A 239,349-nucleotide genomic window follows, 5' to 3' on the forward strand; every position below is an offset into this window, starting at 1 on the left:
TGCTGAATGGATGTGGGAGGATATTCTCGTTAAAAACGATTTCACGTGCCCCAACCAGAGTAGCTGCAGCTGTGGATTGCTGGCCCTTCTCTCTGTGACCACCCAGCCCAGGGTCCATTTCCCTGAGGGCTGGGGCAGTGCGACTCTGGGTGCCCCAAGCCCTGCGTCACCTGCACGGGAAGGGTTCTGCTTGGCAGGCAGGGCAAACCAGGGAGCTGCTGGTTGTTTATAACATTAACGTATAAACAAGCATTCAAACAGGCAATCCAAAAAAGAGATAACATAAACGGGTACTTCCAAACAGGCAGTGGTGTATCACTGCTTTCTCACAGGCAAGTTCTTGCTGACTCGTTCCCAGTTCTGCCCGAGCTGTAATCCCCAGGAGCCAGCACTGAACACAGGCTTTGCAGGGAGCAGTATCTGTGATTGGATCTGCTGACTAGAAAATATGTAAGGGCCGTGGTCCTTTCATCAGTTCTGACAACAAAGCTGCTAAAACAGGTTTAACCTAATTATGATAATCAACCAGACAATTTAAAAGAAAAAAGTAAGTCAGTGTGGAACAGAGTAAATGCCAGCAAAGAAAGAGGTGAAAGTTCCTGAAAGAAATTTAAAATATTTGTCTAAAAATATCAAACCATACCAAGTTTCTGGGCTCCTAAGAATGCCTGCCAACATTTCCACTAAGTAATTAATTTTGCCATACCACATCTTCATTAAAGAATAAAAAAAAACCAAAAAAACCCCCAAAAACAACAAAAATCACCAATAAGCCTCTGTTTTCTATTTGTCTCTCTGCCTTTGTCTTTAGAGTCATTGATAAGGGCAGCTGAAGAGAAATAAAGTGCTATGATTTGTGGAACTCCTTCTTCCTGCTGATTTGCTGCTACTTCTGTGGTGGAACCAACAAAAAATTACTCCCCTACTATCTTTTTAACAAGGCCAGTGGAAAATAACCTTTGATCTAAAATAATCATCACTGGAGGAACATTTGGCATATAGGCTGAATGACAACAAAATGAGCTCCATCAAAGGAAGGGCAGCAGGAAAAGGAACGTGGGAGAAGGGCAGGGAGAATCATTATAAATACAATGACAATAAACTCCATAGTTTAGGGCAGAAGGGCTGATACAGCCATGAGAACCAGCTGAATGTGATAAAAACTTCTCTTTTTAAAAGGATCGTGCTATTTGTTTCTAAAAGAATAATCTGTGAACTGGCCTATCAGCACAAAATATGGATTAGGGCAGGTTTGGCTGGATTATTAAGTATCTAATTTACATCAGCTTTATCTGAAATCGTGTCCCTGACACCCCACAGGAGAGAAGAGAATTTGCAAATTCGCTGATGGGAGATGGAGATTTCACTTTTTAATTTACACTGTACATTTTCACTTCCTGGAGTCGGCCTGGCATTTCTATCCCTAAGTGCAGTGGCTTTGGAGTGTTCGAGTGCTCTCAGATGGAATTCTCCAAGGTGTGTTCAGGTCCTACAGATAGCAAGGAATGTAAGGGAAGGAACAATTTTATATACATCTTTTTACAGTTGTTTTTAAATCAACCTTGTAGAAAGCATCCGTGTGGCAGGATCCAGCACGGGAGAAATGCTCCAGCGCTGGGGAATGTGGGGATGCTCACACTGCCCCTCTGAGGCCACGCTGCAGCACGAAACAGGGATGGATTCAACAGCCCCGGCTGCCTGCATTGCGTGCAAGGTAACAGCGAGGGAAAACTCAGCTCAGGGGCTTACAGGTGGTCAGGGGAGCTGAAAGTAGTGTAAACACTTCTTAAATACAGTCCTGTTCTTTCCAAAAACATCTTAGGCCTTTTTAGAAATCCTGCTTCTCTGTTGAACACTGAATAGACCAAGGAAATACAGTCTCCATACATATTTCTGTAAGTAAATCCTTAGTTTTGTAGCTTTCATATGTACTGACATAGGGGATATAGAGACGATTGAGACAGAACTCCTGGGTGCAAAGATGAAGAACAGGTACCTGTGCTCACTCATGTCAATCCCATCACTTTTGCAGATAAACTGCAAGTTTGCTGATAATTCAGTGTTTTTACAGACAGTGTATAAGCTTGTCAAACATCTCAAATTCCCAAATGGCCACTGAAATGAGCAGAGACATATCTGTATGTTGCAGAATTGACCTGCAAATGTGTAGCAAGTTTGATAATGTGAGGACTGTTTAAAGACCTGAAAAGAAAATGCACTTTTCCAGAGGGTCTTCTGCTACGAGAATCCAAAGGGGGTTTGGGCAGTTTTGGAAATGCAAAGCTTTGAACGTGTAACCCCCTTTTCAGCCGATCGCACAGTTGGCAGAGTGATTTTGTTTACTCCCATTTCCCCAGCCGTTTTGAGGATTAATGTTTTCCAGAGAAAGATAGCCACTAGCAGATAGAAGGCTTTATTCTTCCACAGAGTTCAGTGAGCTGGGCATTTAACTTGTCTCAAAATTTACCCTTCTTAGTTACAACTTCAAAAAAAAATCTTAATCTGCAGAAGAGGAATAATGGAAGTGTTTACTTGAAAGAGGCACTGGGAAGATGTCTCCTCTGGGGAATGCTCGTGCTGCCTGACGAGACCAAAGGAATAGGAATGAACAGAGCAAAGGAGTGGAAACCCCCAGTGCCGGAGACATCCCTGACACGAGGCAGGGCAGCAGCACGTTCCCCGTGGCAGGGTGCTGTGTTTGTGGGGGCACACACCACATGGGCACACAAGCTGGACTGAGCTGGCCGCAGTTCCAGAGGCTGCTGCCCACGGGCAGAGCTGTTCTGGGGGAGCGTTCCCTTTGCAGGGCAGTGAACACGGGAGCACCCAAACCTGCAGCCATTTCACCCTGCGCCGAGGGGATGGAACAGACACGGGGTGAGCTAACACATGTATCTGAACCCCATCGAATAAATGAATGCACAATGGGCTTCATGTGCTACAGCTCATTTCCATTTCAATATCCCACAGATATCCCCTCTGCTGATTGTGCCCAAAGGATGTGCTTTCAACTTAGTTACAATCTCTTCTATTCTGTTACACATTCAATTTCTATTAGTTTTTATATCTGCAGACTCCTATGTAACTTTCAGAATCAGGGAGGATTACCACACTGCCAGGGGGTGCTTAGCTGAAATGGAGCATATGGCTATTAATATAATTATGAATCTGTTGCTTTAGGCTACATTAGATTGCCTTTAGGGTTCTGATTCTTAAGAAGAAAGGATTGAACTATAGTCACCCTCCTTTGGTGCAGAAGATGTGGAATAAATAATCACTTTTTTTTGTTGTTTTGTTTTTTTTTTTTTAATTATTATTTACATGCTTCATTGAGGTAACTTTCACATAGCAAAAATTTAGACAGGGTGCTGACTCATCACATTATCTGTGGCACATTTAGCTTTAAGCATTTGTTTTTGTTTGCCTTCCTTTGTTAGAAAAAAGTTCATAATACCTTTCTAAGGCTTTGCAATTTTAATTCATTGTAATAAAATTCATATTTGTCTTTAGAATTGCTTTTCTTCAGTCCAGTGTCTGGATGCATTCATGCCTCATGTTCCCTGTTACAGCAAAGGTGAGTTACTTTCTCGAAATAACATATTTCAAACTATTGTATCTTGGGTAAGAATAAACCGAAAAGCACTGGCCTGCAAAGAGAAGCTAAATTAACATTTTATAAGCTGGGTAACTTGAATTGCTGAGAGCCAATTACATCAAGCATCAGTTGAAATCAAAGCTTCAAGTTCTCTCTCCAACACACTAACTAGCTTGAATTTAAAGCATCAGATAAACGCGGCTGGAGATTTGCATGTGTGAATAAGAGCTGAGTTAGAAACAAATCTGAAGGGTTCCAATGTACCGAAGATAAGCCCCAGATTTTCACCTGACACCTCCATGGAGCTGGGGAACAGGACACAGAGTAACCAAATTGTGGCGGGGTCTGGAAAGTGTCAAAGGGTTTTTAGGGCGAATGGAAAAGTGGTATTTGGAGGGATAGATTTACACAGAATTACAGAACTGGGTTTTCTAACTTTTGTCTCCACTGACAATCCCCCTTTCTCTTCTCAGTAAAATGAGAATAAAGGAATTTTCAGGGAAAGGGAGAGAACTGAGATTGCTTAGTACTTTAAGTCCCACAGCACGAAAAAACAAACCCTCCTTTACAAGCGAGAAAGAAAAAGAGTATGAATGAAACGATAGATTTACTAGAATAAGAGAATGTAAGCAGATACTGAAGTTCTGGAGTGGCTCTGATTTATGAGGAATTAAAACAATCCCAAAAGAAGACGCTGTGGAGCCATTTTTTATTTAAGACCTCACGTTATGATGATTACTCGATATCTTTCCTCAAACAAGAATAACAAGCTAATGTGACTGAGCTTAACTGGGAGCCAGGAAGGGAAGGTGAGTGATGGAGCTGGAGTACGTAGCCACCTGAAAATGAACTGTCAGCAGATCCAGATGACAAGAGGGAGATTAAAATCAAGCCTTATCTCGTACCTGGCCCTGTCCTCAGGGGGTTGCTCCCGAATGTGGGGTTGATCTTGTTTTACAGTTTGGCAGTGCTCAGCGGGGACTGAAACCACTGTGATATTATATAAACAACCCATTGAGCTCACACAGGGCTGAACATCCCAGGCAATAATACCCACTGAAAATACAGAAGTCATCAGCTAATTGCAAACTGCAGAGCTGCGTGTCTGAGCAGGCCCTGGAGAGTGCTAATATTAATCTGCAAGTGCAGGAAATAATTCTGCACAATGAACTCTGCTGTCTCCTAAGGCAAGCTGTTCATTTCACAGGTACCAGTTTGCAAACTGAGAATCCAGGAGCTACTATTTATAAATATCTCAGGTGTAACCTCACTGCAGGAGACTCGCAGAGCACCTTAGGTAGTTTATGGCTCATCTTGCACAATATTTCACAAAGCTCACGCACATTTCTAAGGTCTCCTTCAAACTGCCACAGCCTGAGTGCCTTGTCCCACATACAGCATATTTTCAAAGAACATTGATTCAAACCCATGATTTCCCCCTCCTCTCCCTCCCAAAACCAGAGGCACATTTTCCCTGGAAGCAACACTTTCTCATAGGATTTTATTTTGATATGTCTTTTTGTCCTGCAATGTTTCACCACCCAGCAGCACTCTGCTCATCTGCACTTCAATGGCAGAATTCACCAGAGGTACAGGTTTAAATAGCACATCTTGAGATGGGAACAATGAGGGAGAGGGGGAATGGCCCTGCAATAAATAAATAAATAAATAAACGAAGTCCTATCACACACTTAAAGCCAAATGCCTGCTGGGACTTAAGTTCAAAAGCACATTTGGAAACTGATCCCTTGAGGAGATATGTTTGTTACGGTGTTTGGCCTCAGGATTTAAAAGGATTTGCTTTTAAGCTGTTACTTTACTGCAAGTATGTGACTGGAGGCCTCAGGTGTGAAAGTCCTTTGATAAAAGGGACCCGTGTGTGCCAGATAGAGCGAGTGAAAAGCATTAACACTCGCAGGAGCGGGAAGGGGAAAGCAGGGGAAGGTTGGGACAAAGTACATCAAGTTTAAGGCAGGCAAATGCTTGGAATGCAAGAGGGATGAGAAACCACAAAAGCCCTTGAACTTCTCGCTTTGCATACGAAAGTGATTATGGAACAAACTCTCAAGGAACTGAACACCAAAGTTGCAAGAAGGGTCATTTCCAGTCAATCGGGTGAAGCCCATCTGGAACCTGAGTACAAAGCCCTCCATAAAATATTATGGCTGGAAGGAAGCCCAGGGGTCACCCAGGCCCTTTGCTAAGCTCTGCTTAGGCCACTCCAGACAGACAAATGTTTATCTACCTGCACTTAAAGACCTTTAGCTGTGGAGACACTGCAGTTTCACCGCAGGAAACGTGTTCCAGTGCTTATTCTATTTCCATCAGAAAGTGTTTCTAAATGTGTGACTTGGGTGCTTTGTGCTGCAGCCCAGCCTGTTGCTGTCTGTAGGGGAAAAAGAGAGGAGCCCTAACCCCCTTCTCTTTGCCAATCTTTCATGTGTTTGATGATCCTTTGGTGCCTGAGCTCTGTCGCTCTTATCACGCTGTGCTCCTCTCACACTGCTCGGGTTCCACAGCAAAACTGCATCTGCTCTCTTATCAGAGAATCTCTGCAGCATTTGCATTTTAGAAGTCAGGTGCACCATTTTTCCCAACCTCAAGATAATTCTACATTGTTTCCTCAACCACTCCCATGTAACAGAGAAACTTTTCTTGCGTCTCAAAATCTGCTCTGAGAAAAACTACAGTAAGCACAGAAATATGTAAAACTCACACTTCCCCACGATCTGCTTGGCAGTGGAATTGAGCACTGTTGATTCAGTGCATTTTTAGTGCTCCAAAATGGTTACAACTGCCAAATCTGTGGGCTGCACTTCCAGTCTGCCAGACACTGGACACATTCATGGTGATTCAGCATCAAAAGCTTATGCTGGATAGTATAGTAAATATATTTATTGGTTTGTTTCCATTTGAAAATCCTGAAGAACATCTGAAACTAGAAGTAGGCACATGAAGAAAAAAAAAGGCAGTTCACGTTGCATCTGAATTTGACCTTATCTGGAGTAACTACTCGCAGTCCTAGAACAGAACCCTTCATTTCTCTACTGAAATAGCAAGAAATAATAGCACCACAACTTCTGAACTACCTCAGGTCATTCAACCACATATTTTTTTGTCAGGACCCATCAATTTCAGAATAACAAAGAATTCTCAGTTATCACAGCTACACTTATCTGTTGGTGCAACCACAAATAAGTTACAGGTGCACGGCTTCAATGGAAAATCAGGCTATTGACCTTCTGCGTGAGAATGTTCTCAGGGGCACTACTATAACAGGCTGTCAAACCATGTCGATGTCTTCCTCTGGAATGCTACATATGCATTACACTGACGGCAGGAAAAAGAACATTACAATTGTGTGACATTGTGTATTCTCTAGCAACTAATTCAGAGCTGCCTTGCCAAATAAACACTGCCTATCCCGTTACACGTTGCCCTGCACTCAAGTCCAAAGCCAGAATTCTTTTTGCGAAGTGCAGACTGGTTCAGCTTTGGTGAGCCGATGCGCTGTCAGTGTTTGAGGTGCGAGTGAAGAGGGCATCCCTCCGCCAGCCCGAGCACTGCCGTGTGTGCCCGACGGGAGCCGGTCCCGCTGCCTCTCCACCCAGGCTGGCAGTGCTTCAGGTTCAGGTGAATTCGGCATCTCTCACGGCGGTGCCCGGCAGGAGCCGGGCCCGATGCTGTCCCAGGCTGTTCCAGGCTGTCCCAATTTAGAGGTCCGGGATGAATTTGGGGTCTCTCCCGGCCGGTGCCCCTCTCAGCTGTCCCGATGCTGTCCCGATGCTGTCCCGATGCTGTCCCGATGCTGTCCCAGTTTGAGGTCCGGGATGAATTTGGGGTCCCTCCCGGCCGGTGCCGCTCGCAGCCGCTCCAAGCGTTGTGCGCAGCGCCGCCCCGTGGCCGCGGCCGCGCTCTGCAGCCGCTGGGAAGCCAAGCCCCAGTTTTTTATGCCCAGCATCAAGTTATTCCATTTATGACAGGGAACAGGAGCACATACACATAATCTCACTGCTCACAAACTGTTTCCCTCTGTTGAATTCCCATTAGGGCCTCAGACATTTACTGAGGCCTCAGACATTTACTGGTGTCTGGATATGGCCTGTACTGGACTTCACACGGGAAAAAAATGCAACCGGAACTTTCTTTTCAGTTTGAGAGGAAGCTCTCACATCGGATCATGGTTTGGGTCTGACTGTAATTGTGTAAAGCAGCTGCAGATCTTACTTTTCAGACAATTTAAATTCAATATTAGAAAACTGAAATGGCATTCAGCAACAGAGAAGGTAGAGCTCATTTAGAAAACTTTTATGTGTGCTGAAAATCCTGAACCACAATTTTTTCAGACCATCCTATTCCAACAACATGTCACAGAGAATTTTGAAATTTCCAGACCTAGGTCACTCACTATAACCAGTTTCAAATAAAAATGCAATTCACTTGCATCTGGGATCCAAGTTGGAAAAATTGAAGTGATCCATGTAATCATACCAACAGAAATAATGACTCATTTTGCTTGAAGACAACACAGCAAACACTGATAAAAGCTGGCAAACACAGGACTGCTGTAAGATGATGTTCCTGCTCTGAAACAGGGCATAGCAGAGCAGATTAAGTGCTTTAAACATCAAGGAATACAGGTGGCTGACATCCCTTCTGATAGAGCAGCAACAGATCTAAAGTCCTGGCAAAATTATATGATGAAGACAGAGGTAGAGGTGAGGTGCCTGATTTTTGGCACCTCTTGACCCTAAAACATTGCAGTATTTAATATTGGTGTTTTCAGTTTTGGCTAGCTGAGATCCTGCGCACAACAACATTAAATGCTAAAGGGAGCATCTCAACATTCTCTGTATTTCCTTTTTCCATTGATCTCTTTCCAAAGAAGGAAATTAAGCAGACATAATACAAGCGATAGAATACAGATGAAGAAAATGCTTAATCACATCAGACACAATTTTGAAATCAGCAGCCCATGCCTGCCGGGAAATATGGATTTATGTGGCATTTCAAATGCAACACAATCTTTTGCCTTTCTCTATGTTGGGACACTTTTTAGATTTTTATTCATTAGATAGACTTGCAAAGTACATCTCTAAAACATGATTCAAATCAAATCAGCTCCCTGAAAGCAACAAAATGGGACAAGATGGTTGTGATATTTAGTTAAGGATGTTACAACATAGAAAACATAAAATGTTATTCCCCTAACCCTAAAGAATGATTCCCTAGGTCTCACCAAAGGTGCAGTAGCCCTGTCTGGTCACAGCCCCAGCAAAACCACGAGGACAAGGCACAGAGATTGTGATGCTCCTCAGTCATCACCAGCTTCCAAAAATTTCTGACTCAGGATCTTTGAAACCAGTAAATATGCTTGAATTGAACAGTTTTTGGCAGTTTTTTCCTGCATGATTTTGTCCAATCACTTTTTAACTATTAGCACTACTGGCTGACAAAATCCCAAATTCATATAGTGCCAGGATTGCTTTTGGCAACACAATGGACATTCTCAACATCCTGTTCTGAAATGGATTTCAAAGTTTTGCCTTGGTACCTTGAAACACAATGATCCAACAATTGTTCAGGGCTGAAAGCTTTTTATGTGGTCTCTATAGCACCATTCTGGTTCTGCATAAAACAATTTCATGACCATTTAAAGGCTGTTTTACTGCACTCAGTTTAGACAGACACCACATTAACGTGCCGAACTGACGCCAAGGTGAAAGTATTTTCTTTTGCTGAGAGTTTAGACCACAGGCTGTTGAGGTGAGTTACAAAGAAAAATGTGAGAATTATTGCACAACCGGGCGCTACAGAGGTGCTGCAAGTGAGGAGTGGGGACTGAAGGAGCTGCAGTTTGAAAAGCAAGGCTTGTTCTGCGCTGAAATCCCGGCTCCACGGGGCCAGCCCTGCTGGAGGAGAGCGCAGGTGCCCAGCGCCGGTAGGTGTCAGCAGCCGCCTCTCCCGGCTCTCACATCCCCTCCAACCTCTCATTGCTTCCACAGGCAGCAGCTCAGGCCCAAGACTTCAGGATTCTGCGGCAGAGACACCCTCAGCTCAGCCAATGCCAAGGGAGGAATTACCTCTGCAACTTGCATGAACAGTGCTCCAGCCAGATATGTCCTAATCTGTTGTGTTATGTGGTGCTTCAGAAATCATATTCATAGATCAATGAATTCAGTTACTTTAGTTCTGTGGATTTTACACTGAGGCTGAACCCAACAAAAATAGATTGGCAGATCGAGGCAAAATGAACTCCTGTATTCTACAAGCTGTGAACATTATATCACATCACCTCAGCATCCAAGGGCTGATTAATGATCCTGGCATTTCTGAACTTAGCAATTCTTCCTTGTTCAGATATGAGGCATTGCAGAAGCTGTGACAAGTGTCCAAAGTTCTGTCCACTTAATCTCATTAAATTATGGCCCACTCATTTATCTTTCAGCTGTGTTATTTAAGAAAGGCTGCATTTTCAGGCAGTAAGCTGAGCAATGACATCTCGGTAGGCTGGTGGGACATGCCTGAGTTATGGAACACTTCCTCCCAAAATGAATGCAGGATAACCTTGCAGAAGGTGCCATCGCTTTTCTTGGTGCCGCAGCTCTGCCAGTGCTGATTCTCGTTATCCCCAAGGTCACAGAAGGGGCCTGGCAGGAATTGCAGGCCTTGTTTACACTGGGTTTCCCATTCCCATCCTGCTCTCCATGACCAGAGCACTCCTGCAGCCCAGCCAGAGGCACTCCTGCATTACACAGGCCACTGGCACTTTACAGAAAGTTTTTGAATTTGGGCCATCTGCCATGTCCCATTAACTTCCTCAAAGCCTAACTCCACCACAAGGCTTTGAAATCTCAAATCCTAACACTTGTTTCTTCTTGACCTCTTTTGATCTTTCTTTCTCCTGCCATTAGCTGTGAGTTCAGAACCACAGCCAGAACAATCATAGTTAAAATGACTGCAGTACTTCCTGAAAATGTAACAAAAAGGGGTAAATAGGGAAATTTCATTTGGCTGGCTCGAGTACTGTACAAACTCCTGATACCTGGGCATTTGAGCATTAGGATGTACACCTACATCCAGAACAAAGAACTCTTATCAGAAATCTTGGAACAAAAAATTAAACTGGAAATTAAACAATTCTTCTGCTGAACAAGTACAATTTGCTCAGACAGAAAAGAAAAGCAGGATATAAGCATCAACTTCTGTCTGGTCTTTCACACTCTGCAAAATAATTTTGTGCATGTTGCTTTACAGGCAGATATTTAGAAAAAAAATATTCTATTGTAACATGTTTATGTACTCAAAAGGGTCATGTTCAAAACCACAAAGTAAACGTACTTTGAGATAGCCTGTCAAAAGGAGATACTCTTTTGCTTTTAATTAAAATCCATTAATTAGATATTATTTTAGAGCATGTGTGCTTTAAATGACAACTCATGTTGATTTTCAGGCATGAAAATCTGAGCGAAGATGTGCTTTACATGTGCTTAGTGGACAGAATATTTGCTATTGAAAGTAGTAAAATAAGGGAAGTACTCAGGAAGTTCTGTTTGGTGAATTAAACAATTTTTTTTCAAACTTAGGTGTAATATCACATTATTTACCTAAAAAAGTTAATGCTGCGAATGAGAGCACATGTGTGGAAAACTCTGCTTGCTACTGTTAAAATTCTCCATCTCCTTTGCATTGCCCCATTGTAGCTTTTTTCTTCCATTTTGCCCATCCTTGTGACTTTTTTTCATAGGAAAACTCTCACTGATTTTTACAAGTGCAGTACAGGTTTCCTCATGGCCAAGGCTGCAGTCATTCAAAAGGAATTATCCAAACATCAGCATGTTCTTTAACACTGCCACCAGCCTGTAACATGTGAATATATTCTGGCCACAGAAACAATGAACTACAGCTCCTTTTTTTTTCTTTTTTCCCCCAACTCACTGGTTTCTTTGTTTCTACATCCCATAATCTTTTCACTCTTCTTTGGCATGTCCAATTTAGAGGAACCAGCACTCTTCCTCTTCTCATTAAATATGCTCAGAACACTTTGTATAAAATAAATAAAAATACTGACTAGTTTGAAAAGTGTGTATTTTTGATGGGAGGAGGTTTAAAGCCAAGGCACTAATTAGCCAGCACAGATGCAGGAAGTTAGATTTTGATGATGTGATCAGATGTAAAAGAAGATAATACACAGTCAAAGAGGGGAAAATGATGCATTATACCCTCAAGAAAAGGATTTGATTTGTTTGGCTTTTAAAGTCAAGTGCTGAAGCCGAATGAGCTGAAGCCCAATTTTAATGCGTGGAAAGAAACATCTGTGATGGGGATGGTCCAGAATACGCAACATATGGAATGATGAGGCAAAACCCCAGCTCAGCTTCAGAGGGAACAGCACAGCCCTCCCCTGCAAGTGCAGATCCTGCAGAGGATGCCGTGCAGAGGGAGGGTCAGCGGCAGGCAGCGCGCAGAGAGGTTTCAGATGTCAGCAGCACACCTGGGCAACATCTGGAATCTCGCCGGGCCCTGTGCTGAAGCTGCTCTTCTCCCTCCTGCAGCAGAAGCAGCCTCACTTGCTCTGGGAGCAGGGAAGGAGAAAGGCATGGCTCACAGCAGAGCTGTGAAGGGGCTCCTGCCCTCTGCAATTCACCCTGTGCTGCCCGAGAGGGTGTGGCTGGTGGTGCTCTGCCCACCGACCCACAAGGCTCATTGAAGGCTGCTAAAGGCAGGAGGATCAGCACTCAGAGCGGGTCAGACTCTGCTGGCACTGATCTGCACACCCACCAACAGCAGCACTCTCAATCTTCCCACTTACCCTGATTTACCCAGGGATTTATGTATTGAGCACTGCTCAAAGCCCTTCCATAACTACTTTGTTTTTTGCAAATATTCACCATAATCATTCTATTCTTCTAGATTCTGTTAGGACTGAGAGACAGGCAAAGAGCCTGCAGACACAGGCAAAAAGCAAATATCTACTTCAGCCTTGTTTTCCTTTGCCTCCTAAGCTGCTGGACTTTGAAATTGTGAATTTCAGTCACAGCAGAAGTTTACTAGAATCCATCACTACATAAACTGACAAAGTGCAAGGCAACTTCGTTTTTAGCAATGATTTAGGCTGCTGCCAAAGCTTTATGCTTCCCAACAAAATGAGTGACAAATGTTGCATGCATAGCTCTTTCCTAATAATACAGTGTTCAAGCTTTTATCATGAATAGAAAAGGAAGCAGATATTTATTAGAAATCTAAAAGACTTTAAAGATAATTAAATTTGTTTACTCAACCACCCAGCTGGTTTGGCAGAAAAAGTAAATATTTCTTCAAATTTCCAAAATATTGTTCACCAATGAGAAGTTACTTCTGAAAACACCATTAAGAGGATTTTTACAAGGAGAAAAAGTGATAGGCAACATGACCAAATGACCTTCTTAGGCTGAAGATCAGAAATGTCAGATGTTCTGCATTGGTTTTAGGCAAAGACATGTCAATCCAAATTCTGGGTTTTTGCATGTGGTATTTAAGCATGTGAAAAATATAAGACCATCTCCAAAAACTGTTTAATAAATATGTAAAGAGCCTTTTGGTAAATGCAAGTCTTACCTTTTCACAGAAGTTTGAAAATGTTTTTCCTTGACTTCCCTTGTACTTCTAAAAGCAGTTCTATGAGAGAAAGAAGTTAAATATGAATATTTTCTTATGTTTCTAAGGTGATTTTCAAATAAATTTAATTGTCAGATCAGAGGAAGTAAATCTCCCATCATTCTTTTTTCCCCATGATTTTTGAGGGACAGTTCTTTGGTTTCAGAAGAAAAGCCAGTATTCCTCATGGATATTTAGTTGATATTAAAAAGTCTTTCAAAGCCTTGGATAAAACTTTGCAAGGCAGGCCAGTATCATTACACCAGTTTTCCAGGTGCAGACTGACAATACTCAAACTCCTGGGGTTTTTTTAAAGTATGTATGTATATTCAGAACTTTTAAACATTACCCCTTATGTGTCCTGCTCAGGGCTGCCCAGTATCAGACACAAACTGAGTCTGGTTATTCTGATTTCCCAGTTTGTGATTAGGATTTTCCCCTTGGCAATCACACATGAATATTGCTATTTACTCAATTATGCTTTTTGGATACCAAAGTGACAAACACTTCATTTAGTAAATAGCTACCATTAGTTAATACTCCTTGCAAAGCAGTGCAAACCACTTGGAATTAGATGTCAGAGGATCTTGAAGCAGGGCTAGAGGCCTGCCAGGAGCAGGGAGGAGGCTGGCACTCAGCAGTATTTACAGCTGCCATTTCCCACCACTAAGAGAGGAATGTGCTTTGGAGCTCCCCTGCCCTCCTGCCTTTCCCCAGCCTCCTTTCAATGCCTTCTGATGGATGAGTACACAGCTGTGAATACAGCACGCTAAATCTGCGTGAATCACAGGGGCTGTGTGAGCTACGGCACTAACGTGCAAATGACACGGCAGCACTTAAGGCAGCTCTCACATGAAATATCCTTTTAAAGCTCTGAATATGGAACCAGGCAATGCTGTAATGGCTGGAGTGGAAAATCAGATCCATGCCTGTCAAAAACTAAAATAATTGCACCAGAAATAAAGGCAGACTCACAAGGGCTATTAAGGAAAACAGAAAAGAAGCTTTCTTTTAATTACTGAAGTGAGATATCCAAATTAATACAAGACTACATCTCTGTAATTGAAAACTCTACCACATAATATAATGTGTGCTAAAATAAAAGGCAATAAAGCATTAAAGTTCATGTGACATTTTAATCAGAAAGCCAAATAAATGCATTAGTAAACAGAATTGACTCAGGCAATTATTTTAGGTTTTTAAAAATTAATTTGTTTACCATTACTTCATCCTTGAACTTGTAGCATTAATATCAAACGCTGTTTTCCAGCATGTCCATGAGAATATTCTCAGGGTATTTGAAAGCAGCTGAGAGGTAAGTGCTTACGAGATACATGCTTGTGAAAAATAACTGGCACCACTGCAATGTAACCTTGCTCACGCAGTAAACAGGAGGAGGCACACCAGCAGATTTACAGCCTCTGTGTAGCACCCCAAGGGCTGTACCCACGCCGTTACCCCGAATTCCAGCTGCTGGAACCCCAGAGAGCCCTCCCAGCTCTCACCTCACACACGGGGAGGCTCCAGCTCCCCTTTGTGAGCTGATGTTTGCACACGGGAAGCAGCAGGGTTTGACTGACCCCCTTTGCTGAGCTGTCAGCTGCTGGGCACAGCTGTGTTACCCCCACAGACCCTCACTTTTGGGACACCTCCAGATATTAGCTTAAAAGAACAGGTGGTATTTGGCTCTGACATCTAAACATTGGATCTTTGCGCAAATTGGACAGAGCTTCTCCAAAGGGAAATCCAAGAGTAACTTTCTCCAAGTCCACTAAGCCCTCAGCTTTCCATGCTAAGAAAATCAAGTTAAGCTTTTGATTTACCAGAGCTTCGCACTTTGGTGTAACTGCTCATACCCACTTAAATCCAATATAATGGCCATGTTTGCCCCAAATCGTACACTTCTGATTTCTAGAGAGCCTTCAGTGCTACTGTGAGAAGGCTTGAGTCTTTACTTGAGTGCAATTAATTAATAAAGAAAACATACATGTACACAAAAAGCAGAATGATGGATCACAAGTTTTATAGATCCTGCTCTGCAGGATGCAGTCAATAGTGAAAAATGTCATTATTTCCTGGTTATGAAAACTTGCCTGTGGATATTTATCATTAATATGCCAACTATTTGTTTTCATCTGGAACTGCCAATTTGCAAGCTGGGGCATACAAAAAACTGACTCCTGACAACTGAGACCTAAGTTTATTGAAAAAAGTTGCTTAAATTTTCCTAACTATAAAAAATGATGGTCCATCTTGTGTGCCATGCAGGAGGCTATCACTGCTCATATTTTCTAGCTCAGCTGAAAACCTTGTCTGAACTCAGCTTCTTTCTGTGCCTTGCACTGGTCAGTGATCACAGGACAGCCCCAGCACTGTTTCCATTCATGTCCTAGCAAAGCACATTAAGATTGTATTCATTATTTTCAGTGTTCTACTGGTCACACTACTGTTAGTTAATCAAGCAGTGTGCATTAACTTGCCTTATGAAAAAACAGAACAAACCTGCTGGAAACATCCCATTCCCATACCAAATCCACACACTGCTTATACACTGATTAATTATTTATTCATTTTGAAATACACCATTGAGATAGTCAAGACTTCCTAACTTGTAGTAAGTATTTAAAAGAAAGTGCAAAGCTATTTTAGGACATGAAGAACAAAACATTTACTGTTCCTGTACTTTTTTCCCTAGAGTCCCTTGTATGTCAAAAAATATTTCTTCAGACAAAGGAAAGTATTATTCTTAGAAGACATCCCTAGGAAAAGAAAAACTCGTGTTCTCAGTCTTGGAGCTAAACTCCAAAAAGCCAGAATAAGCTGGAAATATTCTGGTTTCATTATTTATTTAGGGGAAATTAGATCTCAAAATTCACCTACAGCCTCTTAGCACTGTCTTAGAGCTGCAGAGTAGACAAGGTAAGAATAGTTCATTTTCCTTTCAAAGATGATGTTAATCCTACTCTGTGCACATCTACCCTGACTAAGCACAGGGAAGAACAAGAGGAGACAAATGCTTCATTTGTTCTACCCTAGAACAGCAAAATATTTCAGAACAGAGAGGTCAGATAAAGAACAGATCCATTCTTTCTCTAAACAACTTTAAACCCAAGATTTACCATGACAATCAGCTTTCAAGGCTTCATGTACAAAAAATGCAGTCTCAGAAGGCAGGCCTATTTCTTATAACCTTTGGTCAATAAGAAAAAAATCACCTTTTGTTTTGATCCAACAGAACTTGTTCTACAGCTGTTGTTTATCAGCTCAAGCACACTTTTATGAACCAAAATGCAATATCAAAGTGTCTGATGTGTTTTAGAGAACGAGGCATTATTGACATTTCCATATATTAGAAGCTGAGGGAAAATTGCATATTGATGATAGCAGAGTTTTTCCAGAAAAGAAGGAATAAGAAACCGTTTAAGATTTTATTAGATATTTCTGGGTGTTGAACTACCCAACTTTAACACTGGCATAAGGAAAGCATTTCCTGGCTTTGGTATTTTTTGCCTGCCATTTACTGCAGATGCACATTTTACCAGGCAAGATGGTTTGGCTGCTTTCACAAATGGTCAACCCCTTCCAAAAACTCTCCTGATGAAATCTTAAGCCCAAACAGATGAACAGCAGGTTGTATCTTAGTTTCAATACAGATAGATTTAATTTTTGTTAACATACCAGTCTTTCACGACCAGGCAGATACATAAAAGTCCATAAAGTGAACAAACCATCATAGAATTATAGAATTGCATGGGTTGGAAGGGTTGAAGCTCATCCAGTGCCACCCTTGCCATGGCAGGGACACCTTCCACTGTCCCTGGTGCTCCAAGCTCAGTCAAACCTGGCCTGAGATCCAGGGGCAGCCACAGCTTCTCTGGGCACCCTGTGCCAGGGCCTGCCCACCCTCACAGTAAAAAAATTCTTTATAATATCTAATCTAAACCTACTCTCTTTCATGTTCTGTGTGATTTATTTCCCCAAAAGATAACTTTGCATTAACAAAATTAAAGCTGCTTTCCAATCACTACTGCTTCTTTTAAAATCAGGATTAAATGGCAATTACTTAGGAAGAAGCACTATGCTTAATTTGCTCATTTGCAGTGCTGCCAAGCAGCACACTAACTAGATAGTTATCAGCTGTAAAAACCTTATTGAGTAGAAACAGGAATTAATTAAGGTTGCATGTCTAGAATCAGAGGGTCAGTATCCCAAGGCTGCCTGAGGACTTTTTGTCCTGGAGGTGATTGCACTCAAGGTGCTCTCAGGAAGTTTTCTCAGTGGGGAATCTTTTATTTACCACTTACAGCCACCATATGACTAAATAGCATGATTGCAAATCAGGTTAAAACTGCTTATTTATTAGAAAACCTTAAGTTTTGAGTCCAGACATTCCTGTTGTGTAACGCATAAAAACTGTCTGTGATGCCAGCAGTCTAAAAACAAACACTAGGGCAGCTGGAGCTTTTTATTTCTATTGTACATGCACTACCAAGCCATATCTGTAAGGGCTGTCTGCTAAGAGATCTCACAGAGTAGTAGCTACACACTTGAAGAAGGAGAACAGTTTTGAAGTTTCACACCATTTTGACACCATCCACTCAAGTACAGCCTTCTCTTCTGGGATGCTTACATTGTATCTTACTAAAAATATATCTCAGAATTAGCTAATTACCCAGCTACTCAGGAAGAAAGCCTTGGCACACCAGTAAGAAATGGTCATACCAGTAAGAACTGCTCTTAGAATGTCAAAGTAGAAGGAAAACAGAAATGATAATTTAATTCCCATTTTAATTGAAATCTACTTTGGCAAAGAAGAAGTAGAACCAGTACCTTAAAATGTGACCCTACCAACAGGCCAAAGGATGTTTTAAAGACAAATGAAGGCCACCCATGATGGAACCATGAGCTGACTGCAGTGCTTGCCCTTGCAGGGTAAGGTCAAACTGGTACCAAAGAAGAAGTAGAACCAGTACCATAAAACATGACCCTACCAACAGGCCAAAAGTGCGTTTTAAAGACAAACAAAGCCCATCCATGACAGAACCACAAGCTGATTGCAGTGCTTGCCCTTGCAGGGTAAGGCCACACCAGTACCGACCAACGGGCGCCATGTCGGCCTCGCCGGGCTGGCTCCCCCACACGCAGGCTCTGCCCCACCACTCATGCCCACCTGGCAGGTCAAATGAAGGAAAAGATTCCCTCCTGCTGCCCACCCAGCAGAGCAGGCTCATGGTTACCTGGAGAAGGCAAACTGGAGGGACCATCCTGCTGTGGGGGGGTACTGTGGCCGTGCCCCCTCACGCCCGTCAGGCCCTGTCCGGGCGCGGCCCTCACGGCCCCTCACGGCCCCTCATGGCCCCTCACGCCCTCACGTTCCTCGGCCGGCCAGGGGTCTGGGCACCCATGGGCAGTGCCAGGGCTCAGGCAGGCTGAGGAACACAGTGCCAGGGCTCAGGACAGACTGAAGGACATTGTGCCAGGTGTGAGATGAGCTCCTGGTGCAGACCCTGCTCACCTGGAGCAGCCGGACTGAGCCGCGGATCCATGAGGGAGGCAGCGACATGGCGGCCACTTGGGCAGAGGCATGAGGTGAGCTGGGATCTCCACAGGGACCTTGGGCTGGGAGCTGGAAGCATCCCATTCCCTTGGGAGGAGGGCTGCAGGTGGGGCTGCCCCTCACACCTGTGTGGGAGGACGGAGGAGGTCTGGAGCAGGGATGGGGGTACCCCTGGGGATACCCATGAGTACCTGCCCAGCTTGGCATTGGCATTTCCATAGACTAGAAGCTGAGGGAAAACTGCATATTGATGATAGCAGAGCTGTGCCAGAAAAGAAGGAGTAAGAAACCATTTAAGATTTTATTAGATATGTTCTGGATGTTGAATGACCCAACTTTAACACTGTCATAAGGAAAGCATTTCCTAGCTTTGGTATCTTCTGCCTGGCAGAAGGTGCTGGCACTGCCAAGGTGAGTGACCTGTGGGGCAAGGAGCAGAGCTCAGAACAGTGAGCAGGCTTTGTAGAGAAGGAAAACTACACCAGGCTGCCAGAAACAGCTGCTCTCAACAATGCTGAGAAAATGCCTGGACTCCTTCTGCATATGTATGGGTGTACTTGCATTGGGGTTTGAACTGACCGTGGGTTCTGTTTGAGGCATGTCCCTCAAAACCAGCATTGTACTGAGTATCAGTATTTATCAGCTTTATCCCCATTCTGATTTTGTAGAGTTGTTTCTATTTGCTGTTGGACCTGTGTGCTAAAGAATAGCCATAGCACAACCTAAATGTATATTTCACTTACCTGTTTAACAGACCGTGAAATAACACAGGCCACACAAGAATTTCGCTTATATTAGGCTAGACCTTTTGTTTTCTTGTTATATTGTGGTAGATTTATCTATGGTAGATTTTGTAATACAAACTGTAATTTATTGTAAATTTATGAGGAAGTCTGTAGAGGATCCAACTTTATCACAACAAACCTGATGAAACAAGGGGAGCTGATGCCTTGTGCTGAGGTGACTGAGGCTGAAAGTGCACACCAGCACTGATGCTTGGTACACAGAGATCAGGAATGTCACATCTGTGTCACATCTGTGGCACTGCTGGCCTCTCAAACAAACCCTGCAAAGGCTGAAGGAAGGTGAGAGAGCTGGCTGTAAGCATTTGTTTCCTCTTGGCCTTTTCTTCTGTTAGTTTGCTTACTAACAGAACACTCTGTCCCATCCCTGAATTTTTTGTCTGCCATCCTCCTTTTCATTTCAGTGGTTTTGTTGAAGTCAGCATTAATTTCAAATATCACACACACAGCTGACGTTGATTTCTAACCAGCAGTGCAGTTACATGTGAAGGAAGGTGGAAGAGCCTTGGCTGGGAAGAGGTACCATGACATTTATCACAGATGCAAAGAATGGTTTGGGTTGGAAGGGATCTTAAATCCCATCCAGGGCCACCCCTGCCATGGCAGGGACACCTCCCACTGTCCCAGGTGCTCCCAGCCCTGTCCAGCCTGGCCTTGGGCACTGCAGGGATCCAGGGGCAGCCACAGCTGCTCTGGGCACCTGTGCCAGGGCTGCCCACCCTCCCAGGGAAGGGTTTCTTCCTAATATCTGATCTAAATCTTCCCTCTTTCAGTTTAAAACCATTGCACCTCACTCTGTCACTACCTCATTTCTGAAAGAATTATTACCTCCTCTTCTCAGCCACAGTGGTGCTGATCCCTAGAAATCCATGATGTATTCTTCTGACAGAAGGAATTAGATTTATCTGATTTCTGCTCCAAAAACCTATGGGAAATCGGTTTTCTTTCAGCAAGCTACTATTTAGCAGTGTAACTGTTGACTGAGGCAGATCTTGCATCACAAAGAAAAAGATAAGAATTTAACTCCTGGCAGAGTCACAGACTTTTCCCACACCCTTAAACTGAACTATTTTACTATTAAAATGAACTGTTTTGCTAATAATTTTTCTTCCAAAAATACCAAGCACACACTTTCAAAAAGGAGCAAATCCTCCCCAGCACAACTGTTGATCAAACTGCTTTTGTATTGGGAGATAGATTTGGAATATTTTTTCCCCAGAAATTCATTGTACTGGAATAGACTTCTGAGGCATAATTAAAGGTAATAACTTCAAATGCACTGAAACTCCTGAGTGTTTGCTGCACACTCTCAGTTATCCATAATTGAATAAGCAGTTAAGATTTTAGTCAATTTGTCTGGAAGTCTTTCAGTTCATTGGCTTTAGAAAATCTCCTGGGCTCATCAGGAAGTGTGGCACACCTCCCCTCATCCCTTTCATTTTCTGGTTAATGCTCCAGCCTATTTCCATGCAAAGGGCTGCTGCTTGAGACAGGAACAAAGTGCATCTTTGTTTACTTGCATACATTTACATCCCAATGAAAACCATCATGTTGAAAACATCTGAGTTAATTTTAGGCATTAAATTCAGCAGGAATATTCATATGAGTAAATATTTTCACAATTACTTCTGTCCCAGAGGATAGACATGAAATGAAATTTGAAGCCTAATCTACTACTTTTTTCTGTGAATAAAAATTTCATAGGAGAACATTGGTTTTTTCACTCTTTGCTTTTACAAGATAAGTTCAAATGATCAGGTTTATTAAAGGGACTCTATCAAGGCTTAATTTAGGAATTGATGAGGTAACAATATAAAAAATCAAATCCATGCTTCATTTGTGTTGCTAATCTATGATTTTCTGTAAGACTGAAGTTGAGCGTGTGTAAAATACAGTTTTGTATTTGGAATTTTTTCTTCTAATGAGCTAGAAAATGTAGCAATGTGGTTTTTATTACTATTCTTTCTTTCATGCCTCTGTTTTTTTCTTCTACCCCATAAAGGCTTTTTGCATGTCTTAGCCTGAATGAATGTGTAGGTTCTTCAAGTGAAAAATATTGCATATTGGAGTATGAATATGGAGTAATAAACGTATTTGTGGTGATGTCCACGGTCTGTATTTGAAAAAAAAAAGAAAATAACATTAAAAGAGGGAAGACTAATTGTTCATATACTGCTTACACAAACCCAGTCCTTCAGTTCACTTTTATATCCACATGGAATTGAGCAGAGATTGTTATTCTCAGTGTCCATGCATAGATGTATGTTTGAAAGTAATGCAGTTAAAGGCTGTGGAACTCCAGCTTTATCCCTTTTTTTAAGTTCACATGATTGATGTAGATTATACTGTAATTTGTCCAGGAGGTACTGATGCAAAATTATCTGGAATTTATTAGATGACAGTTAAATCAGCCCTAGCGTGCACTTTTGCCTTGCAGCCCAGCCTCCTTCCCAGGCTTTTGTTACTTTGCCATCACGAAGGGGGAGTCATCTGCTTTCTGCAGCTTTTTGGTTGAAGTGATCTTTTCATGTTAAATCAAATGAAAAGTATTCAACACTTATCTGTTGTTGTTGTTTTGCTACCTGAAGCACTTACCTGACAAAAAAATAATCACTGCAATATCCCGTAAGGCTTCCTCCATTATCAGATTGACAGCAGCATGCTGTTTTGATTCAGATTAGTGGCTCATGATGGCTGCTGTTAAAACTCTTGCTTTTCCTAAAAAGCCTATTTCAATTTTCCTTTTTTTTTGTGCGAAGGTGAAGGAACTGGTCCTTCAGAGAAGTTACCTAATAATTTTGCAGAGAAGAACTGTTTCAAAGACAGGATAATTGAAGTGAGCTGAACAAACCTTGCAAAATTAGGATGTATTTATTGGCCAAAGATGTTTCCTTCACTTCTGTGGTTCTGCTGGCTGCAGGAGCTGCCCAAGGCCTGCAGCAGTGTCCCCCAGCACCCAGCTCTGCTCCTGGATTAGCTGTGCTCTGTCTGAGCTCCCTTCAGCCTTCCCTGCACACCTTCCACTTCGTGCTCCTGCTCTTCCTCCACACCTTCCTGGGCTTTGGGATGGAAGGAACAACAGGCTGAGCAACCAGAGCAGAGCTGGGCACAAATGTGAGTTACAATCTGCTTTTAGAGCTGAATGGAACAGAAATATTCCCCATTCCTGCTGTACCAGTTGGAATTGTGTCCTACAATTAACGAAGCTGTGCTGATTTACCAGTGTGATAGTCCTGCTTAGAGTGGAGCTATAAACTCAGAGCTTGATCGATTTCTCCAAACATTAAAAAAAACAAAGGTGAAAACATTGCTTCATCTCTTACCTCAATTAATCAAACTTCCAGCAAACATCAATTAAAAAAATAAATTTACACAGTATGTACTGAAATCATTGGCACAGAGAAAGATAAAATGGAAGCAAACTGCTGCAAAGAACCTCAGTGTCTTCTTCTGGTGACCGACATGGCAGTAGGGACAATGCCCTGGAATTGTTGTCCTGGGAGGCCACATGGCACTCTCCAAAGGGTCCAGCCCTAGAGCACCACAAGCATATCTGCCAGCAATGACCTGTATGTCTTACCTTGCAGAAGGCAGATATATTAACCAGCTTCTTTATCTTTATAATTTTAATATACAGTAAATCCTTGAGATGAATTCATAACAGATGTCAACAAAGGGTTTATCCATGTGTTGAATTAATTGGGAAAACAACAGGAGAAAAAAAGTTATTTTTTGTTTTATCTTTTATATCCTAACCAGCCACCATCTCCCCAGACTAACCTAGAACTTTTCAAAGCAAATTATTATCATATTACTTTTCCAAAAAAAGAGTTTCCCTATAGGCTTTTTAAAAAATTCAGCTCAGTCAAAGTGCTGGAGCCTTCCCTTTATTTGGCGCAGTCTGAAGCCACGTGCTTTCAGTACCCCAGGGCAATAACTGCAGCCATGTGTGTGCTCTAGTGCAGGTTTTGCTATCAGCAGAGGAGAGCAGGGCTGGCTGCTGGAGCTCAGCAGAATTTCGCTCTGTGTGCTGACATCTGGGCTGGATTTTTGGTAAATGAGTGCCAAAAGGGTGACTGACAGCAAAGGCAGCAGCTCTCTGAGTGCAGGAAATGCTTGGGAAAGGATGCTCAGATATTTATTATGTGGCACCAGGAGGACAAGTAATTCCACCCAGTTACCTTAACGGATTCTGGGATACCAGAACCTCAACCAGGCCCTAAAAATTACTTAATATGAATAAAATATTTATGTTTTCCTTGTATAATGGATGAGCTACCTTAAAATAGTGCCATGTGAATAAACCCCACTAGCTCAACAGCAAAATGCTCAAGTTGTCATCACATTTCTGCCTATGAGACATGACTGAATCAGTTCTGCTTAATTCAACCGTAAAAACAAAATCATGAGACCTGGGGATTTCAGTTACCCCAGGAAGGGCATCCAGCGTGTGCAGAACTATTGTCTCTGCAGGACACTGCAGCTTAGGCCTGAATTATCACAGATGTGTGATTTGGGTGTTGCCCTCAGAGACAGACCCGAAATATTTTTCTGCAGGATGTTTGCAGATGCATTGTGTGAATAAGTGAAAGGGACATTGAGCTGTGTATTAATACTGGCAGTGGAACTGAGCAGCACCAAGTCTAGACCCTGTATTAATGCAAATAATAATCAAAGACATGGCCTGAGCAATATTTCTAGTTATTCTTTTCAGTGAATATTTTGATACCAAGATTAGGGAGGAAATTACTTTTTTAACTGTTCAGCAAGCACACACTGAACAACTGAACAAAGAAGCAGTAAATTGTTATCAGCAACTCCAGCTTAAAAAGAATTAGGCCTGAGATCTGATTTGCTAATTCTGAGGCTGAGGCCATCTCCTAATATTTTTTCTAATAAGCATTTCTAGTCAGGTTTTAGTCATCAAGAACTCCGTTCAGTTTAAGTTCACACTGGTCTTGCTTCCACAGTTTCCTTGACTTCTACTCAACTTGTGGGAATTTTGATTTAGAGACCAGTTCAAGAACTAAATATCAAGAGTTGATGAGAAAATGCTTCTGTGTGCACTGCATAAAGGCATCATAACTTACATCTCCTCATTCTTCATTAATATGCAGTTACACAATTTATATACCACTTTAGTCATTAGCATATAAATTGCCACCAATATTCTGCATTCCCAGTGCAAAAATAACCAGTGTGAGGAAAGGAAAAGCTACCACAAAATGCCTGGTATTTTTATATCTATAGCTGCTTCAGTGAATAATAACCCTAGAGAGTCAAACTGATACACTTGGCTTCGTTATATAGGAATGTTGCTGTGATCACTTCCTCACTACTGTCAATGCCTTAAAATTTCAAATATCAAAATATTTTTCTGTCTGGGAAGCAAGCAAGTATTTTTGTGGGACATTCTAAAGAAAAATCTAAAAACATGTTGATATTGGTTTACAATGTCACTCAAGCTCCAGACTGGAAAGCATTTTCTTCCCCACTTAGAAGAGTGGTAAATTTGTAATTGTCTCTATTAATGACCTGCTTGCTGGTCTTGATGCCTTGGGTTAACACAAAAGTAGCTTTGAGGGCAGGAGCCAGAAGTTGTGGCAACAGGACTGAAGTGAGAACCCTTTTGAGACGGTTTGCTGCAGAGACATCTAGGTGTGCCAGGAGGCAGCCTCCATCAGGACATGCTGACATAGGTGGCAACTCTCCATTAAAATTTTGGGGGGTTTAAGCAGAGCTGGAGATGTTTCTGTTACGTAGCAGATTCACAGTGGAAGATGGTAGTGGAAGTCTGTGAAGCTCAGATGGAGATGAGCAAGCCATCACAAAAAACCCCAAAACAAACTGTAAAAAAATCCGTGATTCACTAAGTGAATTAGCCTAATTTTATAAAAGATACTTTATTTGAATTGCAATAAAAACACCAGCTTGCGTCCTTTTCTGGTTTAGAGATGCATTACTAGCTTCTCGAGATCACAGTTTCAGGTAGTTCAATTGTTCCTCAAGAACACTCTTTGTTTTACAAGAGCAGAGCTTTTTTGACAGTCTTGTTCAAGACGTAATTAGAACAATTAAGTCATTTTAGGTTAACTTCAGCAGCAAAGAATCCCATAGACTTTAACAGGAGGAGGACTGGCTTTGAACTAAGCTTAGGCATGATTTTTTCTTATGCCTTTGAAGACACAAATAAAATAATCTCTCTCACATGGCTGAATTTGCTGGTTAATTATCCACAGCATCTGCAGCACAGAATCCAGTCGTGGGCTATTTCAGGTTTGGCAAGACAAATCTATGGCTCTGCAGTCAGAAAACTGCATCCTTGCTAAAATCACTGACATCTGGAATTGCCAAGCGCCAGGGGCTGGCCAGCATTGGTGACTTTCCATAGGTAAAAATGTATTGCAGGGTGACTGCACATTCATCACCATTCATGGCTGGGCTTCCCATTGCATTTGTTCTTGAAAACATCAGAAGTCTTTTATTTCTTCTAGAGATGGCATCTGATATCCTGTGAAAATGTGGAGGTTTTCCTACAATAAAATAGCAAAAAAATTTTGTGCTTTTTATGGAGTGTGAATGGCGAAGTTCTCATTTGGAACCGTAACTCACCACAGTTTTCAGAGTGCTCAGAAATAAAATCAGAGTCCTGTAATAGAGGCTGTCACAATGTCTGTGTCAGATGAAGTGCAAAATGTAGATACAAATTGTAACTGTGGTGTCATTTCCCTCTCTATGGACAGATCTTTTTTCACAATCACCTATGAATACACATAAAAGTGACAGGAACTTCTCCCTTCTGGTCATCTCTGAGAGCTGAAGGAACACTTTGAACATACCAAACGATGTCCCAGCCACGGTTTCCTTATGAAGCGGTTAAAATGAGCAATGGTTCTCTCTGATAAAATGTCTGTGTAGTTTCTAGTATAAATATTGTCAATGATTATTTGCCAGTCTTTAAATACTCTGAGTATTATTTCCCCTGAAACTTGGCTTTCTGATTCCTTGGTACCATTCCACCCTGGTGCAGTGCTGTTCATGGGAATGCTGGAGGTGCAACAGGCCCCACTTTGTCAGTGTTATCTCTGCAGGTCTCTCATTGAGATGGAGGCTACTTGGAGAAGGAGGATATTTCTCACCATTTTGGGAAGTGTTACTGATCCCTGAGGAAATGTGAACAACCCACATTCAGTTACTTTATTCAAGTGTAATTTAAAACCGGCTCTCAAGCATAATGGGATGTTACAGCCAATATTTATTTTTCTTTCATTAGATAAATAGTATTAAATTGCAATCCTTGAGAAAATTGTACAGACTCTATCACATTTGAATGTGTTTGAGCTTGAGTCTCGCTCAGGCAAATTCTCATCATATTCAAATAACCATCATTATGCAAATAAGAAGATCCTCATTGCCAAGCAAGTTTAAAATGGATGGTTGTTTTTTATCGTGATGGATTATCTTCCCCCTGGTAGCAGCTACATGCAGCTCAGAAGAGCTGTACAGGTCCTGGTTATTCTTCAGATTTCTTTTGCCAGTTGCAAGCTATGGTTTTTACCAGGAAGGATGGACTTTGACTGTTCCTCTTCCCATGTATGCTGCTTGAAAAACAGCAACCAAGCTTTGCTTATCACCAGGGATTTTGGTTTCTTGATTGTACTGAATTTTCATGTAACAAATAAGGTTATTCTGTGAGAGCCATTTTATTATATCAGTACTGCCTCAAGGTAAAAATTAATTATAATTACAGTTCTGAAAACTGTAAATATAAGGCTGCAAAAGTCATCTTTGTGTTTTCTCTCTGATATACATGTTGTGCAAAAGGAATGGTAGCTGCAGTAAGTTACAGCATTTAGCCCAAACAAAGGATCTCTACTATCAAAATACTTTTAAATACTTAAAAAGAAATGGATTGTATGGAGATGACAGTGTCACAAAAAATCTCTTACTCAGTTTGTCAGACTGTTAGCAAATTCTTCTACAAGCTGTGCAGAAAATGGCTAAATTTCAGTCCAATTACAGCTACTGCAGATGAAAGTCAATGCTTCAGTTATTTATGACAAACAGAGGAGCACAGTGAAACATGACTCTACAGCCAATAGCTGTTGCAGGACAATTTTTGCAGATGATGTTCCATTTAACTTAAGAAACATGAGTTCTATGAAATCAAAGAAATAAATTCATTAGAGCCCCAACTTTTTCACATGGTACAGGATTCACTGCAAATTTACCAGTGCCATCTATATCGAAACATACAAACTTCAAATTCTTCACTCAAAGAAAATGTCTACAATCTACCACATTAAATAATTTTTCATTTTTGTTTCTATAATATTTAGAAGACAAAAGGTCTGCAGCAGAAATAATTATTTCTGTCCTAACTTTACAAAGTTCAATTAATGCAATAACAATGCAATAAATAACAAAACTAATCCCCCTCATATTTGGATTAACTGCAACCCTCCAGGACCTTTCTCTGTTCTGTTCTCTTGGTTTTTCTGCCAAGTATAGTGAGGATAAAGAATTCAAAATAGATACCTGGAAAAGAAATGCTTCATTCTCTGCAGAGCCATGAGAGAATGTGCAAGTGAGTTACAGGCCAGGCAGGCTTGCTCTGATAACAACATTGCTCTTATTTCTATTTACAGTCAATGTTATAGCTTCTGTAAATTAAAAATGCCACCAAACTACTTGAAAAGGAATTAGAATCTATAAATAGCTATTTATGCACACTGTATCGTTTCCAGTTCTGTTAAGCAAATTCATTTTCATCCTTTAGTGGAGCAGCTCATCCTAAGCAGTAATGTCTGCATGCAAGAATGTGCTACAGGCCAAAATCTGCTTCCATTTACTGCTCTCTTTTTAAGATCACTATCTCAAAGAAGTGCAACAGGATATTTTCTATGACCAGATTCTATCCCTGGCCATTTGTGTGTAATCCTGAAATAACAATCAGTTCCTGAGCATGACTGATCATAAGCAGTTGTCAGGGTGGGTTATTTATTAAGAGACTGATTTTTGTGCATTCTCTCATGTACATTTCAATTTCTTTGAAACTCATTCTTTCACTAAAGTTAAATATCCCTCAGATTTCTAAATGAATGGAAGGTTTGTTTTAGAGCAGGTCTTCACAGACACATGAAATCATGAGATTTAAACTACTCTTCTAAGTGCTAAGGGATAGGGGTGCTGTTGACATATTAGGCTTTTTATCTTAAAAAAAAGAACAAAATATCTGTGATAGGAGGATTCTTGTAGATACCTAATGCCAGAGGGAAAGGCCTTGGCAAGGAATAATACATTTGTTGTAGCCTTTCCCAACAGCACTGGCTTGGAACTCTTGCTCCCATCAACCATGGAGCAGACAATCAAAGTTGTACTTTTAGTCTTACACAGAGCTAATCCTGGAGTGCTGGAAGTGCCTTTGTTTGGGAAGGATCAAAGATGTGTCCAAGTCTGTGTGCAGCACGCTGCACTTTGATTCAATTAGGAAAGAGGTGATCAGCTTTTGCAGCACTCCAGGGGTCACTGGATGGAGTTAATGAAGAAACAAAGGGTGCAATAAGGCAGAGGGGGCAGCTCTGGGAGGAGCAGCTGAAGGGGAAGGAAAACACCCCCAGTCTGCCCCAAGCCTTTTTTGTCATCCTAGGCATATGGAAAAGACTTGGCAAATGCTCACTGGAATGAAAGTATCCAGATTTAAAATTCAAAATTCCTTGTCCTGGGCTTGGAAAGAGAACTTAATGACAATAAACTGTTGCAGTCTACATTTTTTTAAAAAGCACAGCTGCATTTCAAAAATATAGACAGAGTAGGATGCTGAGCAGTTGTGTTGTAACTCCTGTTTATACCCAATGAAACTTTCCATGAAAAAGACACATCTAGCCCATCTTGCAGGAGAAGGGATGTACATCCACCTGCCATGATATTTCGCATAAGGTGGGAATGTATTGTTACATTTTAAAAGGCAAAACCCTCCATACTGGATAAATAATGGTTTTGGGGTTTTTCCTTTATTTTTAAGGAAGGAACATGGTATTGTATTGTAAGAACCCTCTAACAGTTTGGATTTTTTATTGGGTTGGTTTTTTAAGGCACTGGCAATTATAGAAGCTTGGAGTATTTTCTAAACACAGAAGAAAACCCCATTGAAAAGCCGTCTAGTTTTGTTTCCACAACTGATTCTATTGAGGAATTTGTGGTGTTAAGGGAAAAGAAACAACTATTTTAGAAAATGAGGCTGCACCCCTTAGATGAAATAAATGAGCTAGAGCCTCTTTGTCATTATAGAGTTCAATTCAGCTTGGAAAATTCGGTGTATTTCCCTTCTTTTGCCAGTGTGTTGTACTTCACCACATAACTCTACAAAACAGGAATTGAGACACCTCTCATGCCATCATCTTTCCTCTAAAAGAACTTTCTTGCAGAGACTGGGATTAAAATTATTTTTCCTTTGGCTAATATGAAGGTTGTTAATTCCCATAATGCAACTGTTGTTTATCTAACACAGGCAAATAATTTACTTATTAATGGCGCATTTAATTGAATAGCTTCGCTCCTTAGTGTGTGTAGAGTGCGTTGTTTGTGTCCTTCTTAAATAGCAAATAATTTCTTCACTGTCATCGTTACCACTGGCTGGAATGGATGTGTTTATTAACTGTTTGCTTTGCTGCATTTTTGCATAGCCAATAACCCCTTTGCTGAGAAGTGCATGGCTTTCTTTTCTGTCATTAACTACCAGGACGTTAGAGAGAAATCACTTTTCCCTGACCAGACCATTTGCAAAGTTTAGCTCAATCCAAACTACCCTGTAGTGCTCTAAAATGGAATGCAGGGATGTTTCCCCCAGTCCTGGTCTCCCAGCTGTAATTCTGGCTGAGCACAGTGACTCCTCCTGTCCTGCAGCAGCAGAGTTACAACAGCACCTCAGCACATCCTTCAGTTCAAATGTTGTGCCAAGCTCACAGAGAGAGAACAACAAATACGCGAAAATGAAATCAGCTGCTCTTAAACAAAATAAGAATTGCAGAAGCATGTAGCTTACCTTGTGAGCTCCATTTCATCATGACAGCTGGTTTATTGCACCTTTTACAGGCCATGTGTTTAATCAATATAAAACTCTAATAATGTAACAAGATCCCCCAATGTTTTCTGACAAGTACTTGTAAATTTTTCTGGAATACTTCTAGTTAAACAAAGATTAAATGTGGCTATTAAAAGCGGGCGATAATGTTCCAGGAAGAGAGCTTTATTTCCACACATGAAATGGGTACTGGGAAAGGATTGGTAGGCTCTGTAAACTTAAAAAAATGAGGTAGTGACAGAATAGCTATTACTTTATATAAACAGTCAAATAAGCAAGGCTGCACTTGCCTTGGACTCCATGACTGAGATTCTCAGCAGTACAGAAAGCAAACAAAAATTGTGTTCATTCCTATAGATCAGCACTTCAGGTAAAATAATCTGAATTGCATCAATTCCATGATATTAATTGATACTGTTTAATTAAATCACCTCAACATGCACTGCTGAATTACTCATTCTATAATGGTGTCACTAACCTGGCAATTGTCACTTTAATTTTCTGGGTACAAAACAACTTGTAAGGGTGCTGGAGAAAAAAACCTTGAAATGATGCTGAACAAAATTGAGGGTTTAATTTGCTGTCTGATCAATAAGTGCCAGATCACAGACTCCCACTGACGATCAGCTGTGCATGGAAAGTCCTCCTGACCTGTTGTAACCAGCTCTATCTCCTGACGTTCATCACAGAAGAGAGCTCCAGTTTTTAACCTTCCAACCAGAGTTAGGAGGTCTCAGTGCTGCAGAGTAACTCCCTAATCCTTAAATAAATGCAAAAAGCACACCCAAAGCTTAGGTTTCTTCTAGGAAAGAAAGTGAAGCTTTCATGATGCCCATGAGCAAGAAGATCATCTGCATTATAGAAAGTGAGCAGTGTGCCAGCAATGTGCAGTCACTGTTAACTTTGTGGGTGAAACAGAATTCTGGGGGATAGAAAAGCATTTCCTGGGTTTTCCCAGACAGATTTTGTGGCTCAGACTCCATAAAAAGTCTGAGTTTGCTGAGCTTTGAGGGGTCTGATACCCACGTGCTGCTTTTCCTCTTGAAGATGAGTCCTAGCACAACAAAGACTGAAAAGTACTTGGGTCTGGAAGGAGATAAAATAGAGCTGAAGTGTCCTGGAGTGTTTGGACAAGTTGAGAATCCTGCTTGTGTAATTCTGGTGAGTGTTGAATATAAAACTGAACTGGGAATCACTCCCTGTTAGCTCTCAGGTGAATGTCTTCACCACTAGGTTCAAGTGTCACTACAGTGTCATACCCCTGACAGGGACCCCTTATGGAAAAATGTGATTTTGCATTGCCATTGAAGATCATCCCAGACCTGCTCGGGCGAGATCTCAATGTTTACTGCACATTGCCAGTTATGTAATTCAATGTTAAATCTAGATTTATGTGATTTCGAGATAAAGATTGCATTTGCTCTAATCCTGGGATAATCCTTGCTTATTTTTGGAGATCCTTGAAAACAAACTCTGTGACAAGATCTACCCATAGGTATTCTTAAAAACTTAAGATGATCAATTAACAGCAGCTCTCTTTTTTGGCAATTCTCTGGGCCAAATAAAGTCTTTTGATGCTCATCCAAAGATGTAAGAGGTTGCATTTTTCTCCTTGTGCAAAGCACAAGCCAGACTTTTGAAGTTAATCATGTCATAATGATATGTACCAATATGAGTTAGATGAGAATTGGGTGAAGTGCTTAAAACCAAGTATTGAAAGAATTCCCTCATAGAAACCATCAGCTAACTTCTTTGTTCCTGTTCTCCTGTGCATTCTCTCTAACGCACTGCAGCTGAAGGTTGCTGTGGGAAGGCCTCTCCTTACAAACAACAAACTGCTTCCAATGAGATATCTATGGATTGATGTGTAATTGATTATTTGGGGACTTTGTGCTTATATAGGAAAAGGTGTCTCTGGGACAGACCTTCATCCTAGGTGATGTTTTTGTCCTGGGGAAGGATGCAACCAGGCTGTTTGAGAGGACAGAGGCTGAGCTCCTTCCCTGGTGTTGTGGGGTGGCATTAATGTGTGTTCTGGTGGCTGCAGAATTGTGAGCTGTGACTGCTCCTGGCAGCCCCCGTGCAGGACTCACTCCTGTGTCACACTGCATGCACCCTGAACTCAGGGCCGTGCATTTACATTTACATTCCGCTTTCCTGGGAGAAACTGAAAGAGAAATCCAAAATTTCATCTCCTCCACGTGGCTTTCAGTGGGCTCTTGGTTTTGCTGGCTAGCTTTTATTCACAAAACAAACGTAACAGCCAACAAACTAGTGCCTCTTCTGTGGCTTGGGGACAGGTAATTACAACAGCAGTGCTGTGGGACCAAAGGCCAGCAGCTCCCTTCAGTGGAGTGTTAAGCATCATAGGTAGTTCCTGGTAACCCTGGTTTAAAGTTAATCCATAAAAAGAAAAAAAAAAAAAATCAATCTTCTTCTTAAATTCCCGAACCATCTTATTCTCTCAATTTATTTTTCTTCCAGCTTTGCTACTGTACATTCATTGCTGGTTCTAATCCCTCAGCTTCCCAATTTTGCATGCAAATTTGTTTCTTTTGCACAGGATCTTGTTCTCAGAGTTGTTGGTTTGGGGGTTTTTTTGTCACACATTCACAAAGCTCGTGTAATTTTCCCCTCCCCAATTTCTTCTCCAGTAGCTCCAACTGCAAGGACAGCCAATGTTTATAGTGAGAAGGTTAAAATATTCTGGATATCTTCCGTTGCTTCCTCCCGTTTACTGACACTGCAGTTTCAATATGAAATCTACTATAGTGTGGAAGCTGTTTGCAATATAGTGTAAGGGCTTCCTACCATATGCTCTCCCATCTGTGATAAGAATGAGGCCTTTGGAAAAAAAGGCAACAATTTCAGTGTGACTGGAGTTGAACTGCATGCAATTTCTGCCTGCTTTGAGGAAATCTTGAAAAGTAAATATGTGCATTATACATGTCATGAATTCTTCTTCCTCCTGTTCATTCCCCATTGCTGATCAAGCATTTTCTGTGTCAAAACCAGTGGCTAAGATCCCTGGAGAATGAGGGGAACTGAACAGACCTCAGGAGCTTAGTTCAGTAATCAGTTTGCAGACACTTTAATTGCTTTCAGTGGCTTTCAGCCCTTCAGCGCTGACTGACACTTTGGAGAGGGCAGGTACAGATATTAAACTTACACACAAGTGTCCCTGTGAGTCCTTTAAGACCTTCTGTGGAACCTGCTTGCCCTGGTTGCCTCTGGTATTTGCAATGTAAGGGAGGAAGAGGACTATGGCTATACTAGACAGCTTAAACACCCCCCAAACCACCAAAAAACCACAGAAGAAGGCAAAAAGAGGAACTGTTTAATTTAAAATGTCTTTATGGAAATTACGTTTAAATCTTACATGTTTCTGTATTGCAAATCTTTCCTCCTGATGTGTTTGATGTTCCTATCTCTTATCATTCTGCAATGGAGTTAGAAAATCTGGATTTGGAGGTTAAAGGTTCATTGTCTTCTACAGTAGGTTTGAATTTGGCTCTATGTAACTACTATGTATTATTGGTTCTATGTAACTACTCATTTTGCTACACTGGATCTTCCACTAATAAATATTTTATAAAGAACCAATAAATTATTAACCTCTAATAGCATTACAACATGGATATAATAGTAAAAAATGTAATAATCACGTTACTGTTGGGTATTTCCTATAAGCAAATAACAGATTTAATTAGACCTTACAAACATTTATCCTCTATTAAAAATCGATTAGACTTACACTTTATAGACCAGCCCTGAATACACAGTGTGACCTAAAACACACAGAATTTCGTATGCAGACAAATTATTGCAGAAAAACATACCCAATATTTTCGGCAACAAAAATTCTTTAGTAGCCAACAGAGATCTGAGATGGGAACCAGACAAATATTTCCTGTATAATTCAGCAAGTTAAGTAATCCCATTCTTTCTGAAACCATATTAAGGAAGACGAACAGTCAGTGTGTTTTAAGGGACCCAGCTAACTCTTCTTTGATATCAAGAAATGGAAAAGTTTAAAAACTTGAAGTTTTGCTTTTTTCTCTAATACCTTTGGTTTACTGTTTCCTCGTGCCCTTTGTTTCACTATTATTTATACATTTATGATGCACATTCAGTTCAGATGCCAGCTCTTGTCTCGTTTTGCGGAGAAAACACGTGCTGCTTTGGTGTCGGGACGGTGCCCGGAGGCTCGGCGAGTCACTGCGGCGCTAGGGGTCACTGGCACTCCATCAGCGGCAGACCAGGCTGGCTTGTGGCGCAGCCGCCAGCCCATTTCCCTGGCAATTTCGGCAATACTGGTGCTGCCAGGCGGGCGGCTGCTCCAAGGTCTAACGTGTGCACACCCGTCGGCACCATACGTGTTTATTCCCCGGCTTTTTGGGTTTCTCGTTCCCCCCAAATTCCTGGGCTGTGCTCTTTATGTATTTCAGCCTAACCCACGGTCAGCTGTAAACTCGTGTTCCATGGGGGCCGGGAAACTCCAGACCTGTGGATCCAGGTCACAGGAATCAGCCCGGGGCACTAAAATGCTCTCCCTGCGAGCTTTGTGCAGCACTGGGCTCCTTCTTTCCAAGAGATGTTGAGCACAGAGCATCAACTGGCTCTCAGAAAAAGCAATTCTAATCACTGGAGATTGGACTTCTACTCACAATATTGTGTTACAGATTATATTTAGTGTGCTTAATGACCCTTCTACTAAAACATGTCAGTTGGTTTGGCATAAAAGTTGCATTTTTAATCCTGTTTATAGAATTGTTGTAATTTCAGTATTTTTTCATATTGAAAATGAAGATCTAAATGATGAATTAAGGAATCTCTTGGTTTTCCAGAGAAGGAAGCTGGCAGTACATGCAGGCGAGGTTTTCATATCTCCAGAGTAATTTTAAATGGGCTTTGCCTTCCTTGATTGCATCACATCCACTTGTCTTTAGTTACATCTCAGGTCAGGCAGGGTAACATCTGTTCTGCTGTTTCACGTTATCTGCTCCTACAAACCAATGCGTTTCAGCTGCTCCCCTGGGAATGCTATCAGATTTCCAGTTGGACACTGCCTGTGAGCACTGACATTCCAGCCACTTGGATCACTCTGCCTGTGGTAACTTGGCAGGTACGGGTGCTTTTGTACCTGTTCATTTTCTCACAACATACAGATATTTCTTCTCATACTGACTTTTCCCTGAGGTGCACACATACTGGTTTGTTTATTTATTGAGTTTTCTCTGAGCTGGCCTCTGCATCTTGTGTGATTTGGTCCTTAGAATTTATTGTGATATGAGTGCAGTAACTTGCAGCCACAGCAGCTTTTAAAATCCTACTGTCAGATGAAGCAGGTTAATATATTAGTTCATTAATTCAAATCAAAAAGCCCTCTTAGATACACCTTTGCCTATTAGAGTGCTGTTGATTTGGCTGATAAGAGCCTAGCTGTGTTGATAAGGCCCTATGTCACTTTTAGAATGACAAAGGAAATCATTTGGAACTGAGATATTTCTGAGTTTTCATTGGAAACAAGTGAAGGAGAGTGGAGATTCTGACATCATCTCCTTTCCAGCCGTTGTGCACTGACAGCAAGGCCAGCACCACAGAGCCGAGCTGTAGGAACGCTGCTCCCCACTGAGGCTGGTGTTTGATCATTTAGGAGATGGCACTCAAGGGGCACTGCCACAGCCAGCAGAAATACAGGCTGTCAAACAGATCTTGCTTTCAGCCTGGCCAAGATTTTTCAGCGACTCTGCTTTTCTCATAAACAGAGGCATTATAAGGAAATCAAGTGATTTCATGTTTTATTTCCCTATGTGGTTTGAGTGAATGAATGAGAATTAGTTTTAGTCAAATTAACAAAGATTTAATGCTTCATCCTGCTGTCACTGAAACAAAAATCTAAGTGCTGGTTAATGTCAAAAAAGCGTAAGATGCAGAAATTAAGAGGCAACTGAAGCGTGTGACTCAGTGTGGTCTTTGTGGCATCTCCCATTAAGCTGTTCTGATTTTCAGAGCATTTCTGTGGGAGCATCACAGCTGTGGCTGTGGCGCAGCTGGCCCAGATGTGGGGTACACGAGTACCCAAAGGAAGTGACTTCCCCCAAAACTCTGCATTGCACAAACAGACAACAGACCACAGATAGATGCGCTGAGGAAATAAGGGATAGAAACATGAAATAGCAATGGAACAACTTGCACTGTGCAGGCTAGCTGACAGGCACAGTACACCTGCTGCCTCATCGCTGCTCAGTGTTTTGGAGACAACACATGAAATTGTATAAAACTGCTGGGAGGTCAAGCTGATCATGATGATGCCTTTTCATCTTCTGAATCTCTGACTCTAATTGTTCCTCTCTTTGAATGTTGTGCAGTTGCAAACCCAGATAATCCATTTCAATGCCCTTTGTGCAATCCCAGGCAAAGGAGAAAAAAATAGGAGTAAAAATCTGTCTCTGTAAAAATCAATGGCAAGGCACGCACTGACTTCAGCAGAACCAGGATTTTTCCCTCAGAGTTTAATTGAAAGTGAAAAATATTTTTGGAGAAAAATGTCTAACTGCTCAGGTTAAAAGACTCAATAACATGCTCAGTTTTTCCAGTCTGTGGGCACTGAGAGACGAGTTTTAAATGCAACTGGCTTTTGGAATGAATTGTTTGCTTTCAGATCACTAGGCATATTCTGTATTTCCATGTCTGTTTATCTGTCTCTATGGACTTATTTATTGAGATATCTATTTCTATCTGTCTGTCTCTCTAGATGTGAAATACTGGGCAGAGGAACATTTTTGCTCAGGTACCTGGCTCCACTTTTCCCTTGTGCAGCTCTTTGCCATGTCACTGTGGCAGCCCTGTGCTTTTAGCCTGTCAAAGAGGGGACATTGCTGCTTAAGATAAACCAACCTCAAACAAAAATGGGAATTGATAAACTGATCAGAACAATTAGCAATTTTAATGACATAAAGTTGACGTAATACACTGCAGATGAACCAAGAAGTCTCAGGTTGAGGATGGATCTTTTCATTACCTTGTTGGGTGCGGATTAATCAGTTTTCTCCCTTTTCCATTAGGTTTGGGTTTTCAGGTCTCCCCACTCTCTCATGTTTTCCTAATGCCAGTTCTTCCTTCACAATTAGTTGTGTTAATCACCCAGAAGAGATGAGGCATTCTTGCCAAAATAACATATTGCTAATGAAACAGGAAGATGTTCTCTCATTATGAGTTATATGAATTGCTGTGATTTCCACGAGCAGAGCACAGGAAAGGTTTTCATCCCAGAAGCGTTGGCCAGGACAGAGTTTGCACAGCTGATGTGCTGCCACCTGCACTCGTGGGCACAAACTGGAACTGGGACACCCACTCTGCAGGGGCAAATTTCAGTGGCCTGACCTTCAGCTGGCACTTCAGTAAAATGCTCACTAAACCAAACGTGAGATTATTTCTGGGCAGGGCAAGAAATGGGTGCACTTGTTCATCTCTGAAAGGACTGAAGACAAGAGTTTATTCACTTGGTTTTGAGAGAGACTCAAGACCCAAATCTGGTTTGTGGGGATAACAGGATAGTGGAAGATGAAGAGAAGATTGTTGATGAAATATTAAGTGTCCATTACTACCTACTAAAAGTAAAAGGTCTGTGGAGTGCTCTGGAGGGGAAGAGTATTGATGCATACAATTTAATAATTAGTTAGTGACCTTTCAGAATTACTTTAAAAAACCTTAAGGAAAAGTAACAGCTTAGATTAATTTTTTTCCCTCTCACAAGATGAAATTAAAAAATCAGTCTGTTCAGTGAGTAGCAGCATCCTAGATGAAGGATCCTAGGTTCCATAGTTTTCATATTTGGGCTGAAAAATGAAGTAAGTTCTTCCAAGCCTATTGTTTCAACAACGATGTTGCAAAATATGAAGAGAAGGGAAACAAGCTAATTTTTCAAACATAACATGGCTGGCATTAAAACTCTCTCTCACTCTGCATTTCTGTAGTGACTTCTGCCCTTCCTTCATTGAATGACTGCAAGGCCTTAAAAAAGCCAATGGACAAAACATCTCCAAATGGTGCACAAAAGAACAATGTAAAGGCATAGGGGCAGAAACTGTAGAAGTAAAAGAAAAGAATCTTGGTTTGGTTTTCTTATTATTCCAGTATCTTTTTTTTCTTAAATTACTTTGGTGACTAAACTGCCCACACCTGTATCTGGAGAGAAAGCTCTTCCTTTGCACTTTTCATACTTTGCAAAGACTTCTTTTGAAGCTTCTTTACAAGAACACAGATTAACTGGGTTGTTATCCTGGCACATTCCACCCTGAATGAAGCTGGACACTGACTTCCTCCTCCAGAGCATGGCTGCTGTATCTGGGATAGAGTGTTGTTTAATAACGATTCTCCTATGTTGTACAACACCGCAAGGTTTGGCCACAACATCTGTCAATAACAGTTCTTTATCCTCTGTCAGGTGGGGGATATTCTGAGCTGGTACATTTCAGTGCAATGCCAGTTCTAGAGATGTGCTTCATTTCTGCTCTGGGGAGCCTCTCAGGAGCTGGGAATCCTTCCAAAGCTGACATGAACCTCTAAAATGACTTCACACCACCACACAAAATGCAGCCTTTTCTCACTGCATGGGTAATCGTGTACTTCTCAGTGTTGGCAAACAGAAAGTGTGCAAAGTTTATTTTGATAGACTATTTACAGCTTCAGTGTTGTGGATGTTGATATATAGACAAATGTTTTTATTGCTCCCAGACATGTACTCCACGAAGGAAGAAAATGACTATAAATTCTTGTAGCTACTTCTTGTTTTGTTTTGCTTTGCTCTGTTTTGTTTTGGCTCTGGTAAATTGCATTTTGCTGCAATTCTCTCTGCCAAGAGTAATATAGATCTCATTTTTAAATTTGACCAAATGTTTGGGTTAGTATTGATACCCTCTGTAATGGAAAACCTGAGGTCAGTTATTTTCCTCCAGTGCTTTTGGAGATTATTTTAGACCAAATGTTTTGCTGCTGTTTTTGCAGCATGTACGAAGTATTCCATTACACGCTCCTCACATTATTTCCCTATTCCGCCTGCACCGCACTTGATTTGGCTCACGACAGTTGCAGTGGCTTGGGGAGAGCTGAAAGCACGGCAGAGTGGGCCGAGGGAAGGAGCCCAAGGCTCGCCACGTGCAGCAGCACGCTCATGCCAGCGCGTCGCTGCTGGCAGCCGCAGGGATGCCAAGGGTGTTTGGGCGCGCGTCCGTCCGTCCGTCCGTCCGTCCGGGCCGCTCGGGGATGCTGCCGGAGCGCCTCGGGATGCTGGGGATGCTCTGCCTGCCCGTGCTCCCCGAGCCGCCGCTGCCCTGCCCTGTGCCCGGCCCTGCCCGCCGAGGATGAGCCGGGTTCCAGCCCGGGGATCGGCGCCGCTGCCATCTCCCGCCGCGCCCGGGAGGAGCGGGCAGGAACCGGGCAGGGGCCGGTCCGCGCATCCCCGGCCCGCCCCGCTCCGCCCCGCTCCGCGCCCCGCTGCCCGGGGATTGGGGCTGCCGGGCCGCCGGGGGTGAGGCGGGGCTTGGCTCGGCCCGGTTATTTATTTATTTGTTTGGCCGCGCCGCGTTGTTGTTGTCGGCGGCGGCGGCTCAGCCGGTACCCGAGCAGCCCCCGGGATGCGGCGGGGCCGGCGCGGGCGGGCGGGCCGGGCCGCGGGGGCGGGAGGTGCGCGCCGGCCGCCGCCGCCGGCCCCGGCAGCCCCGAGCGCCGTCACCTCCTCCCGGTGATGTCCCTGTCGCGCGGAGAGTCAGACAGGTCAATGAGGAAACTGAGAACTTGAAAAAGAGCGAAAGGAAAAAAGAGCGCGCACCGCCGAGCCCCGCGCGTGTGGATGATTGCAGGCGGATCGGCATCGCCTAAAGGAAAACTTTGGTGCCGCCCGGCAGCCGCCGCGCCGCTCCCCGCGATGCGGGCGCTGCCCGTGTGAAGCGCGTCCCGCGGCGGGCGCTGCCCCGAGCCCGGCCCTGCCCGCGCCCGGCACGGACACGGACACGGACACGGACACGGACACGGACACGGACACGGACACGGACACGGACACGGCGCTGCTCGCCCGCCTCGGGCGGCTGCGGCTCCGCGCCGGCATCCGAACCCAAACTGACTCCTTATTTATTGCGGGAGAGGGGGGCTTTTCCACAGCATCATCTGTTTGGAAGAAAGGAGGGAGGAAGGGGGAGGGTTAACGCTAAAGAAGTAAGTCTTCTCTGCGAAGGAAATCCCTTTTGCGCTTTCCAGATGACCTTTTCTGAAAATGTAGCTTCTCCAGCTGAACGGTTTTGATTTTGACTACCAAGTGTGTGAAACTGATCCCTAAGTGCTCCACAAACCGTAGGATGTGTGCTTCCGGGATTAGCAATATGGGGCATCTGTTGTCGCCTCTCCTCTTGAGCCTGGCAGCAGTTTTTTCCAAAGGTAAGTCTTAATCTCTTCTGTTTCACTGCATCTCGTTCCTTATTTTGCACAGCCAGCCCTTCTCCCCTCTCTCTGTAGTGCCTTGAGTGCTGATACGATTCAAGACGGAAAGACTTGGGGGAAGCCATGTGCTAGTCAAAACCACAGAGGATGCGATGGGAAAGCCTGAATGGAAGGATCTTTCCTTGGCTGACCGTGACAAACAGTCTGGCAGTTTCCTGAGGCATCTGTTACCTCCTTACTGTACTTTTGGTGGGGTAGAAGATGCTGCTGCTGAGCATAGCTCTGCTTTGGATTATGAAGCGTTTGTGGTATGGAAGTCTGAAATCCCCAGAGGTACAGGCTATTGGACTTGGTTGCCCCACCGTTACCTTCTGTGCCATTTTTCAGATTAAAATTCCTGTATCTCAGACTGGCTGGCAGTGTTTTACTGGACCAAAGAAACAGGTACACAGTGAAACATTTCAAAGCTTTGATGAGATGCTGTAGCAGGTGTCTGATATCCTGCATGCTGAACAGAGTTGGAATGTCCTGATGGCATGACTTCACACAACTCAGTGATTCTTTCTTGGAGCTCTCGAGCTTGTTTACAGTTCAAATCAGAAAACCAACACACAGGCAGTGCACATATTTTTGTGTGCATTTAAAGCTTCCTCGGAACTTAAAAGTTTCCATCGAGGGCATCAGCCAAAAGGTGAATGCACTTTTTGCAATACTTAATTTAGATGATTCTGAGCATTCCCGTGAAATATAAATTAGGAGAAGTATACATATCTACTGAGCAGATACTGTGCATCAGCAGTTATATTTTGGCAGGAAAACAAAGTTTTCATGTGGTTTAGTCTTCAGAGGGGAATCAAAGCATATGCATTTAATCTGTGATTCTGCAAACATACTGGTAAAGAGTCCTGCTTATAAATATCCCTATAAAAAATATGTTACTTATTCTTAATGCCCTTTTACACTTCCAGAGATCAGCACTTTTTCATTAAGTGAGTTATTTTTACTAATCAGTTTAGTAAAAACTAATGAACTTACTGAACTTACTGACGGAAGGCAGAATACCTAGCTCTCTATTTCTGTGATGCTTCCCTGTATCAAATTCCATTCTCCTCCTTTTTTCCTTAGAACAGGTAAAGAAAGAAAGGAACAAAATTATAAGTCTTCTCAAATGTTCCTAAATGCAGTGCCTACGTAAGTCCTGTTCTAAGGTTGCAATTGGAAATGCATTAGCAGCAGGGATTAGAATTCAGAGTCTTTTCAAGAGATTGCTTCATTCACATTGCACACCAGTAGCTTGTGATTGCCCAGCCAGGCTGTAAATGATGTATTTTGTTATAAGCAATATCATCAGTACTTTGGATAGGCTCACAGTGCAGTAAGAGTATGAACTTCATTTCATTCCCTGGCTTTTGCTGTGTTTGAGTTTGCTGCCCTAACACTGTATTCACATAATGTTGGACTGAGATTGCAGTTTATTCCAGGGTGGGAATAAATGGCATTTCAGTTTTACAAATACAGCATTTCTTTTATTGCCAACTCAGCAATTATAGCATTCATATGTGATTTCATTCTGAAATGTTACTTGCATCCCTTTTGAAAGACGTATTAGGAGAAATTGCTTCTCCAAAGGGGCTGTCAAGCCCTGGCACAGCTGCCCAGGGAAGTGGTGGAGTCCCCATGCCTGGAGGGATTTAAGGGGCTGTAGATGGGGTGCCTGGGGATGTGGTCCGGGCTGAACGGGGCGGTGCTGGCTTAGCAAGGGCATTCGATGGTTCTGGGGGCTTTCCAGCCTAAAGAATTGTGTGATTCCATGAAACCTGAGATGAGGAGATCCCAGCAGAAGCACTGGCGTTAGCTGTGCTGTGGATCTTGCACCTCGGGTTTCCAAGACACCACTGCTGTGGTAGTGCCAGGGCTCTGCTGTTCAGTGACACAGATATCTGTCCTTAATGCAATTGTTTATTTTCTCTTTGGTGACAGGCTCCATCTGCACTGCTATGCCTTAACACACTGGAAAGACCAGAGTGTTCCAGAGATTTATAGTATGAACTTCACAGTGTAAAAGGTTGATTCCCACCCCCTCCACGCAGTAAGATGAACAGACAAAAAACACATCAGGCATGATTACTACTACAGGGCATGTTTCTTTGATGCTTTTCTGCTGCTAATAGAAAAACTCTCTCATTTATGACACGATGACAAAGTTTTCCTAAGGAGATACAAAAGCTTTTAACATGCAACAGCAATCAGCTGTCTATTGTGTATAGCGCTGCTGCTTATTACTCAGAACCATGGCAACACACCTTGTACTGCACCGTTTCCAAATCTTTCAGGTAATAATGTTGAAGACTTGAGAATACTATTGTGATTTTGCTTTGCTTTTATCTTGTAAAATGCAGAGCTCCAGCCTGAGAAATGAAATGTTGTTTTCAATAATGAGCTAAAGATCCTCTCAGGCCATCTTGTCAGTGATGACAGAATCCACGTGTGTTAATGCACTGTCAGTCTCACAGAAGGTGGATGTGTCAGGGCAGAGGTGATCATGCTCTGGAACTGCAGTTCACAGCTTTGTCCTCAGCACAGTTTTCCTGAGTCAGTCCTAGGGGGCCAGTGCTGGCCCTCGGTCAGTTCAGTGTTTGCTGTCAAAGGTGGGAAGAAGTTCTTGTGAAGTCTTCAGTCAAAAAATAACCAGGTCCAGCTGATGTTAATGAAAACAGACTATATGCAACAGGCACAATAATGTGGGTGTTTTGTTCTCTTGCTTAAATGGAAATTCATCAGCTCCACTGGAGTACAATAGGAACTTCAATACTTTATTTGAGCTCCAGGTTCCATGCCTGGCTTAAGTCTAGAATAAAACCAGCATCTCCCATAAGATGCCAAACACTTTTGGGGTGTATATTGTGAAACTAAAGATCGAGGAGCCTTTTTCATGATGAATGCCTCCATATAAAACCCGATTTCATTGATTTCAAATTTCAAGTTTAAGTTGACAGTAAAAACCAAGTGAACATTTTAGTGGCTTGTTCTGCTTGTCTTCTGCTGAGCATTTTGCCAGCATTTCTTCTGTGTCATCCTGGGCAGAAATCTTCCTGCAAGATGCTCTCTAATGATATTTCAGGCCATGGAGCTGCTGGTTTGATTTTCTTTTTCTCTCAATTTAATTGAAATGGAGGCTTGGCATGTGTATTAGGCAGGATTTCCTTGTATCCCCTCAGGGTGTTCCCCATAGCTAGAGATGTGCAGAGCACATGTGCAGTGATGCAGATCTCCTGTTACAGCAAAGTGAGTGTGGGAAAACAAGGAAACCAAACCCCCAAATGTCTAGTTTTGGTTCATTCCTCTAGAAAAGTGGTAGTATATTAGTAATGGGTTATAATTCTGTATATGGGATTAAAATCAAAGATTGTTTGATTTATGAGATGTATTTTTTTCCAGTCCTTCTTGGTGGTGGCTAGACAAGAGTTCAGGGTTGAATTACAGTTCATGTTGACTGATTGTGATTGTGATGATGAGGGACACATTCTTCTTCTCAAAGTAACAGTGCTGGTATTTCTTGTGGACAGACCCATTCCTGGCATCAGCACCAGCTGTGCAGTTGGTCTGGATGGGAAATGAGGTGCTTGCTGCTTTCACGTGAGCGGAAGTACACGTGTGGTCAGTAGGAGCTTTTCCTGTGAGCTCTGCTTATGGCCAAAAACCCCAAAAGTTTTCTGTAAAACCCCCAAACTAAATTAAATCTTTCCAGCTTAAAGTTCAAGAAGTTTCCTTAAACCCAGAGTTTTTGTGCTTTGTCCCAGCTGCATTGAACTTGAAGTTGTTTGATACACTAAAAGGGAAAGGGAACACCATTTCCACTTTTTCACTCTTGCTGTTTCTTGCCACAGAGTATTTGTGGGAAAAACTCTATTCTGATTCCTTTTCTTTCAGTAAAAATAATAAATTCAGACTGAACAAAAAATTCCACAGCTAGACCCGTGTTTTATTTGTCAGCTGCAATACTGGCTTAATGTGATTTGGTTTCTAATATTTCCCTGTAATGTTCTCATTTTTTACTTCTGTCTTTTCTTTTATTAGTTCCTTAGGACAGGCAGGCTCTGTGACACCAACCAATGTTTTAGATATTAATAAAAGCAGCTTTATTCAATAAAGATCAGTTTTATTTAATAAAGGAGAGAATCAAAAGATAATCTGATTTTTCATGCTGCATTCACATTAAATCAAGCTCCTGAGGTGGTTGTGGATGCCAAGTCTAGTGGCAGTCTATCACGGGTCCTAGGATACATAAACATGACTGCAGACAGATTGATTGCAGGGAAGCTGAAGAGGCAGCTGAGATTCATCACAAGTTTGGTTTATAAAGTGGTACATTAAATTACTTGATTTTCACCAGTCTTTGTAGTATTGCCTGCTGCATTATTAATGGCAGCTCCAAATGAAGTGGATTTTAAGTAGGTCCGAGACATGTAGATAACACTAATTATCATGAGCAGTTTAAAGTACATATTTGAGGATCTTAGGCTACTTTGCCCCGGGGTTGAAATGTGGGTACAGTTCACTGCAGAATGAGGATTGGCCCTTTCATTTCCCTTATTTCTTCTTTTATTGAATAGACTTAATTCTGGTGTAAGGTGTTGGTCTGATGGTCCCACAGAGCCAAGGGATTGAAACTGTTCATCTTCCAAAGCACAGCCTGAGTGGTACCAATGCAAACTTCCTTTTCTTGCTTTAGTCCTGTGCCTAAACTGGACCCAGGGGAGGCTGTAACTCAGGGCTCTGCGATGGAAGGAGTTACACCCTGCTGTTGAGCCCACTGCAGTCAGTCGGCGTTTCAGTGCCTTCAGCAGGCTTCAATTCAGACTAGACAGAGTTTTCTGCAGTGGTATTTTTCAGCCTGTAGCCCACACACCGGTGGTGATTCATAGAACATCTGAGCAGTGTTGTGAAACCAGTGCCAGAAACCTTCTGCGTGCAAGGGAGAAAAAACCGAGGGGAGGAAATGGAAGTAACAAGGCTGCTTTCAGACTGCATCCCAGTTTGTGCCTGCTTGTAAACAAAGACCTTTGTGACAATACCAAAACCAGGGCACTGTGTAAGATGCTCTGCATTTCTTTTGGGAGGTCAGATGGCTTTTTTCCTTGAAAGAGAAAAACCAGTGTAGTGAGACTAGCTGTGGTTACTCGGAAGTGTTGCTGTGGGCAGTGTGGTGTTGCCTGTGTGCTCCAGCCACAGGCACTGCTGAGTGTTTGTGATCCAGTGCAGCAGAGGCTGTTTAAATCACCACTGAGCAGGAGAACCCTGCCAGTCACTTATGGCATCTGCACTCTGGGGTCAATTAACTGCCTCAGAGCTTCCGCTCTGCACACAGAGAACGCTTGTTTGTTCTCACACCCTCGCCGCTGGGCTTTTCTCATCAGGAGAGAATCCTTGAGGGAGTTTTCTGTGCTGCAGACCATTGTCTCCCTGGAAGTGGCTCAGCAAAATGCACTTTGGTTTCTTGTACAAGCAGTGTATAAAAGGTTGGTAGGAGAGTCATCAATGTTGCCATATTTTCCTGGATTTACAAAACAGAAGGCTTCTTTCCTCCTCCTGTAGTCACTTCACCTTCTCTCAGGCCCATCTGGCTCTGGTTTTAAAGTTACTTTGAATTGGTTTGTTTAGTTATTTGGGGTTTTATTTGCAAATAAAGACTTTGCTACAAGGATGTTTTGGTAGAAGTGTCTGAGAAATTGACTATGGTAATGGTTCGTAAGCAAAACAGACCCACATCTGAAAATGACCACGTAGATTCTAAACTGTGGGAAGGGGAAGGATATTGAATAAGGTAGCTCTTATAAAAACAACAGAGGCAATCAGTTAGCTGGGTATGCATAAAAAGGCAGCAGGGGTAATAATAACAAGCACCACAAGCAGAGGTGTGGAAAGATGTCAACACACTCTTTACCCTTGGGGGACACAGCTTTGAGATGGACTAAGGAGCAACAGGAGCTCCTCTCCAGCTGCACCAGGATGCTCCACATCTTGTCCTTTGAAGTGTTTGCTTTCAAGAGAGGCAGACTGTTGAGCAGACAGTCTGCAGATCTCTTGCTGAGGAGCAAGGCAGATGTCCAGATAATCACACAGATGACTCTGCATGTCCTGCATGCTAAAAAAATCCTCCAAGTCACAGAGTGCAGTGTCATCTAATGCTGAATGGTCTCAAAACCTTGAATTTTGTGGGCCTTCAACATCACTTGCTTTTTATTTATATTTTTAAAAGTGTAGTTTTATGTTTTCAGTAAACATTATGTAAATTGATTGTGCAAGAGGAGGAACCCAAAGCTGGCACAGGTAACTAGTAGTGTCTCTGAATATTGACCTAATCCACAATGTAGGGAAGAAGCAATCCCATTTAGTGTTCAGAGCACTCCCGTACTAAAGATTCTGGATTAGCACATAATTGTATCCTCCATTTTCTGCTGAGCCATGGTGACTCATTCTGCTTGTCTTCATGAAAATAATGGTGATTTGCATCTGCTTATAGTTGCAATATCTGTATTTATCCTTTAGCGTTGCAACTCTGTCCTAATGTAATCAGCCTTGCTTGGTTAATTTTGATTTGCTGGTACACATGGGGTAGTTATCTTTCTTGTCTGTGTGTGTCAGATTCCTACATTTAACTTCCTACTTTGCTGTCACCACTGGGTATATTGTCAGGTTTTCCTGCTTGATGTTGTTTCTGTAGATTGTGTTTTGAGCTACTGTTGAAAGAACTATTCAGCTCTGCAAAACTTTGCAGTGTGATAAATCTGTAAATACACCATGTACCTGCAGTTACACTCCTGTCATCCTTACCTTGTTCTCAGACATAAGAATAGGATCTAGTTTGCTCAGGGTCACAGGTCTGTAGCTCTGAAGATGAAGAAGGATCTCTTTATGTGGTTCTCAATGCAGGACTTGGGGCAGCACCAAGCAGCTGATTGTGCCCAGCAGAGGAAAGTGCCCACGCACTGCAGCTTCAGTGCCAAACGTGGTGCAGAGTACAGGGAATAGTTTTACACCCATTTTCCCTGTGTGTGTTCTGTTCAGGATCTGTTTAACCCAGGGTTTGTTAGGTGCTGTGCTCACCTGCAGAATTAGCCACTGAAAACACTGAGCACACCTGTCCTTCCTTCTCTGGAAGGAACATATGAGAAGGGGCCAGAAAGGTTCTGCAGTTGATGCTCCCTTGTTCCATGTCCTTTTCCACATTTCTGGGTTGTGAGCCTCCCCTGCCTTTGCTGTGCTCGGCTCTCCTCTGTGGCTGCCTGTGTCCCCTGCAGCACTGTCTGATAGGAGATGATTTCTTGCATACTGAACACTTGTGCACAGTGGGATTCTGTTCTGTGCTCCTGACTCTCTGACACCATCTGCCCAGCAAAGTGGTTTTAATGGGTTTCCACTGAGCCAGCCTGTACTACAGCCCTGGCAGCATGCTCAGTGTTTTTAAAAATAAACAAAATCTCTTCAGACAAGCCACACACGAACATTGGCATCTCCCACAAAATTGAGGATTTCATGCTGTTTGATATTTTGTGGAGCAGAAATATCTCTGTTTGATAGGCTCTGAAGTGGGAAAATGACTGATAGCTTGGAGTGGCCTTCTAATAGTACTGGTTTATTATTGTAAATGACCTTATAAAGCATTATTTTCCAGCCCATTTTTTTAAAGTCAGGCATTATTATCCTTTTACAAAAATGCAATCATTTTACCTTGTTAGAGTTCTCTTCTTTATGAGAGCAGGGGAATGTAGTGGTTCATGATGGTGATTTAGGAGTGAGGGTATCCATTGGCTTTCTGTAACCTTTGAAAAACCACTCCAGTTCCCTGCTTTCCCTTTTTTTGGAATGTCTTGTCTGCTCAGAATACAAGGTGTTCAGAGCAGAATCTGGTTTACTTGCAGCTCTACAGCATCTGCTGTACATTTTACCACATGATAATAATTAATTTCTAGCATCTGTGTTAAATATTGGAATGTGACATTCTGATTGCTGGACAACATGAGCTGCTCAGAGGCCTGTAAGAATAGAAAAGAAGAGTGGGGTAAGGAAAAAATAAAGATCTGATGAAAGCATGTGTGTGATTAAAATATTCTAAGGGATTGAGTAGATGCCATCCCCTGATGTTACAATGAATGTGCTATCTAAGCCTTTTCAAACAGCAGCATGGTATAGGGAACATAAAAAGCCTCTTATAAGAAGATGTCATAAAGATGGTTTTGTATTTATTTCTGTTGCATTTGGTGTCAATAAAGTATTAAAGAAAATATTTTCAATGTCAGTATTACCAGTGCAACAAACCACTTATGAAAAAGTAGGTTTCTTGGCAGATGGTACAGATCTGAGAAATATTTCATTCCTCCTTTGCCCCTTCAAGTCTTTGCGGTTTATTTTAGGCTCCTTCAGTCTGGGTAAGTTGTGAATGTGGTGGGCAGTGGGGGTAATGAGATGGTGAAAGAGACTCTTGGCTGGTCCTTGTGTTATTGATGGGACGTGGAAGTTGAAAGAATCAAAAAAAATGGATTCTTCTGACTTGTGAGCTAACTTGTATGAACACACAGTGAACTAGACACGATCCTGTTTGTTAGCCTTTAGGTTCTTTCATTCTAAATTAAGTGGAGTCTGACTTGGAACCAATTTCATGTTATAAAAAGCACAAAGAAAATATCACTGTGAATTCCCTTGACAAAGAAGGTGGCATTTCCTTCTTAGTCATTGCTGTCCACCAGGCTGATGTTTTGAGTGGTATCTCAGTGCCTTTATTCTTATTTATTCATTTGTGTAAAGCTTACTAAGGTAAATACTTTAGATCTGTGATCTTCCACAGGTGTGTGCTGCTGCTGTTACCTTTTTTCCCTATTTGTCCTGTCATAACTTTGGATATTGCTGAAGATGCTCCCTGCTGTTTCAGCTGCAGCAGTTTACAATACAAGGCTCAGCATCAACTGGGGCTTTGCCTGCCTTTTTATTTAGCCTCTTTAAGTGAGCAGCAGTAGATCAGAGTAATGGTACAATAATCACTGGTGAAGCATGTATTTGTTTGGTTTTGTTCTATTTCTATGCAGTCATGTGCTGCTTTCATCCTTTCATCTATTCCTGTCAGAATTATGAGTTTGGTTTGGATCAGACCTTGAAGAAAGAGAAATGCTTGTAAGTGGAGAATACTAAATATAGCAGACCTTTGTTCCTGTATTTATAGTTTGGTGCTCAGAATGTCTGCGCGTGCATTATAGGGTCTCATCAGATAATCAAATGGCATCAATAATAATAAAACGATGGTTCATGAGGAGATTCTCTTCAACTGTTCTCCTTTCAGCAGCTCCAGAGGAGAAGGATGACTTTGGCAGCCTATCTTCAGTGCTGCCAGCCCTGGGCTGTGGCAGCCCGAGTGAGGAGCAGTGAATGCAGATGGAGGTGCAGAGGGGGACATTCCTTGTAGGATTTCAGCAGTTGCAGTGGGTCAGATGATCATTTCCCAGGTAGTTAACTCTCCCAGCCCTTAGGTACTTATGGCCTACAGCTTGTCTGTAAAGTTGTTGGGAGACAGTGAAGATCAAGGGATGAAGAAAAGCCCCCCCCAAATGCTGACAGAGTCCTGCAGGATGCTGCTTGGTGTAAGAGGGCTTTTCCAGTGTTTCAGTTCATCCTGTGAAGTGCTAAAGCCATCCTTTATTTCATAACAAGTAGATTCTCGTTTGTTTTCCGCCTGAGAAGAGCAGCCCTGTAATCCTCACATCTGTGCTGACTCTGCAGCGTTCCCTTTTGGGCCTCTTTCTGACTTGTTGCAGATGTTTGCTGCCACTTTGATCAATTTGTCACAAGAACTACACATTCTCTCCCTTGTTCTATCTTCTTCCTACAAACAGGCACGATCAAAACCTCCTCTGTGGAATTGTTGTGGCAGTCTCAGTTATCTTTTGTCCTTCTCTGACATCTGTCTTAGGAAGAGCTGATCATTGTGTTCCTTCCAATCTAAATCTGACCGGGCCTTAGCAAATGTCACTTCCAGCGCCTCGTCATTTTCTTCTCCAATTTCTGAATCAATGTTTCTCTCAGACACTCAGCAAGTGAGTCCCTCATAATTCCTGCACTTTCTCCTGCCCCCTTATTTATAGGTCAGTGCTGCTGCTCTTCTCCTTCCAATACCAAGCCTTGTTTTCATCAGTGGGATGAACAGAAGGAATCACGGAGGAAAACAGACCATATATAATAGATTTAGAGATGACATTGAACTTTAGTACTGACCTATATGAGTTATCAGAAAATAATTGAAACTCTAGGCTGGGAGCCCAGAAAATTAAGATTGAGGGCAAGCAAGAAGAAATTTATGGAAGTTGGAAGACAAGAAGAAGAAATAATGATCCAACTCTGTGTTGTGGTGGTACTCTGCAGAGTAAGAACTGATAGTGAAGATGGGATTGTGAAAGTTGCATGCTGGAGAAAATCAGAATAGCTGTGCTCTGTGAGCTGCTGCAGGCACACAGGGTGTGCACAGCCCCTCACCACAGCCATCCCAGGAGGCCTGATGGGTTCAGTTACACAAATACTTAATCTTATCCAATGAAACTTGTATTCTACCAAACTGCAGAGTTGCCCTCAGAGTTGCCCTTAATTTAAATGAAGAAGACACAATCCCTTCTTTACACTTAAGTTTCAGACTAATACAAATATAAACTACCATAAATTTTCATGGAATAAATAAATTCTTATTTTGCTTATGCTGAATGCCAGTTGCCACAGCTAAGATAGTTTTGCTAATTTTATCAACAATCTCATGTGAAATGGTTTGTACTTTATTTCACCCCCCTGAAAGAAAAATCAGAACAACTGATGCTCAGGTACTCCTTTGCATTCAGTGGTTGAAAATAACTCATTTGTCTTTGCAGTAAAATATTCTCACATGCATGCAAGCTTCGACATTCTCACCTCTTCTTTGCAGTAGTAAAAAGTCTCTCTGCACATTCTGGCCTTTGCATAATGGAAGCTCTCACACTTTGCAGATCCTCTGAGTGTGTTCCCTTGACCTGCTGGCCGAGGGTGATAGTGGGAAGGGTTTTGTTTCATTCTCAGCTCTCACAATAGAACTTGTCTTCTGCTCTGCACAAGTAGGCATCAGCTGGGCCAGGGAAACGCTGCATTGAGTGCTCCTGGAGATGCCATGCAGCTCCAGAGGGGATCATGAAACCACACTGCATTGCTGGGAAAACTGTGCTAAGCGCTGTGAAAACACAGCTGGGAACAATAAGCCTTCAGGAGTCAAGGCCTACCTTCACAGAAACAATGTTCAGAATTTTTGTAATTTGGCTGTAGAAAATGGTTCTGACAGACCTTTTTCTGGAAATTAAAAAAACCCACTTTACAGGGATAGTGCAGGTGCACTAGTTGACCAGTGGTACTTTCCTGTATTTTGTGTGTTGGATTTTGTTCACTTAAACCTAGACTGTAAGCTGGAGACAGAAAAAAAATTATAATATTCTTTAGTGGGCTGAATCTGCTCTGAAAAGGAGCATGGATGGTAGAGCTGCTCACAGCAGAGTCAGCCTCAGCTGGGGCTGCTGCAATCTCTTTCCTGTGTGGCATTGGCATTTCTGCAGTTGAGTAATGAGCCATGCAGGGAGCTCACAGAGACAGCTGAAAACTAATATTTTTTCCTCATTTATAGAGGTTGGGGGTTTTATTTGCAGGCACCAGCTCCAGTAATACTGCAGTTGCCTATTGAGGTGGTTGAGCTCCTTGATCTGCTGGAAAACTAACGGAGCAAAAAGAAAAGCTTTCCAACAGAGATGGGACTGTGAACAATCTCACCCTGAGGCCACACGCTCACCAGATCTCAGATGAAAAAGGGCTGAGTGCCTTCATAGGCTGCAGTGAATGCTTTCTGTTTGTACATCTAACTGTACCTCCAGTAATCTGTTGCCAGGCCTTTTCATTCTCACTCCCTTGCAGAGAGCATGATTATAGAGCCAGGTGATGTTCAACCTTAGCTGTTGTTCAAGCACAGAAACCAGGCCAGATGGAAGGAAGCTCGACAGTGATCACTTGGTGTATTTCTAATTGCCTTTGCAGCTGATAACATCCCATTGCAGCCACAGAGCAGAGACCTTGGCGCTCAGTGCTGTGTTCAGCACTACAGACTGCTGTGGGACGGGACCCTCACACCTGCCTGTCGCCCAGACACTGCCCAGCTCTTCAGCACTTGCTTGGTTCCTCCTGAACTGAACTGGTTAAGCTCTAATGCTCCTCAGATCTCATCAGTGTGGGCTTCCTGCCTCTGTCCCACCCCCAGCATCACTCCCAGCTGACACATTCCACGTGGGAGCTGTAGCTCTGCCACAGGTCCCACTGCTGCTCAGAGCGTGCAGTAAGGTGCCAGGACCCTTACAATGCTCACTGATCTGCATCACAGTTACCTTTTCTGTCCATCTGGACTCTTAAGGCACTCAGCCTTTGGGTCCAGCTGCGAGCTCACAGGAGGGTTTTATTCCATTACAGCGGAATGGTGAGACCAGCATGAGGGCAAGTGGCTGTTTGAGTCATGGCCCAATTCCTAATTACACCTGTGTGCTTCCTTAATGGAATTCAAAGCAATGACGATGTTGTGTGAAAGCAGTGATATTGTATTTATTTCTAAATTCATTTGAAGGTGTCAGCATGTAGCCCTGAGGATGTGAAAGAAAGGCAGAGCTTGTCAGCCTCCCTGGCTGCTCTGAATTACCCTGAACCTATTGGAAATGAAAGGTTCAGAGAGCACAGATGGAATAGATTGAAGCTTTGAGTGAATTGAAAGGGCAAGTTTGCTGGCTAATCATGATCTCTGTGGAGAGAGGGGTAGCTAATAGATTGGAATTGTCAGACATTGTGAAGTCCTCCAAAGAACTGCTTAAGGCATTTCACTTTCCAGCTCTAGCTTGTGTAGCTGCCTTCTCTTTAATTAAAATAGCTTTTGTTTCCACATAGTTAAAATAAAACATGGAAGCATGTAGTAATTAGTGAATATGTGATGTAGGAACGTCCTTATCTTGGCTGATTGTTTTCCTGCTTTTAAGATAACATTGCATTAACACATCGTTAATGCACATGTGTTTAGCAACACATTTCTTCCCTCTTTAGATGAAGGCCGGATTTTTGGAAGCATCTGGTTTTAAATTTAAGAACCAAAATGCTCCCAGCTCAGTGGATAGGATCTTGTCTGGAGTTTAGGGATGCTGATGTTACTATTACAACAGAAATGGATGAAATTGATGAATTCAGAATTTCTGTTCCCCTGTATATATTCCATTTCTCTGTGTTATCTTCTGATGACAGAACTTCTTTGTCTTGAAATGCAAAGTCACTTTCAGGTCAGTTGTGAATATCTGCAAGTTCTTAATTCCAAACCCATGTCCACGATGCAGAACTTAAGACTGCTTTAAAACTATCCTGAAACAGTTTTACAGATATCAGGTTCTTTCACAATTTTTTATGTTAGAGCCCAGCCTGAATTTTGTTGAAAGAGCAGAGAAGCCCCATAAAACCCTAGGAAATAGGGTGGCAATCCTGAGTGCAGCAGGAGTTTCATGTTAGAAGGCGAAGATTGGATTAGGGCATCAGGAATTTCAGGGGTTTGTGGAGAAGCAGCCAAATCAGGCCAGCCTTTCCCTGAGACAAATGAACAACAAGCATGTCCTGATGTCCTTTCCAAAGAGATTCCCATTGACTGGATTATTAAGATTTTCACTGATCACAGCACTGAGCTGCATTCTCCCTTCCCCAGGACTATACAAAGAGTGCTGTCTTGAAAGACAGTTTTTTATGATTCCCAAATAATGCTTTCATGCTTCCTGTATACACAGAACAGTCTATATCTGCCTTCTAAAATTAAATTCCTCTTGCATTGTTTCAGAGCTGGATAATATCACAATATTCACTCTCCACAGCTGGTGGCCCCAGAAGATGATATGCAGGGCGTTCTGTTAAATCAGACATATTGCAAGCAGGCCAAACTTCCATTTTTTGGAAAACAATCCCTTTTCACATTAAGAAGTCTACATGCAGCTGTTTATTTCACGTGCTCTTACAGGCTTTGGGCAGGTGAGCTGATTGGATATCATTTTCGACACGCTGGCTACTGAGGCTTGAGTTAAACATCCAAGTAATTCAACATTTATTTCCCTTGGGACTTTCCTGGGAGTATCTGGTGGGCATCTTGTTCAGAGGCAGTTCTCGCTGGGAGGCTGCCTGCGTGAGGAGCTCCACAGTTACCATGACACAGACCTCTTTTATTTATTTCTCTGGGAGGGGAAGGCAGGAGCGGCAGAGCAGTGGGAGAAGAAAGCAATCCCCAGAGAGGTGAGCCTGGCCATTGCTTTGGAACCCACCAGGACACCCTGGCAGGTGTGCATGGAGCTGGGTGTGGCTTGGCTGGCTCCTGCCTTTGTTTCCCTGCCCACGACACACAGGGAGGTGACAATTCTGTCCAGAGTTCAGGTCTTAAAGCCACTAACCAAATTTACTGTTGTTACAGCCTGGAAGGCCCTCTAGTCTCTCCATTTATAATATAAACATGCAATTAGACCTTTATCCATGGTTTCACCTTTGTACTGAGTCGGGTGTTGCACATTCTCCTTCTTTTGATCACCTTTCAAAGGGCAAAGCTTGTTTTTGTTGACTGTCACCTTGGTAATTAAATCTGCTGCTTTCCAGTTTGAATTTTCTGGTTTTCTGTTAAGCAGGTGCTGTTTTACCTTGATAAGGGTCCCTGTCTGTTTAGGTTAAGGACATCTTTAATGCCCAGTATTGGGGCCTTTTTAATGCACCAAAATCCTGTCTGAGCCCTTCTGTGACACCGAAAAAGGACTGTATAACTTCATACAGCCCAGTGCCTCTTCTGGCCAGAGGCAACTCTGATGGAAACAGCTGTAACACTGGTAGCATTCCAGTCAAATTCAAAAGGCCAGATTCAACCCCTATCTTTGGGGTTGTGCAGCCTCAATCAAAATCAAAACTTGCCCCTCAGTTTCAGGGACAGCAAGTCAGCTTTTGTGGTTCCTTGGGAATGGTATCACAGCCCCAGCATCCCTCTGCTGTTCACCTGCTCTAAATGTCTGTGTCAGTAACAAATGAGAGAGGCCTGGGCATAAAGGAGAATATTTAAAGGATCAGAAATTAAGTGCTTTAATAAAGTGTAGGGAGGCGCTGGGATACAATTCGATTTTTGTTGTTATTATTAATTCAAGGGGGGAAAAATACTGTAAAATGAACACAACCTCAGTTGAAGTTTATGGCTTTGAAGGAAATGGTGCCTCAGAGGAGTGGTAGGACTCAGGCTTGATTAAACTGGGATTTCAGAAATTCTCTGCACTGAACAAAATAAAAAGGCATTCAATCTAATTAGATAGAATTGTGGAGGGAGAGGAGGAAGAGGTATTTCTGACCTGTTGGCTTTTTATATAACCTTTAATCCATGGAATGTGTTTGCAGCTATTTTGGTACATTTATTTTTCTTCTCAAGGGAATTTGGCCTCAAATTGTAACCTTTTGATAACTTTGCTTAGGAAAATCTGAGGAGAAAACCTTCTCATGGTCCTGTTAATATATGCAGACTTTCAGGAGGCCTATTCTGTATTTTTTCCTGATGAAGGTTCATATTTTGGCCAGATCCTGTGCCTCAGTACAATTTCTTTTGGGTTAAATGGCTTTCCTGCAGTTTTGATTTCTGGAATATGCATCTCATCCTTATATACTTTTGAGGAGCTAATTGGTACTCACTTGGCAGTTGCCTATTAAGGCATGAGTATAAAAAGATGCAGAGATATGTTTAGAGATAGCTAACATAATGCTTTTTAAAATACTTTATAGGCACAGCTTTAGAAATGCCAGCTAATATTTTTGGAAAATCTCTACTACATTGTGAATGTCCTCAAGAAACAGAAGAGGTTGCAATTATGTGCTTTGAAATGGAATTAATTCTTGACCCTTCCGAGAAGCAAAATGCTATTTGTGCTTAGAGACTGACACAGATTAATTTTGATCATTTACCAGTCATTCCACTCTTTCCATCTTCTCATTTACTTGAAGTTATCAGGCTTCAGAATTCCCCCTGGACTCTGTGATAAACAGACCTAGGCCAGGGAAATACTGTTCCCAGGGGGAGGATTTGGAGTGACCCAGGGACATTGCAGAACAATTTCTTTTTGGAGTGACCCAGGGACATTGCAGAACAGTTTCCAGGGCTGGTGTTCTTTGTCCTTTTGGTGTAAATCTATGTTCATGTAATCCCTGAAGGGCTGAGAAGCCAAAGATGTGCGTTTAGTACCAAATTTCAGTGTGTATGGACAGCTTGGCAATCAGTGAAAATACCAGCTAAGGAGCTGTCCACATTTCAGGTAAAGCCTGCGGGGAAGGCATTCTGTGAAACATTGCTTAGGCAAGGAATTCCTGGTGCCATGCTGTGTCACAAGGTTAAACAAGGGTGAGTTATCTTTCCTTTTCACAGCATTTTATTCCTAATATTAAACTGTGATGATTTCAGAACTGCAGCCTACAACAAAGGTTCAAAGCAGAGTTTGATTTATGATGGTTGCAGCTTGTGTTAAAGCTCCTTTGCTGGTCTCACGTTTGCTGCTGTTCCATTAATGCTCCCTTTGCTTGCTGCTCATGCTGAGCTGAGCGGTTGCAGAGCACATACACTCTTTGTAGCTCATTAGTTTGGTGTCTGGGAGAATTTGGAAGGAGGAGAAGCCAGTGCTCAGCTCATGCAGAGTGGCTCGTGCTCCAGATGACGTGCAGTCACTTTGGATTCACATCTCTGCACTGGGGGCAGAATGGGCCTCTCTCTGAGGAATTTCACCATTCCTTTAGCTCCTGAGGAGCCTGATTAAACTCCATTCAGTATGGATTGTTTTATTTCCAAAATTGTGAGGGTTTCCTTGAAAGCAAAATTCGTGGTTGGGACTGCTTCCTATTTCATTTGTGATTGGCTTGTATGAACAATTAACACAATGAACAATGACAATTTAAACAATGAGATAATTGTTACACTTTGTGACTGATATGGAGACATGATTTGATGTTTTCCAGTATGTAAAGCTGCCATGTGTTTGTTTCTTTTACAATACTTGATTCTGTTATGTCTAAATATTTAGTTACGTCTGTGTAACAGCGACAGAAACCACAGCAGAACATCCTGAAATAAATATGTTTTAGTAAAAGAAGCATCTGTATCCCTGCATTAATAACAGCCCACGTAGTAGCTCCCAAATTCAATCACTGCAGCGGCTTCAGTTGAGGATTTGGCTGCAGCAATTTGTGTAATGGAGAAAACACCTGTTACTGAGCAGTGGTGAATGACTGGATTTTATTGGTTCATAACCAAACTCGGAGGTTAATATCTTTGTTTTGTGAAACAGATGTTTAATTCTGAGCCTGGGCAATTGGCTCTTTTCTGTCTGAAGAGGGAAAAACAATGGATGTGTTGGATTACTGCAGACTCTGTAATTGAGTGTGACAGATGTAATGAATTAGCCTTTCCCAAAGCTTTTGGTGTTTGCCTCTCTGAACTGTGAATTTTACTGGACTTTCTCCCTGCAGGTGGCATGGCAACATTCTGTGCCTGTTTCCTGTTTCTCTGATAGGACAGAATATCCAGGGTTGGCTGTAAAGTCACAGCCCCTTCCAGGGGGGTAAAAGATTCCCTGGGGTTCATGCCTCAGGCTGTAACGTGAGAGGATGACAGCGAGGAGCCCTTAAAAAGAATGCTGCATATGCTTTTGGTTTTCCCAAATGCAGAAACAGAGCAGGGTCCAGGTGAATGTCCCAGCGTGTGCCCTGGGAGCACCAGGGCACTCTGGGGCTGTTTAATGACCCAGACACTGGTAAAGGTTCATTAACTGTGCGCAGCCTTCGTCTCAGCCCCTCATCGTCCTCTGCTGATTTAAGCAGATGAACCTGTTACACAAAGGGAATGCTCTCTGGGTGTAGGTAGCACTTGCAGGGCTTCATTTTAATCTGATTTTCAAGAACCCTGGCTAAATTCAGCTACTTGTTACCTTGATATAACGGTGGAGCAGTTTCTGGGGGATTACTCTGGATTTACTTTGCTTTAACAGGAGACACAATTTATCTCTTTAGATTCCAGCAGGAGAAGAAACTTTCTAATTAGAGTAATTTCTGCTTTCCCAGCAAATGTATTTGATACATGTGCTTTCCCTGATCTTATTCACTAATATGGCAAGCCTTTATGGGATCTTGAAAAATTGATATCTGTTTCGTTTTAAAAATCACCTTAAGAAAACTTTGCATTTGGGTTCCTTGTTTTATGATTTAGCCTTTTGTTGTATCAAAAAAGAGATTTATCACTCCCATGGCATTTGGGGCTTTTGAGAAGTTTGGAGGATTTAGCTGTAAACCTCTCATTTATTACAAAAACTTCACATTTCTGTGGTTTTGGAGGAACCCTTGAACATATTTGGGTCTTTAAGGTTTATGTCTAAAGACAAATAAAAAGAATTCCATAAAATTTCTGTGGAAGTTATTGCAATGACTTCTTTCTGAGACAGCAGAAGAACAGACTGAGACTACAGTTATGAGAAGTATTAACTCTTAATCCCATAAGTGCAGGCTGAAAGATTAGAACTGTAATTGTTTTCTGTGTTGTTTTTTTCTTTGGTGATTTGAGTGGAAGGAGAAATTCAAGCAGGGCAAGGAAAATAGTTTGTTTAAATCCTTGTTATATATATTTTTGCAAAGTTTATTGGAATGATAATATTTATTATAATGCCTTCAGCATCTTTAAATAAGGCATGTTACAAGAATGAGAAATCAGGTTATGTTGGTTAATTACTGACTTTATTTCTGGTCTGTGTAGGCAAGAAAACAGGTGAAATATAGCTGCAAACTTGAAATTACAGCCATGTTTGCATTTCCATCTCAGGCTCAACTAATAAAGCTCACCAGTATTTTTAGAATGCTCTGCTGCTGGTAAAGTCAACAAAATCTCTGGAGTCCTGCTGGGGACTTGACCCTAATATCTTCCCTTCTGCTGCTTCCCTGAACTGGGGCTTTAGCTGCATTTGGCTCGTTCCTGCATCTCTGCTGCAGATCAGAACAGAGCTGTGTGACCCCAAGGGAGCTGGGGGAGAAGGGAGGCCCACAGATCACGCATTCCTTGTAGGCCTGGCATAAATATGGATCTCTCCTTCCTCCACAAACCTCCAGTGGGAGGCCAGCGTGTCACTGAAGAGCAGGCACTGGAATCCCCAAATCTCACTGGACAAATGGATTTTACACACAGCTCCAAGTGCAGTGGCTTGCAGTGGCTCAGTTACACTCGCTGACGTTTTCATTCAGGCTCATTTCTTAATTCCAGTAGTATTTTTTGGCCTTTCTAACAATGCTGAAGCATTTTATGACAGAATGGGGAAAATTTATTCTCTTGATGCCTATTTCTTCCAAGGTGATGAAAAAATTATAAAACTGGAGTTTTGCTCTAAGTCCAGCTCCAGTTTTTCCCTGCTGAGAAAGGAGCTCCTGCACCAGGGCTGATGGATGGCTGGCTGGAGATGAGCTGTACACCTTTTTAGCAATGAACAGATTTTGCTTTTGAGTAACTTTGTCTGGAAGACATCCTTCTCCATAGCAAGGCAGGTTTGGATGAGTGATCTCTGAGACAGAAAAGCTGTTCCAGTCCTGCTGTGTTTTCCTTACTTCATCTGAAGTACTGAGGCCATTTACCCAGCCTCCTTCAATGCATGTTGCTATAATCCATGTTTCTGTGGAGTAAAGCTCACCACAAATCTCTGCTCTCCTTTATAAAGCTGAGCTGGAAAATGCTGTATTGAAGAGGTATGAAGTGCTGTATTGAGAAGCCCAGCACAAAAGTAATTTTTCCATTTGTTTTCTTTGCTAGATACCTCTCACTGCTGAAATGCCTGCAGAAGTTGCAGCAGTATTAGCAAAAGGAAAGGGAGATGATGAGGAGGAATTAGAAGAGGAGTGGGAGTTCTGGCTAGCAGCTTGTCAGCTCAGATTCATGTGTAGAGCTGGGAACAGCAGGATTGGCCCTCCGCACTCCCAGCAGCTACAGAACATTAGGGGAGACGCTTTTGGGGAAAAAAGGAGAAATTACAGGGGTGCAGAAGAGTGATGGTGCTTCTGGGCGTCAAAGAAAACAGGGAAGTGCTCTGTGCAAATCCTCCACTGGGGGTTTGGGAAGAACACTGCAGGTATTTGGGTTTTGCTGTTGCTGTCTGTGTGGATACACATGAAACTTCAGTGGCATTTTGCAGCCTGTTTTCCCTCATGCTTCCTGAGGCCATACCTTGGCTTTCCAGAATTATTTCATTCTATTTATTACTAACCCAGTTGTGACTTCAGCTCTTTAACTGCTATAAATAAATGCAAAAATACCATCCCTTCTGGAGGAGGAGAATAGAAGGTGCTTTTCATTTACATGCTTATTTTTCATTCATTATTGATATGTCTCAGTTCTCTGGGTTTCTGGAGCACAGTGATTATGTACATGTCTGTACTGAGGCTGAAATTACTGATTTCTTTTAGAACTTCTCTGCAGTAGGTCCTGCAGACAGTTGAAGCTAATTTGATTGTCTTGCTGAGAACTCTCTCCAATGGCAGACTGAAACGTAAAGAATACAAATGTCATCTGTATTAGGGGTGTAAAACATCCAGCTGTGAGTGGGGAATGGCAAAGCTGTTATGGAACAGACACATTCAAGATTTTTAAACTGTACTCTGTGCCCAGGAAGTGACAGCTAACACAGAATCACTCCTCCAGACACCTCCATGGAAAACTTCTCCCTCGTCTTGGCTTATCTCCAGGGCAGGGGATTGATGGGCACAGGAAACTCTCCCTGGAAATGCCTCAGGTCCTGGAAGCCAAGGAAGATTTGACCCTTGCATTAGGCAGAACTCTGCTCTAAGCCCCAGGAATTACCACACTCCATACCTGGTTTATAACACAGGTGCCTGCTCTGCCTCCTGCTCTTAGAACTGGCTTGAAAACCCAGTGGTTTCAGAGGAAACTGCTCCTGCAACAGCCTTTCAAATGCTTGATGTTAAGTGTTGTAATTCTGCAGAGTTACACTGTTGTACCAGATCATTTCTATGTTCTTTGCTCCATTGCTTCCTTAAGGCACTGAGTTTTCTTGTTAATAATCCTGGTCAGGTGAAATATGGAAGAAATGCTGGATGTGACCCTTAATATTCAGTTCTCTAATGTTTTTATTGGCAAACTGAATTTCTAAAGGCTCAGAGCTACAATATTTTCTATACTTGAAGCAGCAATTTCCCTTCTACTGTATATTAACAGCCATATAGTAACATTTTTATTCTGTGCTAGGGGATAAAATGACTTGGACATTTTAATAACATCTGGCAAATCATTTTCATTTTCCCTCTTATATGATTAATAATGGTCTAGATAGATATGTAGATCTCCTCTTTACTTACTATGTGGATTCATGCATATAGAATGTATAATATGGAGATGGGATGGATATAGAAAATAAGCAACAGTATAATGGGTTATAGTAAAAAACTCTAATTTGGGCAGTTAAAAAACTTTGAGTGAAATATTCTGGGATTGGAATGTGAGATCAGTTGTGAATGTTGCAGTTCCAGTTAATCACACCTGCACATCCAGCTCCCAGTGCCATGTCCTGGGCCTTCCTGAGCTCCCCAGGGATGGGGGGACTCCACTCCAGTCCTTGCCAGCCCTTTCACTGCAGAAATTCCTCCAGATGTCCCCCCTGAGCGAGTGTGAGTCTTCTGAGACACTGGGCTGGGGCTTACAAGGGGTCAGGAGCACTGGCTTGGCCAAGGGGAGCTGATGTTTGTGCTCAGTCAGGACTCGTGGAAATTTACACCCATCACAGCAGCGAATACCCATGGGCAGAGCTGTACAGCTGTGGTTACTCAGGCTGGTGTAGTGCTCAGTACTGCTGCACAGAATGCAGCCTGTTGTACGATGGTGCTGATTTCTCTTGAAAATCTCCTTCAATAGATTTGCCTTGCAGCTGTGTTTCAGCATGGAATGATTTTCAGTGGTAATAATGGAATTATTACAGATTTGTACGTCTGGATTTGGACCTTTTGATTCATTCCTGCTCCCACCTTTGCTCCTGTTTTTCCTAATGGAAACAGAACCTGTTTCACTTAATAGGATTTTCCTTAGTGCATGATTGCATGACTTGACCCAACTTGTGTAGCAGTGGCTGATGGTTTGTCCCTAGACAGATGCTCTCTCTCCCACTGTCCTCTGATGTTTGCATCTCAATTTGCTCTTTCTTCATGGTAGCTTTTTTCATAGTTTTTGTCAAACTGCACCCTTGTGATAAAGCGGGGATCTCTGCTTCCATGTGGGCAACACGAGCAGCTCACAAAATGCTCCCCCCTTGCCCGTGAAGGATTATTTTATAGTGCCAGTCTGCAAGCACGACATTACAAATGTACCCTAAGTCTCTGTTCATCACAGGTCTGCCAAATCCAAGATTTGAAATCAACTTGGTAAATATCAGTGCTTTGTTTTTGTTCCTGTGCTCCTTCCAAAGGCCAGCTGAGGAGTTCAAGCTGCCTGCCTTCACAGGCAGCCCTTCTCCAGTATTTATTTAGTGAGAGCTGCAGCCTGTACAGAGTAATCCCACTGCAATATCAACTCGCAAACAATTTTCTAAAGCATCTTTAATGTACAGTGTTACTGTACCCAGAGGTGCAGGGGAGCAGTATTAATGCAGGCATGATAGTTCTGAGTGTTCATATGAGTCCTCCAGGAATAATAAACAGCTTGAAATAACAACCAACAAATTCTCCAGATGCTTTTTATCCATGTGTTGGCAACTGTGTTGATTCCAGATCAATGCAGGGTATTAAGACATTTATATGATTGAGCTAAAAAGCTGCCAGGTTGTGCAAGCATTGGGCTCATAAAAAATAGGAGAGCTGAGTAAAGGCAGTGGTGTTCTGTTCATAAACTGCAGAATGGAACTCCCTGATAACAGAGCAGATAGTGGCACTGGGAGCACGTGGGGTTTCATTGGGCAGGTGTGCTGGGAAACTCAGGGTGTGTGAAAGTCACTTGAGTACCTGATCCCAATATTGCAGTATTCTGCATTTATAAAATGAGGCTCCTGGTAGGAAGGTCCAAGTCATTCCTTAGACAAAGCACACAAAGCCTTTGTTTGAGCTGGAATCCCAGCAGAGCTCAGAGCTGGGCTTGCCTCTCTGGTTCCTGGGCCAGCAGAGCTTTGGGACTCATGGATTCCCCAGCTGGGCACCATGGAACGCCTGGGGGAAGCAGAGAACATCCAGAGTACTCCTGGGGCAGCCAGCTGGTGCCTGGGCTGCTGCCATGGCCCAGAATCGGGACAAATAAGCTGATCTGAAGATGATGGAGGCCTTTGGAGCCCTGCGGAATTGGCTGTGTGGAGATTTGGATCAGACTGTATTTTTTTATTGCATGTATCAAAACCACATATGGTTGGATAAAATGAAGTTACACCCAGTTTTTCTTTGAAATAATTTAATAATATGAAATTCCCATGGCAGTGTAAACCCAGATAAGATATTGATGCAAATGCCTGTGAGGTGAAATGGGTTCTGTTTGGGTCTTGTACCAACCTTTTAATGCAAGAAAATTACACAGAAGGCTCCAAGCTTTCAAACGGTTTTGAAATATTTCAGATGCAAACTGTTTTCCTGCAGATGTGTCTGTAGCTGTGGGGGTTTAGAAGCTGAAAATCTTGGCTTCAGACCATTTGTTTTGGAAAGTGGCTTTATGTACTTCTTGGGCAAAACATTGTGAAAAACAGGAGGGGTTTTGTTTCTTTCCATTTGTATTTAATCTTGCATGTATTTCAGAATATTCTGGAAACACACAAGTGCTGTCAGGTGTTTGAATTTCCTTGTTTTGCTTCAAGGACTGTTTTGTGTGAAAGCATGTTATTTGTTAGCTGTCATCTATTCCACAAAAAGTTTGTCAGCAAGTTAGGAGATCTAAAAGTATTTCTTTCACTTTATTGACCTAATTTCATTTTTAATTGCTTTTTCAGTTGACATCAAAATGAGGTAATATTCATCAAATAGAGAGACAAAACAAGCAAAAGAATAGAGACTTTACTTTTTGGCTTTTATGCTCGAATCGTGATTAGTATAAAATATTTTTAAAGTGGATATTAACTTCTTCAGAACTCCCAGGCTTTCATGTCAGTCAAGCCGTCTCTTCACAGGGATGCATTGCAGAGTTTTGGCTTGATACTGCACAAAGAAAAGCTTTCCAAACATCATCACCTCAGGAATGTCCTGGGGTGACTTTATGATGCTCGTACGCTGGGTGTTTGTATGCTTATGGTGCTGTGTGCTGCTGGGACAACGTCCCGGGCTCATTTCTGCAGCCTTGCTCCTCTGACAGATTTACCCACATGAGTAATCTCATGGCTTCAATTGAATCCTGGCAGGAGTAACAACTGGGTGAGTAAACTAGTGATTATTTTTATCCCTTCTTCAGAAAACTGTATTAGAATTCTTCCCTCTTAAATATCTTCCCAGTGTCTCTTGCATCATTCAAGTTACACAGCACTACATAAAATTCATTACAACTCAATTATGAGGCTCATTAGGTAGGTAGTGGCATTTTGGCTATCGTACCAAGTTGTGAAACATACTCATTTATTATCCATGGTATTGTTAGAATCAGAATGGAACAATGAAACCAAACATAACATAGAAGATGGTTCAGAACATAAAACTGTGGATCTTTGCCAAGAGCAGGTTTTATGTAACCTGCTTTGAAATCTCCCTGCGCTGCGTTCATGGCTGGAGCACAGGGAGAACTGTCCTTTGGAGGTGATAATGAACTCAGAGCACCTTTGACAGAGTGCCACTGCATGCTGGCTGCTGCTGGGCTTTATCCTTTTCATCTCCTGAATCTATCCAGCAGGTAGAAAGTATATTTATCTGCCTGTACATCTTTAAATATGATCCAGCTCTTGCTTTCTGTGTTAATTAGCCCTGGTTTCCTCGGCAGAGTGCTAGCAACAGCAGAATCTGTGACAGGGACTCAAACTTCCCAAGCACTGCACAGAGCCAGCAGAGTAATTTGTCCTGTTTCAAGCAGGCAGGGACAGTGTCCCCAGCCAGGCTGGCATTTCCAGCATCCAGGAATTTCTTTACTTAGGGGCTCGTTAAGGCCAGTGGCTGCTGATCGTTCTCAGCGCTGACTCTCTGCAAGGATGCTCCCAGGTGTGAGCTGTAACAGCTGGGTTAGGGTCTGGATTGAAGTGTTCTGCCTAGAACTGGGTGTTTCTCTTGGGTCTGGGGCTGCCTGTGCCTGTAAATGTTCTGTGTGGCACCCCTGTGTGCCGATCCCTGCAGCTGACCATGGCTACCCTGAGGTGTCCATTTCATTGTGGTGGCACAGTGAATGCTTTGGGATGGAAGGGAGCTTGAAGATCATCCAGTTCCAACCTTCCTGCCATGGCTGGGAGCCTTCCACTATCCCAGGTTGCTCAGAGCCCCATCCTACCTGGCCTTGGTATCCTTATGTTAACAGAAGAAACTGTTAAAGCTTTTTCCTTATCCTGTTGTTTCTTGAGTCAGTTTGTCCTGAATCCCGCCTTTTAATCCAATGAAATTCAGCAATCTCATACCTTGCTGTTATTTATTGAGTCCCAACATCAGGAAGTTGGAACTCCTTTATGCTGCACCTCCTTTACACCGAGCCTGTGTCCCAGTTTGTATTGTTTGTATTTTGATGAGTTGTCCTATCATAAAACAGCAGATGGGAAGTGACAGCTTTGAGCTGTTCAGGAACAGGCACATCCCCATTGATGACTGAAGGCCTCCTGAGGAATGCATCACAGGGAGCCCTGACTCATGCTCCTGTTGCAAAGGTGAAACCCAAAGCTGAGCTTGTCACAGAGAGCTGGATGTTGATTGCCTGTGACTGTGTGCTGTGGGATGAAGTGAGGGCTGTGTCAGCCTGCACACTTCATCCCCACACTGAGTGCAAAGGCTCCCAGTGCCCACAGGAGAGAACGGTGCCACTGAGCTGTGAGGAAATCAGAAGAGACTGCTCCCTTCCTTCTCAAGCAGCATCTCCTCCCAGAGCAGGGGCTCTGGGACTTCCCTCTCCCAGTACAGTGGTCACAATCTGATCCCAGTTCAAGCCTGCCCTTCGAGGGTCAGGGAAATGTGTGCTCACCTGCCAGCAGAGCACAGCACGGCACGGCACAGCACAGCTGGGCACAGCACGGCACAGCTGGCACAGCACAGCTGGGCACTGCCAGGGTTTCTCACTGCCAGGGTTTGCTCCCTCCCCTGCACGCTGCCAGCCCCAGATAAGGAGTGTGGTGTTTGTTCTTTCCTCTCTCCGTGCTCTGGCAGTGTCTGTGTCCTGTCCCCCACTCAGAGACACTAAGCAAGAGAAATGGTGCTGTGTAACGAGTGTGTAGGCATTCCACTCAGGGTTTGTCCATGTGGGCAGCTCCTGGAGTTACCCACCATTGTCTGCAGATCTTCCTGCAGCAGGGGTTCAGACTTAGCTTTTGGTGTTTAAACTGGAGCCCTAGTCCCACAAATCTCAGATTAAGTGAAGGCTTTTATAACGTGCTTTCTTGCATGATCACTTCTTGTGCTTCCTAGTTGAGAAGATAATGGACTCTGTAAATTCTGCTCTACGAGCACCTGTGTCAGTGAGAAACCGTGCCCCAGAAAATGAAATTCTTCTGCTGTATTAAATGCTTGGATTCCAAGCTAAAGAAACCTTCTGAGTAAAAGCTACTCAGTGCACAGTTTCTCTATTAGCAAAGTGCTGTATGCACTAAATTATATTGTGTGGCTGCCTCCAGTTTAGATAAGCACATAAATGAGATGTGCTGAATCTACTCTTTTCACAGGCAGCAGTTCAAACTGGGTGTTGCACTGCAGCTGAAAACGTAAAATGGACATTATTCATGTGAATGGCAGTAGTTACCAGTTAATGCTCCCACCTTGATCAGGAAAGGAGCTCTGCCAGAAAAGTCAAAATTCCAGCAGCCTCCTGAAATTTCTGCCTGAATTGAGTGATGCAAAGTTTTGAAAAAAGTATTAAAATAATATGAGGAGGACATTGATTATTCTTTTGCCAAACTGTAGTACATTCACCTCCTTTAGCTCTCCTCCTTTCAGTGTTACTGGCAGACAGAAGGGTGTGCTCTGCACCAGTAAGCGCTGCTCTGCCTCTGACAGGATCATTTCACACCTGTGTCCGGAGTCTGTGTGCGGTGTGTGTGACCTCTGGGCAGGCTTAGCCCTCACACAGCCCGATGAACACAGGATAACAGCTTTACTTAAACCTGACCCCAGCATGGAACCGTGATGAGCTGCTTGAGCTGCACGATAAAGACTGAAAATCTCTGGTACTCGAGGCAGTGATGTGAACTCAGCCGGATTTTTGTCAACAGACAGCAGACACTATCCATGAGACAAACAAAGTCCTTATGGTTTGTAGTTTGATTTGGTCTTCAGACATTGTTTTCTTTTAGTTCACTGGCTTCATATGAATGCAAAATACTAATGGCAGGAGACCATCCCTGTTAGGGCTGAAGCAGAGAGGGGGATTGTTTGTTTCTGGATCTTGACTATGCTTGCCCATAGTTCAAGGTTTGAGATGAAAAAAAAGCAGATTTGGTTTGAAATTAAATTTCCTAGGTTCTCCTGAGATGCTAAAATCAAACATGGGCAATCCTAGAAGAATTCTTTTGTTTGGAGCTGCACTTAAATCAGAACAAATTAAAAAGTAGCTTAAGATGCGGAGAAATGGACTCTGAGTACAACCATGGAGCCTGTCAGCTCTAACGTTCTGCTTGTCTGATTTTGAGCTTCCCTTATGCCAACTAAACCTAGTTTAGTGGATTACTCTGGGCTTTCTTGGAATAATTTAAGCACAGCCAAGCTGCACTACACTGAAATCTCTTGTTACTGAAGTCCCAGGCAGGACACAGAGCCTCAAAAGCTGCATAATCAAAGGAACTGTGCTTTGCTTTACTTTCAACACTATTCTAACAAAAAGCAGATTTGCTGCTCATGTAGGTAAGACAATTATGGCCACAGGCTTGGATTTCTTTTTCTGTGCAGATTTCTGGGGTGGAGAGGGTAGAGATTGAGTTCTGTGGTTAGCAGGGGTGGGACAGGAGTGTCTGTGTGGGTTTGTGTTTGTGCACAGCCCAGGAACAGGCACTCAGCACATCCCCACTGCAGAGATGAATGGTCTGATGTTTGCCTTGGTGGTGAACCTATGGAATTAATTTTAAAGGAAACATAAATGCTCTCCACTACATCCCCAGAGCCTTTTAGTTGCCTGTCACTGCAGCATTCACAGGCATGGGGCAGTATTAGAACTCCTGTGCTCCAAAATCTGGAGTCTGGACTGCTGGTGCTGGAAGGCAAACAGTGCCTGGTACTGCAGCTCCTACACCTGTCCTGATGGAGCTGGACACCTTTACAGCTCATAGCAGAGCTGCAGCTAACACCAAATGTACCACATTCTATTTTCAGACTGGTCTAATGGAATCACAGAGACAGCTGAAAATTGTGATTAGTCTAGCACTTAGTCTGGGACTCAGCGAGCTACAGCTGAAACCAATCTTCAAAGAGTTTATTCTTTTCAAATGCTTGGAGAGTTGTTACTTCATCGTGAGCTAATGTTCATGAAGTCAAATACTTCCTCTGGTCCTTGTCCTCTTAGCAAGTTTATGAGAATTTTTGGTCTTTGCTTCTTTCTTTCCTCCCCTTAAGTAATAAGAAACCTCTCCTGCTCAGGTCTCAATCAGCCTGCACACCAATTAAGCTAATTGGCAACACATTTGAAACACTCCCTAATTACAGCTGCAGAAATTTTCAGAGAACAACCTTTCTGCAATTTTTCCTTCAATCAAAATGTAAAAAGCAATAAACCCCCTGCAAGTCTTAACTCTTCCCTGATAAGACTCTTGAAATGCTTCCAGAAAAGTTTGGTCAAGTGAGCCCTGGGCTGTGTGGCTGCTGTGGCTGCTGGAGGTGCCGTGAGGAGGTTCCCAGTGACTTTCCTCCCAGGGGATCTCCTGTGAGTCCCTGTGTGCAGGCAGGGGTGTCGGGGAAAGCACAGCTGGACACAGCTGGTGCCAATCCGCGCGCTGAGCAGCATCCAAGCTGGAGAAGGCTCTCACAAACCAGTTTAACTAGGAGCAGCTGTGGGGTTTTGCTAAGTCATGCAATCAGCCAAACCATCCCCCGGTGTGCCTTCTAGTTAAATGCAGAGTTCTCCCTCAGTCCCACTCCTTTACAGAGCAGCTCCTGCTCACCCTTCTGTGTGCTGCGGCTTTGAAAGGACAGCGTGTTACACCAGGCCTGCAGATCCTGCTTTTAAACAAAGTGAGTGGTTTGGAGTTCCTTGGGTGGTTTTTTACCTTTGGTTGTGTTTTAGTGGCAGAGAATTCCATCTATCAAAATTAAGACATTATTAATAACTGTTGCTACTTCATTTGCTATTATAAAAAAGGCTGAGCTACTTTGGTTTATAAATGAGGCTGATGTCATCTTTTGTTTCATTTTTTGACCCAAGCAAGGGAAAAAGGTTCATCTTCTCTTTTATTTTTGTATTTCCTGTGGGTTGCTGGTTTTATGTGTTACCTCTTTCTATCCTGCATTATTTCTACTGAACCTGCCTTGCCTTGTTTTCTGTCTCAGGAGCCTTTCCCAGCTCCAGCCTGCTCACAAAGGAGCAGTTTGTTGTGTGAAGGGAGCACCGCTTAAGCAGGAATGGCACATAGGGGGGAAGCCAGTGACTCCTGACGCTGGGGAAATGCCAGTGACCTTCAGAGGGGCTGGAGGGCACCAGCCCTAAGGGCGCTGTGCTGAATGAGGGGTGCTGGCTGCCTTGGCTCTGCGAGCAGTGATGGATGGTGCCTCTGGGGCCAGCCTGGGCAGTGCCCTGCTCTAGGAACAGAGCCCATGGTGTTCCACAGAGCAAGCACTGCTCTACTCATAAAGCCCTGAGAGCAGTGATGGATGGTGCCTCTGGGGCCAGCCTGGGCAATTCCCTGCTCTGTACCTTATGGTGACACTCTTCACCTCTTACAGTATTTCCTCCCAAGGTATTGCCAGTGCATCTGCTTTGGCCTCCTTCTGCAGGTGGAGTGGTTGAGTACTGAAATTCCTTCCCATGTGTGGAGTTCCTCACTTTCAGTGGCTGTGGGATCACTAATGCTCCTTGCTATTTGTACAATTTAAAGCGCTCAAGTCTTAAATTTTATATGTGGCACCTCTGTGAACCATATGTAATTTGGCAGAACACTTTTAATATGTCATCTTAATGCTTCTGATTTCCTTCACTTCCAGTGGTTTGTCTTGGTTGATTTATTCCTAGATATTTCCTAAAGTGCCAGGCAGTAAATGTCTGTACATTGTGTGATTTGTTCCATCAAGTCAAACCATTTCTTAGGGAAAGGGGTCTGAGGTACTTGCAGACTGTGTACATGGATATGTAAAGAAGCTTATCTTAATTTGTAAAACAAGAGATAATAATGTAAGTTAGATTAAGTAATCAGTACTTTCCATTTGGTCTTAATTATATATTTGTTGTCTTCCAAATACAGGTTTAATCCTTCTTTTTGTTATGTAATAAAACAACAGTTGGTAGTGATTTGTGGATTATGATAAATAAGCATAGAAATATTTGCTCAACTGTTTATTCCATTTATCCAATGATTTGATTTTATCCAGCTAGGAGAATGAGAGGTAGCTGCTATGCTCAGGAGCAGCCACTCACAGGGAAGCAATGTCAAGCTTTAAAGGAGCTGCCTTTGTTACGAATGCACCGAATTAAGAAAATTAAAAATTCCAGTAGCTCTTGCACATGCCAGTGTAATAGAAAGGTTGTGGATTAAAATGGAGATGTAGAATTACTTTTCTGAGAAAGGAATATTCGAGAAGTAGGATGGAACTTAAGAAGACAGGTTGGAAGCTTTAAATTTTTTCTTTTCAATTTTAAAATGGTAACATTATCCTTTCCTATGCCTTTATTATGGGTTTTCTTTCCCTTTTGTAGTGCTGGGGTGCTGAAGGTATTTCACTTTGGATTGACCTGAGAGAATTGTTTTTAGGTTTTGATTAGTTTGGCTTGGCAGCTGAAAAATCAGTTATTCACACAGACTTAGAGCAGAATCTATGAAAGTGCAGTAGCAGTTCTGTAAATGAACCCAGCTGCACCACATGCAGTGGCCAGGGCAGGTTCCAAGTGGAGCTGAAATGGGGTAATGCCTTTCTGCTGGGCTGTTCTTGCACACACATCCCACCATCTGTCCTGCTCCACCTGGCACACACTGCTCTTTATTCTGGAGACTTCAATTAGAGAACTTCAGCTTTTCATCTCTTATTTGCAAGCAGTGATGTGAAGCATCAGTCAATTACACAATTGTACAATCAATTTGGTGCAGACTTGATATACACAACTTAATATGTTTGCTTGCAGCAGGGTTTGCACTCAGCTACACACAAACAGTGACATGAAATGTGAATTGAACTGTTTCAGCTGTGCACATGCATTCACACATGCAGATACTCCCAGACTTGGTGAGGATAATTGGCTGGAATGTGTGGAGAACCAGCCTTTAAGAGCTGCCTGTGACAGGGGCTTCTGTAAGTGTGGAGACCTGCTTGGCAGAAAGTGCATCTGTAATTTGTTTTAAATGTGCTGTAATTGTTTCTGGGCTTTCCACTGTGTGTTCTCCACCACTGCTTCTGAAATCTCCTGGTGAAAGCTGCTCAGTGGGACTAGAATGCAGAGCTATTCATGTCCAAGGAGCAGGGATTTTAAGTATCCAAGGTAATTGCAGGGTAGGGGAAAATAACCTGAGCTGCTGAATATCAGAAATCCTCCACGCTCTCCAGGAGGATTTCTGCCCTTAAAGCACCAGAGCAGGCAGCTCCATGCAGTGGCATCCTCCTGGGGGGTTCTGACTGGGACACCCAGCTAAACATTCCAGTTTCTGGTCAGCCTTCAGGAAAACAAGGTGTGTGTATCTTCTCTGGTGCCCTCCAATTTCCACACTCCTCAGGTATGAAAGGTGCCTGAACAGGGACCCATTTCTATCTTCAGCTCTTTCTGAGAGCACACTCAAGTATTTTTAAGCTGCACTTTCTTTATTGAATGTAAAATGTGTGACAGTAAAGTATTTAATGAAATATTGCTGGGTTTATTGAAATTCCTGGAAATTTACTGCATATACCAGCGCTGTGGTGTTATTTAAATAAGACTTTAAAAGATTTTCTTAATTTTTTTGGTCTTGTTAGTGAATGTAGCCATTGAAGATCAATATTGTAATTGTTGGTTGTACAAATTCAGTATTAGGCACAGAGCCTGCAGCAAGATGTAGAGTCACGATATGGATTAATAAAATTGAAATGAATTTAAAACCCCCCATCCTCTGCAGAGGAAGAAGGCTCAGGCAGCAGCCACAAACACTCTGTGCTGCAGTTCCCAGAGCAGGGCTTGGCTTAGGGTGCACAGACATGGGTGCCTTAGGAAAGGGCAGCTCAGCACCTGCTCTGCTCCTTCTGCTGACTCAGGTCTTTGTGGAATGCTTAGGATTCTTGTTTCCTCCCATCAGTAATGGCCTGGTAGAGAACTGCAGCCTCTGCACAGCCCTGGGGTCCCTGCAGAAAATGAGGAGGGGATTCTGCAGGCACACGAGGCAGAAGGAGACAGAATTCTGATTGTCTGGTGAGCAGTGTAAGGCTGTTCTGCCAGTCCTGTACTTCTGTCTGTGGTGAGGAATTGTTCAGTTGATGTTGGATTCTTGGCACTCTGCACTCCTGTTACTCAGCCTTGCTTTTCTTTCTATTGGTTCCCAAACATAAATGCATGAAGAAACTGTGTTTAAGTCAGGATATTCTTGGCAAGTATTTCAGCTTTCTAATTTTGTGGGTGTTCTTTTGCTCATATGTTTGACTATGTTTTGTTCTTTACATCTTTGCAATCTTCATGTATTGCTTTCTCTGGAAGCAGAGCCATAAGTGAGGAGGGGGCAGGGCAGAAATGGAAACACTCGGAGTGGTGCTGCTGAAAGCCTCAGACATGTCAGTCTGTTGGGCACAGCAGCTCTGGTCTGTCCTTTTGCTGTTAGAGTTCTTCAGCTTGAAGTGGCTCTCTGCTGTCCCTGTGTTCTTCATTGCGTTCTCCTCTCCTGGCTCATTAAACGCATGCCCCAGGGGTGCAGGAGCAGGGCTGCTGTGTGTCAGGAGGGTGAGGCAGGAGCAGAGCTCTGTGCCTGCTGGAGCAGTGACACAGGGGAACCACGGTGCCTCTCACCTGTGTGGTACCTGCAGCCGTGGTGCCTCTCGCCTGTGTGGTGCCTCCCCTAGTCACCTGCAGCCCTGGTGCCTCTCACCTGTGTGGTACCAAATCCCCTGCAGCTGATGGCCTGGGCCAGCCCTCCGTGCGTTCTGCTGCCCTGTGCCTGGACTGTCAGTAATCCTCCTCTGCCCCTCTTTCCCTATCCCCAGTGGTTAGTGTGGCTGTGAGTTTGGTTTATTTATTGTTTGCTTTTTTTTTCCCTGATTTTTCTCACTGTAAACTTTGTGGTGCCCATCACTGCTTTGCCCTGACATCATTTTGTGAAAAAGTGTCATATCCTTTTATCTAAATACTTTTCTCTGTAATTATTACTTTGCTGCCTTTTCAGGTGGGAGCTTGCCTTTGTTATAAGATCTTTTTCTGATCGTTTTTGTATCACTTGGTAATATAAAGATGTATGTGTTCCTTGGAGGCCTTTTAATTTAAATTATTTCTTTATCTGTCTGTCAGTGTGAATAATAAAACATCTTCAGGATTGCTCATCTCTCTCCTAATGAATGAGGAGGTGTCATGTGTTCTAATATCAATGATTAATTTACAAAAGTTCGAATAAACTTCAGTAAAATGCGATATTCAAAGAAAATATTGTGTCATGAGAGCTGAGTGCTGTTGTCAGAAGGCTTTGTGTGCCTGTTGGCGAGGCCCATGAAGGCAGCTGGGGTTGCAGAGTGTGCGTGTGTGAGGGATCCCTGCCCAGCCCTGAGCTGGGTGCCAGGGCAGGCACGAGAGGGGCAGCAGCAGTGAGTGACCCCAGGGCTCTGGGGCTGTGCCAGCCCTGCCTGCTCTCACTCACCTGTGCGGGCTGGAGACCCTTGGTGCTGACACTGAGGTGCCACAATTGCCCTTCAGGGCAGCCCCCAGAGCTGCTGATGCTCAGGCCTGTGAGAATGATGCATTCCTGTTGGCTTTCGTTTATTGCCCAGCTTTGAGCAATCAGAGAGTGGCTCATGCCAGGGCCTGGGATTGTTTCTGTGCTGCTGGCTCTTCTCTGGTGGAGCAAGAGCTCCCTTTGCAGAAAACCTTCAGAATGTAACAGAACAAAGCTCAGATGTGCTTTGCTGGACAGGCTGTGATGTTTCCCCTTGCAAAGGCCTCTGTTCAAACACATCAATAATGACTTGTCTTTCTGGTCAGGCAGATCCTCATGAAGTTTAAGCATCTTGGCTCAGAGTACATCCTTTTTTGTCTGACTCAACACTGACAAATTCTTGGTTTCTCACTGCAGAGGTGATGCTTGGTAGTGTTCACAAAATGATTTGAAAATGTGCAGTCCTTTTAGAAGTGATGGTGCAGGTGATTTGTCTGCATCTTTGAGAAGTTCAGTTTGCTTTATTCAGCATCTGCTGTTGCTAAGTGTGTATTTTACTCTTTAAAATACTTGAACTTGTTTGACATTATCTTACAAGAAATGAAGAGTCACCTTTTCACCAAGAAGCTTTTCAGTGTGGTCTGCAGCCTTGATGTCTAAATCATCTTTCCCTGACTTTCTAAAAAGGTCTGCAGAGAGATGCAGAACTGGAATGAGAGTTGGAGTGGCTGGGGGAAGAGGGAGAAGTTGGCAGGTTGGGAACAGCATTGCTCTTGGAGAAGAATGATAATTTCCCAAGGATGAAACAGTCACAGGGAACGTTATAAAGTGAAGCAGGCAGAGCAGTCTGAAATGCTAATAAGGAGAGGACTTAAAAAGAAATTGGTGATTTTGGGCCTTGAAGCCATTTTTCTTTTTAATTTGTTACAGATAAATGCATGACTCTTGGGTTGCAAGGTTCTATTTTTGCCTCCCTCTTTGTGACACATCGATTTGGCCTTATCACTGCTCTCTGGGTACTTGCCCTTTAGAATGCTGCTGGCTCCCAAAAGCAGGAGGCTTTTTTGGGAACTGTTCTTCAGTGGTGCCACAGCACAGGGAGGAGAGATAGGCTGCATTCTTTGATTGCTGATTATGCTGATTTTCCTCTTCCAAGCAAGTGGGTGAAGAATAATGGGAAATCAGTGTGAATAGTGACAGTTACTGGCTAGTGATCAATTGCTGTTTCAGCCTTGTGTTGCACAGCTGGGTAGGGAATGTTGGGATCACTGGAGAAGTCTAAATGCAATCACGCATCCATAAGGAGAGGCTCCTTTGGAAGAACGAGCTCACCTGCAGGGCAGAAACACCCTTGGACTGCTGCTGGGGCAGGGGGTGACCCTCACACTGTGTCTGTGCTGGGGGTGATGGCTCAGCCTCCTCACCTGCCTGTGCAGGTGTTCAGCAGGAGGGTGGGCTGGTGTGGTGGAGGTTGGGTTTTGTGTATTTATTGTGGGTTTGGGGTTTTTTAATTTTATATGGCAAAGCAGGGGAAGTCTACAGGAAAATCAGACTGGTTTAGTCCTCAGCCTCCCCTTACTTCTTGCCACTGTCACAAAGCTGCTGGCAGTAAAGCAAAGCAAGCCTTAATCCAGAAGTGAAAAGTGCACTGCTGAGGAAGCTGAAGCTGCCACAAGGCTGGCAAAAGAAGGAAGATGGGGAATCATCCTTGGGAAGCTCCAGTTTGGCTGTGGAGGATGCTGGAACCTGAGGATGGAACGGGACAAGCAGCCTACAAACCCTTCAGGATGGAAATGATCCCACTCAGATCTTCAGTCTGAACCCTCTCTGTTGTGACTCAAAGGGGCAGAGCAGATCATCCCCCTGGTAAAAACTGGCTGAGCTGCACCTGGGGAGGGACTCACTCTGTTCATAGCATGGCTTTAAAATGCCTCCCTTTTGAGCATCAGCAGCTTCAGCCCCTTAACTGGGTTAAAGCTGAACTATCTTAATTTTTCAGAAGTGAGCATGAAGCTTCATTGGAGCAGACGTCTCCCACAACATTACTTTCCAGAGCTGAAAATATATCAGGCTAGCAAATTTTTTTTTCTCTATACTTTTGCTGAAATGATTTCAATTCGTAGCAAACCTAGAAGAGCAGAAGTGTTCAGAAGATTCAAGGAGAGCAGCTGAAATGAACTAAAAAGGTAAAATTTCTGGCCTTGCTGAAAAGAACCACTTATCTCAATCCCCAAGATACAGCAACAAATTCCATTTACTGCATTACCAGCCTGAGCCTGCAGCTGGGAAGGCAATTTCCCTAAGAAGTTGTTCCCTTCAATCTACAAGAAAAAGACAATTTACTTTTTTTTAATAGTAGCATTATGTAATTGATTGGAAGATTTTTATATCTCATGAATGCTGGATGATTGTGGATTGAACTGTTTTAAAAATAAAGTAACTGTGAGGGCTGAAACCCCAAGGATCTGGGAATGGAGAATAGAGTTAGTGGGCTGGCAGATTCCTTCAATTTTCTGAAGCCATGGTCAGTAACTGCAGTAGAGCTGAGCCCTGAGGAGTGGTTTGAGAGCTGCTGTTCCATGACGCTGGAGAAATAAAGGTGGGAGCAGTACAGAATGAGTGCCCTCGTGAGCAAGGCAGTGTGACTGAAAGGTGGCTGCAGCAGGGGCACCCAGGTGGTGCTGAGGGATTTGTGCAAACTGAGCGTGCTGCCTTTGCCTCAGATGCCTTCAGACTCACTGACCTACAAATGGTTTGCTTCTGCCATCAATGGCAAGTGTTTGTTGAACTGCATCAGCCAGAGGAAGGTTTACTAAGGACAGAGGACAGAAAACCATCCTGTGGTAACATCTCAGGTGGCCACAGACTGAAATCCTGAGCAGCCTCCACAGCAGGAGGAGTCAGACAGTCCCTGTGACACTGTGGCACTGAGAAATGGTCACTCCTGGCACCAGCAGGGCACCAACACCAGGGCTGGCTGGTTTCCTTACCCTGCCGGATCCTCTCCTGGAAGCAGTGCTGCTTCTTCTGCTGCCAGGGTCTCTGTGTGGAGACGTTTCCAGACACAGTGGGACAGCAAAGGTCATTTGCAGTTCTTGAATTTATCTTTTGTCTTGATGCTGTTTCCTTAAGAGCTCTTCAGTTCCCCATCCTCTGTTTTGTTTGATGTACTTACAGTGAGAGTCACTGTGTCACTCTTGACTTAACATCCAGATGGGTTATTCCTGTGGAACTTGGGTTATGAGGGGGTACATGGAATGTAATATTTAGGATAGATTATATAATTTAAACCTTTAAAACATTGCTTTTCTGCTGAGTCTCACTCAATAACAAACAAAATGGTAATCTTCTGCAATTCTGCCTTTGTAAAAACATGCATAATTTTTTACAAAAATAGTCATGCTTGTAATTAAGGACGCTGATAGTTGTTTTTGTTTTTAATTTCCTATCCTTCTGAATCCTTAATAAACTTTCACGGTCAAAATCCAGATGGTACAGCAGAGCTCAGTGTTGTTTTTGAGACTTTTTTTTTTTTTGTTTGTGCTGATTATAACTCTCCCCAGATAAAAGTTTAAAATGGTTTGGGTTTTTGGCCTTTGGCTGTTTGGAAAGCTGCTGTCAGCTTCCAGCACAAACCAGTTCAAATTCAGTGTGCATTCCCAGCTGGTGCTGGGGGAAGGGCACTTTGAGGGGACCAGTTTGCCCCTGCCCAGAAATGGAGAGCCAGTGCACTTACTCCAGCTGTGAGGGTGGTTCCTATTTTCATAGGCTTTCCATTCACCTTCTCTTCCTTTACTTTCCCTGTTTGTGTTGCTCTCCTGTTCTGAAGAGTCACTGATTTACAGAATCTGAGGAACATTGTCCTGTGGGGGTGAGGAATGCAGAGGAAAAGTTTTTAATTCCTCAGATAATTAAGCACTAAAATAAATGATAAAAAATTATGAGGCGAAACACTCTGTTAATTTTAATATAAAAATAATGTACTTTTCCCTGTGGACCACAAGGGAGGGAGCTGCAATCAAAATAAGGGGAATAAAAAATTGAATACTCAGAGTTTTTTCCTCTTCAAGTTGCTTCTTTGATGCCTTGCTGTGCTTTGCCAAGATGTTGGGAGGAGAATGAAATGAGTGTGGAATTTATAAATGGGGAAGGATGCTGTGGGCTGGGTGAGCTGAGGAGCACACAGGGCAGAGCTCCAGCCCTGCAGCTCGCTGCCCCAGAGCCAGCAGGGCAGGCAGGAATCTTTGCTGGAGGATTGTCCACAAAAGGGGCTTGAGAAGCTGCACTTGCTGTCAGTCAGTATCTAGAGAAAGAGTGGGAGCTCAATGCTCAAAAGGCTAAAATGAAGGTGGTTTTGTGTGTAAGAAAGCTCTGCAGTTACTCTCTATTAAAAATGATCTTTACAGCAGATCTCAGATGAATTTGCCCCCTCTGGGGGGTCACAGGATTTCAGTGCTCCTGCAGTTCAGTCTCAGATGCTGCTGTGTGCTGGGGCCATTTTCCTGGTCCTTCAGATAGACTTGATTTCCAGTGCTTTGGGGTTTGAGGGGACCTTAATTAAATTTGTAATGTAAGGTTTTATTGCAGTTGTTTATTGGAAGAGGAGTTCCTCATTTTCAAGATGTATAGAGAGGGATTTTGTGATGCTCTGAAACTCTTGTGTAATCTTTCTTCCTGGCCTCTTCCATTCTGAAATGGGTTCCTTCTGAGTGGAACCCTTATCTAGGGTTAGTTGGTTTCAGTTTGTTGCTGATTTTTAGGGGATTTTGTGGATTATCTTCTTTTAAGAAGCCAAATAGTTTTTCTTTTTCATCTAGAAAGTCTTTTGCTCTTTTTTTTTAAACTTCACTTTGTTTTGCATTATGTTAGACCTGGAGACCCTAACCAAAATCACAGCTTTGGCATTGTAGGTGCTGCTCCTACATAAATAGTAAGATATGTTGGTTATGTTTGCAGTCTATAGACAAAGGGTAAGGGGAAAGAAACAGTAATACTCTTTATTTTTTGGACATAGAACAGCAGCACAGGAAACGGGGCTTGTCTGAGGTTGGCCAGAGTGGGCTGCAGCACCTAAATGGAAGATTCATGGTTAGGAGTAAGTGGCATCAGTTTAGGCCACCACAGCACTCGTGAGCAGATAAATATTTAGGTCAGATGCTGAACAGAAAAATAAAGACTACTAAAGCATTTGTGAATTAGAGCTTGAGAAACTGGGTTGTCTTTGGATACCTTTGTCCCCTTTCTGAATAAGGGTAAGGATTTGAGTTTGCTGTGGGGAAAATAAAAAGGCAATTTATTTCATAGTTAGGGTAGAGAATGTGAGCACAAAGGTCAGCTGTTCAAACGGGAAAGGTGACATTGTATTTGCATCTGTATTTTTAAAGTTTCTGTATTCTTTGGGACTGCCAGTTCCTAGAAAGGATGCAGAGCTTGCCTGCCTCAGGTAATTGCTGGCTGGCAGAGTTAAAATAGGTGCCCTGCAGTGGGAGAGGCTTGGGGCCATTGGAAATGTTCTTTGTGTGCAGTGATGTACAGCCTCCAGATAATGCAGCTGGATGAGGGGGACAGTGGAGGGTTAGGCAGCAATGAATCCTGAGGGTGATTTACAGAAAAACTCTTTATTCATGTGTAAAGTGAAATAGAGGGGACTCTAAATTGGATGCAAATACAACTCCTTTTGAAGTCCTCCCAGAGTGATGTAAAGGAGCTGTTGTGTAAATGCCTGTTGTGCCAAAAATTTTTAAAGTGGAATTCAGCCTTGTGTTGGCAACCATTTAGTGTCCATGTATTGCTTGAGAGTGCTGAAAAGGTTGAAGTGAACTCTGGGCGGTCCATCTGCAGCATCTGATGTAAAATCATTGCACTGGATTCCTGCACAGGTGGAGGTTGCTGTAATGATCAGATTTTTCAGATGTGCCTGTGCAGTGATCTGGGGTTGCAGATGCTGACTGGGTCATTTTGTCTCTGATGATAAATGTTCGTTGCAGTGGAGATGTGACCTTTGGCACGTGTAAACCTCCACAAGCTACTTCTTTTGATCTGGCTGTCATGCAGAATGTACCATAAAGCATTGTTCTCCAAGCTGATTGGATAAATCATGTCAGCCTAGGCCACCTCTGCATGGACTGATGGAGTTTATTGCCACTAATCCCAGCTGCAGCACCGTCCAGCCCCTCAGTAAAGTCAGCCAGGTTATGTCACAGTATGACCTGAAGATCTGATCTCTTAAACTCTGCTTTCCTTCCAACAGTGACCGAGAGTCGAGGGATCCTGGAGAGCATCCAGAGGTTTTCTTTGCTGCCCACGTACTTGCCGGTGACCTATCGCATCCACAATGCCGATGTTTCCTTCTTCCTTAAGGAAGCCAACCAGGATATTATGAGGAACTCCAGCTTGCAGTCCCGGGTGGAATCCTTTCTGATTTACAAATCCAAGAGCCCCCCCATGTTAAATGCCAGCTATGGGCCTTTTTCCATTGAACAGCCAGTGCCCCAGGACTTGATGCTGTCCTCAAATCCTTTTGGATCCACCAACAAGTTCACGTACAACTGGAAGCTGCAGGCCTACATCCTGAGCAGCAAGATCTACCTGAGCAAGCCGCGGGTGCAGGTGCTGTTCTACATCGTGGGCAGGGACTGGGACGAGTACAGCCCCGCGGAGCGGCTGCCCTGCCTGCGCGTGTTCGCCTTCCGCGAGACGCGCGAGGTGCGCGGCAGCTGCCGCCTGCGCGGGGACCTGGGGCTCTGCGTGGCGCAGCTGGAGCTGCTGCCCAGCTGGTTCAGCCCCCCCAGCGTGGTGGCTGGCCGCAAGAAACAGCTGGAGAGGTCTGAGGGGAGCCCCGTGGAGCTCTACTACTCCATCCAAGCGGGGGATGAGAGAGGGGAGTGCGCCAAGGAGGACGTCAGGAAAAGCAGCGGGATCCGCTCGGGGCGCAACGACATCGACGAGTCGGGACCTCCCCTGCAGAGGATCGGAAGTGTTTTCCTTTACCAGACACATGCTGCCCCTTCTTTAACTGAAATGAGATTGGATAATAATATTGTCATCCAGTACGCACCAAAGACCGTCAAGCAAGGGGACATTCTGACTTTCCTTGTGTCTGTTGCTAAGAACTCCACAGAGGATCAGTTCACGCTGAGGTAAGGCTGCTTTGTGTTTATTGGTACCTTACTTTTAGTTTCTCTTGGAAGTCACTTTCTCTGTGTGAATGGCCTAACAGTCCATGAGTTGCTGCTCTCCAGTTCTCACGTTGCTCAGTCTGATACACCTCAGACAATTCATACAGTATCAGAACTTTTGCTGAAGTTCTCCTTTGAGGAATGCTTACAAAAATTGAAATGATAGAGCTGGGACATATCTATGTACTAAGAGGCGATAACATCTAAATTCTTGAGAGCTGGAGTTTGCAGTTCTCCTAATCTCCCACTGGACTCATGTTGAGATTAATGAAGCTTAAATCCACAGAGTTATTTACAGGAAATGAGCAAGAACTGGGCATTTAGGTAGGATTCACATGTTTCAGCTTGTTGTGAGCTCTGTTCTGTATTGCAGGGTGTCTGAGGTTCCTAAAGGTTATTGATCTACCAAAACAATTTCTGGAAGTGAGAAACTGCCCCGGGGGTGGTGGTTGGTGTTTGGATGTGACATCAGGTGCCACATTGGTTCACCTCATTCTGTCCAAGCACTGAGCTGTTCAGGGGCAGCTCCCTGTAAGCACCCGTACAATCCAAGCCAGACCAGCAAGGACTGGGCTGGGGCACGGAGCAGGTGTGTGAACTGTCCAGTGTCTTTTCTTTCCAAGCTTGCTCCTGTGTTCAGCACTGTAAACTGTGGGGCTGATGAGTGGGAAATCCATGTCTGCAGAGAATATTCCATTTTTGATCCCTTACCAATGACTCGTGCCACCTCCTCCTGAGCTGAAGGTCAGTGTCACACTCTGGCTTCTGGGGTGAGACTGATTTGTCTCAGGTGTTTGTTCTAGAAGTAGTGAGTGTGCCAAAGCTCCCAGAAGGTTCCTAACACAGCAGGTGCATCCTCCCCAGTTGTGCAATGCCACAGGCTGGGAACTGTGTTCATACCCAGCTGTGCTCAGCACCAGGGACACTTCGGAGTAGCCACCTAAGAAATCTTGAGAGGAAACTCCTTCCTCTGGTGGTTACACATCTCCCATGCCAGGTTGGAAATGGAACATTGATGGGCTCACATGTCTGCCTTGGCTGGAGTAAGGATAACTCAGATCGGGCACCACTGGCCTCAGTACTAAGAGCTCAACTCAGTAATTTTTTCCCCTTCCCCCAGGGAGATTTGTGGGGAAATGGTTTGCCCTAAAATCAGGGCATTTTCCCTTTGCAGGTGTGTGATGTATAAACTGAATAACCACAGCACTTGGTTGCTGACTCAAGGGCAATTATTTCTTTTTCATCTGAGGGAGAACAAGCACATCTCCTCACCATACCAGTTGCTCATCTTGTGAGTCAATCCAAGATTTAAATTGTGTCCTGAGTACTGATTTCAAGCAGACAATCCAAGTTCTTCATAGCAAGTGTTAAGGGATGGCTTTGTCTTTATTCTCTGCACTAATGACTTAATCACAGCAGCAGACATGGCAACTTCTACATTTGAAAATAGCTTTAAATATAAACATGAAAAGCAATTAAGGTAAAAAATTTTTATTGTTTTTACTCGGTAAGTGGAGAGTCTGAGAGATCTCACTTCAAAGCTTCTCTGTTTCCATGAGCTGTAATCCATTAAAAGTGGAGCTGGTTACAGCCATGATAATTGTTACATATGGGTTTATAAAATTTTCAAAAACCTTGCTTTGTTTAAATTAGAATGAAAATGCAGCACCTGAACTTTTTAAGGAATACTTCTAAAATGAATTTTCTGGAACAAAAAGGAAAAGATGTGTTTGAATTGTAGCTTTTTATTCAGAGATCTAAGGTAGCATAAAACAAAAAATAAGCTAAAAATAGGGAGTGAATATCAGTTCAAAATGAAAAGTGTGGCATTCTTGTCTTAAAAACAGCACTTTGGTGTTACCTTTTAAAAGCAGACTTTTGTAACAACTTGCTGTTGCTTTCTTGAGTTTTGATTTCTCGTGACCTCCTTTTCTGAGAGCACCTGGCTTTCAGACTGTAAGCTGCTGCAGTGTCAGAGTGGGTACAATATTGTTTAATTGTGCTTCTAGGGAGCCACTCCTCCCTTGGATCTGGGTACAGCATCTCTGAGGGGTTTTGGGTTGGGTTTTTTTGGTCAGAATTGTGATTTCTGTGTTCATCCCTCCATGGCATGTTCTCCATCTGTCTGGTCTAATTCTGATCTTTTCTGATAGAGGAAAAGATCTCTTCCCCCTCCCCCAATGTAATTGCTTTATGAGAAAAAATTGTATTAATTTTTATTTCAAACCAGTCCATTATTTTTCGAAGTTCTGCCTTGAGTGGCAGCAAGATTTGGAACTGTATTCATGAAGTGAGGCCAAGGGCTGCTGGCAAAATGCTTTTACCATTGCTTTTGCTCCAGTGGACTGGAAACTATGGCTTGAACAGATGGAAAATATAGGATATACAGGTCAAAAATGAAGGAACAGACATGCAAAACAGCCAAAAGTAAAAAATTACTCATCACTACTGAGTATTTTCTGGTTCAGAACTATTGTGCCTAGAGTAAACCCCATCCCCTTTCTAACAGGAAATTGTCTTCAAGGGGAGCCTTCTAGAAACTTCTGAATACTAAAAGATTTAGGGAAAAGTACCCTTGGTTTTTATCTTGTGCTGTTCTGCACAAGGGAAGATTTAGAGGTGTGAATGTGGAACTGATGGACTGTTTTTAATTTTGGGAAAGAGTTGGCCCATAAGAGCCAAGGCCTAGGTTTTGTTTTTTAATGAGATGAGAAAATTAAAAATATTTGTCTTGACTCGATATGAGTGTAAGAGATGGAGCAAAGGAAGGAGATAAAATATAGATGATGGGTAAATATGGAATATTGCTGTAGCTTGAAAGCTTCAGCTGGGCCTTAGGAAACTGAGGGATTTCTCAGCCTCATTCAGTGCTTGCTTCCCCTTTTCCCCCTTCTTTTCCTGTGCTGCTGGCCAGGGATGGCTGAAGGCTCTTCCTTCCCATCATGGGTGCTGAAAGTTTCCTGGTGTTCATAGAAAATATTCCAGTCTGCCTTGTTTTGCTGTTTTTCTGCAGTCTCATGGTGCAAGTATTGGAAACTGAAGTGAGATCTTTATTGGAAGTGTTTTTGCTGAGAAAGGAAATCATGAAGTGTAATTTCACGTCAGTCCTTCCAAGCGCTCTCAGCGATTACAGCCTCCAAGCTCTGGGGCAGCACAATTGCAGCTCCTGTTTGCAGCCAGCCCCAGTGCTGCTGGGATGAGCCCTGGGCTGTTCCAGAGCTGGCAATCCGCGCGTGCAGGGACCCACAGTTCCCAGGGTTGGGAGCAGGGCTTTGCTGAATGCGCCCTGCACATGCAGTTCTGTGCTTGTTAGCTTTTGTTTGTATTGCTGGGCCTAACAAACATAACCTTCTGATTTGTTTTCAAGTCATCAGGATTGATACTTTCTGCTCGCAGCCTTTTAAATTTGTTTTCCTATTTCTGGAGATGAATCAGCAAAGAAATTAGAGAGCTAGAATTGCCTTAAGCTACTGAGTGTGAGGCCTGGATGCATTCATGAGTGGAAAAAACAGCAGCTTTTTTACATTTATTCAATTTCTAATTATACTTCATGAGTCCTGTGTGAGGGAATGACTGAAGGTTGAAATAGAAACTTGTAAACCTCCAATACTGGAGAAACGTAAAGGGCTTTTTATAAACTATCAATGCTGTTTCTGCATTTGTAAACCCAAATTGGGGTTGGACATCTGTGGGTACCAGTTTTATAAACTCTTGGGAAGCTTTGTGCCTTCCCTCTGGTATTTTTAATGATGATAATTGTGGGAATACAGGGACTGGTGTGGAACTGTGGTGGTGAATAAGCAGTGCTTATTGATAATTGGGAAGATTTTCCCCAAAAGGCCCCAAGAGTTTATGTTACATGAGCTTCTTATTCTCTGTTTTATCTAACAATCAATGGACAATAATCCAGCAAACATGAAAAGGGCTGCATAAATACATGAGGGGAGCAGAGTCCAGATCATTAGCACTCAATTTACACAGCAAGAACATTTGAACAAGACTGGCATTTTATCAAATTGCTTGTGTGCTCTTCTAGGGCTAGGCTAAATCAAATCTTATTCTTCGTGCTGAGCTGAATCACATTTAAATAGCAGAAACAAGTGGTGATCAGGAGGGTTACCAGCACATAAAACTGAGATGGGCTTTTCTCTAGGCCTTAGATTATGTGGCTATTTCATGGTACCCCGGCCCTGAACTTGTACCTCCTCTGCCAGATTGAAAAGAATCCTATTGTACACTTTTTACTCCTCCTTCCATAGCTCTGGTTCTGTCAGTTAAAACATCCTTGTCCACATTCTGGTTTAAACAGCTTCTGAAATCTCATAGCTGATTTTTCCCCTCTCTTCTAACTATGAGAGAAAAGGGATTAAAAAAATCCAAACAAAACCTAAATTATCTCTTCTTTTGAAATCCAACCTCTGCGTTTCAGCTTTTTCACTGCTCAGTCCTGATGTAAAAATAAGATTGAGGTAGGCAGGAGTCGGACACTGTGACCTAAGAAGACAAGAGTCCTGTGTCTTAAGCGTTTTGTGGTAATAACTGGTAATTTCTGTATTGTTTTGTGGTAATAACTGGTAATTTCTGTATTGTTTGTGACAATAACTGTTCTTTCCCAGCAGGAGCTGGTCAGAGGTGTTTGTGCAGCGGGGCTGGGTGGAATCCCCCTGTGCTGCTGCCTGGGGAGGGGCTGCTCCAGCTGGCCCTGGGGGTTTCTGCTGTCTTCAGCACACTGTGCCAGTAGGAATTAACTTTCATAGCCTGTTTATGAGCTAGTCAAGCAAATATAATTTTTTCCATCTTCTGGATGGCAAAATAGCTTTCCTGCACTGCTAAGTGACTTGCTAATGGCCCAAAATTGTCAGTGGCACTGTGGAGACAAGTGCTTCAAAACTATTGACTTGCAGGGCACTCTATTACCTCCTGTTGCACTTGCAGATTATATTAAGAAGAAAATAGTTCCTTCTGTTGAAATTATTCCAGTTAACATCCTCTGCCTTGAGAATCAGCTCACATTGCCTGAGCAGGTGTCAGAAAACTGAGAGACAGATCCAGCAAAGCATTACCCACATGAGTGGCCTTTGCAGCCATCTGTTACTTCAGGTTTATTGCACTCAGGGCCCGTTCTCCTCCTGTCAGAGCCATCCCAGAGCGTGGCCCAGGTGTGCCTGGAGCTGTGTGAGCAGCGTGTGGGGGGCACTGGGGCAGCCTGGGCTCCCTGTCCCACGCAGGCTGCAAGGACTCTGCCTGCCTCCCCTCCTCATCCTCACTTGGAGACTGCAAACATCAGGGAGCTCTTGGCCCTGAGCTGCGCTCTTTGGGATTGCACTGCTGCCTTGCTGATCGTGCTCTTCACAGTTCTGGTTCTGCTGCGCTCTGTGCGATTTGGCTGGGGAAAACTAGCTTCCAGTGTAACTCATTAATTTAGGGAGCCGAAGAACATTAGCAGAAATCAACTGCAGGTGGTCATAGCTGGGAAATACAGGTCTGGGTTGTTTTGTAGGTGGTTTGTTTAGAAAAGGGGAGGCTTGGGGCACTACAAATCCCCTAGTTCGTGGAACAGGTGTCAGAAGTGTTGTTTTCTCCCCCCAGACCTGCTCAGTTCTCTGTGCAGAGCACGTTAGCAGCTCCTTTGTGTTAGAAATGAACCAATCTGGGAGGGGCTGTCAGGGCTGTGCTGGCAAAGGCAAGACAGATGGAGAGGGTGATTGGCACTGACAGGGTGTGAGCTGCCAGGGTGCAGCTGCTGCTCCTGCCATCCATCACACTTGGGGACATGTCACACCTGGGATGTGCCCAGTGCCACTGCTCAAGGGCAGGGACTGCAGGTGTGTGAGGGACACCCAGGGACTGCAGGTGTGTGAGCCCAGGTGAGGGACACTCAGGGACTGCAGGTGTGTGAGTGACACAGGTGAGGGACACCCAGGGGCTGCAGGTGTGTGAGTGACACAGGTGAGGGCACTGCAGGTGTGTGAGTGACACAGGTGAGGGACACCCAGGGCTCTGCTAGGCACACACATGTGACCTGTGCAGGGATTCCTTTGTTCATCAGCACCGGGCATTGCACACCCAGGATGTGCTGAACGTGTCCTTCCCAGCCCCTTGCACTTCCCTAGTTACTGCTGAAAAGTTTAGAAGCTCTCTTTTTAGCTGCATTTTGTCTGAATGTGTAAAAATACATATATACATATTTTGTCTGAATACGTAAAACATTCTCATAAAACTTTGGGTCAAAGAACTCTTCCTCTAATATTCTAGTAAAACACGAGATCTCATCCAGGTAAGGATTTTTTCCTATTTCCAAAGTACCTCTAAAAATAAAGGCTAAGTACACTGAGGAATAAGAATTTTCATGGGAGGCAAAGTAATACTTGATTTGAAATTATTGGAAATGTTTGACTTTTCAAATGTTGCTTTCACATTTTTTAAGGGTAACATTAATCGAGGATGAGCACACTCATGTGAAATGCATCAGACAATCTCAAAGTGCATTTTTGATCACAAAAAAAAAAGGAACATTAGTTTTCTACTTCTAATGGCAAATCTGAGCCCTTTCAGATTTTAAGGTTATTACTTAAACAGGTCTGTCAGATCCTTGTAACATCTTGTAAACATTGGTAATGAATTGTCCTGTCACTGTATCAGATGTCGGGCTGCACAGCATCAATCACAGCTGCTGGTCCCTCCTGGAGCCTGGGCAGGTTCCACACACGGCACAGTGTCCCAGAGCCTGCTGTGAGCCCTGGCTCCTGCTCAGCCCTGTCTGTCTGTCTGTCTGTCCTGGCTCCTGCTCAGCCCTGTCTGTCTGTCTGTCTCTGGCTCCTGCTCAGCCCTGTCTGTCTGTCTGTCTGTCCTGGCTCCTGCTCAGCCCTGTCTGTCTGTCTGTCTGTCCTGGCTCCTGCTCAGCCCTGTCTGTCTGTCTGTCCTGGCTCCTGCTCAGCCCTGTCTGTCTGTCTGTCCTGGCTCCTGCTCAGCCCTGTCTGTCTGTCTGTCTGTCCCTGGCTCCTGCTCAGCCCTGTCTGTCTGTCTGTCCCTGGCTCCTGCTCAGCCCTGTCTGTCTGTCTGTCCCTGGCTCCTGCTCAGCCCTGTCTGTCTGTCTGTCTGTCCCTGGCTCCTGCTCAGCCCTGTCTGTCTGTCCCTGGCTCCTGCTCAGCCCTGTCTGTCTGTCTGTCCCTGGCTCCTGCTCAGCCCTGTCTGTCTGTCTGTCCCTGGCTCCTGCTCAGCCCTGTCTGTCTGTCTGTCCTGGCTCCTGCTCAGCCGTGTCTGTCTGTCCCTGGCTCCTGCTCAGCTGTCTGTCTGTCCCTGGCTCCTGCTCAGCCCTGTCTGTCTGTCCTGGCTCCTGCTCAGCCCTGTCTGTCTGTCTGTCCTGGCTCCTGCTCAGCTGTCTGTCTGTCCTGGCTCCTGCTCAGCCCTGTCTGTCTGTCTGTCCTGGCTCCTGCTCAGCTGTCTGTCTGTCCCTGGCTGTGCCCCCCTCTGTGCTGGTGGGGCTGCATGCCATTCCCCCCTGCTCTGCTGTGTGTTTGTGCCTCCTTTTCCAGGCTGCTGCATCCCCCCCTTCCTGTGGCACAGAATTCCCCTGGGAATGGAGTGACGGGAGCTGCTGGTACAGAATCACAGTTTGTGCTGCTTGATCTCTCCAACCCCATCACAAAGAATACCAATAGTAATGGCCCGGGGTGGACAGTTCATTGCACAAAATAATTGATGTGTATTATGGTAGATAGAATCTGATCTAAATCTATAACAACTTTAACTGGTGAAACCAAGCCCTGGCTGTCAGTGCAGAGGTTTTGCCTGTGGGGTGTTGGAGCTGCACAGTCCGAGATGCTGGGGCCCTTGGACCCTCAGTGCACACAGGGATATCCTTGGGAGCTTCACCTCTGGGGCACAGGGCTGGTGATGCATTTCTGTGGGTGATATGTTATATATCATGTGTAATATATCAGTAGCACTGAGAGCAGGCAGGGCTTGTGCTCAGTGTTTGGGGGAAGGTGGCACGTGGAGAGCCTGTGCCCAAGCCTGAGTGCTGGTTTGTTTGAGGGCTCTTTGAGTGAAGGTGTTGCCATGGAAGGGACAATTCTCCCATGTCCTGGGGAGGACAGCACTGTGGGTTTGGTGCCAGGCAGGCACCAGCCTCAGCCTAGGAGTGCTCATGTGTGGCTGTGCTGCAGTCAGAGAATTGAGCTCACAAACTCTGATGTGGCCACTTCAGTGGCTCTCTGACCTCTCCAGCGCTTGGCTGGAGTAAGCAGGACAGACTCTGCTCTGGACTAATGCAGGGACCCTTCATTTTCCTATTATTTTTAATTGTGGGCTGCCCGTTCCTTCCTCAGCTGTGCCTGCTGGACTCAGGTGCACCGTGCCTTGTAAACGCTCATCAACAAAAGATATCTCTTCATAAATCCTGAGATCTAATGCCTGAAAGCTCTGAAGGGCTTGGGTTTAAGGATTGTCATCTTTTTGAGGAATTGCCTATTGCAAGTATTCATTACTCAAGCTAACAGATACTGAAAATGCCTTTAAATCACCTGCTGGGTTTTCCTTGCTTGTTTGCTTCGTATATTGTTTTATTTCAGGGATAGGATTTCCTGCATATAGGTCCTGAACTTTTAGAGTTGATCTATGAAGGCTTTTTTCCTCTGCAGCTGGAAATGCTAATTGACTTTGCTTTATCAAATAAAAATAAATGAATTCTGTGTTGAGAGACCCTTTCTAAACCATGTCTGTGCTCCAGATTTAGCTGACAGTAACTGCTTTGACAATCTGTGGATTGGAGCAAACTGTAAACAGTGAAAGAAAAATGTCACTCATCACCAGCTGAAGCCATTGTTGGTGGACAGATTTGAACCTAGGAGGGGAAAGGCAATATTGGGTGTTCCACTCTTGTTCAGAGAGGTGTTCAAATAAACAGGGAGGGCCTGAAGGGGCTGAGCTGCAGCACCAATGCAAGTTCTGGCACTATTTTTGATTAATTTTCAAAATGTTCAAAAAGTTTTTAAAAACCAATTTTTTGTGACCATACAGATGTTCAGCCCTCACTGAAACGTGATAAAGAAACCAAGCTCTATGACCTGACACCTCTGCAGTGACTGGGGCCTTACTTTGGGACATGCAGGCTCCTGTCCAGGGTGGCAGGTTCCAGGAATTTACTGCAAGGTTCCCAGTATCTCTTAATAATGAATGAATGATGGGAATTTTCTTCATTGTATTATTCTAGCTTCTTGACCCATTTGTTGGAGGGAATATATTATTAGCTAAAATTTCCCAAAGTAAGATACCTGCAGAGAAATGCTCTATGCATGGCTATGAGGTCTTGTAATAATTAGGTGGATAAAACAATTTGGAATGCCTGAAAAATCTCATTATTTAGCTAGAGATGTTTAGGCTTTCTTAACCACCCAGAGCTGGTGATACTTTTCATCTGTGATGGAGGATAGGAAGTGCTTTGCTGTGCACTTTTTGGAAAACAGACTTCAAATCTCACTTTGGGAAGGTTTTAAAATAGGAAGCTGCTCACCACAGGCTTGCAAATGGCTGAACTAGGACCTAACTGAATAAATAAAGGTTGCTGCAGGGAAAGAACTGAAAGAGGGAAAGCAGGAGGGAAGAAAGGGCATTCCCCAAGATAAATTAACATCTGTGAAATAAGACACTTCTAAATGTATGCTAATGGCCTAAATGTTTCCATATTCAATTAAGTAATAAGTCCCGAGTTGGCAATATCCTCCCCAAACATTCATTTACTGAGAGAAGGCTCTGCTGGGACAGCAGAGCACCATAATGAACTGGTGTGGGCAGTAAGACATGATAATGCCTACTTCAGAGGGAATTACTGCTTTCATAATGCAATTTACAACAAGAATTTACTTGTTAGAAGAGTTTTTCCCCCTCTTCATTATGACAGTGTAATTATGGCTCCAGTGGCTCAGAATAATTTTGAGAGGAATGAGTTACCAGAGCTTTTGTACTGAGTGTTCTCAGGCACTTTGAGCACAGGACCAGGGGCAGTTCTCTGTAAATAATCATCACATGAAGCTCTCACAGGGCAGCAGCCTGCTTGCAGCTCTCTCTTCCTCCTTCCCTGGGCCCCTCCTGCCATGGGCTTCATGTGGTTTTCCTTCTTGCAGTGTATTTATTTATCAGTTTGATATAAAATACCAGCCCAGTTCAGCACTGACAGCTCTGGTACAGTGCTTACAGGTGTGGATTTACAGGTGCTGATGCCAGTGTCACCTGCAGGCTGGCCTGAGTGGATAGCACTGGCCACTTTGAGCAGCCTGAATGTTCCGTGGCCGCTTCTGAACAAGGGGTCCATCCCTCTGGAGTTACATCCTTTCAGAATTCATGTAGATCTAGTGCAGGATGCTTCCAGTGCCTGCTCAAAGCCACAGCAATTTATTAAGTTATTGTCTAGCTGACAGTCTTTCACTTCAGCCTCTGAACTTAGCTGAGTGCATTTGAGCATGGAAATAATCCTTGATGTTCTGTGCCCCCTCTGGTTGTGTTCAGGTTTCTGTCTGTGTTTTCAGAGCAGCCAGGCACTATTGCAATAACTGCTCTGAATAGACTCAATGTTTGTTTGTTTTTCTTCCTCCATTGTCTTAGGAAAAGCCTGTAAGGATGGCACTTGGCAGAGATTGCTCTGGCCTTGTCAGACAGAAGCAGACAGGCTGTAATGTGCTTTTTTCATTTCTCTGAGAGGCACCGAGAGATTGGCTGTGCATTTGTTACTTAAGACAGTATTGGTAAAATCTTTTTCAATTATGGCAGACTTCTCATCTTCACAGTGTGGCAGATGTGGCTTTTTCTAGAAGCTGAGCTGGATGTGCTGCAGCCTGGAGAGATGGCTCAGAGCTGAAACAAAGCTCTCTGCTCTGGTGAGGCATTTATTCCAGCCTGAGATGAACATCTCCAGTGGCACACGAGTCATTCGTGCACCACTGGCACAGTGTGGGGATGACTGCCATGGCCTGGCCAGGGCTCAGGAAGCATTCAGATCACAGCTCCTCACTGGTGGGACCCTGTCTCCATGGCTGGCTGCAGCACCACACCAAAGTCAGGGACCAGGGACTCTGAAACCTGCCAGGGACATCTCCTCATGGCTCTGGGTGTCACCTGAAAACAACCAAACAAACCATGTGTGTGACGTGTAGACTGCATTCACAGAGGTGCTGACAAGAAATCTCAGTAGTCAGAGATGTTCTTTGGAGGACTGTAGGACATGCTGCTAAATGTGCTAGGAAACTTTGGAAAAACTAGAAATTATTAGTATGTGGTTACCTGCTGATTTGTATTCCTTAAATCTGAGTAAATGCTAAGGCAGAAAAAGTAGATACAAGACTTTTGCACTTAGAAGATTGATTTTATCTTTAGGCTTCATAGTGTTTTACAGAAAAACGTGACTGCATTTTGTAGTCAGGTGAGCTGGAGGAAGAGGTGAGGCTGAACTGCCCAGTGTCCAGGAGAGTTGATAATTTCCCTTCAGTGCTGCCAGGGTGCCTCACATCCTTCTGTATCAAACACGCTGCCAGGCTGTGAAGATAGGTCAGACGATACAGGGGAACAGCAAGGAATTTTTCTCCTTTTGTGATTTAATAGACTCTTCTGCTCTGTTTGCCCTCTGAGGGAGCCAATAGATTTAATACCCAATTTCTCTCATCTGCTATCAGAATGCAAATGTGATGGCAGATGAATATACTTTCAAGAATGCTTAACCTAATGGGCATGTAAAGCCTGGTAATTACCAGTTGTTTGTCTCCTCGTGTATAATGGTTTCAGTAATAGGCAGTACCACACACTGAGATCTTGGTGTGGGCCAGGGCCACATTCCAGTGCAGCTTCTCCTGCTCTTCCAGTGGAAACAACAACAACAAAAATACAATGTCCTCATTGCAATTGTTCCATTTTCAGTACCCTGTGAGTACCAGCTGGAATAGCAGGTTAATAATCCAAATTTAGCATTTAATCCACCTTTGATCCAACACGTGTAGCAAATGACAGAGTTTTTGTATTGTATGTGCCACACAGGCAGGGATGTTGACAGAGCAGACTTTGGGGCTTTGTGGCTGATACAGAAAGGATTCAACCTGCAGGTCCTGACCCTCCTGAGCCCCCTCTTGTGTGGAAAAGAAGCAAACAAGAAACGCAGCTCCAGGTTCATTACTCTCAAACTTGACAACAATGATAAAAGATAAACTATAATGGGAACACAGCAGACAAAGTAGAAGTCGGTCCATCTTGCTCCCCGCCTGCAGCACGTTAAAGCCATTGGGGACAATGGACTGCAGTGACCTGAGCTGGGCTGGGAATCAGCACAGCAGCTCGTGCTGTATTTCAGAATTCGTGTTGTCACCGAGTGCCACCCTTGTGCCCATGCTGGGGACACAGCGAGCCCGAGGCAGCGCTGCCTGCCCGGGCAGCTCCGGTGCTGCTCACCCGCCGGAGCCAGGGCTGCCAGTGCACTCCATGCAAGGGGAGCCTGCGTTTGGGTTTGTAGGCATTGCTGGGTCTGCAGCTGCTGCCTGAGAGCCGTGAAAGCCCTGCCTGCCTTTGATCATGGGAAAGAAAAGGCAGCATGGGCTGGGTTGGAGTCTTGGCACTGGAGGAGCGTCCGGGCAGGGGTACCGGGGTCGGTGCCAGCCCGGGCAGGGGCAGCGATGCCATCCCGGGCAGGAGCGGCTGTGGCAGCCCCCGGTGCCTGGGCTGCTCTGCCGTGCCAGAGGGAGTCATTTCCTCTAACAGGAGCTGCAAAGTCTAATTGAGCCCGTAAATGTAACTCCCCCATCGCTCTTAAAAGTTAGGTGCAGTAATCATGGATTTTTCAACTGAGCAATGTAAAGTTGAAAATGAGCTGCAAAATGTGTTTAAAAAGCTCTATTTTCTAAGTGATTAGCTCTCACTGAATCTGTGTGGCAGCATGTGATCAGTAACAAGCCCAGCTCTATTAGAATACTCTTATTTATGAGTGACCAATATAGACTCAGCTGTCATCACTTCTCTCTTACAATCTGTTTTCTAAATAAAATCACAACTTAACCATATGCTTGACAGAATTATGTAGCAGCTTTAGTGTGTTTATTTTTCACTCTGCTGTATACATCAGTCCACACTCAGTTTGAAAGTCTGTTCTTTATTGCAGTTGTAAACTCAGCTGGGCCATTCATGCCCCGTGGGTATTCAGAAACAGGCATTCAGTCAGATTTGTCCAATGATGCTGCAGAGGAGGCAGCATTCAAAATCCTTGAGAGGGGCATCGCCCTTCCTTCACAACAATAATGTTTAAAGGGTTGAGATTTAGAGAAAATTGTTTGATGTACCTGTCTCTTTTTTCCCCTCTCTTTTCCCCTCTTGGCAATCAATATTTCTTACAGGATGAATCAGAAGCAAGTTGTTCAGATGTTGGGTTTCTCTTTGGTTTGACCAGCATAAAAACAGGCCGGGTCCCTGTGCCACAATGGTTTGATCTGTGGAGAATGTTATCAGCTGATTGGGGGAATTAAAACCTGGCCAGCTGCCCTACGGAGCTCAGCCAGACACCAGTAAATCTTTGTGGTTCCCAGGGAAAGGTGGGCTTGAAGTCAAAACCCAGATATAAACAGAGAGAGAAGACAAATGTATATATTTCAATCCCAGTAAATTGGACTTTGGTACATGTCAGAATTGCTCTGTATTCCTTTGGAGCTGAAAACTGCAGCTATTAAGGCAAAAGAAGTGATTGCCTGAAATCCTAATATAGACTGGGGAGAGGGAAATGGTGCTGCAGGCAGGTAGAAAATGACACCTCGTGGTGTGCCAGTCACCCACGCACACCTTGCAAATGGAGCCATTAGGGGAGAGCAGCTGAACCCAGCCGGGGCTGATGGGCCTGGCATCCCGCTGCATTCAGCTTGGATTGGGGCTTTGCGTTTTTAGTTTTTCTCTCCAGTTCATGGCTGATGCTTTCAGAGTGTGCCAGCACCTCCTGACTGTGCAGCCAGACCCAGCTGATGGTGGTGCTGTGTTCTCTCAGCATTGAGGAGCTGCTGGAATTGGGTTATGGAGACGTGTAGGGGGATAGAATATAAGAAAATAAAGATAGTGTAGAAAGCAATCTCACCCATAACGAGTTGCAGCTGGGCCAATTATCAAAGATCAGGAGCACGCCTGACTTTAACAGGCCACAGCTGCACCCAATGAGAAGAAGATGCTGTAAAAAAGTGGGGTGGCTGCGTGAGAAGGGAGCTGGAGTCAGTTGGTGCTTTGTGAGGAACAGAGTCAGTGCTCTGAGAGCTGCCCACCAGAAACACCAAGAGGGTGTGGAACTTTTGTGATAAGGAGACAACAGCGTGGAACCCCTGCAGTAAGATGATAACAGAGAAGGTAAATCTCGGGTGGAGGCTGCAGAGCTGGGAGTGGGATTCACGTGGGGGAAAGGGCCACGAGCTGACTGCTCTGCCTGGCACAGCCAGCCTTTGTAGGAGCTGGAAATGCAGGCTTTTCTTCTCAGTACGTCAGTACATCTTTTAAAATGAGAAATATTTTCAAATATTTCAACATCATTTAGAGAAATGTATGAATGTGTACCCTGCTGTTTGACAGACACAGCTTGGAAAATGTTATTGACTTTAGCACTCTTCTTCAGAGTTAGAGTCTGCAACATAAACCTCAACAACAAATCAGGCTAAGTGGAGCCTGAGTTTATCAAATACATCACAGCAGCACAAATAAATAACATAACCAGAGATCCTTGGAATCCCCAAAACCTCCAGCTTCTGCGTCAGAATTAAATTAGTCACATAGCTGTTGTGTTCTGATATTAATACACGGTGGCTTTGAAGCACAACTCAAGTCTAGAGGAGTTTTGTTTAGTGATAGAGAATTTAAAAATAGGTTTATAAAGGGAAAGATTAATTTGGTGAAGTGACAATAATTTCAGAATAACAAAATGCTTATCCATAATAGATAGTGTCATCTCCTCTCTGTTCCTTTGTGTACGCCCTGCTTTTTATCTTATGCAAATGATGAACTACCTTGCACTGTCAGAAGTTGCACTTATCTTTACTAAGTGCTAATTAGTAACTACATGGCAGAGTCCCATTTTTAATGATGTGGAAACAATGCAGGTGGGGTTGGACAATAGTGATAGAACAGGTCCCTTTCTCTGCTGTGCCAGCTGCAGGCAGCCCAGGGAACCCTTCAGTGAATGCAGAGCCGCAGGAGCTCCTGTGGCTCGGGACAGACAGACAGACAGACCTGCCTGGGACAGGGAACTGACACAGGGACAGGGCTGTGTGGGGCAGCTGAGCTCAGGTACAGCAAATCACAGCACAGTTTCTGTTTTGTTGAGAGAATTTGGGGAGCTGCAGTCCCTTAAGGAAGCTGACAGGTGTGGTGCCTCTCAGGGTATAAGAATACAGGGTGCCCCCTGTTTCCATGGGAAATTTATAAGATCAGTTATAAACCTTTGGTTTTGAAAAAGATTTATTAAATTGTTCAGAAGTTTTATGAAAAAAAAGTATGTTCTGGAAGTAATATGGCTTATTTTGAGATCTATTATGGATGCTGAAAGTGTTCCCAACCTTGAATAAATCATATCACATATTTTTAACTACCTGTCTTGGAATTCTGAACTGAGAAATAGACATAATAAATAATTTATTGTGCAGACCAGGAGCAAATATGTGTATTACACCCTTTGATTTCCAAACACATCTTGCTGAGCAAAGGCATTTGGTTTAAAACAGCTTTGCAATATTCCCCAGTGTCTGAAAATCAACTTGTGTGCGATGGCCCTGAGCTATCCTGAGTGAAATGCAGGGGCAGTTCCCAGCAACAGCAGTGGCAGCTTTCCAACCCAGCACTCTCCTGTTCTGTTCTGCCAGTCCTGGAGCTGATTTTGGGAGGTGCTGCTTTCACATCAGCAGCTTGAGGAAGCTCCCATTTGTGTCAATGGCAACAGCCAAAATTTCTGAAAGGAATTCTAAGTTAGCCAGAAAGAAATTAATGGACTGAGAAGTTCATCAGTCATAAATAAATGTGTCTTTAATGGGTGAATGCTGAGAGGAAAAGACCAGGAAGGAGACGAATGATGATCAAGGACTGGAGATAGAATGGGGAGCTCTTCAGGGACAGAAATGAGAATGAGGTTTGCTAATTTCTGGGCAGGGAAGAACATGCAGAAGTGGGAGTTTTCTGTGTTTAGGGAAATGGGATTTGGATAGTCCCTGGAAAACTACAAAGGAATGCATTCCAGAACTTGAGGATTGGTACAGAACTGAATAAACCTCATGGGAGCAGGGCTGCCATCTGATCCATGGCTTCTGTGTGCCAGGACAAGAGCCCTGCAGGGAGCCAGTCTCTGTTTCTGGGCATGGCCTTGCCAGACCTTTTGGCATTGTTTTTCCAGCATGGTGCAGAGCATTTCTCCTCTCTGTAAATATTTCTTTTCAAGAAGCAGCACAGAAGTGCCCTTTTCCTCAGAGCCTTGCTGGCACCCTGCTTTTTTGATGTCCCTGTCACTTGCTTGGCGTGGCATGGGATATGATCCCAGTTCTCTCTCTCTCTCCCAAAGGTGAGGGATGGTATTGGTACAGGAAGGTGGCAGATGGAGGAGAGCAGAGCTCATTTTCCCTCCTCTCCTGTTCCAGCTGAGGAGCAGCTCTCTGCCATGATGCCATCAGAGCCCAGCAGTGTCAGGAGGGCAGGGGTGAGTGCAGGGGTTCCACAGCTCTCAAACACCCTCCCCAGGCTGAGGGGAATGATGCCATCAGAGCCCAGCAGTGTCAGGAGGGCAGGGTGAGAGTGCAGGAGTTCCAGAGCTCTCAAACACCCTCCCCAGGCTGAGGAGCTCTCCCTGTCACTGCTGGCTTGGTGAAACCTCATCTGTGACCTTTGGAGGTGCAGGAGCCTGATGGGACTTGCAGCAATTCTGCTTTCAAAGTGACTTCACAGAGCATGAAACTTGTAAGAAGAACATTTAAAGTCTCTTGCTGGAATTAATTCTGATCTGACTTATACCCAATTTCATTCAAATCAGACAGTGCAGATGAGAGCTGGCAATTTGCATAGACACAGTAATTTGGAGAGGGCGTGCAGAAGAGCTTTTTAAAATCCACATGGAGTTCGTGTCCTCAGTCTCTGAGCATGAGTAAAATTGAGGAAATTCTGAATTCTAAGTCATTTTTCCCCCTCTGACTCTCTTGTTTGCTCAAGTCCAATTATTCAGAACCAAAATATCCTATTATATCATGGACTAAACAGGCACACTTTGCAGCTGTGTTGGGAAATGAATGAACATTTGAAAACGTGACTCTCTCATATTGCTGTATTATCATTAGTTTGAGTATGTGCTGCAAATAACGTTTTGAAGACCAGGTTTCCTTTTGACTTTGAAAGACATATAATGAGCTAAAATCTTATTTTAAATTGCATTCTGTTACTTTAAATGATATTTTGCTATAAATTTCAGTTTTGTGTAATATTGCATTTAGCCATCTTTGGTTTTCAGCAGGTGATAGTCTCTTGCTCCATCACCACTATCAGCAGCAGCTTCATTTTTAATTAATTCCCCGTTCTGAGCACATCCCAAGGCAGTGCCATGGCACTGATCAGTCAGTGCATAACCAGATATGATAATGGCTCTGATAAGGAGCAGCACACCCAGTGACCCACTTTGCTCATGTCAGTCTAACTCTGCTGCAAGGACAAACCCAAAGAACATCTGACACAGGTAATTCCCCCAGCTGCACCCAGGCAGTGTTCCTGGCAGCCCTGCCTGGTGCTGGGCTCCTCTCGTCCCTCCAGGGTGCATTTCCCAGGCAGGTGGAATGAATTAATGAGTGCAGCCCCTGTGCTGCTGAGAGCACACACACGAGCAGTGATGGCTCTGCCACAAACTCAGCTTCCTGGAGGGAAGGTCTCCAAATTAGCCTTCAGGAGGGCCTGTCACATTTATTTTTTCTACTTTTCTTTTTCAGTGTGTATCGTTTTAGTAATTCTCCTCTAGCAGTCACTCCCAGACTACCCGGCGGATATTTTTGGAAGAGGAAAAATTTCTTTATTTAGCAGAAAACCTTGGGGCTGGTTTATTGCCCTGTGTGCCTCCAGCCCTGGTGCTGGTGCAGATCACCCTTGGTGGCTCTGCCCGTGCAGGGGATGGTGCTGGCCTGGCACAGGTGTGCCAGCGTGCCCATGGCAGTGCCATGAGGTGGCAGGAACAACCTCCCCAAAGGAAGCTGCTCACACACTCCCCATCCCCACGGACTGAATGGAGTAGGGTGGACTTCAGTGGCTGCTGGATTTCAGCTGGTTTTCTGCAAATTAGCCCTGTTAGAACAAGTAGCTCTCAAAGATGATTTCAATATGAGCGGATAGGGATTCCTGAAACACATTAGGGGGTTTTGTCACTGAGATAGGGCTGAATTACAGGCTTTGCCAGGGATCTTATACAGTCCTAATGGACTGTAATCCATGTAATACGACAGGTTTGTGATGGCGATTACTAAAATATTTATCCCTGGCATCTTTCCTTTTTAATACATTTGTTTTCTCTCTCTGAAGTGAAAGCAATACATTGACAGCAAACTAGAGGTATTTCATCAGTCTCTTATCAGCAGCCAGCACTAAAGCCAGCCAGAAGGGTTGGGGTTTTGAATAGCATTTATTACACCGTGTTTTCTGTATTTCCTGACAAAGCTCCAGGAGAACCTTTGTAGCCCCAGAGAGCAGACTGACTCTTGCTTTTCCAACTCAGAGCAGCCTGTGCTCAAACACCTTTGTTCCCCCAGCCCACACTGCACACATTTCCCCTTCTGCAGCTCTGCATTGTCGCCTCGGGGTCCCCAGGCTCGGGGCTCGGTGTCCCCAGCCCAGCACGCTGATGAAGAAGAGATTTCAATCCAGATTTAAACACTCCCTGGGCTGTCAGTGCCTCCCCCAGCCCCTTCCAGGGCCGCTTGTTTCTGTGGCTGCTTTGCTCCTTGCTGGGAGCACGTGTGTCATGGCACCAGCATTTGCTGCTGGTGGGGCTGTGATGGCAGGGCTGGTGTTTAATCAGTGTCTCTGAGGTGCCTCCAGCTGGGGCTGCTGTTCAAAGGCCTCGCTGAGCCACCTTTGGGATGGGGGCTCCAAAGGGAGCTCCCTGGAAAGAATCAGTGTGCAAAACACTCCAAACTGCTCATTTCTGTCAGCTGTGGGCTGAATTCTTCATTGCCCTGTTTGTTGATTCATCCTTTGCCTCTCTGCAGTTTGGGAATAAGACAGTGATGTTCAGAGCAATAGCCCTGTGTGCACGTTTTGTGCAGGAGAAATTCCAGCTCCAGCTGGGAGAATGTTCTTTGTGAAGCAGATGTCTGCCTTTCCCCTGTCTTAAACTCATTAAAAACCCCAAACCCACTCAAACAGTCTAAAACACTAAAGCCCCAGCCAGACCATGGCTCAGAAAGGAGGATTCAGAGGCCTCTGCTGCTCTTGGCATCTCATTTGGGAAGTGGGGGTTTAATGGGTGACACCTGAAACTGGCCCACATTCCTTGGAGTTTGAAACCACGAGGGGAGAGGCAGTGTCTGATAAATTTACAATTTAAGTTACTTTCCTGGGCTCCTTTTCTGCCGTTTTTCTCTCTGTGTTGTGGTTCCTTCAGCCTCATGTTTCATCACTCTCATCCCTTCATCACCCAGCCACTGTGGGGATGTCTCAGTTGCCGGCTAAAACAGCTTTTATTCTCTGGTGGTTTCTGTCCTAGGAGCTGGCAGCCAGGGATACAGCGTTTTTCCTGTCAAAGGCAGCTGTCTAGTGGTCACTTCTTCCTGGAGGATTTTAAAAGTAGCAAATTAAATTAAGAGCGTTAATGTTTTTGGCTACTGGGCTTTTGCTGCAGGAGTAAAAAAATGTCAGTCCTTGCCACAAGTAACATCCTGCATGTCTGCTCATTAAAACTTTTAAAGCCCTTTTTTGATAGACCAAATTGGTGCCTAAAATTTCATGCACTGAACCTGGTGTCCAAGGCTACAAGGATTTAATAGAAAAGAGCAGAAAAATTCATGTGACTTGAATTCTTGCTCAGTCCATGTTTTAAGTTCCCTCCTTCCATTTCATGGTGTTTAACTTGGAGCACTGTGAAGGTCAATGGGGGTTCTCACCCATTTGAATCCCACAGAGGGTCCTTAGAACAACTGTGCTGGGACAAGAAACCTCTCACTCCTCATCTTACACTGACATGCACAAACAGAATAAAGCAGTGCAAGGACATGCATGAGGTGAGGCTGAGAGATGCAGTTACCATTTTTCAGGATTTATATGTGGAGAGGATCAGTAGTTCTTCTTGGAGAGCAATCAACAGGGGGTTTGTGTTACTCCAAGGGATCTCTTCTGCTTGTTTGGATCAGCCAAGCCTTTTCCTATGGCTCCTATGGATGGAAATCACAACCAAAGCTGTGCCCTGGCATGCGCTGGAGTTAACTGCTGCAGCTGGATACTGACAACACTGCGTGTACCCTACATTAAGGGCACAGGATAATTCTGAGCAGTGTCATTTTGGTATTAATTGAACTCCCTTCTGCGTCAGTGGCTTCACTGAGCTGTTAGGCTTTGCCTGCAGCAGAACTCCTTGCTGTTATTTAGCAAATGTTGCTTTGGTGGCCACTCGTGCAGATGACAGAAAGGTGGTTACATGTGGCATTTATAAGAGCTGTAGTGTTCAGCCTGGATTTTATGTATATAACAAAAATTCCTATTTGAATTACTCAGTGAATATCTATTTTATGCCAACAGCAACTCTTTGGAGCAGTGCAGGCTTTTTTCCTCCACTGAAGAATTTGCACCCTTTATTTATACAGTTCCTTTCTCTTTGCTGTAGCCCTGGTGCTGTAAACCTTAAGTAATGTCATCAGGAATCAGTGGAGATGCTCCCAGGAGGGAGGAAAGGTCTGTGCAGAAAAGGCTTTTCAGGCTGAGGGTTTTTGCAGCAAAGACTGCTCCATGGGTTTCTGTGCCTCAGCTGCTGTTCTCTGAACATCTGACATGCGTGTCATTGAGTGAAGGACACATGGATCCGTGGGTTTAGTTCTGGCCAAGCGAATGGAACGGTCCAACTGCTGCTCCTGTGTCACCTCCTGCAGGGAGCTGCACGCAGCAATGGATGAGAGGATGCCTGTGAAAGAGAGCTAAGCGCTCACAATTTCTGTGATGTCCAGAAGATGATTTTGTCTGCAGCTGTGAGAAGTTGCTAGGGAACAGAGCTAACTCATTTTTGCTGATGGCTCTTCGTTAGTGCTGTGGAGCAATGTTCCTTCCGCTCTCGGCACTGCTGCCTCATTCTGCATGAGGATGTGACTTGGAAATGCCTCAGAACTGTCCTGCTGCTGGAGTCTGAGAGGAACTTTTCAGTAAAGAGCATTTTCCAGGTCACTGCCAGCAGCAGCCCGTTCAGCAGCAGTGCTGGCAGTCCCCAGGTGTCACCATGGAGGGCTGGGAGGGCAGGGTCACTGTGGGGCCCTGGGAGGAGCACTGGGCTCACAGAGCCTTTGTGGGGTGCAGCCCCTTCAGCAGAGGACAGGAGCATTTCTGGAGGCTCTTGATGTTCTCTGTGGCTGCTGATGCATTTCAGGCTCAGCTAGAAGCACCTGCTTTAAGATGCACACTCCTTGTCATTGAGCATCAGGCAGCTGGGGCACTTGGTTGGGGTGGTGGCTGCTTGAGGAGGCCAAATTCCTGCAGTTTTGATTGCTAGCAACATCCCTCCTTTCAAGGCTTGTGAAAGGCCATTGGCCAGGCCATGGCTCTGAAGGCGTATCTGCATCCCTCAAAAACTGCCTCAAAGAGGCCCTGTACCAGGCACTGCTTTCCAGATCAACCCAAAGAACTGCTGTGACCAACCCCATTGCTTCCTGGTCCATACAGAGAATATAGAGGTCTGTTCTTATTTCTGCAACATTTTGGAAGACTGGTGGTGCACAATTCACCAGTTGTTTCTTGCTTTTTCTGTGCTCAATAGTGTTGTCAGCCAATGCAAATGAACCATAAGAATACCCCCACTTGTTGCTTTCCCACTCAGCAGAAATGTATATATGTACACATGTACATGCATGTATACACATGTATATATGTACACAGAAACACGGAGGGAAGGTCCCTACAGCTCTCTGGAAATGTTTTGTTGTTCTGTTCTCTTTCCTCCTCCATCTGCAGTGGAGGGCTGGGTGATCCATGCATCCCGTGGGCTGCAGGGTTCTCTGTCCAGCAGCAGCCCCAGCCCCATGCTGCTTGTGCTCTCGTGGCTGTTCCAGAACATGTTTTTCACCTGTGAAATGGGGCAGATGGCACTTGTTTTCCCTGCACAGAGTGCCCAGTACTGTGCTTTGTTTTTCCTGTCTTTCCTTAAATCTAAGTCTAATTTTAAAAAATTGCTGGTTGCACAAGCTGTGCTGTTAGCAGCTTTGCTGCTGTTTGGCCAGGAATGAAAGGGATGTGCTGCATTGTTTGCTTTCTTACAAGCAATTTAGAAAGATTTCAGACCCTACACATTATTTTTTGCATTTATTTTGGAAACAGTACTTTGAAGCAGTCCACGGGGCTCCCAACCACTTTAAATCAGCAGGCAGCAGTGTTTATCTTTGCCTTTCATTTTTGTAAGCAAACACCTTGCTGCACAGCCTGAATACAGAAAGGATTTGCTGTGCTCTGGCTGCTCGCTGGTGCCCAGAGCTCTGTCCTGCAGGGAAGGTGCTGGGCAGGGGCCTCCTCCTCCTCCTCCTCCTCCAGCACCCTGAGCAGCCAGAGATGCAGGGAGCAGGAGGGGGCCCAGGGCTGTGGGAAACCTGTCCTGACCTTTGTGTCACTCTGGGAGCCCAGGATGGCTCCTGCTGCGGGCACAGGGTGCCATTCTCAGCTGCAGTGTCTCTGGAGCTCTGCCTCCTGAGCTCCACCTAACTCTGGTTCTGCTCCCGCTGAGCCTTGTTTGGTGAGTAAACAGAGGTCAGAGCTGCAGACTGGATTTGTTTCTGCTTTAAATCGATCTGTATGCATCCTTTCCTTTTGGCTCTCCAGAGACTTGTGTGTTTTACATCTTGCAAAACATGTTTTAACAAGGACCTTGTTTGAAAGGCACAGGAATAAAATCTGAGTGTGTGTCATGTGTGCAGATACCTGCACCTGTGTGCAGGACACAAACTTCAGCCACAACAGGCAATTTTTGGTAGCCCGTGAAATACACATTACAGACAAATCTATTTTATTTAACTCCTGGTATGCACAATTCAGCTTCTGAAGCCTAAATAGTCTTGTGGCCTTTCACTAATTAAATTTCATTATAAATCCACCTGGGCTATGTTTTTGTAATATCTCCCTTTGAATGGCAGTGGCTTGGTGGCTGTGTGGAATGGGTTTTCCTCCTGAAATGTTAATTAGGTGGAGAATGTGTTATGCTTTGGAAAAGCTGCATTGCAAACCCATAGATAAACAGATTGATTTAATTTTAATCTGCTTTCATGGTGATGCATAATGATAACTGGTTTGTGTCTCACAGGGCTGAAAACCACAGACCTTAATAAGAGTTTGTGGGTATATCATACAGCTTTAAATAGCTTCTGTTGTGCTAGACCGCTCTCCATAAATTATTCCAACTCCATCAGCATCTCAGGGACTCCCCATTCTCTTCTGCTGTGGATTTTCAATCAGTGCAACTATTAGTGTAATCTGAAGAAAGTTGGAGGTATCTGCTCTGAAAACAACTGCCAACACTGGTTTGTACATCAAGTATTCAATGGGGAGAGCAGAACCAAAAAAGCCTTGCAGAAGCCAGCTCTGCAGATCAAATCACAGCTTCCAAATCCTACCTTTTATAAGCCATGCCAAAATTAATTATGGAATTAAAGCCAGACATTCAGATGGTTGGTATGAAGTGTTTTACTACATGACCTGTTTGTTGTGATCTCCCTTTCGTGCTGAACTGAGAAAGGTGCAATTCACTTCAGCCAGTCCTAGAACAGCTGGTTTAAACAAGCCCTTCTCAAATATTTCCTCCATTGATAGAATTTCAGCTTTAAAGGTTTGTTCCTGATGGGGAAATATTTTTTGGGTTTAATGGTCTAAATTTCTTCAGGGGTTTGTGGTAGATACAGATCCAGAAAGCCTTTGTATGCTTGGTTTTCATGTGCTCCCAGCAAACGTGCCTTAGGTCTGACAAAGATGGGTGAGTTGTGCTTGTTTTCTCAATGACAGCCACGTTTTATTTTTGACTGATGTTCAAAGAGCCTCTTTCAGGCTCAAATTCTGTCCTACATTAGCTTCAGCCATAAAAAGCAATGAAACTGCAGAGGGAGACAAAAGAAGAGTATGACCTCAAAGTGCATAAATTTAGCATCACCCCAGTGCTGTACATAAAATCGGAGATGCTGGGAACACAAATTCCAGCCAGCCCTCCCTGTGCTGTGGAATGGTTAATGTGGTCTCATCTACTGAGGGCTTCTCAAGTGGGAATAGATTTTGGCCCACGGGTGGGAGACTGGACAGACAAAGGGCTGGATTACCTCAGGGTTTGTGTTCTCTGTGAGTCTTGGCCTCATGCTTTGCCCTCTCACTGTTGTTCAGTCTGGTGGGCTCTGTAACATTCCTCATTCCCATTCCAGTGCTGTTCGTGAGTTTGCCAGCTTCTCTGGCATTCACAGACCTGCTATCCCATATTGCCTTCAATTCTGGTACTCCAGGGTTTAAAAGAAACTCTGTCCTGAAGTAAAGCCAGAACATTTGTTGTTGTTTTCCACTGTTTTGTGCATTTGAATATGTTTGTTTGAGCACAGAGGCCTCAGGGAGGGGAGGAGGTTGTGTGCAGGCAGTGAAACATCAGGATGTAAATGTCAGTAAAAGTGTTCTGGTATCAAAACGGCCTCATTTAAGCAACATACAGCTCCAGCCTGACCTCAGATCCTGCAGAGATGTCTGCATTTAATGTAGCACAGCATTAACAGGATCATTCTGCACTTCTTGCCAGCCAGAGACAGCTCCCAGGGAACTCTGTGAGTGCATCTACAGCTTAGTCATGCCACAGCTGCTGGCTGGATTTTACATCCCATGGTGGCACCTGGCCCCACACTGCCTGCCTTCAAGCATGACATTTAATTCTGGTCTTCAGAAGGCCCTGAGGAGTCAGCAGTTCCTGCTTGGTGGCTGGAGGGTGGCTGGGTTTGCCCTTAGCCCCTTGCAGGCTCGGGGAGTACAGACAAGGCAAGGTGTTCCCAGCTCCAGCAGTTTGTTCTTGGATGCAGAGGGGCTGTCACTGGAAGGAGCCACCCATGGCATTGTCCCCAGCAAGAATGGGCTCTGGGCAGTGGAGATGTGGGGCTGGGAATGCCTGCAGGGTTTGAGCAGGGACTGTTCTGCTGCTGGCTTACGTCAGTGCCTTTGGCTTCCCAGTGAGTGCAAACTGACCTGGTTCCTTTGTTTCATGCCATGAGGAGCTGTGCCCAGGCCCGTTTCTGCTCACATTTGGCTTGTGTTTGGTCAGAAAGGGGCGGTGGGGGAAAGCCTGTCCCCAGCCCTCCTGCTGCCATCCCTGCTGCCCAAAGGAGGTGGATGTTGGCAGGGAAGGCTGCCACCCTGCTCTGCTCTGCTCCTCTCCATGGCTGGGTCAGGGTCAGGCTCTGGGCACGAAGAAACACTGGAGATAAACAGAAATAGAAGCCCCTTCCAGTTATTTGTGAAATGCCTTGGGGAGATGCAGTGACAAGGCAATCTCAGAGGCCACTGTGATGTCTGGTGGGTGCCCAGGAGCTCTCAGAAATGCCCCCTCTCACACAATTTATCTGCCACCTTCTCCTCGCTGCTGACAAGATGACAACCAGCGGTAGCAGGGTGTTAACAGGCTCCCTTTTCTTTTTCTCCTTTGATGTAGAAAGTAGCTCTCTTTCTCAGAAGGACCATGAAAGGTTCCCACAGATCTTTGCCCCGAGCACTTGCAGTAATGAAAAGCTAACTTCAATGTCACGGGTCTGAAGCATCTTTATTTAGAGCTGTTTAGGGCTCGGATTGCCTGTTTGTTTGTGCTGTGCTGGAAAGGGGATGATACTTGTGTGCTGTGAGCAGGGCACTGCCAGAGTGAGATGGGGAGGGGAACCCAGCCTTGGCAGGGTGTCTGTGCCCAGTCTATCCTGGGCAGGGTGTCTGTGCCCAGCCTGGCCTGGGCACGGTGTCCACGTGCAGGAATGATGCAAGCTGAAAGCTGAGCCCTAATGGTTGTAAACTGCAGAGACTGGAGGTGCTAAAGCAGCCCCTGTGATAAATGAGAGAGGATGCTGCCTGCATTTTAATTGCAGTTGCAGCCTCTTCCATCACTAGAGTAAACAGAGTGTTCAGTGGGTGAGGGATGGAATTGGGAATCACTATCTTTATGCACTTAGGTAATGCATTTCCTTGATTTCAGTTGTGATGTATTGATTCTGGGAGTTCCTTCTGTGCTTTTCTTTGCTTCTCCCTTGCCTTGATTTGTACCCTGTCAGCATTGACGAGTTTTTAGGGATGTGGACTCCCAGGGGCTTTGTTTGCCATGATTGATTTGGTGCGAGGGGTGAGCTGCTCGGGAGCCTGGGAAACTGATGTGAGCAGTGATCCAGAGGTAAATAACAGCCAGGAAGGTGCTTAGCTGGATGGGCTCCTTGTTTGAAAAGAAACAGCAACCCCAAACCAGGCACAATTCAAATGTTTATGGCCTTCCTTTCCTCCTCTCCACCAAGCAGACTCTGCCCAAAGTGAAGTGCTGGGCACAAAACACTGCAAGCACTCCTGCTGCAGCCCAGCCTGGGTGTGTGACCGTGTTCACAGGGTCTGAGCATGAGGGAAGAGATGAGGAGCTGACTCCATGTTCCAGAAGGCTGATTTATTATTTTATAATATATATTATATTAAAACTATACTAAAAGAATAGAAGAAAGGATTTCCTCAGAAGGTTAGCTAGGAATGGAAAAAGCAAGAATGATGACAAAGGCTTGTGGCTCATAGAGAGTCCAAGCCAGCTGAGTGTGATTGGCCCCCCCAGTCTCCCTGGGGATGGGGATCATTCCTCTGTCACTGCTCTGGTGTGTCCCCAGCAGTTTCCCTTGCTCGAGGTGCAGCAGGAGGGCAGGACCAGCTGCCCGTCCCCAGGAGTGGCTGAAGACACGTGCTGAGAAATGTTTCACCCAGCTGGGGTGGCCTCTTTGTGCCTCCCTCTCTGAGACATTGGAAATGGAGTTTAATTTCCACTCTGCTGTGACCGCTGATCTCTTGTCCTGAGGGATGTCTGCTCTAGCAGCACTGTCTGCACCTGCTTAAAATTCATTTTGTCAAATTAGCATAGGAGAACTTGCACAGAAATTGGCAGCCTCCACGTATTTATTCTTCCAGGTGTGCTAAGGAAATTGCAGCCACTGCTATTGAGTTAGTGCTGGAGAAAGGAGATTTAATCCTTTTTGTTCAAGACAGTTGGAGGAATCCTTTGGCTTTTTGTTCTGAAAACATCTGTGTGGATCTTGTCCTTCAAAGATTTCCTGAGCAATTTCGTGCGGGGGCAGAGCTGACAGTGCTGTTTGCTGCTCTGCTGGCAGCAGCTGCTCAGACAAAAACCTCACGTACCTTTTGGGGTTTCTGCCCAGAACTGAGAACTTGCCATGGCACTGAGTGCATTTTGTGTATGAGAGTTTTAGCAAATGTAATTAAAGTCTCATTTCCTGACACCTCAGGAGGCTTGACCACAATGGACTTCTTGTAAACACATTCAGGAACCAGAAGTTACCAGCACCAGGGACTCCTCGTTCAGTAATTTGGCCAACATTACATTTATACCTGAGGGGAAATCCTGTAGTGCCCTGAGGTACAAATTCTGGAAAAGAGAGAGGCAGAATTAAAGAATGCCACACCTGATGAGAGGAATTGAAACAGATATTTGAAAGTGCATCTCTCTCCATATAAAGTCCCTCTTCTCCACTTGTAGTTAATAACTTTTTATTCTGGTTGTTCTTTCACCATGCAGCCCCAGAAGTATTTTACTAGCACTGAGAACTAGAAAGCACCTCTCCATAGGAGCCAGCCCAGTTTGCCACATGGCTTTTCCTGTTGTTGAACCTCTCATGCATGGAAACAGAGCTCCACAGAAATGAGTTGCTTTAGGAAAAATCAGAATATTTTAAAATAAGTGTTTTTAAGTTCACAGCCGACAGGACAATGAAACACAACAGTACTAAAAGAAAATGTTGTGAACTCAAAGAGATGATGAAAATAAGAGCAAAGATAAGGATTGTCATCTTAGAGTAATCCAGAGAGGGAGGAGAGAAAGGGTGGATTTTGCTTGTAATGAGGCTTAGCAATGGCTCTTCACTCCAGCACCCAACTCCTTTCTTTTTCCACTAAAACTGGCACTTTCTGTGCCAATGCAACACCTTGCAGCCAGGAGAGAGCCTCAACGTGTCCAGTGGTGCCCAGAGTGTGGGTAAGGGAAGGGCAGGAGCGAGGAGCCTGCTCCAGAGCACACCCACCATCAATCCAGCTGTGACTGAAGCTGTAATTACCATTAGTTCAGTCAGATTCTGTCTTGATACAATTTCTTCAAAATATGAATGTCTTAATTAATTCTCTTATCTCCTTTCCTCGTCCTGCTGTTGAACTCCTAATGAGTGGTGGCATTTTCTGTGGGGCAGTAATGAGAACATGATGATGGAATAAGGAGCAGATTGAGCTGGCATTTCCTGTCTGATGGGTGCAATATCTCCTTGTTTTCCAGGGCCAAGGTGAAGAGAGGTGTGAACGTTTTCAGTGTGAGAGCCAGCAGCCCCTACCTGTGGGACATCAGGGAGAGTGTGGATTACACTGGCAAGTATGCACCAGCTGTGGTTGTGTGCCAGAAGAAATCTGCTGCTGAGAACAGGTAGGTCATGGCTGCTTTCAATACATTTTAATGATTTCAATACATTTTCCTATGGTGCATGAGGAAATGCTTTTGGAAAAGCTGTGGCTGTTGTTGTTCATTCCACCACACAAATGTTACTCAGTCCTAGTGCTCAAAGGAAGTGAAAACTAACAGAAAATGCTGTTGTCACAAATGATTTGGAAGAACTTGTTTCCTATCTTTGAGCTTGACTGTGAATAGTTAAATTTTTTTAAAATTATCTTCATATGACTGTTTGTGGTGGAATTTTTTTGCTTGGTTTATTAATTTTGCTTGAGGTTTTCTTGGTGGATTGTGTCCCTTTCCTTTCTTTGTTAGGTTTTTTCCTTGTTTCTGTTTTGGTCTTTTGTGACTGTATGAAAATGATGTTGAGGGTGAGATTTATATGAATTTTTGATCTGCAGAAGAAATAGATTTTCTGTTTTCCATTCCCATTCTGCAACATTGACGTGTCTTAAAATGCCTTCATCTGGCAGGTGGATGTTCCTTTTTTAATCACAACTCTTTGTTTTAATGAATACATTTTTATATAATGTGCTGCTTCCTGTTCATTGTTTCTGGAACTGCAAGTCAAGTGCACATTTCTAATGACCAGACTGCCTTTGTTTGGGGCTGGCATTGCTGATAGAAAAATTCCCACTTTATGTGTGATTCACATGTGAAATGTTACAGAATCTAACAGGGTTTGGGGATTTATTACATGGTTTATGATTTGTAAACAAATACTTTCTGAACATAATAATTAAGAAGTTTCATCTCCTTGCAATCTGCCTGTATAAAAATTAGGAAGGGAAGAACTTTCCTTGGTAATAACTTTCTGCTTATGATAGCTCAGATTCTACACAGTTCCTTTGCTGTAGATGCTGAATTTTCCTCAGTTAAAGCAAATATTGTCATGTATCTGGCTGAATGGCATTGGGCAAAGCAGAAATGTGTGTATGCCAAGGTGGGAGCTCCCTGTGCTGGGCACAGTCTGTCAGATTCCTTAAAATCCCCCTTCAAAGCTACTGGAAAACGGATGAATATTTTCATTGACAGAAATGGGCATTGGATCAAAACCAGAGATTATTTCAGCAATGAGTTTTCCATCACACTTTATCTTGTTGGGCCCATAGAGTGCATTTGCCTGATTTCTGTTTCTCAGCAGGAAAATGTAAAGCAGCCTCATGGGGAAATTGAATCTTGGCAACTTAACTTCCCTTCACTATTCATCATCCAGTGGCAATCCTTTAAAATGACCCCTGGTACACAAAAAATAAATGATTATGTCATCTTTCATGCAGTGGTTGTGGATTCTGTGTGCTTGCACAGGCTGGGTATAAACATTGCTGGGTGTTTATTGAAAGAAATCCGGGGTTGTACACAGATGTTACTGGAAAGAAAACCCAGGCAGGAAAAGGTGTTCATGTACCTCTCCTGTGACTCTTGGTTTGATTTGCTCCATTGAGTTCCCAGCTGAGATTTTCTGGTTTTCTCACTTTTGAGAACTTCTTCCTCCCTCTTTGTAATGAGTGCAGAGTATTTGTAATTCATTACCCAGTATATTGTTTTCCTCATTAAATTTAGTTGGCTCTGTTTAACTCTGCATTTGAAGAAGCAAGATCAAGCATTACGTGGGGAAAGAGCACATTACATGTGCTCTACAGATTTTGGGAAATTATTTTATCCTTATCTAGAAGTGTTTGATGTCACCAAATAGGCACACTGGGTCACAGTTAAGTAATGAGGTCCTTTACCAAATTTTTGGCCTTCGTAGTTCATTTAGAAATTACAGAAACTCTATTTGCATATTGTTTAATTTCTCCTAAAAAGCAGAGGTCTGATCACATGGATGCAAAGGTGGCAATGTTAATTAACTGCAGATTCAGTACCTTTGTGTTCCTGATAGTTTTACATGGATCAGAAAATAGTGTTAATAAAGCTAACTCAGTGTGACAAGTGTAATTTCACGGCTTAAGGAGGCACTTGTGCAAGTGACAACCCAGAGCAGAATGCCAGAGCCTTCCCAGCTCGGGGTTTGAAATATATCCGTCATTTTGTTTGGAGAGGTTCTGGCAGCGGCAGCTTATCGTAACAGGATTAACATATAAATATTATCACAGCCAGCAGGGTGTTTTCAGATGAATATTAACAGCAAATATTATGATTCTGTCTGGGAATAACTAATTAAGCCCATCTGTCAAATACGATTTGAAGTTCTCGTGCCTTGCTTATTACGGGCTGGCGACAGTGTTCCAGATTAATGGTGAAGCAATTAGAAAGTTCTCCCCAGTTCTTCTGATTTCCTTCTGAGGCAGTAATAATTCTGTACCACTGTAAATCCAGACCCAGGAGATGATTAGATGGGTTTACTGCCTGTAGCATCTGCACAGCACTGCTGCTGTTCCCTTTGAAGCACAGATCCCCCAGCCCTCTCCTGGCAAGCAGGTGACCAAACAAGCAAAGAGAAAATGCTGTGGGAATGAAGCAGTGATCAGAAATGGCACTGGGGAAACCCTTCCACCACTGGCTGAGTCTGGGAGATGCCTCCTAATCTGTGCCATCCTTTACTCCTGCCCTGGGAGCTCCTGATTTTATTTTTGGGAGTTCCCCGTGTAATGAGGTGAATGGAACAGGAGGGTGAGGTTCACGAGTGCTGCATTTGCCGAGTGTTTCCTTGGCTTAGGGCTGTTCCTCACCTTACCCAGAATGGGCCTCTCTGCTGTGCAGGGGTGATGGAGAGGAGGAGCAGCCACAAGGTCAAGCTCTGGATTCCTGTTCTTCCCCTTGTTGCTGCTGGACTGGCACTGTGCCCGCTGGGATGGGCCTGGAAAACCCTTGGGGGGCTGGAGATGAGGATTTGTTGGGTTTTCCTCCTCTGCAGAACACCACTGGCTGAAAATGAGGATTTATTGGGTTTTCCTCCTCTGCAGAACACCACTGGCAGTGCTTCCCTCCATCCACAGCTGCTGGGGACACATTTGGCAAGTTGGTCTGGTGTGATAGTAATGCGTGTCATGATTCTCTTACAATATTCTGTTCATGTTTATATTTTGGGGTAGGAATGTTTGTTATTCCCATTCCATTACTGTGCTCTGTGCCTGTGGCAGGGATGAAGCCACTGATTCAGTCAAATACAAAATAATCACAGACAAAGCTTGGTCATCTCTGAGTAGAACCGTAATGAACATTTCCTACTTTATCACCAAAAGTGTTTCAGTTATATAACGGATAATTTGCTTGGCAATTTCCTTCCCTTTTTCTGGAAATGTAACAAGGACAGCATTTGTTTTGGTACTTTTCCTCCTCAGTTCTGTAGCACTGAAGGAGTTGCTGGTTTGTGCTGCCTGAAACCAGATGCTGCTGTCAGAGAAACGGATTCTCAGTTTGAACTGCAAGTGACTAAATCAGTTTGTGAGAACGTGAGCACAGTGAGAGACTGTAACAGGATCTTCTAGGCTATATTCTTCATTTATTCCTGAAAGTCTCATTTGTTCATGGCACTGCATTTCAGGGCTTCATTTTCTTAACACTTTTATAACTGAAGAAATTAACTTGATATTAAATAACAACAGGGGACTGGAAAATGTATGCCAACACTGCCTTTGCTTTTCTACACAATGCTTTCTTTGCATTGCATTTATGCCATTGTCCTTAGTGCCCTGTTTCTCTCATTTTCCCATGCAATTATTAAATAGTTTCATGTTGTAAATGCAGTGAGCTATTGCCTCACCCTCTTACTTGTTGCACATGCCAGTACATTTGATGGACTCCCAAGAGTGCTGTAGTCCTAAAACACTTCTGAAGCCAACAAGAGCAACAAATTTAACATAAATAACAGCCTAATGGCCACAATAATTACACTCTGTCTCTTGCTGGTGTTCATCAAAATGCTTCATAAAAGCAATTTAATGTTTTAGATCACCATTAATTTTTTTCCTTGCTCCCATGTGCTCACATGACTTTGTCACCTAGAAATGGATTATTGCTTGGAAAGAGAAATTTCTACTCTAAAATAAGAGAAAAGGACGTGTGATGTAGTATAAAAAAATCCCTTTACATTTTGTCACATCCCATCCTGTGGGAATCACGTGAACTTCACTTTGTCACTATGAAATAGAAGCAAGAAAGAGATTGCAGAAATCAGACTTTCAGAATGGAATATACTCAAGGGTGATGTTTTCAGAGCTGGACAGGCCCAGTGAAGGGCTGGGCTAGGCTGGATGCTGGGGATTTTAGTGGCAACCCAATGCATTATTTGTTTATGTGAATTCTAAGCAAAAAAAGATTTCTCCTATTCATTCGTTAATCCTGGTCTTATTATTGAAGGAAACAGGAGGGAAGGGAGAAAGTGATGCTTTTATGTTCCAAAATTGCTTTCTGAGAATAATTATTCAGCCCTAAAAATTGTCTGTTCACTCGGGATTGTTGGTGCTGATGTAATACATTAGGATATCTCTTGTTGGGCAGGTGGAGTATGTTCATTTAACTCTGGAACAGCAGGGTTGAACTCCATTTCTGCTTCTGAGACGTGTGGGTAATGATCAGCTGCAAACATATTTACCCTGGGTGCTTTTAGGGTTTCATGCTGTGTACACTTTGGGTTTTTCTGTTTCCTTCCTGTGCTATTAGAAACCTCCAGGCTTGCAGGAGTTTGTCTGTTGTGATCACGTGAAAGCACTGAACATCTCAGAAGTCATGTTTACATTCTTCTGTTTGAAGGCAATTAGTCACAAGCCTCCATTTCTCATTTTAAAGCTTAAATGTGCCCTCAGAGAGAGAACCCCTTGAGATGTTGAGGCAAAATAAATTTGTCTGAACCAAGCCTCAGTGCATTATTATTTTACATGCTGACCCACTTTTCCCATTTTTTTAAAAAGAAAACTATTTGATTTAGCAAGAAATGCAGAATTTTTCTTGAAATCATTCTATGCAATGCTAATACACTAGAAAAGATGTTTATGGTTATCATCTGGGATCAAACAAAAGGAAAGAGATGAAATAATAACCAGTTATTCCATAAAGGCATTATTAGCCAACTCTTTCACCTGTTGGTTTGAGACATTCATTTTAAGAAAGCACTTCAAAGGCACGGGGAGGGCTTTGGCACCTTAGGGGGCACAGCCGGGTCTGGCATTCACGTGGAGCATTAACCCAGGGAACTGCAGCTCAAAGGGCAGAGATGGTTCCCATTAATCTCAGCTCAATCTCAGGCTCTCCCTGGGGAGCACGGCTGTTCCTGCTCCTTTGGTGTTGGGCAAGATGCTGCTGCAAGTGGGAGAGGTGAGAACCAGCACTGTCCTTTGAAGCTGTTACAGAAAATAAATTCCCTCATTCAGGGATTATCCTTTGGAAATACCAATGTGCGTCTTCCATGGTGCCCCAGATGTGCAGATCTCCTGGACTGGAGTCCTTGGAGCAGGATAATGGCAGAGCAGCTAATATTCAAATGTCCAGGGATCACTGTGGGAGCTGTGCTGGCTCCCCACACCCAGGGAGAGCTGGGGCTCCCAACTCCAGCTCTCATTGCATGTGTGGGAATAATGACCTGTTCATCAGTAAATACAGCTGCTAAAGATGTTGTGTTCCTTTCAGAGGGGTTTGCAGGAGGGCTTGTTTATCTTGGCCATTCTTATGTTTGGCTCTGCTCTAGTGACAGTGTGTTGCAGGGAATAATGACAGACAGGGGGGCTGCAGGCTGTCCCTCAGGGCCAGGCTGTCCACACCTCCAGCACAGCTCTGCAGCCCTCCTCTGGTATCCAGAAACCCTGGGAGGAAATTCTGTGTTCTCTGCACTGTCACAGCTGAGTACAACCTGGAAAAGTGTTCCTTAATTTGAGCTGGAGCAGTTCCACGTTCCCATATGGCAGCATCAGGGTAACCCCCCCCAGCTCAGCCAGCTGTGGCCTCAGGGCACAGCTTGGAACAGAGGAATTCTGGCTGCTTGTAAGGAGGATGCATTTCATTTCCTGGCCTAGTTCATCTGAAAGCATGTTACCCCTTGGTATATTGGATTAGATCCTACTGGGTTTCACTTCACTTACAGAAACAGTCCTGGAAGGCAGGGCTCTGTAGGTACTTCATGTATGGGGCTCCCAAAGGACACCAAAGTGGAACATAGAGCAGGTGCTCAGTGTTCCCTGTCCATGAACTCAACTGGAATACAAGGAAAGCTGTGCTGGCTCAGAGGTGGGACTGTGCATGGACCTGAGGAGTCCTGGCAGGAGTTCTGATCATTGCTGTGCTCACACAATGAGAGACCCTTTTCTGATGCTCTCATGGGAGGAGTCAGAGTGTCATTTTGGGCATTTCAGAGGTTCCCCAGACACAGAGCTGGCTGTGCTGTGCTGTGTGGTAATCAGGCTGTTTTCTGTGAGTTACCCATGCAGTGCTGTGGGTAAACCAGGTTCTGCAGCACCATGGTCAGCATCAGCAGCTGCAGGGAGTTCTCAGGGACGCTTCTGAAGTACTGCAGCTCTGCAAGCAATAAATAATGTTGGGGCTTAATCCCCTTTCATTGGGAGCTCTTGGCATGAAGAGCTGGGAATCAGGTAATTGGAGGGAAGCAATCTAAGGTGAAGTAGTTTGCTGACAGAAGTCAGTTACAGAAAAGGCAGGTAATTCATGGATTTGCTGGGGATTTTGTCCTCTCCTCCTGGGTGAGGTGCAGGTGTTTCTGTCACCTCCCTTGCTGAGCAGAGGCCCTTCTTTCTCGCTCATGTTGAAGTAGCTAAAGGATATTTCCAATACTTTGGATAACCTCATTCATATTTAGTGTCTATATTTTTACCCTGGTACTACCCAGTGTAATAAATATAATTTTAAGCTTGAGGAAGAATTATTTCCCTTAAGAACCTTCAGGATTCATCATTGTTATGCTTGCTCTGTGTTTGTGGTACTTAGCACTGTAGTTCTTAAACCTTTAGTAGCCCAGAGGCTAAAAATAACAATTCCAGTGGGACAAAGCCAGTTTGCTTTCTATTACAAAAGAGACAGCAAGTGAGTAATCTCCTGTCTATTAAAAATCTAATATTAAATGCAAAAGTGTGTCTTGTGAAAATATCTCTAATGCTGCTGTTGATTTTTTTTCCCCTTGGAGGAAATCTTGTAAGAAGTAATACTAATTACTGAGAGAGTTGGAAAGTTGAGTGGATGACTTAAAATATGAGCTGAGGCTAAAAATATGCCTGTTGCTCTTGAGACATGGGAATTCCCATGTTTTGGGTGAAAAAATAAATCTGTCACATCTAAATGAACACACGACCAAGTGTGGGCCCGAAGGTTAAGGGAGTTATGTAATACAGCCTGGCATCCTTCTAAATCACAAAACCAGTCCTAAATAAATTCCAACTGCTAGTACAAGGCTGAGTTCACTGGGCATTTGCATGATTTTATGGCTTCAGCTCTCCCTGTGCAGATGCATCAATGGCACAGTTCTCTGGAGTTATTGCTGGTGTGTCTGAGATCTCCTTTTTGGAGTTTCTGTTGGCTTCTGTGTCAGTAAAAGAATTTGGCTGTTTGGGATGCCTTGTCTTTGTGGGTGCCACTCAGTCTGACATGGATATGTGTGTAAAAGCTGGGCACAGGGCAGGGGTCTGAGCTGCGGGATTCCATGCAGAGCCGGGTGTGCTCCCTGGATATTCTGGGTGCCACCAAGGAGTGTGGAATGTGCCCCATTCCTGCCCTGGCAATCTGCACCTGCAGCAGCACACTGCAGCCTGGCTGGTGTTGGCAGCCCGAGGCACAGTCTGGAGCTGAATTATGTGGTGTTATCCGGAGCTGAGTTCTGTGGTGTTATCCAGAGCTGAATTCCGTGGTGTTATCCAGAGCTGAATTCTGTGGTGTTATCCAGAGCTGAATTCTGTGGTGTTTGGAGCTGAGTGTTCTCTGGAGCTGAGTTCTGTGGTGTTATCCGGAGCTGAGTTCTGTGGTGTTATCCGGAGCTGAGTTCTGTGGTGTTTGGAGCTGAGTTCTGTGGTGTTCTCTGGAGCTGAGTTCTGTGGTGTTCTGCGGAGCTGAGTTCTGTGGTGTTCTCCAGAGCTGAGTTCTGTGGTGTTTGGAGCTGAGTTCTGTGGTGTGTGGAGCTGAATTCTGTGGTGTTATCCGGAGCTGAATTCTGTGGTGTTATCCGGAGCTGAATTCTGTGGTGTTATCCGGAGCTGAATTCTGTGGTGTTATCCGGAGCTGAATTCTGTGGTGTTTGGAGCTGAGTTCTGTGGTGTTATCTGGAGCTGAGTTCTGTGGCGTTCTCTGGAGCTGAGTTCTGTGGTGTTCTCTGGAGCTGAGTTCTGTGGTGTTCTCTGGAGCTGAGTTCTGTGGTGTTCTCTGGAGCTGAGTTCTGTGGTGTTCTCTGGAGCTGGTGCAATGTGCAGCACACTCTGTGTCTCTGTCACAGGCTGGATCTCAGTTTGCAATCCATGCTCGTTGTATGAGTGATGAATCCTGTTCTGTGTACGACGGTTTGTCACTGAATGTGAGCAGAGGAATGCACAGAGAAAACATTCCATAAGTTAGACAGGAGGATTTTAGAGTGTGTGGGAGTGGGATTCAGGCTGTACATCCATGGCAGTAAGTGAGCTGGAAAGGGACCAGGGCTTGTTGCATGATTCTCTGGAAAAGTGCAGAAGTTACTGCAGTATGTGTTCCCCTTGTTACTCAGGAGCCCTCGCAGTTCTTCATGTCAAAAGTATAAATGTGAGTTTGTATCAGGTATGCTTGGAAATGTGAGTATTTGCAGCTCTGCTGCTCTGCCTGTGATGTGAGTGGCCTAGGCTGGGTGTTAGGTTAGACATCAGGGGAAAATTCTCCACTGAAAGAGTGATTGAATTGCCTGCCCAGGCGGAGTCACTGTCCCTGGCACTCAGAGCCATGGTTTGGTTGATCGGGTGCTGTTGGGTCATGGGTTGGGCTGATGATCTCAAAGCTCTTCTCTACCCTGGGTAATTCTGCCGTTCTCCTATTCAGTGATGAGAAGTCCCAGTCCATGGGAACGTGGCCCTGGCAGGGGTGCACCCACTGCTGGCTCTGTTTCCAGAAGGATCCAGAGCAGACCCAAGGCTGTGCCCGGGGTTCTGTGCCAGGGTGGCACTGAGGGATCACCTGCACTTATGCAAATGTGCTCGTGTTGTTCTTAGTTCCAGGGGTTACTTGAAGCTAATATTCAAATGTGCAGTTAGCTGAATGGATGGCTACTATCTGCAGTGGTTCTTGAGATAATTTTTCCCTGGCATGTTGCAGGAATGCCCGCCTGCCTTTTTGTCAGCTTTAGCTGAAATACCTGAAATTCCCTTCAGTGTTGACAAGATACCATCTTCTCTAGAAGTCTTACCTGTGACACAGAGCCACAGGCTCCTTCAGCAAGTCCTTGGTCACAGGATGAGCAGAATCCTTGAAACTGGGACTGGAACGGGGCCTTTCACTGTGAGCTTGTGAAGTGCTGAGTGGAACTTCTTCATTTTCAGTTTATTATTACACTCTTCATTTAATCTCATTCTAGAGAGAAAACAATTAGCTTGAATAATTTTCAATCCAAATCATCTATTCCTGAGTGGCAAATATTGTACCTGGAAACAGATCGATTATGAAGTGTTTCCTCTGAGATGCATTTTCCTGTTAATTGTTGAAGCAATTAATTTCCTTACAGACACTTGCAGGTCTTTGTGCGAAGTAGTGAAGGCAAGGAGAGCAGCAGGCCTGGAAGAGAACAAAAGATGCCTGTAAGAAATGAGAATGGATAAATAGGATGTATGTGGAGTGCATTCTCTGTGCTGTCCATACATTATGCACTTGTCAGCATCCATAGCGGAGGAGCTGTAGCAGCTGCAGAAATCAGGAGATGCTGGAGTGAATCTGGGATGCATATTCATGAGGAACAGTCTCACGGGAACACACGGGACTTGTTCCACGGGACCACGGGCACAGAGAGTTTGGCAGACAGGCTCTGACAAGTCTGGCTGTGACACGTGTTTCAAAATAACATCTCCCTCGTGTCCTGAGATCCACAGGTTGGACACATTTGGGTGGATTTTTATAGGGAAAACAAAGTTCTGGTTTGCACTTTGGATGCCAAACCCCAAATTTATCCGAGCTGTGTCCCTTGCCAGTCTTTGAATCTTTGCTTGGAAGCATAAGAAACTTCATCATGTTCTTCTATTTCTGAGTGTTGATTTCCAATTCTAAACGTCTGTTAATATAAACAGACAAGGCTGTTCTCCTAAATTCCACTGCACATGGCAAAATGGCTGCAATTTAACTTGGTGTTCCCAAAAGCTAGATGCACCTCTTACATGGAAATTTATATCTTCATTTTATAGCTTCGTTTCTTTGCCAAGTTGTCAACTACTGAACGGAGGATGGTGCAACAAATAATTTTGAATTGTCCTAATTATTTTTGTAGCTTTCAAATCCCCATGTTATATTTCCATGATCTCACCAATATCTATTTTATGTTAGAGATGCATTTACACATTCAGTGCATACCTATTGTCTATATTGCAATTCTTTTTAGGTTCTGATAGATTGAATCAGGTTTGATTTTATGCATGTTCAATACCGAGAAGGCTGAGGAAGAGAGGGGGGTTGTGGATTTATTCTGCATTTGTTTTCTATATTTGAGTAAGATAAACCTCTGACTTAGCCCATAAGAGTCTCAAAGAGAATTACAATGTCTTGATGAAAAATTACTGTTTGTTCAAAAATCAAGACTTTGTTCTCATAAAGGACATGAAAATAAATCTTGTTTGCAGTGGCTCTCAGCAGCAAAGGATCAGGAATTTAGCTGTCTCCAGAGTTTTGGGATAAATGACAGTTTTAGAAATGCAGCCTTATGATCAAATCTCTGAGATGGTGGGAATCAGCAGTTGTTTTGTAAAAGCTGTATTTTTGCTCTTTACTTTAGGTGTGTGGATTTGGCACTCTCATCATTCTTATGTAATTCTCTAGGAAAATATCTCTTGTGCAGTGGTTTAAGGGATTAATCTTGTTTATGAAAAGAAGTGCTTCTTCTGCTTCTTGGATAAACCACAAATAAAGATTTTACTCTTCAGTTGTAATCAGGACTTGTAAACTCACCCCAAAGTCCTAATGAACTGCTAAAGATCACTGAGGTGCTTCCATCAGGAACCGCAGAGTTTAATTGTATGGAAATGCACAATTAGCAGGCAGGTGAAAGCTCCAGGTAGGAGCATTGCTGTCAGGCACAGCCCTGTGCCACAGACCTGCTGGGATGGAGATGATGCTCTCACCCCCCTGTCACTTCAGAGGCTGAATATTTAATTTTCCATTACTAAAAAGATGTAGTAAATGGAACTTTTTAACTTGTAGTGGAAAAGGAAGAGTTGTGCCAGGGGCAGAGCAAAGAAGGCAAATATTTAGATGTGATCTAGAAGGAGAAGCAGGATGTGCATTTATGGAGATGCAGTGCAAACACAGGAAGGAAGGAGTAAATGACAGCACTTCATTTGTCCCCCAGGCTGGTTTCAGCGCTGTGATGTGGGGTAGCAGGGCTGCTGGAAACTGGCCCATGCCAGGAACAAGCACTATCAGCACTGTGTTTACACATCTGGCTGTGGGCACCATTCCTGAATACCAGTTTTCATGACAAGCTTCCAGTCCCTCAGGTGCTGTGGCTTTTCAGAGCATAAATGTGTATTTAGATCCATCAGAAAAGGAGCATTTTTGATCTGTGCCTGTGCAGAAGTCTCCCGTTCTAAAATTAGAAAGTCAATTTGTCTGTTAAGCCAGGGGAAGAAGCAGCTCTACATGGCCTCTGAAATTAGCAGTGGAACAAGCTGTATTGAACTCATCTGCAGCTTTACACTCCGGGGCAGTGGCTGCATCCAAGACAGACAACATTTCCCCAGGCTGTCACAGCTATTTGACAAGGGAAGGAGGAGGGGGAGCAGGGAGTTGCTTTAGTCTGATCTCTAAGTGAAATAACCAGCTGAACTTTTAAAATCATCCAGAAGATTAAAGGACACTTCAAACAGTATGGTGTGTCAATTTATTCTGCTGAGTGTCTCTTCCTTAATTGTCACAAAAGGAAGACATTAAAGGTAACAGAGTCATGTGCTCTGCTAAAAGGTGCTGCTGCTTTAGAGAAAGGTGTTACTGGGGAGGAGAAATGCAGAGGGAGGTCTTTCATGCAGTACAGAGCTAGGAGAAAAAAGGAAATAAGGCAACAATTTGAATGCATTTGATTTTCCACAGATAGTGCTTGGAAAGGATTCAGCATTGTTGTAGATATGCAAGAATCTGTGTCTCCAGTTACAGTGAAGTGATGGCCCTGCAAAGGCAGATGAGAGGCACTGACCATGAACAGCTTCAATCCCCACAAATTCTACAGAACTGCAGCCTGGAGAGGCCCAAGGGCCTGGAAAACTCCAGAAGCTTTCAAGGAAAAAGTGTGATGTAGTTGCAAAGAGGTGCACACAGCTTTTGCTGCTTCCCCCCCAGAGGCCTGGGTAGAAATATGAAAGAAATTTGTGCAGCAGCATATCAGCCCTTGAGAATGATTTCCATGACTAATAATTCAAATTAAGTTACATACATGTATGTGATATTAGGCGATTGCAATTTCAATATATTGTAGATTAAATTCACCTAATATTTGTGCTGTGCGGGCCACATCTCAGAGAATGTGCATAAAGATGTCAAGTCAATTTCTCAAGCTTTTTTCTCCCATAATATGAGATTTTTTTCCCATTAGCTCGTAATTTACATATTGTTTCTGCGCTCTGTGGATATTGCTTTCTTTTTTGTTTATGCATCAACAATATTCATGCTTTCTATTTTTAACATTATAATATTCCCCCTATTTCAGGGGAGTGTCAACAGGCAAGTGGATATATTCAAGTGCTGTGGTGTGTTGTGCAGATTTTTCACTAATAATAGGTGTAGGATGGTTTATTTCAAAGGAGAGAACTTATGCTTATTTCTGTCATAAATACAGCCAGCAGTACTGCACATGTGCTAGCTCCAGAATACATTTGTCATTTTTAATGAAGGAAATAAAGCACCTAACTACAGCTAGATCAGTATTTCATTAATTTTATTAAGTTTTTTTCCTTTGGAGAAAAAAAGGGGATTTTAGCCAGGTTTGGAGAGCAAACGAGTCTCCTGCTGCCTGTGCATGTGTGCCTTAGATTTGACAGCACAAAGCTGACTCAGAGATGGGCATTTCTTATATGTGTCAGGAAAATACACAGAGTAGAGGAAAAACAGAACAGAGTGTCTCCAGGCAGCTGAATGCTTATCAATAGGCAATTATGGAAAAATCTTAAATAAAAGCTTGTAGTTTCTTGGACACAAGAGCCAATCAAGCTTGAGACAGTTCTGTAGGAAAGTGGCTTTTTCTTGCTCCATCCTCATGGAGCCTCTTCTTTTCCATGCTTAAGTAATTGCCAGAAAATCTTGGCTCTGTAGTGCAGACCTGGCTTTGGGCTTAATTAACGTGTGGGACTGGGGAGGAGCTGCCAGGTGTGCTCTGGAAGGCAGGGGGAGCTGCCAGGTGTGCTCTGGAAGGCAGGGGCAGGATGGATGCAGGCAGGCACTCCCAGTGCTCCTGTCTCTGGTCAGTGCCAGTCCAGGGTGTCTGCAGGGCTGGGTCCCCCTGAGGAGAGCACCAGTGCTGTGGTGAGTGCTGCCAGGGCCAGGGCTGGACCTCCTGAGCTTGGGCAGGAGCTGCAGGTGCCCCCTGAGCTGAGGAACATGTGCCCACCTGAGTAACTGCTCTGTGCAGCTGCAGGTGCCCCCGAGCTGAGGAGCTGTGCAGTTCCCCTGAGATGGGTTAACACAGCAGAGCTCACCTTGAGCAGCACACACCAGCCGAGCAGGGAGCCACGCCTTGCCACCTCTGCTCCACTCCCAAACCCAAAACACAAGCTCTCTCAGGAGGGTCAGGGCTCAGCAGGGAAAATGGAAGTCAGAATCTTCAAGGTTAAAAAGTTCTGTCTAACCTTTCATATTATTGCTCAGAAGAATTATTTTTTTGAAGTTAATAAACCACGTGCATTCACCTCGTATGGCTATTTCCCTCCCCAAACAAATTGCTTTTATTGTCAAAGCTACAAATTCGGGCATTGTGATCGATACCATCGTTTTATGAGCTGTCAGGAAAGGGACTTGAAGATGCAGCTTTGCTTGATTGTGTAGGAATAAAGATTGATCAGCCCTGTTGCTGCTCCTGTATAGATCCTGGCTGATTCCCATCCAGAGTACAAAGCAAAGCAGCATCCCCTCATCCCTCTTCAGAATCACACAGTCGATAGCTTTCCCTCTGTGCTTCTCTGCAGCTCCTCAAGGTACAGCCCCAGTTAATGTCTGACAAAGGGCACAGAGGAGGAACACTCTGGTGTTGGGGGTCTGTTCCTGTTCCGCGTGTGCCCTCAGTGATAAAGGGCTGTCCCTGCTGAGGGGGAGCCCCTTCCTTCCCCTCCTGCCCCTGCTTTGGCTGGCAGGGAGCTGCTTTGGCATCAGAGTGCCAGAAAAAGCACTGCCAAATATTGTGGTGGGTCCCCAGAAGGGCTCAGTGCCCATGCCAGGGGTGCCAGGGCAAGGGCGGCAGGAGCAGGAGAAGGCACAGGCTCAGGTGAATCCAGCTCCAGCAGCACATTTGGGGTGCCCTCAGCCAGGGGATGACCCTTCATGGTTTGGGTTTCACATCAATGCCAAGGTCCTGACACTGAGGGATGATATTAAACATCTCATGCTTTGTGTCTGTAAAAGCTTTTGACAGTTTTGGATAGGAGGCTTACACAAACAAATCTAGAGATAAGAGTGGCCATCATTCTGTGGCAAGTCCTGCTCTTACTTAAGTGCTGGGTTCCACTGGATCTTCTCTTGAGTTTGTACCTTTGTTTTTATGGTCTTGCCAGGAGCCCTCTGGACCTCTCCCTGTCGAAGGTTCCCTGCCCTAGAATCCCACTGAAATGGAGTGGAAAGCCCATGAAAATCTCACTGCATTTGCACTCAAGTGACATATGGCCATGGTGTTAATTTAAAAAAAAAAACAAAACTGATGGTCCTGTAGTCTCCATGGAGACTGAGCATGCTGGAAGAGGTGGGAGTATAAAATATTTTCAATTTTGGGTTGAAAGGCAGAGATCAAAAGTTGTTCTGGTTAAAATGCTGGTGGGTGTCAACATGCCCAGTTGAATGATTAGGAATTTTGCACAAATGCTTTGCAAAATGTTTTGAAAATGAGATTTTAAAGCAGGTTTCCTGTAGTATTTTTAGTGGGTATCTGGAATAGAGCTGGATGTGTACTGTCTGTGTCTTTGTCACATTCCTACCAGAGTGCATGAGCAGGGAAGTAAAATACCCATCCTGGCAACAAGGAATCCTTGTTTTACAAGGCAGCATCCCAATTCTTTTAGAGGATCATAAAAAGTAAATGAAAGGAGACCCAGCAGAAATGGAGACATTCCATGTGATTAAGATGTCTGGCTGTCAAAGAAGCCAAAAAAAAAAAAAAAAAAAAAAGAAAAAAAAAGCTTTCCCAAGCTTGCTTTGGGGAGAAAAGAGCAGGAAAACCACATGAGAAGTATTCAACAAAGGAGCAATAATCCTGTTTGTTGGTAGCTGGTGAATTTGCTGTTCCTCAGGCACTTGGAGAGCATTGCTGGGAAGGTGTTAGTGGGGGAAAATCACCTCACTGGCCAAATGCAAAGTGGACAGCAGCAAAGGATGCATTCTGCACCTTTCTGTTCCCAGGTGACCATAGAAACAGCTTTGCTGACATCCAAAATGCAGGGTTTGTGAGCTGGCATTGAAAAATCACTAATTCAATGGTTTGCATCTGAAATGGCCCTGGGCAGGGTGGGGCTGACAGGTACAGGACAGACAGTTTGCCTCCTAGGATGATTTCCATGGGGAGGGCAGTTAAAACAGCAGAACTGGCAAATCTGGCTGTTTGCCCAGAGTGCCAATTCTGGCTGTTTGCACAGTGCCAATCTGGCTGTTTGCACAGAGTGCCAATTCTGGCTGTTTGCCCAGAGTGCCAATTCTGGCTGTTTGCAGAGTGCCAATCTGGCTGCTCTTGGTGCTTCAGCTGAGGAAAGTCTATTGAGTCCTCCCTGGCTGCTGGTGGATGGCACTTGCTTATTTGAATTTTTTACAAGTATGGATCTGTTGCTAAAAGCCAAGGCTGTCAGTGGATTTAGCAGCCTGGGGTGGGGAAGAGGAGCAGCAATGGGAGGGGAAGGTGGCTGAGGGTCTGTGCAGCCCATTGCTCTGGTGCTGGTGTCCCTTGCTGCCTTTGGAGCCCTCATCCACTGAAGAGACCCAGGGCAGCTGGAGAAGGCTGGGGCTTCTCTTGGCTTCTGGGGGCTGAATGGGAATTGCTTGAACAGGAGTGAGTCTTACTATTTTGGGATGGAGTTTTGCCAACGATATAACCACAACAATGTCCCGTTCTCGGCTGTTTTATGGCCTGGAAAGGCTCGGGGTGGCCTTGGGCAGCCCGCGCTCCAAAGGACGAGAAGAGTCTTCAGGTTTTTTCTCGGTCTTCAGTGTTTATTAGTTTATATCTACAAGATTTTCTCTTGGCCCGACAGAGGTCTGCACAGCAGCCAGCCATGAGCACACTGAGAGCCCCCGGGGCGGTCACTTATCTTTATACCCAAAACTACGTATGAGATATTTACCTATTTTCCCCAATACCTTTCACCCTTATTGACCAGTGCACTTTTAGTAAGAACCAATCCCAAAGTGCCAACATCACCACAGAAGATGGAGGCCAAGAAGAAGAAGAAGGACAGGACACGCCCCAGTTCCTCCATCTTACTTCTCTAGACCCCCCTGTACCGAAATTCTAAAACCTGTGTTTGACACTATAATTAACTTATCCCTTCACCATTTACCCCAGTGAAATCCTCCCATCCTCATACAGGTGTCGTCTCCTGTGCAGGATCAAAGTCCAGCCACCAGACACTTCTGGCAACATTCCAGGACTCCAGAGCCCCCCAAGGGTGGTCTCGGTCACTCTGCACATCAGGACTGATGTGCTGAGATCCCACACAACAAGATTTCTTTATTAAAATACATTTGAGCATTATTAAAAGAAAAATTAAAAGGTCCTGCCCTCTTTCTCCTTTCAGATCAGAGCTGAACAAATACATAATTTGGGGAAGACAGGAAGGAAAAAACCACACATGAAATGCAAAAATGCATTCAGTTCTATACCACTGTCTGCCTTGGAATTGGCTTCCTCTGTCAGTAAAGAACTGAACAGATGGAAAAGGTCTGAAACAAAGGGAAAACATTACCTAACAAAAATGCTGGCTGCTTGTTACCTGGAGAGAGTGCTTAAGTGAAGGCAGATAGATGAGGGCTTGGCTTGCAGCATCAGGAAATGTGCTTTTACAAATCATGGCTGTTGGGTTTTGTTTTAGGCAATGTGGTAATCTTGAAAGGAGCAGGCATTTCATGCTGTAGGTGCTGGCACCACCAAAAATAGAAATGGCTTTGGTAGCTGTGAACTTTCTCAGCAGTCAGTGCAGTGTTTTTCTCATGCTGCTCTGTGGGGGAAACTCAATCAGTGCCTGCTTTGCCCTGCCTGGTCCTTTTGTTCCCTGTCAAACCACCAGGTGATTCCCTGGCTTTCTCCATTTGCAGGAATAATTCAGTAACAAGAATTTTTGCCTGTCATGGATCCCATTCTGTATTTTTTTGACCCTGTAACAGACTGACATCAAATTATGGCTTAAATTTAGGCACCTGGTTTTGCAAGCAGCACTTTGGACAGTAATTCTTTATTTCTCAGAGGCTGGGAAATTACACCTATTTTTTAATAGCTTTGATTTGTTAGTACATTTATATTGAATCTGTTTATTCTTCCCCAACTCCCTCTAATAGAAATTAGACATGTAATTAATTTAATAATAGCACCCGGGTCAAATAAATTATTTGATGCCACCTCTCAGTTAATAGGAATGAAGATATTTTATTTTGAAGACTATTGTGTGTGCAGAAATTTTCCATTTCAGAAAGAATAATTAGCAGTATTGTTAAGTGAACTGGGTTTATCTTTGGTCAGCTCTGCATTCCAGAATGAGTGAAGAGCAGAACAGTTGAGATGTTTTCTCTGCTGCTCAGTTCTGGCCTGGCACATGCAGTGTCCTTGGACCAGTGCTAGTGCAGTCACTGATTTCTGTGCTTAGCCTGACTGGGGAATGGGAACTGCTTCTGGTGTGAGCCTGGAGAAAGGAGTGTGCCCAGCTCACAGCCAGCTTCTGTGGCTCCATGGAAATGTGAGGTGTTGGTGCACGGGGGCAGATTCACCCTTACGGCTGAGAATCTCTGAAAATCTCTGCTAGTTCAGTTCTTCTTAGAAAATTCTGATTTCAGGATAGGAAGATGTTGTCCCTCTCCCCCCAAAACCCAACTAAACCCCTTTTGTCTGTGTAGTTCAGACACAAAGCTCTTTAAAAATCACTGTTCACTTGTAACCTGCATTCGTTTGCCAAGGCTCTGAGTGGGTGTTTAATTTTATTTAAAGGACAGTGTGAATAGCCTCTGGGGCTTAATTTAGAATTTATACAATTTCCCACTTCTCTGAGATAAATCCTAGTGAAGGAAACATCTTTCATATGTAAAGAAAGTTGTGGTTTCCACCCCATTTAAAGTCATGTTTTATTTAGACCATTCTATTTCCTCTTCTCTTGGGGCAGTATCTGAATTCCTTGTCAGGTCATTAACTACATTAGATGCATTAGATGAAAACATTTGAACATTTTTTGGTCAGAGAAACAACATTTAATGAATTAATGCTGTGTACATATTCTCAGCGGGAGCTTTGTGCTTTTTCCTGCCTGCCCAAATTTGCAGGAGCTTTTTGTCTTAATGGAAGTGGAGTGGGCACTTGAGTGGGCAGGTCCCTCTGTGTGCTGCAGCTCTTCAGGGGCTCTGATGGCAAATTCTGAACCTTTTCCTGCTCACGGGCTGGGCTGGAGAGCTCAGCACTGAAAGAGCTGCAGTAAATGTCATTTTGGGAGGGGACATGGCAGCACCTGGTGCTGGTGAGCTGCTCCTGGGCACCTCAGCACTGAAAGAGCTGCAGTAAATGTCATTTTGGGAGGGGACATGGCAGCACCTTGTGCTGGTGAGCTGCTCCTGGGCACAGGGCACCTCAGCACTGAAAGAGCTGCAGTAAATGTCATTTTGGGAGGGGACATGGCAGCACCTGGTGCTGGTGAGCTGCTCCTGGGCACCTCAGCACTGAAAGAGCTGCAGTAAATGTCATTTTGGGAGGGGACATGGCAGCACCTTGTGCTGGTGAGCTGCTCCTGGGCACAGGGCACCTCAGCACTGAAAGAGCTGCAGTAAATGTCATTTTGGGAGGGGATATGGCAGCACCTTGTGCTGGTGTGCTGCTCCTGGGCACAGGGCACCTCAGCACTGAATGAACCACAGTAAATGTCATTTTGGGAGGGGACATGGCAGCACCTTGTGCTGGTGAGCTGCTCCATGCCCTGGGCACTCCCAGCCCTGCCCTGCCCTCCTGTGCTGGCCCCAGCAGCAGCTCCCTGCCCAGGGCTCCTGGAGGAACAGGGCTCCATGGACTGTCACTGCTCCAATGTGCCTCCATGTCAGGCAGCACAGCCAGGAGAGCTCTTCCCTCTGAGGCTGGGAGCACATCCTGCCCTGCAGGGGCTCTGTGGGGACACAGGGACAGGGGAGCAGTGGAGCTGGCCCTGCCTTGGCTGCCAGAACAAAGAGCAAGGTTCCATAGAGCTGGGGTGCTGCCCTTCCATTCCTGGCACAAAGAGCAAGGTTCCATAGGAGTTGGGGTTCTGCCCTTTCATTCCTGGCACAAAGAGCAAGGTTCCATAGGAATTGGGGTGCTGCCCTTCCATTCCTGGCACAAAGAGCAAGGTTCCATAGGAATTGGGGTTCTGCCCTTTCATTCCTGGCACAAAGAGCAAGGTTCCATAGGAATTGGGGTGCTGCCCTTCCATTCCTGGCACAAAGAGCAAGGTTCCATAGAGCTGGGGTGCTGCCCTTTCATTCCTGGCACAAAGAGCAAGGTTCCATAGGAATTGGGGTGCTGCCCTTTCATTCCTGGCACAAAGAGCAAGGTTCCGTAGAGTTGGGGTGCTGCCCTTTCATTCCTGGCACAAAGAGCAAGGTTCCATAGGAATTGGGGTGCTGCCCTTTCATTCCTGGAACAAGGAGCAAGGTTCCGTAGAGTTGGGGTGCTGCCCTTTCATTCCTGGCACAAAGAGCAAGGTTCCATAGAGCTGGGGTTCTGCCCTTTCATTCCTGGCACAAAGAGCAGGGTTCCATAGGAGTTGGGGTGCTGCCCTTTTATCCTTGTCCTGCCTGGCTCAGGAGTGGCTCTCAGTGAGAGGTGAGCACAAACACACACCCAGTGCTCTGGCTGGGCGTGCAGAATCACGGCTGGGGCTGAGGGATGCTCCAGTGAGAGCAGCAGAAGCTGTCACCACACAAACCAAACAGCCCCGGTGGAAATGGGGGAGAGGAGCCACCAGCAGAGCGCTGGTGACCTGCACAATGACAGCAGTGACCTCTTTCTTGGAAATGGGCATCGTTCACTACTCACACTTGAGGGGAATTTGAAACTTGCTTTGACTGGTTTCTTATATTCCTATTGATTTTACAGTTTTCCTTACAATTAACAGATAAGGTGCTTTTCTCCCTCCACTCAGCATGTTATTTATCCTTCCCAGACAAGGGTTATTACATGCTGTCTCTTTTTCAGGCAAAATCCAATAAATTTTCTGATCTCTGCTGTAAAACTGGGGTAAACGGATCGTGCAGAGGAGTCATCTGTCATGATTCCTCCTTAGTGTCTTGCAGGAAATGAGCAGCCAGCAAGAATCTACCAAGGCTGAAAGATGGCATTTCCTTCTTTTAGCTCAACCTCCAGGAACCCAGCCTCAAACAATGGAGTTTATATGAAATTCTCAACTTATTTCTCTCTGGGCCTGTTGTTTTGTTTTGAAGAAACCGAAAGCCTCACAAGCTTTTGAGGTTTCTGTTCTTTTTTTTTTAAATGCTTATTGGATCTTTGGCTGGAAAAACACATCCCTTCAGTGAGCACTGGCACATTTGTTCAGTTGCACTTCATTAATATGCACATACTTAGCCTGCCCTTGATTGCTCTTGCTGCCACACCAGAGGTGGGGGATCAGCCACTGGAACCAACATCCAGCTTTTGGCAATAGATAAAACCATGGGAGAGCTAAAAAAAGGAGTGATTGCTCTTCACAGACTGGGGTGGTTAGCCAAGGAGAAGGACCATTCTGGGACACCTCATACCCGAGTTTAGAGGGGTGGGTTTGGCATAATGACTGTCCTGCAGTGCTCACTTGGCAGCCTTGCTCTGTAAGGTGCCCTGGGGCACAAGCTCTGTCCTTCCCTTGCTCCTGAGGCCCTGAGCATTTCAGTTTAACCTGAAATCTGCTGGCATCAGTGGGATTTGGACACTTGCTTGAATTTCAGCAATTATATTTTCTTGAAGCATTTATTGGAAATGAATTCAGTGGCTGGGCAGCCTTGGAGCATGGGAATAATGTGGGCTCTTAAAGTAAACATGAGAAAGATATTCTAGGGCAAGTAGAGGACTTTGGATGCATCAAATTTGAATTTTTCAAATTAAAAACTGAACTGAGATCTGATTTTCAGCAATGCTGGAGTGCTGTTGGGGTGGTGGTGAGGGGAGGTGGGGAAAGCTCAGTCCTGCGTCCCCAGGCAGGCAGGCAGGCTGGCACATCCCTGGTTTCATTAACAATCCTGACCAGGTGCAATTGAAATCCTTCTCCTTTTATCCCTGCTTGCTTCAGCTCCTCTTTCCCTGCTGCTCATCAGTGGTGACACAGAACAAAGAGAGAGAAGTTCTCAGTGTTTCTCACCTGGTTCCTTGGTGACCAACAGCAGAGAAACCTGTCGAGTCCTAGGCCATTGTTTCCCAGTGAGGAGTGGATGGCTGTGGGATCAGAGTCAGGATCAGTCCCTGCAGAGCTGGGCAGTGCCAGCCCCTCAGCTGTGCCCAGGGCTGGCACTGGGGACCTGTGCCAGAGAAACCTGCCCACAGTTCCTTAAACCCAGGCAAAAAGAGCCTTGGAACGGGGCCGGGCAGCCCTGGCTGAGGCTTTGGCAGCGTGGCTCTCCATCCCTGGGACTGACATACTTTACATGCACACTGATAGCTAGATAATGCTGTGTTCAACGTTCTGGGGCTTTTGCAGTTTTTTAATGGGAAACTCCATAGAGGAGGCATTTATTTCATAAAGGAAGTTGATGCCAGTCTGGTCTGACAGCAGAGTGAGCCGATTAAAGTTTGGCAGACCCTATTGACATTTCTAATAAAGAAATCCCTACCACAGCATTTTTCTCTACTTAAAGCAACAAGAGCAAGAATGGTGAAGAAATAAAACCTTTTGAGAGAAAGACGCTGTTGACAGCACCTTTTAACTTCCTCCATTTAATCACAAGTGCTCAGCTTTTGCCACCACTAGAACCCATAAAATGGCAATGCTGCAATATATTCATTACTCACCATCCTCTGGAGTGCCTGGGAATTAGGGGTGTGCAGGGGCTGACTCACAGGGGGAAAGCAGAGCATGGAGAGTCTGTGGAGAGGCCGTGCCACAGCCGCAATAAAATCACCCTGTGCCACATTTGTTCTGGGGCTGCTGATGAGCTCACTGGCTTGCATCTGCCCCTTTTACTCACACTGCAGGTTTCCCAGCACTCCATCATTAGGGTGCTTGGGGTGTTACTGCCTCTGTGAGCCCTCCTCAGTGGGACTGAGCCCAGCCTAACCCAGGCTGGCTCCCAAAACCAGTCCCTGCCCTGCCAGGGTCCAGCAGGGCAATGCAGAGGCAGGATGTGAGCCCTGCAGCTGATTTTCACAACTAAAGCCTACTTTGTGTCCATACCTTCAGGCAAATCAGACACTGGGGATGGTTTAGTTAATCCTTATCATAATACAATGCAAACTAGATTATTAATTGCACAGCAATAGCAATGGGGTAATAATGGTAAGAGTTAAATGAGAGTTTGAAAATGCATTCCCACTCCTGTGTCTGCCCCTTGTACCTTAGGATAACCATTGCTCTGTTCGTTTGGCTAATGAGGCCATCTCAGGGGGACCACTTACATACTCAGGAGCTGCGCATTTTGGTTTTCTCTGAGATTATTCTTCAGATTTTAAGCAGATTCCAGGGAATATCACAAAGTCATACTTGCAGCCTGATTTTGAACCCTCAGGCTCAGCAGCAGTGCTGTAACTGGTGAATGTGTCCAGAGCTGTGTGTGCCTGCCCTGTACATGTGTGTGTGCAGTGTCCAGAGCTGTGTGTGCCTGCCCTGTACATGTGTGTGTGTGCAGTGTCCAGAGCTGTGTGTGCCTGCCTTGTACATGTGTGTGTGCAGTGTCCAGAGCTGTGTGTGCCTGCCCTGTACATGTGTGTGTGCAGTGTCCAGAGCTGTGTGTGCCTGCCCTGTACACGTGTGTGTGCAGTGTCCAGAGCTGTGTGTGCCTGCCCTGTACTGCCCTGTACACACGTGTGTGCAGTGTCCAGAGCTGTGTGTGCCTGCCCTGTACACACGTGTGTGCAGTGTCCAGAGCTGTGTGTGCCTGCCCTGTACACACGTGTGTGCAGTGTCCAGAGCTGTGTGTGCCTGCCCCGTGCTGCCCTGTACACACGTGTGTGAGGTGCTGCTGGGGCTCAGGAGCTGTCTGTGGGCTGTGCTGCCCTGGGTGCCCGTGCTGTGTTCTGCTGCCCTGCTGAGGACATGAGCCATGGGTGACGTGTGCCTGCAGCAGGCAGGGCTGAGCTCCCTCTGTCTGGTACCATGTGCTGGTGAGAAAGAAGCCATCAGCCCTGTTCAGCAGATGCTGACCCCTCTGTGGTGGATGACAGTATTTGCTGGTAAATTTAACTTTGGTTTTATCATCTGTATCTCTCACTTCATGGTACTTATCCATCACTTGCCAGGCCATTACTCACCTTAAAATAGGTATGACAGACAGGAGGATGAAGGAGGGTTGTAAATGATAGCAATGTTTTCCATCCCGTGTGTCCATCTTCCTCTCTTCTGAAGGAACCAAGGCAATGTGGAAAATAGCTTTGAATTCTCCAAAAGTCTGTCTCCCACCTGACACTTCCCAGGCAAGCCCTTGGCTGCCACTGCTGCTGTGTATTTATGATCAAAGAGCACTTCAATCATTCTGGATAGCTCCATAACACACTTGTATTGTCCAAGTACTCTGTCCTGCACCACGATTTATCTGCCTCACCTGTGTGCAGCAGACAGACAGACAGACAGAAGTAACCTGGTAAATCTAACCATTGCGATATGAACTTTGTGGCAAAGGCTTGTATCAGTAAACCTCAAATAACTGGAAAATCTTTTGTTTAAATTATCCTTGCATCCCCGAGGAGATGTTTTCTGTGCTAATGTCATTTTCCTTCACAGGAACTTCTGCACACATGCTGTGACAGTTTACATGGAAAGGCATCTTTAATGTGCAGTTTAGCGCCCTCCAACACGTTCCTAGCTTGGAAATTGGGTGTGCAAAAATCAAATCTAAAAATATATTCAAGTGTCAGACTAAATTAAAATTCATGCTTCATTAAATGGGTACAGTACAACTTGAAGAAGTCTTGGTAGAAGCACAACTGCTTCTTCTGTTTGCTTTTTGGCCAGCTGGGGCTAAATCTCCTTAGAAGTGCCCATGGTATTTAGCTAATGGTGTTCAACAGTTGTTTATTCCTAGTTTGCCAGAATACCTGATTCTGCTTTTCCAGCAGTTGTTATGGCCCATCCTCAAACTGATTTTAGGCTTTACACATTGCCTTTATGTTTGATCAACCATCTTCTTGCTGTGAGTTAGAATAGATGCCAGCTGCTGCAGCACCTGTGCTTTACAAACTGTTACTGGTCTGTGAAATATAAAATATAAAATATAAAATACTCCTTTGGTCACCCAGTGGGTGCTGTGTGAGCAAACACAGCCTTGCAGCTGCTGTGGCTGCAGGCATTCTGTGCAAATACAGCCTTGGAAAAAAGCAAAACCAAAATATATCTATCTGTGTCTGGGCTGGTTTCCCCTACCCTTTCATGCTCAGCACTGGGCCTTGCTCTAAAGAGGGATTACAGCTTTTCTGTGCAGGAGCTGAGGGCTCTGCAGGCTGGGTGCCTGAGCCTGGGGCAGGAGTGCTGCTGCTGATGTTCCACACGCTCCATTTTGTGCTGCTTCAGCACTGGAGATATCAGGAGATCTGAGCCCACATCTGAGAAGAGCCATGGCTGCTTTCAAGTATAAAATCCAGCAGAGTGCTTTCTGAAATAGGCGAGTTGGCTTTTGACACAGAGGCATCGATTGCCTTCCTGTCCTTTGAGTTCACATTTTTACATTTCTTTGACTTCTGACACCTTGCAGATTTTTGCAAATGAATGTGGTGATAGACAGGAATAAACTGAATTGTGAGAGTCAAAGATGAGCCAGAGGAATGCAAAGTAGGTCAGGAAAGGGAAAGGTGATGGGGGCGTCGTGGCAGTGACATAAAGGGGCATGTCAGCCAGGTAACCCAGGGAGAGGTTTCAGTCCTACAGAGCAGTCACGGGGCATTTCCAGCCCTTTATTGCTCATCAGCCTTCACAGCCCCAGCCAAGTGCACTGGAGTCTTTCCCTAAAGGCAGGGTTTGGCTCAAAGCTGGAAATGCTCAGCTGGGAGAGCTCCCAGCCCAGCAGGGAGGGGAACAGGCTCTGTGTGCCCTGGGGATTGGTGTCCTGGCTGCTCAGGGTATCCATCACCCTGGCACCTCCACAGGAACGGCTGTAACACCTGGGAAAGGGCTGAAAGCAGATTCTGCCCAGGGCACAGGAGGGAGCTCTCTGGTGGGGACAGTGCTGAGGCTGCAGAACCTTCCTGGGAACAGCAGCCCTAACTCCTGCAGAACCTTCCTGTTCTGCTCTAACTCCTGCAGAACCTTCCTGTGAACAGCAGCCCTAACTCCTGCAGAACCTTCCTGTTCTGCTCTAACTCCTGCAGAACCCTCCTGTTCTGCTCTAACTCCTGCAGAACCTTCCTGTGAACAGCAGCCCTGACTCCTGCTGAACCTTCCTGTTCTGCTCTAACTCCTGCAGAACCTTCCTGTTCTGCTCTAACTCCTGCTGAACCTTCCTGTTCTGCTCTAACTCCTGCTGAACCTTCCTGTTCTGCTCTAACTCCTGCTGAACCTTCCTGTGAACAGCAGCCCTAACTCCTGCTGAACCTTCCTGTTCTGCTCTAACTCCTGCAGAACCTTCCTGTGAACAGCAGCCCTAACTCCTGCTGAACCTTCCTGTTCTGCTCTAACTCCTGCAGAACCTTCCTGTTCTGCTCTAACTCCTGCAGAACCTTCCTGGGAACAGCAGCCCTAACTCCTGCTGAACCTTCCTGTTCTGCTCTAACTCCTGCTGAACCTTCCTGGGAACAGCAGCCCTAACTCCCTGTTTTACTGCCTTGGTGATTCCAGGATGCACTGCCACCCTGCTCTCTGAAATATTGCAACTCTCCGAGGCCAGGGCAAGTTTTCCACTGAAAATGATAATGTTCTCCTTGCTTTATTTTAATTAGCATTTCAGTGGAAGTGAGGAATTTGCTGATTTATGTAATTCTTTAAAAGAGGGCAGGGCAGCAAACTTGAGAGTAATTTATTTTTTGACATATATATTGCAGTGGTTTCGAAGACTTTTTGCAGCAGTTTGCAATCCTTTTCTGCAGAGCTAAATATTCACCTCAGACAGTGGAATTGCACGAAGTCATCACTGGTTCATGCATTTCATGGTTATTTGCTATTTTTGCAGCCTCATCTGTGCATTTTTACTCCCTGGCATCCTGCAGGCACGTTCATTTCTATCTGCTGTGGTGAAGTATTAAGCAATATTTAAGAATATGTTTTCAGTGAGTTTAAGCAGAGCAAACTCTCTCTTGAGAGCTGCTGGCACGCCCCGGGGCTCTGCAGGAGCGTGTTCCTCCCGCTCCTGGGCAGCTCCTGCTCAGACCCAGCAGGTTCCCGTGCCCAGAGCCCAGCTGTGTGCCCCGATGCCCCCAGGCTGCCCAGGGAGGGAGGGCAGAGCTCCTGCCTTGTTCAGCTGCTGGCACAAATGACTGGCAATTGTCAGCAAGCATTTCTTTTTCTCCCTTGGCATCTCCTCCTAGCAACACGTAGGATATACATTTCCTATCATTTGTAAGGCTTGCTTTTTCCTTCTCCAGTTTTATGAGTCGGCAGCAAAGGGCTGGGTACAGGGAGAGAACACACAAACACCAAGAGGTCTCCAAGGCCTGCAGCAGAACCCACAAGCAATGTTTTCAGGGCATTCAGATTTAACTCTCAGCTGTTCCAGCAGCTCAGGAGGAGATAAAAAACCTCCAAGAATTTTGCAACAGCTCTTGAGAAGCTGAGAGCACACAAAACTCAACCGAAACAAAATAACATTTCTTACACTTGAATGAGTTTAGAATTGGTGTCATTTACAAGAGAAAAATAGAAAAGTGAAGGCAAGAGTGTTAATAAATTCCACAGTAGTCCTTAGCATTGAATTATAGCAAAAAGTGAAGTCAAGGATGTGTGTGTGTTCATATGTGAAAGCCATAATTTATTTAAACTTCAGTGTGCCTCTGGTGCTTTCAGCTGCTGGATAATGAGATGATGGTGTTTCACCTTAAGGTCATACTTTACAATAAACTCCAGATATTATTATTTTCTTCTCGAGGTACCTCTAATATCTTAGGTGATTTTAAAATATTGCATAAGAATGTCAGAGACTGAAATTTGGACAGACAGCTGAGCAGTGGGAAAGGGCAGCATTGGTACAGAGTTTATTTATACAAGGCAAGCCATAATGTTTCTCCTGGGAGAAGGTTTTTGGAAAGGTTTGGCTGCAGACAGGGAAGGTCGGTGCAGATCAGAGCTCTGGGATGAGCTTGCTTGGTGGCTTAGCTGCCCCACAAATGACTTGGAGATGGGTTGTGTTTTGTCAGGATAAACATTTGAGGTGGGCAGGGCACCAGGAGATGGAACAAAGCTGCATGCCCTGCTCTCAGTGCCGTGGGACGTGTGGCACTGTCAGTGCACACCCGGCGTGTGCTGTCCCCGAGCAGCTTTTCCATCACGGCCCTCTGTGCTGCTGCCCCCCAGGCCAGGGAGCCCCTGGGTGCCCTCCCAGCATCCCTGACCCTCTGGGCAGGACGGGGGCCCGGGGGCTCCATCAGCCAGGGCTGCTGGGTCAGCTCCGCCAGAGCTGGCACAGCCCTGATACACCATTTATCCCTGTTTATATCTATTTCCTTCTCATCTGCACCTCTGAATGTGCTGTTTCTGCTGACATCTCGGACTAGGGCTGACCTTTACCATTCCAGAAAAATCCAGGGCATTTTTAGGCTTTTGAGCAATGCTTGCTGCTTCATGTAAAATGAGCAAAGAACAGAAACTCAGCAATGCTACTCCAGATCAGCTCTGAGGAAGGCTTGGGGCTGAGCTGCCCCTGGTGAACAGGCTAAAACATGGCCAGGGCTCATGTTCAAAACCCAAAAGACACAGATGCAAACTGAAAATCCTGTAATAATAATGCTGACCCTTGCAATATTTCACCCAAACATTTAAAAACAGTATCTTGTTCTAAATGTTTGGCTCCCTAACGCTGTTTTATTTCCTTTTTCCCCATAGAAAAGTGATAGTTGCCTGGCACTTGTTTAACAGTTTCATCTCTCACTGTACCAGACTCAAATTGAAGCAAGTTGCTCTTTAAAATTGGAAGTGTGAAAGGTTGTAGAATTGCCCTCTGGAGGTCAGGCAGGCACTCAGCTCAGGTTGTGTGTCTTAACCTTCTTTCTCTGTGCTCCTTTTGCTGTGCTCCTGCTGAACAGGTGGAACCCCTGCTTTGTGGCTAGCTTGGTTCCCCACCTCTGTCACTGTCCCCCCTTCAGTGTCTGAAAGCAGAGTTGCCCCTGCAGCACTCAGGGATGAGGCTGCAGCTGGCCTGTGTGAAGATCTCCTCTGCTCCCACACTGGGGTGGATAATTGACACCAATGGCTGTAAAATCCAGAGCTCAGGGGCTGGTTTGTTGGGGGTTGTTTTTTTTCCTCCCAAGCCATCCCTCTGGAAAAGAGTTTGATCAATGGCTGAGCATTTCACACTGGTATTAATAAATGCAGAATGTTAAAGAGCCACTTTAGGAATAAATAATCTAATTCAGTTCATAATCCTAACTGTTGTTTAAAAAGAAATAAAAGTAATAACAAAAACAAATTAGCCTTTATTTAAATATTAATCTTTGATGGTAATTGTGCCTGAATAAATATTTCAGTTGCAAAGAGTGGTTGTATTGTCAGACTGAGGGCTGTGCTGTGGCTGAAGCAGTGTCCTGTGCTGTGGCTGCTGCTCTGAAAGCTCTCTGCTGCTCTGTGACTGTCACTGTGCATTAGCAGCAGCTCCCTGAGTGATGGGGGCTGCTGAACAGGGCAAGGACATCCACTTGGCTCAGGCTCCTCACTGGGGCTGCTCCAGTCACATCAAAATGATAGATAGAGATATATATATTCATAAAAACAGCAGCATTCACAGCTCTGGGGCTTTGTGTTGTCCAGGAGTGCAAAGCACAGCTAAAAATTCACTCTCTTGTAGTTTTAGGGGGAGCTGGTGTGGCTGATGCTCCCAGTTCCTGCTTCTCACCTAATCCAGTTATAACATATGCACCACTGAGCTTTTCCTTATTTAACCAGGACTTGGATCTCTGCTCATGTAAAAAACTGCATTATCAGCTACTGCTTTTATTTTCATTCCTTTCTGTTTCCCTCTGGACCTTGTGGAATGCCAGTGCCCTGGTGCAGACCAGAACTACCACCCAAAGAGTTTAATCAAAGAGTTGAGGGGCTTCAAAACAAACTAACGGAGGAGTTCATATCTGTGTTTTACACTGTTAGGAAGGCAAATGTTGCAGTGGCCTAGTGCAGATTTAAATGCAGTGGAGAGGAGTGATGTAGCTAGAAAAGAGCTCTGCAGTCTGACCCTTGGACTGGGGACTGCCATGAGCTGTGCAGCTCTGGAGATCAGGAAGGTGGGATGCAGGTACCCGAAGGTGGGACACAGATCCCTGACCATTGCTCGGGGCATTCCCCTGCTGGCTGATCCTTCTATGTCAAAGGAGGGGGTTCTGCTCTTGGAGGATCTCAGTGGTCAGGATGTGTTCCTTTGAAAATCTCAGTTTAGCCCTGAACTGTTCCTTTTGGCCTCCAGTGACAGATGTGGAGCCCTGAGTCACATTGGGGATGTCAGAGATGTGCAGTGACGAGTGGGGACGTGGCTGGCACGGGGTCACTCGGCAGAGCAGGGACACAGCCAGATGTCTCCTGTGCTCCCAGCTCAGTGTTCCACGTCAGCTGCAATCCTTCATGGCTGCGTGGCTGCTCCCGTTGTGTTCCTGCTTGGAAATGGCCCCAGTGCCACGGTGTCCCTGAGCTCAGTCCAGTTCTGGCCTTGGATTTCACCTGCAGCTCCAGCAGTGCTGTGGCAGCAGTGGAAGTTTCTCTTTCTGCCACCCGTGATTGCATTTTATGAGATTGATGAGAAGAGCAAAGGGTGATCATGTTTGCAGCATGGGACCTTCTGGAAATAGGAGCCGCCTGTAATTTATGATTTACACTCATCAGGGCTGATGGAAGTGTCACTGTGTACCTATGGGAGAAATGTCTGCTCTGGAGCCACTCCCTGCTCCAATGCTCTTCATTTCTCTTTCTTACACAAACAGCTTCCAAGTTGTTTCTACTTCATCCTTTCTCCACACTATTCATCTGCCCACTTCTCACATTCATGTAAAAACTCTGGCACCAATCCTTGGCTGTTTCATGTTTTAGATTACTTTGCTCCTAAGCATTGGAAAAGTCTGCACCAGTAATTCAGATGATTTTGTTGCTTCTTATCTTACATCTCCACAAATTCTGCAGAACACAATGTTTCTTTTATGAACAAAGAGTGAGAGTTGTAAATCATTAAGCACAGAAATAAGAGATAGAGACATATTTTGTAGCGCTTTTCTTTTGGAATTGTCCAAGAGGAGTTTGATTCATTCGTGTTATTCCATGTTTTTACCATGAAAAAGGAGTTATTCCTTTTCCTTGCTGCAGTTTTGGAGTTGCTGCTGTTCAGTGTGTGTCCTAGGATGCTCTGATACAGCAAATACCCGTATTGCATGTTGAATTTCCATTAGCTGTGCTGGCAGTCAGAGGCAGCCGTCCAGACAGGGAGTGTGCTGTGTGTGAGCAGCTGAGCAGTGGCACAAATGCACAAATGCCCTTTGTTCCTGCAGGCAGTGTGGTGGTGCCTGTGCCGTGCATGTCTGGGAGCTCTCAGTCCTGGGATTGCAGGGTCATTTCCACGGGCGAGGGCAGGAGTGATTCTGTCAGTATCAACTGGGTGAATTTACTGGGCTGAAGCGCAGATTGTGGTGATCAGTGAGAGCCCAGCTCAGCAGGATTCGGCTGCTGGGATTCATGGCTGTTTAGCAGAGCACTCCCTGTGTGTGCCCGGCTGAGGAGCTGAGTGCCAGGGAAAGGTAGAGCTGCTGTGGTTTGGGCTGTGGATGGAGCTGAGTGCCAGGGAGAGGCAGAGCTGCTGTGGTTTGGGCTGTGGATGGAGATGAGTCCCAGGGAGAGGCAGAGCTGCTGTGGTTTGGGCTGTGGATGGAGCTGAGTCCCAGGGAGAGGCAGAGCTGCTGTGGTTTGGGCTGTGGATGGAGATGAGTGCCAGGGAGAGGCAGAGCTGCTGTGGTTTGGGCTGTGGATGGAGCTGAGTCCCAGGGAGAGGCAGAGCTGCTGTGGTTTGGGCTGTGGATGGAGATGAGTGCCAGGGAGAGGCAGAGCTGCTGTGGTTTGGGCTGTGGATGCAGCTGGGACTCCAGGGAGAGGCAGAGCTGCTGTGGATGGAGTTGGGACTCCAGGGAGAGGCAGAGCTGCTGTGGTTTGGGCTGTGGATGGAGCTGGGACTCCAGGGAGGGGCAGAGCTGCTGTGGTTTGAGCTGTGGATGGAGCTGGGACTCCAGGGAGGGGCAGAGCTGCTGTGGTTTGAGCTGTGGATGCAGCTGGGACTCCAGGGAGAGGCAGAGCTGCTGTGGTTTGGGCTGTGGATGCAGCTGGGACTCCAGGGAGGGGCAGCAAGCCATGAAATGGAAGCAGTGCTCAGCCAGCAGCCTCTCCTCTGTGCTGCCCAGGAATGGGGGCACTCAGGGCGTGGTCTGCATCCCTCCTCACACAGGCACCACCCCCTCCCTTCTGCTCCCAAAATTTAATCATTCTTCACCTCTGCTCTTCTCTCTAATTCTGCTGAAATTGGTCTAATGTACTGCAGGGGATGGCAGGGACTCAGATGGACTGATTGCATAATCCTTTCTTTATTAAGGAGCTTGGAAGAAGAAAAACAACTCTCAAACCAGCTTGTTATAGCCATCTATGCCACTGCAGAAATGATTTCATTCTAAGCATTTTATCCTCTCTACTTTTAAACCTTCCAGATATTGTGTTTTCCATTTCTTTCTGAGGCTCTTCCACTGTCCTTTTGCTTTGAATTTGCTCCATGTTTCCTGTTGTTTCTAATTATACTCTCCTGCCTACCTGCTCTAGCAATTTTCTCTCCTTGACGGATAAATCCTTGAAATATTTGTGGAAAGTGAGCACTTTCTGCTTCTTGTGCCTTTTAAGCCTCACCTACTGATTTTTTTAAGAAAAATCACCAACCTACCTTCTGCTCTACTTGATGTTCCTTTAAGTACTGCTCATTCAGGCCCTCTGGAAATCTGGCAGATTATTTCTTCTGCCATTTTTCTAAAAACCCTGCCCATTTCCTGCAGTCCTCATGGCTCTTGTTTGTACCTTATCCTGCTGTGCAATGACAGCAGAACTAAAGTCAAGCAGCTTGAGCAAAGCAAATGGAAAACCATGCCTGAAAACCCATTTATATTCACAGACTGTAGTGATAATTCTGGCAGGGCTGTGTTTTAATTCTTCACATTGGCTGCTTTTAATGCCCATAACAGCTGCCCGTTGCATTTCTCCACACAAATTCCAAGAACCGTGGTAGTTTGGAGGTTTGGAGTAAGTTCCCCATCCAAAATTTCCATTTTGCTTGCTTGGAGCAGATACTCTAAGCCCACATTTTTGGTGATTTTGTGTCCCAGCTCATACCCCCTCGAGGATTTTCATTGCAGGGAAAGAAGAGCAGTGTCTGTATTTGCAAAGGTTCCATGTTAGCCTTGCAAAGAAAGAGAGTTTACATTCAATTAAGTCATTAAAGACTCATAATTGGACTAAGAAACTGTGAGGCAGTAGCAGTAAGAGTGAAAACTAAATAAGAGTGAGTAGTTCAAGCAGTCCCGTGTTCAGGTGTGTGCTGTGACATGTTACTGGAGCAGAAATTGATCTTCACTCACTGCTTCTCCCCCTTACGTGAATGATTTATGAACCTGTTGAAGCTGTTAATGATTACTAACATTACTGAATTCATAATTATAACAATTAGGGTGTCTCCTCCCCTGCCTCCAGCTCAATAAAATCAATATGTCTTTTTCAAGGGCTGGATGTGCACCTTTCCAGAGTCACTAGCAAAGATTTCTGAGCTCAGGCTGAGGCTCCCCAGGCAGGAGCAGGGCTGTGCTGAAGCTCAGCAGTGAATCTGCTCTTGGGGTCCCTGCAGACTGAGCTCTGCTCTCGGAGTGGCTGTGGAGCCCAAGTTCCAGCAGCTGGAATTTGGGAAGGTTGGGTGATGTGTTCTGACAGCATGGGCTCCTCACCCTGGCTAGGGGATATTCCCTATTCTCAGGGAATATTATTTCCTATTCTCAGGGGATATTCCCTATTCTCAGGGAATATTATTTCCTATTCTCAGGGGATATTTCCTCTTCTCAGGGGATATTTCCATATTTCCTCTTCTCAGGGGATATTTCCTGTTCTCAGGGGATATTTCCTATTCTCAGGGGATATTTCCTCTTCTCAGGGGATATTTCCTATTCTCAGGGGATATTTCCTGTTCTCAGGGGATATTTCCTATTCTCAGGGCCACATTCCTGAGGATTCCAGGGAGCATTTCATGCCATGGCTGTTTTTGTGTCTCTTCCACTTCTCTAGTTATTAGTCTGATCATGTTATTATTTTTACTGAAAGAGTAATTTCCTTTTGGAAATGACAAACAAGTGCAGCCACGTTCTGGCAGAGTGCATTGAGGTAAGGAGGTGGGGGCCCACCATTCTCATCTGCCTCCTTAGATCAGGCAATATTTAAAGTCCATTTAAGTCTATCTGCAGTAATGGGTTTGTTTACAGCTGTTTGGCTGGAGGTGATTTGAGGACACAGAAACTTGGAAGGAATAATTCTGGAGGAGGGAGCTGTTACCAGAACATTGCACGTTCCAGAAGCTCACAGGCAGGAGGAGGCGCTGCACTGGCCATTATCCCTGGCATGTCTGGGGTGGGATGGGCTCTTGGAATTCTGACTTCAGCTCCAGCCAGGGTGGCTCCTCTGCCTGCTTCAGCCATTGGAATAATCAGCTTCTGCAGAAGCCTTCCAGGGAATAGGCATTTCACATCCCTAAGTGCTTTTAGATGGAGCTTGGTGAGGTTATGGAGAGGTGGTTTGGTGTGGTGGTTGTCCTGGCAGGGAGCAGCCCAGCCCAGGGTGCAGCTCTGCTTTCTGCTGCCTTGGATGTCCCTCTGCAGGGGGAAGCCTGCCTGCCACAGGGGTCTCTGTGCTTGGGGTTTGCTGCAGCAGCTCCTGCACCGCTGGCTGCAGCTCCTGCACCGCTGACTGCAGCTCCTGCACCGCTGGCTGCAGCTCCTGCATCCCTGACTGCAGCTCCTGTACTCCTGGCTGCAGTGACACCCGCAGTGACACTGCTGCTGCTGCTGCTGGGGGACACAGAGCCACCCGAGGGTGGGACTGGGACACAGACCCCAGCAGGGACACCCAGGGACACAAACCAGTGCTGCCGATTCCTGCACTGATGGCTGCGGTGCTCCCTGCCCTGGGGGGCTTTGCTGTCTCTGGATAGTTCCCTGCAGTGTGACTACAGTCATCGCCTGTCACTGCTATTATTGTTAATATTTTATATTTTTATTGTTTTTATCCTTCCCATCGCTCCTGAGAGCACACCCAGGGATTGCCAGACCCTGCCCAGCCCCGAGCTCAGGGCTGCACAGCCTCGGGCCCCAAGGGGCTGCACCAGCAAACCCCAGAAGGGTTGACTCCAGCAGCTCGTGCTGATAACAACATGACTTCTGAGAGCTTTTGAACTCACACAGTTTTAATGTCAGCAGAACATCAAAAGCAGCAATGTGGTTTGACAGGCCCTGGGACTCGGCTGCAGACCTGTCCCATCATCCTGTCTGCGTGATTTCCTCATGGCTGTCACATCATCCCAAGGTGTGTGGAGGGGAAACATCTGCTCCAGCAAATGTACCACAGCTGCTGCAGGGACAGGGCCTGGTCCTGGTTGGTACAGACAGAACAATTTACTGAGAAATAATCCAACTTGAGAAAGGTGCTACACCAGGTGGATTTCAGAGGTCTCTGCTAACCAAGATTGCCCTGTAATTCTGTGATTTAAAATATATTTCAGCCTAAAGCTCTTTCAGAAAGCTGGGTTTGGAGGGAGGTAAGGTGCATCTTCTCTCTTCAGTTTATTTTTCATATTTTTGCTTAAAAATAAGAAACAAATCGGATTCTGGAAACTTCTCTTTCAATATTAAGAAAGGTGGAAAGTATTTCCTCTTTTAATTCTAGACTTGGCAAACACTGAACAGTTGTGTAAAGAAAAGTCTTTCTAGAAATTTTTACTTCAATTGAAAGGGACTTTGCAGTTTTGGAAGATGTATGAGTTCAGCAGAAATACTTGCTGAATAGTTCACAGCACAGGAAATTCTGTAGCTGAGGGTACTAATCTCATATATTGGATGTGCCTTGGCAGGTATCTCCAAATAAGTCACTAATTTTGAAATACTTGGACAGCTTGAGTCTTGTGGAATGTAATGCTGCTTTTATATATGATTGCATTTGTGGAACCAGTGTGGACACTAATAAGCAAGGCATTAAAAATGCGTTACAGATCTCAGCATGGAGAGCTGCAGCTAAATGCTAAGGCACCAGTCTGGATTCAATGCCACAATTAATTTATTTAAAAATTAGTGGGGGCATAATTTCAAAGGCATTCTGAACTGCAGAGTCTAACCCCACATATATTAATGCACAAGTGTAAATGTGCTGGTCCTGTGTGAGAGGGGTTTTCAGTGGATAAATGTTGGTGGGATGAGGAGTGATGATGCTGCAGGGCTGCGTGCTGAGCACGGTGCTCGATCCCAGCGTGGTGTGCTGGGATTTCTGCACAGTAAATGTTTGCAGGGCTGCCTCTGGAGGGTTTAGCATGGAGATCTGGGTCTGGTTCCCTCAGAGCAACGCGGGGCTTGTGCAGCTCCTGCCATCCACAAAAGGTTTCTCTCATTTCCAGGAGGCTGTGAGGGTGTTAACAGCCTGCCAAATTGTGTGTGAATGAAACATGGAAAGCTCTTTTAGGAATGCTCAGAGCGTTATTGATCCAGAGGCTCAGCTCGGGGGATGCTGTGTATTCTCACTGGGCAGCACCTCCTGCCTCGTGTGCTGAGCTGTTCCTGACTGGAGCCTTTAGACCTGGCCTTCCTGCCCATGCCATGGCAGCTGTGGTTCATTTTCCATTTCCCCTTGTTCATGACCACACTCCCTGGTTATCCGGTACAGTGTGGGGTGAGCCTGGGCTGGAGCCTGCAGACCCTGAGCTGGGAGCACCTGTGGCTCTGTGCTCTCCTCCTCTGCAGTTTCACCGCATCACCAGTGAGTTATCCCACATTTATTGTGATTTTTGTGCCGAGGACAGTAAAGCAGCGGGTGGAGAGAGCTGGATCGAGTGTATTTGCAGGGTTTTATTGGGCTTTGCACTGTCAGTAAAAGCATTTTGTAGCCTTCAGCTCTGCCTCCTGCACAGGCTGTGGCTGTGCCCCATGAGGAGCTGCTGCAGAGGGACTGGTGGCTCTGACTGCTGGTGATTATCACATTTATTGAGTGATTATCACATGGGATAAAGTCAGTGCGATTTACCCCTCCCTTGGCACCATGTGGGAAATGCTCCCTGTGTCTGCCACGCCAGGGGATGCTCAGAACCCTGGTTCTGAACTGAACTGCTGGCTCGGTGGGTAATTATGTTTTACATTGATATTATATTAAGAGGTTTGCTAATTTTTGCTCACTTTTGAATTGAGTTATCTGGGAAAAGTGCTATCAACAGCTGGAAAATCATATCGTGAATAATTTATTTGACAATAGCAAAAAAATAAAAGTCAAATAAATAATTCAGCAAATATTTCTCAACCAACACTACTGATGTCAAACTCCAGAGAGATGGATCAATTTTTAAAAAATAACTCTATTACATGATTAGCAGACTCATTTCTTGGTGATTTTTCTTGCTAGTTGGTTCACTTCATATGGTGATTCCCACAGAAAAAATGACTTTTCAGTCTACCTATCCTGAATTTTTAATAGTAAGATGACACTGAATAAAGTTAAATTTTAATGTAGTGCTGTATGTACCACCTTCTCTTGATCCATCAGCGGTGAGCAATGATCTTTGCTGTAGCACAGTGCCACAGGTTCTACAGACATTGGATTTAGAGTGCCCTCTCTGACCTTGGGATGGGCTGAGCCCCAGGTCTCACCTTCCTGTCTAAAATATTTTAGTTGTTGTTGTTTGTGTGATGTGTGGAGGATGAGCTGTCGGTGTGCTGCACCGTGCTGCTGGGTTTGGGTTGATGGAATTCCTGCTCTCTGGGTGAGCTCTGCCATGTTGCTCTGAGTGCCAGGGCGGGCTGGGGTCCTGCTGGCCTGGCCTGGCCGATGCCAGCCCTGGCTGGGGCACTGAGCTCCCATTCTGGAGCTGAGGCAGCCCCTCCGTGCTGGCGGGCACTGCCCTGCCTGTTTGACTCCTGTTCGTGGCACTTCTGCAGCATTTGATTTTTTACCTTAAGTACCAGCTGTAGAACAAAACAGTCCACGGAAAACCTGCAGTTGTTATTGCAGGTATAAAAGCTTTCTCCAAAAACAAGGTGAAAAATATTCATGATTGCACTCCAGCTTGGAAAGCAGAGGGAAAAGTCAATTGGATTGGATTCATTAAATAAGAAATGTCTCTCTCTCTGTAAGAGCATTGTGATGGTTTTACCTTGGGGTGCCTGGGAGAGGAACCCAGAGAAGCTGCCCCAGCCTGGCCAGCCCCAGAGGGCTCCTGGAGGAGTCAGGGATTTTATTTGCAAACAAATCTAGGTCTGCTGCAAGGCAAAACTGCACTGAGAGACACAAGAAACAGGGGAAGGATTCCCCTGATGGGTGAAGGGAATGAGAGGGGTTTGTCTTTACAAAGCAGCTGAGGGTCTGCTGGCAGGGGAAGTTAGGTACACAGAGGTGAGAAATAATGGGAAGAACCATGGATTCCATAGGAAATTCACTGACTGGCACAGGGAGAGGAAAAGGGAGGTTATACATGAAAAGGGGCATTGGGTATTAGGGGTTTGGGAGGTCTGCACCTCTCAAGCACCTCAGGCAGTGGGGAAAGAAAGAGGGAGATGTGGCTGGGATAAAATTGGGATAAAAAGGAAGCTCCATCCTCCAAGATTTCCTCTGAGCGACCCATGGGGAATGCCCCTGGGCTCTCCCTTCACTCAGCAGGGTTACAGGACTGCTCTGACTCCCTTTTGGACACCAGCCCCGGTGTTTGTGGGTCCCTGTCCTGGCGCTGCCCGTTGGGGCCCTGCAGGACCCAGCACGAGCAGGAGGGCTCCGCGCATCACAAGGGGCTGTTTATTCTGCAGAGATCTGAGCTCTGGCTCCAGCAAACGTGGACAGGAATGCAAATGTCCCTCCTGCCACAACAGTTTGACTCAGATGTGGAGGCTGCTTAAAACAAACAGAAAACCCTCACAAATAAAAGGATTCTCTCTCCTGAGACCAGGGTTGTGGATACTTTTTAAGAATTCAGCAAAGACTAGACAGACAATCTTTTCTTGGTGAAAATAAACTAAAAGATTATCGGGATTCTCTCCTGGCTACTTTAAATATAGATGGGATATATATATATAAATATATTCCTTCTGGTACAGGAGATTTTTCACTCAGTGATTTCTTTTCTCTTAATATCTTCTAGTTTCCTCCTCCTTTTTTCCCCCACCCAAAATCTGTTTAGGTGTGAAGACAGTTTGTTACTGGGCTGCATGTTCCCAGGAGCACTGCAAAAATATGGATAAAATCCACTTTATTTAAAGACTTTGGCAGTGCAGGGGATCTGCTGCTCTAGGGGGGTGTAAATGCAATGCCCATGGGCTCTAGGGGAGCTCTAGGGCTGGGGAGAGAAGGCAAGGAGGTACCAAAAAGTAAATATTCTGAAGGAAGGGCTGATTCTCTGGTGATCCTTTGATTTCCTTTGCACCTCCTCATTCTTGGTTAGGAAACAAGTCCTGTTCAGTGGTGGTATCAGGAGTAATGGCTTAAAATTCCAGAAGGTTTGTGAAATCCTTTTAGTGAAATTGTTTGCATTCTGGGGAAAATACCATAGGAAAAGGTTTCTTTTTTTTCATTTTTAACAGAATCAGTATCAGAAATGAAATGTTTTTTAAAAAATACAGAGCTTTGTTCCAGCGTGGCAGTGCTTTGGCTTTTCAGGCATTTCTCCTGCATCTGCTGTGGGTTGATGTTGTTTCCTCCCACACAGGGAAGGAAACTTGTGGGCTTTGTCTGAATGACAACACAGCACATGGCCTTACTTTTACCCAAAAAATTAACTTCTGTCTGAAATGTCACCTTTTTTCCACTTTGTGCTGCATAAATCATCTCATCCCCTCTTTTTAGGAGAAAGTAATTTTCAGTTTAATTTTCTCTCTGGTGTAATGGTTTTCACAAACCCCTTCAGGCCTGCTGGGGTCAGCTGTGCTGCTGCCACCCTTCTCTCAGCTGGGAAGGTTTCCCAGTTATGCCGGGCACCATTTCTCCCTTTGCTGAGCTCTGCTGTCCCCCTCGCCCTGGCTGTGCAGCGTTTCAGGCCACAGACTGCTTTGGTGCCCTGCAGGGGATGTGCTGTGCACGTTTGTGGGGCTGGAGGAGAATCAAATTCCCTTTTCTCTCCTCTGCTGTGACCCATCCTGGCTTGCAGATCCATGGCTCCAGGCTGCTCCTGCCCATTCCAGCTTGCTGCAGCCAGGGATGGAGCTTGGTTCAGTTTGTCATGGGAGCATTGCAGGGCTGCTCTGGGGAGGTTCAATTGTGATGGGAGCATTGCAGGGCTGCTCTGGGAGGTTCAGTTTGTGATGGAGCATTGCAGGGCTGCTCTGGGACTCTGGGAGGTTCAGTTTGTGATGGGAGCATTGCAGGGCTGCTCTGGGAGGTTCAGTCTGTGATGGGAGCATTGCAGGGCTGCTCTGCGAGGTTCAGTTTGTGATGGGAGCGTTGCAGGGCTGCTCTGGGACTCTGGGAGGTTCAGTTTGAGATGGAGCATTGCAGGCTGCTCTGGGAGGTTCAGTTTGTGATGGAGCATTGCAGGGCTGCTCTGGGAGGTTCAGTTTGTGATGGAGCATTGCAGGGCTGCTCTGGGAGGTTCAGTTTGTGATGGGAGCATTGCAGGGCTGCTCTGGGGAGGTTCAATTGTGATGGGAGCATTGCAGGGCTGCTCTGGGAGGTTCAGTTTGAGATGGGAGCATTGCAGGGCTGCTCTGGGGGTGCAGGAGGAGCTGGGGCTGGGGGCACAGTGCTGGTGAGGGCAGCGTGGGGTCCTTCAGCTGAGAGCACTGCCTGCATCCCGAGCTGCCCCTGGGTGTACAAGGTGTCCCCTTCAAAGCAGGGTGTGAGGTCCCTCTGAGCAGGGCTCACTGAAGAAGCGTGGTACCAGCACTGGCCAAGTGTAGCCATGGTATTTTCTGAAAAATGCTTTCCTTAGGATTTTTCCTCCTGAGAAGCTGGGAGGCCTCAGGAACAAAATGCAAACAATGATTATCTGCTGCTGTGGGATGCAACAGGTGCATCTGGGATTGGGCTCATGGGGTTGTTTCTAATTAATGGCCAATCACAGTCAGCTGGCTCGGGCTCTCTGTCCCAGACACAAACCTTTGTTATCATTCTTTCTTTTTCTGTTCTTAGATAACCTTCTGATGAAATCCTTTCTTCTATTCTTTTAGTATAGTTTTAATATAATATATATAATGAAATAATAAATCAGCCTTGTGAAACATGGAGTCAGCTCCTCATCCCTTCCCTCGCCCTCAGACCCTTGAGCACCATCACAGCCCAGGGCCTCGGGCACAGCCCTGTCTGAGCCAGGGGCAGCAGAGGACATTGTCTGAGCATTCCAGAGCTCCTCAAGCACAGAACTGGGCTTTAGGGAAACCCTGCACACACCAGGCTCTCTGCCAGGGATTGCAATGCACTGTCCCTGCTCACACAGTCCAGATAACTGAGATTCAATGGTCACAGCTGCAGAAAGCAGCTTCTGATCCCACCTAGGGCACCATGAAATGAGGCTGCGTTCAGGGCTAGTTTAGAAATCCTGCTCTCTTTTCCATGGCATGAAGAAATGAGAAATTGAACACAATATGTTCCATTTTGGCTCGCTTTAAATTCCATCCAGGAGAGACGAACACAGCGCATCCACTGAAATACAAACCTTAAAGATGATCAGAGCAGCCTCTTCAAGAGGCATTGGGTAAAGCTCTGAATTCACTCAGCACAGTGGAAAGCTCTGAGGATCTTGGGAAGAGTCCCAGTCTGGGGCTGTTGTCATAAATGGTCTTCATAAAAGTGAATCCTTAATTTCAGCTCTTTTCCCACATCAGCTGGGAAGCCTGCTGGGGTTTGGGTGCATTTTGGGATTCTCTAATCAGTTGCTGAAATGTTCCTTTTTTCCTGGTTGCGCTCTCCAGCAGAAATGCCTTGTGACACCTCAGTGCTGTGCCAGTCTGCCTCCTTGAGGATTATCCCACAGAAAGAAATTCTGCTCTTTCCTTTTCCCTCCACACAAGCACTGAAGCTGGCTCAGCATTCAATGCTTCAGGAGTAAAACCATTCTCAGGAGATTGAGTATTTTCTTGTCTCTCTCGATGCCACTGGCCTAAGGAGCTCACCTTAATGCAATCTTCACTGCCTTTCCATGCAGTTAGCTGGTTTTGTAACAAACTTTACAGGAACTGCATCAATTCCCTCTCCAGTCTTCCCTCTATGCATTTCTGCTGTATGGACCCCTCTGACACAAACCTGGAACCCAGGGAAGGACAGCTCCCAGAGCCCCCACAATGTCACACCCAGCCAGGCTTTGCTCTTCTCTGGGGCTTTTCTCTCTGGGATCCTGCCAGGACTGGCTGCTATTAAACAACCCAGTTTTGTAACTCTCACAACAAGCTCCATTATCTGGAATTCCTGGGTTAGCAAAGGACAAAAGGAGCTTCCCACTGACACTCACAGCAAGGTAGCAGTATAGCCAAAAATTAATTCTGAGTTTTGCAGTCCTCTGCTCCCTGCTGCCCTTGTTCATGGACCCCATCCAGAGCTTTGACCTTTCTTCTATGACTGTGTTTTCAATAAACAGAAAATACTTTGGTGCAGTGGTTTCCCCTTTCAGGCAGTGATTCCCCTGAGGTTTGTTCACGTGCTGCTTTAGCAGGGAGGAGATGCAGTGTGCTCACTGAAGGGGTCTGGGAGTCAGTTTGGGCTGCACTTTCAGCCTCTGTTTGCCTTTGATCTGGTTGTGTTTCTCCCCTGTGAAATGGAGCAGTGCACAGTGATCCAGTCACAAAGTGTTACTGAGCCTCTTGAATTGGTGGGAAATAACCTGAAATCTTAAAACAAGTACAAATTATTAATTCATTGTTAAATCCATCATCCCACCAAATCCTCTCTTTGAAGGAGCCTTAATCCAAGGTATTATTAATATAAAAGCAATTATATTCCTGGCTTATCAGTGATGTGAGTGAACATTTCATCCCTTTTTTCTGCAGTGCGGAGGGTCCTGCCTCTGAAATCATGCAGATTGATTTTGAAATTGAGGAGCTGACTGACCTGCCCGAGACCCAGCTCATCACCTGGCAGGTGGAATATCCTGGAGACACCACATCAGACCTGGGCATCTCCAAGATCTACGTGAGCCAGAAGGACCTGGTAGGAGTTCTGCCTTTGGCTATGGTAAGGAGCTGTTTGGCATTCTGCAGGGATTTAGCTGGGAGGGACAGAAGGAAACACCTGGAGAGGCAGATCCTGCCTTGGGAGGAGAGAGCACAGCTGCCTTGGAGCCAGCTCCTGCTCTTGGGCTGCTGCAGTGGGTGTGGGGGCAGAGGCTGAGCTGATGGCATTTCCCTGCTCAGGAGGGTTTTGGGGTGCAGGACCTGAGTGAGCTGATGGCATTTCCCTGCTCAGAAGGGTTTTGGGGTGCAGGAGCTGACAGAGTTGATGGCATTTCCCTGCTCAGAAGGGTTTTGGGGTGCAGGAGCTGAGTGAGCTGATGGCATTTCCCTGCTCAGGAGGTTTTGGGTGCAGGAGCTGAGTGAGCTGATGGCATTTCCCTGCTCAGAAGGTTTTGGGGTGCAGGACCTGAGTGAGCTGATGGCATTTCCCTGCTCAGAAGGGTTTTGGGGTGCAGGAGCTGAGCTGATGGCATTTCCCTGCTCAGGAGGTTTTTGGGGCAGGAGCTGAGTGAGCTGATGGCATTTCCCTGCTCAGAAGGTTTTGGGTGCAGGAGCTGACAGAGTTGATGACATTTCCCTGCTCAGAAGGTTTTTGGTGCAGGAGCTGACAGAGTTGATGGCATTTCCCTGCTCAGAAGGGTTTTGGGGTGCAGGAGCTGACAGAGTTGATGGCATTTCCCTGCTCAGAGCTGCTGTGGGTGCAGTACCAGGTGTGCTCAGGCACTCCTCCATCGTGGTGCATCTCTGATCTGAGTGATCTTACCTTGGGCTGGGACACAATAATCCTGAGAAACAGGATTGCCACTGAATCCTGGCTCCATGTCCATTTGAGAGTGAGAGAAGAAATGAAAGGAGTGGCATGAGCTCTGATTAATTTGAATTAGTGGGGAGCACAAAATTCAGTGTGCAGCCAGCTGTCTGTTCCACAGAAATGCATTCAAACAGGCACCCCCTGGTCACAGTGGAAACCACTGGACATGAAAATGGCCTGATCCTTCAGCCTTGTTTTTACCTAAAAAATGCCTGTTAGATACCCACGTTTCAAGTACAATCAGAAATTCGTGCATTTCTCTTCTGTCCCTTTCACATTTCTGTGTTGTTGGAGATGAAGCACACTTGTGTAAGGTCTGGCTGTGCCTCGTTTCTGTTCTTAGGCAATCTGTTAGAAAATATTGACACATTATTATTTAGTGCTGAAAGAAAACCAAAAATCAATCTCAAAGCATTTTAAAAAATGTAACCTGGATGTTTGCCTGGTGATAGCAAGTTAATTATGCCATTACTGAGGACTGGAGGTGTTCTCTGCACTTTGAGACTCCCAGAACTGGCTGCTCTTGTTGTTTGTATTTACCAGCTACAGCTACTGAGATGCTGTGGTTCTTTATTTTACCAAGCCCACGTTTTGTCCCTGGTGGCTCGAGGCTGGGGCTGGCTCACAAATGGAGTTGTGCCACCCTTTGCACGGCTGCCTCCTCCTGCTGCGCCCTGGGGAGCCTCTGCTGCTGTGCTGGGAGGGAAGAGGCTCTCCAGAGTACCCTGGGCTGGGCCCTCAGTGCAGCCACACGAGTTCTGGAGGGGTTAAGGCTGTGGGACTGATGTAATGTCAGATGTTGGGGGTTCTGTTCTCTCCATACATAATTGAAAAGATAAAAGGTTTCCTCCCCAGTGGTCCCAGGAAAGCAGAGTTCTCCTCAGGTGTGCCCACGAGCCGTGATTGCTTTATTATCAAGTGATATAGTGGCAAAATATAGCTCTGAGAACAAAAATAGCTGCTGCTGGCAGCTGCTACAAATCAGCTCAGTCTCTTAATTTCCATTAAAGATGAAGAAAAGCCATTGTGCAGCAGCCCAGCGCTGTGTGCTCAAAGGTCACACGCAGCCTGTAGAGCTGGCAGGAGGTGGCATTTGCAACAGGTGTGGGAGGAGAGGGGGCACAGACAAAGGGCAGCAGTCCCTGGATGCCCGACAGGCTGGGAACAGAACCCTCCCCTGCACTGCAGTGCCAGCGAGGCAGCTCTGGGGATTCCCAGCCTCCAGATCTTTGTCCTGCTTCACTTTGTGCTCAGGAAATGATGACACACGTGCAGCCCTTTGGGCATCCAACTTTGATTAGTTTGATACTTCAGTTTTCCCTGTGCTCCTTGCAAAGCTGGCTTGGCATTTGCAAATTCAAGTGAAATTTAAAAATAATTTCTCCTCTTCCATTTAGAAAGAAGCACAATGGAAATGACGTGTTATGTTATTTCGCTGGTTTTGGAGACAGGAATCATTTGGGTTGGTTTTTTACTGGTCTTTATAGCAGAACATATAATTTCAATGTGTGCCATTGTTTCAACCAGCACCTGATGTTCTTTTTAAAACTTTAATGAATGTGTTGACAGCAAGTAAACTGTTCTACTTACCATCAGCATGAGAAGCTGGATAAGCAGACCAGGTAAATAAATAAAATCAGTTGTGGCAGTAAAGAGGCTATTTATTATAAAGGAAACTTTATTTGTACTACAATTATTTCTAATAATTACAGGGATCAGCTGTCATGGCAGTGGCTGGCTCTGATGGATTCTATAAACACCCAGGGTATCAATGCCCTATAAATACCTGTACCTGACACATTTCATTGGTAAATAGTTCATGTTCTGCTGGAGACTGGGGGTGCTTTCGGGCTTGGCTGCCACAGTTCCCAGTGGGAATCTGGAGCTGTTCGGCCTCCTCTCCCCACCCACCCTCTGAGCTGACACCCAGGGTGCTTTGGGGTGAAATCTGGGCTTTTCTGAAGGCTGAGGCTCCCCCTTGGCAGGGATGTAGATGAACAGATTGATTTTGGGGGATCTGTTTGGCTGGGAGCAGCCTGGGCTCTGCCTGGCAGCTGAGCAGTGCAGGATCACGTCAGCCAAACCCTCTGTCCCACTCAAATTCAATGAGGGAATGTTCCTAAAGACTTCACTGACAGCTTTATGAAAAAGAAAGAGATGTCTAGAGAGTAGATAAAAGCTTTTACCTTCCTAATTCATAGCTTTTAAATTGCAATTACAGTTTTCGGCAAGTTTTCAAATATTTAATTAAAATGTTACCCAGTGCTGAAAAGGAGCCTTTTTAAATCAAAATGATTAGTGAATCATGGATGAAATCTACTCCTAAGAAAGGGAGGAGCCGTTGGATCACTGTGATATTGCCAGCAACCACTTTCTTTTCAGAAATATATTCTATTGCTTCCTGAAATTAGACAGGTCAAGGACTTCAGGTTTCACACCATAAACCAGAGTTGCCATTCCCCCAGTAATGGCTCAGCACTGTGGCAGTGCCAGCTGTGCCCAGCAGCCCTGGCTTTGGTTGGTGTGCAGGATGGAATGAGGAATGCAGGCACTCAGCAGTGGAGCAATCCATCTCCATTCCGACAAATGCCACCTTCTTTGGGTGTTTCCTTGCAGATTAATGACCACCCTGGGGTCCTGGGCATTTGCCATGGCAGGCAGCAGCTCTGTCCCTGCCCAGCCAGACCTTGTGCTGATGTGTGGAGCATGCAGTGAAAGAGTTCCTGATGTGTGGGGTGTGCAGTGAAAGAGTTCCTGATGTGTGGGGTGTGCAGTGAAAGAGTTCCTGATGTGTGGGGTGTGCAGTGAAGGAATCCCTGATGTGTGCACTGCAGGAATCCCTGATGTGTGGGGTGTGCAGTGCAGGAATCCCTGATGTGTGGAGGAATCCCTGATGTGTGGGGTGTGCAGTGCAGGAATCCCTGATGTGTGGGGTGAGGACAGGAGGTTGGAATGTCAGGTTTGTCCCTGGAGCTGCAGTGGGGCTGAGTGATGCTGTGATCACCTGGAGCAGCAGCAGCATCAGCCTGGCTCTGTCAGGGGGCACTGAGGGATGAGGGCTGGGGGCACAGCTGGTACAGCTGCTGACAGCCACCCTTTGATGTGGGACTGGAAATGGGGCCCCCAGAGAAGCAGGAACAAGCACAACGGTATTTTCCTTAGGAATTTCAGCCTAAGAAAAATGGCTTTGCATAAGAGCTGCTCTTTCTGAAGTGTGAGTTACATGTGTTTTCTTTGATTAGACTGAGCAGGGTTTGAGACAAGCCCAATCCTTCACCCTGACAATCTCTGTGCTGCTCTGGAGCTGTGAAATGTAGAAGGACCAGGAAAACACGGCAGATGTGAATTTAGAGCAGGTTTCACCAGAACCTGTCCCTCCTCTGGACGCAAGATTTAGAAGTGCTGGCCTGTTTTCACACTGCTGTAAAACCACTGTTATTACAAATGTTCTGAGTTTAAAACAGAAACAATTTGGTGGTGAACTGAGTTTTCAGAATGGTGGTCCTGTAATTATTTTATCATTTGATAATTTTTGTGGAGCCAATTTCAGCCAGCTGAAAGGGACCTCATTTTGAGTAGAAATGCTGTGGGGAGCAGCTGTGGGGAACAGCAGGGATCCAGCTGTGGGGCTCCAGCTGTGGGCTCCAGAGCAGCCCTGTCCTTGCCTGGGCTCTGCTCTCCCTTGGCCTCCCAGCTCTGACTGGCGTGCTTATGGAAAGATTGTTCCCTTTTGGCATAATGAAGGGATGCTGCCTTAATTGGTTCCCTTCAGATGAGTGATTTGAATGCAGCATTGCTGGAGAGAGGCAGAGCATTTCTCCCTGCTGAAATAGATCATCACCTCTGTGCTGCTGCTGGGGCAGACCAGGCTGGCATCTCCCTCCGCAGCTTCTTGACATTATGTTCTTCCTGATTTTGAGGTACAGTTTGATGGCTGGGGGCTTCCTTTTTTTTTTTTTTCTTTTTTTTTTTTTTTTTCTCCTGGGGATTTAAGGTTTTGAAATTATTTATTTATGAGCCATGAAAATCCCCCCAAAATGGATTTTAACAAGTGTGTAATTGGATAATTTGACAACTGGTAAGCTGAAGCCCCAGAGATCAGGAATTACACTTCACCACAGAATAGTGCTTCTTCATGTAGAATTAATTAGATTTCCTCTAGATTACAAGTAGTAAGAAGAGTAGTCAATTAAGAGAATTATTCCCTGACTTTTCCATCCTTCTTCAAGCCAGTGGTTTTAAGAATTCCTTTTCCTTTGTGAGATGTTCTCAGAGGCAGGATGGCAGTCACAGGATCAGGGCCAGTGGATTGAGCACAGGAATTCAGGGTGTGCACAGGGTGTTTTTAGGCATTCCCAGGTGTTCTCAGGAGCAGCAGCACAAGCACAGGGGTTCAGGCTGAGCACTGAGCACAGGAATTCAGGCTGAGCACAGGAATTCAGGGTGTGCACAGGGTGTTTTTTGGCATTCCCAGGTGTTCTCAGGAGCAGCAGCACAAGCACAGGGGTTCAGGCTGTGCCCAGGGTGTTTTAGCGGCCCCCAGGGCCCCCAGAGCCTGGTGCTGCCCCCATTGCAGAAGGAGCAGTAGATACCACACAGAGATGTGCCCAGAGGGAGAGGACAGGGACCCAGATCACCCAGACTGGGTGAAGATCTCAGAATTGAATGTTTCCCGAGTGCAGAGAAGATGGATTTTGTAACAGCACATCTGTTTCACTTCCATTGTGACCTTCAGAGAAGGGATGAGGAAAGAGTGAAACAGGAAATCTGTGCAGCTGAGATTTTGGAATACCTAATGTTGTTTTATAATCACTGATGTCATTTCTAATTGTGAGGAGAATACTAAAACACCCAACAACATCAGTGTGGAAAGTGCTCATTTTAAAAAGCTTGACATTTAAAGAGACTAAATTATAGGCATAGAAGAAATGTAAATGTTAAATAAAAAAAGTCTGGTTCTTTTTCATACCACTTACTCGTAGTTCTATCATAAAATAACAGAATCACTACCCTGGAGTGGGATTCTGCAGAATTCCTCCCCTGGAGACACAGCAGTTACAGTTCAAAGTGACTTTGCCTGCAATGCTAAACTTCTGTTTCCTCCACCCATCAGCTCCCAACAGAGGGAACTTCAATATTGAAACCGCTCTACACCTGGCCTGAAAATCAGTCCTGACAGTTTGAAAATAACTGGCTGGACTTCCAAATGTTCCAAGTGGCTGAAAAACCCAATAATTGTTATGTTATATAGAAATATGAAACTTACACAGTTCAATAAGGAAAGACAATACACTACAGTGATGAGACTTCCCATTGTAATTCAGGGTACAAATTCCAAATTCTGGTTGTAGTGTTTGTGAGCCAAACCAGCTTTGAATTTAAAAATAATTCTCCCTGTTTCAGTGAAATGAAGGTGTGTTGTTTTCACATGTGTATTTTCTCTTTGATCTTAAAAAGATGTCAGAAAATGGAATTAAGTTTCCTTGTCAGAAGTGGTACAATCTAATATATGTATGTAGCTCTTTGCTGATAAGGTGATAACAGGAACCACTAAAAAAAGTGAAAAGCTTAGACATGAGGGGGAAAACAAAGCATTTCAACATTTAAAACAGAGAGGAAAAAAGCTGAACATATGTAAAAATATGTAAAAGTATACATCTAATTTAGCCCTAAAGAGGAGCAGAAGAGAACAGATCTGTACTGCAGCTGGCACCAGGGAACCACAGCTCTCCTTCCTTCTCTGGGGATTGCTTGGGATGCAGGGAAAGCCAGGGCCAGGTTTGACAGGTTATGTTTAGGGTAGGTTTAGGTTATAAGGTTGGGTTTATAGGATGCGTTTTCTGTTCTGTGCTCTGTCACGTGAGTTATGAATTTGTTACTGTGAAAAACTGAAATGTTTCAGACTTGGCTTTCTGAGGGTATTCTGAGCTGTGTCTCTCAGCTTTCACAGTGTGGGTAGGAAGTCTTCAGGAGGAGGCAAAGTCCAGTTCCAGTTTTCTTCCCTGCTGGGCTGGCTGGGAGCCAGGGGCCTCAAGAACAGATCCCCCCCTTGGCAGAGCTCTGCTCCTGTGCTTGGTTTCTGTTTCTGTCCTTTCCAGATTTACAGAATTTCTTGTTGCTTTCTGGAGTGGCCAGCAAGGAGGCACTTTAAAGTTCAGTGACTTTTTAATAATGGTTTGGTTCTCCTTCCTGAAAGAACTTTGTTATCCACATCTTAATTGCAAGAATTGCTGCTGCCTGAAAGCAGTTAGCAAACATGAATCTTCAGAGGAAAAAAGACTTAGCAACCAGCCAGGCTATCAGTAAGGCACACTGTGACCCCTGTCTGGGGCTGTGGTGCCTGTGGGTTGCAGATTAGCCAGGTGAAGCTGTTTGTGCTGTTCCCCAGCTGGGGAGGCAGCGTGGCTGTCCAAACACAGAGCTCTGCTGGCAGAGCTGCTCTGGGATCTCTCTGTTGCTCTTCACGCTGTTGAGCAGGGTGTGTGGCTGAAGGCTGCTGTGCAGGTCTCCACATCCTAACCCTCACTCTGGGCAGCCTTGGAGTAACAACAAATTAGTTCTTAAAACACCCAGGGTATTGAGATGTAGTCACAACAGTGCTGTGGCACTTAAAACCCAGGTTGCAAGTGGGGATTTAATGTTCTCAAAGAAGGATTTGCTGCCTCTGAGGAGCCACCTGACACTGTGGTTGTCACAGGTTCTGGACAGACCAGTTACATAACTGAAACCATGGCAGAGAGGGGCACTGGTATGGAAACACATCCTGGGAACATTGGGTACAGAGTCAGGAGACGGTTCTTGTAATTCCTCCTCTGACACGGGCTCTCTGCGTGTGCCTGAGTGGTTCTGGCACAGCACAGGGATCTCCAAGCCCAGCTGCCCCTCTGCACATCCCCTCCTCGTGTGTGTCAGGGCCCTGTGGGGGCTGGCTCCTCGCTTCTGAAGCAGCACAGGTTTTACCCAAATAACCTTGTCAAACAGTCTGAATCCCTCCAGCAGAAATTGCACAGAGGCTGAGAATGGAAGGAGAATGTGGACGCTCTGCTAAACTGAACACACCAATTACCTTCCCTTCATACCTGTCTTCCCAGTGCCCTCTGCTGGGAAGTTCATCCAGCCTTCCCTGGATGGAATTTGATCACACTTCAGTCTGTGCCCTCCACCCCTGAACGTCTTCACGGTGACCTTTGTGTGCTTTGCACATCCCTGGCAGGGGAGAGGCTGCCCAGCCATGCCCTTTCAAAAGTCACCATTTCCACTAGAAATGTGCGTGTGTAACATCCCTGTAGTGCTGCTGCTTGGGGCACTGGAAGTCGAGGGGTGGGAGGGAGGAAAGGAAGGGTGGGAGAGCAGCAGCAGCTGCAGGGTGTTCTGTTGGCAGGGTGACATTTAGAAATACCTGCCAGTGGACTCTTATCTCCTCTCAGTCTATCTTTTTTATCTTAAATGGATCCAATCAAGAGTTGCTTCACGGACAAACAGCTGGAAGAAAGCATTTAACTTATTTCCTGCTTTTAAAAGTCTTTATGCTAAGAAGCACTGAAAACAGTGTGTAAGTGCTTAGAGTGCTTACAGCCTAATGTGAAATTTATTTCCTGCCCATGCAAGAGCCCAGCCTGGGACTGATGCCCCTCCCTCCAAACCCCCTGTGGGAGGGCTGCAGTGAGTTCCACATTCCCCTTTCCTACCAGGGCCAAACACACCTCCAGAATGTGTGCCTGCTCTGTGTTGGATGGAAGGAGCTTTCTGTGGACCTTGGTCGGACCAGGCTGGTGACCCCAAACCCACGGGAGGGCTCGCAGCAGCCCCTTTGCTCTGGGCTGCAGTTTGACTTTTCACTGCAGGCATCTGACAAATAACTTCAAATGTCAACCTGTGAAAACCCCTGTGCAAACAAGAGTCAGTCCAGCTGCTCCTGAAGGGAGCATTTTACCTGTCACTGAGGCATGGAGGCAGTGAGAGAACGCTCTGGTAATGGGCTCTGATTGGTTTTATTTTCAGAAAGACTGATCTCTCTGTGGCCAAGGAGCAGCTTTTGGTTTGTTGTTTCTTTTCTGTCTGATTCTCTTTCCACATCCGTTCTCTGCCTGTTGGTTGGAACTCGGGAGGGAAAGGCAAAGTGAACCTTTCCCACCTTGCTTGCATAAACAGATCATGTTTGTTGGAGAAGTCCTCAGCACTGAGCAAATGGAATTATTCTGGCAGGAGAGGAGCACAGGAATATGTGACTACACTTCTTTATGGCTGCAGAAATGACTTGCAGCTGCCCTCGTGTACTGTTCACAGGGCAGTTGACAAAAGGAATGATTTTCAGAATTCACTGGGAAGAAAGGAAAATAAGCTTGTTAGTAAAGGTATGAGTGCAGGAGCTCTGAGTCACAGGCCTGCTGGCTTGTTCCTCCTGAGCAGGCTCCCAGCACATCAGCAGCTCCCTTTGGAGGCACTCGAGACAGAATCAGTCCTGTTTCACAAGTGTCCATGTGGAGAGATTGATGCCCTGTTTCTGCCCTGGATATCGGTGGAGAAGTGTATGAAAAGATCATCAGGTGATCCTCAAAATTATTTTAAAGGACTGAAATTGGTTATTTTTGTTCATGTGGGAGTGGCATTTATATTGTTTCTGGCTGGAGCCCTTCCATAGGAAAACATGAACTGAGCTTCAAAGGTGTCTGTCTATTTGCTGTTTTATTTACTATTTCTAGGCCTAAACCAGTAGGATTTAATATTTTCCTGGATGTCTGCAAAGCACGAAGCCTTTAAAGCAGCCTTGGTTTGTGAAAGATTCCCTTCTGAGTCACATCTAAAGGGGAGCGGGAGCGTGGGGAGGGAAAGGGAGGGCCAGGAAAGAAAGGCATTTGTCAGCTATTAGTTAAATGCAGGTTTATTTGGAGAAAAGGGAATAAAGAGAAGCTCATCCATCTGTACGTATGAGTTACACCCTGGTGCCTGTGTGTGTAATTGCTCAGCAGAGGCAGGGCTGGTGCTCTGTTGGTGATGCAGGTACCCCGCTCACCAGGGCAGGGTGTGATACACCCTCAGGAGATTGAGTGTTACTGCACCTGCCTCGGCAGAGAGGCACGTGAATACCTCAGCTCGTGGATATTGCTTCTGATTTGTAGTCTATTTCTTCTCATTCTCTTAAAAATGTGGATTTCAGGTGTGTTTCCAGTTACCAAGCAGGTCCTAGTGCATGTGTAATTTCTGTGCTCAGCCTTAGGGGTGATGTCAGTGCCTGCAGTCAGCCCTGGCACAGGATGGTCTGGGATCAGCTCCTATGGGGTGTCACAGAGGGCTGCATTTGGGGTGATGTCAGTGCCTGCAGTCGGCCCTGGCACAGGATGGTCTGGGATCAGCCTTTGGGGTGAGGTTCCTGCAGGAGCTCTTGGGATATCAGTAAAGGGCTGCATTTGGGGTGATGTCGGTGCCTGCAGTGAGCCCTGGCACTGGATGCTCTGGGATCAGCCTTTGGGGTGAGGTTCCTGCAGGAGCTCTTGGGATATCAGTAAAGGGCTGCATTTGGGGTGATGTCGGTGCCTGCAGTCAGCCCTGGCACTGGATGGTCTGGGATCAGCCTTTGGGGTGTCACAGAGGGCTGCATTTGGGGTGATGTCAGTGCCTGCAGTCAGCCCTGGCACAGGATGGTCTGGGATCAGCCTTTGGGGTGAGGTTCCAGCAGGAATCCTGGCTGCATTTTGGGTGATGTCAGTGCCCGCAGTCAGCCCTGGCACTGGATGGTCTGGGATCAGCCTTTGGGGTGAGGTTCCAGCAGGAATCCTGGCTGCATTTGGGTTAGGGCAGGGCTCAGCAGCAGCCAGGGCTGCTGGGCACACTCAGGAGTGAGTGCTCACCACACTGCAGCGGGCACAGGCTGAGACCTGGAGTCGTCCTGGCTGTTTGCAGACAGCCCCTCTGCATCTCCACTGGATAAAGCAGAGGTGAACCTGGGCCACCTTCCCTTGGGCATCGCTGGGGAGTGGATGGGAGCGGTCAGGGCATGAGGAATCCATTCCCAGAGGGGCTCAGCAAACCCCTGCTCTGCCTGGGGCACCCCAAGCCCCATTTCTGCAGGCAGGGTGGGCAGTGCCCTGTGCAGAGCCTGCCTAGGGCACAGTGCCCCCCAAACACCAATGGGCCTGTGCCAGTGCTGGGTGCAGGGGAAAAGCAGCATCCTGTGAAAATTCATCCCTTTGGACCGAATCCTGGCCTGGGATATGCACACTGAATTTCCATTGGCCTTGGCAGGCTGTGCTTGAATACATTGGGGAGAGGAATTTCATCCTTAGTTTTTCCTTTCTTTTCTGCAGCTTCCTGCAGCTTTTTGGTTTCCCTCGGTTTAAGTAATCAAAGCATCCTTGCCTTGCTGCATTAAAAGGAATTTTCTTGAGACCGTTTACTGCTTGGTTTAAAATTATTATTCTTGAAAATCAATTAAATGAGGTGTCTACCATAATAAAATAAAAATTTTTGCTTTATTCACCATGCATTTGGTAGGTGGCTGATACAATAGCTTTAGAAACTGTGCCATGTGTAGTTACAAGAGAGTGGAACTTGCACAGAACACAGACATGGAGCACAGATCATTGACCTGAAATCTTTAACAATAAGTAGGAGTTCCATGTGTTAACTTGAGCATTGACCTTTTATCTTTGTTGAGCAGAGGATCTGCAAATTAAATACCAATCAGTAATGAGAAATAGCCTGGTATTTGAGCAAAACCAATCAGCTGGAGCCTGGGCAGACAAAAAGAGACTGAATTTTATTTTTTAAAGGCACTGAGTCCCCCTGTTGTGGGCAGAGCCTTCCCCAGACAGGCTGGGCTGTGAAGGAGAGCTTGGTGTTCATGTTGGTCACCCTGGCTGTGACAAACCCCCACCTGGCAAAGATGAGCATTTGTAATCAGCAGGCTCTGAGGTGCAGCATGCAAACTCACAATTAGCACCTTCAACACAGGGAACATCTTGTCATCAGTCCTGGCTCTCATTTTGGTGTGAGGAGAGGGAGAAAGGAGATGTTTTCCATGCTGGTTTTGGCTGACACTTTACTGCTGCTGTTGAACTCCTGCCTTTGCCCATCGAGGTGACTCCTAACACCAGCCTTGGCTCTGCTTTCTTCTTCCTCTTTGAGCCTGCCCTGCTCTCTGTGAGCCTGTTGTGGCCCAGGTGAGCTGTGCCTGGGCAGGGATGGGAGCTCAGGTGGCACTGCCAAGGCTGTCCCTGGGGCTGGGTACACAGCCCGTGCTGGTCTGTCTGAGCCTGTTGTAGCCCAGGTGAGCTCTGCCCCAGCCTGGGCAGGGATGGACGCTCAGGTGGCACTGCCAAGGCCGTCCCAGTCCCTGGGGCTGGGTACACAGCCCGTGCCTGGCACTCCTGGGCTCTGCTCTCCCCACATCCCAAGCCAGCCTGGAACCCCAGTGTCCCCTGGGGTGGGATTTCACACGGAGGGAATCCCATCCCATGGAATCCCCTTCCCATCAGGAAAATGGTAATTCCCTCCAGGGTAATTCCCTGCAGGTGTCAGGGTGCAGAGCTGGGTGTTCTGCCTGTTCTCCTGAGCAATATCTTTGGCACGGAATGAGTGTTTCTGTGTCCACCTGCTTTTGTGGAATGGAAGCTGTCCCATTGATACAGCCTGTTTCTATCAGGGCATTGAGAAGGATTGTTTAAGTGTGTCAGTGATGATGAGTCAATTAAAAAAATCCATGCTGTACAGGCAGTATGGAAACAGCTCATTTGTTTGCTGAAGTCAGGTATTCAGGGGACACCAACACTGCCATCATTACAAAGCCTCTGCTGGGAATAATCAGAGTATCTCACTCTCCATGACAGTTTTTTGGAAAGCAGTTGTGACAGACTATTTAATGAAGCAGAAAGTGGAGTTAGGTTTGCATTATAGAATACTGACATGAAATACCATTCTCAAAGAAAAACACCCCTAACTTTCTAGCTCCTCTTCTTCAGATGTCTTCATTTAAATGCAAATAGCAGCTTCATCCACAATGAAATAAAAAAAAAAACCTTTTTTCCCTGGGAAACAATAATGAGGGTAAATTTAAGTAATTTCATTTCTGTAATAAGATAATCCTTTTCAATGCTCGTGGTAATATTATGATAAAGGTTGATTTTAAAATTATTATTTTTGAGTAAGGGAATGTATTTTTGGCTTTAGTAGAAGCAGGAATTCTGAATTCACTGTAACTGCCCAGATGCTGCTCCTGGGGTCAGGAAGTTCAAGGGTCTGATCTGGATTCCACTGAGCCCAGTGGGCAGATAATCCATAATATTATCTGCAACTAAATCTTGTTCCACCTACGCTTGATTTGCTGATGAAAGTGATGGTTTGGTTCTGGTGGGGTTTCCTTGTGCTGTTTGTGCACAAGCAGCTTTCAGTGCTCAGGTCTGGGGCACTTCCATCATTCACTGACCTTGGGGACAGGGCAGGGAGGTGACAGAGTGACTGTGGGCTCCTTGAGCAGCTGCTCTGTCCCACGCTGTCCCCAGCATCTCCCAGCATGGCCCAGACTGTGCCAAGGGGGTGGATCAGAGAATGTTGTGGTGTGCTGTGCTTGGTGGCACTGCAATGCTGTGTTTGGTGAGCTCTCTGTTCCCCTGAGAGGCAGGGATTCCAGCAGGACAAACTGCAGTGCCTCCAGTAGCTTGTGATGGCTTCATCTGCCCCTGCAGTGATTCCTGATCAGCTGCAGTGCCTCCACCAGCCTGTTGTAGGTTCATCTGCACCTCTCCTCCACAGTTACTCCAGCCCTCCTGCACCTTGCCCACCTCCAGCAGCTCCAAAGCTCCTCTCTTAGAGAATCCCAATGGTTCCTGTCAATGGAGTGAGGCCCAGGGTGGATAACAGGCATGCAGAAAAGGAGCTAGAGCCTGTAGGTAAGAGGAATAAGAATTTTCTGTAGCAGTTTAATATCCAGAACTGAAAATGTTGCTATTTAGCCATGGAAGGTCCAAAGGCCATAGGATATCATGGAATATAGATAAACAGCAAGGTGTTTCCAAAGGCAATAGGATATCATGGAATATAGATAAACAGCAAGGTGTTTCCAGCAGGCCAGAGAGCAAAATGTACTTTTATTATTAATATATCCTGTGTTTCTCAAAACTCAAATTGTGAATGCAACTGCTAACAGATGCCAGAGCACTTGTTGATAGAGATCCTGAAAGAGAATGTGCTCCCTGGTTTCCAGGGGTTGCTCAGATCTACCCAGATGCCTTCAGCTGTCTGGGGGGATTTCTGTCTAAGATAACCAAATGTCATTTTTTCAGCCACATACCGATCTCATAGAAATGAGTGGGAAGATTTAAATCAACAAGGACCATTTTCTGCAGCTGTTATTTATGAGCAGTATTAGTTCTAATAGACCTGTCAGCAACATGCAGAGTGTTTGCTTGGTTCAGTCAAGGCTTTCAGGATGTTTCATGTTCATGTCAGTAGTTCCTGGCTGATTCTTCAGATAACTGGGTTCTGTCCTGCATTTTGAAGTCTCTCTCAGCTCAGCAAGAGGTCAATAACACGGATTATGTCCAAGATGGTCACTGCAATATAATATAGATATACATTACCTGCATTTGGGTTCTCTTTCTATTGTGAATTTTTCCATTGTTAGACTTTAATTTGCACATTAAACACATAGTTTCCCTTTATGAAGCCAGAAGGGTTTTCTTTGCAGTGAAAATGAGTGGCTCAATTACCCTCCTACTAATGGATAAAATGTAATTAACATTGTCTGGGGGCTAATTTTCATTTATGCTGCTATTCTGCATAAGCTGAACATCATTCTCTGGAAAAAGTCAATGTGTCACTTTTATTAGCCCAGTTTGCACTTTAACACCAAGAAAATTAATTCCAGATACATTAAAATACTTAACTTGAAATCCAGTGGAATGATCTGAGGGCAGCAGCTAACTCTGACGTGTCTTTATGAAGTCCTGCATTGGGGGTGCCTGGTAAATGGGGTGCAAACCTTGGTGGGAAGGGCAGAGTGCAGGAGCAGCTCCCAGCCAGTGCTGCCCTGAGCCCACCAAGGTTTGCACACCTGAACAGCCAGAAAGCCGATTTTGGGTGGGGTTTGTTCCCATCACCTTGTGCTCAAGGGCTGAAGCTGTGTGGTTGTGGTTAATTTTCAGGCCTGAGGAATAGTGCCAGCACGTGTTGCATCCCTGTAGCACAGTGCAGAATGTTTAACAATACATTTTGGGGCATGTTTCAGTGTCTTAGAAGCCTGTGAGGAAAACCACTTCAGAAATGCAGGCTGTGCTCAGAGCCTCCAGTGATTTTTTGTATTCTGTGAGTTTTTAAATATCTGCTCCATGCTGACATGAGTAAGACCATGGGGAGGTTTGTGCTCTCGCTGGGATTTTGCAGTCAGCTGTTTGTTAGGAGACATTTCTCCATGTTCAGTTTGTATTTTCCTTTGTCCACTTTAATCCCAAAGCTCCTGCTTGTGGTCCTCTGTGGCCCCTCAACTCCAGTCTTGTTCCTGCTTTGGTTTGGATTCAGAGCCTCATTCCCTGCTCGGGGAGATGCTGTGCTGTAAATGCAGGGTTCACTGCCACAGACCCTTGCTGCAGTTATCCTGCTGCTGCTGCCCTGTGCAGCTCACCTGAGCCAGCTGCTGGACTGTTCACCACCATTGGTGCTGCTGCAGGGAGATCCTGAACCTCTCCTTACCCCCAGTGAACCCACCCAGGGGCCTCCCCCAAACCACAGGGGCCCAGCATCTCCCTCTCTTCCTAAGTGCCTGCTTGATGCCTCATTTTTTGTTCTGGTTGCAAAAGCAGCAACCTGACTCTCAAATGTGTGTGGAAGTCAAGTGTTCTGCTTTTGTTTCTCAGTGCTTGCGCATCCCCCATGGACAGGCATTCAGCACCTGCAGAATTGAAACAATAATAACCCCAGTGATGAGGAGACTGTGTTGTGTTATAGTTTTGCTTTGCTCTCTATTGGGAGCACCTTTTTACAGCAGCAGCCTCTGTGTGGAGCACTGCAAAAATAAGAGGGATGTGATGAAGGCAGGCCAGGGGTGCAGGGGGAGAGAAACTCACCCAGCTGTGTGTCATGGCAGAACAGACTGTTGGAGCAAAACGTGCCTTTAGAAGGGGCTGGATGTTTCCACAGTGGGAAGCTCAGCAGTTTTCGCTGAGAGGAGAGGAGACAGGCAGTGTCCTGAGAGCTCACCTTCCCCAGAGCTGGCTCTGCACAGGGCAGCCCCAAAGCAGTGACTCTTGTCCCGTGCAGAAATGGCACTTTGGGGCTCTGCCATTTCTTAGGTACCCAGGAGCAGAGTTTGCATTAGGTTGTGCAGGATATGGGCAATAGCAGCATTCAGAGTGCACTTCAGCATGCCTTTGAGTTCAGCAGGAGTTCTCCATCCATCACCTGTCTGTAGGGTGAGAAAAGCAGTGGCAATCACAAATATATCCTGAATGCAAACAATAGCCATGATTGATAGACTTTCCTTCTGTGCCCGTTCCCAGGTGCAGGACAGGGCCCCAGCCCTGTGCTCTGCAGGATCAGGGCGCTGGAGGAGGTGAAATCTCCCTGGCTGCTCTCAGCGTGTGCAAGGAGAACTCCTGCAGGTTCAGGAGCAGGGAAAGCTCCCAGGCACTGCTGTGCCCCCGTCTGCCTCCCTGCCCAGCCTTTCCTCGTGGCACCTGCACGTCCTGGTGCCTTTCTGGGAGCTGTGGGGAGCCACCAGAGCCTTGCTGCCATCCCAGTCAGCGAGCCAGCAACTCCTAATTGCATTTTGGCAAAAGGCACGGAGCCACCAGGTACATGGCTCAGAATGAAGCCTTAGCACAGCTGCCTCATTTCTGCACATTTTCAGCGTTTCCAGCTCTTTAGGCTGAGCATGTGTTTTAATGATTTAGATCCAAGTGCATCAAATATAGGAAGAAAAAGAGCATAAGCACTAAATCCAGAGATAAGGCATGGTTTGCACCAAAGCAACAGATTTCTTCCTCTTTTCTGGATTTGAATGTAGTTAGAAAAAGAAATATGTTCCAGAAGAAATCCAATTGCTCTGGCATTAAATATAAATATATATCCGTGTGCGTGTGTTAGTGACAAGGCTGTAAAAGGCCTGCCTGACAAAGGGAACATGAAAAGACACTTTCTGTTGTAATTCCCAGCCTGGTCCTGTGTACAGATTATGTTGAGAAGCAGCTTCAAAGGGCAGGTTTTCCTGGCAGGATCTGATCCTGGCAGGAGCCCTCAGCCCCCCTGCCCCTTATTGTGCTCATTAAATCCCTGAGCCCCAGCTCAGCTCGTTTCAGGTCTGTCAGCATTTCCATTTCATACCCAGCTCGTGGAATGCACTGGCCCCTTCCTTTGTGCTGCTCAGGGGTTATCAGTATGCTGTGGACACTATTGTATTTTACAATATATTTAAGAAGCAACAGGATTTTAAATTTGCTGGAACAGTTTTGTCTGAGGTGGTGGATTAGCATTTCAAATATTTCTTTTGTGCTAACCTCTTGGGTAAACCGTAATTATTTAAAAGCAAAAAGCTTTCAGAAATAGATGACATTGCTAATTGAAACAGTCACCAACGAAAAACTAATGTAAATGCTTTAAGTTACCCCAAACAATTTGTCTGTCTGTGGGGAACATTAGAGCAATCAGAGGTAGATTAACTGTGGGGAGGAGCAGAGGGAAACAGGGAGTCTGCAGCAACATTTACTAACTGGGAGCCAAAACTCATTTGTTACAAAAGCTGTACAGCCTCAGTCTTTGTGTTATCTGATGGTGTGAATTATTACTGTACATCATGGGTATCTTGCATAATTTCAGAATAGGATTCCTAGAAAATGGCATTTTGTTTTCCCAGTAGGAAAGAACAAAACAAAATCCAGGAGACAATAAGGATCCAAAGAAATGCATTACCTTTGGACACCAAAATTCTGCCTAGTACTTTTGAGAAGATTAATTATTTTAAGCAGTCCTTCAAGCTGATGTTTAAAATATTTTTTCCCGTAAACATCCAGGGTCACAGTGGTTTCAGACAGCTCATTTAATCTGCAGCTTGAATACAAACCCCAATTGCTGCATTACCCGGCAGCCAGAGCCAGGAGGAATCCATCTCAGCACTGTTTGATGTGTGCTGCCATGGGAGCTGGGAGGGTTTTCCCTCCAGCAGCATCTCCCTGCACCCTGGGAAGGGCAGGAAGGGCAGGAAATACCTGAGCATCCCTCAGTTCATCCCTGAGCTCTCTTTGCACCCCTGGGAAGGGCAGGTAATACCTGAGCATCACCCTCAGTTCATCCCTGAGCTCTCTCTGCACCCCTGGGAATGGCAGGAAGGGCAGGTAATACCTGAGCATCCCTCAGTTCATCCCTGAGCTCTCCCTGCACCCCAGGAAGGGCAGGTAATACCTGAGCATCCCTCAGTTCATCCCTGAGCTCTCCCTGCACCCCAGGATGGCCCAGGAAGGGCAGGTAATACCTGAGCACCCCTCAGTTCATCCCTGAGCTCTCCCTGCACCCCAGGATGGCCCAGGAAGGGCAGGTAATACCTGAGCACCCCTCAGTTCATCCCTGAGCTGTCCCTGCACCCTGGGAAGGGCAGGAAGGGCAGGTAATACCTGAGCATCCCTCAGTTCATCCCTGAGCTCTCTCTGCACCCCAGGAAGGGCAGGTAATACCTGAGCATCCCTCAGTTCATCCCTGAGCTCTCTCTGCACCCCAGGAAGGGCAGGTAATACCTGAGCATCCCTCAGTTGATCCCTGAGCTCTCCCTGCACCCCAGGATGGCCAGGAAGGGCAGTTCCCCCTCCCAGCAGGGAATTCAGCCACCCCAGCTGCTGCTGCTCCCAGTGCACAAAGCAGAGGGGTGATGAAATCCTGTATCCAAAGGCCAGGCTCCAATTTATTCATTTCTTTCCCGCTATAAGGACGCCTTCCTCTGTTCAGAACCTCTTCCCCCCTTGCTGAGCCTGGTTTGTGCCCTGGCTCTGTGGCTGCACTGTTCCAAAGGCCACGGCAATGGAAGCAGAGCCAATCTTTGTTACCAGCTTCCCTGGAATCCCAAACCCTTCCCTGCAGAGCAGCGAGCCAGCACTGCCACCCTTGTGTGGCAAACCTGAGGGTGTGTTCTTCACAGGGCTGGGGATAATTGAGAATTGTTCAGAGAAAAGAGAAAGAAATGTTCTGGGCTGTACTATGGAGTTCTATCCCTCCATCCTAATGCAGTTTCAGAGCAAATCCCTCCATGTCATGTAAGCAGAGCATTAAAGCAAACAGCACTCAAGATGATGCTGTAAAATGTGCTTTAATACCACAATCATTTATTATGCTCCTGTTGTATCTTTCATAATAATAATAAATCTGAAAGCAAGTGTTTATGCAACATAAACCTAGCTTAAGGCAGACTGCAGAGGTTAGAAAGCTCCGAAAGCTGTTCAAAATCTCTCACAGGCTCTTAAAAAACTTAAATTCTCAGTGTAGGATTTTTCCAGTGAAAGCTGTTCCTTTTCCTCCCGAGGACAGTCTTTCCCTCAGGTGGATGAGAGGGATATTTTTATGTCCTGGAGCTTTGCTCTTTGATCTGTGTGAAAGCCTTAGGAGTGCCCACAGCCCCAGAGCACGTCTCAGAGCCCCGAGTGGGGCTGGGCTGGGCTGGCTCTCACAGGCTGTGTCTGCTGAAGGCTCTGCTGGTGCTCTGTGTGCCCAAGAAGGGCATTCCTGGGGCCTCAGCTGCTGGGAGCCTCTGATAATGCACATTTTATTTGGCCAGAAGGACAGAAACACCCCAGGAGCTCTGCTATCCCTGTAGGGATGTGTCTGTCTCCTTTTGGGTTCTTTTTCCTGTGTGCTGAGCCATCTGTGTGTCTGTGCTCCCATGGCTTCAAACGGTGCCTTGTCACTGTCCTGGGCTGGCAGGAGTGGCTGTGCCTGTTGTTACAGGACATGGATGTGGAGCACATTCTGGAGGGTGGCAGCAGCTCTTTGTCCCTGCAGTGACCCTCGCTGTTCCCCTGCCAGTTTGGGAAATACCTGACAGCAAAGCTTGTCCCCTGGGAGAGGATGGGAAATTCTCTGTGCAGCCAGCCATCTGTTGTATTTACAATGGTCCTTGTTCCACTGGTCCTGGTTCTGGCAAGGCAGCCTGGCTGGTGGGACCACCCCTGGAGATGTCCTCTGAGATCTGCACTGCAACCTGGAAACACTTGGGGTTCCAAAGGAGCTGTGTGCATCCCAAAACTGGTGTGCAGCTCAAAACTGGTGTGCATCTCAAAATTGGTGTACATCCCAAAATTGGTGTGCATCCCAAAACTGGTGTGCATCTCAAAATTGATGTACATCTCAAAAGTGGTGTGCATCTCAAAATTGATGTACATCTCAAAATTGGTGTGCATCTCAAAATTGGTATTCTTTTCTAAATTGGTGCACATCGCAAAATTGGTGTGCATTTCTGAATTGGTGTACATTTCTAAAGTGGTGTACATCTCCAAACTGGTGTACATTTCTGAATTGGTGCACATCTCAAAGTTGGTGTACATCTCCAAACTGGTGTACATTTCTGATTTGTTGTGCTGCTTGCGGCTCTCTCCTGCCCTGCTGGTGCCCCAGAGCACTGCCCTGGTGCTGGGGAGCAGTGAGCCAGGGATGTCCGTGTCACATCTGCAGCTGCAGGTCCCTGTCCCCGCAGGGCTGCGCTGACACCCGGCACAGCCCTGCCTCTCCCACAGCGGATCCTGGCACTGCATTGTATTTTCTATAATGAGGCATCATCGAGCCCAAGTATTTAGCATAATGGAAGAACAATAACGCATTCTGGAGCTGTCAGCAGAAGAGTTGGGTGCTTTACATGAGGTAAATAAACAGTTCCTCATTAGAGCAGGAGGCTGTGTGAAATCAGGAGGCAGGAATTGTATTACTTTGTTTCCAATGGGTGATAATTGTTTTAAACCATCGGAGTGAATAGGTTGTAATTCATTTGTCCCTCCCTTTTGTGTGCTGCTGAAGAAGACTTGAGAAATTGCCGTGCTTGTAAGCGGAGCTGTGTGTCTGGCACTGATAAATGTATCAAACTCCAGCACGACTTTATCTGGGAAACAGATTTTGATAGCTTGCTAGGATTTAGGTCATTGGATAATTCAGTGCAAACTGCAAATCTTAATGCTATTGACAGAAGACAGAGCACAAATAGGCAGCACTTTCTATAAATCCCAGACCTGTAAGTAGCTCTCCTTCCACAGATTTATGGTAAATGTCCTTGAAAGCTGTTCAGGAAAATGAGCACACGGGCTCTGGATTGACAGGTTGCCTTCTCAGATTCATGGCACCCACGTCTGCCCCACAAGATGTTGTAAAAGATCTGGAACAGCTGTGTATCTGTGCAGAATACAAACTTTGCAGGATTTACAAACTTTGTAGGGTGCAGGTCTGACATCCTGCAGTGCTCAGGGAGAGCTCTGAAATTACTGGGGCCACATGGCTGCCAGCCTGATTTATCTGGGACTGGAGAAAGCTCCCCCTGCTCAGCTTTTTGAATGCTAAAATTGTAAACCAAGAGGCTGAGATAGACACCCAGGAGCATGGTTTGTGTGAGGAAAGAAGTCAAAGAAATTTTGAGCATCAAAAGGAAGGGTGACATTAGGTGAAAAGATTGATGATTTTCTGGTACATTATTTGGTTTTATTTAGCTTTAATTAAAACAAACGCCCTTCAAGCACAGAGTAAGCCAGGTGTGTCCATCTTCTGCACAATGGCTTTTTGAGTCTTTCTTTCAGAGGCTGGTCATCTCCTCCATGCCAGGAATAAATCTGACATGACATGTATGATTACCAAGTTGCTTTTATTTTTTCCAAAACTTCACGTCTAGCCTAGCGTGAAACACTCAGAGACAATGGTGAAGTGACATATGTCACACCTCAAGGAGAGTGCAGGCTGTGTGACAGACAGTGCCGGGCTCAGGCTGATCTGAGCCCTGCCTGTGACGTGCTGCCCTTGACACTGCTTTAATTCAGCTGTGGAATGCAGGGGAAAGGCTCTGCCAGCCTCAGCACCTTCTCCTGCAGCTGTAAAAACCCCAACACAGCTGTGCTGTGTTCTGTCACTGAAACACATCCCTGGGGCTCGGTGTCATTCCAGTGAAAATCAAGGGAGTGAATCCCATTGTTTGTGTTTTAGGGTTTGCAGAGCAAGCTGTGCTCATCACCCTTCCCTCACAGAGGAAATTTGGACACAGGAGTTGAACACCCCTGGTGTGCATTAGACAGCTCTGCTCTCTGAGGTGCTCATCATGGAACTCTGAGCAGGAACTTTGTGCTCAGGCCCAGCAGTTACACCTCTGTACCTGCTAGAATTGCTGTAAGATTCTGACAGATGGAGAAATCTGGGGGTGTAAGTATTGGTATTAATCATTTTGTCAGATTTAAAATCAATTATTGCCTGCCTTCTGCTTGTTCTGTGATCATGGAAGTTTCCTGATTTGAGATTCATGTTTCAGAACTGCTCATTTCCCAGGAAAAATCAGAATAAGATTAGTAGGCGTGCAGTGTGTACATTCTCTGTAATGGCTGTGCTCCCTGTGATCAAAGGCACAGCTTTTCAATATGCAGTTGCACAGTATCATGATCAAGAGCTGGCAAGAATAATCTCATCAGATCCGTGTAGGCAGGGTGATAACAAGTTGTTTATAGGAATTAATAGTGTGAGCTTAAATTTTTAAGATTTCCCCATGAGTGTGCTTGACCTTTTCTTCTTCAAACACTGTCAGTTCATTTTCTGAGGTTCTTTGGTTCTTCCTCACTTACTTGGAGCCTGAAGACAGAGTTCAGGTGTCACCTCTTGGTCAGGTGTAACTATGGTAACAAGGCAGGAAGCAAGGTTTGTGGGCTTCCAATGCATATTTTGCCTGGGGTTAATAATGACCCCAATATTGGCAGCACTTAATATCCCCAAGCAATTACAGAAGGAATTGAAAGAAAATGAATGAGGATATTGATACTGATAATTCTGGACATTAGAGACCAGCTGGGAAGGAAATGAAGTTGTGTGCTAGGTGGGGAAAGCAGAAGTTCAGGTTCCACTCTGTGCTTTTCTGAAGATCAGACACGGACAGGACGTGGCCAGGGTCCTGAACCAGCCCCTGAGAGCCCTCAGCTGGAGCCTGCCCTGGAGGGGACACGAGCTGCTGGCACCTGAGAGCAGCTGAGGGTTCAGAGCCTCCCGGGCAGAGCCTGCATCCCATCTGCCTGGCCAGCATAGCCTGCCCAGGGGGCTCTTCCCTCTCTTCCCTCCCAGCAGGAGCAGGGCTGCCAGGGCAGCAGCAGAGGGGCAGGATGTGCTTTATCAGGGCGGCTCTGCTGGGCCAGCCTGCCTGGTTCCTCAGGGACTCTGCTGTTCAATTAGAGGTGGATGTGCCAGTTCATTGCAGACGAGCTGCTGACAGCTCTCTCTGCATTGCTGTGGCCAGGGTGGGTTCCTGAGCAGACCTGGGGCTGAAGCTGAGCTGTGCCCACCTGCAGCCTCAGCAGCCAGAATTACCTGTCCCTGTCCCTGCTGCTTACCTGTTCTTGCTGCTCCCCACCCACCTGTGGCCTGGGATGAATATGGATTAAACTGTGCTTTAAGTATTACTTCTCTGATTGCAATTTCTGGTCCTCCTCCTGAAATGGTTCCCCTGGTTGGTTTGTGTTATCAATGGGAATGCTTTGAAAATTGCTTTGGTGCTAAGGAGGAAAACATCGCTTCACGGTGAGCATTCTGAAAGAGTGTTTGTACCCAGAGCATCAAATTAATTTCCCCAAAGAACAGGTTGAGCTGATCAAAACCAAAAATGATCATTGGTTTTGCACATATTTGAATACAAATAATTTAATTTCAAGAAGTCTGTTAAATGCAGCAGCTCGTGGTCATTTCCATATTTCCTCAAGCACAACGGAATTATTTTCTTAGACTCCATTTTCTTGGTTTTAGCCATGGAATGAGCTGTAGCATCCTTTTGTCTGGCGTGCAGGCAGGTGTAACTCAGTGGCTGGGCAGAGTCAGGGCACAGCCTGGGCCCTGCTGTTCCTGATCTCAGTTCCTTGGGGTGCCAGCCAGGGAGGTGGAGCAGCAGCACATCACTCCTGTGTTTGCATTTTTCATGTTTCTCTGCAAAGCTTCTGATCCTCAGTTCAACTCCTCTGACAATCCTAATGGAAAATAAAAAAAAAAAGCTTTAAAATATCTAAAAATTTTGCCAGATCTTTGTAGGTTCTCAGAAATCCTTTAGCATTTGTGAGAATTGACAATCAGCAGTGCCCCCATAAATTTTTAATACATTATATATATCCAAATATATATATTTATATATTTATATTTTTTCTATGTGCCTATCACAGCGGTGAGTGAATTGCATTACAGTTGCCCCATGCCCTGCAGGCTGATCCTTTGCTAAGCACAGAGGAGCTTAGCCAGAGTTCAGAAGTGTTCTCCAGCCCTTTCAGGGTGTTTGTGGCTGGAGCAGGAGTCAGTGTCAGGGTCAGCTCTCCTTCCTCTGAGTCCTTTGGTCCCACACTTGGTAATTGCTGCCCAATTCCTTAAACTTGTTCTGAACCTCATCTCTGCGAGGGCAGGGGTCACAAACAGCAAAATAGACTGAAAATGCCAGGACGTGACTTGGGTTACAAAACTCTGGATTTGTCCTCCCTAACAGCAAAGTTATTTAACATAAGGAGGGCAAAAAGGCCTTCAGTGTGAGGCTGCTCCTCTGGAGGGCTGAACAACCAGGATGGGAAAGCTCCCAAATGAGGGAGAGCTGGTCCAGCACACACAGGGGATGGGGCTGCACTTGGCTGATCTGCTCTGCAGAGCTGCATTTAGCTAACAGGTCAGACAGGAGAGTGCCCAGTGTTCTGAGAATAACCTTTGTAAAAATGTTAGCTAGTGAAAAAGCACACCATTTAATTTATTATAGGGGGCTTTACCAAGCATTCCCATTAAGCCACACACCAGCAGGGGCTGTGTCTCTTTCTGAGTCCAGGCAGGTGTGGCACCTGCCCACACCTTTGAGAGACTGACACAGACCTCTCTCCATGGGTAAATGTGAATCTAATTACAGGGAGTTAAAGCAGAAACCCTGACATTTTCAAAGCAAGGACCACATTCTGATGGGCATGGTTCAAGTGTGACACCCAAACTCAGAGCCAGACTCTGCATTTCAACGAGCCTGATCACTGAAGTTCCTCAGCAGGCAGTCCCCAGGCAGCTCATTTTTATTGAATTTTAATGGACTAAATTCACCTAATTACACCTGTAAAGAAGAATTTAGGTGAGTAGAGGCGCACAAGTTTGAAAATGTTGTGCTTTGGCTTTTTGTGCAAGCCAGGGCAGTGGAAGGTGTCCCTGCCCGTGGGATCTGAGGTCCCTTGCAGCCCCTCCAGTCTGGGATCCTGTGTGAGTGGGATGAGGGGGCACAGAGCAGTGCTGCTCACAGAAAGGCAGACAGCAGTGCTCAGGATACCAGAAACAATATTTTCCTAGATAATTACGTAGAATAAATAAGCCTGGTACCGAATCTGTTCACACAGTTGAGGAAAAGCAGATTTTAATTTCTCAGCATACAGTCTAATGTGAGCAGAATCTCTAAACAGAGAGTTGACACTGTTAACAAAGGTAATATTAGATTTGAATGAGAAACTTTGTATGGTTAATTAAAAATCAAAGGCACAGTTATAACAGAAGTAATTATCCAGGAGTATTAAATCAGTTGCAAGTCCGAGCCCATAAAAGAATTAATCAGGAATAATTTAATATTTGATATTGAGGGCTTATATTTTTCACTAATGCCAAAATCCATTCCATTAACCAGTACAATTCTTCAACTCTATCTGCAAACTGGGTCCCTAAGCAGGACAGGAGAGGAACAATCCAATGGGAAGAAGCTTTAATTCTTCTTTTACAGTGCAATTCCAGTAAATAGAGGGGGGTTCCATTGAGAATCCCTGTGGCTGAGGCCAGGGGTTGTTCTGATCCCTGATCCTCTTGTGAATTCCTGCTGTAGCCTCTCTCACTCATCTTTTATTCTTGCCTCACCTCTTTGGCCCACATGGGGCCCTGCTCAGTTGTCCTGGTCATGCACAGGAGATAACTCAGGGAAATCAGAAGGGATGATTTGCTTTTTGTGATGATGGAGCTGAAATGCTGCGGGCACTAGGGAAATTCCTGAAGCAGAAAGACACAAGAGCAGCACTGAGTGCTGGGGAGATTGTGATCACTCCTGAATTCCAGGAGATTGTGATCACCATCTGACTCCTGAGTTACAGAGATTGTGATCACCATCTCACTCCTGAGTTACAGAGATTGTGATCACCATCTCACTCCTCCTGAGTTCCAGTCTGGCTGAGCTCAGAGCAAGCCAGCACAGGTCCTATAGAGCTGATTTTGGATAACAGCCTTTTGTTGAGCCAGGCTGCCCTTGTACAGCCAGGGTAGCTCAGGAGCTTGGTACAGATTGTGGCTGCAGGGCCTGGAGCTTGCAGTAAATTTTGAGCTCACAGGAAAACCTGACCAGAAGAAAGCAAAGTCAGGTTGTGTTGGTCCAGTGTGTCTGGCAGTGTCTTGCAGAAGCAGTAGCATTTGTTATTGCCATCTACAGACTGCTGTCCTGCTTTGTAACCCAGTGAACAAGCTTGTCACAGAGCCCCGAGCCCCTGCAGCCATTTATCAGCTGGGCAGGCTGGGAGCAGGGAGATAAATGTGGGCACCGCAGGCCCACGTCTGAGGCACTTTTTGGTCACATCAAGGGCTTTATCAGCTCTCAATAAATGCTCCTCACCCTCCCCTCCCTTCCTAACTGAACTGAACCCCACACAGCTTTCCTGTTAAAAACCCCATTCCTGAAGCAGAATTTCCGAAAGAAACCCCAAAAGACCTTGGGGTGCTCGCAGCTGGGTTGGTGTCAGCGTGTGCCCTCCCAGTGACAGAGGGCAGGTGAGCTGTCAGTACAAGCAGGGGATGTTTGCATTGGGGTCAGCAGAGCCCGGTGAGTGAGCCAGGTCCTTGCTGGATGTCTGACCTTGGGAGCAGCTCCCCTGCACCCTCCAACACCCACTGACACCAAAGGAGTTGTCAGGTGCAGATCTCTGCATACACCAGATTAGGAAAGTTCTTCAGATGTCCTGGTACAAAATATGCAATTTGACGTCAAGTCCAGATTTATTTCCTTGAGGACATTGGGCTGGTACCAGCACAAGTTCTCTACCAATCCTTCTGGAAGGATTAGATGTTAAACAAGAGTCACAGGACACACAATATGGTCTTAAAGACATTGAATCTGAAGCAAGCATGTTCCCCAGGATATTATTACAAGATTCTTCATGTCTTTTTTCTAATGGCTTTTTGGATTCCCTGCTTTCAGCCTGCCACAACCAGCTTTACAAGTGTCCAACCTCTCTTTTTCTCTGTTATTAATGTTTTTTCCTATTGTAAAGCATTCTTCTGTCTGTCTAACTGCTTCTTAAGTTTATTGCTTTTCTGTGGTGCTGTTAGGGATTTTATTTCCCAATTGGTATTACTTTTTAACTACTCATGTAAATCTGTATCAGTTCAGATTCATGCAGAAAAAACAATTTGTCACAAATCTGTAAGGGCTAAATGATCAAAGCAGAGCTTGCAGGCTCACTGCTTTCTTTCCCAGCCTACTTCTAGACCTAAAAATGTTTTATCTTCCTTCAGATTCTGCTACTGTCCTTTAGCACAGCCTTTATCTGTGGCAGGAGTCAAGTGTACGGGTCACTTCCTTGGCGTGGCTGAAACCAGCAGAGTTTCACCCATTTATATCCTGGCAGTTGTCACTGGCTGATCACTGAGAAGTTCTGAGTGAGTCGTGCCACTGAAGCCACAAAACCACCACTGTGGGCACTGGATTTGTAACTAGGGGGATTGTTGGAAAGAAATCTTTGGTTGTTGTGTTCTATTAAAAAAAAAATTAAAGTAATATTTTTTTCCCAAGACCAAGTGCAAAGAGCTGAAGATTAGGCTCCTGAGCTGCAGGGCTGGCAGTGTAGAACCAAAGTACCCAGTAATAATTGGGTTTGTGCCTGGAACAGGGTGTGGGTGCCCCTCTCAGACCCAGCCTGGAGGAGGGTGCAGGCTCTGCAGGCGGGAGCAGGGTCCTGTCCCCTCCTGTCCCCTTTGTGCTGGGGACGTGCTGTGATTGCCCCAGATTCTGCCCTGGCCACCGTGCTGTCCTCCCAAGGTCAGCCTCACATGTCTCACAGCAGACTTTGGCCCCATTTGCCATATGGGAGCTGGAACATCATCTTTGTCTGAATGTCCCCTTTGTTTATTTTTGTGTTTCTGTTTAAAGCTCAGCTGAGGAGCTAATTAGGAAGGCAGCAGAGCCCGCGGGCTGCAGGCTGCCCCCTGCTCTGCCCTGAGCCTGCTCATGAATGGATTGTTGGGTTGCAGGCGGCTTTCCAAGGCCCTGTGATGGTCCCAATTTAGCTCAGGCTGCTTCTTGCCTGACATTCCTAATGTGAATGTGCTACTCAAACTGCCAGGCCAGTCTGGGAGGAGTTTTGGACAGGCAGTTTGGTCACTTCTTCTCCCCACAGTGACCTGCAGAACTCGAGTTCTCTGTTCCTTATAACCTTCTTCTTCTCTTTAGAAAAGTGAGAAAGTGGAGGCTTGGGCAGCTCCTGACCTCCCTGCTTCTCAGCTTCCCCTCTGGAAAGCTGCAGGAGCAGCAGCAGAACTGCTAAAACCATGGGACAATCAGCTCAGAGTGGATGAATGTGTTGATAAATGGATTTCTTGATCTGAGAGGTCTCTTTCACCTCTGTGGTTCTGGGTGCACCTTGCTTTGCCTGCTTTACTGACAGGTCCTGCTTAACCCCAGAGAGTGAAAGCAAAGCTGTGGGAGATGGGAGGAGGGAACAAACGGGTCTGCTGGAGATGTGCAGCATCCTGTAATGATGGATGCTGGAAATCCTGACATCCTAATCTATAGTCCAGCCCTGTGCAGCTCCAAAACCCCTGCAGCACCAAGCGTCTGCAGCCCTGAGCCTCTGCAGGAGCCTTCCCCCTGGCACAGGGACAGTGACCCCACAACAGTGTGTGCCACCCTGACTGCCTTTGGCTCATTGGGCACAGCATGGCCCTGCAGGGCCCCCAGCCCCGAGGGGCAGCAGGCACAGGGGTCTCCTGTCCCCTGGGCGGGTTCCCAGCTCTGCTGCTCTGCACAGGCTGCTCTGAGGGTCCCCAAGCCTGTCCCCTGTCTGCTGGGGCAGAGCCAAGAGGAATCCTCCCCACACAAACAGGTTTGTTTGTTTGTTTCCTTTCAAGAGCAAGCTGTGCTGATGAGCAGCTCCAGCAGCCTGTCTGGAGACTGAAATCAAGGATGCACACGCAGCTTTGTGCAGTTACACTTTGGGGCCTGTGAATTAATTAGCAATTCCTCTGAAGAACCACAGCCTGACAACTCTGAGGCTTCCTGGGTGAGACACTGATAAGCAGGGAAGGTGCATGACAGCTCCCTGGGCTGGTGGCAGCCTAGTTAGCACTGCAAACCACCCAAACAGCCCAGGACAGCTCCCCAGAAGGATGCTGGCACAGCTCCTAGGTGCTACACATCACAGGGACTTTGTCCTCTTGAACCAATTAAATTGGCATTGACACTGCCTGTACAGCCAGGAGAGGTGACCTGCCCTGGGAGGGTTTGGCATTGACACTGCCTGTACAGCCAGGAGAGGTGACCTGCCCTGGGAGGGTTTGGCACTGACCCTGCCTGTACAGCCAGGAGAGTGAACTCCCATGGGAGGGTTTGGCACTGACACTGCCTGTACAGCCAGGAGAGTGAACTCCCATGGGAGGGTTTGGCACTGACACTGCCTGTACAGCCAGGAGAGGTGAATTCCCATGTTTGGCACTGACCCTGCCTGTACAGCCAGGAGAGGTGACCTGCCCTGGGAGGGTTTGGCACTGACAGTGCCTGTACAGCCAGGAGAGGTGACCTGCCCTGGGAGGGTTTGGCACTGACACTGCCTGTACAGCCAGGAGAGGTGAATTCCCATGTTTGGCACTGACCCTGCCTGTACAGCCAGGAGAGGTGAATTCCCATGTTTGGCACTGACACTGCCTGTACAGCCAGGAGAAGTGACCTGCCCCGGGAGGGTTTGGCACTGACACTGCCTGTACAGCCAGGAGAGGTGAATTCCCATGGGAGGGTTTGGCACTGACACTGCCTGTACAGCCAGGAGAGGTGAATTCCCATGTTTGGCACTGACACTGCCTGTACAGCCAGGAGAGGTGAATTCCCATGGGAGGGTTTGGCACTGACCCTGCCTGTACAGCCAGGAGAGGTGAATTCCCATGTTTGGCACTGACCCTGCCTGTACAGCCAGGAGAGGTGAATTGCCATGGGAGGGTTTGGCACTGACACTGCCTGTACAGCCAGGAGAGTGAACTCCCATGGGAGGGTTTGGCTCCCCAGCTGTCAGGGTGGGAAGGGACCCAGCGAGCCTGGTGCCTTTGCTGTGCTGTCCCAGTGCCAGCAGCTCACTGCCCTGTCCAGTTTGCCCCCAGAGGCACAGACAGCCCAGGTTTAACATTCACCTCTGCTCAGGGGAGTCCCTGTTGGAGCCCTGGGACCCTTGGGTGCCCCTGTCCCAGCCCCAGGGCTGTCAGGAGCAGGAACCCCTCTCCCAGCACTCTGCATTTGCCGTGTTTGCCCTGTTGGACCTGCCAGGAGCTGTTACTGCTCCAGCAGCCTGACCTGGGTCTGATGGGGCTGGACACTGCACAAACCCAAACCAAACCCAAAATCCCTGTTTAGAGCCACTCCAGCTGAGGCAGCGAGGCAGACAGGGACAGGGAGAAGAGACACAACAGGCAGATGTGTTTTTCTCTCCCTGGGAGTGAGATGGTTTATTTCCTGGCTCTTTTCATCACTCAGAGCTATGGAATTGCATCCTGCAATCACAGGCAGCGTCCACAGTCGGGATTGCCTGTCTTTGCTGCACACCCTGGGAAACAAGGGAATTACCAGCCTGCTCCATGGGGCAGCACAGCAGCAGCACTGACCCTGCCTCTGCCTGCTGAGAAGCATTTCTGTCCTTCCTGAGCTTTTTCCTGAGCATCACAGGCTGTGGAATGACAAACCCCTCACTGCTGGTCATCTCTAATGATCCCCCTGTTGCTGTGCACCCCTGCCTTTCCCTTTGCTCCTTGTCCCCTCTCTGCTGCTCTCAGCACTGTGTCACATCTTGAGCTTTTCTTCTTCCCCACCCCTCCTCCAGCCTCAGTGATAGATTCCATCTACACCCAGATGAAAGTTCCTTAATAAGAATATAAAATAGCTGGAAGGCTTTGCAGAAGTTAAGTCTGAGATGAAATATAATTAGGTATTTTCCTGGCTGCCTTGTGTGTGACAGTGGGAGGGGCAGACAGGCTCTCTGACTGTGCCACGTTGCTTTTTCCCCACAGCACAATCCAGCCATTGGCTGTTCTCTCTTTTTTACCTGGAACATTGTCATTGCTGGGCTTGGTGTGTATTTGGGGTTTTGTTTCACTGCTCCTCCTTGCCCCATCTGCTCCCCCAGTGATTCTGCCCCAGTGAGGAGCAGTGACAGCGGGGCTGGAGGTGTCACCATGGAGTCAAAATTATTCCAGGAATCACAGGCTGAGGAAGAAAGGGTGAAAAATATATCCTAGTATTGATTCTGCCACCCACTCCTTTCTAAACAATGGTGTGCAATAACATTCTGCCATTCAAAGAATCCATTTTCCCCTCTGTGGCAGCTGTGTGGGAGAGTGGGACCAGCAGGCAGATGTGTCCAGAGGTGCCTTTGGGTTCCTGGGCTGCTCCTTTCCACCCTGTGTCAGCACACCTGCCCCTGGAGCTCTCCTGCCTGCTTCAGGAAAAAGGGAAACTGATTAAATAGCAAGGGCTTGAATGAAATGGGATTAATTTGCTTATATCCCCCTCCTTCTGCCATTCCCAGGGAGTTCAGATTTCATTCTGCATGATGAAAGGTGCCCACATTAAACCAAACGTTTAACCTTGGAGTTCATGTCAGTCTTTTCACATTTTCTCATTCAGCTTTCACCATGATTTCTCATACTTGCAGTATTTCAACTTGTACTTTGAACTCTTGTGTTTATATTAAAGGTCTCACAAATTAATTTGGGTTATTTCTGGCCACTGCTGCTTTATTCCCTTGGACACAGAAGAATTGCAGCTGATTTTTCGATAATTTTACCGGCGCATCCTAAAGAATCTGGAAACAACAGGGGAAATAAGGAAATCAGAATTATATTTTCTATATTTCAAGCTGTTTGCCAGCTCAGAGCTGACAATAATGCACTACGGGCGAGGAAATCTGCTTTGGAGCAATTTTGGTTTCTCTGCACCACCTTGTATCTGGCCCCAGCAGCTGCTTCTAAAACTTGTACTTCAGCTGCCATAATCTCATCATTAAAGGTGGATTTAGGGTTTAAGAGGCGATGGAGAAACCCTTTTCCTTGCAGCCAGGGGCTGGAGATGACTCTGCATTTCAGGTGCAAGCTCAGCTCTGCTCCAGCTCAGAGTTAATCCCGACTGAGGGAGGGTTGGTGCCACGACCCTCAGCAGTCCTGGGGAGATGCTGCTCCTGCCTTTTCTCTCAGCTCCTGCCTCCTGGCTCTCAAATCCCTTCTCTCTCGCTGCTTTTGTTTCCTGCCCTTGCAGTGGAACAGGAGGAAAAAGCTGAGTTTGACCACATCCATAAGAATGTCAAGCATTTAGACTTTATTGGTTTAGAAGCTTACTAAATTTAAACAGAAGCATTAACATGGCCTTAGGCTCTCTTGACAGTTATAAACTCTTCCTTGGGGGGATTTCTGTAATGCTTTCTAATCAGCTTAAGGAGTTAATTAAACAGCTGTCACTTAGCTGCTTAATTCTGAGACTTGATGCTAAATAAGATTTGAAATTGGTTATGCATGACTGGAGCATGGATCCTCTGATATGGGCAGGATGGCTGCTGCTTGGGCAGGAGGCAAATCCAGGTCTTTATACCTAAATAGTGAAAAGATCCAAGGTGGGACCCTGGATTAATGCTCTCCCTGCTGATTAATGGAAAATACATTGAAAATGGAGAATTTAGGGACTGTCAAATGGGAGGCATTTCCAGGCAGCTGTTCAGTCCCGTTTCTGCATGCTCTGGACTGCAGGAGATTTCAGGGGGCAGTGTATTCTCTCCCTGGCTGCACTCTGTGCATAACCCAGGAGCCAAAATACCTCCTGAAACCCGAGAGGAGCGTTCTTGATTTTTGAAATTAGATTTTTAGCCTGCAGATATATTCCCCTGCTCTAATGAAGAGTGTCTCTGGAGATCTGCTGTGCTTCCAGAGCAGGAGTTCCAGTGTCCTGGGGGGGTTTTAACCTCCTTTTCCCTGTGCATTGCAGCAGGACAGGCCCCTCTCCTGCTGAAGGGTGTGAGTGTGGTGGGTGGCAGGATCGCTTCAGTGCAGGAGAGAAGCAGCAGTGCATTTTATAGGTGATGAATGCAGTGGGGTAAATCCAGTGGTGAATGTGGTTGGACAGGATGCAGCGCAGGGGCTGATGAGCATTTCCACATTTCCAGCCTGCTCAGAGCAAACTGCCAGGGAGAGGCTCCTGTGGAGGCCTGAGGGGCAGAAGGGACCGCTTGTGTCCCAGGCATATATATATATATATATGTATATGTATATATATATATATATACACACACACACACAAACTGTGTATACACAGACAACAGAAACAGACATTTGGAAAGATTTATAAAGATATTGTAAAGTCCTTTTTTGCACCCCAGGAAAGATAAGGCAAAAGATGTCTGAAGGGAAATTAAATTTCAGGCAAGCTACCTATTAAAACTGAAAAAACCTAATAGGTATTCACTTCTGCATTTCAACTTAAATTGATGCTCACTGTGTACATCTTCTGAATATGTTTCTGCTGGAGGGCTTAATATGCTCAGTTATTTAATATGAATCTCTTCAGTGAGCAAAGAACACTCGCTCTGGCATCTTCTTTAAAGTATTACTGTTTATTTACCATGGTAGCAATTTCAGAATAAAGATTACCTGGTCTTCCATTTCTATTACATGCAGAGACATGTTTTTCTCTGATTATGTAATTTTATTATTGGAGGGGCTCAGTGTAAGTGAATTATAGAGCCATGCTGTGTTAATAGTTAGAGAAAGTTCAGCACCTTTTTAATAGCTGCTGAGGGAATCAACTTTCACCGGCGAGACTGTGGCTGTAGCTCTGCAGAAGCATAACTATCCCCATCCCGAGGTGCCCTGACACCTTATCTCCTGTAATCTGTGTTAGTTATAGATAAAGAACATCGTATTTCTTCAGGAGATTCCTTTCCCACTCAAGCAGCAAAAAGCAACAGTTATAAATTAGTAACTATTTAGATTTATAGCTTTTACATGCTGAGGCTCTGAACTATAAATCTCAGTATGGCTAAGTAAGAACGGTGTTTGTTTCCTCAGAATGAAGCAGTGTTCACATGCCTTCAGCAAGGGATGTCCAGCCCTTCCTGGCTGTTCAACAGGGGCCTGCAGGGGCATTTATTGCTCTGTGCCCTGCAGGGTGAGCTGGCTCAGTGTTGGTGTTTGTGCCCTGCAGGGTGAGCTGGCTCAGTGTTGGTGTTTGTGCCCTGCAGGGTGAGCTGGCTCAGTGTTGGTATTGCTCTGTGCCCTGCAGAGTGAGCCAGCCAGTGCCACCCAGAACCACCCAGTGCCAGCTCAGTGACTGCAGGGCAGGACAGCCCAGTGTCACCCAGAACCACCCAGTGCCACCCAGAGCCACCCAGTGCCAGCTCAGTGACTGCAGGGCAGCACAGCCCAGTGTCACCCAGCGCCTGGCCAGAGGCACCCAGGGTCCCCCAGTGCCAGCTGGGCTGGCACAGCACTGCCAGGTGCAGCCTCCCCAGGGGCTCTGGGCAGGGCAGGGTCTCAGAGGTGCTGCAGGGCAAGGCTGTGAGCAGCAGGTGCCAGGCAGGGGCAGGGGCAGCTGCCCTGGGATGGATGCACTCTGTGTTCACAGCATCCAAAGGCAGCCCTGCTAAACTCAGAGACTCAGAAGAAATTCCTGGAGCTTCTGAGGCTCCTTCTCAGTTAGTGGCTCTTACCAGGGGAAATTGCATTTGCCTTTGGTAAGCAGAGCTCATTAATCACGCTGCTTCAAAGGCTCAGTTATTAAAGCTGCCTTTGCTTTATGCAGTAATTGTGGGGGTCACGCTAATGGATGCAGGGCAGGCAGGAGCTGTGGCTGCCTGGGGCAGCAGCTGTGGGCAGCTCAGCTCAGGTGTGAGCAGCAGCAGCAGCAGGTGGGTGCTGTGCCTCCAGCAGCCCCAGGGAAACGGGATTGGTGCCTGAGTGCTGCAGCAGCGCTGAGAGCAGGGCCTGGCCCTGCTGCTGTGACTGCTGTGGGCGCTAACAGTGCTTGTGCTGCCCCTGCCTGCCGCTCTGCAGGGCCCGTGGCAGCAGCAAAAGGCGCTGGGGAACCTGGGTGCTGCTGTGACATGTCTGGGTGCAGAGCCCAGAGCTGGGAAAAGGCACAGAACCGGGAAAGTTCATTGCAGACCTGAGCACTCAGTGCCTGAGCAGTGCATTCTGCACTGAGAGCCAACGTGTGCTCAAGGCTGACTCTACAGGCAGACATTCTCACCCCTGGATGAATTGCAATTTAAAAATATCTGAAGGGCTTTTGTGCTGAGGGAGGGAGGAGATTTTCTTTTCAAGTTATCTTTTTGTGAAATCCTCTTTCTCCCTTCCCTAAAGATCACGGTGAGGATGGGGCAACCTTAGCAAAGCAGCTATCAAGTGACCAGGAGGGGTTTTTCTTTTTTAAATATTGCTTTGGGTCTGAATAAAGTGTGTCTGTTTCTTTAAGTAAGAGGAAAAGGTCTTTTTGATGTGAATACTTTAGAGGAGAAAAATCTCAGCTTGTCCCCTTTAGCCCAAGAGGCAGTAGGAGCAGTCATCATCTTGGTTCCAATCCCCACTCTTGTCTTGCAGGAGTAAAATCAGGTCAGTCTCAGAGCTCAGAGTGGGAGCTATTTAGGTAATGAGAATTTAGCACCTGGGGGGCTTTGGGAGCCTTTATTGCACAAGAGCCAGCTGGAATCAAAAGCCTCTTGTTCTACAGGATGGTCCCAGCGTCACAGGCACAGCTCTGAAAGGCTCAGAGACCCTCCCAGAAGGCTGAGGAGGGTGTGATCCCACACAGTGCTGGGGTGCATAGTGACTCAGCCAGGACCTGAGACGGCCTCTGGGTCCCCTGGAGGAGGGCAGGGGCCTCACAGGCTCTGGGGTTCTGGCCTTCTGCTGCCCTGGGAGCAGTGCTTGCCACAGCCTTGAGGAACTGAGGCTGAATGCAGGTGGTACCAATGAATTAATAGCAGAATATATACCTACTAAGTGGCCTTTGGTTTCCTTTTCTCCTAGGAAGCAGAGATCCTGAACACAGCTATTCTCACTGGGAAAACAGTGGCTGTCCCTGTCAAGGTGGTTTCTGTGGAGGATGATGGCACTGTGACAGATCTGGTGGACTCTGTGGAATGCAGATCTTCAGATGAAGACGTCATTAAGGTAGGATCAGGCTGCTCCATCCAGGGAGGCAGAGGCCCTGCAGAGCACGGCTGTTCTCTAATGGAACAAGTCCTTTCATTTTCTGACTGCTCTGATGCTGGAGCACCAAGATTTATTATTGCTGCTATTGCTGTGTGGCTCGCTCCAGTGAAGCAACAAACCAAACACAAAATCCCAATTTCCATCCTGCTCGTCAAGCACGTGGGGCTGGCTGGCACTGCCCATTGGGGAGCATTTCCAGGCTGGCACATTGCTCCTGTGCACTCCCCATTGGGGGGCATTTCCAGGCTGGCACATTGCTCCTGTGCACTGCCCATTGGGGGGCATTTCCAGGCTGGCACTCCCCATTGGGGGGCATTTCCAGGCTGGCACAGTTCTCCTGTGCACTGCCCATTGGGGGGCATTTCCAGGCTGGCACTGCCCATTGGGGGGCATTTCCAGGCTGGCACATTGCTCCTGTGCACTCCCCATTGGGGGGCATTTCCAGGCTGGCACAGTTCTCCTGTGCCTCTGCAGCCCCAGCTGTGGGTGCAGAGCCCTGGCAGCGCTGCTGCCCCGTGGTGTGGCTTAGGGCTGCTTTCAGCCACACGTTTGGTGGCTCCCTGTCACAGAGCCAGTGACAGCTCAGGCACAGTAAGTGAAGAACAGAGCTGGCCAGAGGTGTACATGGTACATGGTTTGTCCTGAGCTCTCTCTTCTGGCAAAAAAAAAAATGCAATTTCTGTGTTCATTGGACTTGTTTTAAATAATTTCCTCATGGTAGTTTCTTATACATGAGATGAGCCCGAGCAATTTCGAAGTTTGGTGTTTGTAATGCTTCCCTTTTAGAATCTTCTCAGTGCTCCTGTTTACCTGGTTAGCCACCGTGTTGGTATTTCTGATTAAATGTGTCTTTCTGGCTGTATTATTAGGAACCTTTGGGGTTTGGGGGTTTTCCTCTTCTGTGAAGCCTTTTTGGATCTGGTAAATCTGCCAAATATAGCGAATTGCTGGACTTAATTTAGATTTGGAAACAGAAGGAAATTATTTGTCCTTATGTTGTGGGAGTTAATGGACCAAGTCCTTACTAACTCATCTTCTATTCCATTTTTGGTGAATAGGGAAAAATATTTTAAAGCAAATACATCCTTTGGAAGACATGTAAAAATCCAGTTTTGCTCTCTGGTGTTTTAGTGATTGCCTGTAGGGACATGGACGTCCCAGTCAGTGCTGTGTATTCCCATCCCCACCACATTAGCTGGGCTGTGGGTGACAGCCCTGGGATCAGGATCAGGGATCAGGACGTTCTGCTCCCTCCTCAGCAGCACAGAGGGCTCTGCACAGCTGAATGAGGTGCCAGTTTAAAGTGAGCTCTTAATTGGAAATGTGTCTGGAGTTTGCAGTTTACCTGCTCTGCTTCAGAGCGAGCCTTGTTCACAGGCTCCTAATGAAGATAAAGATATATAATTACTGGCCAGCCTTCAGCATGCAGCAGTAATTAGAGTTCTGTTCTCTGGGCAGCAGAGTGGGGAATAGAAAATGGAAGGAAAACCTGCTTAAGATGCCCATTGAAAAATACAGATTAAGATTACATTTCTTTGGGTCTTTAGTGTTGCTGTTTTTCAATGCAGCTGTCAAGTAGCATCTAACAGATTGATTATGTCTTCGTGGCTTAGCTTTTATTCCTGGTTTTTTAGTGTTGATTAATGATGAGGTTAAGCTCATTTTCCTTGCAGAATGAGGGTACCTCATTCTTCTCTTCGTTTCAGGGTCCACATTTATTACTCACTTCTTTCATCTGAAACTTCAAAGAACTTTAAAGAGCTGGTCCAAACTGCACTGACTCTTTTTGTGCCAAACTGCACCTACCTGAACCTGGTTGAATATGTCAGAGCAGAATTCAGTCCATTGAAACAATATTTTTGTTGACAAATGATTGGTCCAGCCTGATAGAATAACCAGAAAATGGAGGTGTGTTATAGACTGTGTTTCACTAATGAGACACAGTTAAGGTGTGAATTTTCAAAGTGCTGTCAGGTACTGACCATTTGTGGATAGTAAAACTTCTACTGAACTAATGGGAAAAAAAGAGAGATTTTGAGGCAACTTTATTTTTGCTGAGTTTTTAGTAAAGAATGAACTCTCAAGATGATTTTAATCAAGAATAAGAAGAGAAGAAAAATCAGCTTCTTTTAATCTTTCATTTTGAAAAGACATTTCTGTTTCCAAATGGCCATTTTTTCAGGGCTCAACAAAGCCTGGAAGTTTCCAAAGCAACACTTTCCAGTGCTCTGGGTTTTCATTTTGAGTTAATTGAAAATCTACATTTGGTTACCCTGAAACGAAAACTGCTTTTTGTTCATTTTGTTTGATCAGACACCTGAAAGTTGCCAGAAGTCGCCCGGTGCTGGGGCCAGCCCTGGGAACAGGATTCAGTTCCTGTTCCCCTTTTTGTGCTGTACTGTGCATTTCCTAGAGGGCTCCTTTGGAATTCAGTCACCCAAAGCTGTGTGCCTTTCCTCCAGAACCCCTGCAGCTGATGGATTGATTGATTGATTGATTGATTGATTGATTGATGATGGATTGATTGATGATGGATTTCCTCCTGCAGCTGTGGCAGGGCTGCCAGTGGGGCTGGGCTGTGCCTGGAGGGCAGGAGCTGCTGGGCTCAGGGACTGGAGGGGTTGGTGTTGCTGCTGGCACCCCTGGCACAGCCTGGGCACTGCCCCAGAGCCCTGCAGGGTGCCCAGAGCAGCCCTCTCTGGGAAATCCCTTCCACAGAATCATTGAAACACTGAATCACACTGAATCACACGATCCCAGAATCACACACAATCACACAGAATCACTGAAACACTGAATCACACTGAATCACACGATCCCAGAATCACACAGAATCACACAATCACACAGAATCACTGAAACACTGAATCACACTGAATCACACAATCCCAGAATCACACAGAATCACACAATCGCACACAATCACTGAAACACTGAATCACACTGAATCACACGATCCCAGAATCACACAGAATCACACAATCACACAGAATCCCAGAATCACTGGGTTGGAAGAGACCTGCAAGATCATCGAGTCCAATCCAGCCCCAGCCCCTCAGCTAAGCCCTGGCCCCCAGTGCCACATCCAGGCTTTGATAAACACACCAGGGATGGTGACTGCACCACCTCTCCAGGCAGAACATTCCAGTTCTTTATCACCCTTTAAACACCTTGTCCTGTACCCAAGCTGTATTTCTCTCCTTTGGCCAGCTTCCCCAGAGCTCTGCGGCCCGTTGTGGGGCTTGCCTGGTGCTGTGCTTGTCCTCTGCAGGCTCGGGTGTCCCTGGTGCCCCTGGTCCCAGGATGCTGCAGAGCTGGGCACTCTCTTCTGGTCCAGGGAAGGGTTGGCGGCTGCTCTGCTCTGACACTTTGGAGTGTATTAGAGGGGAGAGCAGCACACTTGGCAATTTGTAAAATATTACTGCAGGCTAATAAATCTTTCACTGACACTTAGTGTGGCTTTATCAGTGGCAAAATAACATCTTTTAACCATGTGACAGACTTTACAGAAGCTGAAGTGTCAGAGCATGTGAAGTAGCCTGAAGCAGACAGTGTTTTAAAGCATGAAACTTTTAACAGCTGTTCCTTTTCTCCCTTACACTGGTGCACTTCAGGGAGAAGTTGAGTTCTTCTAAAGTCACTGGTGTGACAGAGTAAGAGATCAAAGGGAGCAGAGAATGGAGTGGGGGATGCTCTCTGCCCTGGCTCAGCCTGGCAGCTGCAGGGCTGCAGATCTGAGGTCCTGGGTGTCCAGAGTGCTCCTGGGTGTCCCTGGTCACTGAGTCCCACCCTGTCCAGCTGGAGAGGGCCAAGGGTGAGCTCCTGTGGGGGCACTGACACACAGAACCCTCCAGGCAGGGCCAGTGCTCACCCCAGGGCTCCAGGATCAGTGCAGGCATCAGAAAGGGATCATCCTGCCCAGGAGCAGGGCACGGTGCAGAGCCAGCAGGAACAAGCCCTTGTTTGAGAAGCAGTGATCTGTCACACTGCCTAACCACGATGTGCAATATTTTATATACATAATATATAACATAGCTGATGAATCTGTGCCTTGGGAGATCTTCACTGAAGATCCAGGTTGTGTCAGGATTTTCTGTAATATAAAGGGTTTCTCCCATCAGCTGAACTGCCTCATTCCAGCCCCAAAAAATTTTGATCCATCTTGGAAACAGTCTTAAGTCAGCAAATGTATGTTTTTATTTTCTGCAATGTCCAAACATTTCATTTTGATAGAAAATGATGAAATCATGTCCTGTCATTTCAACTCAGTTTCAGTATTCCTGACATCAGAATCCATCTGACCTTTTCACCTTAGGATGGAGCAGCTTTAAAAATGAAAATGCTTTTTGTGCTCTGCTCTAGCAATACAGGACACAGTCAGAAAAATGCACTGTCAAAACTAAGAGTTGTAATAATAACTGTAGAGTTCAGTTCATGTGCTGCTGGTGTTGGTTATGAAGGGAGAAGGCACAATTTTAATCTCTCTCTGGTATGAAAAACAGACGTGGCAAAGATGAGTTCTGAATGTGGAACCAATACAACAGACTGGCACCTCCCAGGAATTGTCTGAACTCACCTAAAGCTGTTGGAGTTACTGGATTTGTCTCTTTCATATTCTGCCAATTCATCATTCTGATGGGAGTCTTGGGAAGTAACGAGGTTTCTGTGGTGTTATTTGCCTTTTGTAATCATCCATGCTGAAAGCCCCAGTGGGGCTGCCACAGTCACTGTTGCCTGCACCTCCTTTGTGTTTTTGAAAGGCTAGAAGCTTATAAGATAAAAAACTTCTCTGTAATGGAAAAAAAAACCCAAATAATTTCTGAGTTGAGGCTTCTTCAGAATTCTCCAGAAGATACCCAGGAATCTGGGGTTTTGTGCTTCATGGGAAAAATATATGTGGAAGGGATTGGTGTCACTAAAATAAAAATACATGTGACATCTTTACAAGTAGAAATACATGTGACATCTTTACAACTAGAAATACATGTGACAAGACCTTTTCAGCTGATTCAAACATGCCCAAATGCAAGGACTGTGTCAGTATTTGCTGAGGGTGAGGCTCATCTGGAGTTAGAGAGAAATGCTGGTCAGAGCTGGGGTGTCCTGAACATCCGCTGTGGAGTCCTTGCAGGTTCCCAGGGCTCTCAGAGGCAGCTGGAGGAACAGGGGGTGACTGGACATTGATCTGTGCAGGAGCAGGGGAGGCTGGGTGAGTAAGGAAGGCTGGGGTGTAATGAACCTGAATTTTTAATGCTGTCCTGCTCTGCCTTTGCTCTAATGAAGGAAGGAATCATGCTCTAATGGCTAAAGCTGGGGTGGATTTTTGGCATTGCAGGTTCCAATGAAGGAAGGAATTGTGCTCTAATGGCTAAAGCTGGGATGGGATTTAGGCATTGCAGGTTCCAATGAAAGGAAGGAATCATGCTCTAATGGCTAAAGCTGGGATGGGATTTAGGCATTGCAGGTTCCAATGAAGGAAGGAATTGTGCTCTAATGGCTAAAGCTGGGATGGATTTTTGGCATTGCAGGTTCTAATGAAGGAAGGAATCGTGCTCTATTGGCTAAAGCTGGGATGGGATTTAGGCATTGCAGGTTCCAATGAAGGAAGGAATCGTGCTCTAATGGCTAAAGCTGGGATGGGATTTAGGCATTGCAGGTTCTAATGAAGGAAGGAATCGTGCTCTAATGGCTAAAGCTGGGATGGGATTTAGGCATTGCAGGTTCTAATGAAAGGAAGGAGTCGTGCTCTAATGGCTAAAGCTGGGATGGGATTTAGGCATTGCAGGTTCTAATGAAGGAAGGAATCGTGCTCTAATGGCTAAAGCTGGGATGGGATTTAGGCATTGCAGGTTCTAATGAAAGGAAGGAGTCGTGCTGTAATGGCTAAAGCTGGGATGGAATTTAGGCATTGCAGGTTCCAATGAAGGAAGGAGTCGTGCTCTAATGGCTAAAGCTGGGATGGATTTTTGGCATTGCAGGTTCAAATGAAGGAAGGAATCGTGCTCTAATGGCTAAAGCTGGGATGGAATTTAGGCATTGCAGGTTCTAATGAAAGGAAGGACTCATGCTCTAATGGCTAAAGCTGGGATGGAATTTAGGCATTGCAGGTTCTAATAAGGGCTCAGCCTGCACACAGCCTGTGACACTCGATTTTCATTTCTCCCCAATGAGAGTGCACACCAGCTGGGTATCCTGGGTGATTTCTGAGGTGCTGCAGTGACAGTGTGGGCTCTGGCATTCAGCTGGGCCAGGCTGGGCCATTGTGGGCCTGGTTTACCTGATCTGCCTCAGCAGACACACAAAAGGTGTCACGGGGCTGAATTATCCTGGCAGACAAAGAACATTAATGCTAAATCCCCCAAGAGTGCTTTGGGATGTAAAATGTAATGCATGAGCATCCTCATTAGGGCTGTTAATAACATCCATAACCCTAACTAGGACAGAGCACAGGCTCTCCAGAAATCATTCCTGTTCAATTGCACTTAATCACAGCCCATACCAAATTCTGTCATGATAGAACATCGGTGGCTGAGTAAGGAAGGATTTAGAAATATTTTCAGATTTCTTATGTAACAGATTCTGTACAGGTCAGTTGACTGGAGGATTCTTCTCTTTTATTTACTGTCTGGACCATTTTGCATTTCTTTTAGATGGCGACTTTGGTTACCCATGGACTTTTTCTCTTTGCAGTTATATAAAAAATTCTGCAGTACTTAAGGATTTCAAGAGAGAAGAAAGTAAAGCAGTGAAACACATGTGAAAAGTGCTGGAGGTGCCAGAACACCAGGAGCTCCCTGGGTGCAGTTTATCAGCAGAGATGATTGTGTGTAGCTCTCACTGTGCTTTACCTGTGTCTGGCTCTGCTCTCTGGGCTTCGTTTCTTTGTAGGACACACCAGAGCCCTGATGGTTTCCCCATCAGGTGCCCACAGAAATGCTGGACAGCTCTCCTGTTTCAGCCTGGGTTTGCAGCATCCTGTAGAACTGGTTATTGGATGACAAGCCTGATTTCTGAATCAATTTAGGCATTCAAATCCAATTAATTTAATTGCAAATTAGAAACCTAAGCACCTACAAAAAGTGGCTTTAATGGCTCTTCAATTTTAACTAAAAGTGTAACTGTGTATTTAGAGCAGGTGGGTATTATAAAAAGCTGATATTTCCTCCCAACTTAAATAATCTGTTCTTTATAATAACTACTAAAATAATGTGATTATTTGCAAGCAGGTAATTATTTTGTAGCTGTAAAGGGGTTTTGTTTGAGTAAATTTAGGGCATCTTCTTTAGACTTGGGGATTTGAGTGCTCTCAGCAATTTCTTGGAGCATTTGTGAGAGTGTGAAAAGCTGCTGTAGTGTTTGAGACTTTGTGCAGACCTGGAGCTGATACAGAATGGGATCTGTGAATATGACGTTCCATTACATGCTCCATTTCATTGCACTGAGAGGCTGAGAGGGAGAACGAAACTTCAGTGATGAAGGGAACTGTCATTGGCCCTGCTGAGGAGGCTTCTAGAGGCACAGTGCATGGGACTAAATGATATTTTATGCATTGTCTGTGAGCATTACACTAATTGCACTTGGCTGTCAGTAAAAGAACTCAGTCTCACACGCACCCACACACACAACTCTGTTAATGACTGGATCTCATTTCTGCCCCTGCCGTCCCAGTGTAACCCGGTGTGGTTAATGGGATTGCTGTGCCCGTTGTGGGGTGAGGAGAGGAGCAGTTCCTCCCTCACTGTGTGTGTGTGAGCAGGGCTGTGCTGGCACTGCCCCAGTGAGAGCACAGAGCAGCCACAGCCGATCGCGCTCGTTCCATGCCACAGCCGTGCCTGCCCCTGTTCCTTCAGAGCTCCTCACGCTTTGTGATGATGCCGAGCTGGGTTTCAGCCTCATAACAAACCTTGTGATGGAAGGCAGTGTTTGCCCAGGGCTCAGAACCGTCCCAGGGTTTCACAGGGGCTGCAGAGGGGCAGCACAGCCCCTCTGGCAGGGCAGTGCCTGTGCCCTGCTGATTTCTGAAGACACCTTGGCAAGCAGCTCTGCAAATGGTGCCCTTTGTTCCAGGTTAAACAATGCGTGTGTCTGATCTCATCTGGAGGTCCCTGAGCAGATTGGGCTGGGCACATTCCCTGGTCCTCCTTTCTCTGAGCTGGGTGCAGGTGTGATTACAACCTCATCCTGGGCCCTGCAGCTCCTGAGCTGACAGCTTCCATCTGATCTCCAGCACGGCTCAGCACTGACAAGGTTTCCTTTGCAGGCTGCTCGGTTGTTTTGTTGCTGTTGAGTGGATAGAATGAGACACTGAATGTCATAAGGTGTGCTCAGCAGAGGAAAAGTGCAGGAAAGACATTTCTGGGGAAGAAGAAGGAATGGGGTGGCCCCAGAATGTCATTGCTGAGGGAGGACTGCCTTCCTGAGCAGCACAGGCAGCAGTGAGGGGAGAACCTGCTCCGTGCTGGGTGTCTGGAGCCAGTGCCAGTCTGCCAGTGTGTGCTGGCAGGCCTGTGGGCACTGCAGGCTGCCCTGAGCCCTGGTGATTTTAACCCCAGAGACACAATGAGGCCACCCCTGAGCCAGGCTTTCCTAGAGCTGGGCTTCCCTGAGCGCGGCCTGGCCCTGTGGTCAGCGCTGCCCTGCAGGGACCTGGAGCAGCTCCTGCGGCTGCCATGCCCTCACAGCAGGGCCAGGCTGGGCAGAGTCTCTGAGGGGGAGCTCTGACACATTCCCGGCTCCTGAAGGAAGAAAACAAGGGAAAACCTTGCTGGAAACAACCTGACTGTGTCCATGGGTGTCATGGCAGAACAGAGGCCAGCTGAAGGGGGATTTACCTGGCACAGATATCAAATGAGTGCCAGCCTCCCGTGGAACAGACCCAGCACCAGGATCTCCCGCTGAGGAATTCTCTGCTCCACTAAAACCCACCTAGCCTGGGGCTCCTGGGGCTTTCATCAGGCCTTCATTTCTTACAGGCAGATTTTACCCTTTCCCGTGCAGTGTAGCCTGAAATACAGAAAAGAGCAGTTCCCAATTAAACTCCTGCCTAAATCCATTATAGCCTCTGAAGCCATTGAGAGAGGGAGATGAAAAGAACCTTAATGATCCCAATATGTAAATAGAGATGTAAAAGTTTGTTTGGAGGAATGAAGGTTGGAGGCCAGCTAGGAAACCAAACATAAAGGCTCTTGGTAGAAATTGAATCACTGCATTAGTTATCATGGATTTTCATAAAAATAAAGTAATAATGCACATCCAGGTTTCAGTTGGTAAATACAAAGTGACAGCCTCTGAGTAAGGCACTGAAATTACATTATAGCCCTAAAAAAGAATAATAGAGGAAATTGAGAAAGCATAAGAGGGAGTTGTAATAGAATTGGGCATTGGTATAAATACAAATCATGAAAGGGAGATTGATTTAGTGAATGATGAAACTCAGGAACTCGAGGTGTTAAAAAGATCATCTGCTCATGTGACAAAGAATGCCTAAGGCTGCACAACTTTTAGCTGAAACAGCCAGATTTGCTTAAGGTAGATAAACTTTGAAATTGTGTGAGGAATTACGTACTGCCAGGGAGCTTGCTTCTGCAGGACACAGTTGCTGTATTAAGAAAATTACCTTTGCTCATCAATTTAGTCAGAAGTTTTACAAGGAGTTGTGGGAATAGGAGCTGCTGTTTCCAAGGAGCCTCACAGGGACATTCCATGGCAGGCAGCAGAGGGGACCTGCAGGAAGCCCTGGTGGTGAATGGTGTCCAGGCTGTTCTCTGGTGGAGAATGCTGTCCAGGCTGTTCTCTGGTGTGAATGGTGTCCAGGCTGTTCTCTGGTGTTGGGATGGTGTCCAGGCTGTTCTCTGGTGGTGGGATGGTGTCCAGGCTGTTCTCTGGTGGTGGGATGGTGTCCAGGCTGTTCTCTGGTGGTGGGATGGTGTCCAGGCTGTTCTCTGGTGGAGAATGCTGTCCAGGCTGTTCTCTGGTGGTGGGATGGTGTCCAGGCTGTTCTCTGGTGGTGGGATGGTGTCCAGGCTGTTCTCTGGTGGTGGGATGGTGTCCAGGCTGTTCTCTGGTGGAGAATGCTGTCCAGGCTGTTCTCTGGTGGTGGGATGGTGTCCAGGCTGTTCTCTGGTGGGGATGGTGTCCAGGCTGTTCTCTGGTGGTGAGATGGATTCCAGGCTGTTCTCTGGTGCTGAATGGTGTCCAGGCTGTTCTCTGGTGGTGGGATGGTGTCCAGGCTGTTCTCTGGTGGTGGGATGGTGTCCAGGCTGTTCTCTGGTGTGAATGGTGTCCAGGCTGTTCTCTGGTGGTGAATGGTGTCCAGGCTGTTCTCTGGTGGTGAATGGTGTCCAGGCTGTTCTCTGGTGGTGGGATGGTGTCCAGGCTGTTCTCTGGTGGTGGGATGGTGTCCAGGCTGTTCTCTGGTGCTGAATGGTGTCCAGGCTGTTCTCTGGTGGTGAATGGTGTCCAGGCTGTTCTCTGGTGGTGGGATGGTGTCCAGGCTGTTCTCTGGTGGTGGGATGGTGTCCAGGCTGTTCTCTGGTGGTGGGATGGTGTCCAGGCTGTTCTCTGGTGGTGAGATGGATTCCAGGCTGTTCTCTGGTGCTGAATGGTGTCCAGGCTGTTCTCTGGTGGTGGGATGGTGTCCAGGCTGTTCTCTGGTGCTGAATGGTGTCCAGGCTGTTCTCTGGTGGTGAATGGTGTCCAGGCTGTTCTCTGGTGGTTCTGTGTCCTGCAGGAAGCCCTGGTGCACATCCATACACAGAGGGGGGGGTGAGACAGCAGAGAGGAGTCCAGGGAGGAATTCTGCACATCCTGTAATCAGCTTTTCTCTTCTTTCCATGCTGGAGATCACCTCTGTTTCTGAAAAAAAAAAAAAAATCTGAATAATCTTAGTGAGTCCAGAGCATCCTCCTGAGGCACACAGCCTCGTTCAGCCCTGGGGATTGACCAGCCACGAGACTTTGTTATTGCCATCATCAGTTCCCAGAGCAGGCAGGGTGTGTGTGTCAGCACAACATGCACTTTGTGCTCAGATGGAGCCCCTTTAGAGGCTGCCTGTTCTTTGCTCTTGCTTGTTTGGAGATAGTTCAGGTAGCAAGCTTCAGGACTCAGCTCAATTTCCAGTAAATAGATCCGTGCTATGAGTGCTTGTCGGGATGGAAGGAGTCTGAAAGCATTTGAGAGATCAAAGCAGCACGACTCCCATCAGAGTCAATGGGAACAAGCAGCTAAAATCTTACAAAATGCTTTCAAATTATCCTCCACCTTCAATTCCCTAGCCTCCCTGAAACCAGCTCCTGAAATATTTTATTGAAAGTGTTCTCTTGTCATTTCTCTGCAATGAAAGGAGGCTTGGAGGAGCTGTGGGCTCAGGCTGGCAGAGATGCTGTGCCTGCCCTGCTGTGCCCCCCTGGGCTGCCCGGGGAGCTGGGCACAGCTGGGCTCTGTTACCTGGTTTGGGAGAAAAGCTGATGTTGCTGTGCTCTGCAGGGACCTTGGGTGTGTTCTGGGAGCTCTCTGGTGCCAGAGCCAAGTCCCAGGGCTGTGTCCGGGCTGTTCCTTGCTCTGGCAGGCCTGGCACTGCCCGTTTGGGCGCATTTTTACAGGGAGAGCTCCTGCAGCACCTCCCAGCACACTGAGCCTCGTGCAGGAGCTGCAGAGCCCCTCAGAGCCCGCCCTGTGACATGAGCAGCCGTGAATAAAACATGGATGGATAAACAGAGCACAAAAACACCTTCTGTGAGGTCAAAGGGCAGAGATGGAATAGAAACTGCATCTCTGCAGTCCTCACCTGGACTTCCACCCATTCCACAAGTGTGGGCTGGTTAAGTTTTTCTGGGCTATGTGAGAGGAGATGTTTCTGGCCTGGCTTTCCTATTTATGCTAAAGGTAGCTGTTTTCATTGTTTGATTGATTACTCTCCAGCATCACAGTAGTGAGACTTCATTTCTCACCCCAGATAGCACTCCCAGCTAACATTGCCCAGCACTCTGTGGCCATGGGAGAGCTTTGTAAACAGTTAATTCCTTCACTCCCACAATGAGGATAATGCTGGCTGTGCTATAGAAATAGGTGTTTCTATGAAAAATGCACGCAGGGACACTCAGTTGTGTCATGAGCACTGAGCCCTCACTCTGATGTGCTTTACAAAGTGTTGCAGGAGGTTTTTTTGCAAAATGCTGAAGTGCTGTTAGATAATGGGAGTAGTTCAAATATAAAATGTTCATCAGCAGCACCATTGTTGTTATTATTTTACCTGTCTGTGCAAAGAAAGACACAGAAATGAAACTATTGATCCATAGTGACTGCACTGTCCTTAACCAGGCTTTTGTTTAGCTGTTTGAGGAAAACAGGATGCCTTTTCTTCCATTTTCTTAATACCTTTTTTCCTTGAATCTTCTTGATTTAATGCAGTGTGATCAATTTTCACGCAGTGGTTTGTCTTGCACGTCAGGATGCTTCACAACTAATGCTATAAATACAGTTGGGAACAATATCTTTAGCATTCCTCACATCTAAGAAGGGAAGAAGGAAGTTTGAATAATATTTCCTTTGTGCACTGCACACTTATTTACCGGCATGCCGGCACCATGAATTGCTGAACTTTGTGCCCAGATGTGGTCAGGAGGGTGCTGAGCTCTCTCTGCTCTGTCCCCTCTGGAAGCTCAGGGGCTGGGAGGGGAGGATGCCACCGGGCTGAGCTCTGCTGCCTCTGGTGCTGTGCAAAGCACATCTCCCACTGCAACAGGGCCCTTTGCCCTTGTGATCAATATTGAATCTGAGCAACAAAGATGAAATACCTGTGTCCCTTTTTACCCAGAAAAACTCCATTTCTTGTAGATGGCATGCAAGGACTAGACAGGAAAAGTTGTGATCCCTTATCTCCCCATAAGGTGCAAAAATCACTGGAATTTTCCAACTGAAAAGAGCATGAAAAAGAGATTAAAAGAGCAAAACTTCCAGCTATGGAAAACATTCTCGAAAGTCATTTGTGTGAGCAGTTTGAAATGTTACTGCAGTTGTTAATTATCATCTCAGCCCTCAGTGGTCCCCAGAGTTTCCAGTCAGATCCTGTCTAGTTCAAATCCTTTTCTGCACTGATGTCGCCAGGCCAATCTTCCCCATCCTGCATTTAATTGTTTCTATCCAGCTTTGTACTTCGCCCTTACCTTTCTTCAATCTCATCTATTTATTTCAGATAGTTTTCCACACTACAAAGATCATTTTGAATTCTAAGCTTGTTCTCCAGAGAACTTCTAACCCCTCCCAGCTTGGCATCATCTGCAAATTTAATGAAATTAATTAAATGAAAATTAAATGAAAGGCTCGCATTGACTTCAAGGGGCACTGGAGTGAACCCAGCCTGTCTTACATCTTTCACAAGTGGTTCAAGTGAAATACACTTATTGCTTCACAGGCCGTTTCTGTAAGGGAGGAAGACGGATGCATGTTGAATAATTCAGGGTTCTCGTTGCTGACTGAGAGAGATTTAACTAATTTGTCAAAATAATGACCCCTGTTCACGGCAGGGAGCAAGTGCCTGTGGATGATGGCTGTCCCCAGAGAGGGGCTGGAGCAGCCTGGCTCACTCAGCCCTCGGGAGCAGGGGATGGGAAGGGCAGGGCAGGCACAGGTGTGCAGGGATGGGGCTGTGCCAGCTGAGAGCAGAGCTGCTGCCAGGGCAGCCAGGCTGCACAGGGGTGGCACTGAGCCCGGCCTGGTGAGGCCCCTGTGGCACAGCTAGTGCCCAGAGTGTGTGGCACAGCTCGGTGCCCAGAGCCTTCCCTGCTCTCAGGGCACCCCGAGAGGGAGGGCAGCTGGCTTTGGTGGCTCAGGGGAGCGCAGGAATGCCCTCCCTGCCTGGTGTCCCCTCCTTTCTTGGTGTTCCCTCCCTGCCTGGTGTCCCCTCCTTTCTTGGTGTTCCCTCCCTGCCTGGTGTCCCCTCCCTGCTCACTGTGGTTCAGGGTCTCTCTCCCACTCCCGACTCTGGAGTCCCTCCACAGCCAGGGAGGGTTGGGAGCATCCCCTGGCTCTGCAGCCCGTCCGTGCTGCCTGGTGGCAGCTTTCATCTGGCACTTGTGTATTGTGGCTGCTGCTGGAGCACAGCCCTGCTTATTTATGCTTCTCTGCAAGTGATTCTTGGCTTGAAAAGGCGTAGGACTCTTTCAGAAATTTTTCATGCTTTGCTGTTGCGTTATTTTCCCCCTGTCACTTCAAAGTGTTGGCCAACTTTCCAGAGCCTGCCGTGTGTGCATGAGTATATGTATATTGCAACAGACTTTTCCTTTTTTTCCTAAGTTGTGATGTTGGATATCTGAACACTTGCCAGAGGAATAGAACCAGACTTTTCCTGGGCAAACTCTGTGGCATAAAGAGGACAGGATCCTTAACTCTTAACTTAACTTATCCTCCTGTTACCAAGATGGAAATCTCTTTGTCCTTTAGCTCTGAAGTGTGCCATTGCTGAGATATTTCATCTCCTTTAGGCTGTGCTGAAGTGGCTGAAGGGCAGTGCCCTTGCTGGGGTGGTGTCTGAGTCCCACAGGGGGTGCCAGCAGTGTTTGGCCATTGTTCTGTCCCACAGGTGATGCCAGCAGTGTTTGGGCATTGTTCTGTTCATGCCAGCAGTGTTTGGGCATTGCTCTGTCCCACAGGGGATGCCAGCAGTGTTTGGCCATTGTTCTGCTCATGCCAGCAGTGTTTGGCCATTGTTCTGCCCCACAGGTGATGCCAGCAGTGTTTGGCCATTGTTCTGCTCATGCCAGCAGTGTTTGGCCATTGTTCTGTTGGTGCCAGCTCGGAGAGCCCAGCTCAGGCTGGTGCCTGCAGCTCTGGGCTCTGGGCACTGCAGTTCAGACTCCTCCTCTCCTTTCATCCTGGCATTCTCTTTCTCTGCAGGGGCTTTTCAGTCACTTTCCTGTGCAGCTCTCATCTGCTTTAAGCCTGTGGAGGTCTGCTCTCGTGCCTGGCTTGGGTCACATCAGTCCCCAGTGCTGTCCCTAATTAAAGCTGATGAATGACCCAGCAGTGTTTGCACAGAAGTTAAAATCTCAGGATGTTCCTGTTTGAGGCTGTGTGGGATAGGATCAAAGCTTTCCAGAGCCAGAGGGATGTGACCCCTGCTGATTTGGCTCTCCTAAAGGCTGGATCCCGGAGCCTCCAGTCCAGTTACTGGTGCAGGGCTGGGGCCGTGCCCTGCCCGTGCTGCGTGTCCTGCCATGGCACAGAGGTGCCCAGCCTGGTGACTCTGCCCGTGCTCTGGTGTCTGCAGGGAGATGTGCAGCTGAATCATGAGGGCACAGCTCCCAGCTCTGAGCTCCCAGTGCTCAGCTGGCCCCGTGTGCTGCAAATCCCCCAGATCTCTCAGCCTGGGCACCCCTGTGCCCACAGCCAGCCCAGGTGCCCGTTCCAGGCTCCGTGTACCAGTTACCTTCTGTCCTCACTGGTGTGTTGGGAGGGCCTGGCAGGGCCACGTCTCCAGCTGCTCCTGTCCCAGCTGTGCCCGCCCGGGTGTGCAGGGCCGGGCCAGGCTCTGCCATCCCTCTGCCAAGGCTGGAATGCTGCTCTGAGCCCTGCCTGACCACCTGTTGCTGCAGCACGGGCTGCGTAATCAGAACTGACAATCCCTGTCTAGAGATTTCTTGGAAGCTGGAAAAATGAGAATGTTGTCAAAAAAATACCAACGCTTCCAGTCTGCAATGCAGTGATGGAGATGAGAGATGAGTGAATGCAAGGAGGCAGGGGATATATCAGCCCAGTGCTTCTTTCTGACTAATTTAGGAGTCCAGAATGGTCTGGAAGAATTTACATTTCTCTTACAGCCTTAAAGAAAAAGCATTTTAAGGCAGTTTCTGTATTTCTTTTTCTTTACAAAGAAATCCAACAGCTATTGGTTTGTTGGACCAAAGTTTAATAGCAGTCATGCATAAAGCTACAGTAAGGGTGGTAATTTCTTTTTTCATCAGTTCATGATAAAGAATTTTTATATTTTATTTGGAAGCAATTTTCCCTAAAGTTATGAAAACCCTTTAAAGGAGGATCTTATTTTTTTCTAACAGAGCAAACATAAATTTCACTGGGGATGAGCACAGGGTGTGTGGAGGAGCTGCAGTCCTTGGGGAGGAGCAGAGGAGCTTCAATCCACCCTGCTCAGCACGAGGTGCTGGCCTCAGCCCCTGGAAAGCAGCACCAGTGTCAGGGTGTTTGTGCTCCCAGGTGGGCAGAGAGCCCTGCCCGGGCACAGCTGTCACACCTGGGGACAGGAATGGGCAGGAATGGCTCAGGAAAGGGAGAAACAGGAGCTCTGCACCAAGAGGGGCTCGTTAATATAATTGTGTGATGGCAGTGCCAGCAGGGCAGGCGCTCAGAGCAGGGCATGGGGTGTGTGCAGGTGTGCCAGGGATGCAGGGAGCCCCAGCAGGGCATGGGGTGTGTGCAGGTGTGCCAGGGATGCAGAGAGCCCCAGCACAGCAGGCACTCAGTGCAGGGCATGGTGTGTGTGTGCAGGTGTGCCAGGGATGCAGGGAGCCCCAACAGGGCATGGGGTGTGTGCAGGTGTGCCAGGGATGCAGAGAGCCCCAGCAGGGCATGGGGTGTGTGTGCAGGTGTGCCAGGGATGCAGGGAGCCCCAGCAGGGCATGGGGTGTGTGTGCAGGTGTGCCAGGGATGCAGGGAGCCCCAGCACAGCAGGCACTCAGAGCAGGGCATGGGGTGTGTGCAGGTGTGCCAGGGATGCAGAGAGCCCCAGCAGGGCATGGGGTGTGTGCAGGTGTGCCAGGGATGCAGAGAGCCCCAGCAGGGCATGGGGTGTGTGTGCAGGTGTGCCAGGGATGCAGGGAGCCCCAGCCCCACACCTGCCCCTGGTCAGGCAATGGGAGAAAAGGTCCCTCAGTGCTGGAGCCTTTACAGGAGACACTTGGCTTTGCTCACGCTGGTCCTGCAGGCTGGGGACAGGGGGCAGGGGTCTCACACACGGGGTGACAGCCCCTGGAGTGGCTGTTCCAGGCTCTGTGTATTAATTACCTTCCTGTCCTCACTGGTGCCTCACTGGCTGCACCTGACCAGTCTGGACCTGACTGTCCCCTTTGCAGCCTGGCTTTGGTGTTCAGCCTTTGGGTTTGTCACGCTGCTCACCAGCTCTGCTCCCTTGGCCATCAGGTATCTATTGCCCAGAGACCGGTGACAGCCTCCCTTTCACGAGTGAGAAGCAAAGCTGTTGTTGTCCTTCCTGCTCTTTTAGCTTTGCTGCTGGGGGCAGAAATGCCATTCTCAGCTCAGAGATGGGAAGCTCGGGGTGCTGGCTGTGCTGGGATGGCTGCAGCGGGTGATGCAGAGAGAGAGGGAGATGGAACTTCATTAGCAGGAGTGAGAAAGCGTTGTCGTGTTTATTACAAACAACTGTGGCTCCTGCGATGTAAAGCAGGAGGTGGGCTGAGCCCAGCAGGCTGTGGCAGCTCCTCGGGCAGTGCCAGCCTGGCTCAGGCTGTGCTGCCATCCTGTCCCTGACTGCCAGGAGCAGTCCCTGGGCTGTCCCAGCGTCACTGAGCGTCCCGGGCAGCAGGTGGGCAGGGAGCCTCCTCATCCAGCTGGGAACAGGCGCTGGAGCAGCCAGCAGCAAACCAGGGGGTGGGGAGCAGCAGGAGGGAAGGATTGGATTGTCTGTGTGTGCCCTGGGCAGAGCTGCACCCCCAGAGCTGCCCCTGCCCCAAAAACTGCCCAGAAATGTCATCAGCACAAAGGTGCAGCTGGGCACCTCCAGCACCTGAGCTCTCCTTGTTCCTTACACATCAGGCTTTGCAGCACCCCTGTAGAACAAGGCAGAGCAGCCTGATTGTACAGATACATCAAAGGAGATTAAAGGCTGGATTCTGGAGAGGTTTAACACCAAACTCCCCTGGAGTTCAGTGGGAGTTTAACACTTTAGCATCCTTCAGAGTATTGATCTCAATGAATTACAGGCAGCTAGCAGGTGTGTGAGGGAGCAGGACTTAAAGCCAGGCTGGTGCAAAGTGCTGCTGTGCCTTTCTGTCCCCTCCTGCCCGTGGGAATGGCACATTCCCTGTGCCAGAGGTACCACAGCTTCCATAAGATTGTATTTTAATTGAGCAGGTTTCATCGTGATGATTTTGTTTTGATTTGTGGCCCCAGTTGATTAAGGCTTATTGGGGGAAATTTGGCAGGGTTTATTCAGTCAGAATTTGTACTCCTGTAAAGCAGCTTCGTGAAATGATGCTAATTTCCTTGGAATTTCATCTCTGACAGAAGAAAACAAGAAGAAAAGGATGCTACCAGGTTCTTGCTGTGTCAAGGAAACAACTTGTTTTGACATTTCCAAAATGAAATGTTTTGATTTTTTTCATTTTAAAATAACTTTTTCCTTGATGTTGTGGTATTTTTACATAATTTTAATCATTTGAAATTGAAATGAAAGTGAATTTCGTGACCCAAAAATGAAAGCAAATGTAGGTGTCTTGCAAGCCCTGGTGAAATGTGCATTCATCAGCTGCAGTGGCAGTGCCACAGGAGAGGGGACACAGCACCAGGGACACACCAGGGGGAACAGGGCAGGAATAAATCCCAGCTGAGCACGGAGTGTGCAGAGACTCCCAAATGTGTTCACAAGGGGCTGGGCAGAAGCTGCTCTGCTCTCATGCCACCCCAGAAAATTGTAAAATCTGTGCAAATCCACTGCTCAGAGAAACGTGTGGTGGTGTTTGCAGAGGTCTGGTCTCAGGATGAGGGAAGAGACAAGGATCTGACTCTATGTTTCAGAAGGCTGATTGATTATTTTATGATATATATTATATTAAAACTATGCTAAAAGAATAGAAGAAGGGATTTCATCAGAAGGCTAGCAAGGAATAGAAAAAGAATGAAAACAAAGGCTTGTGACTGACTGAGACAGTCCAGACAGCTGACTGTGATTGGCCATTAATTAGAAACAACCACATGAGCCCAATCCCAGATGCACCTGTTGCATCCCACAGCAGCAGATAACCATTGATTGCATTTTGTTCCTGAGGCCTCTCAGCTTCTCAGGAGGAAAATTCCCAAGGAAAGGATTTTTCAGAAAATACCACGGCTACAGAAACTGACTGTTCTTAGTAGTGGAAACGGGGGCAAAAGAAACATGGAAGGGAAAAACCCACTGAAGCTTTATGTGCCAACTCTGGATTTTAGAAAGCAAAAGGTGATTCCTGAGGGGAGGCTGTTAATGAGGGGATTTTTCAGGTGGTAACACTGACCCAGCAGACTTGTGTCACACCACAAACGAGCTGATACACGTGCAGCTCCAGCTGGATGTTTGCCCAGGATTGTGAGTCCCTCAAATGTCCCATGGCGTGCTTCACTCGGGTATGTTCACTGAGGATAATGTATTGATGTTTGCCACAGAGCTGCACAGCAAACCAAAATAGTTCTTAGAAATTAATTGGTATCAGAGTTCCCTTAATCAATGTGCTCTCTGAGATGCTTCAGGTGGGGATTAGTGCAGTAAAAACCATTTTTCATGTGCACAGGTCTCTGCTGCTGTCTGTTTATAGCAGGGCTGGGTGGGCTTGCATCGTGTCACTGTGCAAGGCTGGCAGCAAGCAGGGCCCTCAGGAACTGAGGGAGGTGTTGGGGTGGAAAATCCCGGAGTTCCTGATCCCTTGGGCTGGGCTCAGCATCCCCGGAGCTCCTGATCCCTTGGGCTGGGCTCAGCATCCCTGCCCTGCCGCTTTGGGCTGGGCTCAGCATCCCCAGAGCTCCTGATCCCTGCCCTGCCGCTTTGGGATGGGCTCAGGGATCCCCAGAGTTACTGCTTTAGGCTGGGCTCAGCATCCCCAGAGCTCCTGATCCCTTGGGCTGGGTTCAGCATCCCCGGAGTTCCTGATCCCTGCCCTGCCGCTTTGGGCTGGGCTCAGGGATCCCCAGAGTTACTGCTTTAGGCTGGGCTCAGCCATGCCCGGAGCTCCTGATCCCTTGGGCTGGGCTCAGCATCCCTGCCCTGCCGCTTTGGGCTGGGCTCAGCATCCCCAGAGCTCCTGATCCCTGCCCTGCCGCTTTGGGCTGGGCTCAGCATCCCCGGAGTTACTGCTTTAGGCTGGGCTCAGCATCCCCGGAGCTCCTGATCCCTTGGGCTGGGCTCAGCATCCCTGCCCTGCCGCTTTGGGCTGGGCTCAGCCGTGCCCGGGTTAAGCGCGGCTCAGTAAAGGTGACTCTGCCCCCCCGAGTCATTCATTAGTGACTTATGGAGCTAATAATGGCCTCATCCTTTTGTGCCTTGGTACACAGCTTGTGTTCTGGAGTCTTTTATAGCTCAAATGAGCTGCTTTTGCTTATTTATTTCCCCGCTCATTCATTTTTAATGGTTAGCAGAGCCTCCCCCGTCCTTGTCCTGGCAGCAGTGATTTAGGCAGGGCTCATTATCATAACTTACCTTACTAAATATCCCCATTTGTGCTGCTAGACCCAGGAAAATGTGTGCAGTGCTAAATCACAAGAGATCCCATGAGCTTGCCAGGGTGGCAGGGCTGTGTTTGAAGTGTGTATTATACACAGAGAGCACTCGGGGGGGAAGGATCATTTACAGGGACAGGGATGGGGCAGAGTCATTCCCAAATACTGAGTTCTGTGGGGAATACCAGAGGCTTACCTTCCCAGCTGGCCACCCTCGAGATGCACTGACCCAAACTGCTCAAGATATATTTTATTTTCAAAGATATATTTTATTTTCAAAGATATATTTTATTTTCACAGACTTATTAGCTGTGACTTCCTAAGAGTTCCAACAGAATTACCGTAGCAGGAAAGCAGTTTCCTGTGAGGGCTTTACTGTTATCCCATGGGAATTTAATAATGATAATGAGGTGGGGAAAGACTGTTCCTGTTGTTTCTGAGAGCTGGCAGTGAGGTTCTGGGTGCTTCTCCTGGGAGGTGGGATGTACATTCCCTTTCCCTCCCTCCCTTTAGGGCTCTGCATTCTGTTCAGCCAGAAGCTGCCGCTGGGTTTATGGGAGCAAAGGAATCTCAGCCCAAATTTGGGTGTTTCACAGACAGCCTGCACACAGGGAGAGGGAGGAGCAGTGAAATGCTGTTGGGAGAGGGATGGGAGCAGTGCTCACTGCAGAGGCAGGAGGTCGGTGTGGCAGGGACCGTGTGGGGTTTGTGAGGGGCCTTTCGCTGCTCCCCACGTTCCCCCAAGCTGGGGAAGCCCTGCTGCAGGGCACATGGAAATGCCATTTCTGGCTCTGAGCTCTGCTGGCACTGTGGGCACATGGAAATGCCATTTCTGGCTCTGAGCTCTGCTGGCACTGTGGCACATGGAAATGCCATTTCTGGCTCTGAGCTGTGCTGGCACTGTGGCACATGGAAATGCCATTTCTGGCTCTGTGCTGTGCTGGTACTGTGGCACATGGAAATGCCATTTCTGGCTCTGAGCTCTGCTGGCACTGTGGGACACACAGACCTCTGCCCCAGAGCCAGCACTCACTGCTCAGGTCTGTGTTCACTGCCTCAGCTCTGCACTGGTGGCAGGAGAAGAGGGGCACCTGCAGGAGCCCAGAGAAGCCCAAAGCTCTTTTATAACCTGCCAGGTTCGTGCCCCAAAAAGCCATTCAGAGCTCAGTCCCTCAAGAGATGAAAGCCCCCTGTACTGAGAGAATTTCTGGAGCATCTTGTGAGCAGTAAGTACAGTCTCCCCTGATTAATGGAGCCAGCTCAGTGCAGGTGTGTGAAAAGCTCCAGTGACACAAAGCCTGGAAAGCTTCAGCAAGGGAGCACAGCACCAGAAGGGTTTAATGGCATTATAATGTCCTTGGATTGCAGTGGCCACAACACAGAGATGCATTCCAGCAGTCCATTTGCAGGAAAAGAAAATGGCTCTTTCTCTCTTGAGCCCTTGTCACCTTTGCTGGAAGCTGGAGTTGGCATCCCTGGGACAGCAGAGCCCAAAGGCAGGAGGAGAGGAAATGAGCGATGGGGGAGTCCCTGGATTTTGGGAAGGAAGCAGATTGGCTTTCCCCACAAATCAGCCACTCTCCCCAGGCCCTGTGTGGCTCTGCTGCATTTCCAAGGTGCTCGGTGGCTTTCTGGAGTGGCTGTGTGTGCCCAGGCCGGTGCTGGCCACCCCTGATGTGCCCCCGGAGCTGAGCTGGGCTAGGGCAGAGCCCTCTTGCCCCGTTCACAGCTCTGAGAACCCAATCTCAGGAGATATTTCAGTTTTGTGCCCTCCTGTGTGTTCCCTGTGCTGAACAGCTCAGATGTGGCTGCAGGAGCAGGGCCTGGCTGATCTGCTGCCCATTGAGCACCTGATTCTGCCCATGCTGCCTGATTTATGGACATGTTCTGGACATTGTGCTGTTGCCCTGTTGGGCCTGCATGCCAGCTGCAGCAGAGCAGTGCAGTCATTGATGCAGGCAGGGAGGGCTGCCTGGGAGCTCAGTGAGCTCATGGTGCTGCTGGCTTCACCCACAGCCAGGGAAGCCAGCAGCTATCCCAAGCACAGGCACCTTTTCCTGACCATCGGTTTGTTCTGTAAACCACAATCTTGAAGGCACGAGGTCATGGTATTTATTTAATCATTCATACAGTAGTCTTTTAGGGATGGATTCTTTTTATAGCTCTCTTTGTGCAGTGAACCCTGATCAAGTTGGAATCCAGGTCTGTTTGCCTGCCAAATTTTCTTTCTCTTGTTATTGCTGGAGCATTAATGAGTTTAGAATCTGAGAGTCTGATTGCCATCTCTGCCCAGCCCAGTTCAGCATTTCTCTCTGTGGCCTGGGAGAGTCTGTGCTGAGTTCCAGCCCCCAAGGCTGAGCTGCCCTTCACAAGCTCACAGATCAGCAAAACCAGCAGCAAAATCCCACCAAAAATCACTGTTCAGGCAGTGACACCTGAGCCAGGTGCGCTGGTGAAGGGCAGAGCAGGGGACACCAGGGGACATGCAGGGCACCCAGGGGATACATGGGGACACCAGGGGACTCAGGGGACACGCAGGGCACACCCCGGGGACACGCAGGACCCAGCAGCGTCCGTGGCAGTGCAGAAGCTCAGCTGGAGAACAGGCTCACCTGAGACACAACGCCCATAAATCTGCTGCAAACAAACTCCTTACTCTCCTGCTGAAGCCAAGAGCAACTCAAGAGTTTGACCTTAGAGCAGAGGTGGCTTGGCAGGGAGACACTGCAAGAGCCATGATAACCTTTCCTTGGTGTGTCACTGGGCTCACACAAGCCAGGATGGAAATGTATTTGCCACGGGTCTGTCTGTGAGGGGGTTGTTGTTGTTTAAAGACAATAACGTTAGGAATGCCAATTATCCTACAAAAGCTGGTGATATTTAAATATGATTTAAATTCATTCAGCATTTAAACAGAGAAGTAGAAAATGGCATTAAATTCAGACAAGGACGAGACTATACATTGCAGAGTGAGAAGTATGAAATACATTGATGGAATGGAATAGAAGGTCTGGCTGGTAATGGATTGTGGAAAGAGCTCAGGGTTCTAATAGATCATTCCTTCAGATCATCAGCACAGTAAAGTGGTAGTTAATAAATTATTTGACGTGTACATTCACTCATATATTTTAACTAAGTGTAATGAACAGGTCCTGTCAGCTCACCTAGATCCTCGCAGTTACTGCTAAATTGCTTGAGTGAGATTTACTAACTCTCTGCAATATTGATGTCCAGAGCTGCAGGTGATAAATGGAGGGACACCAGGGCTGGCTCCTGCTGCAGGGCTCTGCCAGGCTGGCAGCAGGGCTGGAGCTGGGCCCTGGCCACCCCTGAGCCCTTCCTGGGAGGAGTTTGGTTGGGAGCCCCCCACTCGCTGCCTGGTACCTGTGCAGGACTCCTGAGGAGCTCTGTCCCGTTCTGGGCTGGATGGGAGAGCTCTGTCCCATTCTGGGCTGGATTAGAGAGCTCTGTCCCGTTCTGGGCTGGATGGGAGAGCTCTGTCCCATTCTGGGCTGGATTAGAGAGCTCTGTCCCGTTCTGGGGGTGCATTAGAGAGCTCTGTCCCGTTCTGGGGTGCATTGGAGAGCTCTGTCCCGTTCTGGGGTGCATTGGAGAGCTCTGTCCCCTTCTGGGCTGGATTGGAGAGCTCTGTCCCGTTCTGGGCTGGATTGGAGAGCTCTGTCCCATTCTGGGGTGCATTAGAGAGCTCTGTCCCGTTCTGGGGTGCATTAGAGAGCTCTGTCCCGTTCTGGGGTGCATTAGAGAGCTCTGTCCCGTTCTGGGGTGCATTGGAGAGCTCTGTCCCGTTCTGGGGTGCATTGGAGAGCTCTGTCCCGTTCTGGGGTGCATTAGAGAGCTCTGTCCCTTCTCAGTCTGAGTGCAGGCACTCGCTGCTCCTCCCAGGTGAGGGGGCTCTGAGGGCTCTCAGGGAGGGCTGGGGGGTCTGAGCTGTGGGGAGAGGACAGGAGCCTTCTCTGGAGTGGGAATTAAGGACCAAGAAAAAGCTGTTCCCTTATCTTAGATTATACCAGAACTGTTTACAGCAGGAAAAACCAGCCTCTTAAAGTGATGCTGAATTGCACAGGCTATTAAGGGCACACCAGGCACCTTTCTCGTTATTCCATGTTGTCCTCTGAACCTGGAGCTAGTTTAAACCTAGATCCCTTCTCTTCCTCCCACTCACTTACCCAGCGTGTGGTGAACTTTATAATTAGTGAAGAGACTCATTAATTTTTTTTCCTTGTCCTTTTTATTTTCAGGTTTCTGACAGATGTGACTATGTCTTTGTCAACGGGAAGGAAATGAAAGGCAAAGTGAATGTCGTGGTTAATTTCACTTACCAGCACCTGAGCGCCCCCCTGGAGATGACAGTGTGGATCCCTCGTCTCCCGCTGCAGATTGAGGTCTCTGACACAGAGCTCAATCAGATCAAGGGCTGGAGAGTCCCCATCACCTCTAATAAGAGGTAGGTTTCATTAGGGGATGTTCATTCTGGGCTGTGCACTTGCCAGGGACCTGTCAGGGCCAGAGGATCTGAACATGCTCATTTGGCCTTAATGCAATTCTGCTGGAAGTTTGAAGGTCACCAGACATTTATTCAATAGGCTCCTGCACTGGACTGGTAAGGGAAATGGAAGCTGCAGATGCACGAACCTGGATTGGAAATCAATTTCCTTTTGTAGCACTAATGGCTGAGATGGGAAGGGCCAATTGGTCAGGTTAGGCAGGATCAGGCACGAGGCAGCGAGGAGACACCAGCAAGAGGCAGCTCTGGCAGGGCTGGCAGTCTGCAGCCTGGTCACAGGTCCTGGCAGCTCCTGGATCCCCTGCCAGGGTCACAGTTAGCACAGAGCTGCTCCACACCCCTGGGGTGCAGTGATCAGTGCCCCACAGGCAGGACACAGAGCTCTCACACTGGCAGTGCCCACAGGACACAGGCTGGATGAAGCAGCTCAGAGCTGGCTGCATCTCTTGTCAGTGTAATTAGGAACAAGAGGAACAAGTTGATAAAGAGGTGCTTGGTATTCCCACCTGCAAATGAAGCCATTTATTACAGGTTTCTGTTAGCATCAGAGCAAAGACATTTTGGTGGAGATGTGATTTCAAATTGTACTGTACAGAGAGGGATGTGTGTGTAGGTGCAGGGAGATTTCCATGGCAACACCAAGATGTTTATGGGAAGATCCAGAAAGAAAAGAAGTGTGAAGGTCCTGAAAGCAAGGACTTGACATGGGAAACAATGGAAGATGCTTGGGGAGGACAGTGTGGTGGCAAAGCTGGGAGGCCAGAGATGGTCTCAAGTGCTGTTTCTGAGTTACGAACACGGGAAACAGGACAAAAGGGGAGGAGAAGCTGAAGGAAGCAGCTGCAGGAGCAGGCTGCAGGCTGAGGCCAGCAGCAGCTCTCAGCACAGCTGACCCTGTCCCTTGTTGTCCCCAGGCCGGCCAGGGACAGCGACGACGAGGACGAGGACGAGCGCAGGGGCAGGGGCTGCACCCTGCAGTACCAGCACGCCATGGTCAGGGTGCTCACCCAGTTCGTGGCCGAGCCCCCCGAGCCCGGGGCCCAGCTCAGCTTCCTGCTGGGCTCAGACTGGCAGCTGGACATCACCCACCTGGTCAGGGACTTCATGCAGGTGGAGGAGCCCAGGATCGCCCAGCTGCACGAGGGACAGGTCCTGGTCGGGCTGGAGCTGGGCATGACCACCATCCAGGTAGGGACATCACTGATGTGCTCATCACATCCCTGTTCCTGCCTTAATTCTGCCACCATCCGGGTAGGGACATCACTGATGTGTTCTGTACTTGCCTTAATTCCCCTACAAAATCCAGGTAGGGAGATCGTTGATGTGCTCTGTTCTTGCCTTAATTCCCCTACAAAATCCAGGTAGGGAGATCGTTGATGTGCTCTGTTCTTGCCTTAATTCCCAGCCACAATTCAGGCAGGGAGATCACTGACATGTTCTGTTCCTTCAACTCCCCTCCCTGGCCGTGGGTGATCCAGCATTCACAACAGAAACTGGAGCCACGAGCTTCTGAATGGAACAGAATAGGAGCAAGGACTAGAAGACATGGCAGAGATGGTTTTCTCTCCTTATCTGGGGCCCCAAAGTGCAGTAGATCACAGTTTCATTTAATTTAAGCCAGGCTGTCTATTGGGAGGCTTTTTCTGATTATTTTTGTCTAAGGCTGCTTCTGAACCTGGAGCCAGGATTTGATCACAAGGTGTGCAGCTGCTGAACAGCTCAGTGTTCTCCCAGCCTGCACTACAGAGCAAAGGGTAAAGTGAAAATTATCCAGGTTAAGGAAGTGAGACTGGAATACTAATCCAAATATTAATTAAAAGAGAAGGAAAAGGAGATGGGGGGAGCGATTATTTCAATGATACTGAAGTAGAATATGTGTTAACAAACACTAGAACAGGGAGAAAATCTCTCTCCAAACATGCTTATCATCCCAAAGTGTCAAAGCACAAAACAAGCAGCACACCTGTCGATAACAAGGTTGTCAAGGCTGGAGAAATGGGATTTGAGATTTTTTACTTTCTGCACAATCTGCGGAGATTTTCTGAATGCCTTTCTAGAGCTCTGGAATTTACAGTGCTCAGACCAATGTACATAAAACTGGGGAAAGAAAAATCCAAGGGTAAAATCTGAGAGCAAGTTATATTTAAAGAATACCTCTTATGAGCTGCTTCAGAGATGCTCTGTACCCTGTATGGATCATTAAATTCAACTCTCTGCTAATGAGCACCGTGGATGTCATGTATCACTGCACTGACCTCTGTGTGTATTTTCTTAACCAAAACAAATTCTCTCTGTCAATTTTGCATTCAGTACCATGAGAGGTTGTTGTAGCAATACATTACCCTTCCTTTCCACAGCTTAGATATAAATACCATTTATTCAGTGGATTTTATATAAATCTACAGACTACATTATATTTATGCCACTTCAAAACATGAGGATTAATCAAATACTTACATTTCTCATGAAGATTACATTTACAACTAGTTACTACACGTGAGGCAGATGAGTGTGGTAATTACATTTACAGTTAGCACATCTGAAGCAGATGTTGGCTCACTGCAGAGGGGAGTGGCACAGCTGATTACAGTTGACAGGTAAAAGGTGTTTATAGGGCCCCTGTTATTGCAGAAGAGTTACAAAATGTGAGTAGCCCTTTTAAATCATATTTTAATGGTGTCTGCTGCGAGAAATCCCATTGCCATGAACATCCCTTATGTGTGTTCCATGAATCCTGTGCAGTTCTTTCACGTGGTGCTGTACAGAGTGGCTGTTGGTAACTGCAGCTTTCCTTTCCAGATCCTGTCCCCCCTTTCAGATGCCATCTTGGCTGAGAAGACAGTGACAGTGCTGGACGAGAAGGTGACAATCACTGACCTGGGAGTGCAGCTGGTGACAGGACTGTCCCTCTCTCTGCAGCTCAGCCCGGGCAGCAACAGGGCCATCTTTGCCACTGCAGTGGCGCAGGAGCTGCTGCAGTCCCCAAAGCAGGTCTGTGCCCAGCTGGGTGCTCTGAGGCACTGCCTCGGACCCTGCAGCTGCTGCAATGAGCAGGGTTTTACTGACAGTGTGCTGGTGAAACACTCTGTGTGTGGGACTTTGCTGAAGGTACCGAGGGTCCTGAGCAGCAAAGCAAAGACCCACACATACACACAGACACACACACACCTTTTCTGTCCCATTCAGCACCCTCTGGATCCCAGGATATCCTGCCATGTTCACCTCTCACCACAGGTATCCAAATCATCCCTTTCATTCCACCTGTACATGAGAAAGTGCCTCGTGTTGTGCCAGACTCTTCTCCTTTAGTCACTTCCTGTGAGCACTTTAGGAAGTCAGGGAGCATCCCTTTCACTCTGATTCATTACTAGAATGTGAATCAGCATCACTGACTCATTTCCTGATTCATGATTTCATAAACCATTTTTTTCCCTTATTACCCTTAGTTCCTTTATTAGGGAACCAACAGTTACCAAGGGCTTTTGGACTTTGCCATGGCCTCATCAGTCCCTGCTTGGTATTTGTCCTTGTGCTTCTGTACACATTTGAAATGTAAACTTGTTTTTCCAAACCAAATCCATCAGTCTGGGACTTTCATCAAGGATACACTGGGCTCTTAACACTCGAGCATGTTCTGAGTTTTAAAGGCAAATGGCATCCCCATTTGAAGTTTGGCCAACTGCTGAGGTGCTTTAATTCATCATGGGGTGAATTAAAATCCCCATTTTCCTTGGGATGCAGGATGAGAAATAATGCAGAGCTGCTGTCTTTATGGGGTGATAAAAATGTGCAGTGTTCCAGGAGTGAAGGAATCGATGGCAGGCAGGTGGAGGGAAGGCCAGTGAGCTCATCCATGGCCCAGGGAGTTGGACAAAGGGCCCTGAGGCCAGCCCAGGGGCAGGGCTTGGTGCCAGTCAGCCCCACTGTGTGCCCAGGGGCAGGGGTTGGTGCCAGTCAGCCCCACTGTGTGCCCAGGGGCAGGGGTTGGTGCCAGTCAGCCCAGGGGCAGGGCTTGGTGCCAGTCTGCCCCACTGTGTGCCCAGGGGCAGGGCTTGGTGCCAGTCTGCCCCACTGTGTGCCCAGGGGCAGGGCTTGGTGCCAGTCAGCCCCACTGTGTGCCCAGGGGCAGGGCTTGGTGCCAGTCAGCCCAGGGGCAGGGCTTGGTGCCAGTCTGCCCCACTGTGTGCCCAGCTTGGGCATTTCAGCCCCCAGAAATGGAGTCTGGGCAGGTCCTTCCTGCAGGGCTGCAGTCAGGGATCCACAAAACCAGAGAGGACACTCTGTGCCCCCCACACTGGCAGGGCTGGCTCTGCTTTCAAAGGCAGCTGAGTCCCTCCAATGCTCAGGACGTGATTTTCAGAGCAGTCCCTATAAGCAAAGCAATGCAAAATTATTAAATGATTATGCAGGTTTAAGCAACACAGTGGGAGGATGAGAGTTGATGACATAAATTCTATGCAGCCTTCAAGAAACAGCCAAAGATTAATAAACACAAAGCTGGGATTTATGACAGTGTCAGCGAAGTCTTAGGGCTCTGGCCTGAAATAGAGACAGAAGCAAATCTCCCATTGAAGCAGGGGGAGCTTTGTGGCTCGGAGGATTTCGGAATCAGGCCAGTAGAATGTGCACCCTACAATCCCAAAGGACTGGAAGCTTATTCTCCATGCTCTGAACAGGTGAATGACTTTGTGCTGTGAGCACTTTAAAGGATAATGTGCTTGTTCTCTGTACATATGTGGAGTTAAAATGTAAATGCTGTCTGTATGAAAAAGTGCTTATTTACAGAAACAGGACTTTGATAGTCACAGTTTTCACAAGTTGATTTGTTGGATGGGTGTCTGTCTGTTTGTCAGACTCTCACAGCAAGGTGATCCCAGCTCTGACCATAGAACAGCTCATTTCAGACAGTAAAGAATCCACAGATGGAGCCAGGTCTGTCTGGTGGGGATTTTCCAGTGCAGATACCCCAACAAGGACAGCTCAGATCATCAGAAGCAGGAATGAGATTCCAGAAGAGAACTTGAATTTTATCTGTAAAGATCAATGTAGGAATACAAAGTTGTTTTTCAGGTGCCCCAACAATTTTCAATAGCCATTTGAGAGTCCTTAGAGGACCTGATTTTCAGAAATGTGTGAGCACATGTTTTCTGAAATTCAAAAAATACTTTGAAATGTTTCAAATCAGAAGCCAAAAGTCAAGGATCCCAGGAAAGCTGCAGCATGAGGCATGTTCTTAGTACCCAGGTCAGATTCATTGGCATTCAGTGAAAGCCTCCATGCACACTGGAGTACACAATCTGCATTGCTGTGACACAAGATTAAACTTTATTATTGTCCTGCTTTTAATTGCTAACAAGCGTAAAAATTGCCCTGGCTGTTTTCTAAAGAAGCAACTGATTGGTTTCCTCTGCTTATACAATCTGCTAATTTAATTTGAGAGACAGGGATCAAGGAGTGAAGGTGTGGAGTCATGTGTGGACCTGTTTGCTGCATTAGCCATCTTTTAACATGTGCTTTGTGTAATGAGAGGAGACTTTGTATTTTAAGCAGTTTAGAAATAATGTTGGGTTTTTTTAATGTAAATACACAACAGTAAATGATCTCAGTCACTGGTAATGCTCCCTGACACGCAATTTATTATGGTGCTGAAGTAGATTCTGCAGAGCCCAGGGGATACAGCTCCTTTAAGCACCTTTGTGGAAACCAATCTTATTATCAACAAGAGTTTGAGCCCAGTATTTCTCTTCGCACCTTGGCAAGACATTAATTTCACTGCTCTCCCTATTTATTTCTGTTCTGATCACTAATGGTGTGAGGATCCTGTGAGGAGGAGGGAGCAGACCAGAGCAGAGCCCATTTCCCTGAGGATCACTCTGAGTGGGTCTGTATTTGTTTTCTGTATTGCAGGAAGCAGCCATCAGCTGCTGGATCCAGTTCAGTGACGGATCTGTCATGCCCCTGGATATTTATGACTCCAAAGACTTCTCCTTGTCAGCCACCTCTCTGGATGAGAAGGTGGTGTCCATCCACCACGACCCCAAGTTCAAGTGGCCTGTGATTGCTGCTGAGACCGAGGGCCAGGGCACGCTGGTGAAGGTGGAGATGGTGATCAGCGAGTCGTGCCAGAAATCCAAAAGGAAGAGCGTCCTGGCTGTCGGGAGTGGCAGCATCAAGGTCAAGTTCGGGCAGAGTGACGCCAGCCCCAACGCCAGCGACAGCAAGCACAGGGGTGTCCAGCTGGAGAGCGACCGGCGCCACAAGAGCCCCTGGCAGGAGAGAGGGGACGGGCACTACTCCAGCTCCTCCGTGGGCCACGAGCAGGGCAGGGCCACCACCACGCACAGGTCTGTTCTGAGCAGGAAGGAGGACAGGGAGAGCCTCCTGGACGATGCCAGCCAGAACGTGCCCCTGGACTTCACCAGCTTCCCCGCCCAGGTGGATCTGCCCAGGGCCGGTGGGGACAGCGAGCTGGTGCCGTCCCCGCGGGGGCTCAGCGACCTGGAGATCGGCATGTACGCCCTGCTGGGCGTCTTCTGCCTGGCCATCCTCGTGTTCCTCATCAACTGCGTCACCTTCGCCCTCAAGTACAGGAACAAGCAGGTTCCCTTCGAGGAGCAGGAGGGCATGAGCCACTCCCATGACTGGGTGGGGCTGAGCAACAGGACAGAGCTGCTGGAGAATCACATCAACTTCTCATCCCAGCAGGATGAGCAGATCACAGCCATTGACAGGGGGGTGGACTACGAGGAGAGCAAATACCTCCTCAGCACAACTGCCACCAAAAACATCAACGGACAGTCCTTCAGGTCTCCTGAGTCCACGTTCAGTGAGGGCAAGGAACAGAAAAGTGAGCCAACCGCTTCTCCTACCTCCAAGAGGAAACGGGTGAAATTCACCACCTTCACCACCATCTCCTCTGACGACGGCTGTCCAACTGTCAACTCAATCCTGATGAGTAACGAGGATGACATTAAATGGGTCTGCCAGGACATGGACCTGGGGGAGTGCAAGGAGCTTAAAAACTACATGGAGAGGTTACACGAAAATGCGTAATGAGACACAAAAGACTTTTTTGGTTTGGTTTGTTCGTTTGTTTGTTTTTCACTCACCTTCTGCCTTTAATTTTGGGTAGTGGGGCAAAGTGTTGTATTCTGACAGGAATCAGCTGGTGGATAATTACTCACTGGAGCCCCAAGAAGCCACCCAAAAGCAGCTGGGAGAGCAGAGATCCTGGACAGCTGTTAAAATTCAAGTCCTCTCTGTGCTCAGAGATGGAAGTGAGAGATGTGTGTGGGTTTTTGATACATGATAACATGAAAAAAAACTTAGAAAAATAATACAGTCTCATTCTCTGTGCTTTCCCAGGAAATCAATAAATATAACAAACTCCAGTGCAGTTTGGATATTACAAAGCTCACACAGCTCTGCTGTTCGATATTGCAAGCTTTGGTTAAAAGCGAGAGATTGGTCTGAGAATAAATAGATCCATGAGAAGAGCATATCGTTCAGGCCACGTGCAGAGAATATCCATCCAGGAACATTCATTTAAAGCTGACAAAAGCCAACAGTGAATGAAGCAGCTCCCAGAGCTGAGGAGTCATCATTTCCAAAGAGTCTGGAGGGGATAAAGGCGTAACTGGGCTGTTTACAAACCGGCATGTTTGCCTCCCAAGCACTGACAGTGGATACACAGATACAGTTCAAACTGAAACTCTCTTTTTACGTAGATGCCAAGGTCATAAACTTTGCCAGCCAATTTTGGGTATTTGTTAATTTGTAAAATAGGAGAAGATATGATCTATACTCAGACTATCACTCATCCTAAGGAGGGTCTTTTGGAAAGTTTGAGAGAATGAGCTATTTTTAAAAGCCCGCTTTGTTTGATTGTCCTGTTTTGGATTTGTATTCCCAGCCCTTTCCCTGGAGCTCCCCATCTGGTATCCTGAGGGCACTCCCCAGATCAGTCAGCCTTGGAGCTGTGGTCCCTTCCCTTCCCTCCCGTGCACATCACTCCAGGGCTGCTCCTGCCGAGCACAGCCCTGCTGGTACCACGCTGTCCTGGCTCTCCCTGCTGTCCCTTGCCAGGGCTGTCCCTGTCCCTGGGCCCAGTGCCCCGTGTGCTGAACTGCCACCAGCAGCAGCAGCTGCCCCTTGGTCCATCCCCTGCCCTGTGTCAGCTCCTCGTGCCCCCCATCCTTAGCCCAGCACGTTTAGAGGGCACTGGGAGGTCACAGGGGAGAGCTGCACGTTCCACACTGAACCCTGCACAGCTCAGCTCAGCAGATTGCATTTGTTTCTCCCAGGGGTGATGGTTATCTTCTGTTTTCTTGATAAGGATGTACATACAGTAGGATTTCAGTGACTACCCTTCTAACCCGACGTGCCCTCCAGCCTCAAACCAGGACATGTCTTCTGAGGTCCAACAGCAGCCTCCAATGGCCAGTGGCAAAGTGCCAAAGCACTAGCTAAAATCCAGGTCATGGATTTGATATAGAAAAATATTTCAAGCTCCCCTTTATTTTCTGGAGTCAGTCCTTGCCCCCTTTTTGTTAAGTCTTCCAAGATTGAATCTAGGTTGCTCAGTTTAATACACACCCTCCCTCCCACAAACACTTAGATTGAATCCCTCTATATTTAGAATGTACTGTAGATTGTAAGAATGTAATATATATATTTATAAACATGCCAACTGTGAATAAAATTTGCATTTTAGTGGCTTCATCTTTTTTTCCTACTCCGCACGCCTCTTTCCTTTGGCTGTCAGAACATTCACCCTGAGGAGCCTGGCAGCAGTACAGACAGGAGGGCTTTGATGGATGCAGGAGGCACAATCCACTCACAGAATTGTATTGGCAGTGCTGGGGGACCACAGGCAGCACCAACAACCTGTCATGCTACAGATGTACGTGCACCGAGCCACCCTAACAAGATTTGGAACTATTTGCAAATAAATCCACGTGCTTTATTTCTAGCCTGAGAGCCCAGTATGTGAGTTTGTGGGTTTGGGGTCTGCTTTTCTCCTCTGGGAAGATCCGCCTTTGGCTATGCACCTTCTAAGGGAGCAGGTGAGTGGACAGAGCCAATGTGCCCAAAACTTTGGAGATCAGATGGTCTTTGCTTTCTTACAGCACCTCTGCTCAAGGCCTGGATGACCCAGGGCAGGACGGGGTGCAGCAGTGAGTGCAGGACAGTGCAGCAGTGACAGACCAGGACCAGGTGCAGCAGTGCAGGACCAGTGCAGCAGTGACAGCACAGGACCAGGTGCAGCAGTGGGTGCAGGACCAGTGCAGCAGTGCAGGACCAGTGCAGCAGTGACAGCACAGGACCAGGTGCAGCAGTGGGTGCAGGACCAGTGCAGCAGTGCAGGACCAGTGCAGCATGACAGCACAGGACCAGTGCAGCAGTGACAGCACAGGACCAGGTGCAGCAGTGCAGGACCAGTGCAGCATGACAGCACAGGACCAGGTGCAGCAGTGAGGACAGGACAGTGCAGGCTCCAGACAAGCTCTGCCTGAGCTCCCAGGTGAGGTGAGCAGCGTTGGAGCTGCAGCACACACAGGCAGCCTCCCCAGGTCCCTAGCAGGTCCAGCCCAGCCCTGCCTCCAGCTCTGGGGCTATTTTGGGTGCTTTTTGCACATCAGGACGTGGTGTCTGCAGTGAGGCAGGCAGGGTGACGGTGCCCAGGTGTGAATGCAGGTTTGCCTCCCCACAAACAGCCTCCAGCTGCAGCACTGGGGATCCTGGCAGCAGATCTGAGCCTGTCTGCCTGCTCAGAGCTGCCTGTGTGTGCAGCAGCTGGAACTGCCACTGTCACAGGGCAGTGCCATAAATAATGCAGTTTATTTCTAGTGCTCTTTCTCATGGAGCTCACAGTGCTCTGAGCAAGGTGTGTTCCTTGCTGACCTGGGGAGCCCAGGGTGAGGTGCTGTGCCCAGAGTCACTGCACATCTGTGACAGAACCCCTCTGTGCAGGTTCCTGAGAGTGACCTGTGGCCACCTGTATGCAAGCAAACACCCTAATTAATCTGCTAATTAGCAGAATACATCGAGTTCCTGTAGGGATTTTTGCACGTGTGTGTCTTTGAGAGGGGGTGTTGTGTACATTCCCTGTTTGCACTGCACAGGGCCCACACTGCTGAGCAAAGCCCTCTGCACCCTGAGCATCCCAGGAGGAATTCCATGTTTCAGGCAATCAGCTGAGATCCCAGCTGGCAAACGGGGGCCTAAATCCTGTTTCCCACCATTAAAGCAGGGCTGGTGTTGCTGTGCTGCCCACACACAGCGTTCTGCAGCTGTGGCTCCCACTGGCAATCTCCTGAACCTGATAAAGAGCCCTGCTGACAGCAAGCACTCTCCCGTGAGAGTCATTAATTACCTCATTGTTTTCTTCTGTGCAGTTGCCTCTTATTGTCATGTTTGAGTCTCCTTCCTGTGAGCAGACTGATTGAGGCATGTTAACAAAACAAAAAGGAGATTTGTCTGATACAGTTTGGTTCTTTTTAGAGACTTTATGCATTAATACAATCAGGAGTAGAAACTCAATGCTCCTATAAATCAGGTAAGCTGGTTCTTTACTCTCTTCTTTCATTTTAAAAGCTTCCCCTTGAGCAGTCTTAAATATATGGTGGTTTAGACCCAGCTGCATTAAACACCAGTGAGTTCAGTCTGAGCAATGCAGGTAAATAATTGGTTTGATGTGGTATTGCAAACAAGACTTCTCTGGAGTTGACTTTAAAAACCAGAATAGGAACTAAATCTCTGTGCAGCCTGCACCAAGCAGCTCCAGAAGCCACTTTGGCCCCTCGTTTGGGCAATGAATGGGATGTAAATGAAACGAGCACCCCGGAGAGGCTTGAGCTCGGCTCTGTGTGTGCTGGTGCCCCCAGCGCTGCCGGCTCTCAGATGAGCTGTGGGAGCTCCTGGTGAGCAGCGCAGCCTGGCAGAGCCTTCCTCCCACCCGGGCACTGAGTGAGGGAGAGCCTGGCTGGGCTCCTGCCATTGATCACAGGCCAGCGAGCGTCACTGAGGAATCAGCCCGGGCAAGGAGCTGCCGCTGCCAAATGTGCGTTTAGAAACTGCCTCCAGCCTTCCAAAAACTCCCGGAGATGAATTTATTTAGTCCTGAAAGCCCCGGACCTCTGTCACACATTCCTACGTGTTCATTGTGGTGCCAGAGCCCGGCCCTGAGCGCTGCAGCCACGCATCAGTGCCAGCAGAGCAGTGCCAGCAGCACTCAGAGCTGTCCTGCTGTCCTGCTGTCCTGCTGTCCTGCTGGCAGCCCTCCCCGGCACAGGGGCTCAGCCCAGCGGCTGCCAGGGGGACAGGGGTGTCCTGAGCACAGGGGTGAGCACAGGGGTGTGTGGAGCACAGGGGTGTCCTGAGCACAGGGGTGTCCTGAGCACCGGGGTGAGCACAGGTGAGTCCTGCAGCACAGGGGTGTCCTGAGCACCGGGGTGAGCACAGGTGAGTCTGCAGCACAGGAGTGAGCACAGGGGTGTCCTGAGCACAGGGGTGAGCACAGGGGTGTCCTGAGCACAGGGGTGAGCACAGGTGAGTCCTGCAGCACAGGGGTGTCCTGAGCACCGGGGTGAGCACAGGGGTGTCCTGAGCACAGGGGTGAGCACAGGTGAGTCCTGCAGCACAGGGGTGTCCTGAGCACAGGGGTGAGCACAGGGGTGTGTGGAGCACAGGGGTGAGCACAGGGGTGTCCTGAGCACAGGTGAGTCTGCAGCACAGGGGTGAGCACAGGGGTGTCCTGAGCACAGGTGAGTCCTGAGCACAGGGGTGTGTGGAGCACAGGGCTGTCCAGCAGCACAGGTGTGAGCACAGGTGAGTCCTGCAGCACAGGGGTGTCCTGCAGCACAGGTGTAAGCACAGGGGTGTCCTGCAGCAAAGGGGTGTGTGGAGCACAGGGGTGAGCACAGGGGTGTCCAGCAGCACAGGTGAGTCCTGCAGCACAGGGGTGTGTGGAGCACAGGGGTGAGCACAGGGGTGTCCTGCAGCACAGGTGAGTCCTGCAGCACAGGTGAGTCCTGCAGCACAGGGGTGTGTGGAGCACAGGGGTGTGCGGAGCACAGGTGAGTCCTGAGCACAGGTGAGTCCTGAGCACAGGGGTGTGCGGAGCACAGGGGTGTGTGGAGCACAGGGCTCTCCAGCAGCACAGGTGAGTCCTGCAGCACAGGTGTGAGCACAGGTGAGTCCTGAGCACAGGTGAGTCCTGCAGCACGGGGGTGTGTGGAGCACAGGGCTCTCCAGCAGCACAGGTGTGAACAAGGTCCCAGCCCGAGCTCCCCGTGCAGCAGCAGCCATCCCTCCCTGCCCTGTCTGGCTGCAGCTTGAGCAGTCCCCTGAGCGCAGGAGAGCTCTAAACCAAGGTTGGGTATCACTGCAAAGTGCTGAGGAGACAGGATTTGTGTTCTGCTTCCAGTTCATTTCTGTTTGAAAGCTCCCAGGTGGGCGCTGCCTGTGCCCTTACCCAGCCATCTGCTTAAGCACCTCTCTGAGCAGCGTTTGGCTGCCAACAGCCATCACCTTCCTCATGCAGAAATAATGCTCCTTCCACTGGAATCAGGGATGTGCTCTTTGGAAGCTTAAACAGGTGAAGCTCCAAGCTGGCAGCACTAATGGCCTGAGAGGAGCAGAGCACCGGGCCCTGCTCATCCTCAGAGCATCACAGGGCCAAGGTCACTGGAGCCAAGCCATGTGCCTGAAACAGGATCATTTTCTCCCTCCTTGCTGATGTGATATGAAGACCTCTGTCAACAAATGCTTCATTATGCAGGCTCCCTGCTCCAGCTCCGTGAGGAGCAGCAAATTAAGCAGCCCACGGATGTAATATTAATGGCTGGAGAAGCAGCAGTGCTGCTGTGCCTGTGTGCACTGCCAGTGCTCATTAGGAGATGCCCAGCACACGGCCAAGGTGCCTGCTGGATTGCACAGGACAGGTTCTGCCCTGGGAGCCTGCAGGGACGCCAGTGTCACCTTGGTTTGCACAGTCCCAGCTCGTGGCTCCCTGCTGGACTGCTCTGGGTGCTCACGGGGGTCCTGCAGGCTCCGTTCTGCAGCCACAGACCCTGCTCCAGCTCTGCTGGGTGTCAGCTCTCTGTGCTTGGATTCCCCAGCTCTCTGTGCTTGGATTCCCCAGCTCTGGTCTGTGCTGCCTGGTGCCAGCTCTCTGTGCCTGAATTCCCCAGCTCTCTGTGCCTCAATTCCCCATCCCTGCCCATGCTGGTTCCAGCTCTCTGTGCCTGGATTCCCCAGCTCTCTGTGCCTGGATTCCCCAGCTCTCTGTGCCTCAATTCCCCATCCCTGCCCATGCTGGTTCCAGCTCTCTGTGCCTGAATTCCCCAGCTCTCTGTGCCTCAATTCCCCATCCCTGCCCATGCTGGTTCCAGCTCTCTGTGCCTCAATTCCCCATCCCTGCCCATGCTGGTTCCAGCTCTCTGTGCCTGGATTCCCCAGCTCTCTGTGCCTCAATTCCCCAGCTCTCTGTGCCTGGATTCCCCAGCTCTCTGTGCCTGGATTCCCCATCCTGCCCATGCTGGTACCAGCTCTCTGTGCCTGGATTCCCCAGCTCTTTGTGCCTCAATTCCCCAGCTCTCTGTGCCTCAATTACCCATCCTGTCCATGCTGGTACCAGGTCTCTGTTCCTCAGTTCCCCAGCTCTCTGTGCTTGGATTCCCCAGCTCTCTGTGCCTCAATTCCCCATCCTGTCCATGCTGGTTCCAGCTCTTTGTGCCTGGATTCCCCAGCTCTCTGTGCCTCAATTCCCCATCCTGCCCATGCTGGTTCCAGCTCTCTGTGCCTGGATTCCCCAGCTCTCTGTGCCTGAATTCCCCATCCTGCCCATGCTGGTTCCAGCTCTCTGTGCCTGGATTCCCCAGCTCTCTGTGCCTCAATTCCCCATCCTGCCCATGCTGGTGCCAGCTCTCTGTGCCTCAATTCCCCATCCTGCCCATGCTGGTGCCAGCTCTCTGTGCCTCAATTCCCCAGCTCTCTGTGCCTCAATTCCCCATCCTGTCCATGCTGGTTCCAGCTCTCTTTTCCTCAGTTCCCCAGCTCTCTGTGCCTCAGTTCCCCAGCTCTCTGTGCCTCAATTCCCCATCCTGCCCATGCTGGTTCCAGCTCTCTGTGCTTGGATTCCCCAGCTCTCTGTGCCTCAATTCCCCATCCTGCCCATGCTGGTTCCAGCTCTCTTTTCCTCAGTTCCCCAGCTCTCTGTGCCTGGATTCCCCAGCCCTGTCATGCTGCCTGGCCCTGCTGGGTGCCACCATCTCCCTGTGGCACTGGCGTGCCCAGGTCAGTGTCCCCAGCAGCAGAAGCTCTGAGGTGTAACAGGACTATGCTTGTTCATGTTCAGGCCTGTGTTCCTGGTAATTAAATTAGAGCTTCCTACAGTCACTTAATGCACTAATGACAGAAAAAGCAATCCAAGGAGCTTCCCTGCACTGAGTGCCATTGGCAGCGTTTTCCTGAGCTCGGTGAGGGCAGAGGGGAGCAGAAATAAGGAGAGGAGGAAGGGAGCTGTCCTTGCACCCTCCCTGAGCCCTGCCTGGCCAGCACAGTGTGCCTGGGTGAGCCCAGCCTCCCCTGTCTCCCTGAGGAGCTCGCCCCCTGTATCTCCTGCCTCCCTATTTCCTCAGCAAACCCTTTGTCTGATGCCTGTGGGCACACATTTTCCATCCTGTTATCATCAATCCAACCCCTAAATCACTGTGCTCCTCTTGGCCACGAATAACTTTTTACAGCTTTCTTGCATCACTCCCCTCTGCCAGGCCCAATCAATAGCTTTGCTTTTAGAGTTTGGCATTCCCTCCTGTGCTGCCCAGCAGGACACCGAGGTCAAAGCAGTCCCTCTTGTGTTCCTGCCCTCAGTACGTGCCAGCCTGCAGAGGATTCTGCAGCGGTGGAAAATCCAGTCTATTGATCAGCTCTGTACCGGGCTCTCCACACAGCCTTGGCTTCAACACTCAGGAACTGTCTGTGCAAGAGCAGCTGATGCAGCCCGAGGGGCATTTTTGGCAGGCTGCAAGTGCAGGATCAGAAGGATTTTTCCATTGCACTGCACAGTCCTTGCACAACCACCCCAGCTCCTGTGGAACCATGGGATTTTAATCATCACTTCTAATTGTTCTGGCCCCTCAGCTTCTGCAGAGCTGCTGTGCCCCCCTCCCATTGCACCATGAGGAGGGGCTTTAATTGCAGGGGTGCTCTTTACCCCAGCTGTAACGTGCTCTGTGAACTGCTGGGAATGAGTGCTGCGAAGAGGAGGACAGACAGACAGACAGACAGGCTGAGCATCTGCACACAAATCAGCCTCAAACCTGGGAAATTTCCAGCTTTAGAGCAAGAGTCAGGCCACGCTCCTGAGAAATCTGCAAACAGCTAAATTTTGCCACTCTGATGCTCCTAAAGAAAATAACATCATCTCCTCCTTCGGAGTCTCACCCTTACATCTTGGAAGGCTGGTGCAGCTTCTCACCCTCCCCTGCAGTGCCCTGGGCTATAAACAGCCTCTCCTCCTTGGTGCGGGCTCCTCCGGAGGGGAGGCACAAAGGGGAAGCGGCAGAGAGGGGCAGAAAGGGCCCACAGCGACAGGGGTGGCAAAGCCCAGTGCCCAAGGGAGATGTCCCAACCCCCAGGGATTGCTCTCCTCTCACCCCATGACTGTCAGCAGCTGCTGTGGCTGCAGCAGGGGCTGGGAGATGGTGATGTTCTATCCCAAGGCAGCAGGAGGCCCTGAACAGCTCACACTCCTGTATTTCTGTGGCTGTAAATACACTCATGGGTGCCTCAGGTGCATCCAGCACTGCCTGCCCTCCTTTCTGCCTCCAACTCATCCCTTGCTTACTACAGCTTCCCCACCCCCCTTTAATATTTTCACTTACTGTCCCTTAAAGACCAGAAATAGCTTGTCAGATTGAGACAGCTCTTGAGAAGTTTAATTTCCTAATGCTTGTTGGAAATCCCCTTTCTGAATCTGCAGGAATATTAAGGTTCTTAGCATGAGCTGGGCACAGAGGGAATTTGCAAGTAAAGCTGGCAGGGAATTGCAGCTGGGTGAGGAGAGGCTGGATGGACAGCAGGGTGTGCCCAGCTGTGCCAGCATTGAGGTGCCCATTGTCTGTCCTGCCCTGTGCCATAGTGGCACCTCTGTGTCCCCAGCGTTGCCAGCACTGAGGTGCCCATTGTCTGTCCTGCCCTGTGCCACGGTGGCACCTCTGTGTCCCCAGCCGTGCCAGCATTGAGGTGCCCATCGTCCTGCCCTGCCCTGTGCCACAGTGGCACCTCTGTGTCCCCAGCCGTGCCAGCACTGAGGTGCCCATTGTCCTGCCCTGTGCCACGGTGGCACCTCTGTGTCCCCAGCCGTGCCAGCATTGAGGTGCCCATTGTCCTGCCCTGCCCTGTGCCACAGTGGCACCTCTGTGTCCCCAGCCGTGCCAGCATTGAGGTGCCCATTGTCCTGCCCTGTGCCACGGTGGCACCTCTGTGTCCCCAGCCGTGCCAGCATTGAGGTGCCCATTGTCCTGCCCTGCCCTGTGCCACAGTGGCACCTTTGTATCCCCGGCCGTGCCAGCTCCTGGGCTGTGCTGCTCGCACAATGGGCTCTGTTAAGGCACCTGGAACGAGCTCCTGCATTATTCACTGCATTTATTGGGATACAATATTTGCAGCCACTTCATTAAATTCTCTTACAATGTCCTGTCATTTTCCCCTGTCTCCCTGCCAGTGCCTGGCTCGCACAGATAATGCAGCAGCAACAATGTGGGGTGTGGGGAGGTGGGAAATGGATTTGTTTTCTGTAAAAGAGGAGAGCTGGGAATGATTTCACTCACTGATCTGAGGATTCTCTCTCTCTCTCTTCCCCTTTTACCCTCCAAAAAAGGAAAGAAAAAAGAGAATGAGCTTGGCACACATCATTTTTGGGTAATAGATCCGGGCAGTGAATACTCAGGGCAATTAAGTCTGAGCAAAGAGAAAAGCCTCCAGCCTTACAGCCTGGGAGGGGTGTGCACAGCACAGGACACACAAACACTCATTTCCTACACGGAGCAATGAGCCCCTGCCCCCTCACCTCCCAGGGTGCTCATAATGCAACACATCACCTCGTTAATTGTTTATTTTTCTTTTTAACATTCCAGACTGTGCTGTGAGGAGGGGCTGATGGAGCACAGACTCTCCTGGCTCGGGCCCTGCTGCTTGCCTGGCACTGCAAGAGTGTCACAGCTGCCAGGGATGGCAGGAGCCTCCTCCAGCTGTGGCTGCACATTGGGAGACTTTGGCTCAGCATCCACTGTCCAGTGAGCAGCAGGGATGGGGAAGAATAAATGGAGCTTTATGCAGTGCAGTTCAGAAAAATTAACACTCTGCAATTCCTCCCAGGTTAGATGGGGTTTGGGGGTTTCTATCCTGTGCACACAGTGTTTAAGGTGAAAGGTTGCATTTGAACCCCTTGGCTGCATTTGGAGCAGCTTCACAAGATCTGCTCTCCTCCAGGCTCTGCTCCCATCCTTTGGGCTGTGCTGGCACAGTCAGGAGGGATCTGTGTCTGCAGGAGAGGCTCCTGCTCTGCTCCCATCCTCTGGGCTGTGCTGGCACAGGAGGGATCTGTGTCTGCAGGTGAGGCTCTGCAGCCCCACAGGCTGTGCATGAACACAGAATTCATGGATTGCAGTGACAGAGGCAGCCCTCAGTAACTGTGTGCAAACCAGGTTTCGCCTGTTTGCCTGTGCATTTGTCTCTCCCTTCATCATCCAATGCCAAACACCTGAGGAAAGGTCAGCCCTGACTTGGAGAGGAGAGCAAACAGTGGAGATGGCTGTGGGGTGCACAGCTGAGAGCAGTCAGCTGTGATTGCAGTGCAGGGTGGCAGAACATCCCTGCTGGAGCCATCCTGGGACAGAGCTGCTGCCCTGGAGCAGGCAGGGACCATCCTGAGACCATCCTGGGACCATCCTGGGACAGAGCTGCCCTGCTGGAGCAGGCAGGGACTGGGACCATCCCTGGGACCATCCTGGGACAGAGCTGCCCTGGAGCAGGCAGGGACCATCCCTGCAGGGACCATCCCTGGGACCATCCTGGGACAGAGCTGCCCTGCTGGAGCAGGCAGGCCCTGCCCCCTGCCCTCTGCCCTCTGCCAGCAGCAGGAGCCACAGAGGGGGAACCTCAGCCCAGAGCAGAGGAGCTGTCACACAGCACAGTGCCAGCCTGCCTCGGTGAGTGTGGCACACAAAGAGCAGTTCTGGTGGTGGGAATAGTAAATACCTGATGATTTGTTGTTTTCTCTGGTAGCAGCATTAACAAAAGCTTGCCTTTGCCATGTGCTTTTAATGAGTCAAGCAGTGGTGATGGAGCCGTGTTTGGAATAATTCTGTGTTTTCTCAGGAGAACGCTGAGCCCCAGCCTTAACCTTCCCAGCAGTTCATGGCACTTGCAGCTGAGTTATTTGATTAAAATATTATTTTTACCAGCTCCTTGAGAGTGCTGCACAATGTGATTTATGCTCATTGTCAGGGCGTGTTTGTTGAGGCTCTCAGACAGAATGAACTCTCCATTCATTGGCACGGATGCCAAGGGAACTGCTGTATCCCGAAATAATGGGGCAGAACGTGCAGAAAGCCTTCTGCTCCTGCAGCTGCATCCAGTGGGAATTACCTTAGGGAGTCAATCTGCATCCTCTGGCACTGGGATTGCAGCCACAGTGATGCCCAGCCCCTGGAGGAGGTCAGAGTGCATTTACATTAAAGGTCTCTCTGTTCTCCTCCCTCCCAGCACATGAAGCAGCAAGGCTTTATTTCAAATATGTTCCTCTTGCTCAGCCCTTAATGGCTCAAAGTTTTATTATCTTTTATTATATATTATATATATTATATAGTATATATATATATATATATATATTATATATAATATATTTTTATATATATATTTATATATATTATATATATGTATTTATATATATAATGTGTATATATATTATATATAATATATATATTTATAAATGTATATAAAAATATACATTTATAAATATATAGTATTTATATAAAATATATTTATACATATTAAATATATTATATATAATAGATTATATATCTATATCTATATCTATATCTATATATATATATATATAATATTTTAAAAATTATTTTACTCCCTGAGGAATAATCTTTCTTTCTGTACCTCTCTAAAGCAGAGCTGCTGCACAAATCCTCCCCACTAGCACAGTCAGATTCCCCAGATTTCCCCAGAAAGCCTGGTGCTGCAGTTTGCCTTTGCAGCCTCCCCACACGCAGGAGGGTGCAGCTGGTGCAGGGAAAGGCGCAGCTCTGTGCCTGCTGTGCAGGAGTGCAGCCTGTGCAATGATCCTGGCCCAGCCCGCCCAGAGGCTGGGACAAGCAGGACCGATGGAGTTTTTAAAGCGATTTCAGGTGAATTCTTGCCTAAACCTGTTTTTAAAAGCAAAAATAAAAACCAACCTGTGAAGCAGCTGGGAGCTGTAGGGGATGCAAGGGCCACCCTCGGGCTGTGAGCTTTGCTGTGTGGCTCAGGTTGAATTGGAGCTCTGAAATAGCAGTGGGAATTTCAGTGGCAGGGATTCACTTCTGAAGCACTAGAGGAGCATTTAGTTTCAATGAGTGATGAAACCTGACTGAATCAGACAAATGAAATAAGTGACCTCTGTCTGGCAAGGTTATCCTTGTGGCTGGACTTTCTTAAGCAGATTTGAAGTGCACAGAAATAGGAATTGTGAGTGAGAAGCACAATAAAATGTCATAAAAGGGGGTGCCCAGGCTCAGGAGCAGGAAGGGTTAAAGGGTGCCCATGGGGTGAATGCTCTCTCGGGTCAGGTGCCCACAACTTTGATTTCTCAGTGCCCAGATGTCCTCTGCTGGTCTAATTAAAATGTATTGTTTAATTTCAAGCACATGTTTTAAATTAGCTTAATGGCAATGCTCTAGGGGAAATGAATTTCCAGAGTCATTTTTCCAGGCACTGGACAAAAGTGCTGGCCTGCATTTTTTGGAAGGGGTGTGAGATTTGAAGTGCCCTCCATATTTGCTACCTAAAAGAGATGTCACAGGAATGACATGGAATAATTACTTGATGAAAATATGCTTCATTTAGGGAAAATTAAATTGCAGATGATTATCCACCCCTTTGGAAAATGCAAACCGTTTCTTAAAAAATGAGGAATCCTGGTTTTTTATTACAGTTTGCTCCTATATTGGTGATGTAAGACTTTATGTTAATAAGCATCTGCTTTCTGTGAAATTCCCAGTGCAGTTAAAGCCCTGGAAGGTGATGAGGGTTTTGCTCTGTGTCAGAATGAAGGGCCCTGAGGAGCTGTGGGACAGGACAGGGCTGCAGGGAGCTGCTCTCACACAAGGTTTGAGTTTCAGACATTAAAGGAACTGGGCTGGGACCAGGCAGGCGAGGGAGGGTGGAAGTGAAATAAATTCTGGAGTGATGAAATTACTTTGGACAACTTAATGAAAAAAAAGCTCAGATCCCACTGAGCCATTAAATGACTGAATTCCACATGGAAGCACCCATCTCCTCTGACAAGCCTTTGACAAAACTGTTGCTTTATTTTCATGGGGAGTGATTCCTGACCTGAAGATTAAAAAGACCGAGGGGAGAAAGGGGCACAAGGAGTTATGAGCCCAAGAGACAGCAGAAAATACATTGAAAATGAGCACTGAGGTGCATTTATTAATGCTAAAGGTACATTTGGGTGATACTGGGGCTAAATTGGTGCTAAATGATTTGCAGAAGAGGCACAAATACTTTTAATTCTCCCAATATACATTTTAAGGTTTTTCTTTCCCCTTTAAGCCCTGCTACGATTACAGCAACCCTTGGAAGCAGCTGCCTGTTGCCAGGCTGAGCTCTGGGGCTCTGGCAATGGGAACCCCATGGTCAGCACCCAACGTGGGCACACTGAGCCCAGCAGGAGCGTCCGTGGGGCAGGCAGGCTGCTCGGGGAGGTGTGGGAGCTGACCCTGACAGCTGGGATGTGATGCTTTGGGATAGCTCAATGGAATCCCAATGCCATGGCCAGGGTCTGTGCCCAGCTCTGGGATAACTCAATGGAATCCCAATGCCATGGCTGGGGTCTGTGCCCAGCTCTGGGATAACTCAATGGAATCCCAGTGCCATGGCTGGGGTCTGTGCCCAGCTCTGGGATAACTCAATGGAATTCCAATGCCATGGCTGGGGTCTGTGCCCAGCTCTGGGATGTGCTTGCTTTGGGATAACTCAATGGAATCCCAGTGCCATGGCCAGGGTCTGTGCCCAGCTCTGGGATAATAACTCAATGGAATCCCAATGCCCTGGCTGGGGTCTGTGCCCAGCTCATGCTTTGGGATGACTCAATGGAATCCCAATGCCATGGCCGGGGTCTGTGCCCAGCTCTGGGATGACTCAATGGAATCCCAATGCCATGGCCGGGGTCTGTGCCCAGCTCTGGGATGTGCACACTTTGGGATGACTCAATGGAATCCCAATGCCATGGCTGGGTCTGTGCCCAGCTCATGCTTTGGGATAACTCAATGGAATCCCAATGCCCTGGCTGGGGTCTGTGCCCAGCTCTGGGATGTGCTTGCTTTGGGATGACTCAATGCAATCCCAATGCCATGGCCAGGGTCTGTGCCCAGCTCTGGGATGTGATGCTTTGGGATGACTCAATGGAATCCCAGTGCCATGGCCGGGGTCTGTGCCCAGCTTTGGGATAACTCAATGGAATCCCAGTGCCATGGCTGGGTCTGTGCCAAGGGGGAGCAGCAGCGTGGGACCCCGTACGGGTCCCTGCCCCCGGATTCCATGGCAGAGCTAACTGCAAACAAAATGCATGGCGTGGGATTAATCACAGCACATCTCAAGGTCCTGGCATGCAGGAGCAGCCGAGGGGTGGGTGCACAATGGAGGTTTTCCCTGCAAACAGAACAAATGCTATTTTTGGAGCTGTACTGCATCTCATCGAGGTGTGCTTTGCTTCAAAGCTGCCTGGGTAGGAGTGGGGCTTTGAAGGGGAAGATAAATACTGTAATTAGGGCTGCAGGACAACAAAAGGATTATTCTTACCTATAAAATCATTTGAGTGAAGTTGCTGCAAAGATAATTACACCCAAAACTGCTTGCATGGGTCTCATATTTTCCTTACAAGGACTTACAAGACTCATTGAATATTTATAGGCCTGGAACACGAGACTGGGTGAAATGCAAACTATAAATCCGGGCGCATTTATGATGATGAAATTCCCGCAGTTGCTGGCCAGGCTTGGTGGGAGAGCAGAGCTGTGCTGGACGTGCCAGAGCTCAGAGCTCTGCCCGGGCACTGCTGGGCCTCACCCACACCTTGGGCTGCCTCCTTTATTCTCCTGTTGGTGCTCCTGCCACTGCTCCCCCATGCAAATGAGCATGCTGCTCCCCAGATGCAATTTCATATTTAGAGATTAAATACAGCCTGAAAAATCATATGTTAATTACATTCCGAGGGTGTAGCAGAATTTCTCACTTGAACATATTTTGTTTTGCTGGGAATAGCACAAATTCCAGATCAATATATTTATAGTTGGAGCTCAGTAATAAATGTATCAGGCTGCAGAAGAAGCTTTCTGATCATTACTATTACTAATCACTTACATCAGCTCGGTGCTCAGGCTTCTATCCCACACGGTGGATTGGTTTATTTGCTTTTAAAAACCTGTTTTTCTCAGAAGGTAACCAATTCCATTGGAAGGGGAGCAGGAATGCCAGTCAAGCAGGGCATCAGAATGAGCTGGCAGAGATCTCTGAGAGGTTGTGAGGCACAGGACAGCCTGAGGTTGGCTCAGTTGGTTGGAAAACTCCGTTTTTATTTTCTATAAAGGTCCCCTGCCATGTGTGATGCTGGAAATGCACCTTGCAGGGTTCCCCTGCAGTGTGTGCAGAGCCAGGAGCCAGCAGGACATGGTGGGATAAATAAATGTGCTTGGGGGGAGTGCAGCAGGGCTGGGGCTTGAATCGGGGTTTGTTTGCCCCGGGGTTTAAATCTGGGTTTGTTGTCCTGGGGTTTAAATGTGGCTTTGTTGTCCTGGGGTTTAAATCTGGGTTTGTTTGCCCCGGGGTTTAAATCTGGCTTTGTTGTCCCGGGGTTTAAATGTGGGTTTGTTTGCCCCGGGGTTTAAATCTGGGTTTGTTGCCCCGGGGTTTTGGGTTTGTTTGCCCTGGGGTTTTGGGTTTGTTGCCCTGGGGTTTAAATCTGGGTTTGTTGCCCTGGGGTTTTGGGTTTGTTTGCCCCGGGGTTTAAATGTGGGTTTGTTTGCCCTGGGGTTTTGGGTTTGTTTGCCCCGGGGTTTAAATCTGGGTTTGTTTGCCCTGGGGTTTTGGGTTTGTTGCCCTGGGGTTTT

General features: G+C 46.5%; 1 protein-coding gene across 3 annotated transcripts; it reads left to right on the forward strand.

The window, feature by feature from the left end:
• The first annotated feature begins 40,741 nt into the window (after positions 1–40,741).
• Positions 40,742–224,674, forward strand: LOC131091203 (transmembrane protein 132D-like). Of its 3 annotated transcripts, none has more exons than XM_058037124.1 (9): positions 40,742–41,108; positions 81,549–82,437; positions 111,197–111,340; positions 154,398–154,581; positions 190,819–190,962; positions 215,697–215,902; positions 216,877–217,150; positions 218,762–218,953; positions 221,870–224,674. In XM_058037124.1, the coding sequence occupies exons 1-9, from the start codon at positions 41,030–41,032 to the stop codon at positions 223,013–223,015; spliced, it is 3,258 nt and encodes a 1,085-aa protein (XP_057893107.1). In that variant the 5' UTR covers positions 40,742–41,029; the 3' UTR covers positions 223,016–224,674. The 3 variants fall into 3 exon arrangements, with proteins under 3 accessions (XP_057893107.1, XP_057893108.1, XP_057893110.1); XM_058037125.1 differs by having other exon boundaries at positions 154,398–154,557; XM_058037127.1 differs by lacking the exon at positions 81,549–82,437 and having other exon boundaries at positions 41,062–41,108.
• The last annotated feature ends 14,675 nt before the right edge of the window (positions 224,675–239,349 follow it).

The sequence above is a fragment of the Melospiza georgiana genome, chromosome 18 (genome assembly GCF_028018845.1).
Source record: "Melospiza georgiana isolate bMelGeo1 chromosome 18, bMelGeo1.pri, whole genome shotgun sequence".
NCBI classification, from domain to species: Eukaryota; Metazoa; Chordata; class Aves; order Passeriformes; family Passerellidae; genus Melospiza; species Melospiza georgiana.

Bases quoted from the DNA above. Each gene is read 5' to 3' on its own strand.
- LOC131091203 (XM_058037124.1), top strand. From the start codon at position 41,030: ATGTGTGCTTCCGGGATTAGCAATATGGGGCATCTGTTGTCGCCTCTC. The intron at 111,341-154,397 runs GTAGGTCATGGC...TTTTTTCTGCAG, and splicing joins AAATCTGCTGCTGAGAACAG to TGCGGAGGGTCCTGCCTCTG. The intron at 154,582-190,818 runs GTAAGGAGCTGT...CTTTTCTCCTAG, and splicing joins GAGTTCTGCCTTTGGCTATG to GAAGCAGAGATCCTGAACAC.